This window comes from Thalassophryne amazonica, chromosome 9 (assembly GCF_902500255.1).
Source record: "Thalassophryne amazonica chromosome 9, fThaAma1.1, whole genome shotgun sequence".
NCBI lineage: Eukaryota > Metazoa > Chordata > Actinopteri > Batrachoidiformes > Batrachoididae > Thalassophryne > Thalassophryne amazonica.
In genome coordinates, this window is record NC_047111.1 from 6,079,717 (window position 1) to 6,368,074 (window position 288,358).

General features: G+C 42.2%; 3 protein-coding genes across 3 annotated transcripts in view; 1 reads left to right on the top strand and 2 right to left on the bottom strand.

Moving 5' to 3' along the window:
* hpda (4-hydroxyphenylpyruvate dioxygenase a) overlaps positions 1-3,283 on the bottom strand; it is a 34,502-nt gene extending 31,219 nt beyond the window's left edge. The window contains exons 1-6 of the mRNA XM_034177527.1: positions 3,244-3,283; positions 3,105-3,131; positions 2,868-2,930; positions 1,600-1,704; positions 1,475-1,517; positions 1,311-1,393 (exon numbers count right to left, since the gene is read on the bottom strand). Of these exons, the coding sequence (XP_034033418.1) occupies positions 1,311-1,393; positions 1,475-1,517; positions 1,600-1,704; positions 2,868-2,930; positions 3,105-3,131; positions 3,244-3,246 (324 nt within the window). The 5' untranslated portion in view covers positions 3,247-3,283. The remainder of the gene's footprint in view (positions 1-1,310; positions 1,394-1,474; positions 1,518-1,599; positions 1,705-2,867; positions 2,931-3,104; positions 3,132-3,243) is intronic.
* A 39,316-nt stretch (positions 3,284-42,599) lies between these two features.
* mtmr4 (myotubularin related protein 4) lies at positions 42,600-160,941 on the top strand. Its single transcript, XM_034177529.1, is given in 19 exon segments — positions 42,600-42,702; positions 46,422-46,513; positions 83,715-83,804; positions 114,024-114,140; positions 119,188-119,270; positions 120,082-120,248; positions 120,358-120,454; positions 125,457-125,570; positions 127,451-127,650; positions 130,483-130,611; positions 131,482-131,593; positions 136,502-136,697; positions 136,928-137,113; positions 137,924-138,094; positions 145,095-145,249; positions 145,467-146,883; positions 147,010-147,120; positions 147,267-147,355; positions 159,391-160,941. Coding segments are annotated over 19 exon segments (3,789 nt in total). The 5' UTR covers positions 42,600-42,614; the 3' UTR covers positions 159,566-160,941.
* A 29,664-nt stretch (positions 160,942-190,605) lies between these two features.
* ca4a (carbonic anhydrase IV a) lies at positions 190,606-216,028 on the bottom strand. Its single transcript, XM_034177530.1, has 8 exons — positions 215,920-216,028; positions 199,296-199,340; positions 199,045-199,209; positions 198,816-198,961; positions 195,932-196,024; positions 195,774-195,840; positions 195,522-195,685; positions 190,606-191,624 (listed from the first exon to the last, which is right to left on the bottom strand). Exons 1-8 carry the CDS (start codon positions 215,969-215,971, stop codon positions 191,445-191,447), a joined length of 912 nt encoding a protein of 303 aa, XP_034033421.1. The 5' UTR covers positions 215,972-216,028; the 3' UTR covers positions 190,606-191,444.
* Between the last annotated feature and the right edge of the window lie 72,330 nt (positions 216,029-288,358).

Below are 288,358 nucleotides of genomic sequence, written 5' to 3' on the forward strand. Positions count from 1 at the left end.
ATGGTGTCTAACCAGATCCTTACTCTGGATGGCATTACCCTGACCTCTAGTAATACTGTGAGAAATCTTGGAGTCATTTTTGATCAGGATATGTCATTCAATGCGCATATTAAACAAATATGTAGGACTGCTTTTTTGCATTTGTGCAATATCTCTAAAATTAGAAAGGTCTTGTCTCAGAGTGATGCTGAAAAACTAATTCATGCATTTATTCCCTCTAGGCTGGACTATTGTAATTCATTATTATCAGGCTGTCCTAAAAGTTCCCTGAAAAGCCTTCAGTTAATTCAAAATGCTGCAGCTAGAGTACTGACGGGGACTAGAAGGAGAGAGCATATCTCACCCATATTGGCCTCTCTTCATTGGCTTCCTGTTAATTCTAGAATAGAATTTAAAATTCTTCTTCTTACTTATAAGGTTTTGAATAATCAGGTCCCATCTTATCTTAGGGACCTCATAGTACCATATCACCCCAATAGAGCGCTTCACTCTCAGACTGCAGGCTTACTTGTAGTTCCTAGGGTTTGTAAGAGTAGAATGGGAGGCAGAGCCTTCAGCTTTCAGGCTCCTCTCCTGTGGAACCAGCTCCCAATTCAGATCAGGGAGACAGACACCCTCTCTACTTTTAAGATTAGGCTTAAAACTTTCCTTTTGCTAAAGCTTATAGTTAGGGCTGGATCAGGTGACCCTGAACCATCCCTTAGTTATGCTGCTATAGACGTAGACTGCTGGGGGGTTCCCATGATGCACTGTTTCTTTCTCTTTTTGCTCTGTATGCACCACTCTGCATTTAATCATTAGTGATCGATCTCTGCTCCCCTCCACAGCATGTCTTTTTCTTGGTTCTCTCCCTCAGCCCCAACCAGTCCGAGCAGAAGACTGCCCCTCCCTAAGCCTGGTTCTGCTGGAGGTTTCTTCCTGTTAAAAGGGAGTTTTTTCCTTCCCACTGTCGCCAAGTGCTTGCTCACAGGGGGTCGTTTTGACCGTTGGGGTTTTTACGTAATTATTGTATGGCCTTGCCTTACAATATAAAGCGCCTTGGGGCAACTGTTTGTTGTGATTTGGCGCTATATAAAAAATTTGATTTGATTTGATTTGAAATGATGAGACCATTTAAAAAAAGTGTGTGTGTGTGTGTGTGTGTGTGTGTTTGTTTGGGGGGGGGGGCATTTATGTGGAGAATTTCTCTGGTTTCTACTGAATTTACTTTCTGCTTCCTGCAGATAAATTCTTATTTTTGGTGCTGTGTTCTTGCTGTGTGCACACTGAGATCACTTCCACCATCTGGGCTTTTTTCTCTCCTCTGTTACCTTGATTAAGAAGTCACAGTCCTCCACTTGGAAAGCGATGTCTTTGACTCCGTCTCCATGTTTCATCATGTGCGCTCCCATTTCTATAGGACCATAAAGTTCATGAACACATGCATAGTTTCCCCAATTCACATAAGGACAGTTTTTTTTTAGGGGAAACGTACCTTCATTTCCAGGATTGAGGGGAGATTGAAACACAAATGTTATCTGTGAGGATAAAAAAGAAACATGTTTGTCACATTATGAATATACTTTGAACTGCAGTATTTGTCAGTATTTACTCTCGTACCTTATCCTGTCTGATGACGTGAGAAACCACCTCCCTGCTGCCGGTCTCCAAACCCTTATAGGCAAAAGGTTCAAAGCCCATTTTGTCACAGTAAAACATGGCTGCCTGCAAAGTGATCACAATTTGTTACTGGACACATGATTTATGGTGAAATTAGATTTAAAAAAAAAAGGTAAATGAATTACATTTACAGAACATTTTTCCATCTGAAACAGATGCTCAACTGCACACCACAAGTAACTTGTGGATTGAGGAACTTGCCCCAGGCCCCTTAGTGATTTTCCGGTCTGGCAGGTATTTAAGGCTCCTCTGGATTCAAGCCCCCTGCTTTAACCACCATCACCGAAGTTCTGGTATTTGCCAAAACAACACTGAGCATGTGGGATTGCACAGTCTTCTATGCATGTGTTTGGCAAAAGCAACAGGCCATTATCCTGAAAGTCTGATTTCCTACTTTGTAAAATTAACGTGGTGATGATACATTGATGGTCAAAAAATCAAATAATTAAAAAGTTCATTTGGAATAAAAACCACATTGACCTCACGCAAACAGCATTTTGGTTTTACATGTTGTTTATGAGCGGCTGGTGCCTTGCTCAAAGACACATGATCAAACCTTCCAGCACTCTGATCTCCAGCTGCCCCTTTCTGTTTGACAAATTGATACTGAATCAATATGACACTTTTTTTTCATAAATATCTCTACTGTAAAGGGGAAAATGCTGAGATTTTTGTTGTTGTCATATCAGCTGCATTTTTGTTTTTTTAACCAAAACTGGAGCAACTTTAACTTTTGTCACCGTACAAATTGAGACTGAGCTTCGTCCCTGGTTTTTGCTGTTTTTTACTCTGTAACATTCAGTCATAGATAGTCCAAATTATACTTTTTTGGAACCTGCTTGGTCCATGAACAGTTTTGTCAGTTTGCTTTAATGAGATGGAGAATATTGCATATAATCCAAGGTTGCTGGATCCAAACCCTGAACAGACATGTATGTTAAAGAGTCCTCGAGCAAGGCAGTGATGACCAGATTTGAACATGAGACAAACTTGAACGTTTGTGGTTGTGGATCGGGAGGTCTGGGCGGCTGTGCTTGAACTGCTGCCCCCGCAACCCGACTCCGGATAAAGCGGAAGAAAATGGATGTATGGATGGATGGACAAACTTGAACGGATCCAAATCATAATTTTAATTTGGTGAAATTTAACATTTATCTTTGAGTAAATCCAAAACGTTTGTGTAGCGTGCTGATTGGCCAGTTACTGACCTGTTTGGCATTACCGACCCAGAAGGTAACATGATGAAACCTGACGAACCTCCCTCTCTCATGCTGAAAGCAGAAAACAGAAACGGAATTCCAAATGAAAATATAACATTTTGAATGAAAGAAAGCTCAGTGAGGAACAAATAAATTTTAAATGGCTGAATAATATGTAGAAAAATTAAAATTCAGCAGCTTTGTCGTGTCACATTTAGGTGCCAAAAAGTCTTTTTTTTATCTTACCTTCTGGCCTTTATCTGTGTAGCTTGTCTAAAAAATAAGGAAAAAGAGTTAAACCATTATTACTTCAGACTGACCTGCAGTCATCAAATCTTAATCTTTTATTATTGGTTAGAGGAAGACTGAGGCCGTGTCATCTTACCATGCTGAGACTGGAGATATGCAGCAAAAGAAAGATCAAAATCCCAGTCTGGCCAAATACTGTGGAGATAAGTAGTGACCTGATAACCAGCTGTGATTGGTTCTTTGGGATCTACGCCCACCTGTCCGCCTTGGCCCTTCTTGGCCCTTCTGCTACACTTTAACTAAAGGGTTCACCGCCGTACGGACGGGGTCCATATCCATAACAGAAGTACGTGAAACAGGGACACATTAACCTCGGGTGCCACACACCACAGGGCCTTTAGTTCCACGAACTGAAACAATCACATGTGATGTTCAGAGAAATGAGGAGCTTTTATTTGTGACACATCAGAACATCAACATGTCAAATTAAATGTGCAATCAGAATGTGAAATAAAGAACTGGGAGTTCAAACACAGTAATACTTAAAAAAATAAAATAAAACTGAGACACAAATGCACATGCTTTTCTTTTTCACCCACCAGAGGGAGCAGGACTGTCTGCTGGAAACTTCTGCTTTAATTTGAAGGATTATTATTATTATTATTATTAGTAGTAGTAGTAGTAATAGTAATAATGGTATTGTAGTTGTTTGTTTTAATTTTTGTTTTACTTTCTACAAAAATCTAGGATTTTTTTTATCAGAGTCTGGTTAATTCAATCTGTACATGTCAGTTAAATCTTTGGGCACATAAAAAGCACATTTTTATTATTATTTAAAAAAAAAATTTAAAAAGTGGACACATTTTTCCCACATCTCGTCATACTGTCATGTTTCTTTCCTGATTTAATATTTCCATTTTTATGTAAATTAAATAATTTATGCACATTCAGGAGCCCCACTGTATTCTAGGTCAAAAGTCACACAGGATAATGTTATATTCATTCATTTTCAACAAATCCTTATTTATTCCTGTTAAGGGTAATGGGGCAGGGTGGGGGTGAGGGGCTGGAGCCTATCCCAGCAGTCATAGGGGGTGAGGTGAGGTACACCCTGGACAGGATGCCAGTTTACCACAAGGCCACATACAGACAAACATGTTCACACTCACACCTGGAGTGATCGACCTGCATGTCTTTGGAAGTGGAAGGCAGGGCTGAACTGGGACCAAAATTCGGCCCTGGACATTTTGTTTCAGACTGGCCCACCACTACAATCCGCGTGTAGATAATGTGTGCCAACTTACCCCCCCGCTGAAGTACATATAAAGACACAAGCCCTAACACTACCATACTGAACAATATCCCTATGACGCTGTGCGCGCTCTGATTGGCTGATTACTGGTTGTATATTTTCCCAATCTGGACCGGTTTCCACGACAACCGGTCCACAACACGTATTTTCGTTATAAATGAGGAAGCTAAAAACATGATTAGAAAAAAACAAAGTCGGACATGAATGTACTCCATAAATATCTAAACAGCATCTGAGAAAACACACAGATTGAAAGTTCACCAGCTAACAACTGGCCCATCTGTTATCAAGTTCTTCATGGAGGTGAAGCGAATAGGTCTTACTACGAGCCGTTAGCAGCTTTCATATTTGGGTGACTGTGTAAGTTTGCGTGTTTATATAATAGCCATATAATAAATGAATTATTAACCTCACTTGCTCAGTCTGTATGGGGATATCACACCTCCGTGTTGTCAGTACGGACCTCACTGACGTTCGGTCCGTACTGACAACACGGAGGTCCAATATCCCCGTACGGACCTCTCAGTCAGTTAATAATCCTTGAATATTCTGGAGCCTTGAATAAAATAAATGATGACTACACAGTATGTTGCAAGGGGTCCATCTTAGGTCCCTTGCTTTTCTCCCTTTTCTCCATCTGTGTACAACCCCAATTCCAATGAAGGGTGGGACGTTGTGTGAAATGTAAATAAAAACAGAATACAATGATTTGCAAATTCTCTTCAACCTATATTCAACTGAATACACCACAAACACAAGATATTTAATGTTCAAACTGATAGACGTTTTTGTTTTTGTGTAAATATTTGCTAATTTTGAAATGGATGCCTGCAACATGTTTCAAAAAAGCTGGGACAGTGGTAACAAAAGACTGGGAAAGTTGATGAATGCTCAAAGAACACCTGTTTGGAACATTCCACAGGTGAACAGGTTAATTGGAAACAGGTGAGTGTCATAATTGAGTATAAAAGGAGCATCCCTAAAAGACTCAGTCGTCAGCAAAGATGGGGTGAGGATCACCACTTTGTGAATAACTGCGTGAAAAAAATAGTCCAACAGTTTAAGAACAATGTTTCTCAATGTTCAACTGTGAGGAATTTAGGGATTCCATCATCTACAGTCCATAATATAATCAGAAGTTTCAAAGACTCTGGAGAACTTTCTACACGTAAGCGGCAAGGCCGAAAACCAACACTGAATGCCCGTGACCTTCGATCCCTCAGGCGGCACTGCATTAAAACTGACATCATTGTGTAAAGGATCTTACCGCGTGGGCTCAGGAACACTTCAGAAAACCATTATCAGTTAACACAGTTCGTCACTACATCTGCAAGTGCAAGTTAAAACTCTACCATGCAAAGTGAAAGTCATACATCAACAACATTCAGAAATGCTGCTGCCTTCTCTGGGCCCGAGCTCATTTGAAATGCACAGACGCTAAGTGGGCGTTGTGTCCTCCGGACAAAAGAGGAAAAAACCATCCAGATTGTTACCAGCGCAAAGATCAAAAGCCAGCATCTGTGATGGTATGGTGGTGTGTTAGTGCCCATGTCATGGGCAACTTACACATCTGTGATGGCACCATCAATGCTGAAAGGTACATCCAGGTTTTCGAGCAACACATGCTACATCCAAGCAACGTCTTTTTCAGGAACATCCCTGCTTATTTCAGCAAGACAATGCCAAGCCACATTCTGCACGTGTTACAACAGCGTGGCTTCATAGTAAAATAAAAAGTGAAACACGTTTCAAAAAAGCTGGGACAGTGGTATTTGCCCATTTCAAAATGAGCAAATATTTGCACAAAACAATAAAGTTTATCAGTTTGAACATTAAATATCTTGTCTTTGTGGTGTATTCAATTGAATATAGGTTGAAGAGGATTTGCAAATCATTGTATTCTGTTTTTATTTACATTCCCAACTTCACTGGAATTGGGGATGTATCATTTATTCTCTGGTTTTGTTTTCTGTTCATCATTTATTTTCTAGTTACTTATTTGTCTTTTTGCCACTTTGTTTTGTTTTTCATCAGTTCCATTCTAGTTTTGTCCAGCCTGCGTTTGTTTTCATCATGTAATCATTAGTTGTTTCACTTGTCTGTTTTGTTCTGAGCATATGTTGTATTATCTGTTAATTCTATTTTTGCCACCACTGAGTTCTAGTTTAGTCTTTGCTTTTAATTTTCTCATTGTTTGTCTTTCACTGTAGTCATTAGTTGTTTTTTCCCTTTATACTTTAGCCACATGGTGAGTTCTGTTCTTAGTTAAGTTTCTGCCTTTTATTTTCTGGGTCCTGTCACATGAGCACTTTATTCTGTGGTTGTCAGTTCTTTTTATCTCTGTCGGTTGTGGATGGTGTCACTTGCACTCAGTTGTTTTGTCTGTCATGCCCACCTGTTTTTCCTGTCTTGTATGGCCACGCCCTTTCCAGAACATTCCTCGCACCTGTTTCACATCATTCCATGATTACTCCCCCTGTATTTAAACCCTCACTGTCTCTCTGTCCCCTGCCAGTTTGTCAAACTCCTTTCACATCCTTGCATCCTTGCTTCCGTCCTATTTGCCTCGTTTTTGACCTTATTGTTTCCTCCGATCTCCGCCACGCCATGAACCTGACCCTTGTTTGTTGAACTATGAGTCCGCCTCTTGACTACCTGTACCGCCGCCCTGCTGACTGCTTCACTGTGTACTGTACCACTGCCTGTTTTTTGGATAAAGCCTTTTATTACCTCCTTACCTTTGCCTACGAGTCTGCATCGTGTGTCCTACTAGTACCTGTGCCATGCCACACCCAGCCATGACATAGGGTGTATAAAAAGTCTGTGGGCTACAGAGCTTTCTCTCATTGTGCACCTGTTTTGTGGAATGATCTCTCTATGGAGATAAAATAGTCTGATTCTGCAGAGACTTTCAAGTCCAGACTTAAGATTCATTTATTCTCCTTTTCGTATGGCTAGCATACTGGCTAGTATGTAACTATGCTTCCTATTCTTTTAAATTCATTTTATTAGTAACAGAAAAGGTCTCAGCCTTTACTTTATGTAAATTCTAGGTCTGTTAGTAAAGCTTAGGGCTAGCAGCCGACAATCACCATAGTATTTTCTCTGCTTTCCTATTGATTTACTGCTGATAAATTATACCTTAGGTATAGTTGTTTTTTCAACACGGACTGATTCTGCTCTTTTTCTCTCTATCCAAGGCACAGATAGCGGGGCGGCTACTAAAGACAGGGTGCCAGACTGATCGTTTGATGCCACGTGTTGTGTGGGCCGCTGAAGAGGAGGTACTGCTGGCCCACCACCAGAGGGCACCCTGCCTGAAGTGCGGGCTTCAGGCACGAGAGGGCGTCGGAGCAACCGGGAGTGACAGCCGTCACTCATCAACAAGCACCAGCTGTCAAACATCATCATCAACCACATCTCCATAAAAGCCGGGCAGCATCTTCACCTCACTGTTGTGAAAGTGTAGTGACACGGACCCACAACAGGTGGCGCAAATAAACGGCCAATAGATGAGCCAAAAAGTAACAATTTAATGTTGTGAAATGTGCACAACGAACATACAGACAATCTTAGAATATAATTACAGTCAATCCACAAAAGGTGACGTGTGGGCAGGCTCGAGGATAGAAGACGTCCGTCCTGAGAAGAGCCGGAACCACACGATTTCCGCTGCCACAGAACCTGGTGAATACTGGAGCCGCCAAGTCCCGAATTCCCAGGTGATCACCGTCCCCGACTGTCGGATCTGGTACTGCTGGCGAGAACAAAGACAGTCAAGTGTGGGTGTGTGTACACCCAGTAACAACAATGGTGGGAATGCCACCTCCACCTCTCACTCAATAAGTTGCAGCGATCCCTCAGAGGAAAAAGAGTGCCGTCTTGCACAGCCTCCACAAAAAGGACCGGTACTCCTGCAAACACTCACAATAAACTGTTTACAAAATACTACAAAAAGGCTGAGGATATTACCTCTAATGAAGTACGATATCTCGGCGATGAGGTGGAGATGTCGTCTGGGTTTTATGGAGTGCGATGATGTAGAATGCGTGACAGCTGTCAGGAATTAATGAGTGACAGCTGTCACTCCCGGCTGTGTCCGTGGCGGCAGCGCCCTCTCGTGCCTGAAGCCCGCACTTCAGGCAGGGCGCCCTTTGGTGGTGGTGGGCCAGCAGTACCTGCTGAGAAATCATCTACCGATCAGGTAAACACTCAGCCGTGGTTTTGGTGTCATACAATTTTCTGAACATTTGCAGACGTACCTGTTTGACTGGTCAGCAGCTGGAAGCTGGGAGGACACGACGTCTTCACTCCTCGGATAAGTAGTCCTTCAGGCGCTGCACGTTTTTGTTCCTGTGTGACTGTGATTGAGAGGTGGAGGTGTTTCCCACTCTTTCTGACTGTTTGCTGGGTGTTCACGCACCCACCATCACCTGTCTGTTCTTCCTGCCAGCAGTATCCGATCTGACAGCCGGAGGCAGTGGCCACCTGGGGACCCAGCGCTTGGTGGCTCTGGGGTGCTTCAGATCCGGTGGCAGTGGAAAGCGTGTGGGATCCGGCTCTCTTCTGGATGGGCGTCTTCTATCCTCGAGCCTGCCCACACGTCAAAGTGACTTATTGACTGTTGATCTCAATTGTGTTGTCTGTTGCTCTGTTGTGCACATTCACAACATTAAATTGTTATATTTTGGCTTATTCCATTGTCCCTGTTGTGGGTCTGTGTCCCTACACTTTCACAACAGGATTTCTCGGCCAGCGTCATGGATCCCGAGGGGCGTCAACCATCGATTGAACCGCCAATGGAAACACAGGGTGCACAGGCGTCGGCAGGAGGCGTGTTGAGTGAGCTGCAGCACATCTTAACCGCCTTCACTGCTCGGTTGGACTTAGTAACCGAGCAGAACGTTATACTCAATCGGAGGATGGAGGCTCTCACCGCCCAGGTGGAAGCGCGTACTCAGGGCGCTGCTGCAGCACCTCCTCCAGCTGACCGAGCACTAGATACAGACATTCCAGTGGTGATTCAATGACCCCCCCCCATCCCCTGAAGCATACATAAGCCCTCCAGAACCGTACGGAGGTTGTGTCGAGACGTGCGCGGACTTCTTAATGCAGTGTTCACTCATCTTTGCACAACGTCCCGTCATGTACGCGTCAGATGCCAGCTGGGTGGCATATGTCATTAATTTGCTTCGAGGAGAGGCATGCGCCTGGGCTACGGCGCTCTGGGAGCAAAATTCACGGCTCCTAACGACATATACTGGGTTTGTGAGGGAGTTTAAACATGTGTTTGATCATCCCAATAGAGGCGAAACCGCTTCGACCGTGCTGCTGTCAATGAGACAGGGACGTCGGAGTGCAGCCGAGTATGCAGTCGACTTCTGCATCGCTGCTGCGAGGTCCGGCTGGAATAACGTTGCACTTCGCGCCGCCTTCGTAAATGGACTGTCTCCGGTCCTGAAGGAGCACCTGCTGGCTAAGGATGAGCCGCGGGATTTTGACAGGCTTGTCGACCTGGTCATACGGTTAGACAGCCGGTTAGAAGAACACCGTCGGGAGCGGGGCGAAGGGCGTGGCCGGGCGCGAGCCGTCCCTCTTCCTTCCGGGTCCGAAAGGGTGCCGCCGTCCCCACGCTCCACAGTCGGAGAGCTCCGTGGAGCAATAGCTCCACCTGCTGACGAAGCTATGGACACGAGCAGGGCTAAAGTAAAATCACATGACAGACAACGGAGGCTGGCTCGCGGAGAATGTTTTTTCTGTGGCTCTAATGAGCACATACAAAGAAACTGCCCCAAGCGGTTAAACTTCAACGCCCGCCCTTAGAGACTGGGTTAAGGGTGGGCCATAACATCCACGCGGGGAGAGCCCGTAGATCCACATGCATCCCAGTGACGATCCTTTGTGGGGATCTTACCCTTCACGCTCCAGCACTGGTGTACATGGGGTCTGAAGGGAATCTGCTGGACAGCAGATGGGCCAGGGAGGTAGGGCTCCCTCTAGTGGCTCTACCTTCCCCATTGAAGGTACGGGCACTAGATGGCACCCTTCTCCCATTAATCACACACCAGACACCACCTGTGACTTTGGTGGTGTCTGGAAATCACAGGGAGGAGATTGTGTTCTATGTAAAACCTTCTACCTCCCGAGTGATTTTGGGATTTCCATGGATGTTAAAGCACAATCCCCGGATTGATTGGCCGTCTGGGGTAGTGACGCAGTGGAGCGACACCTGCCACCGGGAATGTTTAGGATCCTTGGTTCCACCCAGTGTGACAGCTAATGAGGAGGTTAAAGTCCCCCCCAATCTGTCGGCGGTGCCAGAGGAGTACCATGATCTTGCTGACGTCTTCAGCAAAGATCTGGCACTCACTCTTCCCCCGCACTGTCCGTATGATTGTGCCATTGATTTGATCCCAGGCGCTGAGTACCCGTCCAGCAGGTTGTACAACCTCTCTTGTCCTGAGCGCGAATCAATGGAGACCTACATCCGGGACTCCTTAGCTGCCGGGTTGATCTGGAACTCCACCTCCCTGATGGGTGCAGGTTTCTTTTTCGTGGGCAAAAAGGACGGCGGACTCCGTCCATGCATAGACTACAGAGGGCTGAACGAAGTCACGGTTCGCAATCGATACCCGCTGTCTCTGCTAGATTCTGTGTTCACGCCCTTGCATGGAGCCCAAATCTTCACCAAACTAGATCTTAGGAATGCGTATCACCTGGTTCGGATCCGGAAGGGAGACGAGTGGAAGACGGCATTTAACACCCCGTTAGGTCACTTTGAGTACCTGGTCATGCCGTTGAGCCTCACCAATGCGCCCGCGACGTTCCAGGCATTGGTTAATGATGTCTTGCGGGACTTCCTGCACCGGTTCGTCTTCGTATATCTGGACGACATCCTCATCTTCTCCCCGGATCCTGAGACTCATGTGCAGCATGTACGTCAGGTCCTGCAGCGGTTGTTGGAGAACCGGCTGTTTGTGAAGGGCGAGAAGTGCGAGTTCCACCGTACTTCTTTGTCCTTCCTGGGGTTCATCATCTCCACCAACTCTGTCGCACCCGATCTGGCCAAGGTAGCGGCGATGAGAGATTGGCCCCAACCGACAAGCCGTAGGAAGCTGCAACAGTTCCTCGGCTTTGCAAATTTCTACAGGAGGTTTATTAAGGGTTATAGCCAGGTAGTTAGCCCCCTGACGGCCCTGACCTCCATTAAAGTCCCCTTCACCTGGTCGGATCGGTGCGAAGCCGCGTTTAAGGAGTTGAAACGTCGGTTCTCGTCTGCACCCGTTCTGGTGCAGCCCGATCCCAATCGCCAGTTTGTTGTCGAAGTGGATGCCTCTGACTCAGGGATAGGAGCTGTGTTGTCCCAGAGTGGAGAGTCCGATAAGGTTCTCCATCCTTGTGCCTATTTTTCCCGTAGGTTGACCCCGGCAGAGCGGAACTACGACGTCGGCAATCGGGAACTCCTAGCGGTGAAAGAGGCTCTTGAGGAGTGGGGACACCTGTTGGAGGGAGCTACCGTGCCCTTAACGGTTTTCACGGACCATCAGAACCTGGAGTACATCCGGACTGCGAAGCGTCTGAACACCAGGCAAGCCCGCTGGTCACTGTTCTTCGGGCGTTTTGACTTCCGGATCACCAACCGCCCCGGGACCAAAAACCAGCGATCTGACGCCCTGTCCTGGGTCCACGAAGAGGAAGTCAAGGTCGAGCTGTCAGATCCACCGGAACCCATCATCCCCGAGTCCACTATCGTGGCAGCCCTCACCTGGGACGTGGAGAAGACCGTCCGGGAGGCCCTGGAACGGAACCCGGACCCGGGGACCGGCCCAAAGAACAGACTTTACGTCCCACCAGAAGCCAGAGCTGCAGTCCTGGACTTCTGTCACGGGTCCAAGCTCTCCTGTCATCCTGGGGTGCGAAGAACCGTGACAGTGGTCCGGCAGCGCTTCTGGTGGGCATCTATGGAAGCCGACGTCCGGGAGTACATCCAGGCCTGCACCACCTGTGCCAGGGGAAAGGCAGACCACCAACGGGCACGAGACTTCTCCAGCCGTTCCCTGTGCCCCACTGCCCCTGGTCCCACATCGGCCTGGACTTCGTCACGGGCCTCCCGCTGTCCCAGGGCATGACCACCATCTTCACGATAGTGGACCGGTTCTCCAAGGCGGCCCACTTCGTGGGCCACGTCGTACGTCTGCATGGGATTCCATCCGACGTCATCTCTGACTGTGGTCCCCAGTTCTCCTCGCAAGTCTGGAGGAGTTTCTGTAGGGAACTGGGGGCCACCGTGAGCCTCTTGTCCGGGTACCATCCCCAGACTAATGGACAGGTAGAGCGGGCCAACCAGGAATTGGAACAGGCCCTTCGCTGCGTGACCTCAGCGCACCCGACGGCCTGGAGCAACCATCTGGCCTGGACTGAGTACGCACACAACAGCCAGGTTTCATCTGCCACCGGCCTCTCCTTGTTTGAAGTATGTTTGGGGTACCAGCCCCCATTGTTTCCACTTGTGGAGGGAGAGGTCGGGGTGCCCTCCGTCCAGGCCCATCTGAGGAGGTGCCGTCGGGTGTGGCACACTGCCCTCTCTGCCCTGCTCAAATCCCGGACGAGGGCCAAGGCCCATGCAGACCGCCGTCATTCCCTGGCCCCTGCATACCAGCCCGGGCAGGAGGTTTGGCTGTCAACAAAAGACATCCCATTACAAGTGAAATCCCAGAAACTGAAAGACCGTTACATTGGCCCATTTTCAATCCTCAAGGTCCTCAGCCCGGCCGCAGTGAAGCTGAAGCTGCCAGCTTCACTGCGGATTCACCCAGTTTTCCACGTCTCCCAGATCAAGCCTTGCCACACCTCTTCCCTCTGTACTCCCGGACCGGCGCCGCCTCCTGTCTGGATCATCGATGGGGAGCAGGCCTGGACAGTGCGTCGGCTCCTGGACGTCCGTCGACGGGGCCGGGGTTTCCAGTATCTGGTGGACTGGGAGGGTTATGGACCCGAAGAACGCTCCTGGGTGAAGAGGAGCTTCATCCTGGACCCGGCCCTCCTGGCCGACTTCTACACCTGTCACTCGGACAAGCCTGGTGGGGCGCCAGGAGGTGCCCGTTGAGGGGGGGGTCCTGTTGTGTGGGCCGCTGAAGAGGAGGTACTGCTGGCCCACCACCAGAGGGCGCCCTGCCTGAGGTGCGGGCTTCAGGCACGAGAGGGCGCCGGAGCAACCGGGAGTGACAGCCGTCACTCATCAACAAGCACCAGCTGTCACTTATCATCATCAACCACATCTCCATAAAAGCCGGGCAGCATCTTCACCTCACTGCCGAGAAATCATCTACCGATCAGGTAAACACTCAGCCGTGGTTTTGGTGTCATACAATTTTCTGAACATTTGCAGACGTACCTGTTTGACTGGTCAGCAGCTGGAAGCTGGGAGGAGACGACGTCTTCGCTCCTCGGATAAGTAGTTCTTCAGGTGCTGCACGTTTTTGTTCCTGTGTGACTGTGATTGAGAGGTGGAGGTGTTTCCCACCCTTTCTGACTGTTTGCTGGGTGTTCACGCACCCACCATCACCTGTCTGTTCTTCCTGCCAGCAGTACCCGATCTAACAGCCGGAGGCAGTGGCCACCTGGGGACCCAGCGCTTGGTGGCTCTGGGGTGCTTCAGATCCGGTGGCAGTGGAAAGCGTGTGGGATCTGGCTCTCTTCTGGACAGGCGTCTTCTATCCTCGAGCCTGCCCACACGTCACCGTGACTTATTGACTGTTGATCTCAATTGTGTTGTCTGTTGGTCTGTTGTGCACATTCACAACATTAAATTGTTATATTTTGGCTTATTCCATTGTCCGTTCATTTGCGCCCCCTGTTGTGGGTCCGTGTCCCTACACTTTCACAACACCATGCCTGAAGCTTGTGCCGCACACTGCAGTCTGCATTTGGAACGGACATTGCAGTGGAAACAGGCTCACTGATGGCATGAGGACTGCTGGATGACCCCTGCCTGTGCCTTTGTTATTACGTCATGTTGTTTGGATTTCCTGTTTTCTATTTCTTCTGCTCTGTAAAACTTTGTACAAACGTTGTAACTGTTTGAATGGGTGAAGCAGTGGGTCAACCCTCTGAGTCTGGTCTGCTTGAGGTTTCTTCCTCAGTATCATCAGAGGGAGGTTTTCCTCACCACTGTCACCTGTGTACTTGCTCTAGGGGTTGGTCAGGTTAGATCTTGCTTGTGTCCCTTGTGCGCCTTGAGGCAGCTTTGTTGTAATTTGATGCTACAGTGGTCCCTCGTTTATCGCGGGAGTTACGTTCTAAAAATAGCCCGCGATAGGTGGAATCTGCGAAGTAGTCAGTGTTATTTCTTACAATTATTATAGATGTGTTAAGGCTGTAAAACCCCTCACTACACACTTTATACACTTTTCTCAAACAGGCATTAACATTTTCTCACTTTTCTCTCCTGTGTAAACACTCTCAAAGTTCAAACCTTAGTAGAAAAATAAGTATTATAGAATGAAACCAAAGATCAAAACCTGTCTTCAGGCCCAAACATTTGTTTGAGAAATAAAAATAGAAGGTTTTCCTATTAATAATTATGATGGCTTTTAGAACTAACGTATTTAATTTTAACGATCAACCTACGAGGTTGGACACATAAGAAATTATTAATAGTGACTGACCAGTATTTCACAGTTCCACTGACCACGCCTCTACGTCGTGGCGCCGCTGCGCTGTTGTGTCTTTTCCACTGAGTCAAACCTCGGTGCAGGTGTCTTTTTCCGAGTGAAGAACACAGTTATGGGTAGTTGATGGCGCTCTTTTTTCTTCTGGGCGAGAAGATTCTTATAAACAGACACACGCAGAACACAATGCGCGTGCTGTTTCTTCGCTCACTGCCTCCGGTGTTACCGTTGCAGGACGGATGCGGGATCCGCAAAGAATCCAAGTCATTAAAAAGACACAAACTTCTCTCAGTGGCCACGGAGCTCTGCGGCTACGGTTACCGAGACCATGCAATGATGCGGATTTTTCCGCAAGAATTCTATCCTTGCGGGCTGCTGGAGTGCTCTGCATCAAAACAGCGAGTGTAGTCTCTGGACCTGTTGCCAGATTTTGGCGGCAACTCCACACAGCAGACAGTAGGGCGGTGTGAGTGGCCCGCTGCAGCGTTTACCGAGCCCGCAGACTCGGTAAGCGCATCGGAGGCAGTGAGAGCAATTGTGGTGATACCGACCGGCCCGCCTGATGAGGACGCAGAACACAATGCACTGTAAAAAAAAAAAAAAAGAAGCACGCAAAATTGCACAAAAAAAACAACAAAAATCCGCGAAACTGCGAGGCCGCAAAAGGTGAAACGCCATATAGCGAGGGACCACCGTATATAAAATTAAATAAATTGAAAACTTGGTCTTAAGAAGGATGCTGTAGAAAGGATTTAAGATTTAAGGGTGTTTATTTGTCACTCACTCACTACAGGCAGTGAAACTGTCATGGCACTGGGCAGGCTGGCAGCAAGGTACTGTAGGTGACATCACACAAATAGAGAGTCCTGTGACAGACAGACAACAAAAGATGTATGCATTATTTAAGTGATTACCGAGCAATATCCATGCAAGTTGTCAAATCCTGACTAAAATACATCAATCAATCAATCAATTTTTTTTATATAGCGCCAAATCACAACAAACAGTTGCCCCAAGGTGCTTTATATTGTAAGGCAAGGCCATACAATAATTATGTAAAACCCCAACGGTCAAAACGACCCCCTGTGAGCAAGCACTTGGCTACAGTGGGAAGGAAAAACTCCCTTTTAACAGGAAGAAACCTCCAGCAGAACCAGGCTCAGGGAGGGGCAGTCTTCTGCTGGGACTGGTTGGGGCTGAGGGAGAGAACCAAGAAAAAGACATGCTGTGGAGGGGAGCAGAGATCAATCACTAATGATTAAATGCAGAGTGGTGCATACAGAGCAAAAAGAGAAAGAAACAGTGCATCATGGGAACCCCCCAGCAGTCTACGTCTATAGCAGCATAACTAAGGGATGGTTCAGGGTCACCTGATCCAGCCCTAACTAGAAGCTTTAGCAAAAAGGAAGTTTTAAGCCTAATCTTAAAAGTAGAAGAGGGTGTCTGTCTCCCTGATCCGAATTGGGAGCTGGTTCCACAGGAGAGGAGCCTGAAAGCTGAAGGCTCTGCCTCCCATTCTACTCTTACAAACCCTAGGAACTACAAGTAAGCCTGCAGTCTGAGAGCGAAGCGCTCTATTGGGGTGATATGGTACTACGAGGTCCCTAAGATAAGATGGGACCTGATTATTCAAAACCTTATAAGTAAGAAGAAGAATGTTAAAGTCTATTCTAGAATTAACAGGAAGCCAATGAAGAGAGGCCAATATGGGTGAGATATGCTCTCCTTCTAGTCCCCGTCAGTACTCTAGCTGCAGCATTTTGAATTAACTGAAGGCTTTTTAGGGAACTTTTAGGACAACCTGATAATAATGAATTACAATAGTCCAGCCTAGAGGAAATAAATGCATGAATTAGTTTTTCAGCATCACTCTGAGACAAGACCTTTCTAATTTTAGAGATATTGCACAAATGCAAAAAAGCAGTCCTACATATTTGTTTAATATGCGCTTTGAATGACATATCCTGATCAAAAATGACTCCAAGATTTCTCACAGTATTACTAGAGGTCAGGGTAATGCCATCCAGAGTAAGGATCTGGTTAGACACCATGTTTCTAAGATTTGTGGGGCCAAGTACAATAACTTCAGTTTTATCTGAGTTTAAAAGCAGGAAATTAGAGGTCATCCATGTCTTTATGTCTGTAAGACAATCCTGCAGTTTAGCTAATTGGTGTGTGTCCTCTGGCTTCATGGATAGATAAAGCTGGGTATCATCTGCGTAACAATGAAAATTTAAGCAATACCGTCTAATAATACTGCCTAAGGGAAGCATGTATAAAGTGAATAAAATTGGTCCTAGCACAGAACCTTGTGGAACTCCATAATTAACTTTAGTCTGTGAAGAAGATTCCCCATTTACATGAACAAATTGAATCATATTAGCCAAATATGATTCAAACCACCGCAGTGCAGTGCCTTTAATACCTACGGCATGCTCTAATCTCTGTAATAAAATTTTATGGTCAACAGTATCAAAAGCAGCACTGAGGTCTAACAGAACAAGCACAGAGATGAGTCCACTGTCCGAGGCCATAAGAAGATCATTTGTAACCTTCACTAATGCTGTTTCTGTACTATGATGAATTCTAAAACCTGACTGAAACTCTTCAATTAGACCAATAGGGCTTCCTTGAGCAGCCTGGTAGGAATGGGGTCTAATAGACATGTTGATGGTTTGGATGAAGTAACTAATGAAAATAACTCAGACAGAACAATCGGAGAGAAAGAGTCTAACCAAATACCGGCATCACTGAAAGCAGCCAAAGATAACGATACGTCTTTGGGATGGTTATGAGTAATTTTTCTCTAATAGTTAAAATTTTGTTAGCAAAGAAAGTCATGAAGTCATTACTAGTTAAAGTTAATGGATACTCAGCTCATAGAGCTCTGACTCTTTGTCAGCCTGGCTACAGTGCTGAAAAGAAACCTGGGGTTGTTCTTATTTTCTTCAATTAGTGATGAATAGAAAGATGTCCTAGCTTTATGGAGGGCTTTTTTTATAGAGCAACAGACTCTTTTTCCAGGCTAAGTGAAGATCTTAAGATAGCAAATAAAACTGGTTTTTGGGACTTCCAATTTGGATGGACAAGACTAAGAGTCAAGCTTTCAAATGAATTAAAGCTCTGTCTGGGTTTTTGATTAATTAATAAGCTGGAATGGAAGATTGCTGCTAATCCTCCGCCCCGGCCCGTGCTACGAGCATTCTGACAGTTAGTGTGACTCGGGGGTGTTGACTCATTTAAACTAACATATTCATCCTGCTGTAACCAGGTTTCTGTAAGGCAGAATAAATCAATATGTTGATCAATTATTATATCATTTACCAACAGGGACTTAGAAGAGAGAGACCTAATGTTTAATAGACCACATTTAACTGTTTTAGTCTGTGGTGCAGTTGAAGGTGCTATATTATTTTTTTCTTTTTGAATTTTTATGCTTAAATAGATTTTTACTGGTTATTGGTGGTCTTGGAGCAGGCACCGTCTCTACGGGGATGGGGTAATGAGGGGATGGCAGGGGGAGAGAAGCTGCAGAGAGGTGTGTAAGACTACAACTCTGCTTCCTGGATAGTCACGGTTTGGAGGATTTAAGAAAATTGGCCAGATTTCTAGAAATGAGAGCTGCTCCATCCAAAGTGGGATGGATGCCGTCTCTCCTAACAAGACCAGGTTTTCCCCAGAAGCTTTGCCAATTATCTATGAAGCCCACCTCATTTTTTGGACACCACTCAAGCAGCCAGCAATTCAAGGAGAACATGCGGCTAAACATGTCACTCCCGGTCTGATTGGGGAGGGGCCCAGAGACAATAGACAATGTGTAATAGACAGCCAAAAAAAGAGGAAAGTAAGTGTATTGCTCTTACAAGGAGGATGCAGCTAAAGCACATCAGGACACTGAGCAAGGAAGACAACTGTACGTCCCTCACAAAGCACACACTGGATGGAACAAATATAAAGCTCTCCTCAGCCCTGTGAAAGACAGACACCATTATTAAATTGATTACAAATTGTAAATTAACAACCCAGCAGTGTGGAATACGTTTGAGCAAGATTACATGCATAAAAATGACACTGGATGCAATCAGAACTTTGGCTAGTTGCCTTAAGTATGGAAAACAACAGTATAAATAATGATCTGAACAATGGACAAACATTTTTTACAGCTCAACATAACGTATAGACAATAAAGCATGACAAAAGCAGAAATACTTGTAATTTGTTTACTGCATCGTGAGTAATATGTATGCAGGTGTTTTATACTGTTTGTAACAGTAGTTCATCAGTGTTTTATTAGTTTTAACTGAATAATGTAAAATTGTTGAAAGGACAATAAATATAAGCACTGCCTGAAAAAAAAGTAAAGCAAACAAATTTGATACATTGTTTGATCAATGTCCTTCATGAACAAAGTGGACTCTGGGTGTGTTGGTGCCTGCTGACACTTTAAACACTTTAACTCTGGTGACCTGATTTGGGGGATTCCATTTTAGGTATAAATGATCAAAAGTTGTGAAAACATCAGATCTACATGCTCAAATCACATCACATTGCAACATGGGAGTTGTAAGCTTGTAAATCTGCAATTATGTGTGGCATCCTCTGATGAATGGATAACTTAGTGGTTAAGTGGTTATTAATAAAATCAACTAATCAATTGATCAGGATATGAATGTGGTATTGTTTTCCAATACTTTAGATCACTAAATTTAGTTGTAACACACCACACTATGCCGTTTGCTATGAGGTGAGTACATACATGCCTGATTTGAAGTTATGAAAACGTAATGTGCAAGCAGAAAGGGGTGGGGAGGTGGGGGCATTTTCATTTATATGAAAGTCTAAACATTTATATCAATGAGTGATGCACACCAGCAAAAGGAGCGGGCAGGTCAACCCTAATTTCTCCGCTCAGCAAGTTCTTGGTGGTCCACACAGTGTCGGGCTTCAGCGGGTCTTCCTCTCCCCACCACGTCTGCAACGCTACAGTCTTTGAAGCACTGTGCTTGGTAGCAAGTTAGCAGCTAAGCTAGCACAGCAAATTAACAGTTCAGTACATACACAGAAACGTGTGACAGCCTGTTCGAGCAAGCATACTGCTGCCACCAATGTAACTGAGCCGATGAGGGTTTGTTGCAGGCATGTTGAGCATTAAAACACGGGACAACCGAAAACCGTCCAAATGCAGCAAAATGGCTGGCTACTTTATTACATGCCCCCGCAATAACCACACACATGCACAGGCAGGGGCACATCAGCTGGCACCTCCCATCCTGTGGTAACCAGTGATGCCAGTAGTAACGCGTTACTCTAACAACTTTTTTTTTAGTAACGAGTAATCTAATGCGTTAATCTTTCCAAATCAGTAATCAGATTAAAGTTACTTCTCCAAGTCACTGTGCGTTACTATTATTTTTGCATTGTGGGTCGATAGCAGCATTAAACTTGGTCCGTGGGCAGGAGGTCGGGGTTCGACTGAACTGCCCACTTTAAGCGAGCTGTGAGCTTTTCATCCACGGTTTTCTGCAGCAGCTACGACTCATCCTCACCTCTTAAAGCACGGTGACAACAGCACACCTGCACTGAGCTTTACAAAGACATTTTTATGCTTTTTTTTCTCCTTTATTTAGAATTCTGAGCTGCGCCGCTGTATCTGCTCGCTAAAAAGAGCTGATCCTCTGCAACGCGTCAACCAACAACTAACACTATTTTCCCACTCAAATGCACCTAAACGCTCTTTCTGAGGAGCACATGATGTGAAAACGCAACAAAACTTTCTTACCTGTAAATCTGGCCATGTTTTCTGCATAAATAAATGTTATCCATTCTTTGTGCTCAAACACCAAAGCAGGGACGAATCCAGATGGAATGGGGGCGTGGGGCAAGGATGTGCCCCCCCCCCCCCCCCCACAACCAAGGTTGGGTAAGATTACTTTGAAAGAATACATGTGGATTACATGTATGTATGTACATACATTTGGATTACTTGTAATCTGATTACTTTTGGATTACATTTCAAAGTAATTCTACCCAACCCTGCCCACAACACCGCTAGATTAAAGGTCCAGTTTTGAAAACTTTTTTTTACTACAACTACTAATAGTACTTATAATAATGATAATTTCGACAAGTAAAATGTTTAGAGAGAATTTAAATGTTAGAAAAATGTTAGAAAGAATTTAATAGTTACATTTATAAACAATGTAGGTTAGAAATTGCAAGTTTTACTGTTACAGTGCTGTCAACAGTTAAATATGAGGTCAAGAAAGAGGTCTTTATTTTACTTTTTATAAAACAAGTATTTATTTTCATTCAAGTCAAGAAAAGGTGACTATAAAGTGAGTTTTGGCAAAACAAGTATCATTGTCATGTTGAGGTGACAGAGGGTTGTTGCATTGTAATCTAACTTAGTAACTTTACAATTGAGTAATCAGTAAAGTAACTAAGTTACTTTTTCAAGGAGTAATCAGTAATCGGTAAATGGATTACTTTTTCAAAGTAACTGTGGCAACACTGGTGGTAACACAGTCATTCCAAAATTAAACCCCCATACAACAATGATAAATAACAGGAAAGCATAAGAAAGTCTGTTACATTACTATAAAAAACAAAACAAACAAACAAAAAAACAACAACAACAACAACAACAAAAAAGGGCAGCCATCAGCCCATTTGTTGATCAGCCCACCGGGAAAAATCCTGGTACTCTCAACAGCCAATCCACCTCTGGTGGGAGGAAGATGGAACAACCTATGAGAACCAACGCAAACTCTTAGTGCAGCAGATAAGTATGACTTTTGGCCAGAATTGTTCACTTGGCATCAGAACAAGCATCAGATTTGGCATGAATGTTCTTCATAAATCAGAAAAAAGTGCTGGCCACTTGAAAATCCAATATGGCGGACAGGTAGGGGTCAATGAAGAATTACACAGGGGTCAACATTTAAAAATGCTCCAATCATATTGAAAAGTATAACACATTAGTTGTCTGATCATAAATATTCCAAAAAGGTATAGTTTGGACAATCTATGACTGAATGTTATGGAGTTATGGTGTAAAAACAGCAAAAATGGTGACAAAAGTAAATTTCAGTTTGTACAGGGGTCAAAAGTTAAAGTTGATCCAATTTTTGTAAAATGTGATGGAAATGCTGCAGCTTGCAGGTTTTCATTCCACAGCAGCTGCTTTCACTACTTGGGCCTCCTCCAGACGGAGGAAATGAAAGCCTGCGGACTGTCGTTCTGCTGGAGGTTTCTTCCTGTTAAAAGGGAGTTTTTCCTTCCCACTGTCGCCAAGTGCTTGCTCACAGGGGGTCGTTTTGACAGTTGGGGTTTTTCTGTCATTATTGTATGGCTTTGGCTTGCAATATGAAGCGCCTTGGGGCAACTGTTTGTTGTGATTTGGTGCTATATAAATGAAATTGATTTGATTTGATTTGTCGTCTGTCTGCAGCACAAACTTGCGTAGTGGTTGAGTGTCTGGTCTGAATGAAAATGTGGACGGCTGCTAATTCTTAGTACAAACATCTGATTTTGTTCTCTTTGATGTAAACTCCAGCAGCTGTAGTTGCTGCAGACTTTTTGTAACTGAGATGAAAACAAACAAAAAAACAAACAAACAAGAAAACAACCCCCCCCCCCCCACCCCCCCCCGAATATTTTAGGAGTAAGTAACATGTTTTCAACTAGTTTGTAAAGCATTATATTATTTCTCATATTCTTATGCTGTATTATGTGTTCTATTCTGACATCGGGGTGAATGTGAGGCATTGTTGTAAAGCGCTGTGAGCATCTGATACAGATGGAAAGCGCTATATAACTGCAGTCCATTTACCATTTGTACCATTTGCCAAAGTACAGAAACAGTAAAATTTTTATTTATTTATTTTTTACAATAAGTACAACAAATTTATGCGAAAGGACAGGAAGACATTGCACAAGATGCTTGATAGGCCTCCAGCTACCCCAGGTCATGTAAATGGAATAAGAGGGTATAGAAAACAAATGAATTAACTCTGAAAATGTTGGAAAGATAATATAGGAAAACCTAGCTCAAAATGTTGAGCAGAGATAAAAGGAAATATGTGGGTAAAGCCATAAGGCAAAGCTAACGGAAACCTGTCATACTGTGTTAAAGATCAAATATTAAGATGTCAATAAGGCAAGAATGTTAGAGAAGTCAACAAAATGTAATTTCACAGTTGGAGATTAAAGATTTTAATATCACAAAGCAAGCATACACTCACTCACTCACTCATCTTCAACCGCTTACTCCAATTAAAAGTCAGGAGGTTTTGGAGCCTACCCCAGCAATCCATAGGGCGTTAGGCGGGGTACACCCTGGACAGGACGCCAGTCTGTGGCAAGGCACAAAACAAGTATATGGTAAAAAAAAGAAAAAAATTAAAGGAAAATATAAATTACAATATTGAAATCTGTTGTCTGTCTCACACATCCTTTTCTTTGTCTCTTATTGCATTTTATTTTTCTTGCACATTTCATTACTATGAATTATTCAGTGTTCAGTGCATATTTATACATACCATACAGAGAGAGCGCAGCTCAAACCGAGGTCATATTCCTTGTATTCTGTGGATACTTGGCGAATAAAAGCTATTCTGTTTCTGACAAGGCAAGGCATTTTGACATGTCCCAAGCCAAAAATTGATAGGAATAAAAATAAATTTCTAACGCTATGCTATATATATATATATATACAATTATCATAATGCAAAACAAAGTTCAGAAGATCAAAGGTAAACATATCACATTTTGTTAAACACAGAACATTTTTAACGTCATAATACAAAAATCATCAAGACATCAGAGGAAAACCTGTCTCAGAAAATTAAGGAAATTGATTAAAATATTTTTTTTTGAAAAAGATTAAGATGACCATCAAAATTTACATTTCGTCAGAATCTGTCCGCTACATAATCAGAATAACAGATCGACATGATCACATACAAATTATACAGCAAACCAAAGAAAGACAAAAAACAAAATGTCAAACAGAACAAATCATTTAAAACTTAGTTACTGTGACGTTAAGCTGCGCACATGTTTAACAGTTTTTTGTTGTTTTTTGGGCTGTGGCTCTTAACATAGGCGCACAGGCTCTGGTCAGTTTGTGCCGCGCTGTGATTTTCTATTGGTGCGCCTCAGACCGCTCCTGACTGCTGATTGGCTGTAGTGTGGGCGTGTGTTCGTTACTAGCTTCACTATCGCTAATCGTCATTGGGCGGGGAAAATCCTTCGCTGCTATTGGCCTACAGCGTTCATCTTCCTTTCTGTCGATTGGCTGGCGCTGTTGTCATCAAACTGGAATGCGGAAGTTGCGGAAGTCTACTGTCTACTGAGTCACCGTTGTGTCAGCTGATTCTTTCTGAGTGAGTAAGTCGATTAAAAAAATTTTTTTTCTCTATGTGGAGCACCATTTTCATAATTATTAGCTTGTGGCTGACGTGAGTTGGCTGTTACATCCTTTTGTCTGTAGTTTTTTTTTTTTACAGGATAACGAATGTTTCCCGCCAGCTGCTAGTGTAATGTAGCCTGGAGTTAGCACGATGCTAACGTGTACAAACATGCACAAACGATTTGCTTGGTGCACGTAAACACAAACTTACAGACGAGCTTTAAACTTTCATTGTATTTCTAATCTTCCACAGTTGGTCTTTGATTGGAGCCGCACGGAACAGTGTTTTCTTGTAACTCTAACACATTTTTTGAGAAACTTGACTTAATGTCAAAATGAAACTAAATAGGTTCTTTTCACCGGAAACATGAACCGATGTTTCCACAAATCAGTGTTTTCTTAATTGGATAATTGGTTTGACAGTAAATTTCTCATTGATAATTGTCAAGTATTTTGCCTCGTTACGTTTAACATGACTTGATAAGTCCAGAGAGGTGAAAGGGTGAATGAAAAAGAGCTGTTCGTTATCACTTTTAAAAATGTTACAGATGGTTACCCAGTTCCGGATCACCTTTTTTAAAGTCCCGCTATACGGAGCCACAATGCAACTGAATGTCCTTTAATTGTGTATTGATGTATTGGGTATTCGGGTGTTATTTAGCTGAAGAAGTCCGGATGGTGTAGCTCTTCTACTTAAAGTGTGAAGCCACATTATGTGTGGTGCAAATATTTGCCAGAAATGGATCACTTTGCCCGGTTCTGGTTCACGACACTCTGTGTCACTTTGGGTTCATTCCTGGCATGTGGCTGGAGCCCTTCTAATGGAGAATGATACACACTGTGCCAGAGAATGTGTTTTGAACACAAAATGATATAAATTATACTTATTAAATGAGAATTTACTTAGTTTTGAAAGGCACTGTTACGTTTTTACGAGCAAAAAAAAAATGAAGTGTGGAGGTGAGATTTCTCCAGAATTAAAAAGTAAAAGCCCCCACATTCATGCCCATTCGTGATGTTGAGATGACCCCCAAAGTCCACATGACCCACAAGTACTGAAACGAGGTTGCTGCTTCAGTGATCCACAACCAGCAAATTTTCACATCAGAGATAAATGTGTGCAGCAATTAAACAGCAAGATATAACACACTGACATTTTCTACCCAAGTAAGTATTTTCCCACTCTAGAACCAATGACACTGAATGGCTAACTCACTTTTGCTACATTTTAGAGAGCGTTACTTTCAAACTTGCAGGAATGAGTGAGTGAGTAAAAGCGAGCACACTGCAGACACCAGATGTTTTGATTCCTCTGCTGATCACAAGGATGGCTAGATCCGGTCGAGCTTGTGGTCGTTTGTAGACAAAACATCAGTCTTCCATTGCTACCAAGTATTAGCTTATTCGTGCTGATTACGAGAAACGACAGCGCAAATACTACAGCAGTGAAGCGGAACTGGGCAAGTGACTGTACTTTTTCTCATATTTGTCACTCATTCATTCATTCATTCAAAACCATATTCTGCTAGTACCAGTTAGGAAATTTTTAACCAGGCTAAAACACAGGTGTCAAACCTGTAAGCCAGGGATTTAATAAAGTCTTTCAGGGTCCTATCATCCCCTGGGCTCGGAGGGGTTCCAGTTTGACTAGCCCAACAACCAGCCTGAATTAGGTCATGCACCTGTCTCTCTCTCCTAGCCTGTGATTGGTTGGCGGCTGAGATGCTGACGTCAGCATTGGCAGTCTCACTTTGGTCAAGTTTGGGGGTGTGGCGCGAGCGTTGCTCTCCTATTGATTGTTTGCAAAAGGAATTCCTGACCTCATTTTTCAAACTTTCCTCAACAAAGGAATGCAACCGCATACTTAGTTTTCCGATGAAACTGCATGATCTTCTGAAGTAATGCACAGCAAACATACCGTCAGCCTCAACAATCGCACCATATTCATTATCACACATCACGTGACCAGAGCCAGGTCAAGCAGGTGTCAGGTCACTAGGAGTGGAAACTCCGACTCCTAAATGGTGGCCAGTATCCAGCCCAATTCAGGCCGGTTGTCGGGCTACAGTTCGACTTGCCCATTGTAAACAATGAACATGGCGTCACCACTTGTCATGCACAAGGAAAATAAATAAATTTAGATCCTTAATCTCCTAGTTGCTCCCAGTGTGTAGTGAGCGTCTTGCATGGTAGTGCCCTGACATCGGTGTTTGCGTGAATGGGTGAATGTGAGGCGTAATTATAATCCAGTTTGAGCTTCTGATGCAGATTCAAAACACTATATGAATGCAGTCTATTTAAAAAAATGCAAACCAGTATGGAATGCGGTCACTGAATGCATTCAAACTCAAGTTAATGCTTATGTAGGTTATTTTGATTTATTCATCTTTTTTAATCAGATCCTGCGACATATCACACCAAGATTATGTCTCATTGAGATTGCTGTTCCAGAAGGTCCTTATTTCCAAATAACTGTGAGGAAATAATGAATCTCCATGCGATGCCATGTTACTGTGGTATTGGAACCCCTCCATGCAGACAAAGGATCATTAGGTTATAGTTTGCAGAATGTCATTTATTTTTGAATACTGTAGTTTGCATTTTTAATTTCATTAAGTTTTTTTGATCATTGATAATTAGTAAACTTGTGCCAGATCATGAGGAATGTTAAACTCATTGTTGCTGTTCCACACAGCATGTGAAGGTTGGACAAATTTAGCACTTTCAAATTGACTGCCATTTTTGAACGTTTCTGGTATCAGAATGAGGCTGTAAAGTCCTGGTCCCACCGAATAATGAAAGATGAATAATGAGCCACCTAGCATGTTTTTTTTAGTACAAGTCCATTATTCAACAATCGTGGCTCTGAGAGGCACTTAGAGGCAGAATATTCAGCTAACGAGGCTCATCTCTGAGCGTGGCGCTAATTTTAAGACGTTCATAGTTTAGCAACAGTAGTGTTGGGCTGTTAGTGTACGGGGTACTACAAGGACAAACAAGGATTTTAGAGGCATGTTTGTAGTGAGGACAAGGCAGCGTGGCTCATTATTCGTGGCTTATTATTCGATGGAAAGGCGTCACGAGGCATCTCACCAAAATGAGGCGTGTCTCGTCGCCCTCCAGACTTCAAGCTTTGACTCACACAACTCCACTCACAACTCATCCAGGAATATCTTAAGGGAAAATCCGCACTTTGTGTCCAATCACAGTGCGGTGTCAGTGGTTACAAATTGGCTGATTTTCGATTATGACTCAGGAATTCTCACGCTTGTCTTTACTGAGGGATAGGAAGTACAGAAGCGCATTGCATGGTAACATGCCCTCACCCAGTTGTAAAGATTTCCAAATAAAAAGTGTGCAATCGCTGATATTCATCTGCGATTAATAATACCAAACCTGTAACAGAACAATATATAAATAATAACAATAACAATATATAAACAATGTTCATGTTTTTTTTTTATATATATTATCATTGCCGTAATGCCACAAATTCCATTCGAAATTTATCCTTTTTTGGCGGCATTTTGTCTGTATCGGCAACAGCTTTGTTTTTTGCGATTCATGTCATAAATTAGTGATTTACTGTGATCAAAGCAATAAAATAATCAAACCTGTGTCATATCTTAGAATAAAAAAGTTACCTATATTCACTGGCTGTGATTACTTCAGTTTGTTCATGTTCTCATATATAAAAAAGCAAAAAAAGGCCCTAAAAATATCATTCTTTCTCTGGAATTTGGCCTCAGATATGAGCAGATTTGCTCCTAGAACCTCCTATTTTATAAAATTAGGCGACCCCCTCTGCACCTTCCCCGCATACCACCATTGAGGCATCATGGCCCGTTGGGCCATTCCAGCTTTTTCCATCATGACCTGTTGCCACCCCTGCACTTATTCACAGGATGGAATATTTTTCCACCTGCTTGCCACACTGTCTTGGTGAGCTTTCAGATTATAGTTTGGGTATAGCAGGGTTTCTGAGACCTTGCAGATGGCCCAGTTAAGTTGCACGAGCTTGCCAGTGACCCAGCTGGGTTCCTGATGATTTCTGTCAGTGTCAACATTTTGAACAGTTGAAAATTTTGTTCCTGATCATGCTGATGATAAACAGCGCTCCAGATGGTGGGTGGCGTAATGCAGGATGAGCATATGTGCTTGTAGGTGGTTTGCGGAGTTGTTGGTTATTATCATGCAGATGTGCATGTTTTGCAATTTTTTTTTTTCTCCTGGGAAGTCAACCGGAACCTAACATGACACATGGACTGGGGGTTTTTCTCAGTCCACTTGATGCTGAGCCACTTGTTGTTGTGTTATTGCTGTGTCTGTCTGTTTGGAGTATTTTATTCCAAACACCTGGAATAATCTGGTTTGTTGTGCGCTAAAATGTCTGAACAGATCTTTGAAGATGTCTCTGTTGCAATTTTCAGGCTGAGTGAAACGCTCATCGATGAGCTAATTGGTGAAATTACCTGTTTTAGGTACAGGTAGAAGTAAAACATGGTAGGACTTTTATTCAGTGAAGCTGAGTTTTTTCCACCTCTGCAAAGGTGACCAAAGAAAAACATTAAAATGTCCAAATCCAAATGAAGTGAAAATAATACATTTGCATAAATCTTTGTTAAAGCTTTTACAGAGAAACTGTTATTTTACAGGTCTTTCCTAAATTATTATCACACACCTTCAACAAAGCTGTGACACTGAAGGTATAGCAACCTTAAAATTACAACGAAAAAGCAGTTAAATTGTTCTATGGACAAAGACCTTTTATATACAACCCCAATTCCAATGAAGTTGGCACGTTGTCTACAATGTAAATAAAAACTGAATACAATGATTTGCAAATCCTTTCCAACCTATATTCAATTGAATACACCACAAAGACAAGATATTTAATGTTTAAACAGATAAAATTTATTGCTTTTGTGCACATATTTGCTCATTTTGAAATGGATGCCTGCAACATGTTTCAAAAAAGCTGGGACAGTGGTATGTTTACCACTGTGTTACATCACCTTTCCTTCTAACAACAATCAATAAGTGTTTGGGAACTGATGACACTAATTGTTGAAGCTTTGTAGGTGGAATTCTTTCCCATTCTTCCTTGATGTACGACTTCAGTAGTTCAACAGTCTCTGTTGTCATATTTTGCGCTTCACAGCTTTGGGACACTTAAGTTTGGATATTGCTGACAGCAGGTCTTCATAATCCGTCTCTGAATAGTGTTGGTTAGAAAACCAGGCCCGCGACCATGTAGTTGCAATGAAATCGCAAGTTACCCTCAGCTGTTCTCGCCAATTTGGAAGAAGGAATAATGCAATAAGTGCAAAAAAATTCCTCGTGAGTTCCACCTGGCACTGTGAAGTGATGGCAGCTTGTGCCATTTGATGTGAGGCCATTTTTCCTGTGTTTTGTAAAACTTATATGCTTTCACAAAGCTCAAAAAGGAATTTAAAATCATCTCTCCAGCCAAGGTTCTCATACTCTGGTATCACTTCTATGCCCATGTGTGCATTTTGCAAATCATCATACTGTTCCAAAATCTCAGCAGTAAACTCGTAGTTGATGTTAGGTGACCGTATAGGAAAAAAGAAGTTCAACACGTTTCGCAGAACAAGATCAAGAATGCAGTGTTGGCAGCCGATGTATTGAGGTTCATCAAATCCCTTGTCTTGAAATGTTCTCTGAAGCCTGGCTACAACACAGTTTTTGTGACCAGTATTGACTGCTGTTGTGTCAGAGATGATCATCTGAATACTGTTACATGCATTGTACTCATCAAGCGGGTCCTATCTTGGTATATAGATGTCTGCAGTGGTTCTATTGTCACAAGCCAAAATGCCAAGTTGTAATGTTCTTCTGTCATTTTTCAAGTACACAGCTTGGTACTCCTTATTGTCAGTTTTCTTACCATCAAAATGCAAACAAAATTTCTCTTCAGAGATCAGTTCCATGAGGCGGTTCTTAACTTGTTCTGCATCTCTGATTGTTCAACTCCAGACTGTGATGGTGTTGGGACACTAACTCCATCTTAAGCCAGACTTTGAAGCACCTGTGGCGCTTTTCTGGTTGACAAAGAGTGTTTAGACACCAGTTTGGCAGCAGACTTTGTTGAGGGGCGTGTTCAGTTTTATCTATTTTAGCTTTATTTTTTTCAATTATTGTTTATTAATATATTTTAGCAATATTTATTTGTATATTTTTTTATTTCTTGATACTTTATTATTTTCTTGTTACGTTATTTTTTAAAATCGTATTGTGTAAAATTTTTAAAAGTGACGTGGCGCTAGGTGCGGGAGGTTTTTTCAAGATCCAATGAAATAAACGTCAAAAACGCGATCTATGGGTAAAGGTTCATCAAATGCAACATCAGGAAATCAAAGTTTTGTAGTCACAACCCTAATGTGGACTCATCAGACCACAGCACACTTTTCCACTTTGCATCTGTCCATTTCAAATGAGCTCGGGCCCAGAGAAGGTGGCGGCATTTCTGGGTGTTGTTGATGTATGGCTTTCGCTTTGCGTGGTAGAGTTTTAACTTGTACTTGTAGATCTAGTGACGAACTGTGTTAACTGACAATGGTTTTCTGAAGTGTTCCTGAGCCCACGAGGTAAGATCCTTTATCATCAATTCATCATCATCAATTTTATTTATATAGCGCCAAATCACAACAAACAGTTGCCACAAGGCGCTTTATATTGTAAGGCAAGGCCATACAATAATTACGTAAAAACCCCAACGGTCAAAACGACCCCCTGTGAGCAAGCACTTGGCTACAGTGGGAAGGAAAAACTCCCTTTTAACAGGAAGAAACCTCCAGCAGAACCAGCTCAGGGAGGGGCAGTCTTCTGCGGGGGACTGGTTGGGGCTGAGGGAGAGAACCAGGAAAAAGACATGCTGTGGAGGGGAGCAGAGATCAATCACTAATGATTAAATGCAGAGTGGTGCATACAGAGCAAAAAGAGAAAGAAACAGTGCATCATGGGAACCCCCCAGCAGTCTACGTCTATAGCAGCATAACTAAGGGATGGTTCAGGGTCACCTGATCCAGCCCTAACTAGAAGCTTTAGCAAAAAGGAAAGTTTAAGCCTAATCTTAAAAGTAGAGAGGGTGTCTGTCTCCCTGATCCGAATTGGGAGCTGGTTCCACAGGAGAGGAGCCTGAAAGCTGAAGGCTCTGCCTCCCATTCTACTCTTACAAAACCCTAGGAACTACAAGTAAGCCTGCAGTCTGAGAGCGAAGCGCTCTATTGGGGTGATATGGTACTATGAGGTCCCTAAGATAAGATGGGACCTGATTATTCAAAACCTTATAAGTAAGAAGAAGAATTTTAAATTCTATTCTAGAATTAACAGGAAGCCAATGAAGAGAGGCCAATATGGTGAGATATGCTCTCTCCTTCTAGTCCCCGTTAGTACTCTAGCTGCAGCATTTTGAATTAACTGAAGGCTTTTCAGGGAACTTTTAGGACAACCTGATAATAATGAATTACAATAGTCCAGCCTAGAGGAAATAAATGCATGAATTAGTTTTTCAGCATCACTCTGAGACAAGACCTTTCTGATTTTAGAGATATTGTGTAAATGCAAAAAAGCAGTCCTACATATTTGTTTAATATGCGCTTTGAATGACATATCCTGATCAAAAATGACTCCAAGATTTCTCACAGTATTACTAGAGGTCAGGGTAATGCCATCCAGAGTAAGGATCTGGTTAGACACCATGTTTCTAAGATTTGTGGGGCCAAGTACAATAACTTCAGTTTTATCTGAGTTTAAAAGCAGGAAATTAGAGGTCATCCATGTCCTTATGTCTGTAAGACAATCCTGCAGTTTAGCTAATTGGTGTGTGTCCTCTGGCTTCATGGATAGATAAAGCTGGGTATCATCTGCGTAACAATGAAAATTTAAGCAATGCCGTCTAATAATACTGCCTAAGGGAAGCATGTATAAAGTGAATAAAATTGGTCCTAGCACAGAACCTTGTGGAACTCCATAATTAACCTTAGTCTGTGAAGAAGATTCCCCATTTACATAGATTGATCATATTTAAGATCGAAGCATTAAATAATGGTAGGGCTTCCTTGAGCAGCCTGGTAGGAATGGGGTCTAATAGACATGTTGATGGTTTAGAGGAAGTAACTAATGAAAATAACTCAGACAGAACAATCTGAAAGAGTCTAACCAAATACCGGCATCACTGAAAGCAGCCAAAGATAACGATACGTCTTTGGGATGGTTGAGTAATTTTTTCTCTAATAGTTAAAATTTTATTAGCAAAGAAAGTCATGAAGTCATTACTAGTTAAAGTTAAAGGAATGCTCGGCTCAATAGAGCTCTGACTCTTTGTCAGCCTGGCTACAGTGCTGAAAAGAAACCTGGGGTTGTTCTTATTTTCTTCAATTAGTGATGAGTAGTAAGATGTCCTAGCTTTACGGAGGGCTTTTTTATAGAGCAACAAACTTTTTCCAGGCTAAGTGAAGATCTTCTAAATTAGTGAGACGCCATTTCCTCTCCAATTTACGGGTTATCTGCTTTAAGCTGCGAGTTTGTGAGTTATACCACGGAGTCAGTCACTTCTGATTTAAAGCGCTCTCTTTCAGAGGAGCTACAGCATCCAAAATTGTCTTCAATGAGGATGTAAAACTATTGACGAGATACTCTATCTCACTTACAGAGTTTAGGTAGCTACTCTGCACTGTGTTGGTATATGGCATTAGAGAACATAAAGAAGGAATCATATCCTTAAATCTAGTTACAGCGCTTTCTGAAAGACTTCTAGTGTAATGAAACTTATTCCCCACTGCTGGGTAGTCCATCAGAGTAAATGTTATTAAGAAATGATCAGACAGAAGGGAGTTTTCAGGGAATACTGTTAAGTCTTCAATTTCCATACCATAAGTCAGAACAAGATCTAAGATATGATTAAAGTGGTGGGTGGACTCATTTACATTTTGAGCAAAGCCAATTGAGTCTAATAATAGATTAAATGCAGTGTTGAGGCTGTCATTCTTAGCATCTGTGTGGATGTTAAAATCTCCCACTATAATTATCTTATCTGAGCTAAGCACTAAGTCAGACAAAAGGTCTGAAAATTCACAGAGAAACTCACAGTAACGACCAGGAGGACGATAGATAACAACAAATAAAACTGGTTTTTGGGACTTCCAATTTGGATGGACAAGACTAAGAGTCAAGCTTCAAATGAATTAAAGCTCTGTCTGGGTTTTTGATTAATTAATAAGCTGGAATGGAAGATTGCTGCTAATCCTCCGCCTTGGCCTGTGCTACGAGCGTTCTGGCAGTTAGTGTGACTCGGGGGTGTTGACTCATTTAAACTAACATATTCATGCTGCTGTAACCAGGTTTCTGTAAGGCAGAATAAATCAATATGTTGATCAGTTATTATATCATTTACTAACAGGGACTTAGAAGAGAGAGACGTAATGTTTAATAGACCACATTTAAACTGTTTTAGTCTGTGGTCAGTTGAAGGTGCTATATTATTTTTTCTTTTTGAATTTTATGCTTAGATTTTTGCTTTTTATTGGTGGTCTGGGAGCAGGCACCGTCTCTATGGGGATGGGGTAATGAGGTGATGGCAGGGGGAGAGAAGCTGCAGAGAGCTGTGTAAGACTACAACTCTGCTTCCTGGTCCCAACCCTGGATAGTCACGGTTTGGAGGATTTAAGAAAATTGGCCAGATTTCTAGAAATGAGAGCTGCTCCATCCAAAGTTGGATGGATGCCGTCTCTCCTAACAAGACCAGGTTTTCGCCAGAAGCTTTGCCAATTATCTATGAAGCCCACCTCATTTTTTGAACACCACTCAGACAGCCAGCAAGTCAAGGAGAACATGCGGCTAAACATGTCACTCCCGGTCCGATTGGGGAGGGGCCCAGAGAAAACTACAGAGTCCGTCATTGTTTTGCAAAGTTACACACCGATTCAATGTTAATTTTAGTGACCTCCGATTGGCGTAACCGGGTGTCATTACTGCCGACGTGAATTACAGTCTTACCAAATTTACGCTTAGCCTTAGCCAGCAGTTTCAAATTTCCTTCAGTGTCGCCTGCTCTGGCCCCCGGAAGACAATTGACTATGGTTGCTGGTGTCGCTAACTTCACATTTCTCAAAACAGAGTCGCCAGTAACCAGAGTTTGATCCTCGGTGGATGTGTCGTTGAGTGGGGAAAAACGGTTAGAAATGTGAACGGGTTGGCGGTGTACACGGGGCTTCTGTTTAGGGCTACGCTTCCTCCTTACAGTCACCCAGTCGGCCTGCTTTCCCAGCTGCTCGGGATCTGCCAGAGGGAAACTAACGGCGTCTAAGCTACCTTGGTCCGCACGACTACAGGGGCCTGGCTAGCTGTAGAATTTTCAACGGTGCAGAGCCGAGTCTCCAATTCGCCCAGCCTGGCCTCCAAAGCTAAGAATAAGCTACACTTATTACAAGTACCATTACTGTTAAAGGAGGCAGAGGAATAACTAAACATTTCACACCCAGAGCAGAAAAGTGAGGGAGAGACAGGAGAAGCCGCCATGCTAAACCGGCTAAGAGCTAGTAGCTGTGCTAAGCTAGCAGATTCCTAAAAACACACAAAGTGAATAATGTGTAAATAATTTAGAGGTGATTCAGCAGAGGGAGTGCTTTAGTTAAGGCATGTGAAGATTACACTGTGAAGCTGTTAAGGTGGCAGTAATTAAACCATTACTTAAAAAGCCATCACTTGACTCAGCTATCTTAGCTAATTATAGGCCAATCTCCAACCTTCCTTTTCTCTCAAAACTTCTTGAAAGGGTAGTTGTAAAACAGCTAACTGATCATCTGCAGAGGAATGGTCTATTTGAAGAGTTTCAGTCAGGTTTTAGAATTCATCATAGTACAGAAACAGCATTAGTGAAGGTTACAAATGATCTTCTTATGGCCTTGGACAGTGGACTCATCTCTGTGCTTGTTCTGTTAGACCTCAGTGCTGCTTTTGATACTGTTGACCATAAAATTTTATTACAGAGATTAGAGCATGCCATAGGTATTAAAGGCACTGCGCTGCGGTGGTTTGAATCATATTTGTCTAATAGATTACAATTTGTTCATGTAAATGGGGAATCTTCTTCACAGACTAAAGTTAATTATGGAGTTCCACAAGGTTCTGTGCTAGGACCAATTTTATTCACTTTATACATGCTTCCCTTAGGCAGTATTATTAGACAGCATTGCTTAAATTTTCATTGTTACGCAGATGATACCCAGCTTTATCTATCCATGAAGCCAGAGGACACACACCAATTAGCTAAACTGCAGGATTGTCTTACAGATATAAAGACATGGATGACCTCTAATTCCCTGCTTTTAAACTCAGATAAAACTGAAGTTATTGTACTTGGCCCCACAAATCTTAGAAACATGGTGTCTAACCAGATCCTTACTCTGGATGGCATTACCCTGACCTCTAGTAATACTGTGAGAAATCTTGGAGTCATTTTTGATCAGGATATGTCATTCAAAGCGCATATTAAACAAATATGTAGGACTGCTTTTTTGCATTTACGCAATATCTCTAAAATCAGAAAGGTCTTGTCTCAGAGTGATGCTGAAAAACTAATTCATGCATTTATTTCCTCTAGGCTGGACTATTGTAATTCATTATTATCAGGTTGTCCTAAAAGTTCCCTAAAAAGCCTTCAGTTAATTCAAAATGCTGCAGCTAGAGTACTGACGGGGACTAGAAGGAGAGAGCATATCTCACCCATATTGGCCTCTCTTCATTGGCTTCCTGTTAATTCTAGAATAGAATTTAAAATTCTTCTTCTTACTTATAAGGTTTTGAATAATCAGGTCCCATCTTATCTTAGGGACCTCGTAGTACCATATCACCCCAATAGAGCGCTTCGCTCTCAGACTGCAGGCTTACTTGTAGTTCCTAGGGTTGTAAGAGTAGAATGGGAGGCAGAGCCTTCAGCTTTCAGGCTCCTCTCCTGTGGAACCAGCTCCCAATTCAGATCAGGGAGACAGACACCCTCTCTACTTTTAAGATTAGGCTTAAAACTTTCCTTTTTGCTAAAGCTTATAGTTAGGGCTGGATCAGGTGACCCTGAACCATCCCTTAGTTATGCTGCTATAGACATAGACTGCTGGGGGGTTCCCATGATGCACTGTTTCTTTCTCTTTTTGCTCTGTATGCACCACTCTGCATTTAATCATTAGTGATCGATCTCTGCTCCCCTCCACAGCATGTCTTTTTCCTGGTTCTCTCCCTCAGCCCCAACCAGTCCCAGCAGAAGACTGCCCCTCCCTGAGCCTGGTTCTGCTGGAGGTTTCTTCCTGTTAAAAGGGAGTTTTTCCTTCCCACTGTAGCCAAGTGCTTGCTCACAGGGGGTCGTTTTGACCGTTGTGGTTTTACATAATTATTGTATGGCCTTGCCTTACAATATAAAGCGCCTTGGGGCAACTGTTTGTTGTGATTTGGCGCTATATAAAAAAATTGATTGATTGATTGATTGAAGCAAATCGTTATCTAGGTAACTAGATCAATCTAACTGCGCAGATTAAACAGCTAACAGATACAGCAAAACACCGCTGTGTTCCGGAACAGGAAGTGATACAATACCGCAGTGAGAGCCAACCACCAGTAGAGGCAAGCAAGAGCACTTTACACAATGATGTCTGTTTTTAATGCAGTGCCGCCTGAGGGATCGAAGGTCACAGGCATTCAGTGGTGATTTTCGGCCTTGCCGCTTACGGGTAGAAAGTTCTCCAGATTCTCTGCATCTTCTGATTATATTATGGACTGTAGATGATGATGATGATGATGGGGATGCGCCTTTTATACCCAATCATGATACTCATCTGTTTCCAATTAACCTGTTCATCTGCAGAATGTTCCAAACAGGTGTTCTTTGAGCATTTATCAACTTTCCCAGTCTTTGTTGCCCCTGTCCCAGCTTTTTGGAAACGTGTTGCAGGCATCCATTTCAAAAGGAGCAAATGTTTGCACAAGAACAAAAAAGTAATTTACATTTCACATAACATCCCAACTTCATTGGAATTGGGGTTGTATCAGGGTGTTCCACAAATGATATAATAGGCAGCAGTTTGACATTTGTAGGTGAAGCCGGTCCATGGGTATGGTCCAAGGGAATTTTGAGAGGGGGGGCAAGGGTGCTGTGGTGGTCGTATGGTTCATCTTGAATGTCATTTTTGTTGCCTTTATGTATAGATTATTTTAGAAGCACTTGCACTGTAACCAATGACAGTAAGCATTAGTTTTAGTTCCTCTCACTCTATAACACACACACTTTTGCAAAAGTACTTGGAGGCAAAATAAGACAAAAGTAGCTGGAACACAGGTAATTGGATCCAGATGGATGTTATGTGTTCTGCAGGGCTTTGTTTTCGGGTGTAGTACAAATCCCTTTTTACATAGAGTTGTGGTAAGTGGTTTAAATACACTCATCATGGGCATGAATCTCATGGTAGTTTTGGGCTGTAATGATGTCTTTGAACTGTTCTTTTATCCAGTTGGAATGGTTGTACAGCATAGATCATTATCAACAATAAAGATTATCAGTTTAAACATAAAATATCTTGTCTTTGTGGTGTATTCAATTGAATATAGGTTGAAGATGATTTGCAAATCATTCTGTTTTTATTTACATTTTACACAGCATCAATTTCATTTGACTTGGGTGTGTGTGTGTGTGTGTGTGTGTGTGTGTGTGTGTGTGTGTGTGTGTGTGTGTGTGTACGACAGCCCAACTCCCTTCATCATGTCCAGAAGGCTGGGGAAGTTTGTTGAGTGGGCAATCTCATTCTGGGTTTTGCCAGTACATGGCCCTCAGTGACATTTTTAAGTCGAGACTTAAAACCTATTTTTATGCTCTTTCTTATGAGTAGTTTTTATTTTTTTATTCTTTTACTTCTGTTTTTAATTAGGTATTTGAATGTTTTTATTTTTATTTATTTATTTTTTGTTGAACTGTTCTGTGTGAGGCACCTTGAGACGGCCTTTGTTGTAATTTGGTGCTTTATAAGCTGATTAAATTGAAATTGAACAATATTTTATTGAGTCTTAAAGTAAATAAATATGAAATTGGTTACTTGATCCTTAAACTCTGGACATAATAAACTCTACATTGTGGATCCTTGATCTCTGGACATAAACAGAAATAAAATCTTAGTTTTTGTCAAAAGCATTTCCTTTCAGACTTTATTATTGGCATGAATGTCTTTCCATATCTGAGCTGAGCTCTACAGCTCGCTCCGCTGCACGTCAGGTTCATCAAGAGTGCAGGACGTCTCATTTTGGGAAGAAAAAATGTTTGTCGATTGTAGTTTATTGTGTGCATTGCAACGTTTGTAAGAGGTGTCATTTTATTTAAAGCGGCAATTCGTTTTTAAGTTATTAATTCCGAGCGGACGCTGTCTCAGCAAAGAGCCGCGCAGCGTTTGGAGCTGTGTTAAATGAACCGAGGGCGATTCTCGTTTGTTGACTGCAACAAGACAAGAGTCCCAGTTAGTGACTTTAATACACACAAAGATGACTCATGATATTTTAATGGCTTTGAGAGGGGTTAAGAAGTGGACTTACCGCTTCTGAAGAGCAGCGAATCAAAGAGCCACGAGCCATTGAATCAAAGCATTGCTTCATTCACACTTCAAACTGGAGTCACGCTGCACAAACGGTTGATTACACAGTCCAAAATAAGCGTAACGGCCCAAAATTATATCGTAACGGGCCATAACGCAAGTTTGCGCTAGCTAGAACCCTGTATGTGTGTGTATGTATGTGTGTATATATATATATAATGGGTTAAAGTTCTCCATCACCACGACGGATTTCCGTCATTTGGAAAATTTAACCACACATACGCGCGCACATGGTGCCATGCATGTTTTGGGGCCAAAATAAGATACACTCACTGTCAAAGCATCACATTCTGCGCTAATCAAAGCAGCTGCAATGTCAGCGTGGATGGCGCCGCACCACGGAGGAAGGGACTTTGTGAATTTTCACTCCTCTCCATTCTGTTTACTGCTTGCCATGAGACACGGTCCTTCTCCTCCCTGTCTTCATGGGAACATTAGCAGACCTTCCCCAAGTAGAGCAGGGTGTGGCTTTGCTTTGAATCAATGAAGCATTGCTTTGATCTGCTGCTTCGTTGGTTTTGTTTTATTTCTCTTTATCTTAATTTTTACTCTCTAAAACCCTAAAGAGCATATGTCTGAGTAATATTTACCTTTTTTTTATGTTAAACCGACCTGTTATGGTCTTCCAAAACAGTTGATAGATGTATTTTATAACTTAAAAATGGGACTGATGCTAAAGCATTAGCATGTCTATGGCATTTTCAATGTTAAAGTTAGCATTAAGCTGTTCGCATCTCAGCACGTTTGCATGCATTTGTTTTCTGTATAATAATTAATGGCTCAGCTTTTGTTGTTGTAAAACAGTCAATTGTATTACAAATTGTAATGTTTTTATTTATATATTAATAATGATAATAGCAACAGCAGCAGTAATAGTAATAATAACTAATAATGCTACAGTACAATTTTAGAGAAACAGACAAAAAGAACATGATAAAACAACAGAAAATATAAAACCAACTAACAATGAACATAAATAAATAAATATAGAAATAAATGTTTCCTGTGAACACCTAGTGACTCTTACACCTCCACTTCATCCCTGTTTTATTTAAGCTTAATGACAATTTGTTTTGGTCAAACCACATCTAAGCTGTGTTTTTACACAAGAAAAAAATAAAATGCAGTAAAATGCACATTTGTCTATTACATGAAAATAACTTATTAAAGATGACATATTACACTTTAGTCAGGCCTTTAAAATAGTTTTATGGACTCTTGCTGTAATATGTTGTCAGTGGTTGAGATAGTTGCTGTAGGCATCTCAAAATGCTCATAATCGGGTGAAACCTGATGGAAATTTCTTTGTGGTGTGTCTGTGATGTATGTATGTGTAAAATAAAACAAAACACTACTCCAGGTATGTTTTTGACAAGAATATAACATCATAACTTTGTTACAAGCTCAAACGTTGATGTTGCGTGATAAAGGCCTTTTAATAATAACTCAAAGAAATAATGGCAAAACTCACATGTAAGTAAAAAACAAAAAACGATTAATCGAAAAAATAATCAACTGATTAATGGAATAAAAAATAATCATTAGTTGCAGTCCTAGTTTGTTTTACGAGTGAGAGCATTTTACGGATTAAATGTGAATAAGCCAGTTTTGAGGTTCTCAGTGTGCGTGCATTTTTGAAATGGGTGACGGTGTTACTTTGTGCACAGCAGAACAACACTGTCAGTTGCTTTAGGACCTAATTTTGTATTTTGACTGTACAGCCAGCGACACAGCACCCTTTCGGTGCATTTGCCAGAATAGAATCGAACACAATATTGCAGAAGACAAAGAATTTTGTATATTCATCAGAATATACAAAATGTGACTTGCTGTTTTAAACAATTTGTGGGGGAGCACCCCCAGACCCCCACATAATCAATACTGTGTTTTTACCCCCCAGTTTGAAGTGAGTTTTCTTTGTTTCAGAGGGCTTCATACCTATTAAAATTTACCAGAATATATAAAATTTGACTTGCTCTTTTAAAAATGTTCTGGGGGAGATCCCCTAGACTCCCCAGAATCAAGACTACGCCCTGCCCCCACCACCCTTTTATGTACCTTTATGTTCAGCTTTTCCATTCTTTTTATGCTTTGTCTCTCTCTTCTTAGAGGCTATTTAGAATAGATTTGTATAATGTGTTAATTGTACTTATTGAGGAAAAACGAGTTTGTGCCCCCACTAGCCACATTTTAGGGAATTGCTGGCATTGATTTTTGCCAGGAAAAAATTTCAGTCAGATGAAAATTTATTGCGTTAACCCATTTTATATATATATATACATACACACACAAGGTCTGTTAGAAAACTATCCAACCTTTTTTATTTTTTGCAAAAACTATATGGATTTGAATCCTGCGCTTGCATCAGCCAAGCTTGAACCTTTGTGCGCATGCGTGAGTTTTTGATGAACTCATCCCATCTGCTCAAAGTGATGTTAATCAGTGAAATCACCTGCTGGAGTCAGTGGCTGCAAAGAAAACCTGCACCCACTCGGCCCTTTCTGGAATAGTTTGGACACCACTGTCTTAGATGATCCATTAGGACGTTTCACCACATAATATTAAAGACACAGCCCTCCATCCATTAGGACGTTTCACCTCATAATATTAAAGACACAGCTCTCCACAATGGCTAGCGGCTTCAAATAGACAAATGCCGTTATGAGAGGTGGAGACGTTAGGCTTAGCTGCTGCCACTCAAAGCCATCATGTCACCACTTTTACATCATTAAAAACTAAATAAAATAAATGTCTCAAACTAAGAAGTTAGAAAAAAAATTCAGTGGCTGAGGAGTTGGCCTGCTAATATGTAGAGACCTGGGTTTGAATCCCTTGCTACTTGTGTGTCCTTGGACAAGACACTTGAACTGCGTTGTCAGTCCACCCAGCTGTAAATGTGGAAGTAACCTATGTCAGATTGGCTTCTTATCCAGGGGAGTCAGGCTCTCAGCTGCTTCATGCTATGGAACCTAGAGATAAGCCCTGGTGCCAGTGTGCTTTAGAGCCTGAATGAATGAATGAATTTTTATTTTATTTTATTCTTCACCACCTTTGCGAGGTGGGTGCCTACCCAATGAAAATGTGACATTTTAGTTTCTATTTAAAGTCACTAATTATAAACTTACAAACTTAATTTTCTTTGTAGTTGTGCTTCTATTTGAAACATGTTGGAGCTGATCTTTTAACAGTTAACAGATTGCAAAAATCTGAGTGCAACAGAGTTTTCTTTTAAATTGTAGCCTCTGTAAACAGGTTTTTATCACTTATGTATTTGTAAATGTCAAGTGCTCACACAGTTCACTTAATTACATTTATTTAGCAGTTTCTCTGTGATTTCAGCCTTCTCTGTAGATAAAATGAGACACAGAAGTGGAAGTAAAAGTGTGGCTTTCTTCACTTCAGTAGCCTGTGACTTGGAGAGTGGGAGGGCGAAAGAGTAAGCAGCAGAGAGAGAGGAAAGGAGGTATGTCACGCACTGGATTACAACCAGTATGTGTTTGGGACACGGAGACGCCTGCTACTTTGCACGGCAGTTGGCGTTTGTTCTTTGAAGGTAGGCAAAGTTCAGTTTTAATACTTTTGCAGAGTAAGTTGACTATTGATCCAGCACTTTTTACTGTTAAGAGAAGTCCACATTGAGAACGGCACATTTGTAAGTAGTCTTATTTCTTTCTTTTTGTGGACCTGTGTGATAAGGGGGCGTGTCGGGCGGGAGGGTGTTTCTGTCAGTGAGAGGGCAGCATTGCATTTTGAGAATTTTCAGCCGGTTCCCAGCTGTATACTTGCAATATATGTCATGTAGTTTGAAGTTAGCATTAGAGCACAAAGAAGTGAATGTTTTGTGTGACTGCTCACTCTTAAATATCACCTTACCGTGAGTGTCCTTCACTTCCTGCTAACCGGGCTTCCACATGCACAAGAAGGCTGTATAATGCCAGTGCTACTTTCAATCAAGTTTTTGATTTTTAAACATTCAGCGAATTGCAGAACCACTTTGTCATGTTATTAAATTGTTCAGTCAGCTTCTGCAGACCAGCTGTTGTTAGAGCACTAGGTGAGGATTAGAAATATAAAATTACCAGTTCAAAGTTCAGTCATCTAGTTGGCAGCACTGTAGCTGACGGGAAATGTTAGCTTTCTCCTTCCTATAAATCAAAGCTTTTCTGTTTAGGTCAGCTGATCTGCTCTGAGGTGGGGCAGCCCTCATGCGTACGGCTGCACGTCTGTCTCCTGCACTGTGTGTGGAGTATGTTTATACTAACTTGGCCTGGTTTTCAGAGAGGAATTCTTGGAAGTAGGCAGGCTGGTTAACCCTTAACTCTGTGTCTGACACTTCTGGAGCTGTTGAACTGCAGGGATTATGTAAAGGTGGTAAATATTAGCATATAAACAATGCTAGTTTAAGGAATCTTTAACAATATATGACAAATGAAATGCATAAATGAATATTTTGGTACGGACAAACGTTTGGTTTTCTGAGATATCTACCACAAACGGAATGAAGTTTCCACAACACCCTGATAAAGTTTGCCGACGACACTATGGTGGTAGGCCTTATCTGGGACAACAGCTAGACCTGGTACAGAGAGGAGGGCAAACACCTGACAGAGTGGTGCGCAGACGGCGACCTGGTCCTCAATGCCGCCAAAACCAAGAAGATCATCAGAGACTTCAATGGGGACCAGGAGAGTCTCACAGCACCTACTACACATCGGTGGAGAGGGTGGAATCTGTCAAGTTCCTTGGCACCCACATCAACAAGGATCTGACATGAACATTACACACCTACAACCTGGTGAAAAAAGCTCAGCAGAGGATGTTCTTCCAGAGGAAGCCGAAGCAGGCTGGTCTGGCTCTCCACAGCTGCTCAGGAACTTCTACAGAAGCACCATCAAGAGAGAGCGTACTCTGCCAGGGCTGCACAGTATGGTGCAACTGCTGTGTGGCAGAGGACAGAAAAGATCTGTCCTGGGTGGTGTAGACAGCATAGAGGGTTGTAGGAGCTGAACTCCCGGACTTAGACTCTGTGTATGTTGAGCGCTTGCAGAGGAAAATACAGGCCATCTGCAAGGATAACAGTCACCCGGGACATTCCCTGTTTTCTCCTCTGCCTTTGGGATAGAGGTACCACACTATAAGGATACAGACTAATAGGCTAAGGAACAGCTTTTTCCCCAGAGCTGTAGCCTTCATCATCCCACCCCATCCCTCTCCCACAAACACATTCAGTAACGGATATCAACTTGTGCAATAAATAACACAGCCTGTTTACATATCTAAAACTATCCCACCTAACTAAGCACCAAATTTAAGCACTTTTTTGTTTTCTATTTAAGACGGTCTTGTCGTCCTGTGAAGCTGTTCGTTGTTGTTGTTGTTTTTGTGTATAGCTGTTTGGAAAATGCCACCAGAATTTCATTGCAGAAATGTAATGACAATTTTATTCTATTCTACAAAAACATGATTATTAGTTCAAATTGCAGAATAATTTTTAATTTGAGGGTATTAGCATTGAGATAAGGTGACAAATATTGGAATTACCATTTTGAAAGGACCATCAGTTGGACAGTTGTGTGTGGAGTTACTTCTTCATTTCATGTGCAGATAATATTTCCGCCCCTATCCCTCACCTGGCCCAAAATGGTATACAATGAAACACAAGTGTTATTATTTTCGCACTCAGTGCCCACATTCCCTAGCTCATGATAGCACTTGCACTTATTTGTGTTCCCATGCTTTTGATGGTCTAAAAGGTGTGGTCAGTTGCGAAGATGGAACGTCCCTATTGTCTGTTACAATTGCACATAATAGGTACATTAGATTTAACTTTATTGATCCCTTGGGAAGACGCCCTCATGGAGGTTCTAGCAGCATTGTATAGCAGCACACAATATCAAAAGTAAAAACATGAAGTAAACATGAAACTGAATTGCTTTCATTTAAAGTTAATAGGGTTTTTTAAAAAGGAATAGTTTGCACCATGTGTCATGCTTAGTTATCACGTTACAGGGTAACATATGCGACATGCCATAGAATCCAATGGGCGTTGACCTTGTTTGACCTTTACCTTGCAGACCAAACCTTTAAAACAGTCAAAACTATTCCATTTATTCATCCTATTGGCTCAACCAATAATTCGCATCACTTTTTCCTAAAATTGGGGCAACTTTAACTTTTGACCCCTGTACAAACTGAAACTGACCTTTGTTACCATTCTTGCTGTTTTTACCCCATAACTCCAGAACATTCAGTCACAGACAATCCAAAGTATACCTTTTTCAAATATTTATGTTCAGACAAATAATGTGGTATAGCTTTAAAATTTTGACCCCTGTGTCTTGAATTGATGCCTACCTGGCCACCTATTGAAAATTCAAGTGGATACTCAGTTTCTTCAAATGAGTAATTTTTAAGGAGTATGTGTGCCAATTTTGGTGCTTGTTTCCAGAAATGAACAATTGTTACAGTTTATGCTCCACTGTATGAGGCTATATTATCTACGGACATTCAGCCAAACACTCATCAGACTGTGCTTCCCACAGTGCCAAAGGACCATGGCCTGAAGTGTACTATCAAAACAATCCAAGACCTTTTTGTGGCAATGACATGAAATGGTCAATAGTAGCCGTGTGAATCACTTCCCCTGGTTTCCTGGAGTAAAACGCCCTAAGAACAAATACAAACTGAAAGTGGCTGCAGAAAAGAAAACATACATCTGATGATGTCTAATCATTGCAAAAGAGTTTGAAATCAATTTTCCTTTGCAGTTATTAACAATGCAAAAATAATTGATTGGTAGTTAGGCCAATTACTTGTCCAGAAAATATTGGAGGACCATTAAAAAAAAGTGCTGTAATTCTTTCACTGTTTGCATTTTTTTTTAACTTTGAGGTCATATTCTTAATTTGCTTTCATTGAAGCATGCTGTGATGATTAACTTTATGTAGAAATCTTTATAGACCTGATTGTGTGCAAACAAATAGCAAACAAATTTTAAATTAATCAAACTGTTTGCTAAGCATTAAGTATAACACCATCATTCATTCATTTAGGCTTAAATTTATTGTATCACAATATGATTCTCTTGAAAATTTATAGTTACAGCCATGCCAAATACTGTTCATAAGCAGCTTCATTTATATGTTAGTGTTTTTTTCTTTTCTTCTTCTTCTGTGTGTGTGTGTGTAAAATTCCAGTCATTTTTTAAGTAACCATACTTGTGCCTGCACACGCCATATCTAAAGATATATTTTGTCTTCTGTCCCATGTTAGAAGAAGCTTTCGGTGGCACAGCAGAACCCAGGAGACGGGAGGAGAGGGAGGCATCTGACGAGGACCACCCACACCAACTGATGGACAGCATGGTGAGCCAATTACATGATGCAAGACAAGAACTGGTGTGATTTTTATATGCTGTTCGTATGTCTGAGGATTTGTGGAAAGCATTTGGCCAGGTGCAACTCTGAGCTGCCTACGTACTTAAACAGGTTAAAAATAAGATGAAACTTTGTTTTGCACACGGAATGCCTCAGTAGTATTACATATCGAGACAAAACACAGAGTTACATTTATGTGTTCGAACGGAATGTACCATTGAAATGTCAGACTTTGTGTTTCATATCGTCACTTTGCAGGGTTGGAATGTTTTTGATTAATAATGGTTGAAAACGTGGCAAAAAACTATCCTGATGAAAACACATTTTAGACAGATTTTGCGACTAAAACAAGATATATCTAAAACAGGAAAACATTTGAAATCTGTTTGAAAGTAAAATGATCAAATAGGAACACCAGGTGAAATGTGGCTGTGTACTTGACCTTCTCCAGCTGCTGGTGTCCTCAACACTGAGGCTCCTGCATGCTGGCATCCAGAGAAACATGTCACATGGCCAAAATGTTGTAGCTGATGCTCCTTGACCATGAAAATGGTTCAACTCATCAGACTCTCCCTAACAAACTGATATTTTAACTCAAAATAATTCTAGTGGTGCCCAAGTATCTTCCAGAGAGACCTATCATGAAATAACACTACTCGTCAACTTAGGCCACTGGTTACGTTGACTTAAGCTGATGAGTAGGGTCCAAATCAAAGTGTCAAAATGATATAGTAAGACAGGGAGCCAGGACCATAAAGATTTGGACCTTTTGTTCTCCTGCAAAGGTTTTGGCATCACCAAACACCTCTGTCCAGCCATCTCAGGACTCCGTAAGGTCTTTCCAGTAGAAATTACATCATGATGTTGTTGGCTTTGTGGCTGCTCCTGGTGGTTCAAGGTCTCCAAAAAGCAGTGAAAAATAAATTGAACAGCCGTGATCATCTGCAAAACCTGTCAGACACAGTCTCTAAAGAAAAATAACTATTGGAAATGAGCTTGGAATGTGTGTATTTGTGGGGGGGGTGGTATTGTGTCTTGAAGAAGCATTAGCCACCCTGACACCCCCCCGACCAGACCAGCAGTTATTGTTAAAAGGATGATGATGTACAGTATACATCAGGAAAAGGTGAACCTCTCAATAGTCAAAGAAGGGACTGGTTTTGATGTGGTCCCACCTAGATACAGGGATGAGAATCTTCCGCGGATTTCTGAGTTTTTCTGGATTTCTGGGCCATTTCTGAGATCAACGTAAATCCGTTGAGGGGAAAAAATGGGTGGAGGTGCAGCGGGGCCAGCCGTGCTTGTTAAACCTTTCCTCATATGCACGGAATGGCATTGCTGAAACTGCAAGCTAAAACACGAGATATCAACAAAACAATAGAAGAACACTGTAAGACGAAGAAACATGTCATCAAAGTTAATATTAAACAGATTAATCTGCCAGAAAAGATCTGTCCTGGTGGTGAAGATGGCACATTGGAGTGTAGGAGCTGAGCTCCTGCACTTCTCTGTGTATGTTGAACGCTTGCAGAGGAAAGTACGGTCCATCTGCAAGGACAACAGCCACCCGGGACATTCCCTTTTGGCTCCTCTGCCATCGGGGAAGAGGTACCACACTAGAAGGAGACAGACTAATGGGTGAAGGAACAGCTTTTTCCACCAAACTGTAGCCTCAATCACCCCACCCCCGTCCCCCTCCCACAAATACAAACACAGACATTCAGTGACTGATATCAACATGTGCACTAAGTAATACAATCTTTTTACATATCAAAAACTATCCTACCTCATGAAGCTTCAAGCACCTTAGTAATTTGTTAAGCGCTTTTTTGGAGGGATTTTAAGAAGGTCCTATGAAGCTGCTTATGGTTTTTTAAAGCTGCTGTTGAGCTGTTTTGTGTATAGCTGTTTGGAAAGTGCCACCAGAATTTCAAAAATGACAAACATCAATTCTTCAGTTCTAAAATTCTTCACACAATGCCCCATAATAACAATGTGATTTTTTTTCTTTTTTTTCTTTTTCAATAAACTTGCAAAAATTACAATTTTCATGTTGTCATTATGGGGTGTTGTGAGTAGAATCTTGAGGGGAAAAAAATTAATTTACTCCATTTTAGAATAAGGCTCTAACATAACAAAATGTGGAAAGAGTGAAGTGCTTTGAATACTTTTCTGATGCACTGTAGTTGTGTAGCGTATTGAAGGGGAAGTTCTTTAGCTTCAAGCTGCTACATGTGCTTGTGATAGAATCAGTAGATTTCTTTGTAAATGCTGAGTCAGCTTTTGGCATTCTTGAGGCTTGCATTGGTTTGTCTAATTATGACATAGTTATGTGCCAGAGGACTATAAATGTACTACACTGTAGGGAATGTTGCTTCCATTTTTTAGGCCAGAATTGTAGTATAAGAGAGAGGTAACAAGAATACCAATCAAATTGTCAGCAATACTAGACACTGTATTTGTATGAAGGGTAGGAAGTTTTGAAAATTGGAAGGTAAGAGGATGACTGATGAGGAAGCTTGTCGGTACATTCCAGGGCTTGCTGACCTGATGGCTGAAAATGAAGTACAGCATGTGTGTCTTGAAGTTGTGGTTTGCTTGGTCTGCAAATTTAATTGTTGAGTATCTCCCGAGTCCCAATCTGATACTTGTTTTAAGGCTGTGCATTGTATATGTTTGTCACTTTAACAGCTTTGCCATACATTTACTTACGTACTCATCTTCAACCGCTTATCCAGGATCGGGTCGCGGAAGCAACACCTCCAGCAGGGGACCCCAAACTTCTCTTTCCCGGGCTGCATTGAGTACATTGACTGGATGATCCAGAGGCGTTCCCAGGCCAGTGTGGAGATATAATCTCTCCACCTAGTCCTGGGTCTTCCCTGGGGTCTCCTTCCACATGGACATGCCTGGAACACCTCCCTAGGGAGGCGCCTAGGGGGCATCCTTACCAGATGCCCGAACCACCTCAGCTGGCTTCTTTCAACGCAAAGGAGCTTGGGCTCTCCACCGAGATCACCACGGATGGCTGAGTTTCTCACCTTAGCTCCAAGGGAGACACCAGCCACCCTCCTAAAGAGGGTGAATACTTGTGAATACTTTAAATTAAAAAAATATTTCCAAACTACTTCTTAACATTTTTATTTATTTATAATTTTAAAAAAAACTTTTTGTTTTAATGGTACTGCCCTGTACTGTTTCTGTAATTCCCCTATTACACAGCTATGGAGTCTGTTCTGCATCCCTTGCGTGAGCAGGCAATGCATAGAAATGCATGGCACACACCAAGACCTTACAAGGCACGCTCTGTAGTTTCACACTGCACACCATGATCATCGTGAAGTATGGAGCTGCACCTGACAAACGTAGAAGAGTTTCCGAGGCTGGAGGATGCTCAAATACTGCACAGGCCACACCATGACGGCCCAACAGACATTGTATGAGCGAGCCATGTGCTTAGATTTTTTTTTTTTTTTTTTTTTTTTAATGAATAAAGTTCATTTTATGAAGGATGAAGATCTAATGTGAAATGGGTCATTCCATGTCAATTCAATGAGGGCCTCACTCACTTTGTCTCAGATTTTCTTCAAATTTTAATAAAATATTCGCAGGCTATTCAGGACAACAAATCTGAAGTTGAGGCCTGTAGGCCAAGTAGTTTCTGAGATATGGCCAATTTAGTGTGCTTGGGGTCTGCTGTTTTTTTTTGTTTTGTTTTTTTTTTTTAGGCAAAAATTATGGCCGTCATTTCTGGAGCCATGTTCCAAGTAGAATATCTCAGCAAATAATGGACTTAGAGGCCTGAAATTTTCTGTAGCAGTTGTCATGGACACCCGGACTTGGACTATAGTCAAACAACAGACATTGACACTAAACTGTGAAGTTTATGTATGCTAAAACTATGGAAAATATTACATTGACTATTGCGAGCATCCATGTTTGAGACAGTGAAGCATACCATTACACTCAAAGAAGCCTCGCCATTTCTTGGCTCCTTAATGTCAGCTATACTGGCTATGAAATATGTAATTGGCATATCTGTGGTAACAGTTATTGTGGGAGAAACCTCTGAAATCTGAAAAAAAACATTTTGTGGTCAAATTTATTAGAAGTAAAGCTCATGTGGGCAGTAAATAAAACTCTTCAAACTGATTCCATTTTGAAGGTATTGATATCTACTTTGTGTTATAAATATGGCCTTCTTTATGAAACTCCTTCCTGGTTAATTTAAGCATCCAATTATGGCTAATTTGTGCACTTGCGAATGTATTTCTAGTGCTGAAATGACAATTTCATTTTAATTGTGTACACACACTGCATTTATATGATTCATGGCACACCCCAGAATGCTTGCACATAGATCTGCCAGGGGGATTCCCCAAGGTTTCCACGGTTAGCCTAGTAACCGTGGAAACCTTGGGGAACCCCCTGGCAGAGAGGCCAAATTTACATATTTCATAGCCAGTATAGCTGGCATTAAGGAGCCAAGAAATGGAAAGGCTTCTTTGAGTGTAATGGTATGCTTCAGTGTCTCAAACATGGATGCTCTCAATAGTCAATGTTAATTTTCCATAGTTTGAGCATACATAAACTTCACAGTTTAGTGTCAATGTCTGTTGTTTGACTATAGTCCAAGTCCGGGTGTCCATGACAACTGCTACAGAAAATTTCAGGCCTCTAAGTCCATTATTTGCTGAGATATTCTACCTTGAACATGGCTCCAGAAATGACGGCCATAATTTTTGCCTAAAAAAACAGCAGACCCCATGCACACTAAATTGGCCATATCTCAGAAACTACTTGGCCTATAGGTCTCAAACGTCAGATTTGATGTTCTGAATAGTCTGGGACTATTTGATTAAAATTTATAGAAAATCTGAGACAAAGTGCGTGAAGTCCCTCAAATATTCTTTGAATTGACATGGAATGACCCAAATGTAGTCCTAAAATTTTCATCACGATGTCAGAAAAATCATGCCAAAATTTAGTAAGTTTTGTGCACAACCATGTGCAGTGTAAGAATAAGCCTTCTTCTATACCACATCTAAAGCACAGACTGGATATCTCAGGTTTATATATGTGTAATATAGGTTTGGTGGAGAAAATTGTAATGGGTCAGTCTGTATCTAGAGTTAATAGGTGCAGTTAGACTATTATGACAATTCTTCATTAATTGCCACACCCAAGTCCGACTCCCACGTCTCTCTCGATTTATGTAATCTAGATTTTGGAGCATCAGCCATCAAGAAAGAATATACTGTTGAAATAAGGCGAGGTGTGTTTCCCTCATGAAGCAGTTCCTCTAGATCACTGAGCATAGGTTGGTACATTTTGGGTCCCAGAGCAGATCAAAGAAAGGATCGAAAATCAAATCAATTAATATTTAGCTTGTTTGCCCCCCCCCCACCCCCCGTTTGATGCCATCAACGTTAACGGTGAGGAAATATGTCGTCATGCTTTTAGACCACGGCGGACTCCTCTCCAAGACCTTTTTGTGGCAAATAGTGAAGCAGCAGCTAGCTTGCTGGCACTGCACATATAATGCATAGCCGAGGGAACACACACTTTGTTGACTTGGGATTAATTGTATATAACTTGTCTGATGTGTTCAATCAAATAATACTTTGATGGGATCAATTCTCATCAGATCTGGACATCCCTTGTGCTTTGTAATAGTGATGCTTAGACACACTTTAAATAATCCTCAGTTTAGCTTGGGGCAAGTGCAGTGAACTTCATGTTTTGGGGAGAAAGTCTAATTGACAGAGCACTTCACTGTAGTATCAAAGTACCTGTCACAGCAGGCTGTACTTCCTGAAGAGGCTGTGGTTGTTCAACAGCTGGAAACACAGGAAACTCCTGTGGATGTTCTACCAGTCCATGGTAGCCAGCGTCCTCTCACACCATGGTGTGCTAGGGGGTGCAGCACATCCAAAAAGGACCCATCCAGGCTGGACAAACTGATCAGGTGGGCTGGGGTCATGGTTGGCATGAAGGTGGCCTCTGGTGACAGTGGCAGAGAAGAGAACACTGGACATTATAGACCAGCTGTGCCCATCCCTGTTCTTGGAGGGCTCCTGCCCTGCATGTTTTCTAACTCTCCCTGTTCCACTTCCAGGCAATTAAATCTATCAGGTGTGCTCAGCCAATCAAGAGCTGGAAGACACCACTTTAAAATAAAATCAGCTGTGACTTGAGTAGGTAGATGTAGAAAACTTGCAGAATAGGGGCTCTCCAAGAAAAGGGTTGGTGACCACTGATGCACTTTTATGTTTCGTATTCTCCTAGCACAATTGATTACCGGTTACCTGTTCATTTCAGTGGGATTCATCATCACATCCTGATGAAAACATATCCACATAAAGCCTCCTAATTTTCGAAAGCAACGTCTGAAATACTTTTTTTCGCGGCTGAAGAAAAGTCCCTCTGTGACTCGGGGCACAGTTGTTCCGTCAAATCAGTCAGCGGAGCCTCCTCCCCACCGTGTGTCTGTCTTTGTGCTGCAAGTTGAAAAAGTCACAGCGCCTCATTAACGTCTGATTTACCACAGGCACCAGGCAATTCTGGCTGCACGCAGTGAAATTATCCCACGATCCAAAAAGAAAAAAATAAATGTTAAAATGACTCAGTTTTGCCTCTGTGTGGAGCGGAGATGCCGCGCGACGCTGTGTGCGTGCTGGATGCCATGCTCGTCAATATTTACATGTAACAGTTTCAGCAAAAAAGGCATTTACTGCATGTATTTAATTAAAAGTTCAACAAATATTTCTAACATCTTTCTGTGTAAATATCTCATGTTGCAATGTGGATACCTGCGGCTTATAGACAAGTGTGGCCTATATAGGTATAAAATTTTTTTTTTTTCCTTTTCAAAATTGGTGGGTTTAGTTATATTCAGGTGTGCTCTATGGTCCAGAAATTACAGTATTTCCTCCCCTGTATAGCCCCTCCAGGGCTCCATAGAGAACAAGCCGTAGCCCAGTCAGGGACAGTCCTGTGTTGGCATTTAATTTTATACGATTAAGAAGTACTGAAACATCCGTTTACTAACCTCTTCTGGTTGACCGCTTCCTGTCTGTTGCACCTTTAATCATACCCAGAGCCATTAGAGATTGAACTGAGTGTTTGCACAACATGAATTCAAATTGATGGAATCTCTTATGACTATATTAAACATGATGAATAGCTGTGTGTGGTCAGTTTATCATCTGTCTGGCTGCTGATCAATCGTGTGTGTGGGTGGGGGGGGGGTGTTGTAAGACAAATCCCTTCTTGTGAAGCAGCTTTTAGTTACTTCACAGCTGCCAACTCACAGGCTGAAACGGAACCTATAAAGTTTGTACATTTGTTTGCGCACACTGCCATTTTGTCAGGATAACGTGAGCAGGGAGTTAAAGACAAAGGGGTTGTTTTACTCGTCCCTGTGTCATACAACCTGTTTTTTTTTTTGTTACTTTTTTTTATAGCCAGATCATGGGAGATGAGCTCCCCCGTTGATTTGAGCTCTCCATAGCAGAGCACGTTTACATGACCATAATAATCAGATAACTGTTACTAATCAGATAACTGTAATAATCTGATCTCTCATGTTTACATGCGCTTCAGTAATCGGAACAGTGGCGGAAGACACCAAATGCACTACACTTCCCACTCATGGTAACAGCAACGTGACACTTAACTAAACTGACTGAACCAGTTGAGCTACAAAAACACAAATCAATAACCCTAACATCTCTGTTAAACTAACATGAACCACAGTAACATTTAAAACCCCCAAACCGCAACTCCCATGGTGAATTGCAGCACAACATCCATTGTTGTTTCCTATTAGCTAACTGTTGTTAGCTAATACCCCTAATTTCTCCAAAAATATTAGTCCTATTAACTTTTTGTTTTCGCAGCATTTATCCTTGACCCAAAATACATAAGCATACGAAATGGCAAATGTCAGCTCTCTCCTCTTTCTCAATGATTGAAGCCATACACATGCATACACGCACACAGAAGCCACCTGGCTATTGTAATATAAATTATATGTATAAATTATAAAATGTGTGCTTTCACTTTTCTAAAGTTTTTTTTTTTTTTTTTTTTCTTTTTTCTCCTGCCATTCAATTTAATCAGGTTTTCATGAGCTGGCATTTTTCATTTATACTGGGCAAAATAAACATACAAATTATTTATTTATTTATTGATATTTGTAATCGCATTACAGTTTGGTAAGAAACAAACAAAAACCCCCTCAAATGAATCCCCCCAACATTTTTCAATATTTTGTGGCGTGTGTGTGTGTGTGTGTGTGTGTGTGTGTGTGTGTGTGTGGCTGTGTGTGTGTGTGTGTGTGTGTGTGTGTGTGTAATGTCACATGCACAGTACTGCATGTGACCTGTGAAAGTGTTTCAAATCTTAAGCTTCATATTTCCAGTATAATTACTCAAATTAAAGTGTTTAATAGTCATTGTTACCGCAGTACTGTGGCTTACAGTATGAAAATGTAAAAAAAAAGAAATCGCACTCCACATTCCAGCTAAACATGTAATTTTGATCGTGTTTTAATGTATTAAACTTTTTCATACAGTTAAAAGTTAAATGAGGATCTTTTTGTAGTGTGTATAAGATCAAAGGAAAGCCCTTGAACACATCAGTGCCATGCACAGTGTAAAAGCTCTGACATGTAACATGTCTATGGGAAATAAATGGACTGCATTTATATAGCACTTATCCATCTGAATCAGAAGCTTAAAGTGCTTTACAATGATAACCTTTTTTGTAATGCACAGCTTTGAAGTGTTATCCTGATTTAAACATAAACTTACTAGTTTTAAAAAAATTGGTGGGTAGAGTACTGAAAATGTGTATATATTTTCAAGTACAATTACTACCGTAAAAGTACAAGTTCCTCTTGTAGAAACCTACCAAAAGGATAAAGTATAGAGTTGATAAAGTACTCAAAGTATTATCTGGTCAGTCTCGGTTGTCGTCTTGTGGTTGTTTCGTAAAAATTGTAAAACCTAGGGAGCTGTTGCCCCCCCTGCTTCCATTGACTGTGTAAAGCCACCTTGACACTTGCAGGAATTTGATCCCTGCACTGGCACGCAATCTGGCTTGCCACAGAAGTAAACTTGTAAAGCCTGGGTCCCACTGAATAATGAAAGATGAATAATGAGCCACGCAGCATGTTTTCTTTGCTACGAGAGGTTTTCTTCAACTATTGTGGGAGAATAGTGGCTCTCAGAGGCATTAGCTTCAGTTAACGAGGCTCCTCTCTGAGTGTGGTGCTAATTTCAAGTTGTTCAGAATTTAGCAACAATGTGGGGCATTTTGTGTACGAGTTACTACGACATGGGCGTCGTGCTTACGAGGCTGCTAAAAGCCCATTATCCGTACGCCTGGCAGCTACGCGGGACCTGAGAGGCTATTTTTAGAGCAGCTGCCATCTTGTGGACACAATTCCACCTGCTCCGTGCACAGGACATAAAATTATTTTGTAGCAGATTATAATCATTTTCTGCCAATCCTTGAATGCTGAAAACACCTTTAATCGCTTCTGGAATCACAGAGGACTGTTTCATCTGGATGCTTTTTTCCTCTTTCCTGCTCCATGTGGAATGCATTTTGAACAGCTTAAGGTAACTATTTTTAATGTTTTTATAGCTTGATAAACAGTTCCTAGCTGTAAAAGTATGTCTATGGTGATTTAATATCTTGTTAATAGATCACAGGAGCTCCACTGTGTGTGTGCACTGAGGCAGTGACTCATCACGCTCCAAAGGAGCATTTAGGCAGAAGCCAGGTCACAAGAGTGATTTTTCAGTAAATAATGCACAAAGACAAAGTTAAAATTTGGATGACTGCGTGAAAGTGGCTGTGTGTTTAAAGCCGCGGAAGAAATAACTCCAGTGAAGCCGCTAAAAGCAGCGCAGAGCTTTGCAGCAACACAGAAGGAGAGCGTGCAAAAGGCAGATTTTGAAGACATAACACAAAGTTAAAAGTTGTATCACGGTGACTTGTAAGCTGCAGAAGAAATAAAGAAATATATATATTTTTGAAAGTGATCCACGAGTTGCACTAGCAGGTGTATATAATTAGGCAAAGGCTATATACCCAACCGTTAGGCAAATAAATATAATGTCTTATCTTATTCGCTCAACCGTTGGGCAGATAAGTCATACATTGAACATTAAATGCACAACCATTGGGCAGATAAATATAATGTCTAATCTTATTCGCCCTACCTTGATCGTGTATTTGACATGTTTTGTGCATCTAAACTACGTTTTTTACACCACTTTTTAAGGCTCTATTGCGGCGTATGTTTGACATATTTAACGGCGCCGTCTTTAATTATTGCAAAAACACCACAATGGATGAAAACAGACAAACTTCATAAGTATTTTGAACAGAAGCCTGTTAACAAAGACGAAACAGTTTTTGAACAAAATGCTGCTTGTTGGCTGTAAGATGGTGTTAGTTTGACACTGTTCCCTGGGTGTGATGAGCCAAATAGAACCGCTTTAGATGACAGCTCCTCCGCGGGCTGCGAACCCTCCCGCAGCCGGTGAGAAAATATCCGACTTTTTTCTCTCCCGCGTTGAAACTGGAAGTGAGCTTACAAGCGCCCTCATTGGCGGTTGTGGTTGGGCGTATATGCTCATGAATTTACTTTATTGACCCAATGGTTGGGTGTATAGCCACTCTCATATAATTAAAGCAGCCACCTCATTGTCTATGCAGAATGGCAGCGCGCATGCAAAAGAGGGATTTTGCAGAAATAAATGGACAAACACAAAATTAAAAGTGCAATCACGGTGTGAAAATGGCTGTTTAAAGCCAGGGGAAAAATAAAGGCAACAAGCCACAGATGGAAAGGAAGCCAGTGAGGAGGAGCACAGAGGCGGCTGTCCAGGAATGTAGAACAGCAGCATGCGCGCAAAGAGCGATTTTTGCAGAAATAAATGGACAACACAAAGTTAAAAGTGGGATCACAATAAAGCTGCAGAAGAATTAAAGCCAGCGAGCCGCGGAGACAGCGAGGAGCACAGAGGCGGCTGTCCAGGAGCCTTTGGTTCAGTTCTAGCTGGTCTGGTGCATTACAGGTGGACAGCAGCCTGGCACACAGCGCACAATCGCGGGACTGTACTGGAGCGTCTGTTTTTGGACTGCATTTAAAAAATGTGACATCTTTCAATGCTGCTGTGAATTGAAAACCCACACTTTTAAATTGACCAGGTGTGGGAGGGCTGGAGGTTTGGACCAAACCCATGCCTAAACGTGCGCCAACATCATGTTATCATGGTGCTTTCACGGCACTACATGGCTTAGCGTGGCCATTCGAGGCTCTAATGACAGGTTGGTTGTGGCTCACTAGAGGCTGCTACATGGCACATGTGAGGTACAGAGAGGCACATAGAGGCACCTTAGTTGTAGATACGTGATAGATGAAAATGTGGGTGGTTCTTCAAATAATCGCTGACACACCCATGCGAGGCTCCTTATTCATGGCCAAGGTTTCTTTTCAGCACTGTAGCCAGGCTGACAGAGTCAGAGCTCTATTGAGTTGAGTATTCCATTAACTTTAACTAGTAATGACTTCATGACTTTCTTTGCTAACAAAATTTTAACTATTAGAGAAAAAATTACTCATAACCATCCCAAGACGTATCGTTATCTTTGGCTGCTTTCAGTGATGCCGGTATTTGGTTAGACTCTTCTCTCCGATTGTTCTGTCTGAGTTATTTTCATTAGTTACTTCATCCAAACCATCAACATGTTTATTAGACCCCATTCCTACCAGGCTGCTCAAGGAAGCCCTGCCATTATTTAATTGCTTCGATCTAAATATGATCAATCTATCTTTGTTAGTTGGCTATGTACCACAGGCTTTTAAGGTTGCAGTAATTTAAACCATTACTTAAAAAGCCATCACTTGACCCAGCTATCTTAGTTAATTATAGGCCAATCTCCAACCTTCCTTTTCTCTCAAAAATTCTTGAAAGGGGTAGTTGTACAAACAGGCTAACTGATCATCTTGCAGAGGAATGGTCTATTTGAAGAGTTTCAGTCAGGTTTAGTAATTCATCATAGTACAGAAACAGCATTAGTGAAGGTTACAACTGATCTTCTTATGGCCTCGGACCGTGGACTCATCTCTGTGCTGTTCTGTTAGACCTCAGTGCTGCTTTTGATACTGTTGACATAAGATTTTATTACAGAGATTAGAGCATGCCATAGGTATTAAAGGCACTGCGCTGCGGTGGTTTGAATCATATTTGTCTAATAGATTACAATTTGTTCATGTAAATGGGAATCTTCTTCACAGACTAAAGTTAATTATGGAGTTCCACAAGGTTCTGTGCTAGGACCAATTTTATTCACTTTATACATGCTTCCCTTAGGCAGTATTATTAGACGGTATTGCTTAAATTTTCATTGTTACGCAGATGATTCCCAGCTTTATCTATCCATGAAGCCAGAGGACACACACCAATTAGCTAAACTGCAGGATTGTCTTACAGACATAAAGACATGGATGACCTCTAATTTCTGCTTTTAAACTCAGATAAAACTGAAGTTATTGTACTTGGCCCCACAAATCTTAGAAACATGGTGTCTAACAGATCCTTACTCTGGATGGCATTACCCTGACCTCTAGTAATACTGTGAGAAATCTTGGAGTCATTTTTGATCATGGATATGTCATTCAAAGTGCATATTAAACAAATATGTAGGACGCTTTTTGCATTTACGCAATATCTCTAAAATCAGAAAAGGTCTTGCTCAGAGTGCTGCTGGAAAAAACTAATTCATGCATTTATTTCCTCTAGGCTGGACTATTGTAATTCATTATTATCAGGTTGTCCTAAAAGTTCCCTAAAAGCCTTCAGTTAATTCAAAATAGCTGCAGCTAGAGTAATGACGGGGACTAGAAGGAGAGAGCATATCTCACCCATATTGGCCTCTCTTCATTGGCTTCTGTTATTCTCGAATAGAATAGAATCTTAGGGACCTCATAGTACCAATCACCCAATAGGCGCTTCGCATCTGACTGCAGGCTTACTTGTAGTTCCTAGGTTGTAAGGTAGAATGGGAGGCAGAGCCTTCAGCTTGTCAGGCTCTCTCCTGTGGAACCAGCTCCCAATTCGATCAGGGAGAACAGACACCCTATCTTACTTTTAAGATTAGGCTTAAAACTTTCCTTTTTGCTAAAGCTTATAGTTAGGGCTGGATCAGGTGACCCTGAACCATCCCTTAGTTATGCTGCTATAGATGTAGACTGCTGGGGGGTTCCCATGATGCACTGTTTCTTTCTCTTTTTGCTCTGTAGCACCACTCTGCATTTAATCATTAGTGATCGATCTCTGCTCCCCTCCACAGCATGTCTTTTTCCTGGTTCTCTCCCTCAGCCCCAACCAGTCCAGCAGAAGACTTGCCCCTCCTGAGCCTGGTTCTGCTGGAGGTTTCTTCCTGTTAAAAGGGAGTTTTTCCTTCCCACTGTAGCCAAGTGCTTGCTCACAGGGGGTCGTTTTGACCGTTGGGGTTTTACATAATTATTGTATGGCCTTGCCTTACAATATAAAGCGCCTTGGGGCAACTGTTTGTTGTGATTTGGCGCTATATAAAAAAATTGATTGATTGATTATTATTCGGTGGGACCCAGGATTAATCTGCATGAGCTCAAAAACGATTGATTTTGTTGTCAGTAATGGATGAACGCAAATTTAAAATTTGGATCACGGTGTCAAATGTGTATTTAAAGCAGCAGAAAAAAATGAAGCCAGCAAGGAGTGCAGAGGGGACTGCCCAGGAATGCAGAACACGCTCACAAAACAGCGATTTTGCAGACATAATGGACGAACACAGTTAAAAGTTGGATCACGGTGTCAAAGTGGCTGTGTTTAAAACCGTAGCTGGAAAGGAAGCCAGCGAGAAGGAGCACAGAGCTGTCCAGGAATGCAGAACAAGAGTGTGCAAAAGAGCGATTTTGCAGACATAACACAAAGTTAAAAGGTGGATCACGGTGACTGTAAGCCGCAGAAGAAATAAATCTTTTTTTTTTTTTTTTTTTTTTTTTTTTTTTTTTTTTTTTTTTTTTTTTTTGAAGTGATCCACACAGAGCTGGGTGAACGCACAGATCTGCTGTATTTGACTCTGGAACACAGGTGAACAGCAGCCTAGCACACGGCGCACACCAGCCAGTGTCGTGCCAAAGTAGTTATCTCCGTCAGAATTTGTATCCCCTGGCATGGGAGCGCGCACTCACTCAGTGCAGTGTCTTTCTTTGGACTGCATTTAAAAAAAAAAAAAAAGTGACTCTCGAATGGATGCTGTAAATTGAAAACCCACACTTTAAAAGGCCCAAATGTGGGAGGGCTGGAGGTTTGGACCAAACCCATGCCTCAACGCGCACCAACATCACTTTAAATCAAATCAATTTTATTTATATAGCGCCAAATCACAACAAACAGTTGCCCCAAGGCGCTTTATATTGTAAGGCAAAAGCCATACAATAATTACAGAAAAACCCCAATGGTCAAACGACCCCCTATGAGCAAGCACTTGGCGACAGTGGGAAGGAAAACCTCCCTTTTAACAGGAAGGAACATGTTCCAAGTTAACATGGTGCTACATAGGGATGTCCCGATCTGGATCACATGATTGAAATCGGGTCTGATCACGTGGGTTTCAGACTTGATCGAACCGGACGTTGCATCCGATCAGGAATCCGATATATATTTTATCCTCATTATTTTGATCAGTGCTATTTCAAGCTCATATTGCAGATTAATGGGCCTTCACGCGTCGGTAGCGTCACAGGCATCAAGAATCGGTCTAAAAAGCATTATTTCAATGAGACGTGTTGCTTTTTAGAGGTGTCAGAAGCGTCTCTTTAGTTCGGCGTTTGACGCGATGCTTCTGCGGGATGTGCGCTTGCCGCTTTTCGACAGGCTGAAGCGGTCAAAGTTCAACCCAATCTTTTTTTTTTTTTTTTAATCGAACAAAAGAAAAAACATAAGTTCAACCCCAGTCCAACTTTCGACGCTCTGTGCTGTGACGTTGCTTCACGCTGTCCAATAGGAATGACACGTCGGGCCAAAACACGGAAAGACTAGTGACAGAAACCACTGATCTGTACAAAACAGGAGCAGTTTTCTGAAGAAAAATCTTGGAAATGTTTTTGTTGTTGTTTACCTCAGAATTTCTGATTACTTTTTTAAAAAAAAAAAGTTTAGAACACTTGTAATTAAAATAGCTAAATCAATAAATGGTTCTTTAGAAACCTTTCATCTGTAAATTAAAGCCACCTGCTATTTCAGATTAGATAATTTCTTGTTTAACATAAGGAACCTTGGACATTTATTTTTAGACAAATAAAATAACATGGAAATTTGTACATTTTTTAAGTTTGGTAGATTATTGCTTGATTGGTCAAGCTACCTCAAGGAGAAGTGCACTGTTTAAATGATAAATAATAAAATAAGGTGATTTAAAATGAAAATATTATATATTTAGGATTTGTTCATTCAGTTTTTTAAAGTATTGGATCGGGACTCGGCATTGACAGATACTCTGAATCAGATCAGGGCCAAAAAGAAAACCTGATCGGGGACAATCCCCTAGTGTTACATGGGTCATATGTCTTGACGTGGATCATATGCGGCGACACGAGCCATTTGAGGCTGGACGGGGCTTCAAATGACAGGTCAGGTTGTGGCTCACTAGAGACTGATACCTGGCGCATGTGAGGTACAGAGAGGCACATAGAGGTGCCTTAGTAGCGGATACGTGACGGCTTAAAATGTGGACCATTCTGCAAATAATCGCTGAGACACCCATGTGTAGCTCATTATTCATGGCTTATTATTCCATGGGGCCGAGGCACCTCACCTTACAGCAGTCACAGCGTCTAAGAAGAACGAAGTGCTGGAAATCCTGCTCAGTTTCAGATGAAGCCCTCACGATTAGTGCCAAGAAGGCACTCAGACAGAATTTGTGGCTACAGAATAAATGCTGTGTCACTAAAGATCTCCGCATAGACCCCCCCCACCCCCATTTTCAGCTCTGCTCAAGATCAGTTCACTGCCAAACCAACGCATTCCTGATGGGATCCCGTCCAACCGCTGCACAGCACATCTCTCTCTCCTCTCTGTGTGTCTAAGTTAGCTGCAGTTTTTGCTGCATCATCATCCAAGATGGAGAGACCTGAATGTTGTGCGGGCGGCTGCCGGCAGACTGTATGTGGGGAAATGTGCACACGTAGCCATTGGATCTGGTTTCCAGCAGTCCGCTATGTGCTGAGCTGTCACATGCTAAGGGAAGATGCATACTTACAGGGAGATGTCGGTGAAGGGTGAACATGGAGGGAAGTGGGGGAGGAGACTGGGATTAGAGGCAGAGAGAAGAGGAAGAAATGTGAACATGGGAGAGGAAGGTAGATGCGCATGCAAGAGGTGGAGCTTAGCATCAGCCACTTTCCTCTGCCATCCTTTCTCTCGTTTCAGTTTCTCCACATCCATAGTTGTTAGCTGAAGCCATGTCTGCAGTGATTTTTCTTACATTTGCTTAATTCCAAGTGATCAGGCAGACAGCTGCACTGATTTGTATATTTATGGACTATCATTGTTCTCTGAGTAGTGCAACAGGAGCCAATTCCAGACGCCAGCGTGCTATCACTCTCTGCTGCGGGAGTGCTGGAGGGTGGCCGGTTCTTAAATGAGATTCAGAACTGGCGTATTGTTCCATAGCGCCTTTTTGGAAGGACAATCGTGCAGAAGGTTGGGGACGTGGGGAGAGGGGTGGCAGACAGAGGAGTTTGGAGTAGATGCCGAGTGCGATATCGCCGGCTAGCGCAAGAATGGTTATGCCGGCTCCTCGTGTTGCAGTCGCCCTTCTGCTCCATCGGCTGTTTGTCACTAAGGCACAGCCCTGCTGCTTCTCGACATGAGCCTCGCTGGAAGGGTGTCCTGTTCCATACTCAACTGCTTTGTAAGTTCTCCGGGTTTGGATGTTTATGCTCACTGTCGTGTGTTTTTAAAGTAACTCTTCATCCTCCCATCTCTTTTACTTATTCATGACTATCTGCCAATCTGCAGGAAAGTGGGAGTGTTTGCTGACCCACATGAGTGCTACATTATTGAATCTCAGTATGCAAGTAATTTTTATTATCCTCATCACTTCTCATGCATGAGATGAGAAGCCGCTGTCTCTCCTGTGTACAGGCCTGAGAGCTGCTGGCAGCGTGTTGATCGGATGAGGAGAGAGAATATCAGGTGGAACGAGCTGTTCAGAGGACACATGTGCTCTGACTTTGCAGACTTGGAGCAGTTTATTCACTGCAGTGGATGATCTGTCAGAGACATTTGTTGGCTTAGGAACAGGACAGATGGTTTCAGCATTCTTCTTTCTTGCTTTTGAACTTTGTTCATCACATCACTATTTTCTGTTTAACACAACACTGAACGGCGTTCTTAATGTATACAGTGAGGAAAATAAGTATTTGAACACCCTGCGGTTTTGCAAGTTCTCCCACTTAGAAATCATGGAGGGGTCTGAAATTTTCATCTTAGGTGCATGTCCACTGAGAGACATAATCTAAAAAAAAAATCTGGAAATCACAATGTATGATTTTTTAAAAATAATTTATTTGTATGTTACTGCTGCAAATACACTCAACAAAAATATAAACGCAACACTTTTGGTTTTGCTCCCATTTTGCATGAGATGAACTCAAAGATCTAAAACGTTTTCCACATACACAATATCACTATTTCCCTCAAATATTGTTCACAAACCAGTCTAAATCTGTGATAGTGAGCACTTCTCCTTTGCTGAGATAATCATCCCACCTCACAGGTGTTCCATATCAAGATGCTGATTAGACACCATGATTAGTGCACAGGTGTGCCTTAGACTGTCCACAATAAAGGCCACTCTGAAGGTGCAGTTTTGTTTTATTGGGGGGGATACCAGTCAGTATCTGGTGTGACCACCATTTGCCTCATGCAGTGCAACACATCTCCTTCACATAGAGTTGATCAGGTTGTCAATTGTGGCCTGTGGAATGTTGGTCCACTCCTCTTCAATGGCTGTGCGAAGTTGCTGGATATTGGCAGGAACTGGTACACACTGTCGTATACGCCGGTCCAGAGCATCCCAAACATGCTCAATGGGTGACATGTCCGGTGAGTATGCCGGCTGGGACTGTATGCTGGGACATTTTCAGCTTCCAAGAATTGTGTACAGATCCTTGCAACATGGGGCCGTGCATTATCCTGCTGCAACATGAGGTGATGTTCTTGGATTGGCACAACAATGGGCCTCAGGTTCTCATCACGGTATCTCTGTGCATTCAAAATGCCATCAATAAAATGCACCTGTGTTCTTCGTCCATAACAGACGCCTGCCCATACCATAACCCCACCGCCACCATGGGCCACTCGATCCACAACATTGACATCAGAAGACCGCTCACCCACACGACGCCACACACGCTGTCTGCCATCTGCCCTGGACAGTGTGAACCGGGATTCATCCGTGAAGAGAACACCTCTCCAACGTGCCAAACACCAGCGAATGTGAGCATTTGCCCACTCAAGTCGGTTACGACGACGAACTGGAGTCAGGTCGAGACCCCGATGAGGACGACGAGCATGCAGATGAGCTTCTCTGAGATGGTTTCCAGCAGCTGTCCGAGTGGCTGGTCTCAGACGATCTTGGAGGTGAACATGCTGGATGTGGAGGTCCGGGCTGGTGTGGTTACACGTGGTCTGCGGTTGTGAGGCTGGTTGGATGTACTGCCAAATTCTCTGAAACGCCTTTGGAGACGGCTTATGGTAGAGAAATGAACATCAATACACGAGCAACAGCTCTGGTTGACATTCCTGCTGTCAGCATGCCAATTGCACGCTCCCTCAAATCTTGCAACATCTGTGGCATTGTGCTGTGTGATAAAACTGCACCTTTCAGAGTGGCCTTTTATTGTGGGCAGTCTAAGGCACACCTGTGCACTAATCATGGTGTCTAATCAGCATCTTGATATGGCACACCTGTGAGGTGGGATGGATTATCTCAGCAAAGAAGTGCTCACTATCACAGATTTAGACTGGTTTGTGAACAATATTTGAGGGAAATGGTGATATTGTGTATGTGGAAAAACCTTTAGATCTTTGGGTTCATCTCATGCAAAATGGGAGCAAAACCAAAAGTGTTGCGTTTATATTTTTGTTGAGTGTCAGTATTTGAACACCTACCAACCAGCAAGAATACTGTCTCACACAGACCTGTTAATTTTTCTTTAAGAAGCTCTCTTATTCTGCACTCTTTATCTGTATTAATTGCACCTGTTTGAACTTGTTACCTGTATAAAAGACACCTGTTCTCACACTCCAACCTGTCCACCATAGCAAGACCAAAGAGCTGTCTAAGGACAACAGGGACAAAACTGTAGACCTGCACAAGGCTGGGATGGACTACAGGACAACAGGCAAGCAGCTTGGTAGAAGACAACAACTGTTATGATTATTTATTAGAAAGTGGAAGAAACACAAGATGACTGTCAATCTCCCTCAGTCTGGGATTCCATGCAAGATCTGACTTTGTGGGGTAAAGATGATTCTGAGAAAGCTCAGAACTACACAGGAGGACCTGGTCAATGACCTGAAGAGAGCTGGGACCACAGTCACAAAGATTACATTAGTAACACATGATGCTGTCATGGTTTAAAATCCTGCAGGGCAGCAAGGTCCACCTGCTCAAGCCAGCACATGTCCAGGCCCGTTTGAAGTTCACCAGTGACCATGTGGATGATCCAGAGGAGGCATGGGAGAAGGTCATGTGGTCACATGAGACCAGAATAGAGCTTTTTGGAATCAACTCCACTTACCATGTTTAGAGGATGAGAACAACCCCAAGAAAACCATCCCAAGCATGGAGCATGGGGGTGGAAACATCATACTCTGGGGGTACTCTTCTGCAAAGGGGACAGGACGACTGCACCGTATTGAAGGGAGGATGGATGGGGTCATGTATTGGGAGATTTTGGCAAACAACCTCCTTCCCTCAGTAAGAGCACTGAAGATGGGTCATGGCTGGGTCTTCCCGCATGACAGTGACCCCAGACACACGGCCAGGGCAACTAAGGAGGGGCTCCGTAAGAAGCATTTCAAGGTCCTGGAGTGGCCTGGCCAGTCTCAGGACCTGAACTCAATAGAAAAATCTTTGGAGGGAGCTGAAACTCCAAACCTGAAAGATATGGAGAAGATCTGTATGGAGGAGTGGACCAAAATCCCTGCTGCAGTGTGTGCAAACCTGGTGAAAAACTACAGGAAACATTTGACCTCTGTAATTGCAAACAAAGGCTACTGTACCAAATATTGACATTGATTTTCACAGGTGTTCAAATACTTATTTGCAGCAGTAACATACAAATAAATTATTAAAAAAAATCAAACAGTGATTTCTGGATTTTTTTTTTTTTTTTTTTTTTTTTTTATTATGTCTCTCACAGTGGACATACACCTAAGATGAAAATTTCAGACTCCTCCATGATTTCTAAGTGGGAGAACTTGCAAAATCGCAGGGTGTTCAAATACTTATTTTCCTCATTGTAGCTATGATTTTTGCACACTGTCTAGTAACAATACTCAAATTGTCAGTTACCTGCCAATCACCCTTTTAATATTAGGCCATTAAACAAGGAGAATTTCCAGTATGACTAACTACATTACTTTCCTTTTTCCAATAAGCTGTGTATTAATTTTACTGTAATCATTTAGAGTGTAAAATGGCATTAGTTTAAAAAAAAAAAAAAAGCTGGGCAGTGCAGCCACCAAGGATGGGTCCTCGTAGTACTTAACCCAAATCCAGACCAATTTTCCATTACTTTAGATTTGCTAAATGGTTCAGGAACAATTATGTTTTTTCTTTTTTATAATAAAGATTAAACATTACTTAACTCTTCAAAGCCACATTGTTCTAATGTAGCCAGATTAAATGATTTTACATTTGGTTTACAACAGGGATCTCTAATCCTGATCCTGGAGAGCATCTGCTAGACATGTTTTTGTGTTTTTCCCACAATCAATTAACCCAGAAAAGACACCAGGTTTGCTACATCTTTATGGTTAGAGCAGGGAGAGGTGAAACTTACTTGAAGCTGATGGACTCTAGGAACAGAGTTGGAAACTATTTTAAAACAAGCTTCAGAAAAAAAGCTTTTTTTTTTAAGATTTGGACAGCTTTTAAAGTTGGCTTAAACCAATCTACCCTTCTTGTGCAACAGCTTAATATACACTCAACAAAAATATAAACGCAACACTTTTGGTTTTGCTCTCATTTTGTATGAGATGAACTCAAAGATCTAAAACTTTTCCACATACACAATATCACCATTTCCCTCAAATATTGTTCACAAACCAGTCTAAATCTGTGAAAGTGAGCACTTCTCCTTTGCTGAGATAATCCATCCCACCTCACAGGTGTGCCATATCAAGATGCTGATTAGACACCATGATAAGTGCACAGGTGTGCCTTAGACTGTCCACAATAAAAGGCCACTCTGAAAGGTGCAGTTTTATCACACAGCACAATGCCACAGATGTCGCAAGATTTGAGGAAGCGTGCAATTGGCATGCTGACAGCAGGAATGTCAACCAGAGCTGTTGCTCGTGTATTGAATGTTCATTTCTCTACCATAAGCCGTCTCCAAAGGCGTTTCAGAGAATTTGGCAGTACATCCAACCAGCCTCACAACCGCAGACCACGTGTAACCACACCAGCCCAGGACCTCGACATCCAGCATGTTCACCTCCAAGATCGTCTGAGACCAGCCACTCGGACAGCTGCTGAAACAATCGCTTTGCATAAACCAAGAATTTCTGCACAAACTGTCAGAAACCGTCTCAGGGAAGCTCATCTCCATGCTCGTCATCCTCATCAGGGTCTCGACCTGACTCCAGTTCGTCGTCGTAACCGACTTGAGAGGGCAAATGCTCACATTCGCTGGTGTTTGGCACGTTGGAGAGGTGTTCTCTTCTCGGATGATGCGAAGGAGATGTGTTGCACTGCATGAGGCATATGGTGGTCACACCAGATACTGACTGGTATCCCCCCACCAATAAAACAAAACTGCACCTTTCAGAGTGGCCTTTTATTGTGGGCAGTCTAAGGCACACCTGTGCACTAATCATGGTGTCTAATCAGCATCTTGATATGGCACACCTGTGAGGTGGATGGATTATCTCAGCAAAGGAGAAGTGCTCACTATCACCAGATTTCGACGGGCTTTGTGAACAATATTTGAGGGAAATGGTGATATTGTGTATGTGGAAAAAAGTTTTAGATCTTTGAGTTCATCTCATACAAAATGGGAGCAAAACCAAAAGTGTTGCGTTTATATTTTTGTTGAGTATAAATCCACACCAGTTCATTGTAAATAAAATGGAAAAGCGTGTTATTCAGCTTCGCAGCGTCTGGCAAAGTTTGGGAACCACTTTGCTCAGACGTTGGAAGTTACTGGTGAATTTGGATATTACTCAAAAAAAAAAAAAAAAGAAAAGAACAAACAAAACACTCCATTCCAGTATACTTTCAGATAATTTTATAAATGCTTTTAAGCAGCATTGGAGCTGTTATTGTAAGCACTGGCCTACAAGACCTGTTTTATGTCTTTATCTTTTTTTTTTTTTTTTGTCCCCCGCCCTCCAGAAGGGAGACAATAAAATGGTTTCTGTTTGTCCATCATATTGCTTGTCACCACTATAAGTCAACAATGCTCCCAGGTACTGTCTTCATATTTGATACACAAACACCGCAGACCAAAATCTTGGATAGGTTTGAGCGCCTTTTAACTTGGTTAAAAATAGGTCAGTGACAAAACCTTGTCATCATAAGTTGTACACATACACTAAATTGAGACACTTTTATTTATGTGGTTTTGTTCATTTATTTATGAATGACACTTTACGTAGGTGGGGAGGACAAAGTAGCCTTTTTGTTTTCTCCAGTTCTATCAAATTGAAACAACTAGCGTGTTGCTCGTGGGGGATCAACAGTTTTTAAAACTCAACCCTTTTATTTCCTGTTAAGTAACTTTTTTTAATGTTAATTTACTGTTTTAATGTAGTTCTAAATTGTTTAGGTTCCTATCATATATGCATTATTATTATTATTACTTGTTTTTACTTTATTACTATTATTGCTTGTATTTTGGACCACAATGGAAATGTTTTCACTTTGTTGTATCAGCCAATTGAACCTACTAAATAATCATGCACCCATACAACTACACAGATGCCTGCCTCTTTGCTTTGAATATATATATATATATATATATATATACACACACACACACACACTTATCCCTGCTGGAATGGTGTGTGAGTCCAGAGTGTAAACGTTTAGTGTTGTTAGATAATATCCGTAGTTTCTCCAAAATATTAGTCCTATCAATGTACGTTTTCACAGTGTTCATCCTTGACCCAAAATACATAAGCATACCAAATGGCAAATGCCAGCTCTCCGCAGTTTGTCTTTGATCGAAGTTCTACACACGCAAGCATGCATATACACAAATGCCACTTTGCTTTTAATATATTGTGGCGAGCTGGCGGAAGAACAAAAACCGAGCCAGAGCTTTTTGTCTTTTCTGTATTCTGCCCCAAGCACGTGCTTTTATTTTTACACACCCACAAACGGAGACAGTGGTAGATGACATAAAATGCACTACACTTCCCACTCGTGGTTACAGCAACATGACACTTGACTAAACCAATTGAAGTACAAAAACTCAATAAATCGCTAACATTAACAACGCTGTTAAACTAACGTGTACTGCTATAACATTTAAAACCCCGAATTCCTATGGTGCATTGCATAAAATATTAGTCCTTTCAACTTTCTGTTTTTTGCAATGTTCATCCTTGACCCAGAATGCATAAGCATACCAAACGGCAAATGTCATGTCCCCCAGTCTCTCCGTGATTGAAGCCAAACACACACATGCACACAGAGGCCACTTGGTTATTGTAATATAGATTGTCTAACCTCCCAGAACAACCCAACATGCAGGATAGAGTACATCAGAATACAGTTTTCTGTTGGATTCCTGCCTGTACAACAGTTAGAAATCAGTACTGAACATGTATGTATTCCATCTACAGCTGAGACTTGGGGAGCACTTCGACATTTATCTTTTAGCTTTATGCTTGATCAAATTCTTTTTTATAAATCATTCAATAATGGGTGTTTAGTTGGAAATACATACATTTAAAGGAATTACAACAATAAGCTTCAGATGTTTATTGGCTCAGTCTGAGAGTGGTGGTTGACTCCTTGTCGTGTTCATGTGTGTGATTACACTTGGCAAGTTCTTCTACAATTTATGAGATCACTTAGCATGTCTGGTTCAGCTAAGTAAGCAGTTCTTCTGAATAAATGTCTGTATAATTTAGTGTCAAGGTTTTCCATTACTTTAGTGGGTTATAGTTCTCAGTCTTGTCATGTACTATAAAAGTGTTCTGCAGCGTCGTGTAAAAGTTTTGTCGATACCATCGACACTGCTGTGGAAAAATGCATATTGAGGCCCTCTTCCTGCTATCGCCGGCATGTTTATCTTCATTTATATATGTTGCCTACATCAAATGGAATGAAAACAAAACCTAATTGTATTAAGGTTTTTTTTTTCCCCCCCATGACTCAAACACTATTAGAATGAGTAGCTGAATGAATTTGATGTGTGCAGAGTCACAGGCTTTTTGGTGATGTGCTTTAATCTCTTCTTGCAGCATCAGTGGTGCCTGTGATCAATCTGATATTGGATCAAACCGGTGTTTTTTGGAACAGTAAATATACAGTAGCTGACTCTGTTACTGTGTGTCGACACTGAGGCAGAACACGGTCACAGTCACAGCCCTCATGGATGTAAAAAGTGCACATTATTATTCAGATTAGTTTTCACAAACTCATTGTAGTTTACTATTGGTTTAAAAAATGTTCCCATAGGACAAAGATAAAGGCTCAGATTAAAAGTTTATTCCTTTCACTTTTTTTCTAAGGCTCTTTCTAGACTTGAACTGCATTTAACTGGTTTTACTTTAATGGCAGAATATCTTCATAATTGTTTGTGTTTTGAGTTTTGTCGTTATCATTAGAAGTCATGCTTTCATTGCAGTGTTTGCTTACGATTCTCTTTTACACCCGGAAAGTATTAACGATTAGCGATTCACTTTTTCCGCATTTTATTTTACAGCTTTATTCCAAAATAAACAAAAATCCTCTGGTCTGATGAGACAAAGATTGAACTGTTTGGTGTGAATGCCAGGGATCATGTTTGGAAGAAAACCAGGCGCCATCCCTACAGTGAAGCATGGTGGTGGCAGCATCATGCTGTTGGGATGTTTTTCAGCAGCAGGAACTGGGAGACTTGTCAGGATTGAGGGAAAGATGAATGCAGGAATGTACAGAGACATCCTAGATGAAAACCTGCTCCAGAGCGCTGTTGACCTCAGTCTGGGGCGATGGTTCATCTTTCAGCAGGACAATGACCCTAAGCACACAGCCAAGATATCAAAGGAGTGGTTTCAGGACAACTCTGTGAATGTCCTTGAGTGGCTCAGCCAGAGCCCAGACCATAATCTGTTTGAACATCTCTGGAGAGATCTGAAAATGTCTGTGCACAGACGCTCCCCATCCAACTTGATGGAGCTTGAGAGGTGCTGCAAAGAGGAATGGACCAAACTGCCCAAAGATAGGTGCACCAAGCTTGTGACATCATATTCAAGAAGACTTGAGGCTGTAATTGCTGCCAAAGTTGCATCAACAAAGTACTGACCAAAGGGTGTAAATATTTATTATGTACAACTGCTGTGAAAACTTTAGAGATGCACTGTATAATCCTCAAAAAAGTAATTGGCAGACTAGATGTATGTATGTTGCTAAAAAAGACCTTTCTTAATTCTTCAGCTTTTGAATTACATTCCACTTATATGTGACTAAACTGGAGCTAGTCACCCAGAACATGAATGCCTATGAAATGTTAAAATCTCTTTTGGGAGGTCAGAAGAGAAACCAAGCCGTTGTCATGCTGCATTCCCTTGACTTACAGACAAAATCAGCTTTTGCATTAGCTACTTTTTAGTGTGAATTCTTTCCCTTTTTTTTTTACAGAGCTGGTCTAGGAACTGCACACAATAACTTATTAAAGGCTTCATGTATCATGGTGACATGTGGTAAATGGCGTTGTATCACCAAGATCTCAGACCGCTGCAACATTAGGCTGGTTTTGATTGTAGTTGTGGTTAGCGGGGTGCAGACCAAAGACTGAGAAACCTTGTATGAGTGATATCGTGACAAAGACCTCATGTATCATGATGAAAAATTGGTGCACTTGGTCACTTCACTAAAAACTCAGACAATTTCAGTGTTTGTGTTATGATTCCAATCGTGGCCATCATGGAATCGAGTCCCAAGCCTGCTGTACGCAGTAACACCATACCAACTTCCGAGATTGTGATGAAATTTAAGATTGCAGATTATACTTTGCTAAGATCTTGCACAAATTTGAGGTTGGGCATAGCAACATAGTTTAGAATCGGTGTCACCCTTGGTTTTTGTGACCCCCCCCTCCGATCTTTGTTTCAGAGAGCAAATTATCAAAATGTTGCAAATAGGAACTCAAAAGCGGAAGAATATGTGCATATTTAGGAGGTCATGTCTGCATTGTGGTGTTTCTGTAATCTGCACAAATCTGATCAAAGAATCACACTGACTATAAGTAAATCTGGTGAGAAATGATGGTAAATTGTTTCCAAAAAAATGAAATAGAAAGGCACTCTCTCTCAAAAGAGGTTGTATCCATGGCAACCAGACACTTAGTCCTGAAGACTGTGCCTGTTTCTTTTTCATTTCTTTGACCTTTTGTACCTCTTTTCTTCCTGTCTGTTCTGTTCACTTTCCCTTCCATGCCTGTGGAGAAATCTCTAGAAGATGGTGTCACACATACGTTCCCCAGACAGAACCTTGTTTTAGCAAAGTATAACTGAGGTGTGCTGCATTTTACATGCAGTTCAGACCGGGTCATCAATACTTGCTGAAAGCTGCTGCTGTCAGCCATCAGTGCACATTATCGATAAGGCAGATGTGCTGTAAACGGCTCCTGTGTTTCGTTTGGGGTGGGTGGGTGGGGGGGGGGGGGATGCTTGCTATAGTGATGAAGCAAAAAGTAAGTCGTGCACAGGACATGCTGTCCTCTCTGCCAGTAAGCTTGAAGTGAGAGCATTTCTCGTTTAATTTAGTTTTTGTAAGAGGATTATCTGATTGTGCATACACTGTAGCAGAAAACATCTGAAGCATAAAGTGCTTCAATAACCTCCCCCACCCCGCCCATAAAAATGGGTTTTAAACGCTATTGATTGTGATCAGGTTTAGTCTTCGATTCAGACCTGTGTTGCTGATGTTATTACTGTCAAGGTTGGACTGTCTGCAGCTCAGTCTGTTTATTCATGTTACTCATTTTTTGTTGTTCCTTAACAGTAAAACCATGCCATACCTGTTTATGTCCAGGTCAGCAAAAATGAGGGTGTATTTACAAGGGCCTGCTAGATTTGTGCCCCAACTTGAAAATGCAGTTTTATTTTAGTGATTGTATTTCTGATATAACTTTATTATCCTCCCAGGTCACCTTGGGATGTGTGTGCTGGTGCTGCACTTTGCTAGTTCCAACAGCCCAAGGAACCTATTGGGTCCAAACCACAGTCAGGTCCAAGGGCATTTTCACACCTGTGCATTTTAGTCCAGTAAAACAGACTGATTCATTTTCCCTTTGATGTGATTCATGTGGGCATGTGTAAACACAGTAATTGCACTTGGGTGCACACCGAAACAACCACACTGAGATCCTAGACAGGAGTTGGTTTCATAGTTCCTCTGTGGGGTGAGCACAAATCAAACCAACAGACCAAATATTCAAACACACATTGCATATTTTACATTGCTCTGAAAAGTCATTACAAAATGAAGTACAGCTTTGTGTACAGTACAGACATGCATTGGATGCACCCCTGACAAACACAACTTCACAGTTTCTGAAAAGCCACAGAAATGTTAAAAAGCAGAAAGGGGTCAGTAATCTACATAGAACAGTTGTTGTCACCCATCTGTAATATAAGGCCATATATACACTCAACAAAAATATAAACGCAACACTTTTGGTTTTGCTCCCATTTTGTATGAGATGAACTCAAAGATTTAAAACTTTTTCCACATACACAATATCACCATTTCCCTCAAATATTGTTCACAAACCAGTCTAAATCTGTGATAGTGAGCACTTCTCCTTTGCTGAGATAATCCATCCCACCTCACAGGTGTGCCATACCAAGATGCTGATTAGACACCATGATTAGTGCACAGGTGTACCTTAGACTGTCCACAACAAAAGGCCACTCTGAAAGGTGCAGTTTTGTTTTATTGGGGGGGGATACCAGTCAGTATCTGGTGTGACCACCATTTGCCTCATGCAGTGCAACACATCTCCTTCGCATAGAGTTGATCAGGTTGTCAGTTGTGGCCTGTGGAATGTTGGTCCACTCCTCTTCAATGGCCGTGCGAAGTTGCTGGATATTGGCAGGAACTGGTACACGCTGTCGTATACGCCGGTCCAGAGCATCCCAAACATGCTCAATGGGTGACATGTCCGGTGAGTATGCCGGCCATGCAAGAACTGGGACATTTTCAGCTTCCAAGAATTGTGTACAGATCCTTGCAACATGGGGCCGTGCATTATCCTGCTGCAACATGAGGTGATGTTCTTGGATGTATGGCACAACAATGGGCCTCAGGATCTCGTCACGGTATCTCTGTGCTTTCAAAATGCCATCAATAAAATGCACCTGTGTTCTTTGTCCATAACAGACGCCTGCCCATACCATAACCCCACCGCCACCATGGGCCACTCGATCCACAACATTGACATCAGAAAACCACTCACCCACACAACGCCACACACGCTGTCTGCCATCTGCCCTGAACAGTGTGAACCAGGATTCATCCGTGAAGAGAACACCTCTCCAACGTGCCAAACGCCAGCGAATGTGAGCATTTGCCCACTCAAGTCGGATACGACGACGAACTGGAGTCAGGTCAAGACCCAGATGAGGACAACGAGCATGCAGATGAGCTTCCCTGAGACGGTTTCTGACAGTTTGTGCAGAAATTCTTTGGTTATGCAAACCGATTGTTTCAGCAGCTGTCCGAGTGGCTGGTCTCAGATGATCTTGGAGGTGAACATGCTGGATGTGGAGGTCCTGGGCTGGTGTGGTTACACGTGGTCTGCGGTTGTGAGGCTGGTTGGATGTACTGTCAAATTCTCTGAAACGCTTTTGGAGACGGCTTATGGTAGAGAAATGAACATTCAATACACGAGCAACAGCTCTGGTTGACATTCCTGCTGTCAGCATGCCAATTGCACGCTCCCTCAAATCTTGCGACATCTGTGGCATTGTGCTGTGTGATAAAACTGCACCTTTCAAAGCGGCCTTTTATTGTGGGCAGTCTAAGGCACACCTGTGCACTAATCATGGTGTCTAATCAGCATCTTGATATGGCACACCTGTGAGGTGGGATGGATTATCTCAGCAAAGAAGTGCTCACTATCACAGATTTAGACTGGTTTGTGAACAATATTTGAGGGAAATGGTGATATTGTGTATGTGGAAAAAGTTTTAAATCTTTGAGTTCATCTCATACAAAATGGGAGCAAAACCAAAAGTGTTGCGTTTATATTTTTGTTGAGTGTGTGTGTGTGTACATATATATAATGTATTAAAGAGGCAGAAATGGGTTTCCTCAGGAGTGTCACTGATGTCTCCCTTAGAGATAGGGTGAGAAGCTCTGTCATCCGTGGGGAGCTCCGAGTAGAGCCGCTGCTCCTTCGTGTTGAATGGAGCCAGCTCAGGTGGTTCAGGCCTCTGGTAAAGATGCCCCTTGGGCACCTCCCTAGGGAGGCGTGCCAAGCACTTCCAGCTGGGAGGAAACCCTGGGGAAGACCCAGGACTAGGTGGAGACATCATATCTCCACACTGGCCTGGGAACGCCTCGGGATCCCCCAGACAGAGGTGGTCAATGTGTCCCGGGAAAAGGAAGTTTGGGGGCCACCTCTGTAGCTGTTGCCCCTGCGATCTGGTCAAGCAGTTGAAGATGTTTATGTATACGTATGTAAGCTTGTCCAGGTTTAACAATAGCTATGATAATGGCATCTCCTTGCACTACAGAAGATGCTGCTTATGACACAAACCTTGGAACATATGCTGCATTCAGAACCCTCAGACATACGGAATGACCAGAGATAAAAAAACCCTACTTCTGGAAAATGTGCGTTCATGAGGCTACCTCAGAGAGCCTTTGAAATGTATTTATATAATTTGAGTCATCAACAACTTAGCCTAGTTCTACTTTCGGTATAGGCTAACGTCTGAGATTTGAGATATACTTTATTGATCTCACAGTAGAGAAATTATGTTTACACTCCAGTTACCTCAGACAGCAATTAGTCCACAGTTATTACTTTACCGTAATAATGGCACACATCAGAATTAAAGACAGCACATAAACATTTGACATTGTTTATATGCACTAAGTTTAAAGAAGTCCGTTATCTGAATTGAGGCAAGTGGGTGAAGGTCACGCAGCAACCCTGAGATGCGCCACCGTCACCGTCTTTTGGCCTAAATTGAATTGTCAGATGTTTTTGCTGATGTGTGGCACTGGTGACTTCATCAGTTGTACATCGAATGTGACTGTATTACATATAGCTGTAATGTCTTGTTACAAATAAATTTTTAAAGGTTCATTTTTGACCTTAGTAATATTGTCTTTCCAGTCTCAAAGGAAACCACCATGGCTGTGACATTAACTCTGATACCTCAGGTTGCTCAATTTCCTCATGAATTCCAGCCCGACATAGCATTCAAGGCAATTTTTCCCTGAGTTTGAGGTCAGAATCTCTGAACTTTCAAGGCTTCTGAACGCAGCAATAAACCCAGCACTTGACCAGTGAAGGAAAGGCATGCTCAAATGGTTTTTCCTTGCATACTTTGGTTGGCTTGAAATATTGCAATGTAAATCCAATCCAATATTGTAACATTTTAGTACTGCAAAACAGACAAGCAAAAGAACAACATATTGGTAGTGAAAACCTCCTCAAACGGTTTGGTGCAGTTATTATGGTCCTCGGCAACGAGGCGCCAACTTACTGGGCAGTGTTCAGTGAAAAGCTCCATATAACACTGTACAGACAACACCAGTAAGTTGGCAATCATTCCAGTTGTGCTAGAGATTCTGTGGAGCCACATTGTTTTCACACATACACCAGGTACATGATTAAAACATTACCTATTCTTCTAATTATAATTTGTTCATTGTTTTTAGTATCACATTGACAATATTTTGTACACCATGTTTATATGGACAAAAGGCACTTTAGTGCAGTCCTCTTTCTCTGAGTAATAATGGCCAGATATTACTGCAGCTTCACTATCTGACAGCAGTGCAGACAGATGTGTTCTTGTGGAATCTTGGGTCTGACTTGATGACATTTGTCCACAGACTTTCTTTTGCCATTGCCCAGTTTGCAGATATAAATAAAAATCACCACACCAAGTGCTTTGGCACACCATATATCAATGTGACCCAATTCTCATGTGTCGGGATCAAGACTGTTGCCACTTAATGTGGCCTTGGGGCAACAGGAAATCACAAATCCATTATCCATCACATGAAGTGCCATAATGAAACCAGAATGGCAAAGCAACAAATTCTCACATCTTAGAAACTGGAACTGCTTTGGTATTTTTCCTTGTTTCGGTGATTAAGGATGTTTTCACAGCTGAAAGTTCTTGAACAAAAGCTGTACCAACGTTCATGTTTGGTTTCACATTGCAATTTGTAGGTGTCCGCTGAGGATGTCCGCTGGTCGTCTCCCTAGGGAGGTCTTCCAGGCACGTCCACCTGGGAGGAGGCCCCAGGGAACTAATGAAGACCTGTGAGATGAGCTGCTTGGTCTGTTGCTACTGTGACCCAGATGTGGCAGAAAATTAATAAATGAAAGTTTGGCGTGTTGATGTGCGTGACGTTGGCTTGTTTTGAATTTGGTGGGTAGTTCTGGTTGAATTGAGGAAATCTTTATGCATGTTTTCAAGTTAACATTTACAAAACCCAAATTAAAACCTTCATCTTCTCTCCTCCCATGTGCTCCCATGGCTTATTTTTACTACTCTGGTTTCTTTTCTTCTGTTATTTAATGCAGGGCTTCCCAAATCTATTCCTGAAGGGCATCTGCCCGACATGTGGTTCTGTCTACCTGCTGTACTCACACCTGACTATTTAATTTGGTATTTTCCAACTACTCTTTGACTGAGCAAACCTGACAGAGTTAAATAGCTGTGGAAGGAGTAGAGAGAGTGGGGGGGGGGGGGAGCAAAACAAAAGAAAACTTGCAGGGCAGGTGCCCTACAGGAACCAGTCTGAACTATCCAAAAAATGTTCATGCTGCAAATTACCATGGACAATGGTTCAGTTTGATCTGGAATGAGACAGTCTCTTTAGTTTGGACCAAACTTTGGTGCAGAGCTTGGTCTGAGGCCGCTTTCACACCAAACTGAAAAGTTAGAGGGTCCGGACCAAACAAGGCTGGTGTGAGAACTCCACAAGTTTCTGTCAGTCAGTTTAGAGACTACTTATTGTTAAATTACCTTCCGGTAGCAGACCTCTCAATGGCATGGACAGTCATGAGTGCTTCATAAGACAGTTGAGCAAATGATGCCAAGTATCTACCATGTGTTTGTAAAGACATAAATCTTTCAGAACATGTATCTAAAGTTTTTACATCATCACATCTTTTTCTAATGACTGTTGTAGAATTTCTTAGGGGGAGGCTGAATTTCAGTAGCATCTTCATGAATTTATGATCCTTGGCTGGCACATCTTTGTAGACTTCAGTCTTTTTTTTAAAAGAAAATGAGTCTGTCTGGATGGCAGGCCATTAGTTCACACTGACCCTTACAGGTTTTCTTTGACTGATCACTGATCTGGTCACACATAATGAAAAAGTTAATGAGGCAGAGCTTCCTCATCAGTCACTTGAATCCCCGTCAGAAGTCAAGAGATGGTAAGTGTGAATGTACAGCAAATGTCTGAGGTTCGGACAAGATAGGTGGAGGCTTTTATTGTTAGCTGGAGGTGGCGTTATTTTATCCACGACATTCACACTGCCGCTTGGTAAGTATAATTTTTTTGATGAAGTAGTTTTCACCTGTCAGTTGCCTTTATTGCTATTTGAAGATGAACATGAAGAATTATTATGACCTTTGAACTCATGTGGCATCAGACAACACTTTGACGTAGGGGGAGGGGGTTCCCATTTTTATTGTTTCATTTCCTTTTTAAAGGTGTACCACCTTTGGGTTTTTTAAGATTTAATTCATAAAAAGAATTTTCTTTGGAGTCACAAATTTTATTCCATAGCACTTAAATAAGGGATTCATAATACAAAGTTGCCAATATGATCAAAATTCATAGTCTGTAAACAATTTCTGTCCCTGAAAGGAAGAATGCTTGACATTCTGACATTTTAGTCACATAGCACTACTATTATTCTGAACACTACTGTGTGTGTGTGTGTGTGTGTGTGTGTGTGTGTGTGTGTGTATATATATATATATATATATATATATATATATATATATATATATTTTGTCATTAATTTATGCAGCAGTTGACCTAACATGTGCTACATGGGTAACAATCAGCAAACCTAAAATCATATCCAACAGGTTTTGTGAAATTTTCAGTTTTGACCTTTATATGACCCCTGGATTGTGATCGTGCCCCCTTTTCCAGTTGTCACTTTAAACATGTCAGAAACCACTGAACCAATGAAGCTGAAACTTGGTGTGCATTTCTGAGCCTAAAGAAACTGTTTATCTGTCAGCTAATAATGTCACATCAGTGCTACATCAGTTGATCATTGATCCTTTGGCCGTGTTGGACCTTTCAAATTGGATTGAAATTTTTATTGCCTTGGGTGGGAGCACTTATCACTGCAGGCTAATTGTCTCCATCTGTCAACAGTCACCTTAATGGTGGGGAGGGGGCACGCTCATTATTTGGTTTTAATCACTGACTTCTGATGGCAGTAAACTCTGTCGGTGGTCAGTCTGGTCAGCCATTGGGAGGGTTTCCTCGCCGCAGTCCATATTTTTGCTTTATTTTTCTTCAACATCAAGGTTATGCAATTGAATCGGCATACGCCAGACTTGAGTCAGTCAAGGTGGTTCACCAAATACTCCCCCCTTTCTCACCCCCACCACTGAATTTGTGTTTTGTCTTCTGTTTGTCCTTCATTTCCCAAATGGAATTCTTTTTACAGGCACAAGCAACTATTGTTAATACGAGGTCTGTTAGAAAAGTATCGGCCCTTATTTATTTTTTTCAAAAACCTGAGGGATTTGAATCACGTGTGCTTGCATGAACCAACCTTGAACCTTTGTGCGCATGCGTGAATTTTTTCACGCCTGTCGATTGCGTCATTTGCTTGTAAGCAGCCTTTGTGTGAGGATGGGTGTAGTCTCTCGTCATTTTTTCTTTGCAAGGAAATGGCGGAACGACTGGAGCAGCGCGACTGCATCACATTTTGCCAGAAACTGGGCAACAGCCAGGTGGAAACCATTCGGATTATTCAGACGGCTTTCGGTGGCTTTTCAGTCGTGTGACTATCCGAGAAATTGTGGAAGAGCTGGGCATGTCACAACATGTCCTGTGAGACTTCAACACGGAGGCGCTTTTGTTCCGCCATCAGCTTCGTGCCCAAGCCATTGGCATGAATTTCACCGCCACTCTTTTCATGCCCAAATCTTCTGTCACAGTGGAATGTGCCGAAAAAGTGCTGATGTCCACCTCATCTACAATTTCTCGGATAATCACACGACGGCCCCACATCACCACAGCGTTCACTTTGGAATGATCCGGTCGTTTCAGCATGTTGATGCTGACCGGAGCGCGGCTCGCTCTCCACTGTTGTGCGGCAGTCTTTAAACCGGTTGTACCGCTCCTTAATCTGTGTGATGCCCATAGGATCGTCACCGAAAGCCGTCTGAATAATCCGAATGGTTTTCACCTGGCTGTCACCCACTTTGTGGAAAAATGTGATGCAGTCGCGCTGCTCCAGTCATTCCGCCATTTCCTTGCAAAGAAAAAAAGCGACAAGAGATTCCACCCATCCTCACACAAAGGCTGCTTACAAGCAAATGACGCAATCGACAGGCGTGAAAACATTCACGCATGCACACAAAGGTTCAAGGTTGGCTCATGCAAGCACACGTGATTCAAATCCATCAGGTTTTTGAAAAAAAATAAAAAGGTCTGATACTTTTCTAACATACCTCGTATATTTGCTAATCATGAGAGTGAAGAAGTGTGAAGAGAGTGAAGTATTTGGCTTGCGGGGAAATCTGGGACAGGATTGAATTTCTCTTGTTCATATCTTGATTGTATTGTTTTCTTACCATTATGACAACCATGCACTCAGATTTACTTTGTTTTAAAGAATAAGTTCACTTTGTTTTTTTTAAACAAACAAAACTGTAAAGCAAGCAGACCACCTAAAAAAGCCTTTTGCCATAAAACTAGCTGAGCTATGATCACTTCAAACTTATAAAAATCCTTTAAAGAAAAGGGGTCCTCATTGAATTATACGCTATGTAAGGAAACCCATTTCTATAATGCAGAGTACGTTGACCTTTTAAATTATCCCCAGTATTTGACCTTTGAGATTGATTGTTGGTGGTAACCTGCACCTCAGTGACCTACGTTTCCCTCACCATTATACAAACATACCAAAAACAAATGATTAGACTTGGCTTTTGACCTTGGCCTTGAGTCCCAGACAAAGGTGGGCTTGTTACGTGAGTGCATGGCGAAAATCAATGTCAAGTCAGTTATTTCAAAAGTTGGAGCCATGAAGACCAAATGCTATAAATTGCTCTTCTTTCCTCACTACTAATTAGTTTGGAGTTTAGTTTATTTATGAGTGCCAATAGGGCAGCAGGAGGTAAGTTTGTTGCTCAAAATTGCAACAAAATAACACCCTATTTGTACAGTTGCTGACATGATGGTTATATATACCAGTTTATTTCAACACTCTGTCTTAGCAGTTAGCTTCAGTTTATTTATTTTGAATGTTAGCCCACAGTACAGAGTCCACCTGTTTGCTTCTTCTCACCAGCAGTACGTATATGTTGTACTTGATCCTAAAACATCTAAACACATGAATATACTGCAGTTTGAAGGTTGGGGGAAATGTGGTTTTAGGCCACGTACAGCTCTACTACAGTTGCCGTATTGACGGCTGTGTATTTCTTTTTCAGCATTATTTTAGCTGGATTTCACTTACAAAGCACAATTAGTCAAAATGTAGCATGCAGAAACTTGTTTGCATGGTCTGTTTATACAGACAAAGAGGGATTCTTTAACATTGTGTCAGTAATAATAATACATTTTATTTGAGGGCACCTTTTATAGAACTCAAGGTAACCAAATTGCTTGATTGAGGAATTATCTGAACTACGGTGAGTCTGTGCTCATTGCTTTCATGTGCATGACTTAAAAAAATACACACACATAGCGGTCATAAAACAGGTTTTTGGGTGTGAGTGCACAGTAGTGAATATCTCTGGTAACTGAAGGTGCAGTGCCAGAGTGAACAGTGTTTAAATACCTCCTTTCCTACTCTTCTCCGAATACCACTATAAATTTTTATCACACAGACTGCTATTTTGGATTCATTGATATATATTGCGGTGATAATGATTGATACTCTCCTTGTTGGCCTTTATCAATTTCACGTTCCCCTATTTGAGGAGAATTTAGGTTCTCTCCTGGTCAATATTTAATCTGCTACGTGTTGTCTGTCAGTTTGCTTGCAGAGGTTGTGAAATCCTGCTTGGTTTGTATTTTACATCAGAGGTTGCACTAATGTTACTCAAGTGTGTTTTATCAATTTTACTTTTATTTGTTTTGGAAGAAGCCATGCAATATATTTGCTTCTGGTCCTATAGTTTGCATTTAAGTGTCTTTTGCTTTCCAGCTCAGTGTTGTATAGTCGTTTTTATTTGACCCACTCTGTTATGTTTCACCCTGACAGGGTGACGAGGGGCCTCCCAGTCTGGAGTACATCAAGGCCAAGGACTTGTTCCCCCAGAAGGAGCTGGTGAAGGAGGATGAAAGTCTTCAGGTGAGCTGAGTGCTTTCCAGAGGACTCTCCTGCAGGTAGCCAACTTTTTGAGCTGATGAAAAGTGTGGCTCCACAATGATGTAATCTTCATACCTTTTGCCTGGTGTGGGACTGAAGCATTCCACTGCAGGATACTGGTGAAGGTCCGGATGAGGCACCAAATAAGATATAACCTTTATCCACCCTGTACTGAAAATGAATAAGCCCAAAAAAAAAAAAAACTGCAATAGTTCAAGATGTCATACTTCATGCAGAGGATCAAGTTTTCTCTAGTTCGGGATGATGTTGAAATTTTCTAAACCAGTGCAGTCAAAAGCACATTTTCCAAATTACTCCTTGTTTGGGGTTTTGCCATTTATTTTATATTATTTTGCTTAAACTGTGCACCAATTCCTGCATTTGACTTCACCACATTTTTTCATCCTGTTGGATATACTTGTTTTATCATCTATAGAAAGATTTAATTGCTTAGATTGTCTGCAAAACTTCAAATCTGAAAAATCTGTATTCAGTCATTTGTGATCTTCATGAAAATCATACCCCTTAAGGACACATTTTAAAGGGCATATCGCGCACTATCTTTTAAAAATATTATATACCAGATTACGAATCATTACTTCCACCTCTTTAACTTGTGCTAGTCCTGATGTAGCTGATAAAATTAGCCACACAGCGACTGAAAAATGCACACAGATTCAGAGTTATTTTTAGCAATGTAAGCGCAGGTGCTGAGTGTCACCTGTCTGAAGGTCAGTCCACCTGTGTCCACTTCATGGCTTACTCCAGCACACAGAGTCAGTCTGGGTTTTTTTTTTTGTTGTCTCCAAATGTAATATGACTTTAATTTGGTTTTCAAATCAAATTATTTTTGTGATCAACATTTGTCCGTCTCCGCCTCTTTGTAAACCTCATAGTGTATTCAGAAACAAAAGCTATCACAAACATCATAATTCTTCATTTATGTAGAACAGTAAGTTCATTTGACATTTTATTTACTTGTGATATGCACATTAACATTTTTATACAATGATCTTTAACTTCTGGTGTTCATTGGGGATGTGTTCTGGGTTCTACTCTGATTTTTCAATTTATTTCAAGGGAGCAGCCGAAGGGACTTACTATTTTAGTTTATTTTCATTTAAATAGTCCCAAATCACAACAAAGTTGCCACAAGGTGCTTCACACAAGTAAGGTCTAACCTTATCAACCCCCCCTTGGCCTCTACTGGTGGCTGGCTCTCACTGCGGTATTGTATCACTTCCTGTTCCGGAGCACAGCGGTGTTTTTCTGTATCTGTTAGCTGTTTAATCTGCGCAGTTAGATTGATCTAGTTAACTAGATAACGATTTGTTTCACAGTGTTATCTTCACGTGCCTTAACTAAAGCACTCCCTCTGCTGAATCACCTCTAAATTATTTACACGTTATTCACTTTGTGTGTTTTTAGGAATCCGCTAGCTTAGCGCAGCTACTACCTCTTAGCCGGTTTAGCATGGCGGCTTCTCCTGTCTCTCCTGCACTTTTCTGCTCTGGGTGTGAAATGTTTAGTTATTCCTCGGCCTCCTTTAGCAGTAATGGTACTTGTAATAAGTGTAGCTTATTCGTAGCTTTGGAGGCCAGGCTGGGCGAATTGGAGACTCGGCTCCACACTGTGGAAAATTCTACAGCTAGCCAGGCCCCTGTAGTCGGTGCGGACCATGGTAGCTTAGCCGCCGTTAGTTTCCCTCTGGCAGATCCCGAGCAGCCGGGAAAGCAGGCCAACTGGGTGACTGTGAGGAAGAAGCGTAGCCCTAAACAGAAGCCCCGTGTACACTGCCAACCCGTTCACATTTCTAACCGTTTTTCCCCACTCGGTGACACACCCGCCGAGGAACAAACTCTGGTTATTGGCGACTCTGTTTTGAGAAATGTGAAGTTAGCAACACCAGCAACCATAGTCAATTGTCTTCCGGGGGCCAGAGCAGGCGACATTGAAGGAAATTTGAAACTGCTGGCTAAGGCTAAGCGTAAATTTGGTAAGATTGTAATTCACGTCGGCAGTAATGACACCCGGTTACGCCAATCGGAGGTCACTAAAATTAACATTGAATCGGTGTGTAACTTTGCAAAAACAATGTCGGACTCTGTAGTTTTCTCTGGGCCCCTCCCCAATCGGACCGGGAGTGACATGTTTAGCCGCATGTTCTCCTTGAATTGCTGTCTGTCTGAGTGGTGTCCAAAAAATGAGGTGGGCTTCATAGATAATTGGCAGAGCTTCTGGGGAAAACCTGGTCTTGTTAGGAGAGACGGCATCCATCCCACTTTGGATGGAGCAGCTCTCATTTCTAGAAATCTGGCCAATTTTCTTAAATCCTCCAAACCGTGACTATCCAGGGTTGGGACCAGGAAGCAGAGTTGTAGTCTTACACACCTCTCTGCAGCTTCTCTCCCCCTGCCATCCCCTCATTACCCCATCCCCGTAGAGACGGTGCCTGCTCCCAGACCACCAATAACCAGCAAAAATCTATTTAAGCATAAAAATTCAAAAAGAAAAAATAATATAGCACCTTCAACTGCAGCACAGACTAAAACAGTTAAATGTGGTCTATTAACATTAGGTCTCCTCTTCTAAGTCCCTGTTAGTAAATGATATAATAATTGATCAACATATTGATTTATTCTGCCTTACAGAAACCTGGTTACAGCAGGATGAATATGTTAGTTTAAATGAGTCAACACCCCCGAGTCACAACTAACTGCCAGAACGCTCGTAGCACGGGCCGGGCGGAGGATTAGCAGCAATCTTCCATTCCAGCTTATTAATTAATCAAAAACCCAGACAGAGCTTTAATTCATTTGAAAGCTTGACTCTTAGTCTTGTCCATCCAAATTGGAAGTCCCAAAAACCAGTTTTATTTCTTGTTATCTATCGTCCTCCTTTTCATTACTGTGAGTTTCTCTGTGAATTTTCAGAACTTTTGTCTGACTTAGTGCTTAGCTCAGATAAGATAATTATAGTGGGCGATTTTAACATCCACACAGATGCTGAGAATGACAGCCTCAACACTGCATTTAATCTATTATTAGACTCAATTGGCTTTGCTCAAAATGTAAATGAGTCCACCCACCACTTTAATCATATCTTAGATCTTGTTCTGACTTATGGTATGGAAATTGAAGACTTAACAGTATTCCCTGAAAACTCCCTTCTGTCTGATCATTTCTTAATAACATTTACATTTACTCTGATGGACTACCCAGCAGTGGGGAATAAGATTCATTACACTAGAAGTCTTTCAGAAAGCGCTGTAACTAGGTTTAAGGATATGTTTCCTTCTTTATGTTCCCTAATGCCATATACCAACACAGTGCAGAGTAGCTACCTAAACTCTGTAAGTGAGATAGAGTATCACGTCAGTAGTTTTACATACTCATTGAAGACAACTTTGGATGCTGTAGCTCCTCTGAAAAAGAGAGCTTTAAATCAGAAGTGCCTGACTCCGTGGTATAACTCACAAACTCGCAGCTTAAAGCAGATAACCCGTAAGTTGGAGAGGAAATGGCATCTCACTAATTTAGAAGATCTTCACTTAGCCTGGAAAGAGTCTGTTGCTCTATAAAAAAGCCCTCCGTAAAGCTAGGACATCTTACTACTCATCACTAATTGAAGAAAATAAGAACAACCCCAGGTTTCTTTTCAGCACTGTAGCCAGGCTGACAAAGAGTCAGAGCTCTATTGAGCCGAGTATTCCTTTAACTTAACTAGTAATGACTTTCTTTGCTAATAAAATTTTAACTATTAGAAAAAAAAATACTCATAACCATCCCAAAGACGTATCGTTATCTTTGGCTGCTTTCAGTGATGCCGGTATTTGGTTAGACCTCTTTCTCTCAGATTGTTCTGTCTGAGTTATTTTTCATTAGTTACTTCATCCAAACCATCAACATGTCTATTAGACCCCATTCCTACCAGGCTGCTCAAGGAGCCCTACCATTATTAATGCTTCGATCTTAAATATGATCAATTTATCTTTATTAGGTTGGCTATGTACCACAGGGTTTTAAGGTGGCAGTAATTAAACCATTACTTAAAAAGCCATCACTTGACCCAGCTATCTTAGCTAATTATAGGCCAATCTCCAACCTTCCTTTGTCTCAAAAATTCTTGAAAGGGTAGTTGTAAACAGCTAACTGATCATCTGCAGAGGAATGGTCTATTTGAAGAGTTCAGTCAGGTTTTAGAATTTATCATAGTACAGAAACAGCATTAGTGAAGGTTACAAATGATCTTCTTATGGCCTCGGACAGTGGACTCATCTCTGTGCTTGTTCTGTTAGACCTCAGTGCTGCTTTTGATACTGTTGACCATAAAATTTTATTACAGAGATTAGAGCATGCCATAGGTATTAAAGGCACTCCGCTGCGGTGGTTTGAATCATATTTATCTAATAGATTACAATTTGTTCATGTAAATGGGGAATCTTCTTCACAGACTAAGGTTAATTATGGAGTTCCACAAGGTTCTGTGCTAGGACCAATTTTATTCACTTTATACATGCTTCCCTTAGGCAGTATTATTAGACGGCATTGCTTAAATTTTCATTGTTACGCAGATGATACCCAGCTTTATCTATCCATGAAGCCAGAGGACACACACCAATTAGCTAAACTGCAGGATTGTCTTACAGACATAAGGACATGGATGACCTCTAATCTTGGAGTCATTTTTGATCAGGATATGTCATTCAAAGCGCATATTAAACAAATATGTAAGACTGCTTTTTTGCATTTACGCAATATCTCTAAAATTAGAAAGGTCTTGTCTCAGAGTGATGCTGAAAAACTAATTCATGCATTTATTTCCTCTAGGCTGGACTATTGTAATTCATTATTATCAGGTTGTCCTAAAAGTTCCCTGAAAAGCCTTCAGTTAATTCAAAATGCTGCAGCTAGAGTGCTGACGGGGATTAGAAGGAGAGAGCATATCTCACCCATATTGGCTTCTCTTCATTGGCTTCCTGTAATTCTAGAATAGAATTTAAAATTCTTCTTCTTACTTATAAGGTTTTGATAATCAGGTCCCTTCTTATCTTAGGGACCTATAGTACCATATCACCCCATAGAGCCTTCGCTCTCAGACTGCAGGCTTACTTGTAGTTCCTAGGGTTTGTAAGAGTAGAATGGGAGGCAGAGCCTTCAGCTTTCAGGCTCCCTCTCCTGTGGAACCAGCTCCCAATTCCGATCAGGGAGACAGACACCCTCTCTACTTTTAAGATTAGGCTTAAAACTTTCCTTTTTTGCTAAAGCTTATAGTGTGGCTGGATCAGGTGACCCTGAACCATCCCTTAGTTATGCTGCTATAGACTTAGACTGCTGGGGGGTTCCCATAATGCACTGAGTGTTTCTTTCTCTTTTTGCTCTGTATGCACCACTCTGCATTTAATCATTAGTGATTGATCTCTGCTCCCCTCCACAGCATGTCTTTTTCCTGGTTCTCTCCCTCAGCCCCAACCAGTCCCAGCAGAAGACTGCCCCTCCCTGAGCGTGGTTCTGCTGGAGGTTTCTTCCTGTTAAAAGGGAGTTTTTCCTTCCCACTGTCGCCAAGTGCTTGCTCACAGGGGGTCGTTTTGACCATTGGGGTTTTTACATAATTATTGTATGGCCTTGCCTTACAATATAAAGCGCCTTGGGGCAACTGTTTGTTGTGATTTGGCACTATATAAATAAAATTGATTGATTGATTGATTGATTGAAGTCGGCCAGTGCACAAAGGAGGAATTGCATGCCATTCGTAAAAAATCAGCCACCTCCAACGCCTCGTACACGTGTTCCTACAACCATTCATGCACACATGTGGCTTAACGACAGTGTGCCCTGTGAAAGTCTTTCAGTTCCTCTTGTGGCAGGTGTCGGCCAAATTCCAGGTGACATGTGAACATCTAATACTGCTTGCAAAGCACTTAGGAAATGTGAGGCCATTCGCGCTGTTAGAACGAAAATAGTGAGCAGGTGACCATGTTCGAGCTGGATGTCCAATTTATCTAAGTACCCCCACGACTGTGGAGTTGCCAAGTACACATGAGGCATGCGGGCGAGTGTAGGCTCCCATAACGTGTGCATGTGTTTCGTGCTTCCCGCCCCCAAACACGTGCCTTGCATGTGGTTCACTTCCCTCCCCACTGCAGCCGAGGCACCTCTCATCTGATCACAGAGTGATACTTTGGTCTGTGCGCTGAATGGACAGGGGGCGTTGTTGGCAGCCAACAGCAGCAGCTGTTGAGATCTCTGGTCCTGGATGTCAGAGCTGCAGAACACGTACCGTGTTTTGACGGGCAGGACCTTACTGTCCACGTGATGCACGTGTTTGTGTTTCATGTGGAAATACATAAACATATATCGCTTTTGCGACGGTCTGAAGAACGCTCACATTGACAGGCTGTCCCAGCTGAAACGGACCATCAGTTCATGTGGACACGCAGCAGGTGATCTGAATGTCACGTCTGTCTGACAGCACACACACGTCGGGCCGGACACACATGGGCCCTGCCCGACACGCGTGTCCTGTGGGTGGTGTGCCACAGGACAAGCCAACAGTGCAACAAATACTTCACTTTCAGTCACGTATCAGCAGAAATACGCCATAGCAAACGCCATTTGGTCAGTTATCACAGCGCTTTTTTCCTCTTTTTTTATAAAAAAAAAAAAATACATTTATCTCCTTGATGATTTCACGCTCCTGTTATAAGACAGTGATTGTAGCAATTGTAGTAAGTGTGTAGTGAGTGAGTATAGATTGTAGTGGGTGATTTATATCAACCCAGTGATATTCACTAATTATACACCTAGTTTTTTATTTTTCTCCATATCAGCGGCGCAGTGTGGTACAGCACGTCCCAGCTGCTCACACTGTGTTCCTGCATGCGCACGATGGTTCCTGGTTCCCCGTTTCGTGTTTAGTTCATGGATTTTCTTCCGGTTAAGGGGCCCTTAGTGTAGTTTTAGTCAAAAGAGAACTGAATGTATTTTAGTCTCGTTTCAGTCAAGACATTTTCATCTTTGTTTTAAAAAACAAAACAAAACAAAAAACATATTAGATAGTTTCTGTTTACCATTTCAAACAATATAGTGTTTCACACATCTGAAATACTGAATGTTATTATTACCTGAAAAAACACACTTGTTGAATTATTGACAGTTTGTGGCGTTTTTCCCCAATATTTTCCTTCCACAAAGCTTCCTGATCAGTTTCTATGTAAATCCACAGCACTGTAGGGGTGCAGGTCTTTTAAAATTAAACATTTGCTGGATTTAATCTATTTGCACATTCAGCTGTAAATTTGTTAAAGCAAAGGAAAATAAAATAATTCAGGACGTGTAATGTTTTTTTTATCTACTGTAAGTCACAATGTGAGCCAATTTTGTTTAAACTAGCATGTTGCTCGTGGGGATTCACGGGCTCTAGATTGGGTAGTGTTTATAAAATAGTTAGTTGACATTTTTCAAAGGTGGTAATAAATTTAGCAAAGCTTGTATAATGAGTTGGAATGGTGTATAATTCCAGAATGTTTTTAAAACCTTAGACCCCAACAATTTTTAGAAGAGGAACTCAACCCTTTTATTTCCTGTTAATTATGTAATTTTTTTAAATGTTAATTTCTTATCTTAATGTATTCATAAACTGTTTAGGTTCTTGTTATCATATACACACAGTTATTATTTTCATTATTTTATTTTTACTTCTAGTTTGTCATTTGATTTTTAAATGTACCACAATGGAAATAAGTGTTTTCACATTCTTGTCATCGATGTAATTTTAACATGTTTACAATTATATTATATACTTGCATTGAACTTACTCAATAAGATCACTCATCGCACTCACATTTTTAATATAAAAATGACTTACCACTCTCTGCTGGTGTGCGAGTCCAGAAGTAGTTTGCAACATCCATTAAGTGTTGTTAGCTAATGTCCATAGCTTCTCCAAAAATATTAGTCCCATCAATGTCCCATTTTCACAACATTCATCCTTGACACAAAATACACAAGCATACCAAACGGCAAATGTCAGCTGTCCATAGTTTGTCTGTCATCAACGTTGCACGTGTGCACAGCTGCTGTAAGCAGGTGCTTTTAATTTGACAAAAAAAAAAAAAAGATGTTGGCAGAAGACATGAAAACCACTACACATTTCACTCATGGAACCAACATGAGACTTACAGTAGTGTTCAAAAGTAAAAAGATTAATCCAGGTTTTGACTATATTTCTTATTGTTACATGGGAAACAAGGTACCAGTAGATTCAGTTGATTCTCACAAATCCAACACGACCAAGCATTCATGATATGCACACTCTTAAGGCTATGAAATTAGGCTATTAGTAAAAAAAAAAAAAAAAAAGTAGAAAAGGGGGTGTTCACAATAATAGTAGCATCTGCTGTTGACACTACAAACTCAAAATTATTATGTTCAAACTGCTTTTTTAGCAATCCTGTGAATCACTAAACTAGTATTTAGTTGTATAACCACAGTTTTTCATGATTTCTTTACATCTGCGAGGCATTAATTTTGTTGGTTTGGAACCAAGATTTTGCTCATTTACTAGTGTGCTTGGGGTCATTGTTTTGTTGAAACACCCATTTCAAGGGCATGTCCTCTTCAGCATAAGGTAACATGACCTCTTCAAGTATTTTGACATATCCAAACTGATCCATGATACCTGTTATGCGATATATAGGCCAAACACCATAGTAGGAGAAACATGCCCATATCATGCTTGCACCACCATGCTTCACTGTCTTCACTGTGAACTGTGGTTTGAATTCAGAGTTTGGGGGTCATCTCTCAAACTGTCTGTGGCCCTTGGACCCAAAAAGAACAGTTTTACTCTCATCAGTCCACAAAATATTTCTCCATTTCTCTTTAGGCCAGTTGATGTGTTCTTTGGCAAATTGTAACCTCTTCTGCACGTCTTTTATTTAACAGAGGGATTTTGTGGGGGATTCTTGCAAATAAATTAGCTTCACACAGGCGTCTTCTAACTGTCACAACACTTACAGGTAACTCCAGACTGTCTTTGATCATCCTGGAGCTGATCAGTGGGTGAGCCTTTGCCATTCTGGTTATTCTTCTATCCATTTTGATGGTTGTTTTCCATTGTCTTCCACGCGTCTCTGTTTTTTGTCCATTTTAAAGCATTGGCGATCATTGTAGATGAACAGCCTATAATTTTTTGCACCTGCGTATAAGTTTTCACTCTCCAATCAACTTTTTAATCAAACTACGCTGTTCTTCTGAACAATGTCTTGAACGTCCCATTTTCCTCAGGCTTTCAAAGAGAAAAGCATGTTCAACAGGTGCTGGCTTCATCCTTACACAGGGGACACCTGATTCACACCTGTTTGTTCCACAAAACTGACGAACTCACTGACTGAATGCCACACTACTATTATTGTGAACACCCCCTTTTCTACTTTTTTTTTTACTAATAGCCCAATTTCATAGCCTTAAGAGTGTGCATATCATGAATGCTTGGTCTTGTTTGATTTGTGAGAATCTACTGAGTCTACTGGTACCTTGTTTCCCATGTAACAACAAGAAATATAATCAAAACCTGGATTAATCTTTTTAGTCACATAGCACTACTACTATTCTGAACACTACTGTAACTCACTCCTGGTAAAAACACCACAACACTTAGCTAAACTGACTAAACCATTTGAACTACAAAAACACAAATCAATAACTCTAACAACACTATTAAACTAACATGATCCACAATAACATTTAAAACCTCAAAACCCCTGAACTGGCATGGTGCATTGCAGCACAGTGTCCGTTGTTTACTGATTAGCTAAAATTGCTAATTTCTCCAAAAATGTTTGTCCTACCAACTTTCCGTTTTCACAGTGTTCATCCTTGACCAAAATACATAATACCAAATGGTAAATGTCTGCTCTCCCTAGTTTCTCTGTGATCAAAGCCATACACACCCGTACAGGCATACAGAGGCCACTTGGCTATTATAATATTTATATGTTATGATGCACAATTCATATTTCATGTCATTTGTTATATATTACTCATCAATGATGTTAACAACAAGCTGATATCGTATGGATGTAGCGTTTGCTGCCGTGTTCAGAAATCTACATACAGTGTCTTTAATGAGCAGCAGCGAGGTGATCAGACACTTTAACACTGTGAGGCAGAGTTAAATGTAAACTATATTTTCATTAAATGTTTGTCATTGGCATCTGATGGATTTACTCTGTTTATTTCTTGAGTAGTCGCGTGACGTGTAATGTAATTAGTGCTGTGGTCTTCTAAACACAGTCATTAAACACATGTTTTGGCTTTTGGGTTCCTAGTTTGTAAGAAAAATGTAAATAAACTTTCTGGAAACTAGGGTCTACTCTTGTGGCCTTTGCAAGAGAAAAAAGCAACACCAAGAAAACCCTGATTTGTGTCCGCAATGAAATTTTTTAACAGCCAAGCCTGTGACACATTTTACATGGGTGTTGCTCTGTCTTGAGTGGTCAAACAGGTTTACATGACAACAAAAGACTCATTACATTTTCCACATGTCTGTTAATGAGCAAATAATTGCAGCTTTTGACACCCTGTATGGCCATTGCCACATAAATGTGTTATTATTGCAAGCAGTAGAGGCAATGAAAGGAAAACTTTACACCACATTATTTCACAAAAGAAGTGTTTTTGAAGACATTGGATCTATTTGAAGAAAATATGCACTTTACGATCTGTAGGCATCTGGGAGGAATTGCATTAACAAAATTCTGTGACTGACAGACACTGATCCTGTAGCTCCCATGATACATTGCGGTGGAAGCAAACAGAGTATTTGTTAACCTTGGTTGAGATGTAAGGAAATCAAACATCAGACCACTCCCCCCCCTCCACACAGTCACAGGACATGGTCCTCTGCCATTGACTAATTTTAATGTTGCAACCATCCATACATAATATTTAATAACAACAAGCTCCTCAACAGTTGTCCCTGTTGACCATAAGACAGTTTAAAGTAGTATGATGAAGTAGTATAGAGGAGGATTTTCTTAAAGATTTGAAAATTTAGCTACAAATTGCCAGAAGGTACATCTGAGATGAAAACCTAGATTTGATCTAAAGAATATCCTTCTCCGCTCTACTCCACTATGAAGCTAAGAGTAAAGCTAAAATTTTATCTCCAGATTCTTGAATATAGATGGTTTTAAACCTCTGGCTTGTACACTGCTGGTCAGAGTAATTGTAGAAACATTTTTAATTCGATTTACACATTTTCCAGAGTAAACAATATCTTGCATAAACTTTCCATGTGAGCTTCAGCTTTATTGTTCATGAACTCATCACAATACCTTCTATAATATTATGACATGAGGTCTTTAGTCTGTATGTTATGTTTTTATATTGAAAGATGCATTTTGGTGGTTTTGTTTTTCAAATAAATCATAAATGGACTGCATTTATATAGCGCTTTTCCATCTGCATCAGATGCTCAAAGTGCTTTTACAACAATAATACCTCACATTCACCCCATTGTGAGGCTGCTGCCATGCAAGACGCCCACTACACACCAGGAGCAACTAAGGGATTAAGGACCTTGCCCAAGGGCCCTTAGTGATTTTCCGGTCAGGCTGGGATTTGAACCGAGGATCCTCTGGTCTCAAGCCCAATGCTTAGGTTGGATTACCAGTTGTGTAGTGTTGCCTCCATCCCTCTTCCTGTCTGCTTTCACACATGGAGTCGTATGCTGTCTCTCTGCCGTTGTTTTTCTCTACGTGGAGGCAGACAAATCATTTCTCTTTTCCTCAGGCAAACAGGCATTCCCTCTTCCACCCTTTAATTGCATGTTTCCTCTTCACTGCATTTGTCAGCAATTCTCACATGCATGTCTTCAGACTGTGTGCGTTTGAACCAGAAGTCACGACTCGCGAGCTGAGCCAGAGATGCACGGTGTGTTTACCCTCCCTCTTTTTTTTTTTTTATTAATTTTTGCTGCTGAAGGCTGGGTAAAGAAAACATGACACCGTATCTTCAGCAGTACTCGCTGGCTGACAGTGACTCATCCACCTACTTTTGGAGCCCAGTTTTATTTGTTTATTTTTACATTTCTGCAGGTCCCAGACAGTACAACATGTTAGTTGTGGCAGCCTCAGTGGATCTGTTCTACTGTAGAACAGCACGAGCTTTAATTCCTTTACTAAAGTCATTTGCTTTATTGTGCTTTGATCCTGTTCTTGTTTCTGTGGAACCAATATTTTATGCAAATTGTCTACAGCCTTTAATTTGGCTAAAGCAGAGTCCTGCTTTTGATTTGTAGGGGTGTCATGAGCGTCCTGCCTCTATTTGACTTTTAAGTATGTGCTCCCTTCCCCAGGGTGAGCTGTACTCTTGCCGTGTCTGACCTCTGGACTCACTAAGACATTTTCAGTTGGAGATGGATAACAGCAGCTGCAGCCATGAATGTCAAGGGTCATTACTTCTGCTAAACAATAGTGGAAGGCAGAGGTTATGTAGTCACCAATTTCTGTCTGCACTATGAATAAATAAAATGGCAGGTTCTGGTTTAGTTTGTTGTGGTCTTGGGTCAGGATTAAGTCAGACTTTCAGGCAGATTTATTACGGTATTTTCTGAGGTATAAGTCACACCTGTCAAAAAATGCCTCTTGAAAAAAAAAGGGGGGGGGGGGACTGTATATAAGTCCCACTGGAGTTAAAGCTTCACAATTTTTCTGAATGATCAGTTCTTTATGTTGGGGATTTTGTGCATTGTTGTGGTGTACCTTTATTATTAGCTTCTTTTTTTTGTTTTTGTTTAGTGCATTGATTCCTGGGACAGCCCTATTAAAATAGTATTATTATTGATATTAATATTGAGATATTGATCTAAGACTAGGGTCCACTTTTCCAATTTTGGGAAAGGGTGGATTGTTTCGTCTGGGTCGGGGAGAGTTATTACATCAGGTGGTGGAGTTTAAGTATCTTGTTCACGAGTGGGGTGTAAATTGGAGCTTGCGATCGAGAGGCATATTGGGGCGGTGTCTGATGTCTTACAGGCATTGTACCAGAACGTGCTGAAGAAGGAGCTGACTCAGAAGGCAAGGCTCTCAATTTTCCAGTCGATGTACGCTCCTATCCTCACCTCCCCCCTCCACACAGTCACAGGAGATGGTTCTCTGCCATTGGCTAATTTTGATGAGCTAATTCACTTTCAATTATTTTCATTTATATAACGCCAAATCACAGCAGTTGCCTCAAGGCGCTTCACACAAGTAAGGTCTAACATTACCAATCCCCAGAACAGCAGTGGTAATGAAAAACTCCCTCTGAGGCAGAAGCCTCAAGCAGACCAGACTCAAAGGCGTGACTTTCTGCTTGGGTCATGCTACAGACACAAATTACAGAACAATTCACAAAACGAATATACAGGAAATGCTGTTGGTGCACAGGACAGGAGGATCTCCAGCACAAACACCACACCCATCTCTGGATGGAGCTGCATCTTAAACAGAGAGCAAAAAACACAATCAGGCATCAGAAAGACCAGAAATACAGTATAATTTGTCAGCATTAAACAACAAGAAAAACAGGAAATACTAAGGTGATCGCCGACCACTAGCCCTAAGCTTCACTAAAAGACCCAGAATTTAGGTAAAGTTGAGGCCACGGCACATTTTGAGCTTTGGGTAATGACTGGGAGAATAAGTTTGCAGATACAAACGGCAGGAATGAGATTCCTCTCTCAGGTATCTGGGCTTACACTCTTGGACAGGGTGAGCAGCTCAACTATCTGGGCAGAACTTTGAGTAGAGCCACTGCTTCTTCATATCGAAAGTAGACAGCTGAGGTGGTGTGGGTATCTCGTGAGATGCCCACACCACCTACTGAGGATGTCCCTAAGGAGGTCTTCCAGGTGCGTCCAGCTAGAAGGAGGCCCTGGGGAAGATCCACGACACACTGGAGGGGTTATATTCCTTGCTGGCTTGGGAATGCCTTGGGATCCCCTTGGAGGAGTGACAGGACTTGGCCGAAGATGGGGAAGTGTGGGATGAGCTGATTAGTTTTCTCCCACTGTGACCCACATCAAGATAAGTGGTAGAAAATGAATGAATGAATACAGGTATTGAATGTGTTTTTTTTTTTGTTTTGTTTTTCTCCTCCTCCACTGTATATAAGTTGCACTGGACCTCACCAAGTAAGTCACAGGACCTCTGAACTATTAAAACAAACCATGACTTACACTCCAGAAAATACAGTAATTATGTCTTCCATTCTTTAATAGACATCTTCCCTTTGTTTCTGGATATTAGGATCCAGTCTTGTCCCCACAAAACTCCATCGGTCGTATCACCATTGATCGACGGTGATACGACCGATGGGGTTTTTTCCTTCCCGCTATTGTCTACATGCTTGCTTAGGAGTGTTGCTAAGGTTGGACTTTACCCCTGTGAAGCACCTTGGGGTGATTTATGTTGTGATTTGGTCTTATATAAATAAATGACGTGATACTAAATAGTTCTTTTATTTATTTTTCACTTTTGGATGAAGGTCCACAGGACTATCAACATCAAGATTTGCAAGTGATGTGCAATGCATCGTCCAATAATTTTCTGAAAAACATTTACCATTTTTCTGAATTTTTGGGGCAGTCAATCCTTGGGGACTGCCTGGTATGTTGGGCTTTGCATTTTCAATTATTCTGCATATACGTACATTCCTTGAATCGTTGTCAACTTGCACAAAGATTTTTGTTGACCTTAAATCATTCTGAATGCCCCCCCCAAAGTCTGCTTGAAATAAATTGCCATCCACAGATTTTTTTTTTCCCTTCAAACTATTAAATGATCCTGTGGTAAGGTGGACTTACTGATTGATCCCCCCCCCCCCCCCCCCCCCCCGAAGGCTAATCAATTTGAGGAGAATACGTACAAATGCCTTATTTAATTAATTTAATGCCATTTTCCCCATATTTGGTTAAAATGACTCTTTGTTCAAAGGACTTCCGTCTCTCCTGGACACCCCCCCCTTCTTAAAAAAAAAAAAAAAAAAAAAAAAAATTAAAAGGAAACCTGTGGTTCAGATCTTCCTGTGGCCCATTCTCCATGAACATCAAGAGTTGTTTCAGGAAAGGCATCTGGTATAACACAAATCAGCATGCAGAGCCATATCTGACCTACTGTGGTGACCTCAATCAAAAATTAGGAGAAGTGGAAAGACATTACTTTTTGACCTCATTCCTTCTAATGTACCTTTTAAAATGTATACTGTTTTTTTTTTTTTGTCATGGGTTATAAAAGAGAAACACCACGTCAAGTTGGATGCATAGTCACGCTAAGCACGTTTTTGTTTTTTTTGTTTGGTAAAATGTATAGTTAATGTTTTCGCAGTTAAGCCTGATTTTCTGTCAACTTGTTGTAATCCCCCCGTCTGCCCCGCTGCACATCCTCTTTGCATGCATCAGTGGGTCTTCCTCGTCGTGACTCAGCAGTGCATGCTAATGCAGGATGAGGTAATGCAGTACATCGTCTCTCAGCAACACTGTTATGTGTAACACCAGCAACGGAACAACTCAGCCTATGGTCCTGTCACAAATTGTGGTCTCTCGTGACTGATTATGTTAAGCCGTTCTAGCATAAGTACAGCCAGAATATTATGTGCAGTGAAATTTATGAGGCAAAGTATCCAGAGCTTATGTGAGAGATGAATGACCCTCAGTTTGTCAGATGGGATGGTGATGTCTGAATAATATATATCTCCCAGCATTCTTTACTTTCACCATGCAGACTGAGTTAAAATTATTTGATTTCCCTACATACATGGGGTCGCATTGCTTATTGCTCCTCAGCTCAGTCGCCATGTGTTGGAGTTCACTCCGGTGAACGAGAGGGTTGCCTCCCTACGCCTTCGGGTCAGGGACAGGTCTCTCACCGTTGTCTCAGCCTACGGGCCGAGCAGCAGTGCAGAGTACCCGACCTTCCTGGAGTCCCTGGGAGGGGTACTAGATAGCGCTCCGACTGGGGACTCCATTGTTCTCCTGGGGGATTTCAACGCCCACGTGGGCGGCGACAGTGAGACCTGGAGTGGAGGGGGGTGATCGGGAAACACGGCCTCCCCAATCTCAACCCGAGTGGTGTTCAGTTGTTGGACTTCTGTGGTAGTCACAGTTTGTCCATCACGAACACCATGTTCGAGCACAAGGTGTCCATAAGTGCACGTGGCACCAGGACACCCTGAGCCGAAGGTCGATGATCTACTTTGTAGTTGTATCAGCTGACCTTCGGCCACGTGTCTCGGACACTCGAGTGAAGAGAGGGGCAGAGCTGTCGACCGATCACCACCTGGTGGTGAGTTGGATCCACTGGGAGGGGAGGAAGCCAGTCAGACCTGGCAGGCCCAAACGTATCGTGAGGGTCTGCTGGGAACGACTGGTGGAACCCTCTGTCAGCGAGGTCTTCAACTCTCACCTCCAGGAGAGCTTCTCCCAGATCCCGGGGGAGGTTGGAGACATGGAGTTCGAGTGGACCATGTTTTCCACCTCCATTGTCGATGCGGCCGCTCATAGCTGTGGTCACAAGGTCTCTGGTGCCTGTCGCGGCGGCAATCCCCGAACCCGGTGGTGGACACCGGAAGTAAGGGATGCCGTCAAGCTGAAGAAGGAGTCCTACTTATCTTTGTTGGTAGGTGGGACCCCAGAGGCAGCTGACAGGTACCAGCAGGCCAAGCGTGCCGCAGCCCGTGCGGTCACAGAGGCAAAAACTTGGGTCTGGGAGGAGTTCGGGGAGGCCATGGAGGAGGACTATCGGTCGGCCTCGAAGAGATTCTGGCAAACCGTCCGACGCCTCAGGAGGCGGAAGCAGCTCTCCACCAGCACTGTTTACGGTGCGGGTGGGGAGCTGGTGACCCTGACTGGGGATGTTGGCGGGCGGTGGAAGGAGTACTTCGAGGATCTCCTCAATCCCATCGTCATGTCTTCCGAAGAAGAAGCAGAGACTGGGGACTCAGAGGCAGATTCATCCATTACCCAGGCTGAAGTCACCGAGGTGGTTAGAAAGCTCCTCGGTGGCAAGGCTCCTGGGGTGGATGAAATCCGTCCTGAGTACCTTAAGTCTCTGGATGTTGTGGGACTGTCTTGGTTGACATGCTTCTGCAACATCGTGTAGCGATCGGGGACAGTGCCTCTGGATTGGCAGACCGGGGTGGTGGTCCCTCTGTTTAAGAAGTGGGACCGGAGGGTGTGTTCCAACTATAGGGGGATCACACTCCTCAGCCTCCCCGGTAAGGTCTATTCCAGAGTACTGGAGAGGAGAATTCGACCGATGGTCGAACCTCGGATTCAGGAAGAGCAGTGTGGTTTTCGTCCTGGTCGCGGCACACTGGACCAGCTCTACACACTCCATCGGGTGCTCGACGGTTCATGGGAGTTCGCCCAACCAGTCCACATGTGTTTTGTGGATCTGGAGAAGGTGTTCGACCGTGTCTTCGGGGCACCCTGTGGGGAGTGCTTCGGGAGTACGGGGTCCGGGGTCCTTTGCTAAGGGCTATCTGGTCCCTGTACAACCGCAGCAGGAGCTTGGTTCACATTGCCGGTAGTAAGTCAAACCTGTTCCCAATGCACGTTGGCCCCCGCCAGGGCTGCCCTTTGTCACCGGTTCTGTTCATTATTTTTATGGACAGAATTTATAGGTGCAGCCAGGGTGTAGAGGGGGTCTGGTTTGGGAACCACAGAATCTCGTCTCTGCTGTTTGCGGACGATGTGGTTCTGTTGGCGTCGTCAAATCAGGACCTTCAGTGTGCACTGGGGCGGTTTGCAGCCGAGTGTGAAGCGTCCGGGATGAAAATCAGCACCTCCGAATCCGAGGCCATGGTTCTCGACCGGAAAAAGTTGCTTTGCCCTCTTCAGGTCAGTGGAGTGTCCTTGCCAAAAAGTGGAGGAGTTTAAGTATCTCGGGGTCTTGTTCACGAGTGAGGGACGGATGGAGCGTGAGATCGATAGACGGATCGGTGCAGCATCTGCAGTGATGCGGTTGCTGTATCGGACCGTCGTGGTGAAGAGAGAGCTGAGTAGGGGGGCACAGCTCTTGATTTACTGATCGATGTACGTTCCAATCCTCACCTATGGTCATGAGATTTGGCTCATGACCGAAAGAATGAGATCGCGAGTACAAGCGGCCGAGATGAGTTTCCTCTGCTGGGTGGCTGGGTGCTCCCTTAGAGATAGGGTGGGGAGCTCGGTCACTCGGGAGGAGCTCGCAGTTGAGCCGCTGCTCCTCCACGTTGAAAGGAGTCAGTTGAGGTGGCTCGGGCATCTTTTCCGGATGCCCCCTGGACGCCTCACTGGAGAGGTGTTCCGGGGGGCACGTCCCATTGGGAAGAGGCCCCGGGGAAGACCCAGGACACACTGGAGGGACTACATCTCTCGGCTGGCTTGGGAACGCCTTGGGGTTCCCCCGGAGGAGCCGGGGGAGGTGTGTGTGGATCGGGAGGTCTGGGCGGCTTTGCTTGAGCTGCTGCCCCCGCGACCCGACTCTGGATAAAGCGGAAGAAGATGGATGGATGGATGATTTCCCTACATAAGTGATGTTCATTTTGACTGGAAGGCAGCTGTGACATGTTTTTACTCACTCACTTCAACTGTTTACTCCAATTAAGGGTCACAGGGGGCTGGAGCCTATCCCAGCAGTCATATTCCATTTCAGTTTATTACATTTATGTAGTGCCAAATCACAACGAAGCTGCCTCAAGGCCAGTGGTGGGCACAGTTCAGCTAATCCAATAGTAGATAATTATCAAAGCTAATGTTTTTGCTATCGGATTAGCTTTTCAGATAAGTTTTAAAACCATCATCAGACCACTTATCTTCCAATAAGTCTGATAACATTTTCTTTGCTGGTAAAGTTTAAAGGTCAAGGACCTTTGTAAATCCTAAAATCAAATATTTTACTCCGTTTGTTGTGTGTTTCTAGCCACTGAGCAGACTGGCTCCCTGTCGTTTGCTGATGACACCATCATTAAGCGCAAACCGTGATTGGCCGGTCGACACAGGGAGCATTGTGGGTAGTGTAGTTCAGGTTTACTTTGCACATTACAGTGACTTGTCCACTTGACACAAAAACAAAACAGACTAATTTTAACATTATTTTATTTTTTTTCTTTGTGGCTGTAATTTAATCGCCAAGACTCGGTGGGGGAGAGGAGCTCTCATGGCGCAGCTGTGTGTACAGAGGGAGGGACTTTTCTTCACGTTTAGACATTGTTTTGGATTTAAAACGTGGATTACTTATTCAAATGAATCCCACTGAAACTAACAGGTAAGAATTTATATTTACTACGTGTATTTTTATTCTGCCAATCAATGCATTAATGGAAGTATTCGGTTGTTTAAGCGGCAGGGTTCAAAGCGTATGAAAAAAGCAGCAGCTTTTAGCTCGTAAATGATGGTGTATCTAATGCCAAGATAAACTGTGACTTCTAATACTGTGTGTTACTGCTTTTGAAAGATGATGACAGTGTTTGGGGTTTTATTTTTTATTTATTCATTTTTCGTGTGTTCTTTGTGTTTCTGGTCTTTGAATTTACCCAGAAGCCCCTGCAGTGCTTAAAGTGAAACTGGTTTCTCAGAAGCCGACGGCCTCGTCCAAATCAATACTAATAGTTATTGGTTATCTGTAATAAAGACAAATTTTTTAGCAGTTTATTGGTTTATCGTCAAGCAGACCAGACTCAAATGGGTGACCCACTGCTTAGGCCATTCAAACAGTTAAAAGGTTTTTACAAAGTTTTACAGAACTCAAGAAACAGAAAAGAGGAATTTAAAACATCATCATCATTAGCTTCAGGCATGGCACCCTCCATGTCATATGGCGTGAGGCCGGGTACACCCTGGACAGGACGCATTTAATCTATTATTAGACTCTATCGGCTTTGCTCAAAAAGTAAATGAGTCCACCCACCACTTTAATCATATCTTAGATCTTGTTCTGACTTATGGTATGGAAAAAGAAGACTTAACATTATTCCCTGAAAACTCCCTTCTGTCTGATCATTTTTTAATAACATTTACATTTACCCTGATGGACTACCCTGCAGTGGGGAATAAGTTTCATTACACTAGAAGTCTTTCAGAAAGCGCTGTAACTAGGTTTAAGGATATGATTCCTTCGTTATGTTCTCTAATGTCATATACCAACACAGAGCAGAGTAGCTACCTAAACTCTGTAAGGGAGTTAGAGTATCTCGTCAATAGTTTTACATCCTCTTTGAAGACAACTTTGGATGCTGTAGCTCCTCTGAAAAAGAGAGCTTTAAATCAGAAGTGTCTGACTCCGTGGTATAACTCACAAACTCGTAGCTTAAAGCAGATAACCCGTAAGTTGGAGAGGAAATGGCGTCTCACTAATTTAGAAGATCTTCACTTAGCCTGGAAAAAGAGTTGTTGCTCTATAAAAAAAGCCCTCCGTAAAGCTAGGACATCTTTCTACTCATCACTAATTGAAGAAAATAAGAATAACCTCATTTTTCTTTTCAGCACTGTAGCTAAGCTGACAAAGAGTCAGAGCTCTATTGAGCTGAGTATTCCATTAACTTTAATTAGTAATGACTTCATGACTTTCTTTGCTAACAAAATTTTGACTATTAGAGAAAAAATTACTCATAACCATCCCAAAGATGTATCGTTATCTTTGGCTGCTTTCAGTGATGCCGGTATTTGGTTAGACTCTTTCTCTCCGGTTGTTCTGTCTGAGTTATTTTCATTGGTTGCTTCGTCCAAACCATCGGCATGTTTATTGGACCCCATTCCTGCCAGGCTGCTCAAGGAAGTCCTACCATTATTTAATGCTTCAATCTTAAATATGATCAATCTATCTTTGTTAGGTTGGTTATGTACCACAGGCCTTTAAGGTGGCAGTAATTAAACCATTACTTAAAAAGCCATCACTTGACCCAGCTATCTTAGCTAATTATAGGCCAATTTCCAACCTTCCTTTTCTCTCAAAGATTCTTGAGAGGGTAGTTGTAAAACAGCTAACTGATCACCTGCAGAGGAATGGTCTATTTGAAGAGTTTCAGTCAGGTTTTAGAATTCATCATAGTACAGAAACAGCATTAGTGAAGGTTACAAATGATCTTCTTATGGCTTCGGACAGTGGACTTATCTCTGTGCTTGTTCTGTTGGACCTCAGTGCTGCTTTTGATACTGTTGACCATAAAATTTTATTACAGAGATTAGAGCATGTCATAGGTATTAAAGGCACTGCGCTGCGGTGGTTTGAATCATATTTGTCTAATAGATTACAGTTTGTTCATGTAAATGGGGAATCTTCTTCACAGACTAAAGTTAATTATGGAGTTCCACAAGGTTCTGTGCTAGGACCAATTTTATTCACTTTATACATGCTTCCCTTAGGCAGTATTATTAGACGGTATTGCTTAAATTTTCATTGTTACGCAGATGATACCCAGCTTTATCTATCCATGAAACCAGAGGATACACACCAATTAGCTAAACTGCAGGATTGTCTTACAGACATAAAGACATGGATGACCTCTAATTTCCTGCTTTTAAACTCAGATAAAACTGAAGTTATTGTACTTGGCCCCACAAATCTTAGAAGCATGGTGTCTAACCAGATCGTTACTCTGGATGGCATTTCCCTGATCTCTAGTATACTGTGAGAAATCTTGGAGTCATTTTTGAGTACTGACGGGGACTAGCAGTGAGAGAGCATATCTCACCCGTGTTGGCCTCTCTTCATTGGCTTCCTGTTAATTCTAGAATAGAATTTAAAATTCTTCTTCTTACTTATAAGGTTTTGATAATCAGGTCCCATCTATCTTAGGGACCTCATAGTACCATATTACCCCATTAGAGCGCTTCGCTCTCAGACTGCGGGCTTACTTGTAGTCCTAGGGTTTGTAAGAGTAGAATGGGAGCAGAGCCTTCAGCTTTCAGGCTCCTCTCCTGTGGAACCAGCTCCCAATTCAGATCAGGGAGACAGATACCCTCTCTACTTTTAAGATTAGGCTTAAAACTTTCCTTTTCGCTAAGGCTTATAGTTAGGGCTGGATCGGGTGACCCTGGACCATCCCTTGGTTATGCTGCTTTAGACGTAGATTGTGGGGGGGTTCCCATGATGCACTGTTTCTTTCTCTTTTTGCTCCGTATGCATCACTCTGCATTTAATCATTAGTGATCGATCTCTGCCCCCCTTCACGGCATGTCTTTTTCCTGGTTTTTTCCCTCAGCCCACCAGTCTCAGCAGAAGACTGCCCCTCCCTGAGCCTGGGTTCTGCTGGAGGTTTCTTCCTGTTAAAAGGGAGTTTTTCCTTCCCACTGTTGCCAAGTGCTTGCTCATAGGGGGTCGTTTTGACCGTTGGGGTTTTTTATAATTATTGTATGGGCCTTGCCTTACAATATGGAGCGCCTTGGGGCAACTGTTTGTTGTGATTTGGCGCTATATAAGAAAAAAGTTGATTGATTGATTGATTGACGGCAATCTGTCGCAGGACCAACTATAGTATTGGTTGAGGACAAAATATTTATCTATTTTTTTCTAATTACAGAGTGCTAAATTATTGGGAAAAACCATATTAACAATACAATTCCAAAAATCACTGATCATAGGGGATTGGACAACATAGAGCACACCTGGGCATAAAAGAATAAAATCAGGGTTCCGCCCAAACAATGGAACGACACCACGCCGTTATACTGCCATCTACTGCCGCTATAGTGTAGTGTCATCTCATGATGTTTTAGTGGGAGACTTGGTGGGAATCTATTGGCGCACAAACCTGCTTTTGCTGGAAATTTCACATAAACAACTTCAGCTCTTTATTTTATCCTGTTTACATCCAGATGACGATGGCCAATTTTCTTAAATCCTCCAAACCGTGACTATCCAGGGTTGGGACCAGGAAGCAGAGTTGTAGTCTTACACTCCTCTCTGCAGCTTCTCTCCCCCTGCCATCCCCTCATTACCCCATCCCCGTAGAGACGGTGCCTGCTCCCAGACCACCAATAACCAGCAAAAATCTATTTAAGCATAAAAATTCAAAAAGAAAAAATAATATAGCACCTTCAACTGCACACAGACTAAAACAGTTAAATGTGGTCTATTAAACATTAGGTCTCTCTCTTCTAAGTCCCTGTTGGTAAATGATATAATAATTGATCAACATATTGATTTATTCTGCCTTACAGAAACCTGGTTACAGCAGGATGAATATGTTAGTTAAATGAGTCAACACCCCCGAGTCACACTAACTGTCAGAACGCTCGTAGCACGGGCCGGGGCGGAGGATTAGCAGCAATCTTCCATTCCAGCTTATTAATGAATCAAAAACCCAGACAGAGCTTTAATTCATTTGAAAGCTTGACTCTTAGTCTTGTCCATCCAAATTGGAAGTCCCAAAAACCAGTTTTATTTGTTATTATCTATCGTCCACCTGGTCGTTACTGTGAGTTTCTCTGTGAATTTTCAGACCTTTTGTCTGACTTAGTGCTTAGCTCAGATAAGATAATTATAGTGGGCGATTTAACATCCACACAAATGCTGAGAATGACAGCCTCAACACTGCATTTAATCTATTATTAGACTCTTGTTGTGTGGGCCGCTGAAGAGGAGGTACTGCTGGCCCACCACCACCAGAGGGCGCCCTGCCTGGAGTGCGGGCTCCAGGCACCGGAGGGCGCTGCCGCCTCACAGGAGCAGCCAGGGTGACAGCTGTCACCCATCACCTGAGACAGCTGATATCAATCAACAGGGAGGTATATCAGCAGGACGGCATCTCCACCTCATTGCCGAGATATCGCTCTACTAAGGAGGTAACGTACTCAGCCGATTGTATTCTTGACGATAATACTTTGTTGCTTGTGTGTTGGATAGCAGATAGTGAGTAGTACAGCAGGAGATTGTATTGGACTTCTTGGATAAGTACTCACACTCCTTCACTCACCAGTATTTTCCTGACAAGAGGTGGAGGTGGTGTTTCCACCCTGTGTGTTGCTGGGTGCAGCCGCACCCACACCTGACTGTTTCTGTTCCTTGCCAGCAGTACCGGATCTGACGAGCGGAGGCAGTGGCCACCTGGGGTTTGGGACTTGGCGGCTCCAGTATCCCCGGGGTTCGGTGGCAGAGGAAATCGGGTGGTTCCGGTTCGACTCGGACAGACGTCTCCTATCGTCGAGCCTGCCCACACGACACCATTGGAATTCCGTTACTGCTGTATTTGTAATCTGTTGTGTTTGTTGTGTGAATTCACAACAGTAAAACTTTGTGATTTGACTTTCTCCATTGTCCGTTCATTTGCGCCCCCTGTTGTGGGTCCGTGTTCCTACACTTTCCCAACAACTCTATTGGCTTTGCTCAAAAAGTAAATGAGTCCACCCACCACTTGAATCATATCTTAGATCTTGTTCTGACTTATGGTATGGAAATAGAAGACTTAACAGTATTCCCTGAAAACTCCCTGCTGTCTGATCATTTCTTAATAACATTTACATTTACTCTGATGGACTACCCAGCAGTGGGGAATAAGTTTCATTACACTAGAAGTCTTTCAGAAAGCGCTGTAACTAGGTTTAAGGATATGATTCCTTCTTTATGTTCTCTAATGCCATATACCAACACAGTGCAGAGTAGCTACCTAAACTCTGTAAGTGAGATAGAGTATCTCGTCAATAGTTTTACATCCTCATTGAAGACAACTTTGGATGCTGTAGCTCCTCTGAAAAAGAGAGCTTTAAATCAGAAGTGCCTGACTCCGTGGTATAACTCACAAACTCGTAGCTTAAAGCAGATAACCCGTAAGTTGGAGAGGAAATGGCGTCTCACTAATTTAGAAGATCTTCACTTAGCCTGGAAAAAGAGTCTGTTGCTCTATAGAAAAGCCCTCCGTAAAGCTAGGACATCTTTCTACTCATCACTAATTGAAGAAAATAAGAACAATCCCAGGTTTCTTTTCAGCACTGTAGCCAGGCTGACAAAGAGTCAGAGCTCTATTGAGCTGAGTATTCCATTAACTTTAACTAGTAATGACTTCATGACTTTCTTTGCTAACAAAATTTTAACTATTAGAGAAAAAATTACTCATAACCATCCCAAAGACGTATCGTTATCTTTGGCTGCTTTCAGTGATGCCGGTATTTGGTTAGACTCATTCTCTCCGATTGTTCTGTCTGAGTTATTTTCATTAGTTACTTCATCCAAAACCATCAACATGTTATTAGACCCCATTCCTACCAGGCTGCTCAAGGAAGCCCTACCATTATTTAATGCTTCGATCTTAAATATGATCAATCTATCTTTGTTAGTTGGCTATGTACCACAGGCTTTTAAAGGTGGCAGTAATTAAACCATTACTTAAAAGCCATCACTTGACCCAGCTATCTTAGCTAATTATAGGCCAATCTCCAACCTTCCTTTTCTCTCAAAATTCTTGAAAGGGTAGTTGTAAACAGCTAACTGATCATCTGCAGAGGAATGGTCTAATTGAAGAGTTTCAGTCAGGTTTTAGAATTCATCATAGTACAGAAACAGCATTAGTGAAGGTTACAAATGATCTTCTTATGGCCTCGGACAGTGGACTCATCTCTGTGCTTGTTCTGTTAGACCTCAGTGCTGCTTTTGATACTGTTGACCATAAAATTTTATTACAGAGATTAGAGCATACCATAGGTATTAAAGGCACTGCGCTGCAGTGGTTTGAATCATATTTGTCTAATAGATTACAATTTGTTCATGTACATGGGAAATCTTCTTCACAGACTAGGGTTAATTATGGAGTTCCACAAGGTTCTGTGCTAGGACCAATTTTATTCACTTTATACATGCTTGCCTTAGGTAGTATTATTAGACGGTATTGCTTAAATTTTCATTGTTACGCAGATGATACCCAGCTTTATCTATCCATGAAGCCAGAGGACACACACCAATTAGCTAAACTGCAGGATTGTCTTACAGACATAAAGACATGGATGACCTCTAATTTCCTGCTTTTAAACTCAGATAAAACTGAAGTTATTGTACTTGGCCCCACAAATCTTAGAAACATGGTGTCTAACCAGATCCTTACTCTGGATGGCATTGCCCTGGCCTCTAGTAATACTGTGAGAAATCTTGGAGTCATTTTTGATCAGGATATGTCATTCAAAGCGCATATTAAACAAATATGTAGGACTGCTTTTTTGCATTTACGCAATATCTCTAAATCAGAAAGGTCTTATCTCAGAGTGATGCTGAAAAACTAATTCATGCATTTATTTCCTCTAGGCTGGACTATTGTAATTCATTATTATCAGGTTGTCCTAAAAGTTCCCTAAAAAGCCTTCAGTTAATTCAAAATGCTGCAGCTAGAGTACTGACGGGGACTAGGAGAGAGCATATCTCACCCATATTGGCCTCTCTTCATTGGCTTCCTGTTAATTCTAGAATAGAATTTAAAATTCTTCTTCTTACTTATAAGGTTTTGAATAATCAGGTCCCATCTTATCTTAGGGACCTCGTAGTACCATATCACCCCAATAGAGCGCTTCGCTCTCAGACTGCAGGCTTACTTGTAGTTCCTAGGGTTTGTAAGAGTAGATTGGGAGGCAGAGCCTTCAGCTTTCAGGCTCCTCTCCTGTGGAACCAGCTCCCAATTCAGATCAGGGAGACAGACACCCTCTCTACTTTTAAGATTAGGCTTAAAACTTTTCTTTTTGCTAAAGCTTATAGTTAGGGCTGGATCAGGTGACCCTGAACCATCCCTTAGTTATGCTGCTATAGACGTAGACTGCTGGGGGGTTCCCATGATGCACTGTTTCTTTCTCTTTTTGGCTCTGTATGCACCACTCTGCATTTAATCATTAGTGATCGATCTCTGCTCCCCTCCACAGCATGTCTTTTTCCTGGTTCTCTCCCTCAGCCCCAACCAGTCCCAGCAGGAGACTGCCCCTCCCTGAGCCTGGTTCTGCTGGAGGTTTCTTCCTGTTAAAAGGGAGTTTTTCCTTCCCACTGTAGCCAAGTGCTTGCTCACAGGGGGTCGTTTTGACCGTTGGGGTTTTACATCATTATTGTATGGCCTTGCCTTACAGTATAAAGCGCCTTGGGGCAACTGTTTGTTGTGATTTGGCGCTATATAAAAAAAAATTGATTGATTGATTGATTGATTGATTGATGACACAAACCATGACAAAATGCAAGTGTTATACATGAAACCAGATGATCAGAGGATGATAAAAAGTGAAAAGTTAGCTTTGATAGCCATTAATCAGATAACTGAAAAGTTATCGTTTATGACGATAAAGCGATAAACTGCTAAAAAATTTGTCTTTATTACAGATAACCAATAACTATTAGTATTGATTTGTACGAGGCTGTCGGCTTCTGAGAAACCAGTCTCACTTTAAGCACCGCAGGGGCTTCTGGGTAAATTCAAAGACCAGAAACACAAAGAACACATGAAAAATGAATAAATAAAAAATAAAACCCCAAACACTGTCATCATCTTTCAAAAGCAGTAACACACAGTATTAGAAGTCAGTTTATCTTGGCATTAGATACACCATCATTTACGAGCTAAAAGCTGCTGCTTTTTTCACACGCTTTGAACCCTGCCGCTTAAATAACCGAATACATCCATTAATGCATTGATTGGCAGAATAAAACACACATAGTAAATATAAATTCTTACCTGTTAGTTTCAGTGGGATTCATCTGAATAAATAATCCACGTTTTAAATCCAAAACAATGTCTAAACGTGACGAAAAGTCCCTCCCTCTGTACACACAGCTGCGCCATGAGAGCTCCTCTCCCCCACCAAGTCTTGGCGACTAAATTACAGCCACAAAGAAATAAAATAATGTTAAAATTAGTCTGTTTTGTTTTTGTGTCGAGTGGACAAGTCACTGTAATGTGCAAAGTGAACCTAAACTACACTACCCACAATGCTCCCTGTGTCGACCGGCCAATCACGGTTTGCGCTTAATGATGGTGTCATCAGCAGGCGACAGGCAGCCAGTCTGCTCAGTGGCTAGAAACACACAACAAACGGAGTAAAATATTTGATTTTAGGATTTACAAAGGTCTCTGACCGTTAAACTTTACCAGCAAAGAAAATGTTATCAGACTTATCGGAAGATAATTGGTCTGATGATGGTTTTAAAAAGAGGAATTTAAAACATCATCATCATTAGCTTCAGGCATGGCACCCTCCATGTCATATGGCGTGAGGCCGGGTACACCCTGGACAGGACGCCAATCTGTCGCAGGACCAACTATTGTATTGGTTGAGGACAAACTATTTATCTATTTTTTTTCTAATTACAGAGTGCTAAATTATTGGGAAAAACCATATTAACAATACAATTCCAAAAATCACTGATCATAGGGGATTCGACAACATAGAGCACACCTGGGCATAAAAGAATAAAATCAGGGTTCCCTCCAAATAATGGAACAATGGCGCCACGCCGTTATACTGCCATCTGGTGCCACTATAGTGTCATCTCATAATGTTTTAGTGGGAGACTTGGTGGGAATCTATTGGCGCGCAAACCTGTTTTTGCTGGAAATTTCACATAAACAACTTCAGCTCTTTATTTTATCCTGTTTACATCCAGATGACACAAACCATGACAAAATGCAAGTGTTATACATGAAGCCAGATGATCAGAGGATGATCTCTGTATTTTTTGTTTTGTCTTGACGGGACCACAGCCCGTGCAGGGTGCAGCAGTAGCCGGGCCATCTGGGGAGGAGGCATGCCAGCGCCGAGCGTCACGGAGGCAGGTGCACAGCCAACTCGATCAACACTGTCTGCTGTGTGATCGATCAGATCAGAGGCTGAGAACGATGCTGCAGCCCCTGTGACATGGAACAGGGAGGCTTTTATGAAGAAAATAGCAGACTGGAATTCAAAGTTCTTCAGATACCGAGACACACTGAGATTTTGGGGCTGGATAGCGGCGTGCATTATTTCCATTCTTCTATGTTTTAAAGTCGCACTGAAATCAGAACATTGCCAAGTGTTTCCCACAGCGCTTCTTATAGGAAAACGTCTCAGTGTGCACTTGAATGCTACTAACATTAAAATCAGAACCACAGATTAATTGCAAAGTATCATGTGTGATATCATGTTATGATGACTCGTTTTTTAAGTGATAACTGTTAATGTTGATGCAGTCACAGTAAAAGGAGCTGTATTCCACTGTGCAAGAACTTAGTGCGCATGCACACTGTGCGAGTGTGGTGCGTGCTGCTCCATTACAGAACAGTCTGTATGATGGTGTTGAACACCAAGGTGAAGTCCACGAACAGGATTCTCAAGTATGGTTCTGCAGAGTCCAGGTGCTGCAGATCCATGTTGGCTGCCACGTAACTGACCTGTTTGCCCATTCGGCAAACTGCATGGGTCCTGTGATGTCCTTTACGTGGGTCAACACCAACCGTTCAAACGACTTCAGGACTACAGGGCAACAGGCCTGTAGTCATTTGGTCGTGTTATGGAGGGTTTCTTTGGGACCGGGATAATAATGGTGTGTTTTGAAGCAGGAGGGGACCACACACAGCTCCAGAAATCTGTTGAAGGATGCTTCCATTGTCATAGTAATGAAAATATTGATTTAGAAATTGTAGCTGTCTCTCTTTGCCACAGTTTTTAATGCATAAAAAAATTGATTGATTGATTGACTAATGCCGTGCCTCAAAATAAAATGCAAAGTATGTCCCATTGATCGCTCATGCAAACCAGTTACCTTAATGTTGGGGTGTATTTATAAAAAGGTCAGGGTTTGGCTGCACTCATTCTAAAATCGATACAAGAATGATAATGGCCAGTTTAACAACCCTCACTGCCTTGGCTCCTGATCAACCTCATTCAAAGCTCAGTGATGAGCCCTCTGGACACAAAGATCCTTCTGTAAGACTATTATGCGCTAATTAGGCTGTTCCCCCTTGTCCTGTTTTATGAAACTTTCAGGCCACAGTTATCTTGTGATTAGTGCCCAGTTGGCAGAGTACTTGTATGAAATGGTAAATTATGACCTGGATACTGATATTGTCTGGTGATGATGGTTGTTCAGCAGCAATTAGTTTGGAGTGCTTCAGTAGTTCAAACTACAAAGTATTGTATAAATGTGATGCCTGTAGACACAATAAATCCTGACAAGAAACTATGACTGCTTGTTTTTTATTTTAAATGAACTTGAGCAGCTCTGGTGGTTTTTTGTCCCCGCAGGTACCATTCCCAGTTCTTCAGGGGGAAGGGGTGGAATACCTTGGCCGTGCTGATGAAGCCATCATTGCCATTTCCAACTATAGGCTACACATTAAGCTAAAAGACTCCGTCGTCAATGTAAGTCACACATGGTAAACATACAGGAGTGGTAATTGCAAATGGTGAGAGCTTTGGTGTGACCTCATCAGCTGCTGTCATTCCACTGCACAGTCTCTTTTAGATATGTAGATTTTGTAAACCCATAACTGTATTAAGACAGAGCAGTTAAACCTCATTAGTATCTTATAAGTGATAACAGTTTAGTTATTTGGCATGAAGTTATTTTTGCCTGGAGTCTACCACACGTGTCTGTAGACATGGGCAGAATGAGGATTAGTGGATAGCACTGTTGCCTCACAGCAAGAAGGTCATTGGTTCGATTACCACCTCTGGCCTTTCTGTGTGGAGTTTGCATGTTCTGCCCGTGTTTGCGTGGGTTTCCTCTGGGTGCTCCGGCTTCCTCCGACATTTAAAGACATGCAGCTTAGGTGAATTGGAAACTTTAGAATTGTCCAGGTCTCCCTTGCAAAAGAGATATCGATCTCAATGCAACTAACCTGGTTAAATTTTAAAAAATGAGAGGTTCTTGTGACATTTAGTCTCCACGGGCTCCACCCACACTGGCCCTGAAGCCCATAGGCAGCCTCCTACTGAAACTCTGCTTTAAATATAAACAGGACAGTTATTTGCATTCACTTCCAGTGAAAATTCATCTTCTTCCCAAACCATCATCACATGATCCTGAAGGGCTTTAGAAAACAGAAAACAGCTAATATCTGTTTTCAGAATGCACACTGAAACTGGGATGTTCTGGATGCCACTTCAGTTTTGACCTGGGCTGTATTCACAGTATGGTTCTCTGTGTACAATTTTTTTTATATATATACAGTGAGGAAAATAAGTATTTGAACACCCTGCGATTTTGCAAGTTCTCCCACTTAGAAATCATGGAGGGGCCTGAAATTTTCATCTTGGGTGCATGTCCACTGTGAGACACATAATCTAAAAAAAAAAAAAAATCCGTAAATCACAATGTATGATTTTTTTTTATTTTTTATTTTTTATTATAATTTATTTGTATGTTACTGCTGCAAATAAGTATTTGAACACCTGTGAAAATCAATGTTAATATTTGGTACAGTAACCTTTGTTTGCAATTACAGAGGTCAACTGTTTCCTGTAGTTTTTCACCAGGTTTGCACACACTGCAGCAGGGATTTTGGCCCATTCCTCCATACAGATCTTCTCTAGATCAGCCAGGTTACTGGGCTGTCACTACGAAACACAGAGTTTGAGCTCCCTCCAAAGATTTTCGATTGGGTTTAGGTTTGGAGACTGGCTAGGCCACTCCAGAACCTTGATATGCTTCTTACGGAGCCCCTCCTTGGTTATCCTGGCTGTGTGCTTCGGGTCATTGTCATGTTGGAAGACCCATCCACGACCCATCTTCAATGCTCTGAGGGAAGGAGGTTGTTCTCCAAAATCTCGCAATACATGGCCCCGGTCATCCTCTCCTTAATACAGTGCAGTAGTCCTGTCCCATGTGCAGAAAAACACCCCCAAAGCATGATGCTTCCACCCCCATGCTTCACAGTAGGGACAGTGTTTTTGGGATGATACTCGGCATTCTTCTTCCTCCAAACCCGGCGAGTGGAATTAGGACCAAAAAGTTCTATTTTGGTCTCATCTGACCACATAACTTTCTCCCATGACTCCTCTGGATCATCCAAATGGTCATGGGCAAACTTAAGACGGGTCTGGACGTGTGCTGATTTAAGCAGGGGAACCTTCTGTGCCACGCGTGATTTTAACCCATGACGTCTTAGTGTATTACCCACAGTAACCTTGGAAACAGTGGTGCCAGCTCTCTTCAGGTCATTGACCAGCTCCTCCCGTGCAGTTCTGGGCTGATTCCTCACCTTTCTTAGGATCATTGATACGCCATGAGGTGAGATCTTGCATGGAGCCCCAGTCCGAGGGAGATTGACAGTCATGTTTAGCTTCTTCCATTTTCTAATAATTGCTCCAACAGTTGATCTTTTTCACCAAGCTGCTTGGCAATTGCCCTGTAGCCCTTTCCAGCCTTGTGGAGGTCTACAATTTTGTCTCTGGTGTCTTTGGACAGCTCTTTGGTCTTAGCCGTGTTAGTAGTTGGAGTATTACTGATTGTGTGGGGTGGACAGGTGACTTTATGCAGCTAACGACCTCAAATAGGTGCTTCTAATTTGGAATAATAAGTGGAGTGGAGGTGGACTTTTTAGAGGCGGACTAACAGGTCTTTGAGTGCCAGAATTTTTGCTGATTGGCAGGTGTTGAAATAATTATTTGCAGCAGTAACATACAAATAAATTATAAAAAAATCATGCATTCTGATTTCCAGATTTTTTTTTTTTTTTTTTTTTTTGATTATGTCTCTCACAGTGCACATGCACCCAAGATGAACATTTCAGACCCCTCCATGATTTCTAAGTGGGAGAACATGCAAAATCGCAGGGTGTTTCAAATACTTATTTTCCTCACTGTATACGTGTGGTGTGTGTGTGTGGTGTGTGTGTGTGTGTGTGTGTGTGTGTGTGTGTGTGTGTGTGTGTGTGTGTGTGTGTGTGTGTGTGTAAGGCCTAATTGTCAGACGCTAAATATTTGATGGATTGAGGTTAAGTAAAAAGTGGTGCAATCTGAAAAGTAAATCTGGATCTCACTTGTTTGTGTTACTGTCATACATGGGGGGAAAATGTTGGGTCTGTACCATTTTATTTTAAAAGCATAAATTTATCAAACTATCAGGTTGCATCACAGTTCAAATATCTACACATCACAGCGCCTATCTTGCCGACTTTACACTGACTAGAGTTTGGTATTTGCCCCCAACAACACAGATGAACTTTGTATAAATGCCAGCAACCCACAGCCCCCTCAGCCTTACCCCCCCCCCCCCCCCCCGGTCCGACTTTTATGCTGTTTTCTTGCCCTTTGCTCCTGTCCATGTTTGTCGTTCTCTCTTTGATTTCTCTTTGGCCTTATGTGATCCACTCTGTGCCAGTTACCGTACATCCTTAAACTTCTCGGTTGGGTTTTGTTGTTGTTGTTGGTTTCTCCCTCCACTTTCTTTTAACTCTTTAACATATCTTGAATTTTTTTGGTTTAATAGTTTTTCCATTTCCATGTCTTGTGTCCTTCCTCCTGTCCCTTTCTCACTCTCTGTATGCTCTGTGGTGCCACTGTGCTTTTAGACCTACCCAGGTGTGGACAGTGAAATATCTGTGAGTACCATACGATAAACACCACCCTCTGCCACAGTCTAGACAACTTTATTCATTCACCTGTTTTTCCCCTCTGCTCCAGGATTACAGTGCAAAAACTATGTGCTATAATTTGCATTCAATTAAATTGTAACCCTGCATTTGTCAGTTGTGGAAACTACTTTGCTAAAGGACTGTGATGAAGTCAGTTCATTGAATTTTGGAATGGGGAATAAGAATACAATGACTGGTTGGAGGGTTTGTCCAATAATGATTCTTTGCAGTTGACTCTTGGAACTACAGTGTATTCAGAACATATTTACAGTGCTTCACTTTTTCGACATTTTATTATGTTACGACCTTATTCAAAAATGGATGAAATTCATTTTTCCCTCAAAATTCTACACACAATACCCCATAATGACTATGGTTTGTTTGTTTTTAGATTTTTACAAATTTATTAAAAATTTGAAAAAAATAGGAAATCACATGTACATACATATTCACAGCCTTTGCCATGAAGCTCAGAATTGAACTCAGGTGCATCCTGTTTTCACTGATCATCCTTGAGATCTTTCTACAGCTTAACTGGAGTCCACCTGGGGTAAATTCAGTTGATTGGACATGATTTGGAAGACACACACCTGTCTACATATAAGGTCCCACAGTTGACAGTGCATGTCAGAGCACAAACCAAGCATGAAGTCAAAGGAATTGTCTGTAGACCTCAGAGACAGGATTGTCTCGACGCACAATTCTGGGAAAAGATACAGAAACATTTCTGCTGCTTTGAAGGTCCCAATGAGCACAGGGACCGCCATTAGCTGTAAATGGAAGAAGTTCAGATCCATGAGGACTCTGGCCGCCCGTCTAAACTGAGTGATCGGGGAGAAGGACCTTAGTCAGAGAGGTGACCAAGAACCTGATGGTCACTGTGTCAGAGCTCCAGCATTCCTCTGTGGAGAGAGGAGAACTTTGCAGAAGGACAACCATCTTTGCAGCAATCCACCAATCAGGCCTGTATGATAGAGTGGCCAGACATAAGCCACTCCTTAGTAAAAGGCACATGGCAGCCCAAATGGAGTTTGACAGAAGGCACCTGAAGGACTCTCAGACCACGAGAAACAAAATTCTCTGGTCTGATGAGACAAAGATTGAATTCTTTGGCTTGAATGCCAGGCTGTGCACCGACACTCCCCATCCAACCTGATGGAGCTTGAGAGGTGCTGCAAAGAGGAATGGGCAAAACTGCCAAAGATAGGTGCACCAAGCTTGTGGCATCTTATTCAAGAAGACTTGAGGCTGTAATTGCTGCCAAAGGTGCATCAACAAAGTATTGAGCAACAGGTGTGAAGACTTGTGTACATGTGATTTTTTTTTTTTTTTTTTTTTTTTTTTAATTGCCAAAATTTCAAAAACACTTTTTTTTTCATGTTGTCATTATGGGGTGTTGTCACTAGAATTTTGAGGGGAAAAATAATTTACTCCATATTGGACTAAGGCTGTGACATAAAATGTGGAAAACGTGAAGCGCTGTGAATACTTTCTGGATGCTCCCGTACATTAACACCTCAGTCCAGACAGGGGTCATCAGGGTGCAGGTTTTGTTTGCTATACTGATATGCAGATTCTTCCACTCAACAGTAATATTGATCATTTAAATTACCTGTTGGCCTCTTGACCTTTCATGGTATGTGGTTTGAGAGCATTGACTAAAACTTCCTCTTATACAGTCTACCAACATGTCTGTGGATGTGCAGAATGTTCTGTACAGAGAGGTTGAAGTCTTAGCTGGGGTGTTAAACCAGTGCCCTCTTTGCAGATAGCTGGTTGCTCTGAGTATGGCCAACAGGTTGAGTGCATATGCTCTCTGTCTCCCCCTGCAGGTTCCTCTGCGGCTGATAGAGAGTGTTGTGAACAGAGATATGTTCCAGCTGCATATCATCTGTAAAGACTCCAAAGTTGTCAGGTAAAGAGAATGACACATGATTGTACAAATTATGATGGAGCTCTACTATTTTTTTTTTTTAATTTTATTTATTTTTTATTAAAGTTCACTTAGCTTCCGGTAAAATTCTTGCTCATGGAGTCCACACAAAAGGAATAACATCTAAAACAACTTAAGTTACAATATTAGATAGTAGCAAAAAAAAAAAAAATTGAAAATAAAAAGTAAAACTCTGGACAAATTCAAAAATAACTTCGTTTGGCAGCACCAAAGTAACTTCAATTACAGTATATGCTAAGATTACTCCTGCCTTTTCATTAGCCAGACAGATGGTAATAAATGTAGTACAGGTGAGTGCCCTTTTATTTCACAGCAGCCTGAATTCCTCTTCTGTTGGTGGGTGTCTCACTCCAAACATCAGATTCTTAGCAGCAGATGTTCCAGTCTTAGTTCTATCCAGTGGTGGGCACAGCTAACCAAAAGGTAGCTTTGATAATACTTAATCCGCTAACTGAAAATTTATCTTTTAGAAAGCTAAACCAATAAACCCCTAAAAATGATGGTTTCAAAGTTATCTGACAAGCTAATCCAATAATGAAAACATTAGCTTTGATAATTAGCGTTTAGCGGATTAACGGAACTGTGCCCACCACTGGTTCCATCTCATTAAGTATCCGCATTACTCTGTTTAGAGGCAGGGGAAACCACTCAACATCTGAAGAAATTAGGTTTCCTCGTTTTCCTCTTAAGCCTGGGTGCATGAAGTTTTACCAAGAGTTCTTGTGTTGATCTCACTGGCCTTCCTAATGTTCTCACACCGGGTTCTGCACAGGGGTCACTTTGCAAATTCAAACCAGTGTCAGGAATGGGTCAAGCGTCTGAACCGGGCCATAGCTCACCCGTCCCGGCTTGAGGACCTTTTTGCCCTGGCTTATCATGCCTGGTGTCTGGGTGGCTGTGCAGATGATGAGGACCAGCATGTTCATCTTTGTCGCCCAGGTCCTCACACACTGAGTGCAACAATAATTAGGCATGTAATATTTGTGTGTTTGAGGGGGGAACAAATCACTTTATTAAATAGCTGCCCTGTGGTGTGTTGTTTTGCAGTGTGATCATGTACGTCAAAGAATGGAAATGGAGGTCAGGAGAATGGGCTTGACACACCAGAATGTCTGAGACTTTTCCGACATAAACTACAATTACAAGTATGTCAAAACTCCATCTCCTTCTACCATCGACATTAATGCTTGTCCGATTGTCCGGGACAAGTGTAAAATGTGATCGGACAAGCAATAGCTCTAAATTGTTGTCCGACCAGACAAGTGGCATTTTTTTTGGTTTAAAACATTCAAATTCTTTATTTTCATCGCTCGGTACCAAAATACCTGACCGCTGCCTTTTTGTTTTCTTAATTACATCACGTCTTGTCTCAGAGAGCACAGTGGAAAAAAACTCAGTCTTCAGATAAAAAAGAGCTCCTTCTGCTTGCATAGCTCCAGAAATTCATTTATAGGCTTTATTTTACAGTTGAAAGCCTTCATGTTTCCAAAGTTTGCTCAAATACGTTGTGAGAGTGAAGAGAGACTCTCTCTCACTCATTCACTCACTCACACACACACACACACACAGAGAGAGCAAGAGCGCACACGAAGGAAAAAGTGTGAACAGACACTACATACTGTAAAAAGCAACGAAGCAATTTTAATAAACGATCATCTTCACCACACAGCCTCAGTGAAACAGTAAAGTGTGAAAAACTGATTCAGAAAGGTTTTCATCCCTGATTTCATCATTAAAAGAGCAAATTTACTCCTTTACTTCTTCCAGAATTATTTTTTTTAATTTTCTTTTTATTATTGTTTATGCACTAATGACACCATATCAAATTACTTGTATGTGAGAACTTACTTGGCAATAAATTTGATTCTGATCAGTCAATCACTCAAATCAATCAAATCAGTCCAGATTAGGGGTTATATTGGTTTTTTTTTTTTAATGAGTATGCAATTCCACTCAAAAATGTTGAGGGAAAAAAAAAAGCTAAACTGTCAACATGACAGAAAAATTCTGCCTGGACTAAAGGTACAGTGTGTCATTTTTAAAGAAGAGAGCAAATGCTATGTCCATCAAATATTAATGTTTTTAAACTTTTCAATGTTATTTATTAACATAGACAGAAAAATACAAAAAAGAACTTTGATATTACAACATAAGTGTAATTTTTTTTCTGTTATTCTTGCTTTCAGTGCATCTAAAACCATTGAAATTTGAATTTTACCACCCACACAGTAGAGAAGCAATTTATGAAAGTGTAATTTCAATACACACTAGGATGCCATTGGCGTGTGTATCACGCTTGCGTTCCTTTGTCTGTCTGCCCTAGTGCCCTTGTGCTAAACTAACAAAGGGTTGCCAGAAAGGGTGGCCCTCTAAGAGAGCTAACAACATTGTGCAAGTTATTTTAAAGTGTTGTGCACTAAGAAAGAATAAGCCAGTAGCGAAAGCTAGTGCAAGCTAAGCACTAACAAGACAATAACCACTCCTAGGATTCACACAGCAGTAAATTATTGTGCTAAAATCCATAGCTGTTGCACTTAAACACTAACAAATGCACAGGTAACTAAAATAAAAGAGACCATGACACTGTATTAAATCACACTGAGTCTTGTGGCTGAGGAGTCGGTCTGTCCGGGAAAGAGGTAGAAACATGTAGCAGCAGGTAGCAGAACTCCACATTTCATGGAGAATGTGCAGTGGGGGCATTGAACCATGAACCTTCTGCACTGGAAACAAGTGATCTAAATATGTACTTTCTCAAAACTCCACAGCTGTACTAGAAAGGATGTCTTCATCAAACTGGGTACACATGTACACTGTATTAGTCTGAATATAAGATGAATCTGATTGTAACACATCCTATTTATTCCCCAATTAATTCCCCACCCCCCTTTTTCCCCAGCTGTATTTCCAAGGAGAAACAATACTGTTTTATATTCAGGTCTATACGGGGGGGGGGGGGATTAGGGGGGCAACTTAGGACATGCTGCTGACCATCCATGTTGATGATAGAGAAGTGGTTTGTGCAACGAACAAAACTTCCAAATCTTGTTTTTGGACCATTTTGTTTGTTTTCCCTTGTGTTTTTAATTGTTCTAAAATTGTAAATTAGCAAAATGTAAAGTTTTTAGCCAGATTTCAACCCTATACTGGGAGAGAAGTTGATTCTTAAAAGATGGACCCGTGGTGGACTATTATTTTATAGGCCCCCAGCAATACAATGACAGATGTGTGAATGCATGACCTTGCTTGACTTTACCTTGTCTGACCTCGAGCCAGAACACTCTCGCCTCACACAGAACGCTGCAACACCTGCTTGAGCACAAGTGATGCACAGTACTGAACGCATCTATCGATGTGTGTGTCAGTCTCTGAGAAGAAATGCTACAGAAAAAGTCAGTCTGCTTGGTGGGCCCCAGAGTCCATGTCACGCTGAGGGAGACAGACCTGCAGGACAACCTGCTAATTAAACAAACTGCAGCCTGCTGACGCCGTGACTCAGCAACGCACTCTGTGTTCTCGCACCAACCCCCACCCAGCCAGTCACCAGGTAAATACAAAGTGAAGAGTGTATCATAGGAGAGTATAAATAGCATGTGCAAAAGAAATAACACAATGATGAGACGCAAGATCGGTTGTCACCCAAGTGCTTCTGCAATGGTTACAGTACAGATTAGTTCAAATCCAGATTGAGTTGCTGGCGTAATACCACATCATCTTTGGCAAAAAAAAAAAAAAAGCACATGTGTTCTTAACCCAGTCCTGCGGCTGTGTTTAGCAGTTGCCCCCTTTCCCCATGCCGGCGTGTTAAGCATCCCCAGCCTGGCTGTGTGCCTGGCTGTATTGCAACAAAGTAAAACTTCATGTCCAGTCAAAACGACCAGATATCCCCACTGTAAGACACAATACCCATAATATGAAAGTCATAATATATCTGTAGAATAAAGAATGTAAACGCAGTAGTGATCTTTCCCGATAGTCTTATTCAACAATTAGACTAATACAGTGAAAAACAAGTGGTTAGTGCACTTGGGTTCAGTGCAGAAGGTTCCCGGTTCAAACCCCACCCCTGCCACATTTCACCATCGAACGTGGAGTTGCGTCAGTTAGGGCATCCAGCGTAACACCTGTGCCAATTCATCATACATATCCACCTCAGATTTGCTGTGGCAACCCAGAGTGCAAACAACAGAGCAGCTGAAGGGACTTACTATCTTAATACAGTGAAAACGGAGATCTATCATGCATATATAAAAAATGTGACTTACTCTTTCCTCGTCTCCAGCACCTCTCCTCTCCATGAGCCTCTGGTAGGATCCCCTGTGAACTGTGGACTTTTTTCGGCTCCAAAATGCCATTTGCCCAGTTTACATCTTCAAGTTCTGCAGGCTCCAGTTTGTCGTCATCTGACTTGAAACCCAGGAAATCATCATCTGAGTCCTCTGTCATAAAGATGTCCCTGAATAATTCCCTAAACTCCGGTTCTACATTGTCAAGTATGTTGTCTTCATCGACAACAGTATGTGCAGTCACCGCCACGACTCAGTCGCTTTCTTTGTTCTGAAGCACGCAGTTGGACAACCCCCTCTATATTTAGGTGTAAAATGAGCATTTACACCTGGAAGTGTGTCTGACGTGCACACGAGGCTCGCGCTTCAGCTAGTTCTTGGCATTCTTTGCATATTACGCTGGCTCTGTGGGTACCTCCCAAACACTAAATATAGTGGACTGGCAGACAATGAAGGTGTCTTCGGGGAGTGATATTTTGAGGTCTGGCTGAGAGTGTAATGCATGGCGGTCCGCTATATATATCAACAACCGACTCTTGAGAAGGATTCCTCTGGAGTCATCAGGTAGACAGAAGGCTGATCAGAACTGTAATGTTGAATTGTCTGTTACTCGTGCACATTCTGCTGTGCTCGAGCAGTTTGAGCCCATTTCTTTTGCATCCTTTGGTGAAGTTGTGAAACACATACAACCTACAAATTGTCCCTTAGATGTTGTTCCAGCTAAGGTGCTGAAGGAGGTTTTTAATACTTTTGTGGTGGGTCTCCTAACTTTTATCAACACTTGTCTTAGATTAGGGTTTGTTCCAGCTGCTTTTAAACATGCTGTGGTTCGATCCCTTCTTAAAAAACCTCACCTGGACTCGTTAGTTTTATCCAATTTTAGACCCGTGTCTCATATGCCATTTTGGTCTAAGGTTTTAGAAAAGGTTTAGAAAAGGTTGTCTTTATACAGTTAGTCGTTTTTAGAAGGCAATCGCATCTTTGAAAAATTCCAGTCCGGATTTAGATCGCAACACAGCACTGAGTCAGCACTTTTAAAAGTTCACAGTGACATCACTTTGTCGGTGGATGCAGGGAATCCTGCTGTGCTGGTTCTATTGGACCTTACAGCAGGTTTTGATACTGTGGATCACACAGTACTTGTTTCCCAGTTAGAACATTTTATTGGCATTCAGGGTACTGCAATTAAGTGGTTTAGATTGTATTTGGCTGAAAGGAGCCACTTCTCGATTTACGCACTGTTCCCAACCTAGCACTTCTTAAATCAAAGTTAAAGACTTATTTATTTAAAGTGGCTTTTAACACCTAGCGGGGAGGTGACATGTTGTTTTATGTGCTGTTTTAAATTTATTGTATGTGTGTTGTATTTTTGTGAATCTGTGTTTTTACTGTTAATCACTTTGGACACCACTTGGTGCTGTAAAGCGCTTTATAAATAAATGTTGATTGATTGATTGGAGTAACTTTGTGCTGCACAGACAGAGAGATTCAGATCAAATCAAATCAATTTCATTTATATAGCACCAAATCACAACAACAGTTGCCCCAAGGCGCTTTATATTGTAAGGCAAAAGCCATACAATAATTACAGAAAAACCCCAAAGGGTCAAAACGACCCCCTATGAGCAAGCACTTGGCGACAGTGGGAAGGAAAAACTCCCTTTTAACAGGAAGAACCTCCAGCAGAACCTACTACTACTACTATGTAGTACTACTACTACTACTACTATCACTGCTACTAATTTGGTATCTTTTGTTTATTCTGTTATTGCCTCTGTCATGGAGACATGTTACTTCACCTCATAATCATCATGGAGCTTTCCTTGTGGTAAATCATTCTGATTATTCATCCTCACCACAGGTTGTGCTCCAGCTACCCCCAGAAGCTTCTTGTCCCCATCTGGATCACTGACAGGGAGCTAGAGAGTGTGGCCTCCTTCAGGTCATGGAAGAGGATTCCTGTGGTTATCTACAGGTGGGTTTACAGCTATTTAGAGTAGGGTTGGGTGTCGAGAACTGGTTCTTTCGAGTATTGTTAAGAAATTATTCGATCCACCAATACCAGTAGTCTTTGCGCTTAACGATTCCCTTATCGGTCCTTCAGAGCGGCTGTTGTTATTGAGTGTTTGTCGGGAAAATGATCATTTTTCTCCGTTGATTACAGACCCTGCAGTGGCTCTGTAATCAACTGTTTCTGCAGCGCGACTCCACTTTGAAGCGTGAACCAATGAAGCAATGCTTCGATTCACTGGCTCATTGGTTCTTTGATTCGCTACTCTTCAGAAGCGACAAGTTCGCTACTTAACCCCTCTCAAAGCCATTAAAATGCGTCAATCGTGAGTCACTTTTGTGTGTATTAAAGTCACTAACTGGGACTCTTGTATTGTTGCAGTCAAGAAACGAGAATCGTCCTCCATTCTGTTGGCACAGCTCCAAACGCTGCGCCGCTCTCTGCTGAGACAGAGTCCGGTCAGAATTAATAACTTCAAAATGAATTGTCGCTTTAAATAAAATTAAGCCGCTTTCCAAACGCTGTAATACAGAAACTACAATCGACTAAAACGTTTTTTTTTTTTTTTCCTCTCAAAATGAGATGTCCTGCATTCTTTATGAATTACATCCTGATGCAGCTGCAAGACCGCAGCTCAGATGTATGGAAAGACAGTCATGCCAATAATGTCTGAAAGGAAATGCTTTTGACAAAAACTACAGATTTTGTTTATTTTTATTCATGTCCAGAGATCAAGGATCCAGTGACCAATTTCATATTTATTTTATTTTACTTTTATTTATTTACTTTTAATTACTTGCTATTTTATTGCACTGCAACTGGATGGCCCTAATGTCGTTGTACCAATGTATAATGACAATAAAAGGCATTCTGATTCTGATTTAAGACTCAATAAAATGTTGTTCAGTTTCAATTTAATCAGCTTATAAAGCGCCAAATCACAACAAAAGCTGTCTCAAGGTGCCTCACAAAATTAAAAAATTCAAATACATAATTAAAAACAGAAGTAAAAGAATGAAACAGATAAAAAATAAAAACTATTCATAAGAAAGAGAATAAAAATAGGTTTTAAGTCTTGACTTTAAAATGTCTACAGACTCCGACTGTCTCACGGTCACAGGAAGACCGTTTCACAGAGCAGGTACACGATAAGAAAAAGCTCTTTGACCCGCTGGCATAGAAAACCTGTAAAGCCTACTTTTAGTACACAAAAAATTCACAAGCGGTATCGATAAAGGAATCGATAAGGAATTGGATCGATATGTGGAATCGATAATGGTATTGATATCAATAAAGTCTTATCGATACCCATCCCTAGACAGACTCTGATCATTAGAGTCTGTTACAAACAACACTTTAATGAAACACCATTTTCTGAAGTGAATGTCCTATAATCTGAATTGACGACGTGCCTGACAGGTTGAAAATTTGAACTTTACAGCAGTGACTCCATTCAGTGCCACTTGTATTATTGTTGCCACTTAAAAGTTAAAACCAAGTTGGTAGTCATTTTTGTGACTTTGTAAATGTAGGTGCTACATGGAGATGTACTTACTTGCTTACTTACAGAGTACAAATTTAGAAATTGATATTTAATGCCTGTATGTACATAAAGGAGCTGGTTTGGATTTGACATATTGAAGATGCTTTGATTAAACATGTTAATAAAATTGAATAACGTGAAAACAGGTTGAAGGTAGCTGTTGTAGACTGGCATGGAGTTTCTTCAGTTTGCACAATTGCACAGTTTAAATTCTATTCTAGAATTAACAGGAAGCCAATGAAGAGAGGCTAGTTACAGTAACAGTTAGAATATTGACAGTCTTCTTCATTTTGAATTCCAGACACCAGAAGAACGGGGCAGTGATTGCCCGTTGCAGCCAGCCGGAGATTAGCTGGTGGGGCTGGCGGAACACAGATGATGAGTATCTGGTTACATCCATTGCCAAGGCCTGTCAGATGGATTCTGGAGCCAAAGGCTCAAGTGTCACACCAGCCTGCCAACAACGAGGAGATGCTCCCGACTCGGCAGACAGTGATTTTGGTAAAGCAGTTGTTTCACTCATTTACATGCTTCTAAGTGTGCAATACACCAATAAGCATAACTGCAGCAGCTGTTGCTGAAACTGCAGACATTTCTTCAGAGGGACCAAGTGGAGAAGCACTATCAGTGGTTGGCAGTCATTGTTCTGGTGTGTAGCTAGCACCTTGACATTGGGGTGAATGTGAGGCATTATTATAAAGCGTTTTGAGTGTCTGAAGCAGATGGAAAAGTGCTACCAGTCCATTTACCATTTTTACCATCATATCTAGTCTACAAGGTGGGTCGTGAACATTGTAGTTCTTGTACAATAACATTGTGGTACTTCTGATGGACATGAAAGCATTATGAGTGAGCAAACCCAGTAGAATTATTATTATTGTTCTTTACACAGACATGTAAGTTTCGGCACAGCACAATGTCCCTGTTGCATGTTGAAGGAAACTGAGTGGTCGAATTTTGCCAATGTGTTCAACATACAGGAAGCTGATATTTCCTTCCGTGAGAGCCGAGGTAACATGCTATGCTAATTGGGTGGAAAACCCTGTGCTGATTCTTAACAGTATGTAATAATGGCACACAGCTGCACTGCCTTCTGCAAACATTTGTGGAGACAACACTAACATAGTACTGAAATAAAATCCAGCTGTTATTAGCTTTACTCAGCATTCTGTCTGCCACACTGTTTCACTCACACCTTTATCTGTCCGAGTGCTGCTACTACCAAATGAAAATAAAAAAATGCTGAATCCAGTCCTTAAGATGGACTTGACTCAGAACCGCTGGGTTGCATGGGACTGAGACATTCTCACCACAGCATGCTGAACTATATGAGCCAGCTGCTCACACTGACGTGGGCAGTATTTCTCAGTCTGAGTAATTACTTACTTTCCTCTCAGACTGGGCTTTGACACGTGATCGTTACCAATAGCAACACTCCAGTCGCACTATCAGGAGGAGCTATTGATTTTCAGGAGGCGACAGATGGAGTCGGTACAGTTCATCATGTACCTTCTGTCACTTCTTGGATTACTTCCGTCTTCATGTTTACTATCAATCAACTTCAATCAACTTTTTTCTTGTATAGCGCCAAATCACAACAAACAGTTGCCCCAAGGCGCTCCACATTGCAAGGCAAGGCCATACAATAATTATGAAACACAGTCTACGTCTAAAGCAACATAACCAAGGGATGGTCCAGGGTCACCCGATCCAGCCCTAACTATAAGCCTTAGCGCAAAGGAAAGTTTTAAGCCTAATCTTAAAAGTAGAGAGGGTATCTGTCTCCCTGATCTGAATTGGGAGCTGGTTCCACAGGAGAGGAGCCTGAAAGCTGAAGGCTCTGCCTCCCATTCTACTCTTACAAACCCTAGGAACTACAAGTAAGCCCGCAGTCTGAGAGCGAAGCGCTCTAATGGGGTAATATGGTACTACGAGGTCCCTAAGATAAGATGGGACCTGATTATTCAAAACCTTATAAGTAAGAAGAAGAATTTTAAATTCTATTCTAGCATTAACAGGAAGCCAATGAAGGGAGGCCAACACGGGTGAGATATGCTCTCTCCTGCTAGTCCCCGTCAGTACTCTAGCTGCAGCATTCTGAACCAACTGAAGGCTTTTTAGGGAACTTTTAGGACAACCTGATAATAATGAATTACAATAGTCCAGCCTAGAGGAAACAAATGCATGAATTAGTTTTTCAGCATCACTCTGAGACAAGACCTTTCTGATTTTAGAGATATTGCGTAAATGCAAAAAGGCAGTCCTACATATTTGTTTAATATGCGCTTTGAATGACATATCCTGATCAAAAATAACTCCAAGATTTCTCACAGTATTACTAGAGATCAGGGAAATGCCATCCAGAGTAACGATCTGGTTAGACACCATGCTTCTAAGATTTGTGGGGCCAAGTACAATAACTTCAGTTTTATCTGAGTTTAAAAGCAGGAAATTAGAGGTCATCCATGTCTTTATGTCTGTAAGACAATCCTGCAGTTTAGCTAATTGGTGCGTATCCTCTGGCTTCATGGATAGATAAAGCTGGGTATCATCTGCGTAACAATGAAAATTTAAGCAATACCGTCTAATAATACTGCCCAAGGGAAGCATGTATAAAGTGAATAAAATTGGTCCTAGCACAGAACCTTGTGGAACTCCATAATTAACTTTAGTCTGTGAAGAAGATTCCCCATTTACATGAACAAACTGTAATCTATTAGACAAATATGATTCAAACCACCGCAGCGCAATGCCTTTAATACCTATGACATGCTCTAATCTCTGTAATAAAATTTTATGGTCAACAGTATCAAAAGCAGCACTGAGGTCCAACAGAACAAGCACAGAGATAAGTCCACTGTCCGAAGCCATAAGAAGATCATTTGTAACCTTCACTAATGCTGTTTCTGTACTATGATGAATTCTAAAACCTGACTGAAACTCTTCAAATAGATCATTCCTCTGCAGGTGATCAGTTAGCTGTTTTACAACTACCCTCTCAAGAATCTTTGAGAGAAAAGGAAGGTTGGAGATTGGCCTATAATTAGCTAAGATAGCTGGGTCAAGTGATGGCTTTTTAAGTAATGGTTTAATTACTGCCACCTTAAAGGCCTGTGGTACATAACCAACTAACAAAGATAGATTGATCATATTTAAGATTGAAGCATTAAATAATGGTAGGACTTCCTTGAGCAGCCTGGCAGGAATGGGGTCTAATAAGCATGTTGATGGTTTGGATGAAGTAACTAATGAAAATAACTCAGACAGAACAATCGGAGAGAAAGAGTCATGGTTACTACACGTCATAACCATGAGACTGTCTGTGTGCTGCAGACTCCTCCCTCGCAGGCGCCTCTAACGCCGATGAAAACGCTGCGCCACACAAGCTGCTGATTCTAGATGCCCGGTCGTACACTGCTGCAGTGGCCAACAGAGCTAAAGGTGGAGGCTGCGAATGTGAAGGTTAGTGTCATCAAACACTATTTGTTAACCAATTCATTTCAAGTATTATTACAGTATATTTTGACAAGCCGCTGAACACAAATGAAGCTGAGTTTGTTAAAGTTAACTATTTTAATTTGTCAGTGAATTGTCTGTGCTTTGCACTAGTTTCTCTACTTATTGATCCATATGTGAAACACACTGACAGTTTCATCCATTTTCACAAAATTTGGTTTGAAATGATTCATTCCATCACTATTTTGGTTCTGTTGGAATTACTTTGGTAACCATTTGTAGCTGATATAAACTAACATTTTGTCAATATTTTGAAATTCCCAAATTCATTTGTATTCATTGACTTGACTCAAAATTGAACCCTCTAATCTGCTACTAGAAAACAGGGGCACAAATAGCAAAGTACCACTAGTACTGTAACTTGTGTGATCATTAAAGACACTGAAAAGTGATAAACAGTGTCACAGTCCCATTGACTCATTCTGCACTCAGTGGCCATTGTGTTAACTAACAAAGTCTAATTTGGTTGATTAGTTAAGCCATCCTTTCATGTGAAAACGTACTTGTCCGTTACCATGGAGCAATATCGTGGATCCCAGGTGTCATATCAATTTGCCAAAAAGTTTCAAGAAACTGCTGTAATTTTACTTTCAATTGGTTGACTTTGTTCACTTAGTCGGACAATAAGGCTGATGTTAATTTAAACTGATCTTTATTTGTTCAATTGAGAGTTAAGAATCCACACTGATGTGCTAAAACTAGTTTCTGACCAAAACATCTTCTCAACACCACCACCTGCTCAACTGCATTTTAAAAGATAAACATTAGCATCACAGTATGTGTTGCCACTCTTTTATCAATGTTGTTTCTATTTAGAGTACTACCCCAACTGTGAGGTGATGTTCATGGGAATGGCAAATATCCACGCCATCCGGAATAGCTTCCAGGCTCTGCGGGCCGTTTGCAGTCAGATCCCAGATCCGGGAAAGTAAGTAGATCTGTTTGACCTTTTCTGTTTGAGCAGTTCTGCCCAGCGTTGTCCTTCTGTCTCCTTTAACCGCTGCAGAGTGCACAGCGACAGGATCTCACACAGCCACAGACCGTTCCTGCTGTGCTGACCAGCTGTCTGTGCACGCCGGGGTCTTTTGTATGTTCTTACAACCCCAGTTCCAATGAAGTTGGGACGTTGTGTAAAATGTAAATAAAAACAGAATACAATGATTTGCAAATCCTCTTCAACCTATATTCAATTGAATGCACCACAAAGACAAGCTATTTAATGTTCAAACTGATAAACTTTGTTTTTATGCAAATATTTGCTCATTTTGAGGACACTAATTGTTGAAGCTTTGTAGGTGGAATTCTTTCCCATTCTTGCTTGATGTACCACTTCATTTGTTCAACAGTCCGGAGTCTCCGTTGTCGTATTTTGCTCTTCATAATGCCCCACACATTTTCAGTGGGTGACAAGTCTGGACTGCAGGCAGACCAGTCTAGTACCTGCACTCTTACTATGAAGCCACGCTGTTGTAACACGTGCAGAATGTGTCTTGGCATTGTCTTGCTGAAATAAGCAGGGACGTCCTTGAAAAAGACATTGCTTGGATGGCAGCATGTGTTGTTCCAAAACCTGGATCTACTTTTCAGCATTGATGGTGCCATCACAGATGTGTAAGTTGTCCATGCCATGGGCACTAACACACCCCCATACCATCACGGATTCAGGCTTTTGAACTTTGCGCTGGTAACAATCTGGATGGTCTTTTTCCTCTTTTGTTCAGAGAACACAACATCCATGATTTCCAAAAACAATTTGAAATGTGGACTCATCAGACCACAGCACACTTCTCCACTTTGCATCTGTCCATTTCAAATGAGCTCGGGCCCAGACAAGGCGGCAGCGTTTATGGATGTTGTTGATGTATGGCTTTTGCTTTGCATGGTAGAGTTTTAACTTGCACTTGTAGATGTAGCGACGCACTGTGTTAACTGACAATGGTTTCCTGAGTCCACGCAGTAAGATCCTTTACAAAATCTTCTTCTTTGTCTTTCGGCTGTTCCCGTTAGGGGTCGCCACAGCAGATCAATCGTTTCCATCTCACTCTGTCCTCTGTATGATGTTGGTTTTTAATGCATTGCCGCCTGAGGGATCGAAGGTCACGGGCATTCAGTGTTGGTTTTTGGCCTCGCCGCTTACGTGTAGAAAGTTCTTCAGATTCACTGCATCTTTTGATTATATTATGGACTGTAGATGATGGAATCCCTAAATTCCTTGCAATTGAACGTTGAGAAACATTGTTCTTAAACTGTTGGACTATTTTTCACGCAGTTGTTCAAACACGCAGAAACCTACAACAACACTGACATTGAGGAGTACACAGACACTGTGACCTCCTACATCACAAAGTGCATTAATGATGTGACCCACACAAAAACCATCATCACCCGGGCCAACCGGAAACCATGGCTGACAGGCGATGTCCACAAGCTGCTGAGAGCCAGAGACAGTGCCTTCAGAGCCAGGGATGAATCTGACTTGAGAACAGTGAGAGCCAACCTGTCCCGTGGCATCAGGAAGGCAAAAAAGGAGTACACACAAAAGATAACGTCCCACTTCAAAGACAGCAAGGATGCACAGAGCCTATGGCGAGGTATTCAGGCTATCACTGACTACAAGCCAGCACCCCAGAGCTGCGAGAGCAACACCTTTCTGCTCAACATCCTGAACCATTTCTTTGCACGCTTTGAAGCACTGAACACCACACAACCATAGAAGACCTCACCCCCTCCCCACGACCAGACCCTGTGCCTCTCTGTCGGCAGCGTGACGAAGACACTGGTGGCCATCAACACCTGCAAAGCAACAGGTCCGGACAACATCCCTGGTCGCGTGCTGAAGGACTGCGCAGTGGAGCTTAAGGATGTCTTCACAGACGTCTTTAACGCCTCCCTGAAGCAAGCCCTTGTTCCATCATGCTTCAAAGCTGCCACCATCATACCTGTGGCAAAAAAATCAGCTCCATCCTGCTTCAATGACTACCGTCTGGTGGCACTGACACCCATCATCATGAAGTGCTTCGAACGGCTAGTCATGTCACACATCAAATCCACCCCCCACCCTAGACCCCTCCCAGTTTGCATCTGCTCAGCCCTGCACCCAGCCCTCACCCATCTGGACAAGGAGGACTCATGTGAGAATGCTGTTCATAGACTTCAGTTCAGCGTTCAACACCATAATATCTCAACAGCTCATCTGCAAACTGGACAAACTGGGGCTCAGCAGTTCCCTTTGCAACTGGCTGTTGGACTTCCTCACCCAGAGGCCACAAGCAGTCCCTGTTGGCAGCAACACCTCGAGCAGCATTGTATTGAACACAGGGGCTCCCCAAGGCTGCCTGCTCAGTCCACTGCTCTTCACATTACTGACACATGACTGCACAACAACCCACAGCACAAACCACATAGTGAAGTTTGCGGATGACACAACTCTGGTGGGGTTCATCACCAAGGGCTATAAGACTCACTACAGGGAAGAGGTCAACCTTCTGACCACGTGGTGCAGAAACAACAGTCGGGAATGCAAGTCTAGTTGTGTGCCCGCTCCCAAAGTAGGGTGCCACGGGTTCCTGGGTAACCGCTAAAATCGAACCCTGGCCTCCGGTCCCGCACCACCAGACTCACAGTTTCATCACCAGGCTGTGAGATTATTGAACTCGCTCCACCCAGGCTTTCAAGAAGCTTTTATATATTTTTATATATATATATATATACACTGCACTGTTTCACTTTATCACTACCACACCACTTGCACAATATCTTAACAAAAATCTGCTGCTGCTACAAATACTGAATGGTTTGCACTACTACACTTTCCACTTTTACTATTACCTCAGGCACTACACTGTAAATACTTACTGTTGAAATGTCTTGTCTTGTCCTGTCATCACTGAGGGAAGGTGAGAAACGAAATTTCGATTCCTTGTCTAGTACATGTGAAGAATTGACAATAAAGCCGACTTTGACTTTGATTTTTAAGGTCCAGCAGATGTCAGTATTCAATGACACAGTATCAATAAACTTTGGCAATGTGGGAAAAAAAAAATGGTAATCCTTGCCCCATCTTTGCTTGTGAACGGCTGAGCTTTTTGGGGATGCTCTTTTTATACCCAGTCATGACACTGACCTGTTTCCATTTAACCTGTTCCCCTGTGGAATGTTCCAAACAGGTGTTCTTTAAGCATTCTTTTGTTGCCACTGTCCCAGCTTTTTTGAAACATGTTGCAGGGATCCATTTAAAAATGAGCAAATATTTGCACAAAAACAATTAAGTTTATCAGTTTGAACATTAAATATCTTGTCTTTATGTTGTATTCAATTGAATATAGGTTGACGAGGATGTACAAATCATTGTATTCTGTTTTACATTTTACACAACGTCCCAACTTTATTGTAATTGGGGTTGTACCTCATTCAGTGGACCAGATGTGTGTGTCTGCTGCGTGTGGTGTTTACAGTGCAAAGGTATAATCAGTCATGTGTGCGTGTGTGTGTGTGTGCGCGCGCGTGTGCCTCCTTTCTGGGTCAGCAGTGGTCCATTGGGCCAGTGCTTAACTCCGGTTTCTAAAAGCACTCATGTCGTGTTATTTTTGAACATGCTGTTCTAAGCTGCCACTGTAGTAATGCAGGCAGCAGAAGACGATTTAACAGGGGTGAGCATTGGTCCCTTATAAAATGATACAGCTATATGGGCTGTGATACGATACTCTTTATTGTGGAATGATTCAATACAGTCTGATTCAATTCTTTGTTTCATGTGGAGATTCGTTTTCTGTCAGATTACAATAAGCTGAAAGTGGCATTGCTTACCTTCAAATGGCAATTTCATGAAAAACCAAAGACCTTCAGATTTTTAACTACTGTGCTGCAGCCTGTTGATAGTACTTCTATTTAGCTTTTGTTCACCACTGGGGGCAGCACCACACACATTCATAGAAAGCACAGCATAGAGCAAGCCTGCTGTTGATAACATAGCATAAATAGCATATCATATCTTTTCTGTTGTGAACTGGTATGACCGCTTTATCAAATTGTGAAGTAAGCTTAAAGTTCAAATAGGTACATTTATCAGTTAGACTGCCTGCCACTATCAGACATGTTTATTTTGTTGGAACTTCCTAAAGTTCAATGTTCCTGTGACCAGTGTCATGAGACCCTCACACTAACCTTTGAACTTTTTCAAATAATATTTCAAAAGACAATATCATAGACCCAGTAAAAAAAAAAAAAAAAAAAAAGGCATGACATCCCGGAGGTCAGCAGTCCTTTTGTGTCCCTCATTGTCCTTTAAGTCCAACCACCAATCCACATCTGTGAATGAAATTCTTATCATTTAAAAAAGTAAGAACGGCTATAACTCTCATTTATTCCCAGAGGTTCGAGACAAGCCAAAGTTCTTTAAAACAACTTAATACAAAAATATTATTTCTTGGTCAAATATAATTTCCACTTTTTCCAATATTTTTCAGATTTTGGCACTTTGAAGTCTCAGAGAGAAAGTCCATTATTTTCTTAACTATTTCTGTTGACTCAATCCCCTTTGAATTTTATTGAGAATTTGAAGACAGAAATATCACCAAACAAGCAGGATTCAATAGATTTCTAACATTAAAATCAAGCCATTGACCAGTTTGTAGTACATTTAGATCAATTCAAGGTCTGTATATCAGCGTAGTTGTATCTGTAACTTCAAAGTCTTTTTTTTTTAATTCTGCTAATTCAGAATATTTAAGTCTGACTTCACCAGTAGAGAAATATGTGGTGTCCTTTTACAAAAAGAACATTAATGAACAGATTCTTTGTGATTTTGGTCTAATCACATCTGCACTTTTATCTCCAGTTGGCTTTCAGCACTCGAGAGCACTCGTTGGCTGCAGCATCTGTCCGTCATGCTGAAGGCAGCTGCTCTGGTGTGCTCGGCAGTGGAGAGGGAAGGCCGTCCTGTGCTAGTGCACTGTTCCGACGGATGGGATCGCACACCTCAGATTGTAGCGCTCGCCAAGATCCTGTTGGACCCCTACTACAGGACCTTAGAGGTGGGATTCTGTACAATTTTTGTTGTGTATTAAGACCAATTAAAGAAGATGATGATCCTTGGAGAGAACATGTTGGAAAATGTTGAGTTAATTCAAAACCAGGAACTTGAACATTTTTAAATAATGGCTTTGAAAGACTTTAGCTTAACCTTGTTGTATAATACAGCATTAATCTTAGTTTTTGGTTCATTCCGACATTTTTACCACATCCAGGTCTGTGTCATCTACAGGGTTTCCAGGTGCTTGTAGAGACTGAGTGGTTGGATTATGGTCATAAGTTTGGGGACCGCTGTGGCCACCAGGAGAACGCAGATGATGTCAGTGAGCAGTGCCCCGTCTTCCTGCAGTGGCTGGACTGTGTTCACCAGCTGCTCAAACAGTTTCCCTGTCTGTTTGAGTTCAACGAAGCCTTTCTGGTGGGTGGCTCTTTTTCTACCTAAATGAAACCATGTATATTTATTTACAACTTAATGACTTGTTAATTTGTCACGGCGATATCGGCTTCTTTTGTAGTGTGGATTTTTGTATAAATTTTGTAAATTTTTTGAATGAATGTTATGTAGCTAGTTTCTTTATTTTTAGGTACTGAATATTCCACATCCATTCAAAGTGAGAACACTGTAAATGTATAATGTTTGGGTGAATGTACAAGTCACCAAGGGTCCTCAGTAGTGGTTTAGATCTGAGTTTGACTTTTGTATTGAACACCTTCAGTTCTGTTGTACATTTGATTGTAAATGCGTTCCATACGTTGTTCCTAACACTGAATAAGATGATTGACCAAAGTTGTTCTGCACTTTGCGACTCTGGCTGGTTATTCCTCTGTTGTACTCGTATTCCTGCTGTAATCTCTGTTAAATGAGCTGAGACGCTCTTTCTGTAGCCAGTCCATTTTAGTACACAAGTAGAAATTTTAAAAACAGTGGGAGAAAAAGAACTTGTTAAATGAGCTAATACTTTGAGGGTTTTTTTTTTTTTGTTTTTTTTTGTGGACATCCAGTGTCACACACAGTCCATGTTTCAAGTTAGTTTTCACATGTTCGGTTCGTATGACTTATGGAATATTGTAACCCTTCTGCCTGGAAGACAAAAAAAATGCATGTGACCGTGAACACACAAACCGCATATCATAATTTCCACCATTTAAATATTGTTTCCATTTGACATTAATCTTTAACAAAAATCTTTTTTTTTTTCTTCTTTTTTTATTCCTTCATCTGGTCCAGGTCAAGTTGGTGCAGCACACATACTCATGTCTGTATGGCACATTCCTGTGTAACAATGCTCGTGAAAGAGATTCTAAGAACATCTACAAACGTACCTGCTCCGTGTGGTCGCTGCTTCGAGCAGGGAACAAGAACTTCCAGAACTTTCTTTACATCCCCGGTCATGATATGGTACCAGACATTTTTTTAAATGTGTTATATTGTTACTGTTGTATGGTTAAATTATGACTTGTCTTTTTAAAACTCATACTAAGAACTGTAACTGACATGCTTAAGAGTGTGACATCTCCTTAGAAATGTGGAAAATTGTGCTTTTAATAGTTATATTTTGTGTTAAAAAAAAAGCAATCTATAGTAGTGTCCAGAATAATAGTAGTGCTATGTGGCTACAAAGATTAATCCATGTTTTGAGTATATTTCTTATTGTTATATGGGAAACAAGGTACCAGTAGATTCAGTAGATTCTCACAAATCTAACAAGACCAAGCATTCATGATATGCACACTCTTAAGGCTATGAAATTGGGCTATTAGTAAAAAAAAAAAAAAAAAAAAGTACAACCCCTGGCAAAAATTATGGAATCACCGGCCTCGGAGGATGTTCATTCAGTTGTTTAATTTTGTAGAAAAAAAGCAGATCACAGACATGACACAAAACTAAAATCATTTCAAATGGCAATTTTCTGGCTTTAAGAAACACTATAAGAAATCAAGAAAAAAAGATTGTGGCAGTCAGTAACGGTTACTTTTTTAGACCAAGCAGAGGAAAAAAATATGGAATCACTCAATTCTGAGGAAAAAATTATGGAATCACCCTGTAAATTTTCATCCCCAAAACTAACACCTGCATCATATCAGATCTGCTCGTTAGTCTGCATCTAAAAAGGAGTGAACACACCTTGGAGAGCTGTTGCACCAAGTGGACTGACATGAATCATGGCTCCAACACAAGAGATGTCAATTGAAACAAAGGAGAGGATTATCAAACTCTTAAAAGAGAGTAAATCATCACGCAATGTTGCAAAAGATGTTGGTTGTTCACAGTCAGCTGTGTCTAAACTCTGGACCAAATCCAAACAACATGGGAAGGTTGTTAAAGGCAAACATACTGGTAGACCAAGGAAGACATCAAAGCGTCAAGACAGAAAACTTAAAGCAATATGTCTCAAAAATCGAAAAATGTACAACAAAACAAATGAGGAACGAATGGGAGGAAACTGGAGTCAACGTCTGTGACCGAACTGTAAGAAACCGCCTAAAGGAAATGGGATTTACATACAGAAAAGCTAAAGGAAAGGCATCATTAACACCTAAACAGAAAAAACAAGGTTACAATGGGCTAAGGAAAAGCATTTGTGGACTGTGGATGACTGGATGAAAGTCATATTCAGTGATGAATCTCGAATCTGCATTGGGCAAGGTGATGATGCTGGAACTTTTGTTTGGTGCCTTTCCAATGAGATTTATAAAGATGACTGCCTGAAGAGAACATGTAAATTTCCACAGTCATTGATGATATGGGGCTGCATGTCAGGTAAAGGCACTGGGGAGATGGCTGTCATTACATCATCAATAAATGCACAAGTTTATGTTGATATTTTGGACAATTGAAAGGATGTTTGGGGATGATGAAATCATTTTTCAAGATGATAATGCATCTTGCCATAGAGCAAAAACTGCAAAAACATTCCTTGCAAAAAGACACATAGGGTCAATGTCAATGAGCAGATCTGATTTGATGCAGGTGTTAATTTGGGGGATGAAAATTTACAGGGTGATTCCATAATTTTTTCCTCAGAATTGAGTGATTCCATATTTTTTTCCTCTGCTTGGTCTAAAAAAGTAACCGTTACTGACTGCCACAATCTTTTTTTCTTGATTTCTTATAGTGTTTCTTAAAGCCAGAAAGTTGCCATTTGAAATGACTTTAGTTTTGTGTCATGTCTGTGATCTGCTTTTTTTCTACAAAATTAACTGAATGAGCATCCTCTGAGGCCGGTGATTCCATAATTTTTGCCAGGGGTTGTAGAAAAGGGGGTGTTCACAATAATAGTAGCATCTGCTGTTGACGCTACAAACTCAAAACTATTATGTTCAAACTGCTTTTTTAGCAATCCTGTGAATCACTAAACTAGTATTTAGTTGTATAACCAAAGTTTTTCATGATTTCTTCACATCTGCGAGGCATTAATTTTGTTGGCTTGGAACCAAGATTTTGCTCGTTTACTAGTGTGCTTGGGGTCACTGTCTTGTTGAAACACCCATTTCAAGGGCATGTCCTCTTCAGCATAAGGCAACATGACCTCTTCAAGTATTTTGACATATCCAAACTGATCCATGATACCTGGTATGCGATATATAGGCCCAACACCATAGTAGGAGAAACATGCCCATATCATGATGCTTGCACCACCATGCTTCACTGTCTTCACTGTGAACTGTGGCTTGAATTCAGAGTTTGGGGGTCGTCTCACAAACGGTCTGTGGCCCTTGGACCCAAAAAGAACAATTTTACTCTCATTAGTCCACAAAATATTCCTCCATTTCTCTTTAGGCCAGTTGATGTGTTCTTTGGCAAATTGTAACCTCTTCTGCACGTCTTTTATTTGACAGAGGGACTTTGCGGGGGATTCTTGCAAATGAATTAGCTTCACACAGGCATCTTCTAACTGTCACAGCACTTACAGGTAACTCCAGACTGTCTTTGATCATCCTGGAGCTGATCAGTGGGTGAGCCTTTGCATTCTGGTTATTCTTCTATCCATTTTGATGGTTGTTTTCCGTTTTCTTCCACATGTCTCTGGGTTTTTTGTCCATTTTAAAGCATTGGAGATCATTGTAGATGAACGGCCTATAATTTTTTCATCTCTCCAACTTTTTAATCAAACTACACTGTTTTTCTGAACAATGTCTTGAACGTCCCATTTTCCTCAGGCTTTCAAAGAGAAAAGCATGTTCAACAGGTGCTGGCTTCATCCTTACATAGGGGACACCTGATTCACACCTGTTTGTTCCACAAAATTGACGACTCACTGACTGAATGCCACACTACTATTATTGTGAACACCCCCTTTTCTACTTTTTTTTTTTTACTAATAGCCTAAAAAGCCTGGGGAGATACTATACATCAGAGCTCTCGGACAAGACAGCAGGGAAAGCTGTGATGAAGCAGCTGTTAGATGGCCTCTTAAAAATCGACCAAAGCCAGCTCCCGGGAAAACTCAAGATCTGGTGTTATCATATCACACTGTACAACAGGATTATGTGGCCACTAAAGCTATGCGAGATCCCACTATCCACGGTAAGCAAGCTGGATGGAAAAGCAAACACATTTATCCGGAAATGGCTGGAGTTGCCGCATTGCCTGTCAGAGACTGGTCTTTTTGGGAGAAACATCCTCCAGCTGCCTTTGAAATCTATCACCCTGGGATATATGCAGGAGGAGACCAGGCTGGTGCTGGAGTTGAAGGAGTCAAATGACCAGGCAGTGAAAGCTGCCAACGTCTGGGTCCGCACTGGCCGTAAGTGGGATGCCCAGGCTGAAGTTGCCAAGGCAATAAGCAGGCTGCAGCACAAAGAAATCATCGGCCGAGTGCAAGTAGGGAGAGCTGGCCTTGGTTATGGAGAAGCCCCAAAGTTCTGGTCAAAGGCAACTAGGAAAGAGAGGAAGGAGCTGATTGTGGCTGAGGTGACGAGTATGGAGAGCGATCGTCTCAAGATCAAGGCCATTGCTCAGGGACGCCAGAGGGAATGGACTACATGGGAGGGCGTGGTTGGAAAAACCATTAATGCGGCTGACCTGTGGAAGATCCCGCAGGCTAGGCTCAGCTTTCTGGTGAGAGCCACATATGACTCCCTCCCCTGCTCATGGAATCTAGAACTCTGGTTGGGCAAAGAGGAATACTGCCCTCTCTGTGGCACCAGGAGTGCAAGCCTCAACCATATCCTGTCAGGCTGCAAGACTGCACTCAAGGACGCTACAGATGGCAGCATGATCAGGCTCTTAGAAAGCTGGCGGAGGTCCTAGAGGGGCAGAGGCAGGAGGCAAGCAAAAGGTACCCTTCACTAAGGGACCGGCACATTGACTTTGTTCATGAAGGGGAGACAGGAGCAAAGACCACTCTGCAAGCTCCTCGGAAGCTTCCACAGTCATCACCGCTTGCGACTCAGGACTGCAATATGAGAGTCGACCTGGGCAGGAGGCTGCAGTTTCCTGCCGAGATCGTCACCACTAGCCTGCGTCCAGATATTGTGCTGTGGTCCAGCAGTACCAAGACAGTGCTTCTCATAGAGCTAACTGTCCCATGGGAAGCAGGCGTGAAGGCGGCATGGGAGCGTAAGAGGATCAAATACTCTGAGGACCACTATTTATTCTGTGGAGGTTGACTACCGTGGCTTCGTGGGAACATCAGTCGTCCACCTCCTGAGGGAGGTGGGTGTGTGCGGGGCAGGTCTCCGAAAAGCAACGAAAGACTTCTGGCTTTGGCTCAAAAGGAGGGATACATGCTGGGGCACAACCTAGCTCAAGGGCAGGCTGCAGGGGACGTCTGGGAGACATCCCAGTTGCTGCCCGCCACCAGGAGATGTTCCAGGTTCAAAAGGGCGAAACATCAAGGATCGGTGGTACCCGGCTGACGACCCTGCAGCAGGCCAACCCGTAGGCACCGGAGGAGGTGCATTAGGGAGCATATACCATAGCAGGCGAACACCTACCTGTGATTATTTATTGTGAACACCCCCTTTTCTACTTTTTTTTACTAATAGCCCAGTTTCATAGCCTTAAGAGTGTGCATATCATGAATGCTTGGTCTTGTTGGATTTGTGAGAATCTACTGAATCTACTGGTACCTTGTTTCCCATGTAACAATAAGAAATATACTCAAAACATGGATTAATCTTTTTAGTCACATAGCACTACTATTACTCTGAAGACTACTGTATTTCCACATAAAATATTTATATCAAAAATATGTTGCTTAGTTTTCAATGCAAAAATATCACGAACCAGATGTAGTCGCAGAACTTTCTAGATTTTAAGACCAATATAAATGCTTCTGTTCCTCAGTCTGTACTGCGGGGGGGTTGAGTGCCTCACAGTGCGGTGGCGATACAGTGAGCACTCACTCATCTTCAACCGCTCATCCGGGATTGGGTCGCAGGGGCAACAGCAAACAGAGTTTTACAAAACAATTTAAAACTTTTCTTTCAAAGTCTGCTCTGAGTGTTCTCGCTGTGGTTAAACGAAAAACAGCTGCAGACTCATGACACGTTAATAGCAAACACTAAAGCTTTTTGTCTTAGAATGAGTCTCTCGTCAGCACTCCTATTGTTTGTACTTTGTGGGACTGTAGTTAGGCTAAGATAAGGCTGACTGTATAATCAATCATTTTAACAAGTTATTTGATATTTAGTGAAACAAATGTGTGTACGTTTACTTCTGTGTTGAAGCAGTTCGTGCTGCAGGACACTTCTAATGACATTTTGGTCTGCAAAAAGAAGCAGTTTACTAGAATAATAAATACTCAATTAGCTTTTGCTTACTCGTGCTTTTTGTGTTCTAAATAATGCACTGATTAAATTCATTTTTGGAGGTGAACATTAATGAGCTGGCAGGCCTTCTTGTTGCATGGAGTACCATGTTTCAAAAAGTAAATGCAACTTACCGACAGATGTGACATGCATGTTTTTTCCTTTTCATGATGCATTTATTGAGACATGCAACTACTCCTCCGGTGCAACAAATAGTCTGGAAAGTCCTAGTAGGTCGTAATTAGCAGATCGTTACTCTGTCCTCTGAGATGCCGGACAGAATAAGTGACTTTGAATTGGATTAAACTTGTGGATGAATCAAATCAAATCAATTTTATTTATATAGCGCCAAATCACAACAGACAGTTGCCCCAAGGCGCTTTATATTGTAAGGCAAGGCCATACAATAATTACAGAAAAACCCCAACGGTCAAAACGACCCCCTGTGAGCAAGCACTTGGCAACAGTGGGAAGGAAAAACTCCCTTTTAACAGGAAGAAACCTCCAGCAGAACCAGGCTCAGGGAGGGGCAGTCTTCTGCTGGGACTGGTTGGGGCTGAGGGAGAGAACCAGGAAAAAGACATGCTGTGGAGGGGAGCAGAGATCAATCACTAATGATTAAATGCAGAGTGGTGCATACAGAGCAAAAAGAGAAAGAAACACTCAGTGCATCATGGGAACCCCCCAGCAGTCTAAGTCTATAGCAGCATAACTAAGGGATGGTTCAGGGTCACCTGATCCAGCCCTAACTATAAGCTTTAGCAAAAAGGAAAGTTTTAAGCCTAATCTTAAAAGTAGAGAGGGTGTCTGTCTCCCTGATCTGAATTGGGAGCTGGTTCCACAGGAGAGGAGCCTGAAAGCTGAAGGCTCTGCCTCCCATTCAAACCCTAGGAACTACAAGTAAGCCTGCAGTCTGAGAGCGAAGCGCTCTATTGGGGTGATATGGTACTATGAGGTCCCTAAGATAAGATGGGACCTGATTATTCAAAACCTTATAAGTAAGAAGAAGAATTTTAAACTCTATTCTAGAATTAACAGGAAGCCAATGAAGAGAGGCCAATATGGGTGAGATATGCTCTCTCCTTCTAGTCCCCGTTAGTACTCTAGCTGCAGCATTTTGAATTAACTGAAGGCTTTTCAGGGAACTTTTAGGACAACCTGATAATAATGAATTACAATAGTCCAGCCTAGAGGAAATAAATGCATGAATTAGTTTTTCAGCATCACTCTGAGACAAGACCTTTCTAATTTTAGAGAGATTGTGCAAATGCAAAAAAGCAGTCCTACATATTTGTTTAATATGTGCATTGAATGACATATCCTGATCAAAAATGACTCCAAGATTTCTCACAGTATTACTAGAGGTCAGGGTAATGCCATCCAGAGTAAGGATCTGGTTAGACACCATGTTTCTAAGATTTGTGGGGCCAAGTACAATAACTTCAGTTATTGTACTTACAGGATAAACTTTAATATCCCAAACTCTTTCTTTTCAAAGGCTTAAAGCTAAAGGTTAGCTCTAATACAGCTAAGATTAACCTTTTTCTGTTATTGTCTGACTGGAGGTTAATTATTTCCAGTAAGTTGGGGGGGATAATGCGCCAGCAGTGTGAATTTTCTGACATTGTCCTTTTCATTGGCAGGTGCTGCAGCCGGTGTGTCATACACGAGCTTTACAGCTGTGGACAGCAGTCTACCTTCCCACGTTCTCACCGTGCACGGCCGTGGATGATGCCATGGAGCTCTACCTCCCACCCAATGCCACAGGAGACGAGCTCACTTCCCGCTCCCTAGACAGGTAGATTTGTTTGCTGTAAACTTGAGCACTTACTGTCCTAAAAGACCCTGATAAATGAAATATCAGAATATCACATTGAATCAGGTGGTCTGCTGGTACACAGAGCCAGACTCCCCTCTACAGCCACAATGAGGAATTACATGCCTGTCATTAAGATTAACTGCATGTTGAAGGGAAACGGCTCTAACCTTTTTTTCTTTTTCTTTTTTTTTTAAAGACTTCCCAAGACCCGCTCTATGGACAGCCTCGTGTCAGCTTTTGAGAGCGGGCCGCTGCTAACACGAACATCCAGTGACCCCAATCTCAACAAGCACTGCCAAGAGGGTCGCTCTGCTGTGGGAGGAACCTCTGCAGACAGCCCCAATGAGTTCAAATCCAACACTGGAGTGAGCAGCAGTGGGGTGGAGCCTATAACACATAGTGCTGTCTTAACCAAAGAGGGTCAGCAGGGCGGCACCAGCGCAGACGCCTGTGAAGATGCACTGGAGGAACCATGCCTCACCACACAACCACTGCCCTCCCTGCTCCTGCCTCCTTCCTCCTTCAGTGAGGATGTCACACTCCCTCCCAGTCCTTCCCCAACCCCAGGCCTCCACCAGGCTTTGCCTCACATCACTCACCCTTCACTCCAACCAGCGCCGCTGGAGGCTGAGAGCCCGCGCACAACATCAGAGAACACTGCCTCCCCTGTGCATAAACATGAGCCATGTTTACCCCTCCCCTGCAACAGCACACAGCCAGCAGCTGCCTCACCCCCCTGGCTGCTGAACGAAGACATTCAAAGCCAAGCGAGTGATCTCCCAGAATCTGTAGATCTGCTGGCTCTGAAGCATCTAACTACAGTGCTTCCTATGGAGGACTCCACAGACACTCTGACAAGTGAGGACGAGAGGCTCCTCACCCTGCCTCCTGGGGAGAACAAGAGTGTTCCCCAGAATGAATTTCTTGAAGAGCAGCTCGACTTGCAACCCCAGAAAGAGAAAGAGGACATGAGGACAGATGACATGAAAGGAACAGCGCATGAATTAACAAGTGCAGCAGCTCCTGTGGACTCTAACCCGCCATTCACTCAGCATCAGATCTCCCAGAGCCAGATCTCAGATCTGCCTTCGCTCAGTTCCCACTGGGACGCTATCCAGGGTTTGGCCCAGTCTGCCTACAGCTGCACCAGTCTCTCAAGCACGAGCCGGGTGATGCAGCCGAATTCTTACCAGAACCACCGGTTTGCCAGTAAGCTTGTCCACAATCAGGGCCTTTCCACAGCCAGTGGGACCACATGCTGCCGCAAGGAAATCCTTTGTTATCCGAGCAGTCCTCTGCAGCATGCTGTCAGGGCTGCAGGTCTGTGTGGTCCCGCTGCTCCTGCCCTCACCAGCTTCTCCCTTGCAGCCCATCAGCTCCCACCCTCTGCTTCCAGCTCCCCTCCACCACCGCAGACCCCGGCTTACCTTGATGACGACGGCCTGCCCGTGGCCATGGACGCCGTGCAGCAGAGACTGCGGCAGATTGAGGCAGGCTACAAGCAGGAGGTGGAGGTGCTACGTCAGCAAGTGCGACATCTGCAGATGAGGCTGGAGAGTAAACAGTACGACAGACCCCCGTCTGAGCCAGACATGGAGTATGAGGATGACATTGTGAGTAGCTCTTCATGTGGCATCGGAAGCTTTTTTTTCCCAGTTTGGATTTTCCTCAGGAAGTGTTTTCTTTCCTCTGTTGTCACTGGTATGTTTTCTGATTTTGCTGATGTCTGTCTGTTCCAGACATGTCTGCGGGAGTCGGACAACAGCAATGAGGAGGATTCTCTTTCGAGCCACAGTGAGGATCGTTTGTCTGAGGGCAGCTGGGACCGAGTGGAGCAAAAGGACACAGAGGTTAGAGTCCTTCAGAGCTGTGTTCAGGCTCTTAGAATAGCTTCTATCAACTCTCCTCCAACGTCCTTTCTCTCCTTCACTCCTTTGGTTTGGTGCACTTTGAACTGCCACCTACTGTTCTCACAGTCACGTCTGTATATGTGTAGGTCACGAGGTGGGTGCCCGATCACATGGCCTCCCATTGTTTCAACTGTGACTGTGAGTTCTGGATAGTCAAGAGACGTCACCATTGCAGGTGGGGCTTTAGATTATTCATTTATTTAACTGACCACACTTGCATGCATGAATAAAATGTACTTTATTGTGGGTAATAAAATATGCATTGCACATGCAAAGGTGAGATAAAGGTGTGTAACATGCACATGCTAGATTATGTGACTGTATATCATACATACGGTGCATCCAAAAAGTATTCACAGCGCTTCACTTTTTCCATATTTTATGTTACAGCCTTATTCCAGAATGGATGAAATTATTTTTTTTTTTTCCCAAACATCTACACACAATACCCCATAATGGCAATGTGAATAGTTTTTTGGAGATTTTTGCACCATCTGTGCAGCAATCCACCAATCAGGCCTGTATGGTAGAGTGGCAGATGGAAGCCACTCCTTAGTAAAAGGCACATGGCAGCCCGCCTGGAGTTTGACGAAAGGCACCTGAAGGACCTGAAGGACAGGGCTAGTTAGGACAATTTGTTCATGTAAATGGGGAATCTTCTTCACAGACTAAAGTTAATTATGGAGTTCCACAAGGTTCTGTGCTAGGACCAGTTTTATTCACTTTATACATGCTTCCCTTAGGCAGTATTATTAGACGGTATTGCTTAAATTTTCATTGTTACGCAGATGATACCCAGCTTTATCTATTCATGAAGCCAGAGGACACACACCAATTAGCTAAACTGCAGGATTGTCTTACAGACATAAAGACATGGATGACCTCTAATTTCCTGCTTTTAAACTCAGATAAAACTGAAGTTATTGTACTTGGCCCCACAAATCTTAGAAACATGGTGTCTAACCAGATCCTTCCTCTGGATGGCATTACCCTGACCTCTAGTAATACTGTGAGAAATCTTGGAGTCATTTTTGATCAGGATATGTCATTCAAAGCGTATATTAAACAAATATGTAAGACTGCTTTTTTGCATTTATGCAATATCTCTAAAATTAGAAAGGTCTTGTCTCAGAGTGATGCTGAAAAACTAATTCATGCATTTATTTCCTCTAGGCTGGACTATTGTAATTCATTATTATCAGGTTGTCCTAAAAGTTCCCTGAAAAGCCTTCAGTTAATTCAAAATGCTGCAGCTAGAGTACTAACCGGGACTGGAAGGAGAGAGCATATCTCACCCATATTGGCCTCTCTTCATTGGCTTCCTGTTAATTCTAGAATAGAATTTAAAATTCTTCTTCTTACTTATAAGGTTTTGAATAATCAGGTCCCATCTTATCTTAGGGACCTCGTAGTACCATATCACCCCAATAGAGCGCTTCGCTCTCAGACTGCAGGCTTACTTGTAGTTCCTAGGGTTTGTAAGAGTAGAATGGGAGGCAGAGCACTGTGCACATGATGCACTGTTTCTTTCTCTTTTTGCTCTGTATGCACCACTCTGCATTTAATCATTAGTGCTTGATCTCTGCTCCCCTCCACAGCATGTCTTTTTCCTGGTTCTCTCCCTCAGCCCCAACCAGTCCCAGCAGAAGACTGCCCCTCCCTGAGCCTGGTTCTGCTGGAGGTTTCTTCCTGTTAAAAGGGAGTTTTTCCTTCCCACTGTAGCCAAGTGCTTGCTCACAGGGGGTCGTTTTGACCGTTGAGGTTTTACATAATTATTGTATGGCCTTGCCTTACAATATAAAGCGCCTTGGGGCAACTGTTTGTTGTGATTTGGCGCTATATAAAAAAAAAATTGATTGAATTGATTGATTGACTCTCGGACCATGAGACACAAAATTTTCTGGTCGGATGAGACAAAGATTGAACTCTTTGTTGTGAATGTCAGGTGTCATGTTTGGAGGTAACCAGGCACCGTCCCTACAGTGAAGCATGGTGGTGGCAGCATCATGCTGTGGGGATGTTTTTCAGCAGCAGGAACTGGGAGACTAGTCAGGATTGAGGGAAACATGAATGCAGCAGTACAGAGAGATCCTGGATGAAAACCTGCGTTCTTGACCTCAGACTGGGACGACGGTTCATCTTTCAGCCGGACAATGACCCTAAATACATAGCCAACATATCAAAGGAGTGACTTCAGGACAACTCTGTGAATAAAGATAAACATTATTGATCCCACAGTGGGGAAAGTTCACCATTACAGCAGCTCCCAAAGACAGGGGTAAAAAGGTATCTTAGATTTTAAAAAATAGATTATATACAAAAGGTGACATTTCACCATGAAATTGTAACAGATTATTTATTGCACATGTAACATCCTATTTCACAAGTTACAGTAGCCGTGTGAGTCGAGTGGCTAAGTGTGGCTACGGTGCAGCATTATACAGTCTGATTGATGATGGAATGAAGAACCTGCAGAAATGTTGCTTCTTACACTTGGGCCGTAGCAGTCTGTTGCTGAAGGGACTCAGTCTGATGCAGAGGGTGGGAGGTGTTATTCATGATGGTTTGGCAACAGCCCTCCTCCACCACCTCGATAGATTCCAAGGGACACCCACAGACTGAGCTGGCTCTTTTTACCAGCCTGTTTGCTCTGCTCCTGTCTCACTCAGAGCACCCTCCTCCCCAGCAAACCACTGCATAGAAGACCACAGATGCCACCACAATGCCGTGGAAGATCCTCAGCAGTGGCCTACACACACCAAAGGATGCGAGCCTCCTCAGCGGGTATAAATGACACGGACCCTTCTTGTAAAGAGAGTCAGTGTTATCTGTCCAGTCCAATTTGTTATTTAGGCGAACAGCCAGATACTTGTGTGTCTCTGGATGTTCAGCGGTGGAGTGTTTGAGGGTGTCCTATGAAAGTCGACCACCATCTCCTTTGTCTTGCTGGCATTCATTTGCAAGTGGTTTTGCTCTCACCAGATGACAGTCCATGATGACCTTCCTGTACGCACAGTCATTCCCCCGACACACATGCTATGATGACAGTGTCATCGGAGAACTTCTGGGGATAACAACTGTCCATGGAGTACTGAAAATGCAATGTGTACAGGTTGAAAAGGAAAGGTGAGAGTACTGCACCTGTGCTGCAGACCACCACATCAGGCACACAGCCTTGTAGCCTCACATACTGGCATCTGTCAGTGAGGAAGTCCATGGTCCATGCGGCCGACTGGTTGCTGACCCTGGCTCTCTCCAGCTTCATCCTGAGCAGTGATGGTTGGATTGTGTTGAAGGCATTGGAGAAGTCAAAGAACGTGATCCTCACATTGTTTCCAGTGTCCTCCGGGTGAGACAAGGATCTCTGTAGCAGGTAGATGAGTGTCATCTGTCCCAATGCCAGGCTGGTATGCAAACTGCAGAGGGTCCATGTTGGGCTCACCAGGGAGTGAAAATAGTTCAAGATGATCCTCTCGAATGCCTTCATCAGGTGAGAGGTTAAGCCACGGGTCTGAAGTGGTTGGGCTCCTTGGGTCATGGGGTCTTTGGGATTGGGACCACACAAGAAGTCGTCCAGATGGCAGGAACTCTTTCCATTCTCAGGCCTACATTGAAGATGTTGCAGACCATCTGACAGAGCTGGTCTGCACGATCCTTGAGGAGTCTGGAGCTGATGCTTTCCGGACTTCCTAAGCTGGATTCTCACCTGATCCACTGTTGGTGTGAAGAGTAGAAGGTTGGTGTAGAGATGTTTGGGGGGGGAAGCAGGAAAGGGGAGCTGGAGGTTGGCTGGACAGTGCTCAGTCTGGAGGGAGATGGGGTGAAAAACATGGGGGTAAAACATGTTTAACTTGTTGACCCAGTCTCTGCCCCCAGGTTCAGGGTCCCTCTTCTTGCCTTTGCCTTGCTATGATATGGTCTGGAATCCTCTCCAAGACCTCTCTTGTGTTGTTGTTCTGTAGTTGGTCCTTCATTTTCCTCTTATAGTTGGCCTTACACTCCCAGATCTTTCTTTTACGCTCCTTCTCTACCTTCCTCAGTTCTTCTCTGTCACCCGACTTAAAGCCCTCCTTTTCTCCAGCACCAAGGCTCTGAGCTCAGGAGGCACCCAGGGCTTGTTGTTTGAAGAACACCGCACCCTCCTTCAGTACGGTAGTCTCTACACAGAAGTTTATGTATCCAGTGCTGTCAGTGTCCTGTCCATGTGGCCCACAGAGCACCTCCCAGTCAGTGACATTAAAACAGTCTTGCACTGCCTCACTGGCCTCCTCACACCACTGCTTCACACACGTTTTGGTTGGGGGCTGTTTCTTCACCATTGGTGTGTAAGCAGGGAGCAGATGGACCAGCGGCCAAGCGGGGGTAGGGTTTGGTTTGTGCTGTCGTCTGCTTTCTTGGTGTTTAACTCCGGCTCTGTGTGCCCTCCTTCTCCTCTGTAGTTCAGCAGGTCACAATTCGGGAATTAGACTAACTTGGCTAAGTGCTAGCAGCTGTTCCCAAGTGTAAACAACAGGTCTGTTGTGGGTGTTCACCGATGCGGCGTTTAAAAGTCCGGTAAATGGTACAACACACAATAGCAGTCTCGCCAGCTTCACACCAAGGAATGCACAGGAGCAACTGCTATAAAAATGAGAAAAGATAAAAGTGCAAAGAAGTCACTATAAACAAAGAGCGAGATCAGAGCTGCTGTGACTGGCTGTCATTCATTTGGCACCTTTATATTGCGTTCTTGAATGTCCTGAAGTGGCCCAGCCAGAGCCCAGACCTGAATCCTATTGAACATCTCTGGAGAGATCTGAAAATGTCTGTGCACCAACGCTCCCCATCCAACCTGATGGAGCTTCAGAGGTGCTGCAGAGAGGACTGGACCAAACTGCCCAAAGATAGGTGCACCAAGCTTTTGACATCATATTCAAGAAGACTTGAGGCTGTAATTGCTGCCAAAGGTGCATCAACAAAGTATTTTCAAAGGGTGAGGGGAGGTGATGGTCTAGTGGTTAAGCGTTGGGCTTGAGACCAGAGGATCCTCCGTTCAATTTCCAGCCTGAAAGGAAAATCATTAAGGCCCCTTGGGCAAGGTCCTTAATCCCCTAGTTGCTCCCAGTGTGTAGTGGGCACCTTGTTATGGCAGCACCCTGACATTGGGGTGAATGTGAGGCATTATGTAAAGCACTTTGAGCGGTCTGATACAGATAGAAAAGTGTTAATGAAGTCCATTAGGGTTTGTGAATACCTATGTTCATGTAATTTATTTATTTAATAAATTTGCAAAAATTTCTAAACTTTTCATGTTATTATGGGGTTTTCTGAGTAGAATTTGAGGGGGAAAAATTTATTTACTTCATTTTGGAATAAGGCTGTAACATAACAAAATGTGGAAAAAGTGAAGCGCTGTGAATACTTTCTGGATGCACCGTAGAAATGATTTTATCTTCTGAAAGCTGCCGTCTATTATGTGCACATCTGGTTGTCCTACTTACATACTCAGTAATGATGCACTCGTGTTTGATGATGCTCAGGAACATCTGCCACACGGCTGTAGTTAAGCAGCTGGCACACCTTCATGATGTATCTAATAAAAGTCCTCTACCGGCTCTCCTCTCCTCCTAAGAGCTCATCTGGTCCAATTTATCAGCACTATCAAAGGCTTCTGTAGATGGGCATAATGCTGAAGACATCCAGATGTTGCTATATATCAGTGCCCAGGTCTCATAACCAAACAATAACACTGTTAGCACAGGAAGCCTAAAAAAAAAGAGAATGGGACCTCCATGAACCCTGATACCACAAAACTCTGTCACTGGAGATCTAAAATCTGATTTCAAAGCTTCAAGTATTACAAGAGAACATAAAAGAGAAATGGACATCTTCACATGGTAAAGAAGTGTTACTACACTGTCTTTGTGGCAACAAGCTTTTGGCACAGTTTACAGTGCACGCGACTAAGTAGCCAGAATATCGCCACTCTACTCGTACTATGCTGTCGTCACTCTGCCTTCTTTCAGAAACAGTGTCCTCGTCTTTTGACCCTTGGGCTGAGTCCGTGTGTGAGTGTCTTCTTCAGTAACACTGTGTCAGGTTGAGCGTGCTTGTTTTCAGTGCAGGAGGTTCCCAGTTCAAAACCCACCCTCGCCTGTTGTCCATTTAATACCGAGTTGTCAGGCAAGCATCCGGCAGAAAAATTAAGTCAAATCAGCAGGCAGATCCACCTCAGATCTGCTGTGGCGACCCCGAGTGAAAACAAGGGACTTACTTTTATCTCTTATTTATCTCCGGTGTACACAATTGCAGTAGCACAAATGTTAGCATGTGTGCTGCTTCCACCTGCTGCTGCTACGCTCTGTGCATCAGCCTAACTCGCTGTAACTATTCCTGTGACATGAGGCGCTATTCTCAATGTCATTGACTGTTCACGTTGTTTGTCAAAACATGGATGGAAATATTTTGACCCTGCTGGAGATCTCACCATCCACACGGTAGGATCAGTCTTGTGTAAAGTCAGCTGTTCCACAGGGGAGGTCCATCAGGACCGTGCTGTCACGTGTCAGTTTTGAATGAACATAATGGATTGGGGGGCAATATGGCTGGAGTGTTCGTCTATGAATCCCACTCCAATCAAAGATGGGAAAACTCAGCAGCAAATGGGAACCTTAATCTCTTTAGGGTTGGGGAAGGTGGTAAAGGTAGAGGAAATAGGGGGCATCACCCTTCATATGGCATGCCCTAGAAAGGATGGGACTTTAACATCTGCCTGTACTGCCATCAGGATATGTTCTCTACCTTAACCTTTGATTCCAAAACTCCATAGCCACCTGAGGTCCAGGTACTGCATTCTTCCAACAGTTGCTGACTTACCTACCCTCAGTTCCTTTAGTGTCTGTTTTGTGTACATTCCTCTGTCTCCGATGAAACATCTCCTCGGTGGTTCCTTGGATCTCTTGCTTGCCTCTACTGGTGGTTGGCTCTCACTGCGGTATTGTATCACTTCCTGTTCCGGAGCACAGCAGTGTTTTTCTGTATCTGTTAGCTGTTTAATCTGCGCAGTTAGATTATCTAGTTATCTAGATTACGATTTGTTTCCCAGTGTAATCTTTATGTGCCTTAACTAAAGCACTCCTTCTGCTGAATCACCTCTAAATTATTTACACATTATTCACTTTGCGTGTTTTTAGGAATCCGCTAGCTTAGCGTAGCTACTAGCTCTTAGCCGATTTAGCATGGCGGCTTCTCCTGTCTCTCCCGCACTTTTCTGCTCTGGGTGTGAAATGTTTAGTTATTCCTCGGCCTCCTTTAGCAGTAATGGTACTTGTAATAAGTGTAGCTTATTCGTAGCTTTGGAGGCCAGGCTGGGTGAATTGGAGACTCGGCTCCGCACCGTGGAAAATTCTACAGCTAGCCAGGCCCCTGTAGTCGGTGCGGACCAAGGTAGCTTAGCCGCCGTTAGTTCCCCCCTGGCAGATCCCGAGCAGCCGGGAAAGCAGGCCGACTGGGTGACTGTGAGGAGGAAGCGTAGCCCTAAACAGAAGCCCCGTGTACACCGCCAACCCGTTCACATCTCTAACCGTTTTTCCCCACTCGACGACACCACCGCGCGGATCAAACTCTGGTTATTGGAGACTCTGTTTTGAGAAATGTGAAGTTAGTGACACCAGCAACCATAGTCAATTGTCTTCCGGGGGCCAGAGTAGGCGACATTGAAGGAAATTTGAAACTGCTGGCTAAGGCTAAGCGTAAATTTGGTAAGATTGTAATTCACGTCGGCAGTAATGACACCGGTTACGCAATCGGAGGTCACTAAAATTAACATTAAATCGGTGTGTAACTTTGCAAAAACAATGTCGGACTCTGTAGTTTTCTCTGGGCCCCTCCCCAATCGGACCGGGAGTGACATGTTTAGCCGCATGTTCTCCTTGAATTGCTGGCTGTCTGAGTGGTGTCCAAAAAATGAGGTGGGCTTCATAGATAATTGGCAAAGCTTCTGGGGAAAACCTGGTCTTGTTAGGAGAGACGGCATCCATCCCACTTTGGATGGAGCAGCTCTCATTTCTAGAAATCTGGCCAATTTTCTTAATCCTCCAAACCGTGACTATCCAGGGTTGAGCACCAGGAAGCAGAGTTGTAGTCTTACACACCTCTCTGCAGCTTCTCTCCCCTGCCATCCCCTCATTACCCCATCCCCGTAGAGACGGTGCCTGCTCCCAGACTACCAATAACCAGCAAAAATCTATTTAAGCATAAAAATTCAAAAAGAAAAAAATAATATAGCACCTTCAACTGCACCACAGACTAAACAGTTAAATGTGGTCTGTTAACATTAGGTCTCTCTCTTCTAAGTCCCTGTTAGTAAATGATATAATAATTGATCAACATATTGATTTATTCTGCTACAGAAACCTGGTTACAGCAGGATGAATATGTTAGTTTAAATGAGTCAACACCCCCGAGTCACACTAACTGTCAGAATGCTCGTAGCACGGGCCGGGGCGGAGGATTAGCAGCAATCTTCCATTCCAGCTTATTAATTAATCAAAAACCCAGACAGAGCTTTAATTCATTTGAAAGCTGTCTCTTAGTCTTGTCCATCCAAAGTGGAAGTCCCAAAACCAGTTTTATTGTTTATTTATCGTCCACCTGGTCGTTACTGTGAGTTCCTCTGTGAATTTTCAGACCTTTTGTCTGACTTAGTGCTTAGCTCAGATAAGATAATTATAGTGGGCGAATTTTAACATCCACACACATGCTGGAGAATGACAGCCTCAACACTTGCATTTAATCTATTATTAGACTCTATTGGCTTTGCTCAAAAAGTAAATGAGTCCACCCACCACTTTAATCATATCTTAGATCTTGTTCTGACTTATGGTATGGAAATAGAAGACTTAACAGTATTCCCTGAAAACTCCCTTCTGTCTGATCATTTCTTAATAACATTTACATTTACTCTGAGGACTACCCAGCAGTGGGGAATAAGTTTCATTACACTAGAAGTCTTTCAGAAAGCGCTGTAACTAGGTTTAAGGATATGATTCCTTCTTTATGTTCTCTAATGCCATATACCAACACAGTGCAGAGTAGCTACCTAAACTCTGTAAGGGAGATAGAGTATCTCGTCAATAGTTTTACATCCTCATTGAAGACAACTTTGGATGCTGTAGCTCCTCTGAAAAAGAGAGCTTTAAATCAGAAGTGTCTGACTCCGTGGTATAACTCACAAACTCGTAGCTTAAAGCAGATAACCCGTAAGTTGGAGAGGAAATTGGCGTCTCACTAATTTAGAAGATCTTCACTTAGCCTGGAAAAAGAGTGTTGCTCTATAAAAAAGCCCTCCGTAAAGCTAGGACATCTTTCTACTCATCACTAATTGAAGAAAATAAGAACAACCCCAGGTTTCTTTTCAGCACCTGTAGCCAGGCTGACAAGAGGTCAGAGCTCTATTGAGCTGAGTATTCCATTAACTTTAACTAGTAATGACTTCATGACTTCTTTGCTAACACAAATTTTAACTATTAGAGAAAAAATTACTCATAACCATCCCAAAGACGTATCGTTATCTTTGGCTGCTTTCAGTGATGCCGGTATTTGGTTAGACTCTTTCTCTCCGATTGTTCTGTCTGAGTTATTTTCATTAGTTACTTCATCCAAACCATCAACATAACATGTTTATTAGACCCCATTCCTACCAGGCTGCTCAAGGAAGCCCTACCATTATTTAATGCTTCGATCTTAAATATGATCAATCTATCTTTGTTAGTTGGCTATGTACCACAGGCTTTTAAGGTGGCAGTAATTAAACCATTACTTAAAAAGCCATCACTTGACCCAGCTATCTTAGCTAATTATAGGCCAATCTCCAACCTTCCTTTTCTCTCAAAAATTCTTGAAAGGGTAGTTGTAAAACAGCTAACTGATCATCTGCAGAGGAATGGTCTATTTGAAGAGTTTCAGTCAGGTTTTTAGAATTCATCATAGTACAGAAACAGCATTAGTGAGGTTACAAATGATCTTCTTATGGCCTCGGACAGTGGACTCATCTCTGTGCTTGTTCTGTTAGACCTCAGTGCTGCTTTTGATACTGTTGACCATAAAATTTTATTACAGAGATTAGAGCATGCCATAGGTATTAAAGGCACTGCGCTGCGGTGGTTTGAATCATATTTGTCTAATAGATTACAATTTGTTCATGTAAATGGGGAATCTTCTTCACAGACTAAAGTTAATTATGGAGTTCCACAAGGTTCTGTGCTTGGACCAATTTTATTCACTTTATACATGCTTCCCTTAGGCAGTATTATTAGACGGTATTGCTTAAATTTTCATTGTTACGCAGATGATACCCAGCTTTATCTATCCATGAAGCCAGAGGACACACACCAATTAGCTAAACTGCAGGATTGTCTTACAGACATAAAGACATGGATGACCTCTAATTTCCTGCTTTTAAACTCAGATAAAACTGAAGTTATTGTACTTGGCCCCACAAATCTTAGAAACATGGTGTCTAACCAGATCCTTACTCTGGATGGCATTACCCTGACCTCTAGTAATACTGTGAGAAATCTTGGAGTCATTTTTGATCAGGATATGTCATTCAAAGCGCATATTAAACAAATATGTAGTACTGCTTTTTTGCATTTACGCAATATCTCTAAAATCAGAAAGGTCTTGTCTCAGAGTGATGCTGAAAAACTAATTCATGCATTTATTTCCTCTAGGCTGGACTACTGTAATTCATTATTATCAGGTTGTCCTAAAAGTTCCCTAAAAAGCCTTCAGTTAATTCAAAATGCTGCAGCTAGAGTACTGACAGGGACTAGAAGGAGAGAGCATATCTCACCCATATTGGCCTCTCTTCATTGGCTTCCTGTTAATTCTAGAATAGAATTTAAAATTCTTCTTCTTACTTATAAGGTTTTGAATAATCAGGTCCCATCTTATCTTAGGGACCTCGTAGTACCATATCACCCCAATAGAGCGCTTCGCTCTCAGACTGCAGGCTTACTTGTAGTTCCTAGGGTTTGTAAGAGTAGAATGGGAGGCAGAGCCTTCAGCTTTCAGGCTCCTCTCCTGTGGAACCAGCTCCCAATTCAGATCAGGGAGACAGACACCCTCTCTACTTTAAGATTAGGCTTAAAACTTTCCTTTTTGCTAAAGCTTATAGTTAGGGCTGGATCAGGTGACCCTGAACCATCCCTTAGTTATGCTGCTATAGACGTAGACTGCTGGGGGGTTCCCATGATGCACTGTTTCTTTCTCTTTTTGCTCTGTATGCACCACTCTACATTTAATCATTAGTGATCGATCTCTGCTCCCCTCCACAGCATGTCTTTTTCCTGGTTCTCCTCCCTCAGCCCCAACCAGTCCCAGCAGAAGACTGCCCCTCCCTGAGCCTGGTTCTGCTGGAGGTTTCTTCCTGTTAAAAGGGAGTTTTTCCTTCCCACTGTAGCCAAGTGCTTGCTCACAGGGGGTCGTTTTGACCGTTGGGGTTTTACATAATTATTGTATGGCCTTGCCTTACAATATAAAGCGCCTTGGGGCAACTGTTTGTTGTGATTTGGCGCTATATAAAAAAATTGATTGATTGATTGGTAGCGTTAAGAAATTCTGTGTAATCCTCAGTAACTTTTGGAATTTGTAGATAGATGGTGTCCAAAATTGACCTGTCCATATCTAAAGGTTCTTCACCCAGGTCTCATGAAAACTCCTCAGAAACAGCTTGGTCTCTGAGTCTAGTGTCAAATATGGGCCCCTGAATGTCTAACAGTCGTATTATTGGCAAAGTGGGTGCATCTGCAGCCAGCTCTGTTTCCTTGTGAAATCAGGCAGATTTTTTTTTTTTTTTTTAGGGGTGGGGGCTTATCTTGAACTGCAGGTGCGTTTTATGAGCCTATTTTCTCTCTACTTTCACTTTCATTACATCACATTTCTGACAGAGTAGCAGCATGCACTTCAGCCACTTTTCTCTGTATTTTCTCAGCAACAAATCAGACTTTGTAGATTTGCAGTTTTTGCATCAAAGGCCCTCCAGAGAATTATTCTGACTGACACTTGTCCCAGTTTAGAAAGACATTCACACCCACAGACTCTGAGAGTTCAGGGCTCAGATTAAATGTATCCTGTCTGTGCTCCTTAGACGGGGAATGTTGTCATTTTTCTGCACGGCTCCTTATAACTTGTTGAGATGTTGACCCTCTGTGTGCCGTCTGCCTTCAGGAACTGTGGCAATGTGTTCTGTAAAGACTGCTGTCACCTGAAGCTGCCCATCCCGGACCAGCAGCTTTATGACCCGGTGTTGGTGTGTAACACCTGCCACGAGCTCCTCCTGGAGTCCCGCACTCGTGAGATGCGCCAGCAGCTGAAGAAGGCCATCGCCACCGCCTCCAGCTGAGACAAGAGCCCTGCTGCGTTCTGCCTCAGCGCTGTACTTTACGTTGGGACAGATGAGCGGAACTCTCCGTCATCAGCCCGACCTGCCGCGGGAGGCGAGACGAGGAGTGAAGCTCGTCTTTGGGAACGGAGACACTGTGAGACTGCGTATTAGGAGAAAAGGGAAGAGCCTGTGAACTGATAAACCTGTCAGCAGAGGACGTTGTCCTGCAGCTCAAACCTCCCGTTTGGACATTTTCAGTGCCGTATAGCGTCCTGCTGCCTCCGCGCGGCTCCGCCCTTCAGCAGCGCCCCGATTGCCCCCACAGCGTCACTTAGCAACCACCTTATCGACAACGTCTCGCACTTCACAGGACAATCCGTCTCTCTTCGATGTGTTTGGAACTCCAAAATTTGCTGCTACAGTATTTAAAAGTCTAATTTTGTATTCTTCTTTTGTGCACTACAAGCTGTTGTTTATTTGAGGGAATCTGAGACCAAACTTGAGCAAAAGTGAGAAATCTGCTGTTTACTTTGCCATTGTATTTTTTTTTTTTTTTAAAGCCTGAATGTAAAGGGGTAACTGGAACGACTTTAATGTGCGCCTGGTGGCTCGTGTTCTTTGCTGCAATGTGTTCTCAAACTGACATATATGCACAGTGTGTGTATTTATCAGTGCTTCAACCCTGCTGCACCGGATGTGTGAGGAATCGGCACAGAGCGACTGACGCTTTGTGCCTGTGCTGCAGGTATTCTGTCCCGTGACGGACAGTAATATCCAAAGTTTTTAGTTTTTCCTGCTGAGGTGCCCGTGAATGAAACAGCTGTCTGACTGAGGAGTCCGACTCGATTAACTGGCAGCAGTGACTGCTCAGGAAAAGACTGAACAAAGTGCTCAAACTTTCTTTTTCTGTTTCAGGCAGTTTGGCTGCAGTCCTATTTACAAAAAAAAAAAAAAAAAAAAAAAAAAAAAAACACCCACAGAAAGTAGTGTCTACTCATCTGTCACTGAGACAATAGTGCCATAACCTCTCTTCTTTTGCCTCTTTTAAAGCCTTTTGTGTTGGATGGCAGCAGGTTTCTGATTGGCCACCTCTGTGTTTTAATGGTACAGCTGCTTAAAAAAAATGTGAAAACTAAAGTTTAACTGGTGGTTTGACAACGAGGCTAACGACTTCAATGGACGATCGCGTGTCACTGAATTAATCTTTGGTTAATATTTGGGATTATTTTCATACGGTGTTGATGAAGTCAAATCTTTAAAAAAAAAAAAAAAAAAGGTTCCATAGTATTCTGATCCATAGTGGTGGCTAAAAATGGTCACTTATTGATTCATTGATGTAAAGAAATGCACTGTAAAAGTTAAATCCCATGGGTTAAAATAAAAGATTATATCATGAATTTGTTCTTTTTTTGTAAGTGTTTACTTCTTGGGAGTGGTGGGAGAAGTCACCAAATATTTTTGTAGTTTTTGTTTCCTTATTACATCTTTGTGACATCACTCACTCTCCACGGTGCATCCAGAAAGTATTCACAGCGCTTCACTTTTCCCACATTTTATGTTACAGCCTTATTCTAAAATGGAGTAAATTCATTTTTCCCTCAATTGCAATTTATTGAACTTAGAGCGCCAAATCACGACAGCGTCACCTCAAGGTGCTTCACCGAAAACAGATTAAACCAAAAGACCAAAGACTGTAATTAAAAGATTAAAAGCATAATAAAAAAGTAAAAGTAAAAAGCATAGTAAAACAATATGTTAATCATATAAAATAGAAAACAAATGCGTCTTCAATCGCGACTTAAAAGTCTCAACAGAGTCCGACTGCCTAACGCAGGGAGAGCATTCCACAGGACCAGGGCACGATAAGAGAAGGCTCTATTTCCTGCAGACTTTTTATTCCCCTAGGGACACAAAGTAAGCCTACATCCTGTGAATGCAAAGCCCGGGCCAGTACGTAGGGTTTAAGTCGATCAGCTATCACTTGAATTGAATTGAAATATTACAAAATGGAGTAAATTCATTTTTTTCCCTCAATTCTCATTACAGCACCCCATAATGACATGAAGGTTTTTTTTTTATTTAAACTTATTAAAAATAAACTAAGAAACCACGTGTACATAAGTATTCACACCCTTTGCTCAATATTTTGTTGATGCACCTTTGGCAACAATTTCAGCCTCAAGTCTTCTTGAGTATGATGTCATAAGCTTGGTGCACCTATCTTTGGGCAGTTTTGCCAATTCGTCTTTGCTGCACCTCTGAAGTTCCATCAGGTTGGATGGGGTGTGCCGGTGCACAGCCATTTTCAAATCTTTCCGGAGATGTTCAGTCGGATTCAGGTCTGGGCTCTGGCTGGACCACTCAAGGACGTTCACAGAGTTGTCCTGAACCCACTCCTTTGACATCTTGTCTGTGTGCTTAGGGTCATTGTCCTGCTGAAAGATGAACCGTCGCCCCAGTCTGAGGTCAAGAGCGCTCTGGAGCAGGTTTTCATCCAGGATGTCTCTGTACTGCTGCATTCATCTTTCCCTCAATCCTGATTAGTCTCCCAGTTCCTGCTGCTGAAAAACATCCCAACAGCATGATGCTGTTGCCACCATGCTTCACTGTAGAGATGGTGCCTGGTTTCCTCCAAACATGATACCTGACATTCACAGCAAAGAGTTCAATCTTTGTCTCATCAGACAAGAGAATTTTGTTTCTCGTGGTCTGAGAGTCCTTCAGGTACCTTTTGGCAAACTCCAGGTGGGCTGCCATGTGCCTTTTACTAAGGAGTGACTTCCTTCTGGCCACTCTACCATACAGGCCTGATTGGTGGATTTCTGCAGAGATGGTGGTCCTTCTGTAAGTTTCTCCTCTCTCCACAGAGGAATTCTGGAGCTCTGACAGAGTGACCATCAGGTTCTTGGTCACCTCCCTGACTAAGGCCCTTCTCCAGTGATCGCTCAGTTTAGACAGGAAGCCAGCTCTAGGAAGAGTCCTGGTGGAAACAAACTTCTTCCATTTACAGATGATGGAGGCCATTGTGCTCATTGGGACCTTCAAAGCAGCAGAAATGTTTGTTCTCTTCCCCAGATTTGTTCCTCGAGACAATTCTGTCTCTGAGGTCTACACACAATTCCTTTGTCCTCAAGCTTGGTTTGTGCTCTTACATGCACTGTTAATTGTGGGACCTTATATGTAGACAGGTGTGTGTCTTTCCAAATCATGTCCAATCAACTGAATTTACCCCAGGTGGACTCCATTTAAACTGTAGAAACATCTCAAGGATGATCAGTGGAAACAGGATGAACCTGAGCTCAATTTTGAGCATCATGGGGAAGGCTGTGAATACTTATGTACATGTGATTTCTTAGTTTTTATTTTTAATACATTTGCAAAACAAAATTGTCATTATGGGATATTGTGAGTAGAATTTTGAAAGAAAAAAAAAATTCTATCCATTTTGGAATAAGGCAAAATGAAAAAAGTGAAACGCTGTGAATACTTTGCACCGTACGTCAGGACATTTTCTTGTTTCACACAGACAAGAAAAGTAATTATTCGGGTCATTTATGATGAAAACATTAATGCGGTGGGCCCCAGTGTTCTTGCTGATGGGCGTCGTCCGGCCCCTGGGCTGCAGGTTTCTGAATCCTAAAAAAAAAAAAAAAAATCAAACAGGCACAAGGTGATCAGAAAAATCAACTGATGGAAAAATTACACTGCAGAGCACGCAATGCAAATGTAAAACCATTACATTCAATGTGTTAAACAATTCATAGATCAATTTACAAGTACCTGAAGCCACATTCATGAAATTTATATTTATGGAAAAGTTTTAAACATTTGGGAAATAAAATGCTGTTCTTTGGTTGCAGACACAGCAAAAAAAAGTGAGACCTTTCATCACAAAAGGTCTCAGTTTGATTTAATTTATGGACTGATATTTAAATGTCAGTCATACACATAAAGTTAATTTTCACCAAGAGTTCTCAATCTGTCCACCAGGTGGTGATGTTTCATCAAAAGAAACTCCAGCCGTTCTGCAGTAAACCAATCAACCTGCACACTGTCACTCTGATAAATCACTATTTCACATGTTTGTCAGGTAAAGGATGATTAAACCTCTGTTACACATCCGTCAAAAGCTGAAAAGAGCATTTAAAGTTGATCGACGTGAAATTTTAAATTTCACATTCCAACCTACCTTTTCAGAGACTAGTGATTTTTGTTTGGAGTGTTTGTTTTATTTGCAAGTAGAAAGAACAATATAAGCCCTTCAGTATTTTCACTAAACGTGGAGTGCCCATGTCGATCTAATTAATAATTCAAACAAACTTTATTTCTGTTTCTGATGGAACGCTAAACAAACCAACCTCTGGTATCTGCTGTAATCACTCAAAAAATTGACTCTGGATGAACTGAATTCAATTATGTGCAAGATTTCCATTTAATAAATATACTAACTAACTCAAATGATCTTTGCATGTGTGCTTTATTTTAGTTGAACCTACATCCTGCTCATAGTTGAATTGAGTTCATCCAGTGAGTCAGTTTTCTGAGTGACGGCTCCATAAGATCTTGCAGTCAAAAAGAAAGAGGAAATTCATGAATGAGGTTGAAGGTTCACGTTGCATTCTTTGGAATGAGAACAACGGATGTTATGAAATATTGGTTTCCAACCATATTTTAGCAAATCAAGAAAAAAAAATATATATCTTGACATCATTAGCACCTGATACAGCAGACCTGTGTGAGTGATGTCATATCTCTGTGCGACATCACTCACACAGGTCTGCTGTGTGAGTGATGTCATAGCGGTCTAGCAGATATCCAGTAAAACCTTCAGGGGAATGTTGTCCAGATTTCCTTCCTAATGGTGCCCATGCATGTCCTCTGTCTTGCTGCTTCAATTTGACATCTTTTTATTTATTTATTTATTTTTTAATTTAAAAACTTTCCTTTTTGCTAAAGCTTATAGTTAGGGCTGGATCAGGTGACCCTGAACCATCCCTTAGTTATGCTGCTATAGACGTAGACTGCTGGGGGGTTCCCATGATGCACTGTTTCTTTCTCTTTTTGCTCTGTATGCACCACTCTGCATTTAATCATTAGTGATCGATCTCTGCTCCCCTCCACAGCATGTCTTTTTCCTGGTTCTCTCCCTCAGCCCCAACCAGTCCCAGCAGAAGACTGCCCCTCCCTGAGCCTGGTTCTGCTGGAGGTTTCTTCCTGTTAAAAGGGAGTTTTTCCGTCCCACTGTCGCCAAGTGCTTGCTCACAGGGGGTTGTTTTGACCGTTGGGGTTTTACATAATTATTGTATGGCCTTGCCTTACAATATAAAGCGCCTTGGGGCAACTGTTTGTTGTGATTTGGCGCTATATAAAAAAATTGATTGATTGATTGAATTTATGAGGTTCCTAATGTGTCACTGTTTCTTGCCACTGCAATTTTCTCCCATATGGCACAAAAGTCTGATTTATTTATTTATTTTCCAGACAATGTGAAATTTGAGGACATTGGTGAGATAAGATAGTGAACCCTTTATTTGAATATTCACGTAGCGTTCTTACTTTCCAAAAGAAAACTGTCCATTAAAAGTGATAGTTGGTATTAGCAACGAGCGATGTGCGCACTAGTGCACACTTGTGCACTTGGAGATCCTGCACAGAGTGTAGCCTTTACAGATGAAATTCAAAAACAGTTCATTCACTTGTTTTAATGTTTCAACTCCAAATCAGCTGAAACATTCTGAAGCAATTGTTTTGAATCTGTAACATTTCTTTTTAATCTGTTCCTTTTTGATGCAGACTCTGGATCAGTGTTTGAAATTGGTTTTGAAATTAGACCTTGGATCAGACCCCCGAAAGTGGGCGTGTCACTCCCGCCTACACTGAAAAAGAAAAAGTCTGTGTTGAAATAGAATATTCTAACCCTTGTTGGGTAAGAATATTCTGTTATTTCAACACATTTTGAATCATGTGCACTGATGTACATATTTATGTCATGTTTCCTTTTTTCAGTGTAGCGTGGCACCTACCTCTCATAATTTTAAAGGGACATATAATAGGGGAATTTTTAACTAGGGACATATCACGAATACGTACTATGTATGTGTGATATCTGTCTCAAGGTGGTAGCTGTAGTCAGGGATCAGTGAAAGATTACACGGGTCAACAATTAAAAGTGCTCCAGTCATATTGAAAAATTCACCACATTATTTGACTGATCATAAATACTCATTAAAAGGTATAGTTAAACTATTTATGACCAAATGTTTTGGAGTTATGGGGTTTAAAACAACAAAAATGGTGACAAAAGTCCATTTTAGTTTGTACATGGGTCAAAAGTAAAACTCCAGTTTTGGTAAAAAGCTGTTGCAAATTATTGGTTAAGTTTAAAAATTGTGTTTAAAAATGTCATTGGTAGAATAACTCATTCATGTTTGATTGGTTCATTCAGGTTGATGCAAAGCTGTCAATCAAAATGGTGAGAACCAAATAGTAATGTTTGTCCTGAATGTGTCCAAGCAGTTCGCTGTGATCCGAACATCAGAACCAGGAACTGATTGAATATTTCAATCCTTTGAAGAAGTTTTACTTTGAAATCCTACATAACTTAAACATTAGTTATGTTAAACTTGACAGTTTGAAACAGAGTATAATTCTTAATTTATGCATACAGCCTAACAATGTTTAAGCCCCGTTCTCTCTCTGCCAGATACACATCCGGAATATCACAGTGTATAACCCAGAGGTGGGAGTAAGTCATTCTCAAGACATCAGTCTGCAAGTCCTAAGTCAAGTCTCAAGTCTGCTGTCAAACACTGGGTGGTCATTCTAACTTGAGACTTGGGACTTGCTGATTCATGACTTGAGAGTGACTTGATGGTGACTTACTCCCACCTCTGCTATAACCACGACAAACTGGTGTGTGAAGTTGATGGTTGTACATGGATGTGTTGTTACTAGGGGAGCTACGACCACTACCTTTGCACCCCCCACCCCTCCACCCAGGAGTAAACCAAACCAACTTTTTTAGGTTCCTTAGATGACCCCAAAACACAATCAGGATGTTCCCAAAAATAAAAACTGGCCTCAAGCCAGTTATCCAAGATGGCCACCAAAATAGGTTTTTCACTAAAACACCTTTAAAACAACATATAAATAACTTAAATATCACAGAGATTCAATGGGAAGACCATTGCAGGTCACAGCAAACTCATGTGGGTCTAAAATAAATTCATTCATGGCTTTAAGATTCAAAATGGCGTCCAAAATGGCCACCAATAGACCCTTATCATTGAATCTCTGTGATATTTAAGTTGATTAAAGGTGTTTTAGTGAAAAACCCTATTTTGATGGCCATATTGGACACCATCTTGGATAACTGGCTTGAGGCCAGTTTTTATTTTTGGGAACATCCTGACTGTGTTTTGGGGTCACTTAAGGAACCTAAAAAACGTTGGTTTGGTTTAGTCCTGGGGGGGGGGGGGGGGGGCGTGCAAAGGTAGTGGTCGTAGCTCCCCTAGTATGTAACGTGCAGTTTGGTGATGTAATGTGCCAGAGTTGTACTATGTGACATCTGCAAAAAGAACCGCAGCACACCCATAGTATATAATGTCCAGAAGACGTCCTGGTGATCTCCAACTGATCTCATGCCAGTTCGGGATAGAATCACAAAAGTGATTTAATCTGTTACTTTGTAATATCGTGATGAAATGTGTCACATTTTTTGTGACAGCATTACAAATGTAATTTCTTTTATTATGAAATTTGGGTGGCGGGGGGTTAAAAATAGTGAAGTAAAATTGACTGCTTCACAAAAATGTGATGCATTTTCTAATGGTTTCACAAAAAAAGTGTGAGACATTGACAGGGTTTTCTATATATAGTAGCAATATTATTATCAAATATTAATGTCTTTACTTTGATGTACTGCCTTTGGCCTTGTTTTTGATTCTGTTCTCTATTTTCCATATATACATATATGCATGTGTGAGAGTTCATGCACCATTATTCTTCTAAATAATCACTGTCAACGCAGAAATATACACTGAACTGTTGAAGTAATACTACTTTTAAGATTAGGCTTAAAACTTTCCTTTTTGCTAAAGCTTATAGTTAGGGCTGGATCAGGTGACCCTGAACCATCCCTTAGTTATGCTGCTATAGACGTAGACTGCTGGGGGGTTCCCATGATGCACTGTTTCTTTCTCTTTTTGCTCTGTATGCACCACTCTGCATTTAATCATTAGTGATCGATCTCTGCTCCCCTCCACAGCATGTCTTTTTCCTGGTTCTCTCCCTCAGCCCCAACCAGTCCCAGCAGAAGACTGCCCCTCCCTGAGCCTGGTTCTGCTGGAGGTTTCTTCCTGTTAAAAGGGAGTTTTTCCTTCCCACTGTAGCCAAGTGTTTGCTCACAGGGGGTCGTTTTGACCGTTTGGGTTTTACATAATTATTGTATGGCCTTGCCTTACAATATAAAGCGCCTTGGGGCAACTGTTTGTTGTGATTTGGCACTATATAAAAAAAAATTGATTGAAAATTGATTGATTGATTGATCATTACAACTGCTCCCATGAGAAAAGTAACATTTGTCCTTTTGCTTAATGAATGCGCAGACTGTTTTGCTAGAGCTATGTTTTTGTTGAGCACAGATTAATATTTCGGCATTGAGCAGAGAATAACACAGCCTGTACACTAGTTCGAGGCTGGCGCTGTAATGTTTCAATTTGAAGAACAATTACTATCTGTCTGAGCAAGACCACAAGGCGTCTTCCAGGTGCAAAGTGATACAAATATGAATTGACTGAAGAAACGCAGCTGTGCCTTGTATATTGTTTTGTAATATGTCTGTGTGTAAATAAATTCAGGAGCAGAGTGGGCGGGCCCTTCAGAGCTGACTGACGGACAGCGACAAGGGGTCATGCTGGATCTCCCTGATCAGGAAATGAAATTCAGTCTCTAGCGTGATCATTCTTTGTGTTTAGTTAATTGAGTTGCTTTTTTACAGATTTCAACTCTGACATCTTGGTCCTCTTGGTCCTTGGTCATCTTGAGTCGGATGCCAATAGACCAGAACGGTGGTCGGCCCGTGAAGGAGGACCCCGTTGGAAGATGTGGCCACGGCCAGGAGTTGTTCCCGCAGTCCCTTTTCTGGGGGAGACAGGTCTCCTCCCTAACGGGTGGCGCCTAAAGGGGGGAAGGCATACGTGGTGACAGAGTGTGATTGCGGGTGAGACTGCTTTTCTTTATGTGCACATGTGTGCGTGTGGCCGGGACCACCGCAAGATAAAACCCCGTAATGTCTTTTTTGGTTTGTCTCTTGGCTTAAACACTGTAAGGTGTGAGGCTAAGGCCTGGCTGTAAAGCGTTAAATTTTACTCTCTGGGAGAGAAAGAGAAAAGTCAGGTGGAACAGTGGTTAAAGGCCATCTGTTATGGAGCCGCGTGCTCGCGCTTCATTTCCCACTGTGTCAGACACCTGATGTGGCTGTTGGCTCCAGATTGAGCCGGCAGCGGTTACAATTGGCAATTAAAAAACCAAGAGACAACTGAAAGGCCACTTTCAGGTCCGGAACAGTGCGTAAAAAACTCTACAGTGTTTAGGTCGGTGAAACCTTCGGTGGGCGAACCGTAAAATTCTGATATAAAAACTGGTTGGAGCAGAAGCATGATAACAGCTGAAGCGCAGCAGTGTGAATGTGTTTGTGTGGTGAGTGTGTGTGTTTTTATGACTGAGGACATACACAACTGAAGCGCGGGAGCCTGTCACCAGATTTAACCCACTGGCAGAAACAAAGCCCTGTCTGTGAAGTAGGTTGTAAGCGTTCTATACGCATCACAACCTACAAGTCTGGAAAGAAGCCCTAAGCAAGGTCACACACCTCTCAGAGGTCGAAGTGGTGACACTTTTCAGACTGACCGGCGACCAAACAGTGAAAAAAAGAACAGCAGCCTGTTTGTTTAGATCTCCCTATGAGATAACCCCACGAACAGCTAAAATGGGTAACTGCTGTTGTTCTCACAGTAAACATGACACACAACCACAGTCTAATGATTTCAGGTATATGGAGGTTAAATATCCCGGGTCATCAGTTCAATTTCTCAGAGAAATTACAGCCAGAAGCAACAACAGAATTAGTGGATAATATAAAGAGGAAAGTTAAGGACTCTGCAAAAAAGCAAAAGAAGTGTGGATTAGAGAATGCACTAAAGTGGAAAAGTGAAGCCTACAGGCGGCGTGAGGCTGAGAATAAAGTCAAAAAGAAACTGAAGCAGGAACAAGACGATCTTAAGAGCGTCTTTTATAATAAAAAAGAAACTGATAACGAGACACCGGGAGGGAGCCAGAGGCCCCCTCTGCAGAATGCAGGCGCAGCCCTTTACCCAGCCGCAGATAATACTGAAGCTACAGCAAGTGGGCCTCCTCCACCTCCCTACACTCACCAGACCACAGACGATGACCAAAGATCCAGCATCACCTGAACACTTAAAAATGTGGCGAGAGACAGTTAACTTCTTGGGAAAATTACAGTTAAACTCCACAACAAAGTATTTGATACTATAAAAGAGAACAAGGTGTTGTGTGGGCCGCTGAAGAGGAGGTACTGCTGGCCCACCACCACCAGTCGGCGCCCTGCTTGGAGTGCGGGCTTCAAGCATGAGAGGGCGCCGAGACAGAGAGTGACAGCTGTCACTCATTTACACCAGCTGTCACCAATCACCTGCATCTCTATAAAAGCTGGATCATTACTCCACCTCCTCGCCGAGAAATCAACTACCGTGAAGGTAACCTTCTCTGCTGAATTATCGTTGTATCTAACATTGTTCTGTGTGCAGCCGTATTCCTGTGGATTGAGTCTGAAGCTGGATTGGCGGATAGTGGGAGTGCGACGTTCTTCGCCTCTTACTCCATCCAGGAAAGAGACTAACAGGAGCTGCACGGGTGAAATTGTGTCTGGAGGTGGAGGTTTTCCCTCCTTGAAGATCTGTAGAAAAAGGATTACTGGGTGTGTGGATACACACTCACCATTAACTGTTTTTTCATCTTCTGCCAGCAGTACCAGGGTCTGCAACAGAAGACGGTGACCACCTGGGGACTCAGGACTTGGCGGCTCCGGTGTTCTTCAGGCCGTTGGTGGTGGAAGCTGTGTGGGTCCCGGCTCTCCGATCGCCAGAGGTCTCCTATCGTCGAGCCTGCCCGCACGTCACCTTGTGTTCAATTGGCATTATCTTTGTCTGTATTCAGTTGTGCGTTTCACAACATTAAATTGTTACTCTTTGTCTTATCCATTGTCCGTTCATTTGCGCCCCCTGTTGCGGGTCCGTGTTACGACACCTCCCCAACAGGATTTCTCGGCCATTCGTCATGGATCCCGAGGGGCGTCAACCACAGCTTGAACAGCCAATGGGAGAACAAGGAGCGCAGGCATCAGCAGGAGGTGTGGTAAGTGATCTGCAGCAAATCCTTACCGCTTTCACTGCTCAGTTAAATCTGGTAACCGAGCAGAATGCAGTCCTCAGTCGGAGGGTGGAGGCTCTCACCGCCAGAGTGGAAGCGCGCGACTCGAGCGCTGCTGCAGTGACTCCTCCTGCTGGCTCTGGGCCACAGATAGACGTTCCACTGGCCGTTCAACAAACCCCCCCACCGTCTCCTGAAGCTTACATAAGCCCTCCAGAACCGTACGGAGGCTGTGTCGAAACGTGCGCAGACTTCTTAATGCAGTGTTCGCTCGTTTTTGCACAGCGTCCAGTTATGTACGCATCAGATGCCAGCTGGGTAGCTTATGTGATTAATTTGCTTCGAGGTGAGGCATGCGCCTGGGCTACGGCGCTTTGGGAACAGAATTCGTGGCTCCTGACGTCATACGCTGGGTTTGTACGGGAATTCAAACAGGTGTTTGATCATCCCAACAGAGGCGAGACCGCCTCGAGCGTGCTGCTGTCAATGAGACAGGGGCGCCGAAGCGCAGCTGATTATGCAGTCGACTTCCGCATCGCGGCTGCGAGGTCCGGCTGGAATAATGTTGCGCTCCGCGCCGCCTTCATAAACGGACTGTCTCCAGTTCTGAAGGAGCATTTACTGGCTAAGGAGGAACCGCAAGACTTCGACGGGCTTATCAATTTGGTTATACGCTTAGACAACCGGTTGAATGAACACCGTCGGGAGCAGGCCGGGGGGCGTGGTCGGGCTCAAGCCGTCCCTCTCTTCTCCGGGTCCGAAAGGGTGTCGTCTTCCCCACGTTCCACTGCCAGAGGGCTCCGTGTGGCAACAGCTCCCCCTGCTGACGAAGCTATGGACATGAGCAGGGCCAAATTAAAATCAAATAGCAGACAAAGGAGGCTGGCCCGCGGGGAGTGTTTTTTCTGTGGCTCTTGTGAGCACAGGTTAAAAGACTGCCCCAAACAGTCAAACGCCAACGCCCATCCTTAGGAACTGGGTTAAGGGTGGGTCATAATATGTACACGGGGAAAACCCATAAATCTGCACGAATCCCAGTAACAATCCTGAGTGGGGATTTAACCCTTCACGCCCCAGCACTGGTAGACACGGGGTCAGAAGGGAATCTGCTGGATAGCAGATGGGCCAAGGAAGTAGGGCTTCCTCTGGTGGCTCTTCTGCCTTCACCATTGAAGGTGCAAGCACTAGATGGCACTCTACTCCCGTTAATTACACATCAGACACAGCCAGTGACCTTGGTTGTGTCTGGGAATCACAGGGAGGAGATCGTGTTTTTTGTGACACCTTCTACCTCCCGAGTGATTCTGGGATTTCCATGGATGGTGAAGCACAATCCCCGGATTGATTGGCCGTCTGGGGTGGTGACGCAGTGGAGCGAAACCTGCCACCGGGAGTGTCTTGGATCCTTGGTTCCACCCGGAATCACAGCTAAAGAGGAGGTCAAAGTCCCCCCCAATCTGACGGCGGTGCCCGAGGTGTACCACGATCTTGCTGACGTCTTCAGCAAAGATCTGGCACTCACTCTTCCCCCGCACCGACCGTACGATTGTGCCATCGATTTGATTCCGGGCACTGAGTACCCGTCCAGTAGATTGTACAACCTCTCACGTCCGGAACGCGAATCGATGGAGACCTACATCCGGGACTCCTTAGCCGCCGGGTTGATTCGGAACTCCACCTCCCCGATGGGTGCAGGTTTCTTTTTTGTGGGTAAAAAAGACGGCGGACTCCGTCCATGCATTGACTACAGAGGGCTGAACGAGATCACGGTTCGCAATCGATACCCGTTGCCCCTGTTAGATTCGGTGTTCACGCCCCTGCATGGAGCCAAAATGTTCACCAAACTAGATCTTAGGAATGCGTACCACCTGGTTCGGATCCGGAAGGGAGACGAATGGAAGACGGCATTTAACACCCCGTTAGGTCATTTTGAGTACCTGGTTATGCCGTTCGGTCTCACTAATGCCCCCGCGACGTTCCAAGCATTGGTAAACGACGTCTTGCGGGACTTCCTGCACTGGTTTGTCTTCGTATATCTGGATGATATACTCATCTTTTCTCCGGACCCTGAGACTCATGTCCAGCATGTACGTCAGGTCCTGCAGCGGTTACTAGAAAACCGGTTGTTTGTGAAGGGCGAGAAGTGTGAGTTCCACCGCACTTCTTTGTCCTTCCTGGGGTTCATCATCTCCTCCAACTCCGTTGCCCCGGATCCGGCCAAGGTTGCGGCGGTGAGAGATTGGCCCCAACCAACAAGCCGTAGGAAGCTGCAACAGTTCCTCGGCTTTGCAAATTTCTACCGGAGGTTCATTAAAGGTTACAGTCAGGTTGTTAGCCCCTGACTGCCCTGACCTCCACTAAAGTCCCCTTCACCTGGTCGGATCGGTGCGAAGCCGCGTTTAGGGAGTTGAAACGCCGGTTTTCGTCTGCACCAGTTCTGGTGCAGCCTGATCCTACTCGCCAGTTCATAGTGGAGGTGGACGCCTCTGACTCAGGGATAGGAGCCATTCTGTCCCAGAGCGGGGAGTCCAACAAGGTTCTCCATCCATGTGCCTACTTTTCCCGCAGGTTGACCCCCGCTGAACGTAACTATGACGTGGGCAATCGGGAACTCCTCGCGGTGAAGGAGGCTCTTGAAGAGTGGAGACACCTGTTGGAGGGAGCTATGGTGCCTTTCACGGTTTTCACGGACCATCGGAACCTGGAGTACATCCGGACCGCCAAGCGGCTGAACCCCAGGCAAGCCCGCTGGTCCCTGTTCTTCGGACGCTTTGACTTCCGGATCACCTACCGTCCCGGGACTAGGAACCAACGATCCGACGCACTGTCCCGGGTGCACGAAGAGGAAGCCAAGGCCGAGTTGTCAGACCCCATCGAGACCATCGTTCCCGAGTCCACTGTCGTGGCCACCCTCACATGGGACGTGGAGAAGACCGTCCGGGAGGCCCTGGCAAGGAACCCGGACCCGGGGAATGGTCCTAAGAACAGACTTTACGTCCCACCAGAAGCCAGGGCTGCCGTCTTGGACTTCTGCCACGGATCCAAGCTCTCCTGTCATCCCGGAGTGCGTAGGACCGTGGCAGTGGTCCAGCAGCGCTTCTGGTGGGCGTCACTGGAAGCCGACGTCCGGGACTATGTCCAGGCCTGCACCACCTGTGCTAGGGGCAAGGCGGATCACCACAAGATCAGGGGCCTCCTCCAGCCCCTGCCTGTGCCTCATCGCCCCTGGTCTCACATCGGCCTGGACTTCGTCACGGGCCTCCCGCCGTCCCAGGGCAATACAGTCATCCTCACGATAGTGGACCGGTTCTCCAAGGCGGCCCACTTCGTGGCCCTCCCGAAGCTCCCAACGGCCCAGGAGACAGCAGACCTCCTGGTCCACCACGTCGTGCGTCTGCATGGGATACCATCGGACATCGTTTCGGATCATGGTCCCCAGTTCTCCTCGCAGGTCTGGAGGAGTTTCTGTAAGCAACTGGTGGCCACCGTGAGTCTCTCGTCTGGGTATCACCCACAGACGAACGGCCAGGCAGAGCGGGTGAACCAGGAGTTGGAACAGGCCCTCCGCTGCGTAACGTCCGCGCATCCGGCAGCTTGGAGTGACCATCTGGCCTGGATCGAGTACGCCCACAATAGCCAAGTCTCATCTGCTACCGGCCTCTCCTCTTTCGAGGCGTGTTTGGGGTATCAGCCCCCATTGTTTCCACTTGTGGAGGGAGAGGTCGGGGTCCCCTCGGTCCAGGCCCACCTGCGGAGGTGCTGCCGGGTGTGGCGGACCGCCCGTTCTGCCCTGTTGCAGGCCCGGACGAGGGCTAAGGCCCATGCAGATCGCCGGCGTTCCCCGGCCCCTGCATACCAGCCTGGGCAGGAGGTGTGGTTATCAACTAAGGACATCCCACTGCAGGTTGAATCACAAAAACTCAAAGACCGGTTCATCGGACCTTTCCCAATAATCAAGATCCTCAGTCCGGCCGCAGTGAAGCTGAAACTCCCATCTTCACTGCGGATTCACCCAGTGTTTCATGTCTCCAGGCTAAAACCATACCACACCTCACCACTCTGCACTCCTGGACCCGTACCACCTCCTGCCCGTATCATCGACGGGGAGCCGGCATGGACTGTTCGTCGGCTCCTGGACGTCCGTCGGAAGGGCCGGGGTTTTCAATATCTGGTGGACTGGGAGGGGTATGGACCCGAAGAACGCTCCTGGGTGAAGAGGAGCTTCATCCTGGACCCGGCCCTCCTGGCTGATTTCTACCGCCGACACCCGGACAAGCCTGGTCGGGCGCCAGGAGGCGCCCGTTGAGGGGGGGGTCCAGTTGTGTGGGCCGCTGAAGAGGAGGTACTGCTGGCCCACCACCACCAGTCGGCGCCCTGCTTGGAGTGCGGACTTCAAGCATGAGAGGGCGCCGAGACAGAGAGTGACAGCTGTCACTCATTTACACCAGCTGTCACCAATCACCTGCATCTCTATAAAAGTCAGATCATTACTCCACCTCCTCGCCAAGAAATCAACTACCGTGAAGGTAACCTTCTCTGCTGAATTATCGTTGTATCTAACATTGTTCTGTGTGCAGCCGTATTCCTGTGGATTGAGTCTGAAGCTGGATTGGCGGATAGTGGGAGTGCGACATTCTTCGCCTCTTACTCCATCCAGGAAAGAGACTAACAGGAGCTGCACGGGTGAAATTGTGTCTGGAGGTGGAGGTTTTCCCTCCTTGAAGATCTGTACAAAAAGGATTACTGGGTGTGTGGAGATGTGGAGTGGAAAATACACCAGACCATGCTTTTGCACCAAACACAGCAGGTTTTAAAGCTGCCGGAGCAGTCATAATGATGTGTGAGGAAGAAGTGTATTTTGTAGGAAAGGGCAAAGGTCAGCGCCGCAGAGCGGCCAGAGGCAAAGCCCGTGAGCGTGAGATAAAGAAGAAATTGACATGTTGGAAGTGTGGGAAGACACTTTGCACATGAATGTACACAATCGCATTTTCTGTCTGGGGGAAAAGAAGAAAATTCAGATTGACTGCTTCAATTGAACATTGCAGTATTTGGCCAATCTTGCCTCAGTAATCATGAATGAGCTACTGTGGAACTGACCACTTAGATCAATGAGTTCCAGCGGGTATCCATGAACTTGTCTGGAAACAGGCTCATCTAGGCAATGAAGACTTTGGGTTCTAAAACATTTCTATGAATCAGGTCCTCAGTATACATATTTAAATACTGCTAAAAGATTGAAAAATTGTCGATTGACTGATCCACTAATTGTTTCTGATGACATAACAGACAGAAGGGAGCAGTGGTTGTGGTAGATTCTCTGAGGACTAAAAAAAAAACAAAAAAAAATGATTGTGAGACTGTGATTGCATACCCGGTTCTTGACCTCTGGGCCCCAAACAGCCTGACAGAAGGTTGGCGAAAGAGAAACAAAAGTCTCCTATCAGTCCACTGTAATTAACAGTTCCGTTGAGTTCTACATGTCTACATGTGTGTATAATATGTTGTGTGTAATGTAACACAGGTCTTCTTTGGACCTGTGGACGTTTTTTGGGTTTTTATTTGAGAAGAGTTGGGTTATTTTGCTTGTTAGTTGTAGCAGTTGTGGGATTCTGTTCCTGGCCTGGGGTGTTGGAGGAGGAGCGTGTATACACATAGCTGCTGAGGGAAGCTCTAAATGATCACTTCCCTCCTGCTCCTCTCCCTGCCGCTCCACACACACACAACTTGAGAAATTGAGAAACACTGCAGCGATGTTTTGTTGTGCTTTAACATGAAATACAGAGGTTTTACATGTAATTGCTTACATGTAATTGATACTAGTGTTTTAAAAGTGTTTGTTACTGTTAAATTTAGAGAGATATTGTTTATTTGATGTAATCAATTCCAGCTTTAATGTTGTTTTGTATTACGTTGCATTGACTTTACCAAATACATTCAGTCTTCTATTTTTGAAGCGTGGTTTGTTTTGGAAACAAAGTGTAATTTATCACTCCAGCCGGAGAGCAGAGCAGAAGGTTGTACAGTGTGTGAACAGTAAGACTATGTTGATTATTGTAACATGTTTATTGAGCTCCTGTTAGACACATTAATGTTGGTGAGGATGAACTGACAGCAATGTAGAAGCAACAACAAATAATAACTCAATATTTTGATCATCCTGTGTTCTGATTGAAATAATGTGAACTCTCATGAGATGTAATTAACCCCTGCTGTAAATCAAACAAGAAGCTGCAGGCTTTCATAAAGCATTGATGACCAATGATGAAGTGCTTCTTAATTATTATTTGATGTATGCAGATTAAGTTAGGCCTTAAAGGATAGAGATTGTTGGACAACTTTTCACATGATTATTGTCCATCCTGACCCATAGTTTTTCCTGCAAACCAAACATTGTTTATGTATCAGATTCTGTCATTATTTCAATTTATTATTGGTGTTTAAGCATTGATTAATCCAACAGTTCTATTCAGGGATAAATTGCTAAAAAGATACTTCAATTCACTTTCAGTGATCCTACATGTTTGATGTTCTGTGCAAATAAAGCTGTTTTGACATGACACCTCTTAATGGGTGTTCCCCCACCCCTTGGAACCCCTGCCCAGTATGGAAGGCTGCGAGCTCATGACGGGTAAGATCCCTTCTTAAACCCTGGGACAACCTAAGGCAGGCCCAGTCACGATTACTCCACCTTGTCTCTGTGACGCTCTGACTCACTAGGACATGAGGAGATGGCACTGGGGTACTGTGGTGGGGTCAAATTTGCCCGTATGCCTACATGGTAGACAGTGTATTGATCTAACTGGAGTATTGGATCATTGTCGGGAATTGAATTGTCATATTAAGATTGGCCTGCACGTAATAATCAATATTAATCAATGCTTATCATTCATTGAATCAATTAATTTTTGCAAATTAATGCGTCACAATGTCCACCAAACCGCTGATGGTGTGTATGCCCGATCCTCAAACAAACCAGCCCTGCCCGCAGCCTTTTCAAGTGGGCAGCTGTTGTAAGTCATGGACCATGTCCCGTTTCTACGGCTGGAATGGTTGGACTGGTTAATAATCATTTTGTGACATTTGGATTTCAGGCATATGCAAAACATTACTGCAGAGCATGTTTAATTTATGCAAAGCACAACCTGCAGGGGAATGAGAGGCTAATACGAGGGAAATGTCCAACCCATCAATACCCGTTCCAAATGATCCATATGGATTTTATTGAATTGAACCAATGTGAAGGGGAAAAATATTGCCTAGTATTGATTGATGCATATAGCAAATGTTTAGAGATGTTCCCTGTTAAACATGCAGATGCTCTGACAGTTGCAAAGATACTTTGTAGAGACATAATTACAAGACATGGACTACCTGAAACAATGTACAGTGATAATGGTACACATTTTGTAAATAAAATCATCCAACATTTGACAGAACATTTGAAAATAAAAGCAAAAACACATTGTGCTAATCATCCTCAAAGTGCAGGTTTAGTGGAAAGAACAAATGGGACAATTAAAAGTAAGCTCAGAAAATGTATGGAAGAAACAGGAAAAAAATGGGTTTATTGTTTGGATTTGGTGAAACTGTACATGCATATAACGCCCAGCTCAGAGACTGGCCTTACGCCATTCGAAATTTTGTATGGCAGGCCCTACAGAATACCAGAGTTACAGAAAATAGCTGGGCCTGATAGTGAGGATGAGGGTTTAGTTGATTATATGAGACGTGTGTTATCCCATAATAATGTCATACACGCTAACAAGATACCAGACTCTCCTATTTCTGTGCAGGGCCCTGAGAATCAGATCCAGATTGGCGAATGAGTGCTGATAAAGACTATTAAGAGAAAGAACTGGTCATCTCTGAGGTGGGAAGGTCCATTCCAAGTGCTGCTAACTGCTAACCCACCGCAGTGAAAATTGCAGAGAGGTCATCTTGGGTGCATCTATCCCACTGCAAAAGACAAACATACCTGAAAGATCCAGAACTAGACCAGGGGAGCGACGTGTAACAGTGTCGGCTGATGGCCTATAGGCCCAGCAACGGCTGGAAGCGCGTCATAACAGAGACGGAGAGTGACCAGGAGTGAACAAAGACAAAGACCAGAGGTTGAAGCAGATACCAGGGTCCTAAAGCAGACGAGTAACCAGCTGTGACCGAGGAGAGGCCTGTCAACTTGAACCAGGATCAGAAGCAGACGTACTACAAGCTTGAAATACAGCACTGACGTGACCAGACCAGGAGACAGAAGCAGACAAAACTGCATCTTTGAGAACAAGAGACATGAGAATCCTGTTCTACTCCTGTGCACCTGTGTTTGAAGAAAACATCAAGAACAGGGCACAGGACAGAGTACATGACACATTATTTTAATTCCACTTGCAGCATGCTTTACACATACTGATGATAGTACAGATTTATGCACTACAGCTGAAGGGAAATAACATTAAAAAAAGTTCCAGATTCCCTCAGTCCCTTGCTGAACTGAACTGAGACTGTGAACTGTCACCTTCAGCCCCTAAGCCCAGACAAACTGGACCTTTTGAACTGTCACCAAAGAAAGAAGACATCTATAAGATCAGAACTGTAGTTTCTCTCTGTCCCTTGGGAAAAACAACAACAACAACAACACAGGGACAGAAGGAGAGAATTATCAACAGTTGTTCAAAACACTGTTTTAGCCATGGAGAGCTTTGCTGCCAAAGCAGGATGCAAACTTCACACCCCGATGATTGATTTTGACAGTTGTTGCTGTGATTGTGGCATTTACTGTGTGGTGGTATGAAAAAAAAAAATATATGAACCATGTTACAATTCAGACCAGAAGAAAGTGACACCTTTATTCAAATCAGGTGACAAGCATCTTTACTAACCATAGGCCTGTGTCTTTCTAGTGTCACAATTTTCAAAGATATTGGAAAAACTTTACAATAACAGATTGGATAAATTTATTGAACAACCCAACTTACTTAATGATAGTCAATATGGGTTTAGATGCAATAGAAGAGATTAATAAACATGTGGACCAAAGGAAAAATAATGATAGGATTATTTGTTGACATAAATAAAAGGCTTTTGACACAATCAATCACAACATATTACTTCAAAAGATGGAGCTTTATGGGATCAGAGAAGTGGCTTTGAATTGGATTAAAAGCTATTTACAAACCCAGAAACAGTTTGTTAAACTTGGGGACTGCTCTTCTTCATATCTGGACATCGTTTGTGAAGTTCCTCAGGGTTCTGTGTTGGCACCAAAGTTATTCATATTGTATATAAATGATTTATGTAAAGTCTCGGATCTGTTTAGAGCAGTCCTCTTCACAGATGTTACAAACTTATTTTGTTCAGGGGATAATTTGCAACAATTACTAGATGATCTGGAATCAATCAATTCAATCAATCAATCAGTTTTATTTATATAGCGCCAAATCACAACAAACAGTTGCCCCAAGGCGCCCCACATTGCAAGGCAAGGCCACACAACAACCACGTAAAAACCCCAACGGTCAAAACGACCCCCTGTGAGCAAGCACCTGGCGACAGTGGGAAGGAAAAACTCCCTTTTAACAGGAAGAAACCTCCAGCAGAACCAGGCTCAGGGAGGGGCAGTCTTCTGCTGGGACTGGTTGGGGCTGAGGGAGAGAACCAGGAAAAAGACATGCTGTGGAGGGGAGCAGAGATCAATCACTAATGATTAAATGCAGAGTGGTGCAGACAGAGCAAAAAGAGAAAGAAACACTCAGTGAATCATGGGAACCCCCCAGCAGTCTAAGTCTATAGCAGCATAACTAAGGGATGGTTCAGGGTCACCTGATCCAGCCCTAACTATAAGCTTTAGCAAAAAGGAAAGTTTTAAGCCTAATCTTAAAAGTAGAGAGGGTGTCTGTCTCCCTGATCTGAATTGGGAGCTGGTTCCAGAGGAGAGGAGCCTGAAAGCTGAAGGCTCTGCCTCCCATTCTACTCTTACAAACCCTAGGAACTACAAGTAAGCCTGCAGTCTGAGAGCGAAGCGCTCTATTGGGGTGATATGGTACTATGAGGTCCCTAAGATAAGATGGAACCTGATTATTCAAAACCTTATAAGTAAGAAGAAGAATTTTAAATTCTATTCTAGAATTAACAGGAAGCCAATGAAGAGAGGCCAATATGGGTGAGATATGCTCTCTCCTTCTAGTCCCTGTTAGTACTCTAGCTGCAGCATTTTGAATTAACTGAAGGCTTTTTAGGGAACTTTTAGGACAACCTGATAATAATGAATTACAATAGTCCAGCCTAGAGGAAATAAATGCATGAATTAGTTTTTCAGCATCACTCTGAGACAAGACCTTTCTAATTTTAGAGATATTGCGTAAATGCAAAAAAAGCAGTCCTACATATTTGTTTAATATGCGCTTTGAATGACATATCCTGATCAAAAATGACTCCAAGATTTCTCACAGCATTACTAGAGGTCAGGGTAATGCCATCCAGAGTAAGGATCTGGTTAGACACCATGTTTCTAAGATTTGTGGGGCCAAGTACAATAACTTCAGTTTTATCTGAGTTTAAAAGCAGGAAATTAGAGGTCATCCATGTCTTTATGTCTGTAAGACAATCCTGCAGTTTAGCTAATTGGTGTGTGTCCTCTGGCTTCATGGATAGATAAAGCTGGGTATCATCTGCGTAACAATGAAAATTTAAGCAATGCCGTCTAATAATACTGCCTAAGGGAAGCATGTATAAAGTGAATAAAATTGGTCCTAGCACAGAACCTTGTGGAACTCCATAATTAACCTTAGTCTGTGAAGAAGATTCCCCATTTACATGAACAAATTGTAATCTATTAGATAAATATGATTCAAACCACCGCAGCACAGTGCCTTTAATACCTATGGCATGCTCAGGATCAGAAATGATAAAGTTTAAGAGATGGTTCGATATGAACAAACTGTCACTAAATTGGTCTAAAAACTAAAATAATGTTATTTGGAAACCATAAAAAAGATGGACGAATACAATTAAACATACAGGGGGTAAATATGGAACCTGTCAAAGAGAACAAGTCGTCAGTTGTGGTCATCGATGACAGGATCAACTGGAAAGCACATATTCAACATAGTCAAAAGAAAGTATCAAAAAGTATGGCAATATTAAGCAGGGCAAAGCACATTCTTGATGATAAACCACTACATACTCTGTACTGCACATTGATTGCACCTTACTTGACTTTGTGCAAGTATGGGGAGAATACCTACAAAACTACAGTACAACCATTATTCAACCTTCAAAAAAGGGCATTAAGAATAACACTATGTGTACTTATGCTTATGTCTAAAGTCTATGGAAAAATGAGTACATTCAGCACAAACTTTGATTTTTTTATTTTTATTTTTTTTTACATTCTAGAACGTTCTAAAAGTTTCTTGAAATTTCTAGATAATTCTGGAAACTTCTAGAAAATTCTGGACAGTTCTAGCAGTTAAAGAATATTCTAGAAGACTACTCAGTAGTAGTGAAGGCAAATCGAGAATATTCTTGAAAACAGACAAATTTCAAAACATCATTGTCCTGATCACAGAAGCAAAGTTTCTGTGGAATAACAGCTATTTTCTATTTATTTAAGGCATAACAGGTTAGGAAAACACACTGTGTACCCAGGAACAAAACAAAAATAAAAATTTGTTACATAGTGTAATTCATAATGCAGGTTATCGGGATCATACCAATCCACTGTTTATTAAATCACAGATTTTAAAACTGCGTGACATGATTTCATTTAAGACTGTTCGATTGATGTATAAAGTAAGATAAAAAATTAAGCAAGTACCTCTCAGAATTCAAGGATATTTTATGCAACAAGAAGGAATATATAATTTAAGGGGTTTGTATCGTTTTAAAAATTGAGGGCACAAGGATGACCAGGAAATGCTTCTGTGTCTCTATTTGTGGCCAAAAAATTGGAGTAAGCTACCTGAGAAACTCCAACGATGTCCAAATATCAATCAGTTTAAATATTTATACAAAGAAATGATGTTCGACGGATGTGTATCTGATGGAAAACGTTGAATTGTGTTGTATGATGAATATGCTTCCTTTAAATTCTCAACGGATGATTTCCACCACAGTTACTGGCTTATTACTGGCCCGTTACTATATTGCGTTATTGCTATTGGATGCTGAATCATGTCACCCCATCCAAATGGGGCAAAATGATGGTTAAGTACACTGTAAGTTTACTGACGTTTCTACAGTGATGATGTTGAGAATGTAGACATTAAATTCGATAAACAGGGGGGAATAATGACAGGGTTTTCTATATATTATCAAGATTATTATCAAATATTAATGTCTTTGTCTTTGATTATTAAAGCCTTTGATCTTGTTTTTGATTTTGAACTGAAGTTATTGTACTTGGCCCCACAAATCTTAGAAGCATGGTGTCTAACCAGATCCTTACTCTGGATGGCATTTCCCTGATCTCTAGTAATACTGTGAGAAATCTTGGAGTCATTTTTGATCAGGATATGTCATTCAAAGCGCATATTAAACAAATATGTAGGACTGCCTTTTTGCATTTACGCAATATCTCTAAAATCAGAAAGGTCTTGTCTCAGAGTGATGCTGAAAAATTAATTCATGCATTTATTTCCTCTAGGCTGGACTATTGTAATTCATTATTATCAGGTTGTCCTAAAAGTTCCCTAAAAAGCCTTCAGTTGGTTCAGAATGCTGCAGCTAGAGTACTGACGGGGACTAGCAGGAGAGAGCATATCTCACCCGTGTTGGCCTCTCTTCATTGGCTTCCTGTTAATTCTAGAATAGAATTTAAAATTCTTCTTCTTACTTATAAGGTTTTGAATAATCAGGTCCCATCTTATCTTAGGGACCTCGTAGTACCATATTACCCCATTAGAGCGCTTCGCTCTCAGACTGCAGGCTTACTTGTAGTTCCTAGGGTTTGTAAGAGTAGAATGGGAGGCAGAGCCTTCAGCTTTCAGGCTCCTCTCCTGTGGAACCAGCTCCCAATTCAGATCAGGGAGACAGATACCCTCTCTACTTTTAAGATTAGGCTTAAAACTTTCCTTTTCGCTAAGGCTTATAGTTAGGGCTGGATTAGGTGACCCTGGACCATCCCTTGGTTATGCTGCTTTAGACGTAGACTGTGGGGGGGTTCCCATGATGCACTGTTTCTTTCTCTTTTTGCTCCGTATGCATCACTCTGCATTTAATCATTAGTGATCGATCTCTGCCCCCCTTCACAGCATGTCTTTTTCCTGGTTCTTTCCCTCAGCCCCAACCAGTCTCAGCAGAAGACTGCCCCTCCCTGAGTCTGGTTCTGCTGGAGGTTTCTTCCTGTTAAAAGGGAGTTTTTCCTTCCCACTGTAGCCAAGTGCTTGCTCATAGGGGGTCGTTTTGACCGTTGGGGTTTTTCATAATTATTGTATGGCCTTGCCTTACAATATAGAGCGCCTTGGGGCAACTGTTTGTTGTGATTTGGCGCTATATAAGAAAAAAGTTGATTGATTGATTGATTCTGTTCTCTATTTTCCATATATACATATTTGCATGTGTAAGAGTTCATGCACCATTATTCTTCTAAATAATCACTCATTGTCAAAACAGAAATATACACTGAACTGTTGAAGTAATCATTACAACTGCTCCCATGAGAAAAATAACATTTGTCCTTTGCTTAATGAATGCGCAGACTGTTTTGCTAGAGCTATGTTTTTGTTGAGCACAGATTAATATTTCGGCCTTGGGCAAAGAATAACACAGCCTGTACACTAGTTCGAGGCTGGCGCTGTAATATTTCAATTTGAAGAACAATTACTATCTGTCTGAGCAAGACCACAAGGCGTCTTCCAGGTGCAAAGTGATACAAATATGAATTGACTGAAGAAATGCAGCTGTGCCTTGTATATTGTTTTGTAATATGTCTGTGTGCAATAAATTCAGGAGCAGAGTGGGCGGGCCCTTCAGAGCTGACTGACGGACAGCGACAAGGGGTCATGCTGGATCTCCCTGATCAGGAAATGAAATTCAGTCTCTAGCGTGATCATTCTTTGTGTTAGTTAACTGAGTTGCTTTTTTTTTTTTACAGATTTCAGCTCTGACACTAGGCCACTTGAGGACCTTGAAGTGCTTCTTATGGAGCCCATCCTTAGTTGCCCTGGCTGTGTGTTTCGGGTCACTGTCATGCTAGAAGACCCAGTCACGACCCATCTTCAGTGCTCTCATTGAGGGAAGGAGGTTGTTTGCCTAAAGTATTCTTGGGGCTATTCTCATCCTCAAAACTTGGCGAGTAGAGCTGATGCCAAAAAGCTATATTTTGGTCTCCTCTGACCAGATGACTTTCTACCGTGCCTCCTCTGAATCATCCACATGGTCACTGGTGAACTTCATACAGATTTGGACATGTGCTGGCTTGAGCAGGGGGACCTTGCTGCCCTGCAGGATTTTAAACCAAGACAGTGTAGCGTGTTAGTCATGTAATCTTCACAACTGTGGTCCCAGCTCTCTTCAGGTCATTGAGCAGGTCCTCCTGTGTTATTCTGAGCTTTCTCAGAATCATTCTTACCCCACAAGCTGAAATCTTGCATGAATCCCCAGACTGAGGAAGATTGACAGTCGTCTTGTGTTTTTCTGTTTTCTAATATGAGTGAAGCACCATGCAGCGACGTGAAGCTCGCTTATGGTACACTAAATCTGAAACAGGAAGTGCCAAATTTGGAGTCCACAGTGAAACAGGAAATGTCAAATGTTGAAAACTTCCTGGATCGACATTTCCTGGATTGTCAGGCAAGATCTTGCGGAATCTTGCAGGAACTCAGTGGCAAGTTCACAGTGAAAAAGGAAGTGCCAAATTTTGAGTCCACAGTGAAACAGGAAATGTCAAATGATGAACATTTCCTGGCATAGGTGGAGCTAGAGCGGAGGCCGAGGTTGCACTGGACTCCCCTGACATTTGATTGGACCCAGATGATTGACGTGTCGCAGAACCTCACGTCTGGTTGAAAACAGCTGCATTTTGAAATCGGTGACACATATTAACTGCTCAGTCCCTATTGTCCAGTAGTTGGTGCTGTGTACCAGAAGAGGTTCTAATCCTCCTTAGTAGAAGAAGATAAATGTGTGACTCAGATTTGAAAATGAACACGTCTGAACATGGGCTCAAAATGACACCAAAGTTATCGGTGAGTAAACGACCGTATTTTATGCCAGAAATGAGGTCCAGGTTCTTTAAAGTGGAATTTCTCCTTTAATTCGGGTTGCGTTATATACATGTGTTTCTCCGGTGATTTAAACAAGCAGGCAGCTGTTGATTCATGATATATAACATGAAGACACTCAGGCTGACAGAAATACAGGTAATTTACTCCTCATCTGTTCTATATAAAACCTATGGAACCTTTTAATTTTGCTCTCTGGATGACTTATTTTTAAATAACCTCTTAAATTTGCTGTCTGAGTGACACACCAGTGACGCAGCTTTAGATAAATAAGTTGTCTTCCTTAAATTCAAACTGAAAGCAAATTCTACAACTTGATATAAATTAATTAAAAATATCTTCCTGATGAAGTGGTGTCGAGGAAGATTTTCTTCAAAAGAAGACCCGATAGTTCAGCTACAATTTGACAGAAGGTACATTTGAGATGAAAGCCGAGATTTGATGTTTTGGTCAAAGAAACTTTTGTATTTTATGGAAGAGTATTGCTTTCACTGGATTAAAAAAAAAATTTGACCACTGATCTCGTAATTCTGAGAAAAGATCTCGGAATTATGAGATTGTTTCTCGTAATTATGAGAAAAGATCAGGTGACTAAATTGGTTTATGTATATACTTCTGTACTTCCAGTTCCTCAGCAAAGAAGCGGGCTGAGCTCAGCCGATGATAACACACTATAATCAAACACAAAGTGTGGATTTTTTCCCTGAAGTGCTCCTGGATGAATGTCCAGGGAGGAGCACGGGGCGACTTCCAGCTTTCACTCACACAGACCCACCGACACAGCGGGGTCACTTCCACCCGGGCACATGCCAGTCTGTGGGCCCCATGCCCCGCCTCGCTGGAGGAGTTTCATTCATCCAGGAACAGTTTAGTGGGAAATCCACACTTTGTGTGCGCTGTGGTGTGGATCACAATGCAGTGTCGGAGGTTGCAAATTGGCCGATTTTCAATTATGACTCAGGAATTCTCACGCTTGTCTTTACCGAGGGACTGGAAGTACGGAAGCGATTACACACACACACACACACACACACACACACACACACACACACACACACACACACACACACACACACACACACACACACACACACACACACACACACAAAATAAATAAATAAAAATAGCTTGATCTCATAATTACGATATCCTGATGTAATCTTTTCTCATAATTATGACATCAGCAGTCAAATTTTTTTTATCCAGTGAATGCAAACACTTCCGTAGTATTTCTTCATAATTGATGTAAATAAAGTCCAAGACATATTGTTCATGTTTCCATCCCCTGACTTGTCTAAAGAAAACTGGCAATAAAACTGATTATTATTTGCAAGTTTGATTAAGTTTTAGAGATTTGCTTTCACTTTGAGTTTGAGGAAGATAATTTTAGAAATTGTTATTCTTTAGTTTTTGTATTTCTTGTATTTGAAATTACATAAACAAATTAAAATGTGTGAAATTCCAAGTGTTCCATTACTTTTGGAGGGCACAGTATCCTGACCTTATGATGAGTGCAAAATGAGTGTGGTATTATTACTGTTATGTTTAAGAATATTAAATTTTTACTGTTGCTGCACGTTGTGTGAAATCAGTCATATCGTATATCATATTGATATAACAATATTGAGATATAATTTAGCGATATTGTACAACCCTAAATGGACTGCAACCCTACTGTCAATTAGCTGAAAAAAATCCTTAAAATGGCAGGGGGTTAAGAGGGTCCAAAAGCTGAAAGATTTTAGCCATGCTAATGCTCCCCAAAACCATTTTACTGAAAGAAAGTCTGAAGGTCCTAAATGACATGGTGAGATGCTGAAGAGCTTTACTCATTCATGTCCGCGACATATTAATTATGCCAACAGTTGTCCTGTAGTCCATCCCAGCCTTGTGCAGGTCTACAATTTTGTCCCTGGTGTCCTTAGACAGCTCTTTGGTCTTGGCTATGGTGGACAGGTTGGAGTGTGTTTGATTGAGTGTGTGAACAGGTGTCTTTTATACAGGTAACAAGTTCAAACAGGTGCAATTAATACAGGTAAAGAGTGCAGAATAAGAGGGCTTCTGAAAGAAAAATTAACAGGTCTGTGAGAGACAGAATTCTTGCTGGTTGGTAGATGTTCAAATACTTATTTCATGCAATAAAATGCAAATTAATTATTTAAAAAAATCATACAATGATTTTGTGATTTTTTTAAATTTTATTTTTAGGTGTGAATTTTAGTGACTGAGATGCTCCAGCACGCTCACATTCCCCTGACAGACTGACGGGGAATCAGACAGGAACCCAAACAAAACAACGGTAAAACAGCCGACACTGTGTGATCACTTTATACAGCACGACAGTGAGACTCGATATATATCTGTTCATAGTTTAAGCAGATTGTTTTTGTCTTTGTGGAAACACACACACAAAAAAACCCCATCATGACCATATTTTAAAAAGCATGTCAGTACTTTATTGTTGCACATTCTCCATATTATTTGACACAGACCTGACGGTCATGCACTTGCACATCAGACATAATCTTAAATTATTGTCAACACCTTGATTATTCATATATGGTTTGCATTCTGTATGATATACTATAAAGTTGGCACTACATAAATAACACTGCATCTCATATCAATATACACATTCAGTACATAAATACGTGTAGAAATAAAACGATGCATCATGAAACAATGAAAAACGTTCATAATTCTTGTTTTATTGTCAGAATAAATGTTGCACAGTGAGAATACACAACAAGTCCTCTGAATAAATAAGCAAGGACTCTGCAGGGTGCAGTTCACAGTCCAAACGTGACTCGGAGAACACAGTCACATCCTCAGCATGAGCTCGCTGCTCTTTTACTGGGTCACAGTGAGGGGTGTGGCAGAATTTGGCAGGTGCTGTTCAGCTGTGCCTCAGTCCAGCAGCAGCGTGTGTGCAGCGGGTAGTGATGCGCCGCATGGAGATACAGTAGTGTTCAGAATAATAGTAGTGCTATGTGACTAAAAAGATTAATCCAGGTTTTGAGTATATTTCTTATTGTTACATGGGAAACAAGGTACCAGTAGATTCAATAGATTCTTACAAATCCAACAAGACCAAACATTCATGATATGCACACTCTTAAGGCTATGAAATTGGGCTATTAGTAAAAAAAAGTAGAAAAGGGGGTGTTCACAATAATAGTAGCATCTGCTGTTGACGCTACAAACTCAAACTGCTTTTTTAGCAATCCTGTGAATCACTAAACTAGTATTTAGTTGTATAACCACAGTTTTTCATGATTTCTTCACATCTGCGAGGCATTAATTTTGTTGGTTTGGAACCAAGATTTTGCTCGTTTACTAGTGTGCTTGGGGTCATTGTCTTGTTGAAACACCCATTTCAAGGGCATGTCCTCTTCAGCATAAGGCAACATGACCTCTTCAAGTATTTTGACATATCCAAACTGATCCATGATACCTGGTATGTGATATATAGGCCCAACACCATAGTAGGAGAAACATGCCCATATCATGATGCTTGCATCACCATGCTTCACTGTCTTCACTGTGAACTGTGGCTTGAATTCAGTGTTTGGGGGTCGTCTCACAAACTGTCTGTGGCCCTTGGACCCAAAAAGAACAATTTTACTCTCATCAGTCCACAAAATATTCCTCCATTTCTCTTTAGGCCAGTCGATGTGTTCTTTGCAAATTGTAACCTCTTCTGCACATGTCTTTTATTTAACAGAGGGACTTTGCGGGGGATTCTTGCAAATTAATTAGCTTCACACAGGCGTCTTCTAACTGTCACAGCACTTACAGGTAACTCCAGACTGTCTTTGATCATCCTGGAGCTGATCAATGGGTGAGCCTTTGCCATTCTGGTTCTTCTATCCATTTTGATGGTTGTTGTCCGTTTTCTTCCACGAGTCTCTGGTTTTTTTGTTCATTTTAAAGCATTGGAGATCATTGTAGATGAACAGCCTATAATTTTTTGCACCTGCGTATACGTTTTCCCCTCTCCAATCAACTTTTTAATCAAACTACGCTGTTCTTCTGAACAATGTCTTGAATGTCCCATTTCCTCAGGCTTTCAAAGAGAAAAGCATGTTCAACAGGTGCTGGCTTCATCCTTAAATAGGGGACACCTGATTCACACCTGTTTGTTCCACAAAATTGACAAACTCACTGACTGAATTATTGTGAACACCCCCTTTTCTACTTTTTTTTACTAATAGCCCAATTTCATAGCCTTAAGAGTGTGCATATCATGAATGCTTGGTCTTGTTGGATTTGTGAGAATCTACTGAATCTACTGGTACCTTGTTTCCCATGAAACAATAAGAAATATACTCAAAACCTGGATTAATCTTTTTAGTCACATAGCACTACTATTATTCTGAACACTACTGTATGTGCAGCATGAGCATGTGTGTGGCATGAAAGTGACTGTGATCTGCTCCAGATATGCTAATCCACCAAAATCTGAGCTGTCACTCATTCGGTGACACTCTGTCAGAGCACCTTCGGCGTGAGGAGAAGGAATGAAACACATCATGGATCTCCCCCTGAAAATGGACTCCAGTGGAGAAAAGCAAAAGCCTCCATCCCTCACTTTTCCAGTAGTGAATCGTTCACCTGTTGGTGGACTTTAAACAAACAGCCAAAGTGCTGACTCTTTGACCCCTGGTTTTGAAATGGACCTTGTTTTTATGACTCAGTTCTGCTATTAATAGCTCTTTGCTGTTCACATGCCCCATTAAGATCAACATATCATGTGCCAAGTGGTGGCGTGGACACCGGCCCTGACAGAGCAAACAATCAGAGCACGGCTCAAACATTAGCAGAAACTAAATTTACCTGACATTGGAAAAGGTGGATGAAGTCTAAAGTGCACAACAATGATTGATATGCATGCTGTGAAAGTTTAAGTTTAAGGCCTGAAACCTTTGTTGCTGTGAGACTGATGACTCTGTAGGAAGAACCTGCTTCATGGCACATTCATAATGCTGGACATAAAAACTACTTCACTCCAGACCCATTAATGCTTATCCAACCCTTATGGCACCTTTCTGAAGGTGTTCTTCCTTTGTCATATGTGTCATGAGGGAAGGAATTCTGGGTGAGTCGTGCCGGCACTATAACGTGACGGTTCGTCCTGGTAACCAATGCGATGAAGTTGTTAGGGACCAATTTTCAGCTGAGGAGTATTTCAGAACTTATTGCCTTCATCGGTGTTGCAGGGATGCAATATTCTAGTTGGGGTTGGGCAGGGTCAAGGATGCAGCAACAGCAGCCAAAAGGAGAATGGCACTGGACACGATTGTCACAACTCCTGACCTGTACACCACTCGACTATTCAGTGGCTGGACGGGCCTGAAAGTTCCAACCATTGCCTTTCCATCCTTGAACTTGAGTTCGGAGAAGGCCTGAAGCTAGAACGAAAGAAGACAAACACAACGTTAGCTTCATTAACACTGCACATGGTAATCTAGATGCCTTTCAAATAAATGGTAAATGGTAAATGGACTGCATTTACATAGCACTTTTCCATCTGCATCAGACACTCAAAGCGCTTTATACATAATGCCTCACATTCACCCCGATGTCAGGGTGCTGCCATACAAGATGCTCACTACACACCGGGAGCAGCTAGAGGATTAAAGACCTTGCCCAAGGGTCCTTAGTGATTTTCCAGTCAGGCTGGGATTTGAACCGAGGATCTTCTGGTCTTAAGCCCAATGCCTTAAAATATTGTCCGTACGTGTGTGTGCAGGTGTGAGTGTGTTTGTCTATATGTGGCCCTGTGACAGACTGGCGTCCAGTCCCCCGTGACCCTTCATTGGACTAAGCAGTTGAAGATGAGTGAGTGAGTTTAGGGTAATATGATTTCTTTAGTGATGTCCCTAGTGAAACAAGATTCATATGTTCTTAAAGTGAACAACTCATCCTAATTTTACACAATACAGTAGCCTGATGTGGGATCCCCAAGAAATTGCTGGACATCATAGCAAGCTTATACACAGTGTGAGTGCTGTACGGAATGGAAGCAGAGACTTTGAGTTTTTCCCCAGTGAAAACTGGTGTTCCTCAGGGATATGTTTTTGCTCCTCCACTGTTCAGTGTTTTCATGGACCTGGTGTTGGGAAGGGTTGTGGAAACCAGCAGCTTAGCTGGTTTTTCTGGTGAGTAACGATTTTCTGACCATGACATCACAGACAGTGCTGTGATTTTTGTGGAATCAATGGTTACTCTCAATACTAAGATCCAGGCTTTTAATGGCTTCCTGGACATTTATCAATGTGGGTCCTCAGGCTTTGAGATTGTGAAATTATTCGGAAAAGTGTATGAAGTCATGTGGTCGCTGGACAGATGTGTTGGGCAATCAATCAATCAATCAATCAATCAATCAATCAATCAATCAATTTTTTTATATAGCGCCAAATCACAACAAACAGTTGCCCCAAGGCGCTTTATATTGTAAGGCAAGGCCATACAATAATTATGTAAAACCCCAACGGTCAAAACGACCCCCTGTGAGCAAGCACTTGGCTACAGTGGGAATGCTGATATCTTTGCAAAAAATGATGGTCCAAGTCTTTAGGGTCCTGGTGCTACCTGTCTTGCTGTATGGTTGTGGGATTTTGACACTAATCAGTGACCTACGATGACAACTGGATGTTTTTGGTACCAGGTCTCTTTGGAAGATCCTTGGGTACCACTCAGTGGCGGCTGGTGAAAAAGAGTCTTGGTGGGGCTGCTGTGCCAATAGATTCCCTTGCCTTGTCCAGTACAGGCATTCAAGTGAACAGTCGGAAAATTACTACAATTCCACAATAATCATTTCATGTCCTTCTCAAATCAGCAGTTTTACAGATAAAGTTAACCATTTACAGCTATATTAGGCCCCATTTCTACTTTGGAAAGGAACAGTATCAAATACAACACTCAAATTCTTGAGCAAAGAACATTTCACCATTTGACACCAATTACACACAAAGTACACCAAACTGTACTGAACTGCCATTATCTTCAGACAAACAGATCCTGGGGTTCACAATGAGACCGACCATAACAAAACAGAAAATATCACCACATTTACACTCTTTCAAAATATGGAAAAATTCTTCAATTGACAAAAGAACATTATGTACATATGACAATGTTCACACCACCTTCAGAGAGAGAGAGAGAGAGAAAGTGTGTGTGTGAGAGAGAGACAGAGAGAGAGAGAGAGAGAGAGAGTGTGTGTGTGAGAGAGAGAGACAGAGAGAGAGAGAGAGAGAGAGAGAGAGAGAGAGTGTGTGTGTGTGAGAGAGAGAGACCAGAGGAGTGAGCGAGAGAGAGAAGAGAGGAGGAGAGAGAGAGAAGTGTGGTGTGTGAGAGAGGAGAGACGAGAGAAAGAGAGAGAGATAGAGAGAGAGTGTGTGTGTGTGAGAGAGTGTGTGTGTGTGTGAGAGAGAGAGCAAGAGAGAGAGAGAGAGAGAAGAGTTGTAGAGAGAGGGACAGAGAGAGAGAGAGAGAGAGAGAGTGTGTGTGTTTGTGTTGGTGTGTGGTGAGAGAGAGAGAGCAATAAGAGAGAAGAGAGAGAGAGAGAGAGAGATAGAGAGAGTGTGTGTGTGTGTGTTGAGAGAGAGAGACAAGAGAAAGAGAGAGAGAGAGAGAGAGACAGAGAGAGAGAGAGAGGTGGGTGTGTGTGTGTGTGTGAGAGAGAGAGAGAGAGAGAGAGAGAGAGAGAGAGAGAGAGAGAGAGAGAGTGTGTGTGTGTGTGTGTGTGTGAAGAGAGAGAGAGAGAGAGAGAGAGAGAGAGAGAGAGAGAGAGAGAGAGAGAGAGAGAGAGAGAGAGAGAGTGTGTGTGTGTGTGTGTGTGTGTGACAGAGCGAGAGAGAAAATTAAGGTAATATTTTCTATGAACATTACTGAGTGGAATGGAGGTTTGACCCCCTAAAACAACAAAAAAAATATCACTCATTCGTTTTATCTTAAATTTTCACCCTCGTTTCCACACCAGGAGCAACATTCGGGAATAAATCCGAGCAGCTCGTCAGCTCACCTGAGCTGAAGAGGTGGATGCGCTCCTTTCCATCCGTGCAGATCAGCAGCCTCCGTGACGTGTGCGCGCTGACAGTGTGAATGAAGCCTGACACGGTTTATAACGAGTCAGACAAACGTCTCTCCTCCAACCGGGATGTGCAGTTGTCATTAAACAACGAGAAAGATCTGATGTGTGCACCTCCATGCGCCTCCAAAAGAATCCCCGCGAAACTTTGGTGTCATTGATTTGATTAGTTTTGTTCCGTTTTAAACCTCGGAAGACATAACGAACAGGAGGAGTCCCAGAGTTCTTCAACTTACTCCAGCAAAACACATGGAGACAAAATAAAAGTAAATATAACCCAACCGTCGTCGTCGCCATCATCTCTTCCTGACTGACTGACTGACAGCAGCAGCTGCAGCGTCACATATATCACTGACTGTAGCAATCTAACGTTCCCGCATTTTTGTAGCAAGGGCTAAAATTCCGGCGCCCCAAAGCCATTAATTTTGGCAATGCTGATTTGCCAAATATTTATTAATTTTCCCTAGCAACTACATACAATTGGTTATTTCGCTGCACTTCAAGGGCGCTTTGAATGAGCGCCCAAGATGAGGAATGATACGTTCTCTGCTTCTGTCGGTGGAAATGCACTGTTGAATGAGAGTCAGTTGGAGGAAGTGTTGTTTTAATCATTCATATTACATGTAGGCACATACTATTAAGTAAAACTGACATTGATAATACTTTTTATATATATATATATATATATATATATATTATGACTTTTCCCCTCCACATCTAGGAGAGCAGCGCCCGAGCGCCCCCATGGGCCAGCCGCCACTGGTACCACTGGAATGACTTTGTGTCAAATGAGAGGTTACTTGGGGAGAATCAGCTGTATCATTCGCATTGTGAGGGAACGTCAACAACATTTTGGCCATATGGTGCGTTTGGATGCTTGATCCAGCACTTTGGTGCCGCAGTGAGTGGAGAAGGACAAGGACATGCCCAGGTTTCACCTAGCCACAGCAGACAGATGATTACTTTTAAGAGGTGGGGATGGACCAGTTGTCTGCCTGGGTGGTTGCCATGCAGATGAAGCGCATCCTCCCAGACCTGACCTGAAAAACTTTCAGTTTAAAATGGACTCAGTGGCTGCAGGTTTGTGAACAAGATCATCTGAATCAGAAATGCTGTGATATTTTTTTCATTTATTGTGATTTTACTGTACTGTGCAGAAAACCTTTTTTTTTTTTTTTTTTTTTTTTTTTTTGGTAGTTAGCTGTGTTGGTACCTGTTCTATGCTCATAGGGATGGGGTTCTCAAACACGGTCCAAATCACAGACTCTGTGCAGCCCGGCGTTGTCAGAGAACCTTTGTAGCGGTAGTAGCTCGTCAGGTTCTGCTGCAACGGCATCAGCTGCTCCAGTGAGATGGGAAGCAGAGACACATTTCTGTCTGAAGACACATCAACCAGAGAGGAAACAGTCAGGCACAGCTTTGAAGACGTGCTCTTTAGTCCAGAATACTGAACCGTGGCACCTACTTGTTGCTCTGATGTTTTGCAGTGAACTGATGATGGCGTCGTACTTTCGGTTTGCACTTCTGGACCTCTGAAAAGGCAAAGTAACAGTTTGCAGCTTTGTTTCAGTTCGTGCTCACAATAATAGTTTGATTTCAGCATTAAAAATCGTGTGAGGTCACCTCGTAGAAAAATCCAAGAACAGCAACTCCTTCTTTGTCCAACAGAGCTGTTTTCAGATCAGTGTAATGATGCTTCATGTGAACAATGTGCATCTGTTGGAACAAATGTAGCTCATGTTACCCGTTTTATTCTTTCACACGATAATTTAACAAAATGACAAATTGGATTCACCCCCCCAAAAAAAGGTGTATTATGAGGATTTCTACATTTTTAATCATTTTAAAATATAAATGCAGAGTAGCTAGCTGAGTGGATAAGGAGCTGGCCTCCCAATCTGCAGACCTGGGATCGAACCCTGCTCATGCTCCCTGTCTATGTCCTTGGACAAGCCACATCATCTACATGGTCTGAGTCCACCCAGCTGTAAATGGGTCCTGATCTGGACTGGGGAAGTCACTGGCCCCCTGTGCAGGTGGAGTTATAGACTCTAATCTGTGTGACGCTTCAGAATCTGGAGAGAATCAGCTGCACCATCAGGCCTCAGGGCCGATATAGGACCTACGTATTTTAGCCCCTTTTCCATTACACAGATCGGGCACCACTCGGCTCGGCTCGACTCAGTTTGGTTCTAGGTGCGTCATTTTCCATTACAAATACAACCTCCTCAAAGTGGGCGGAGTCGTCAGAGGTCGTCAGTTGTCGGTCTCAGTCACGGCTGCGCGAAACTGCCATAACATCAATTTACACGTGACACAAACACAAACTCTGAGGTGATGCTGTGCTGCCTGCTCTGTGGGTTTTAAGAGAAAATACAGGAGACTTTGGGAAGTCACACCAGAATATGAAGCTGAAGACGAGAGGCTACAAGCTGCTAAGAGACGACGCATGACGGTAAGCTAATTGTAGTTTTCACTAGCGTCCTAAGTAGCTGATAAATAGTAAGTCCAGCATACAATGTTGTAATGACTGCAGGCTTGGGGTCCTTGAAAGGTTACTATAAATCTAAGTTGTCATAACTATTGAATGTATATATGCGAGCAGGTTGTAACCTCACCCAAAAAATTTAACAAGCCATTTGCTGACTTTCTCGGTTGCCTATAATAGTGTGTTTACTGTTCTCAGGTCAGATTTCACAACAAAGTCGATTTCCTCACATAATTTATGACATTTAAGCACTCTGGACTATCTTGCTCTGTACAGTAGAGCCGGAGAGGATTCCAGTTCATATTCCGGAATAGATTCTGCAGCTAATAACATGGCGTTAGCTAACACCAAAAAATGACCAGATTCCAGCATGACACACTCAGAGACATCAAGAATAACTTTTACCTGCTACAGGCCATCAGACCAAACAGGAATTACATAGACGTTGAGCGAAAACATGAGCAAACATTGATGCTAGTTCTGAAAAACTGAAGGGAACACTTAATCATTAGTGATCGATCTCTGCTCCCCTCCACAGCATGTCTTTTTCCTGGTTCTCTCCCTCAGCCCCAACCAGTCCCAGCAGAAGACTGCCCCTCCCTGAGCCTGGTTCTGCTGGAGGTTTCTTCCTGTTAAAAGGGAGTTTTTCCTTCCCACTGTAGCCAAGTGCTTGCTCACAGGGGGTCGTTTTGACCGTTGGGGTTTTACATCATTATTGTATGGCCTTGCCTTACAATATAAAGCGCCTTGGGGCAACTGTTTGTTGTGATTTGGCGCTATATAAAAAAAAAAATTGATTGATTGATTGATTGTTTGGTTTTGGAGATCAAAACTGACTCTGAGTTGGCTTTATTATTGGATAGGTAAGTTAACATTACTGAAAAACACGTGAATATAGTACAGTTTTGTGTTTTCATCAGCTCAGGTTAGGTAATGTTAATTCACCTACTACTATCAAACATTTGCTAACCAGCTAGCCATCCAGCTAACACCAACATATAGTGGAAAATATTTATAGTCCATGTAAGAGTGAAATGGCTTAGCTGTGTCCTTTTTTTCTGGCACAAAAGAGCTAGTGGGAACAGAAAAAAATTGTAAAAATTGTGTCACTGTGCAACTTCTTGTGGGGGTTGCAACACCACCCACTAGGAAGAAGCTATAGCTGAAAAAACGTGACTGAAAAAGCATTTATTTCCTGTGATTTTGACAGTTACTTAAGGTTTATGTGCATAAACCATAAACCATAATAGACATTATGTGCAAACTGTACGAACAATGAACATTAATGGTGGTACTAGCGGGCTAGCTCCACCCATCCATATTCTATACCTGCTTACTCCAAATAAGGGTTGCGGGGGGCTGGATCCTATCCCAGCAGTTATAGGGTGTGTTACGTGGTACACACTGGACAGGATGCCGGTCTGTCGCAGGGCCATATATAGATAAACAAACACATTCACACCCGCACACACACCTAGTTCAAAGTTTCCAGTCCACAGTTCAAAGTTTCCAGTCCACCTAACCTGCGTGTCTTTGGATGTGGGAGGAAACCGGAGCACCCGGAGGGAACTCACACAAACACGGGGAGAACATGCAAACTCCACACAGAAAGGCCACAGGAGAGAATCGATCCCATGACCTTCTTGCTGTGAGGCAACAGTGCTAACCACTAAGCCACTGTGCTGCACAGCGGGCTGGATATATCACAGAAAAGAATTCGAAATGTGTTTTATTTATATTTCCCATCTGTATGCTGGCTTGGATATATTTATATTCTGCACGGGTGTGTTGTTGTAGTTTAAATACACGGTTTATTTATTTAAAACTGGTCTAAAACTCTTGTTGATGGTTACCAACCAAATGAACACAAACATCATGAATGTTGGGGCGCTATTCATTATTTAAGACGGTATGTAGACCGAGTGTCCTGACTGTGGATCACGTGATGGAGATCAGTGATGTAGTCTAACCAGCTACATCATGCACTGTCATTCTGTGTACGTGTGCACGTTGAGGCACCTCCATTGGATACTGGTCTCCATCAATGGTGTGTTCAGAGCCCGGGCCTCCATTCTTGCCCCAGTGCAGGTGGAACTGCACCGCCTTATATTCAGTCGACAGACCTCCGCCTGAGATGGTGGCGTGGTGAGGAACTGCAACCTGAACTGTGGTGGACACATGCAGAGCATGAAGAGGTTCCAAACATCTTCAGAGCCTCAATGACTATTTGATGTTTACTGAAACACACCTGAGTGCCCGTTATTCTTAATGACTCCTCTGAATGTCTCCTGGTAGTTCCTGAACTTCAGCGGGGTCAGCCGTTCATCTGGCACCGTCCTTCTGGTCACAATGTTGATGGGTGACTGAGCGAGTCCCATGCAGTCGCTGGAAGCGTGATCCCACTTCTCTGGTGCTAAAATGAGAAATCCAACATCATTATCATGCTGCACGTCAGGTTTCAGGTAACCTCGATGAAATACTTCTGTTTAATCAGCTCACCGTTACATTGTTGCTCACAGGTGAACTGAGACTGGTAGCACCAATCTGAAACACAGAGAACCATCAGCCTGCAGTGTGACTTACACTGCACATCAACAAGGTTTGCACGACTTTCAGCTATTTATTTATTTGACACTTTGGAATCTGGAGATAAACACCAGCACCATCAGGCCTCAGGGCCGATTTAGGATCTGCTTAAACTGAAGGAACCCACCTTGGGTTCCTTGAAATTCAGTGTTACAAGCTTTTCAAATAAGAGGATTCCCTTCTTTTCACCAGTGTTGTATTAAGGGGTTGAATTGTGCAAAATACATTTTTTAACTACACCTTTGAACTACACAGTGTTGTATAGTAACAAAGTAAAAATACTTCACTACTGTACTTAAGTACGTTTTGGGAGACTTTGTACTTTACTTGAGTTTTTTAATTCTGCTTACTTTCACTTTTACTTCACTACATTTCCGACCTTAATTGCATACTTCTACTCCAATACATTTTCTATGTGCCATGCCGTTACTCGTTACAAAAAAAAGAAAGAACACACGAAAAAAGTGGTGTTTTCACCCAGAGACACCACTGATTACTAGTGACTGCAATGAAGTCAGGCCGATTTGTCATGAGTCATGTCCAGTAGGCTTTTTTGCACTTGTGCACTTGTGGGGTGTTTGTCAGGAAAATGATCATTTCTCTACATTGATTACAGACCTGCAGCGGGTCTGTAATCAACTTTTCTGCAGCGTGGCTTTGCTTTGAACCTTGGACCAATTGAAGCAGTGATTCACAGGTCGAAGCAGTGCTTCGATCTATGATTCGTGGATTGATTGCTTTATTTCGCTTGATCCTAATTTTTCCCCGCTAAAACCCTGAAGAGCATATGTCTGTGAGTAATATTTAATATTTTTATGTTAAACCGACCTGTTATGGTCTTCTGAAACAGTTGATAGATGTATTTTATAACTTAAAAACTGGACCGATGCTAACGCGTTAGCATGTCTACGGCGTTTTCAATGTTAAAGTTAGCATTAAGCTGTTCGCCTCAGCATGTTTGTGTTGATTTATTTTCTGTATAATTAATGGCTCAGCGTTCGTTGTCGTAAAAGAGTCAAATTGTAATTTTTTAAATTTATTTTTATTCATATATTATAGCAACAACAATAATAGTCTACATAATAGACAATAATAGTCAATAATAATAGACTAATAATGTTACAATACAATTTTAGAGAAAGAGACAAAAAGAACCTAATGATACAAAACACAACAGAAAAGATAAAACCATGTAACAATGAAAATAAATAAATACATATAGAAATAAATAACTGTTTCCTGTGAACACCTAGTGAGTAATCTACTCTCGTTTAGGTTTTGAAACCTTGTTTCTGAAGTGTTTTTGTGTGATGTGCACAATTTTCAGTACTTTGACTAATACTACCAGTCATTTACAAGCCTAGATAAACTTTGTAATATAAAAAAAAACAATCAGTCCGTTTTGATTATTAACATTTACTTATACTTTTACTTTCAATACTTGAGTACATTTAGTTGTACATTACATGTCATACTTAAGTACAATAAATACTAGATACTTTAAGACTTTTACTTGAGTACCATTTCAATCAGTGACTTGAACTTCTACTAAAGTCTTTTTGTTTAGTGGGTATCTGTACTTTTACTTAAGTGTGATTTTCCGGTACTTTATACAACACGGAACTACATGGTTGGAATTTCATGTTAAACACTCTCAAAGTCCCACAAATCTTTGACTGTGCCCAAGCTATGAGCAAAATTTAACCCTGACTTATTGGCTTACTGACACACTCACGGCATATTAATTATTATTATCCCTGAGCCTGGTTCTGCTGGAGGTTTCTTCCTGTTAAAAGGGAGTTTTTCCTTCCCACTGTAGCCAAGTGCTTGCTCACAGGGGGTCGTTTTGACCGTTGGGGTTTTACATAATTATTGTATGGCCTTGCCTTACAATATAAAGCGCCTTGGGGCAACTGTTTGTTGTGATTTGGCGCTATATAAAAAAAATTGATTGATTGATTGATTGATTAATATGTATATGCCACGGACATGAACAAGCGAAGCTCTTCAGCATCTCACCATGTCATTTAGGTCCTTAAATGCTTCTGGGGAGTATTAGCATGGCTAAAAACCTTCAGCTTCTCGGGGGCTACCCCCCTGACTACAGCCCTCTTAACCCCCCGCCTTTTAAAGATTTTTTTTATTTGCCTCTCATATGTCTGGAAAGCCCTCTCCATCTCATTTAGGTCCTTCACACTTTATTTTCAGTAAATCATCTGGGGAGCATTGACATGGCTAAAAGAGGAGGTTAGGCCCCCCCCAGAACCCCCTAACTACACTGTGGACTCAAAATTGGGCACTTACTGTTTCAGTCTCAACTTGCCACTGAATTCCCTCAATATTCTACAAGAGCTTGTCTGTTGTCAATCCAGGAAGTGTTCAACATTTGACATTTCCTGTTTTACTGTGAACTCAAAATTTGGCACTTCCTATTTGGGACACAGTGTACCATGAGCGAGCATGGTGCCACTGTGTGATGCTTTGCTTGTATTATTGTTATTATGTGATGCTTTGGACCTGTGTGACACACCCACGTGATCTGTTGGAGAGAGATTCCTCTGTAACGTCAGAGGCAGAGCACCTTTCCATTTAAAGCAACAGGCTAACAGGCTGTCCTACAGACCCCACCAAGACATAAGGTCGTAAAGAGGATTAAAGTGTCTGTCTTTGGTGACGTGAATATCGAAGGCAATTTCCTAATGTTGTGAATTTGTTCACTCATATGGCAATAAAACTTTTCTGATTTCTGAAAGGATAGTTTGCTTTTTTAAAGCTTTCTTGAAGAAACCTGTATGATGTCATAAAGGTGAATAATGTCTTCATACTTCTTGGTGTAATTTGCAGTAAATCTACATTAAAGAATATGTAAAATTTCTAACAACTCTGTCATATTAAAACTGTTTAAACTTGATTGCCAAGAAATCGAGTACTCTGGCTGAACCAACCAACATACAGCTCTTCCCAAATAAAATTTTTGAACAATGAACAACAAAAGCAGAACTTATTGAATTTTCTGCAGATGTTTATGATACAAATACTACCAGTGGGTAAATAATACCTCTAGATATATTATTAACATAAATACTGACTGTATGTTATGATAAAAAGCAAGAACATGTTAATACCTTATGCTCTGCAGTTTTAAGTTTCGGCAAAACATAGATTTGGGGTTTGATTGCTAATGTTTTAATTATTTTAAAAACTAAATTTGTCCATAGGTGGTGGGAAAACATTTGCATGATTACATCCTCTGGCACAGTTATGTGCTATTTGATCTGAAATAATACCAACCCGAGTAACCGTATAAACAAACAGACTAATTTGATGCATCAGTCACTTCCCACTATTGTTCTCTTTGGGTGACATCAATAAGTCTGGAACCACTGTCAGCGCCGGTGGACATTTCTTATTAAACATACTTGCTGGCAACCATCCACTTACATTTAATGTATTTTTTACAAATGTGCCATTTTATTAATAGTTTATTTTTTCTCTCGCTCTCTCTCTTCTTGCAAACAGTGAATTGTTCTCATTTGGGACCGAGTCGGCTGTTTTCCTGGCCATAGAAAATGTCCTAATACACAGGAATTGCTTTGCTGTTCACATAAACGTTAGTGGTTGGGTTTTATCTTTCCTTGCTTGCAGAAAAAAACACTGGCTCACATTCTTGCACGCTGGTTTGAGGGTTTATTAATATTTCACAATCGGTTTGCATGTTATCACACCACACTGTGAGACAAATATCTGCAGCAATCTCCCAGATCAAATATTTCTGAAAAACCACTGAAAAGACAAAGGAAGGGTCTCTCACGCTTTCATTAGGACTGTATGAGCACCGGTGGCCTTCTTTGTGATGTTACGGAGACTTTTCCTCCTGCCGTGCTGCGATAAAGGCTAAAAATAAAACATGCACATGTGGAATTGCCTCTCGATGCAGGAAAATGATCAGTTCATTATTCAATGATTGCTGTAGAACAAGAAATCTTACAACACAAAACTCTGACTGGATACTGCTGAAGGCAACAAAATGGTTTATTGCACCTGTTTTTTTCTGAACAACAATAATAATAATCACCATACCAGAAAAAACAGCACTTCCAAGATAATAATAAGAACAATAACTACTGCTTCTTCTTTCAGCTGCTCCCATTAGGGGTCAGCAAGGCAGATCAATCCTTTCCATCCTCACCCTGAACTCTGTAGCCTCCTCTGTCTCCAACCCGGCCTCACGGCATGTCCCGATTCAGCAGCATGAAATACACATTCATCTACTGGTTCGTCATATTGTCAGGAAAAGTGCAAAATTCTCGTCATGGGAGCACAAATGTATTCTAATTCATTCTGTGACGGGTGCACGGAATTGGGGGGTTATGTTTAGGGTTGGGGGTCGGAGTAGTGTTAGTAATAGTGAGTTTAAAAAAAAAAGTCACAAAAATTTGAATCTTTTCGTGACAGATGTACGAAAAAAAAAATGTGAGACTGGGCTGCTGTCTCACCAACCGCCTGCTTGTCCTCCCTCAGCACGTCCATAAACCTCCTCTTTGGCCTCTCTCTTCTACTCCTGCCTGGTCAGCACCAAGGTCTCACTAAACAACTTTCCCCTTCACTCTTGCAAAATCAAATCAAATCAAATCAAAATCAAATCAAATCAATTTTTTTATATAGCGCCAAATCACAACAAACAGTTGCCACAAGGTGCTTTATATTGTAATGCAAAAGCCATACAATAATTACAGAAAAACCCCAACGGTCAAAACGACCCCCTGTGAGCAAGCACTTGGTGACAGTGGGAAGGAAAACTGCCTTTGAACAGGAAGAAACCTCCAGCAGAACCAGGCTCAGGGAGGGGCAGTCTTCTGCTGCGACTGGTTGGGGCTGAGGGAGAGAACCAGGAAAAAGACATGCTGTGGAGGGGAGCAGAGATCAATCACTAATGATTAAATGCAGAGTGGTGCATACAGAGCAAAAAGAGGTGAATAAAAAGAAATACTGGGTGCATCATGGGAACCCCCCAGCAGTCTAAGTCTATAGCAACATAACTAAGGGATGGTTCAGGGTCACCTGATCCAGCACTAACTATAAGCTTTTTCAAAAAGGAAAGTTTTAAGCTTCATCTTAAAAGTAGAGAGGGTGTCTGTCTCCCTGATCCGAATTGGGAGCTGGTTCCACAGGAGAGGAGCCTGAAAGCTGAAGGCTCTGCCTCCCATTGTACTCTTACAAACCCTAGGAACTACAAGTAAGCCTGCAGTCTGAGAGTGAAGCGTTCTATTGGGGTGATATGGTACTATGAGGTCCCTAAGATAAGATGGGACCTGATTATTCAAAACCTTATAAGTAAGAAGAAGAATTTTAAATTCTATTCTGGAATTAACAGGGAGCCAATGAAGAGAGGCCAATATGGGTGAGATATGCTCTCCTTCTAGTCCCCGTCAGCACTCTAGCTGCAGCATTTTGAATTAGCTGAAGGCTTTTCAGGGAACTTTTAGGACAACCTGATAATAATGAATTACAGTAGTCCAGCCTAGAGGAAATAAATGCATGAATTAGCTATTCAGCATCACTCTGAAACAAGACCTTTCTAATTTTAGAGATATTGCGCAAATACAAAAAAGCAGTCCTACATATTTGCTTAATATGCACATTGAAGGACATATCCTGATCAAAAATGACTCCAAGATTTCTCACAGTATTACTAGAGGTCAGGGTAATGCCATCCAGAGTAAGGATCTGGTTAGACACCATGTTTCTAAGATTTGTGGGGCCAAGTACAATAACTTCAGTTTTATCTGAATTTAAAAGCAAGAAATTAGAGGTCATCCATGTCTTTATGTCTGAAAGACATTCCTGCAGTTTAACTAATTGGTGTGTGTCCTCTGGCTTCATGGATAGATAAAGCTGGGTATCATCTGCGTAACAATGAAAATTTAAGCAATACCGTCTAATAATACTGCCTAAGGGAAGCATGTATAAAGTGAATAAAATTGGTCCTAGCACAGAACCTTGTGGAACTCCATAATTAACTTTAGTCTGTGAAGAAGATTCCCCATTTACATGAACAAATTGTAATCTATTAGACAAATATGATTCAAACCACTGCAGCGCAGTGCCTTTAATACCTATGGCATGCTCTAATCTCTGTAATAAAATTTTATGGTCAACAGTATCAAAAGCAGCACTGAGGTCTAACAGAACAAGCACAGAGATGAGTCCACTGTCCGAGGCCATAAGAAGATCATTTGTAACCTTCACTAATGCTGTTTCTGTACTATGATGAATTCTAAAACCTGACTGAAACTCTTCAAATAGACCATTCCTCTGCAGATGATCAGTTAGCTGTTTTACAACTACCCTTTCAAGAATTTTTGAGAGAAAAGGAAGGTTGGAGATTGGCCTATAATTAGCTAAGATAGCTGGGTCAAGTGATGGCTTTTTAAGTAATGGTTTAATTACTGCCACCTTAAAAGCCTGTGGAAATTTCCTTCAATGTCGCCTGCTCTGGCCCTCGGAAGACAATTGACTATGGTTGCTGGTGTCGCTAACTTCACATTTCTCAAAACAGAGTCGCCAATAACCAGCATTTGATCCTCAGCGGGTGTGTCGCCGAGTGGGGAAAAACGGTTAGAGATGTGAACGGGTTGGTGGTGTACAGGGGGCTTCTGTTTAGGACTACACTTCCTCCTCACAGTCACAGGAGAAGCTGCCATGCTAAACCGGCTAAGAGCTAGTAGCTGTGCTAAGCTAGCGGATTCCTAAAAACACACAAAGTGAATAATGTGTAAATAATTTAGAGGTGATTCAGCAGAGGGAGTGCTTTAGTTAAGGCACGCAAAGATTACACTGTGAAACAAATTGTTATCTAGTTATCTAGATCAATCTAACTACGCAGATTAAACAGCTAACAGATATAGCAAAGCACCGCTGTGCTCCGGAACAGGAAGTGATACAATACCGCAGTGAGACCCAACCACCAGTAGAGTGGTTGGCTTAGGGTCATTGTCAGGGTTCTAGCTAGAACCATTTTAGTGTCAGGTAAATTATGTGATCACAATACACTGCTGGGGGTCTAGGGGCACCTGGTGGGGGTCAAGAGGGCAGAGCCCCTGAGCTATAGGGTTTTATACCTCTAAAACGTTATTGGCAAGCCCCATTTTAACTAATTTTGAGTGGTTTTAGATGCATTGAAAGAAAGAATAATAGACAAAAATTACATTTATGTTGTAATATTTGTAATACCAAAGTTCTTTTTTAAATGTTTCTCTCAAAGTCAGGCAGTCAGGTTAATTAATATTTGATGGGCAGATAGCATTTGCTCTCTTCTTCAAAAATGACACACTGCACCTTTTACTCCTGTGAAGTAGGCAGGGTTTTTCTGACATGACAGTTTTCTTTCCAACATGTTTGAGTGGGATAGCTTTATTTTTTTAAACAATATAACCTCTAATTGTCTTGTTTGAACAAGAGCTGAACCTGGACTGATTTGATTTCGCTGAGGCTCCTCCCCTGCTCCTCGTCTCCTTTGCTCCCCTCACGCTCTCACCATCTCCAAGCTTTTTGGTTTAACAGAGCGCTGAAAGCAGCTGACTGCTGATCTCTCTGCTGTTTGCAGCTTAGATACTAAGAAAATGAGAAACATATTTCTTATTTCTTTAATTATTTGGTTGAAATTGCAAAATAAAACAAAAGTACGACTCTATAAGCTTGAAATACGATCGAGTTGGGCGGGACAGCCCATTTGAACCCGAGAGCCGGGCAGAAATTTGCAGTACTGGGTGATACCACCCGGTGCCACCCACCGTAGCTAGAACCCTGGTCATTGTCCTGCTGAAAGATGAACCGTCGTTCCACTCCGAGGTGAAGAGCGCTCTGGAGCAGATTTTCATCCAGGATGTCTCTGTACATTGCTGCATGTACCCTAACCCTGCTGAATGCTGGAGCTCTAACAGAGTGACCATCAGATTCTTGGTCACCTCCCTGACTAAGGTCCTTCTCCCCTGATCACTCCATTTAGAGGGGTGGCCAGCTCTAGGAAGAGTCCTGGTGAATCTGAACTTCTTCTATTTACAGATGACAGAGGCCACTGTGCTCATTGCGAGCTTGAAAGCAGCAGAAATGTTTCTGTTGCTTTCTTGCACAGATTTGTGCCTTGAGACAATCCTGTCTCAGAGGTCTACAGACAATTTCATTTGCCTTCATGCTTGGTTTGTGCTCCGGCATGCATTGTCAACTGTGGGACATAATATGTATACAGGTGTGTGTCTTTCCAAATCATGTACAATCAACTGAATTTACCCCACGTGGACTCCAATTAAGCTGTAGAAACATCTCAAGAATGATCAGTGGAAACAGGATGCACCTGAGCTCAATTTTAAGCATCATGGAAAAAGCTGTGAATACTTATGTACATGGGATTTCTTTATATATATATATTTGCATACATCTAAAATAATAAACTTTTTTCACATTGTCATTATGGGGTATTGTGTGTATCTGTTAGCTGTTTAATCTGCGCAGTTAGATTGATCTAGTTATCTAGATTACGATTTGTTTCCCAGTGTAATCTTTACGTGCCTTAACTAAAGCACTCCTTCTGCTGAATCACCTCTAAATTATTTACACATTATTCACTTTGCGTGTTTTTAGGAATCCGCTAGGTTAGCGTAGCTACTAGCTCTTAGCCGATTTAGCATGGCGGCTTCTCCTGTCTCTCCTGCACTTTTCTGCTCTGGGTGTGAAATGTTTAGTTATTCCTCGGCCTCCTTTACTAGTAATGGTACTTGTAATAAGTGTAGCTTATTCGTAGCTTTGGAGGCCAGGCTGGGCGAATTGGAGACTCGGCTCCGCACCGTGGAAAATTCTACAGCTAGCCAGGCCCCTGTAGTCGGTGCGGACCAAGGTAGCTTAGCCGCCGTTAGTTCCCCCCTGGCAGATCCCGAGCAGGAAAAGCAGGCCGACTGGGTGACTGTGAGGAGGAAGCGTAGCCCTAAACAGAAGCCCCGTGTACACCGCCAACCCGTTCACATCTCTAACCGTTTTTCCCCACTCGACGACACACTCGAGGATCAAACTCTGGTTATTGGCGACTCTGTTTTGAGAAATGTGAAGTTAGCGACACCAGCAACCATAGTCAATTGTCTTCCGGGGGCCAGAGCAGGCGACATTGAAGGAAATTTGAAACTGCTGGCTAAGGCTAAGCGTAAATTTGGTAAGATTGTAATTCACGTCGGCAGTAATGACACTCGGTTACGCCAATCGGAGGTCACTAAAATTAACATTAAATCGGTGTGTAACTTTGCAAAAACAATGTCGGACTCTGTAGTTTTCTCTGGGCCCCTCCCCAATCGGACCGGGAGTGACATGTTTAGCCGCATGTTCTCCTTGAATTGCTGGCTGTCTGAGTGGTGTCCAAAAAATGAGGTGGGCTTCATAGATAATTGGCAAAGCTTCTGGGGAAAACCTGGTCTTGTTAGGAGAGACGGCATCCATCCCACTTTGGATGGAGCAGCTCTCATTTCCAGAAATCTGGCCAATTTTCTTAAATCCTCCAAACTGTGACTATCCAGGGTTGGGACCAGGAAGCAGAGTTGTAGTCTTACACACCTCTCTGCAGCTTCTCTCCCCCTGCCATCCCCTCATTACCCCATCCCTGTAGAGACGGTGCCTGCTCCCAGACCACCAATAACCAGCAAAAATCTATTTAAGCATAAAAATTCAAAAAGAAAAAATAATATAGCACCTTCAACTGCACCACAGACTAAAACAGTTAAATGTGGTCTATTAAACATTAGGTCTCTCTCTTCTAAGTCCCTGTTGGTAAATGATATAATAATTGATCAACATATTGATTTATTCTGCCTAACAGAAACCTGGTTACAGCAGGATGAATATGTTAGTTTAAATGAGTCAACACCCCCGAGTCACACTAACTGTCAGAACGCTCGTAGCACGGGCCGGGGCGGAGGATTAGCAGCAATCTTCCATTCCAGCTTATTAATTAATCAAAAACCCAGACAGAGCTTTAATTCATTTGAAAGCTTGTCTCTTAGTCTTGTCCATCCAAATTGGAAGTCCCAAAAACCAGTTTTATTTGTTATTATCTATCGTCCACCTGGTCGTTACTGTGAGTTTCTCTGTGAATTTTCAGACCTTTTGTCTGACTTAGTGCTTAGCTCAGATAAGATAATTATAGTGGGCGATTTTAACATCCACACAGATGCTGAGAATGACAGCCTCAACACTGCATTTAATCTATTATTAGACTCTATTGGCTTTGCTCAAAAAGTAAATGAGTCCACCCACCACTTTAATCATATCTTAGATCTTGTTCTGACTTATGGTATGGAAATAGAAGACTTAACAGTATTCCCTGAAAACTCCCTTCTGTCTGATCATTTCTTAATAACATTTACATTTACTCTGATGGACTACCCAGCAGTGGGGAATAAGTTTCATTACACTAGAAGTCTTTCAGAAAGCGCTGTAACTAGGTTTAAGGATATGATTCCTTCTTTATGTTCTCTAATGCCATATACCAACACAGTGCAGAGTAGCTACCTAAACTCTGTAAGGGAGATAGAGTATCTCGTCAATAGTTTTACATCCTCATTGAAGACAACTTTGGATGCTGTAGCTCCTCTGAAAAAGAGAGCTTTAAATCAGAAGTGTCTGACTCCGTGGTATAACTCACAAACTCGTAGCTTAAAGCAGATAACCCGTAAGTTGGAGAGGAAATGGCGTCTCACTAATTTAGAAGATCTTCACTTAGCCTGGAAAAAGAGTCTGCTGCTCTATAAAAAAGCCCTCCGTAAAGCTAGGACATCTTTCTACTCATCACTAATTGAAGAAAATAAGAACAACCCCAGGTTTCTTTTCAGCACTGTAGCCAGGCTGACAAAGAGTCAGAGCTCTATTGAGCTGAATATTCCATTAACTTTAACTAGTAATGACTTCATGACTTTCTTTGCTAACAAAATTTTAACTATTAGTGAAAAAATTACTCATAACCATCCCAAAGACGTATCGTTATCTTTGGCTGCTTTCAGTGATGCCGGTATTTGGTTAGACTCTTTCTCTCCGATTGTTCTGTCTGAGTTATTTTCATTAGTTACTTCATCCAAACCATCAACATGTTTATTAGACCCCATTCCTACCAGGCTGCTCAAGGAAGCCCTACCATTATTTAATGCTTCGATCTTAAATATGATCAATCTATCTTTGTTAGTTGGCTATGTACCACAGGCTTTTAAGGTGGCAGTAATTAAACCATTACTTAAAAAGCCATCACTTGACCCAGCTATCTTAGCTAATTATAGGCCAATCTCCAACCTTCCTTTTCTCTCAAAAATTCTTGAAAGGGTAGTTGTAAAACAGCTAACTGATCATCTGCAGAGGAATGGTCTATTTGAAGAGTTTCAGTCAGGTTTTAGAATTCATCATAGTACAGAAACAGCATTAGTGAAGGTTACAAATGATCTTCTTATGGCCTCGGACAGTGGACTCATCTCTGTGCTTGTTCTGTTAGACCTCAGTGCTGCTTTTGATACTGCACTTGATACTGAATCATATTTGTCTAATAGATTACAATTTGTTCATGTAAATGGGGAATTTTCTTCACAGACTAAAGTTAATTATGGAGTTCCACAAGGTTCTGTGCTAGGACCAATTTTATTCACTTTATACATGCTTCCCTTAGGCAGTATTATTAGACGGTATTGCTTAAATTTTCATTGTTACGCAGATGATACCCAGCTTTATCTATCCATGAAGCCAGAGGACACACACCAATTAGCTAAACTGCAGGATTGTCTTACAGACATAAAGACATGGATGACCTCTAATTTCCTGCTTTTAAACTCAGATAAATCTGAAGTTATTGTACTTGGCCCCACAAATCTTAGAAACATGGTGTCTAACCAGATCCTTACTCTGGATGGCATTACCCTGACCTCTAGTAATACTGTGAGAAATCTTGGAGTCATTTTTGATCAGGATATGTCATTCAAAGCGCATATTAAACAAATATGTAGGACTGCTTTTTTGCATTTACGCAGTATCTCTAAAATCAGAAAGGTCTTGTCTCAGAGTGATGCTGAAAAACTAATTCATGCACTTATTTCCTCTAGGCTGGACTATTGTAATTCATTATTATCAGGTTGTCCTAAAAGTTCCCTAAAAAGCCTTCAGTTAATTCAAAATGCTGCAGCTAGAGTACTGACGGGGACTAGAAGGAGAGAGCATATCTCACCCATATTGGCCTCTCTTCATTGGCTTCCTGTTAATTCTAGAATAGAATTTAAAATTCTTCTTCTTACTTATAAGGTTTTGAATAATCAGATCCCATCTTATCTTAGGGACCTCGTAGTACCATATCACCCCAATAGAGCGCTTCGCTCTCAGACTGCAGGCTTACTTGTAGTTCCTAGGGTTTGTAAGAGTAGAATGGGAGGCAGAGCCTTCAGCTTTCAGGCTCCTCTCCTGTGGAACCAACTCCCAATTGAGATCAGGGAGACAGACACCCTCTCTACTTTTAAGATTAGGCTTAAAACTTTCCTTTTTGCTAAAGCTTATAGTTAGGGCTGGATCAGGTGACCCTAAACCATCCCTTAGTTATGCTGCTATAGACGTAGACTGCTGGGGGGTTCCCATGATGCACTGTTTCTTTCTCTTTTTGCTCTGTATGCACCACTCTGCATTTAATCATTAGTGATCGATCTCTGCTCCCCTCCACAGCATGTCTTTTTCCTGGTTCTCTCCCTCAGCCCCAACCAGTCCCAGCAGAAGACTGCCCCTCCCTGAGCCTGGTTCTGCTGGAGGTTTCTTCCTGTTAAAAGGGAGTTTTTCCTTCCCACTGTAGCCAAGTGCTTGCTCACAGGGGGTCGTTTTGACCGTTGGGGTTTTACATAATTATTGTATGGCCTTGCCTTACAATATAAAGCGCCTTGGGGCAACTGTTTGTTGTGGTTTGGCGCTATATAAAAAAATTGATTGATTGAGAATTTGGAAGAAAAAAAAATGAATTTCATGCATTTTGGAATAAGGCTGTAACATAAACTGTGGAAAAATTGAAGTGCTGCAATTAAGATCCGGATGCACTGTAGTTGACACCAAATATTTAGACCACCTCTACTTCTTGTAACCACACCATTCCACCAGTCTCACTCTCATTCACACAGATGTACTCAGTCTTGCGCCAACTGACTTTCATTCTCCTTCTCTCCTGAGCATATCTCCACCTCTCCAGGTTTGTTGCAATCTACTCTCTCCTCTCACTACAGATCATAATGTCATCCACAAACATCATAGTCTACAGGAGAAAATATGAGAAAATATAAGAAAATTTTCACCTGTTTTCTAAACTGAGCTTCGACTACTCTTTCCCATAACTTCATGCTGTGGCTGATCAACTTAATGCTTCTGTAGTTCTGTAGTTACTGCAGCTCTGCACATCACCCTTATTCTTAAAAATCTGAAGCAGCACAGTTTTTTCTACTTGTCAGGCATCCAAGGTCTGTAACCCCCTAGTTGCTCCTGGTGGTGTGTAAAGTGCTTTGAGTATCTGATGCAGATGGAAAAGTGCTATATAAAGATTTATGAAATAACTTAGAAATGCCACCGCCTTGTAAACATTTCCAAGCCTCTCTGGAACAACTGCCTTTCCACTCTTCATCCTCACTGTCCTCACTAATCCTCAGCACCTCCTGATTTACCCTCTCCACATCATTCATCCATCTCTCTCTCTCTCTCTCTCTCTCTCTCTCTCTCTCTCTCTCTCTCTCTCTCTCTCTCTCTCTCTCTCTCACTCTGTCTCTCTCTCTCTCTCTCTCTCTCTCTCTCACTCTCTCTCACACACACACACACACACACACACACACACACACACACACACACACACACACACACACACACACACACACACACACACACACACACACTTTTCTTCATATAATAATAATAATAATAATAATAAATAATTATAATAAACAAAAAGTCAAATTTGAGTGAACTCAGGTTGATTACTGATATTTATTTGGCCAAAAATTATACAAAAAAAAAACTTCAAATAAATCAAATTAATTTGTTTTATTTTGTAATAGAAACCTTATAACTTTAATAAAAACGCCATTCACATTTTTTAAAAACTGAGCTTTAACAGAAAATGCCCATTTAAATGTCCAAATTCTTATTCTGTTGCAAAGGTTTTTTTTCTATTTAAAAAATTAAGAAATTAATTAATTATGAAGTTACCCCTTTTCCTCAAATAAACAAATAAATACATTTTGTAAGCATAATGCCAAGTATGTGGCAACACAAACAGTTGATGAAGATTACTTACCAAAAAAAAGTTTGAAAAGTGAATAATAATCTTCTGTACGTTAAAAAGTTTTGTTTTTTGGTTTTTGCTGTTGTTTTAAAGCCCTGTAATTATTTTCACTCATAAAGTTAAGTGGTTGTATTTTCTTGCTTTACTCAATTGTCTTTTAAATTCTATACTTCAGAAATGACCCAAATGTAGAAGTGATTGTGATGCGTTCGCGGGCACTTTGTTATTGTTTAAGCACATTTGAGCACAAACAGGAATTGAACCTTCGTGCCGCAGCTGTGTTTTGTTTTTCCATCTGTGCTGCAGTCCTGTTTGTGGGGTTTATCCAAGAACTTTGAGTTTGTTAGTGACATGAAAGTTCCACCAGGTTTCTCTCTCGTGGCCTTTACAGACTCAGCTCTCAATAAGTCAAGGGTTGTTGGTTCAGTTCTCACTGATGTTGTTATTTTGATCTTGATACATTTTGATGTATTTCTTGTCTCAGTCACGTCTTGTGTGTGTTTGCGCACGCGCTCTCAGATAGAATTTGGCTCCTTTTATGTGAACCAATCAGATTTCTGTCCGTTTCTCGAGCGGCGCGAAGTCACAGTGGACACAGAGTGCGGAAAAATAAATGACAGCACAAAACGGAGAGAAAGAAGTCTATTCTTCTGCGCGTCACCGGCCGAGCACGGACACGGATTTTTTCCTCCTCTGCAGAAAACCAAACGCGCGCTGCAGAAACTAAAGTCTGGATCAGGATCACATGCACAAGCGTTTCGACTGAACATCAGAATGAACCTGCAGCACGGCGCGATGCGCGTGCGGTGCGGGTGCGTGGCTTTTTGCAAAAGGCAAACAAAATGCTTTACGCACGGACTGTGCACGAAGCTCCTCTGAATCCCAAAGTGTGCCGAGTGCGCGCGCGCACACACTGCGCACTGTGGCGTCACCAGATAATCTTAATAATAATAATAATAATAATAATAATAACAGCAAAAGCAATAATTTATCGAACAGCAAAAGAAACGAGTGGCACCCTCAAACCCGCAGACACGTGACGTCATCGTGGAATTCATGCGTGAGATTCATTTTTAGGGGTGGTGGCCAAATGGTTAGTGCACTTGGCTTCGGAGGTTCCGGGTTCAAATCCCACCACTGTCACTTTTCTCCCTGCAATGTGGAGCTGCGTCAGGAAGGGCATCCGGCGTAAAACATATGCCAATTCAACATGCAGATCCATCTGTGGTGACCCCGAGTGAAAACAAGGGAACAGCCGAAGGGTCTCTCTCTCTCTCATTTTTGCGATTAATTTTTATCTGAATTAAAAGGCCTATTTGCATTTTTCTAAATATCTTTTTTTTTTAATATTAGCCTATTATTGGTTATATAATTAACTGTTAAGCGACTAAATGTTTCGGCGACCAATATGGAAATATTTTAAAGGATTTTTTTCCTTCCACCTGACTGAGAGATTTATTTATTTGTTTGTTTGTTTATTGAAGTAATGAATGCACGTGTGAGGAAACGCGTCAGATGTTCTTTTCTTTCCTGATGTGCGAGTGTGCACGTCGGCAGCACGTGCGCATCCGCGGGACGCCGCGAGAGGCTTCGTGCGTGATTTTGCCGCCAAAACTTGCGCATGGAGTTCTCTGCGGCAACGAGGACGCGACGAGCGTGTGCGAGCAGGTGCACGAGAGAGAGAGAGAGAGAGAGAGAGAGAGAGAGAGAGAGAGAGAGAGAGAGAGAGAGAGAGAGAGAGAGAGAGAGAGAGAGAGAGAGAGACTTGGCGCGTCGTTTTTTCTTCAGGGTGTCTGTTTTTTTTTTTTTTAATCAATCGTCGCGTAGAGTTTTTCACGCGCGGAGGCTCATCAGCACGACGGATGAACAGCTTCTGCGGATATTTAGCGCCTGTTTTTCTGCGCATTTGTGCTAAAATGGATTTACTTTTTGAGTGGATAGAAAAAAAAGACTGACTCAGTTGGAATAATAATAATAATAATAATACATGTATTATTATTATTATTATTAAATACAGCTGTGGACTGAAATGTTTTTTAAATGATTAATTTCAGAGAAATAGATAAATCAAGATGTTAATAAACCTTCGGTGCTGTTAGTCTCACTGCACCTCCTCAGACAAAAAAAACCCAAAACATTTCTACATCCAGCCGTTGACTGTAATCCTCGTTTTGACGCATGCTTTTGTTTTGCATTGATCGATTGATTGATGCCACTTACCTCCTGCTCCGGTGCAAAGTGTCCACAGTGACGTCAGCAGAATGAAGAACATTTTTCAGCCTCGGACTCGCGCCTCAGAAGCAGCTCCTCCGTGTGATCACATTCTTCCAGGGGTCTAGTTATCCATCAGCATGGCCCAGAGGAACGACAGCGCGGCCCCTCCCCTCCAAGAGTCCAATCAGGGCCCTGCGCACTCATTATTAGGAAGGTGCTGATTGGAAAATATGTCCTAACTACGTTACAGGAGGCGGAGTCAGTGATCAAAGAGCCGACTGCTATACAGGTACCAAACTCTGGAAGGCCCTCGTGGATAAGGACAGTCATCTGGATCCAAACTGCACTTTTCCTCCTTTGTCATTCCTTTAAACCACCGTTGCTGCTGTTCTCACTTCCACACACACTCATCCTTGAAGGTAAAGTGAGTCCCTTCAGCTGCTCCCTTGTTTTCCAATTCTGAGATGGATCAGCATGTTGATCTGGCACAACTTTTACACCGGATGCCCTTCCTGACGTAACTTCGTATTACAAGGAGAATGGGGCAGGGATGGAGCTGAAACCTCGTCCATGTCTTAGAAAAGCTTCAAAATGTCCTGGAGGATGTCTGATGATCTGGGATATTTCGATACAGTGGATGTTCGAAAATAATTTTTTCCTTCCCCATCACAAACACAAACGTGGCTACTTTGGTTAAAAAATTCTTTTCCTTTTTTTGCTCAGGATCTCTGCATGTGATCCAGTATGGACCAGCATAAGTTTTAGGACAGATGCCATTTCTGACATTATGAGATGGGCATCGATTATGGGCACAGATGCTTTTCAGCTGGGAACTTTTGAACTTTGGCACAAGCGAACTAACTACATGCACCATTTCCTTACTTTTTCCATGGAACTTGCAACATTGTTCCACACATCATGACATCACATCCCATGATGTCTGTCAGAGTTGTAATCTGTAAAAAAGCAACTCAGTTAACTAAACACAAAGAATGATCACGCTAGACACTGAATTTCATTTCCTGATCAGGGAGATCCAGCATGACCCCTCGTCACTGTCCGTCAGTCAGCTCTGAAGGGCCCACCCACTCTGCTCCTGAATTTATTTACACACAGACATATTACAAAACAATATACAGTAGTGTTCAGAATAATAGTAGTGCTATGTGACTAAAAAGATTAATCCAGGTTTTGAGTATATTTCTTATTGTTACATGGGAAACAAGGTACCAGTAGATTCAGTAGATTCTCACAAATCCAACAAGACCAAGCATTGATGATATGCACACTCTTAAGGCTATGAAATTGGGCTATTAGTAAAAAAAAAAGTAGAAAAGGGGGTGTTCACAATAATAGTAGCATCTGCTGTTGATGCTACAAACTCAAAACTATTATGTTCAAACTGCTTTTTTAGCAATCCTGTGAATCACTAAACTAGTATTTAGTTGTATAACCACAGTTTTTCATGATTTCTTCACATCTGCGAGGCATTAATTTTGTTGGTTTGGAACCAAGATTTTGCTCGTTTACTAGTGTGCTTGGGGTCATTGTCTTGTTGAAACACCCATTTCAAGGGCATGTCCTCTTCAGCATAAGGCAACATGACCTCTTCAAGTATTCTGACATATCCAAACTGATTCATGATACCTGGTATGTGATATATAGGCCCAACACCATAGTAGGAGAAACATGCCCATATCATGATGCTTGCACCACCATGCTTCACTGTCTTCACTCTGAACTGTGGCTTGAATTCAGAGTTTGGGGGTCGTCTCACAAACTGTCTGTGGCCCTTGGACCCAAAAAGAACAATTTTACTCTCATCAGTCCACAAAATATTCCTCCATTTCTCTTGAGGCCAGTTGATGTGTTCTTTGCAAATTGTAACCTTTTCTGCATGTCTTTAATTTAACAGAGGTTCGTTGCGGGGGCTCTTGCAAATAAATTAGCTTCATACAGGCGTCTTCTAACTGTCACAGCACTTACAGGTAACTCCAGACTGTCTTTGATCATCCTGCAGCTGATCAATGGGTGAGCCTTTGCCATTCTGGTTATTCTTCTATCCATTTTGATGGTTGTTTTCCATTTTCTTCCACTCGTCTCTGTTTTTTTTGTCCATTTTAAAGCATTGGAGATCATTGTAGATGAACAGCCTATAATTTTTTGCACCTGCGTATAAGTTTTCCCCTCTCCAATCAACTTTTTAATCAAACTACGCTGTTCTTCTGAACAATGTCTTGAACGTCCCATTTTCCTCAGGGTTTCAAAGAGAAAAGCATGTTCAACAGGTGCTGGCTTCATCCTTAAATAGGGGACACCTGATTCACACCTGTTTGTTCCACAAAATTGATGAACTCACTGACTGAATGCCACACTACTATTATTGTGAACACCCCCTTTTCTACTTTTTTTTTACTAATTGTTGTGAAGGTGTAGTAACACAGACCCACAACAGGGGGCGTAAATGAATGGACGATAGATGAGCCAAAAGACAACAATTTAATGTTGTGAATGTGCACAACGGAATACAGACAATAGCAGATTTAGAATCAAGTCAAATATACAAAGGTGACGTGTGGGCAGGCTCGAGGATAGAAGACATCTGTCCAGAGAAGAGCCGGGTCCCACACGATTTCCACTGCCCACGGATCTGGAGCACACCGGAGCCGCCAAGTCCTGAGTTCCCAGGTGGCCACCGTCTCCAGCTGTCAGATCTGGTACTGCTGGCAGGAAGCAGAAACAGTTTAATGGTGGGTGTGTGCATACCCAGCAAACAGTCTTTAGTTTCACACGGAGGGAAAACCTCCACCTCCAATCCAGAAACCCGGCACGTGCAGTATTAGTGAGTTTACTTAGCGAAGTTTGGCGTGGGGAGCGAAGACGTCAGCCCTCCACGAACCACAAACCCAGCCTCCAGCTGCAAGCACTCACAGAAACGACTGCAAACAATACAGAAGCAAAAACTGTATGAGAAAAGACTCAAAAAAACAGCTGAGCAGTTTACCTGAGAGGTAGAACGATATCTCGGCAGGGAGGTGGAGTTGCTGCCCGGCTTTTATGGAGATGGTGATGAGGTGGTGATGAGTGACAGCTGTCAGGTGGTGATGAGGGACAGCTGTCATTCCCGGCTGCTCCCGTGAGGTGGCTGCGCCCTCTCATGCCTGAAGCCCGCACTTCAGGCAGGGCGCCCTCTGATGGAGGGCCAGCAGTACCTCCTCTTCAGCAGACCACACAACACTAATAGCCCAATTTCATAGCCTTAAGAGTGTGCATATCATGAATGCTTGGTCTTGTTGGATTTGTGAGAATCCACTGAATCTACTGGTACCTTGTTTCCCATCTAACAATAAGAAATATACTCAAAACCTGGATTAATCTTTTTAGTCACATAGCACTACTATTATTCTGAACACTACTGTACAAGGCACAGCTGCATTTCTTCAGTCATTTCTTCAGTCATATTTGTATCACTTTGCACCTGGAAGACGCCTTGTGGTCTTGCTCAGACAGATAGTAATTGTTCTTCAAATTGAAACATTACAGCTCCAGCCTCGAACTAGTGTACAGGCTGTGTTATTCTTTGCTCAAGGCCAAAATATTAATCTGTGCTCGACAAAAACATAGCTCTAGCAAAACAGTCTGCCCATTCATTAAGCAAAAGGACAAATGTTACTTTTCTCATGGGAGCAGTTGTAATGATTACTTCAACAGTTCAGTGTATATTTCTGCTCTGACAATGAGTGACTATTTAGAAGAATAATGGTGCATGAACTTTTACACATGCATATATGTATATATGGAAAATAGAGAACAGAATCAAAAACAAGATCAAAGGCAGTACATCAAAGTAAAGACATTAATATTTGATAATAATATTGCTAATATATAGAAAACCCTATCATTATTCCCCCCTGTTTATCGAATTTAATGTCTACATTCTCAACATCATCACTATAGAAACATCAATAAACTTACAAACAGTGTACCTAACCATCATTTTGCCCCGTTTGGATGGGGTGACATGATTCAGCATCCAATAGCAATAATGCAATATAGTAACGGGCCAGTAATAAACCATTAACTGTGGTGGAAATCATCCGTTGAGCCACTGATCAAGCAAGAGGACAAATCACAATACTTAGTAAGCTAGTTACCCCAGAACATTCAATAGTAAGAATTTAAAGGAAGCATATTCATCATACAACACAATTCAACGTTTTCCATCAGATACACATCCGTCGAACACCATTTATTTGTATAAATATTTAAACTGATTGATATTTGGACATTGTTGGAGTTTCTCAGGTAGCTTATTTCAATTTTTTGGCCACAAATAGAGACACAGAAGCATTTCCTGGTCATCCTTGCGCCCTCAATTTTTAAAACGATACAAACCCCTTAAATTATATATTCCTTCTTGTTGCATAAAATATCCTTGAATTCTGAGAGGTACTTGCTTAATTAATTTTTATTTCATTGTTATTATTTTTTTTTACATCAATCAAACAGTCTTAAATGAAATCATGTCACGGAGTTTGAAAATCTGTGATGTAATAAACAGTGGATTGGTATGATCCCGATAACCTGCATTATAAATTATTCTTAATGCTCTTTTTTGAAGGTTGAATAATGGTTGTACTGTAGTTTTGTAGGTATTGCCTAATTTTCCTCGTATTAGCCTCTCATTCCCCTGCAGGTTGTGCTTTGCATAAATTAAACATGCTCTGCAGTAATGTTTTGCATATGCCTGAAATCCAAATGTCACAAAATGATTATTAACCAGTCCAACCATTCCAGCCGTAGAAACGGGACATGGTCCATGACTTATGACAGCTGCCCACTTGAAAAGGCGGGCAGGGCTGGTTTGTTTGAGGATCGGGCATACACACCATCAGCGGTTTGGTGAACATTGTGACGCATTAATTTGCCAAAATTAATTGATTGGATGAATGATAAGCATTGATTAATATTGATTATTACGTGCAGGCCAATCTTAATATGACAATTCAATTCCCGACAATGATCCAATACTCCAGTTAGATCAATACACTGTCTACCATGTAGGCATACGGGCAAATTTGACCCCACCACAGTACCCCAGTGCCATCTCCTCATGTCCTAGTGAGTCAGAGCGTCACAGAGACAAGGTGGAGTAATCGTGACTGGGCCTGCCTTAGGTTGTCCCAGGGTTTAAGAAGGGATCTTACCCGTCATGAGCTCGCAGCCTTCCATACTGGGCAGGGGTTCCAAGGGGTGGGGGAACACCCATTAAGAGGTGTCATGTCAAAACAGCTTTATTTGCACAGAACATCAAACATGTAGGATCACTGAAAGTGAATTGAAGTATCTTTTTAGCAATTTATCCCTGAATAGAACTGTTGGATTAATCAATGCTTAAACACCAATAATAAATTGAAATAATGACAGAATCTGATACATAAACAATGTTTGGTTTGCAGGAAAAACTATGGGTCAGGATGGACAATAATCATGTGAAAAGTTGTCCAACAATCTCTATCCTTTAAGGCCTAACTTAATCTGCATACATCAAATAATAATTAAGAAGCACTTCATCATTGGTCATCAATGCTTTATGAAAGCCTGCAGCTTCTTGTTTGATTTACAGCAGGGGTTAATTACATCTCATGAGAGTTCACATTATTTCAATCAGAACACAGGATGATCAAAATATTGAGTTATTATTTGTTGTTGCTTCTACATTGCTGTCAGTTCATCCTCACCAACATTAATGTGTCTAACAGGAGCTCAATAAACATGTTACAATAATCAACATAGTCTTACTGTTCACACACTGTACAACCTTCTGCTCTGCTCTCCGGCTGGAGTGATAAATTACACTTTGTTTCCAAAACAAACCACGCTTCAAAAAATAGAACACTGAATGTATTTGGTAAAGTCAATGCAACGTAATACAAAACAACATTAAAACTGGAATTGATTACATCAAATAAACAATATCTCTCTAAATTTAACAGTAACAAACACTTTTAAAACACTAGTATCAATTACATGTAAGCAATTACATGTAAAACCTCTGTATTTCATGTTAAAGCACAACAAAACATCGCTGCAGTGTTTCTCAATTTCTCAAGTTGTGTGTGTGTGGAGCGGCAGGGAGAGGAGCAGGAGGGAAGTGATCATTTAGAGCTTCCCTCAGCAGCTATGTGTATACACGCTCCTCCTCCAACACCCCAGGCCAGGAACAGAATCCCACAACTGCTACAACTAACAAGCAAAATAACCCAACTCTTCTCAAATAAAAACCCAAAAAACGTCCACAGGTCCAAAGAAGACCTTTGTTACATTACACACAACATATTATACACACATGTAGACATGTAGAACTCAACGGAACTGTTAATTACAGTGGACTGATAGGAGACTTTTGTTTCTCTTTCGCCAACCTTCTGTCAGGCTGTTTGGGGCCCAGAGGTCAAGAACCGGGTATGCAATCACAGTCTCACAATCATTTTTTTTTGTTTTTTTTTTAGTCCTCAGAGAATCTACCACAACCACTGCTCCCTTCTGTCTGTTATGTCATCAGAAACAATTAGTGGATCAGTCAATCGACAATTTTTCAATCTTTTAGCAGTATTTAAATATGTATACTGAGGACCTGATTCATAGAAATGTTTTAGAACCCAAAGTCTTCATTGCCTAGATGAGCCTGTTTCCAGACAAGTTCATGGATACCCGCTGGAACTCATTGATCTAAGTGGTCAGTTCCACAGTAGCTCATTCATGATTACTGAGGCAAGATTGGCCAAATACTGCAATGTTCAATTGAAGCAGTCAATCTGAATTTTCTTCTTTTCCCCCAGACAGAAAAGAATCAACCCACACAAATTTCAAACCAACACCACACAAAAATATATCACACAACAATAAGTCCAATCATTAATCACTCTACCGAAATATAATCTTGATCAGCTTTACTTAAAATCTGTTAAGTAGGCAAAACTAACCAAATTTTACATCTTATCCAGTGTACAAAAATCAACCATATTTTAACCACTTCGTCCCATTTACATGATCATTAAATATGGAAAGTAGGAAGACGATAGTATTTATTGTCTTTGAGTTATCATCTTAACAAGCTGAAAAGTTTTATTTCATCAACAGATCTATTTCAGAATTCTCCCTCAGAATACTCTATCTTTTACCCTGGACACCAACTTACACTCATATACATGTACAAAATTGATTAATGTGCACTTATTTCTCAGTATCTTAACTCCACACTTTAAAATGTTTGAGGAGCCAGTGACTGTGACCTTGACAGTTTTATCTAAAACAATTCACAATAATTACACACAATCTGTCTATATAACAACAACAGAATAAAAGTAAGGAAAAATTGACAACAAGTATAATCTTCTAGAAAAGAAAGAACTGCAACCTTATATGTACATAAACATAATTCATGTTGAAAATGGAGAACTCCTTATCTTTGCGATTGTGTACATTCACGTGCAAAGTGTCTTCCCACACTTCCAACATGTCAGTTTCCTCTTTATCTCACGCTCACGGGCTTTGCCTCTGGCCGCTCTGCGGCGCTGACCTTTGCTTTTCCTACAAAATACACTTCTTCCTCACACATCATTATGACTGCTCCGGCAGCTTTAAAACCTGCTGTGTTTGGTGCAAAAGCATGGTCTGGTGTATTTTTCACTCCACATCTCTCTTGCCTTGTTCTCTTTTATAGTATCAAATACTTTGTTGTGGAGTTTAACTGTAATTTTTGTTATGTGTCGGACGTAGGACGGAGAACCGACCAGCGTTTGAAGGACCCAGTATGAAATAAGCAGAGCACGGTACAAAGGATAACTGAATTTAATTACATAACAGTGATGTGATAAAAGACAACAAATGAGTGCGCGGTCTGGCGTGGTGGATTTGCGGTGCGCTCCTAGCAGCACAAACGGTCCGGAGCCAGAAACTGTTCGGACCCAAGGACCCCGCCGACACCCCCCAGGTGGCCGCGACAAACTGAGTCTGTGAAAGAAGAAATCATCATGTGAGTCCACACTCCACACACAGAGAGACCACTCAAAGGTGTACATAAACAGCAAACACTTCCTGGCTTAATCACTAATCAGCTTCCCTCCCTGCAGGCATGGAACAGTCAGTTCACATAACTCAACTGCAGTGGAAGCTGATTAAACGACTAACATAACAGCTCAATATAATAAGGTGTGAGGGACACCACATTTACTGACTGTAATAATGTTAGTCACAAAACCTAACGTACCTCAGGAAGTGTGCTGACGAGCGTGAGACCTCACCCCCTCCTCTTTCACAGACCATGCATCAAACCTGGACGTTCTCTGCATCCACTGATGATGAGATGGCTCTTGAGATGACGATCTCACCCGTCTGGTCACAAGGTCGAGTCTCTGGCAAATACACACTGTGTACTCCAGACTTAAATGCCACCATGTTCCAATCCGTGTAGATGCACCACAGCTGTGAGTCCTGACGAGCCGCACCTGATCAGCCTCAGGTGATCAGGGTGAGGTCCTGGTAACTCAGCCACACAGCCACTCAGTCCCAAATGCGCACCACCTGGAAGGAAAACCAAAAGACAGAAACAGAAGACAAACAAAAGCCAGCCAGGCACGCCAGCCACAACAATTTTCCCAAGAAGTTAACTGTCTCTCGCCACATTTTTAAGTGTTCAGGTGATGCTGGATCTTTGGTCATCGTCTGTGGTCTGGTGAGTGTAGGGAGGTGGAGGAGGCCCACTTGCTGTAGCTTCAGTATTATCTGCGGCTGGGTAAAGGGCTGCGCCTGCATTCTGCAGAGGGGGCCTCTGGCTCCCTCCCGGTGTCTCGTTATCAGTTTCTTTTTTATTATAAAAGACGCTCTTAAGATCGTCTTGTTCCTGCTTCAGTTTCTTTTTGACTTTATTCTCAGCCTCACGCCACCTGTAGGCTTCACTTTTCCACTTTAGTGCATTCTCTAATCCACACTTCTTTTGCTTTTTTGCAGAGTCCTTAACTTTCCTCTTTATATTATCCACTAATTCTGTTGTTGCTTCTGGCTGTAATTTCTCTGAGAAATTGAACTGATGACCCGGGATATTTAACCTCCATATACCTGAAATCATTAGACTGTGGTTGTGTGTCATGTTTACTGTGAGAACAACAGCAGTTACCCATTTTAGCTGTTCGTGGGGTTATCTCATAGGGAGATCTAAACAAACAGGCTGCTGTTTTTTTTTTCACTGTTTGGTCGCCGGTCAGTCTGAAAAGTGTCACCACTTCGACCTCTGAGAGGTGTGTGACCTTGCTTAGGGCTTCTTTCCAGACTTGTAGGTTGTGATGCGTATAGAACGCTTACAACCTACTTCACAGACAGGGCTTTGTTTCTGCCAGTGGGTTAAATCTGGTGACAGGCTCCCGCGTTTCAGTTGTGTATGTCCTCAGTCATAAAAACACACACACTCACCACACAAACACATTCACACTGCTGCGCTTCAGCTGTTATCATGCTTCTGCTCCAACCAGTTTTTATATCAGAATTTTACGGTTCGCCCATCGAAGGTTTCACCGACCTAAACACTGTAGAGTTTTTTACGCACTGTTCCGGACCTGAAAGTGGCCTTTCAGTTGTCTCTTGGTTTTTTAATTGCCAATTGTAACCGCTGCCGGCTCAATCTGGAGCCAACAGCCACATCAGGTGTCTGACACAGTGGGAAATGCAGCGCGAGCACGCGGCTCCATAACAGATGGCCTTTAACCACTGTTCCACCTGACTTTTCTCTTTCTCTCCCAGAGAGTAAAATTTAACGCTTTACAGCCAGGCCTTAGCCTCACACCTTACAGTGTTTAAGCCAAGAGACAAACCAAAAAAGACATTACGGGGTTTTATCTTGCGGTGGTACACGCACACACATGCACATAAAGAAAAGCAGTCTCACCCGCAATCACACTCTGTCACCACGTATGCCTTCCCCCCTTTAGGCGCCACCCGTTAGGGAGGAGACCTGTCTCCCCCAGAAAAGGGACTGCGGGAACAACTCCTGGCCGTGGCCACATCTTCCAACGGGGTCCTCCATCACGGGCCGACCACCGTTCTGGTCTATTGGCATCCGGCTCAAGATGACCAAGGACCAAGAGGACCAAGATGTCAGAGTTGAAATCTGTAAAAAAGCAACTCAATTAACTAAACACAAAGAATGATCACGCTAGAGACTGAATTTCATTTCCTGATCAGGGAGATCCAGCATGACCCCTCGTCACTGTCCGTCAGTCAGCTCTGAAGGGCCCGCCCACTCTGCTCCTGAATTTGTTTACACAGAGACATATTACAAAACAATATACAAGGCACAGCTGCATTTCTTCAGTCAATTCATATTTGTATCACTTTGCACCTGGAGGCGCCTTGTGGTCTTGCTCAGACAGATAGTAATTGTTCTTCGAATTGAAACATTACAGCGCCAGCGTCGAACTAGCGTACAGGCTGTGTTATTCTCTGCTCAATGCCGAAATATTAATCTGTGCTCAACAAAAACATAGCTCTAGCAAAACAGTCTGCACATTCATTAAGCAAAAGAACAAATGTTACTTTTCTCATGGGAGCAGTTGTAATGATTACTTCAACAGTTCAGTGTATATTTCTGCTTTGACAATGAGTGATTATTTAGAAGAATAATGGTGCATGAACTCTTACTCATGCAAATATGTATATATGGAAAATAGAGAACAGAATCAAAAACAAGACCAAAGGCTTTAACAATCAAAGTAAAGACAAAGACATTAATATTTGATAATAATCTTGATAATATGTAGAAAATTCTATCACCTAGCCAGTCTGCAGACCTGAACACAATTGAAAATCTTTGGAGGGAACTGAAACTCAAAACCTGAAAGATCTGGAGAAGATCTGTATGGAGGAGTGGAGCAAAATCCCTGCTGCAGTGTACAAACTTGGTCAAGAACTACAGGAAACATCTGAGCTCTGTAACTGCAAACAAAGGTTCCTGTACCAAATATTAAGTTTTTTCCTATTGTATCAAATACTTATTTCATGCAATAAAATGTAATTTACTTATTTAAAAATCATATAATGCTATTTTCTGGATTTTTTTTTTTTTAAGAATTGGTGCAGCAGAGGTGGTATTGCATTCATTCTACTGTACTGTTGTGACAAAAAGTGAGCTGAGCCAAAAGGCAAAGCTCTTGATTTACTGGTCAGTCTTCATTCCTACACTCACCTATGGTCATGAGGGTTAGGTCATGACCGAAAGAACTAGATTGCGGGTACAAGTGGCTGAAATGGGCTTCCTCAGGAGGGTGGCTGGTGTCTCCCTTAGAGATGTGGTGAGAAGCTCGGTCATCCATGAGGAGCTTGGAGTAGAGCCACTGCTCCATCCCGTTGTAAGGAACCAGCTGAGGTGGTTTGGGCATCTGGTAAGGATTCCTTCTGGGCACCTCTCTAGGGAGGTGGCATGGATCCCCCAGTTGGAGGTGGTCAATGTGGCCTGGGAAACAGACGTTTGGGGTCTCTTGCTAGAGCTGTTTCCCCCGCGAACCGACCCCCTGATAAGTGGTTGAAGATGAGTGAGTGATTCTGTCTCACAGTTGAAGTGTACCGACACTAAAACTTACAGACCTCTCTATTCTTTGTAGGTGGGAAAACTTCTAAAATCGACAATGGATCAAATACTTATTTCCCTCACTGTAATATCTTGAAATACTATCTATGTCAGGGTTTGAGTTTTGCTAGGTGTTCTGTTTTATTTTGTTCTTTTGTTCTGTTATTTATTTTTGCATTTCATTGGGTTTGGCTGGTTTCTTCTCTTGTTGGGTTTTTTTCTGCTTCGGTCTGCCTATCTTTGTTTCTCTTGTCTCTCTCTCTCTTGGTTCTTGGTGATGGGTGTTTCTCTCTCTCTGGCCACACCCTAGGTCTGGTAGTTTCCATGCACACCTGTTCCTGAATTGCTGATTACCACCTGTGGTTATTTAAGCTCACTGGGTGTGTTTGTTCCTCGCCAGTTTGTCGTCCCTTGTGCCCTCATTCCAGCTCTGTTCCTGCCTCATTCCTCCCTTGTTCCTCATTGTCCTGCCTGCTTCTTTGTGTGTACCTGACCTCCAGCCTGTTGCTTCGACCACACCTGTTTGCCTGATAATTTTTGTACTGCTGCTTTTCCTGGACTGCTTACTCGTGTACCGACCTCTGCTATCCTCAACAGTAAAACCTTCTAAAAACCAGAGCTGTTTGTCTGAGCCATGCATTTGTGTCCTGCCATTCCTGACCATCCAGCCTGATAATCTGCAATGAAAGACAAATCAAAGTAAATTTAAGAATCACTGCTTCTCGTTTTTAAATTTGGATTTTCCAACTTTATCTGATTTGGTATTTTAATAATAATAATAATAATAATAATAATAATAATAATAATAATAATAATAATAATAATAATAATAATAATAATTCATGTACTGTGCATCCGGAAAGTATTCACAGCGCTCCAATTTTCACACTTTGTTATGTTATACCCTTATTCCAAAATGGATTACATTTTTTTCTCATAATTCTACACACAATACCCCATAATGACAATGTGATTATTATTTTTTTTTAGATTTTTACAAATTTATTTAACAGAAATAACTAAGAACTCACATGTACAGTTGTATGTAAAGGTTTGGGCACCACTGATAATTTTCATGATTTTCATTTAGAAATCATTGGTTGTCTGGATCAGAAAGTTCAGTTAAATATATCATACAGCAGACAAACACACTGATATTTGAGAAGTGAAATGAAGTTTGTAGTATTTACAAAAAGTGTGCAATAATTATTTAAACAAAACTGGGCAGGTGCATAAATTTGGGCACCCCTGTCATTTTATTGATTTGAATACATTTATTAGCACTAATTAATGGAACACAAAATTGGTTTGGGAAGCTCATTGGCCCTTGACCTCCTTGCACAGGTGAATCCAATCATAAGAAAGGGTATTTAAGGTGGCAATTTGCAAATGTTTCCCCTCTTTGCATCTATTCTAATGAGTGGCAACATGGGAGCCTCTAAAAAACTCTCAAATGACCTGAAAACAAAGATTGTTCAACATCATGGGGGAAGGATACAAAACGTTATCTCAGAGATTTCAGCTGTCAGTTTCCATTGTGAGGAACATAGTGAGGAAATAGAAGACCACAGGCACAGTACTAGTTAAGGCCTGAAGTGGCAGGCCATGAAAAATCTCAGATAAGATGAAGTGAAGGATGGTGAGAACAGTAATAGTCAACCCACAGACCTACCACAGGCCATAACACTATGTAACACAGTTTTTGTTCCTGTCTTCTAAGTGTTATATTTCAACTGCTTATGTATAAAGTCTATGGAAAAATGACTACATTCAGCACAAACTTTGATTTTTTTAATGTTCTAGAAAGTTCTAAAAGTTTCTTGAAATTTCTAGATAATTCTGGAAACTTCTAGAAAATTCTGGACAGTTCTAGCAGTTAAAGAATATTGTAGAAGACTACTCAGTAGTAGTGAAGTCGAGGATATTCTTGAAAACAGACAAATTTCAAAGCGCCTTGAAACGCGCGGTGGAGCCGCTCCTCTTTCCATGACAAAAACTCCTGTAACAGTGGAATGTGCCGTTCATTTCTAAACTGGACGCTGTCTTGATCCGGTATGTTGTCTGACTAGCACAGGAATTGTGAAAAGACGTGGACATCAGCATTTTTTCGGCACATTGAGACAGACATGCGGAGGAATTCCGCGTGTCGCGGTGGAGCTGCATGGCGCAAAGCAGCACCGTGATGAAGCCTTCCAGGACATGTTGGGGCAGATCCAGCTCATGCACAATCACAATCGGATAATCACACGACTGAAAAGCAACCGGAATCCATCTGAAATCCACCTTAAAGCCGTCCTGTGAGACCAACACCGAGGTGGTTTTGTCCCGCGTAATGAAAGGCTCCATGGCGCGTCCCTCTGCTTTTCTTTCCATGAAAAAAACTCCTGTAACAGTGGAATGTGCTGAAGAAGTGCTGATGTCCACGACTTCTGCCTTTTTATGAAAGTCAGACGAGGTCCCGGATCAACAAAGCCTTCACGTTGGAAATGATCTGGTTGTTTCAGCGGGGTCTCAGCATGTCAATCGGCGCTGGGAGCGGTTGTGGGCCATCCTTAAAGCGGCAGTAACACTCCTTAATCTGTATAATCCCCATAAAATTGTCCCTGAAAGCCATCTGAATTTTCCGAATGGTGTCCACCTGGAGGTCTCAAAGATTCTGGAAAAAAATTGATGCAGCAAAGCTCCAAATCATTCAGACATTTATTCGCAATAAAAAAACGACGAGAGGTGTAGACCACTGCTCACACAAAGCCTGCTCACAGGCGAATGACGCAACCGACAGGCGTGAAAAAACTCACGCATGCACACGAAGGTTCAAGCTTGTCTGATGCAATCACACGTGATTCAAATCCATATGGTTTTTGAAAAAAATAAAAAGGTCCGATACTTTTCTAACAGACCTCGTATAACTTTTCATAATATTTCTGAAAGCACTCATTGATCTTTGTTTGACAGGTTTGATCTTCATCAGGTATTTCTTCACATCTGCGAGACATGGAGTCAACCAACTTGAGGCACCTTTCAGCTGTTATTCCACTCCAAGATTCTTTAACAACATTCCACAATTCATTCACATTTCTTGGTTTTGCTTCAGAAACAGCTTTTTAAATGTCACCCCACAAGTTCTCAATTGGATTTAGGTCTGGGGATTGGGCAGGCCACTCCAAAACATTAATGTTGTTGGTTTGGAACCAAGATTTTGCTCGTTTACTAGTGTGCTTTGGGGTCATTGTCTTGTTGAAACACCCATTTCAAGGGCATGTCCTCTTCAGCATAAGGCAACATGACCTCTTCAAGTATTTTGACATATCCAGACTGATCCATGATACCTCGTATGCGATATATAGGCCCAACACCATAGTAGGAGAAACATGCCCATATCATGATGCTTGCACCACCATGCTTCACTGTCTTCACTCTGAACTGTGGCTTGAATTCTACTGGTGGTTGGCTCTCACTGCGGTATTGTATCACTTCCTGTTCCGGAGCACAGCGGTGTTTTTCTGTATCTGTTAGCTGTTTAATCTGCGCAGTTAGATTGATCTAGTTACCTAGACAACGATTTGCTTCACAGTGTAATCTTCACGTGCCTTAACTAAAGCACTCCCTCTGCTGAATCACCTCTAAATTATTTACACATTATTCACTTTGTGTGTTTTTAGGAATCCGATAGCTTAGCGCAGCTACTAGCTCTTAGCTGGTTTAGCATGGCGGCTTCTCCTGTCTCTCCTGCACTTTTCTGCTCTGGGTGTGAAATGTTTAGTTATTCCTCAGCCTCCTTTAGCAGTAATGGTACTTGTAATAAGTGTAGCTTATTCGTAGCTTTGGAGGCGAGGCTGGGCGAATTGGAGACTCGGCTCCGCACCGTGGAAAATTCTACAGCTAGCCAGGCCCCTGTAGTCGGTGCGGACCAAGGTAGCTTAGCCGCCGTTAGTTTCCCTCTGGCAGATCCCGAGCAGCCGGGAAAGCAGGCCGACTGGGTGACTGTGAGGAGGAAGCGTAGCCCTAAACAGAAGCCCCGTGTACACCGCCAACCCGTTCACATTTCTAACCGTTTTTCCCCACTCGGTGACACACCCGCTGAGGATCAAACTCTGGTTATTGGCGACTCTGTTTTGAGAAATGTGAAGTTAGCGACACCAGCAACCATAGTCAATTGTCTTCCGGGGGCCAGAGCAGGCGACATTGAAGGAAATTTGAAACTGCTGGCTAAGGCTAAGCGTAAATTTGGTAAGATTGTAATTCACGTCGGCAGTAATGACACCCGGTTACGCCAATTGGAGGTCACTAAAATTAACATTGAATCGGTGTGTAACTTTGCAAAAACAATGTCGGACTCTGTAGTTTTCTCTGGGCCCCTCCCTGGCTGTCTGAGTGGTGTCCAAAAAATTAGGTGGGCTTCATAGATAATTGGCAAAGATTCTGGGGAAAAACCTGGTCTTGTTAGGAGAGACGGCATCCATCCCACTTTGGATGGAGCAGCTCTCATTTCTAGAAATCTGGCCAATTTTCTTAAATCCTCCAAACCGTGACTATCCAGGGTTGGGACCAGGAAGCAGAGTTGTAGTCTTACACACCTCTCTGCAGCTTCTCTCTCCCTGCCATCCCCTCATTACCCCATCCCCGTAGAGATGGTGCCTGCTCCCAGACCACCAACAACCAGTAAAAATCTATTTAAGCATAAAAATTCAAAAAGAAAAAAATAATATAGCACCTTCAACTGCACCACAGACTAAAACAGTTAAATATGGTCTATTAAACATTAGGTCTCTCTCTTCTAAGTCCCTGTTAGTAAATGATATAATAATTGATCAACATATTGATTTATTCTGCCTTACAGAAACCTGGTTACAGCAGGATGAATATGTTAGTTTAAATGAGTCAACACCCCCGAGTCACACTAACTGCCAGAACGCTCGTAGCACGGGCCGAGGTGGAGGATTAGCAGCAATCTTCCATTCCAGCTTATTAATTAATCAAAAACCCAGACAGAGCTTTAATTCATTTGAAAGCTTGACTCTTAGTCTTGTCCATCCAATTGGAAGTCCCAAAAACCAGTTTTATTTGTTGTTATCTATCGTCCACCTGGTCATTACTGTGAGTTTCTTTGTGATTTTTCAGACCTTTTGTCTGACTTAGTGCTTAGCTCAGATAAGATAATTATAGTGGGCGATTTTAATGTCCACATAGATGCTGAGAATGACAGCCTCAACACTGCATTAATCTATTATTAGACTCAACTGGCATCACTCAAAATGTTAATGAGTCCACCCACCACTTTAATCACACTTTAGATCTTGTTTTGACTTATGGTATGGAAATTGAAAACTTAACAGTATTCCCTGAAAACCCCCTTCTGTCTGATCATTTCTTAATAACATTTATATTTACTTTAATGGACTACCCAGCAGTGGGGAATAAGTTTCATTACAGTAGAAGTCTTTCGGAAAGCGCTGTAACTAGGTTTAAGGATATGATTCCTTCTTTATGCTCTCTAATGCCATATACCAACACAGTGCAGAGTAGCTACCTAAACTCTGTGAGTGAGATAGATTATTTCATCAATAGATTTACATCCTCATTGAGCACAACTTTGGATGCTGTAGCTCCTCTGAAAAAGAGAGCCTTAAATCAGAAGTGCCTGACTCCGTGGTATAACTCACAAACTCGCAGCTTAAAGCAGATAACCCATAAGTTGGCGAGGAAATGGCGTCTCACTAATTTAGAAGATCTTCACTTAGGCTGGAAAAAGAGTCTGTTGCTCTATAAAAAAATCCCTCCGTAAAGCTAGGACATCTTACTACTCATCACTAATTGAAGAAAATAAGAACAACCCCAGGTTTCTTTTCAGCACTGTAGCCAGGCTGACAAAGAGTCAGAGCTCTATTGAGCCGAGTATTCCTTTAACTTTAACTAGTAATGACTTCATGACTTTCTTTGCTAATAAAATTTTAACTATTACAGAAAAAATTACTCATAACCATCCCAAAGACATATTGTTATCTTTGGCTGCTTTCAGTAATGCTGGTATTTGGTTAGACTCTTGCTCTCCGATTGTTCTGTCTGAGTTATTTTCATTAGTTACTTCCTCCAAACCATCAACATGTCTATTAGACCCCATTCCTACCAGGCTGCTCAAGGAAGCCCTACCATTAATTAATGCTTCGATCTTAAATATGATCAATCTATCTTTATTAGTTGGCTATGTACCACAGGCTTTTAAGGTGGCAGTAATTAAACCATTACTTAAAAAGCCATCACTTGACCCAGCTATCTTAGCTAATTATAGGCCAATCTCCAACCTTCCTTTTCTCTCAAAAATTCTTGAAAGGGTAGTTGTTAAACAGCTAACTGATCATCTGCAGAAGACTGGTCTATTTGAAGAGTTTCAGTCAGGTTTCAGAATTCATCATAGTACAGAAACAGCATTAGTGAAGGTTACAAATGATCTCCTCATGGCCTCAGACAGTGGACTCATCTCTGTGCTTGTCCTGTTAGACCTCAGTGCTGCTTTTGATACTGTTGACCATAAAATTTTATTACAGAGATTAGAGCATGTCATAGGTATTAAAGGCAATGCACTGCGGTGGTTTGAATCATATTTATCTAATAGATTACAATTTGTTCATGTAAATGGGGAGTCTTCTTCACAGACTAAGGTTAATTATGGAGTTCCACAAGGTTCTGTGCTAGGACCAATTTTATTCAGTTTATACATGCTTCCCTTATGCAGTATTATTACACAGCATTGCTTAAATTTTCATTGTTACGCAGATGATACCCAGCTTTATCTATCCATGAAGCCAGAGGACACACACCAATTAGTTAAACTGCAGGAATGTCTTACAGACATAAAGACATGGATGACTTCTAATTTCCTGCTTTTAAATTCAGATAAAACTGAAGTTATTGTACTTGGCCCCACAAATTTTAGACACCTGGTGTCTAACCAGAGCCTTACTCTGGATGGCATTACCCTGACCTCTAGTAATACTGTGAGTCATTTTTGATCAGGATATGTCCTTCAATGTGCACATTAAGCAAATATGTAGGACTGCTTTTTTACATTTACGCAATATCTCTAAAATTAGAAAGGTCTTGTCTCAGAGTGATGCTGAAAAACTAATTCATGCATTTATTTCCTCTAGGTTGGACTATTGTAATTCATTATTATCAGGTTGTCCTAAAAGTTCCCTGAAAAGCCTTCAGTTAATTCAAAATGCTGCAGCTAGAGTACTGACAGGGACTAGAAGGAGAGAGCATATCTCACCCATATTGGCCTCTCTTCATTGGCTTCCTGTTAATTCTAGAATAGAATTTAAAATTCTTCTTCTTACTTATAAGGTTTTGAATAATCAGGTCCCATCTTATCTTAGGGACGTCTTAGTACCATATCACCCCAATAGAGCGCTTCGCTCTCAGACTGCAGGCTTACTTGTAGTTCCTAGGGTTTTTACGAGTAGATTGGGAGGCAGAGCCTTCAGCTTTCAGGCTCCTCTCCTGTGGAACCAGCTCCCAATTCAGATCAGGGAGACAGACACCCTCTCTACTTTTAAGATTAGGCTTAACACTTTCCTTTTTGCTAAAGCTTATAGTTAGGGCTGGATCAGGTGACCCTGAACCATCCCTTAGTTATGCTGCTATAGACTTAGACTACTGGGGGGTTCCCATGATGCACTGAGTGTTTCTTTCTCTTTTTGCTCTGTATGCACCACTCTGCATTTAATCATTAGTGACTGATCTCTGCTCTCTTCCACAGCATGTCTTTTTCCTGATTCTCTCCCCTCAGCCCCAACCAGTCCCAGCAGAAGACTGCCCCTCCCTGAGCCTGGTTCTGCTGGAGGTTTCTTCCTGTTAAGGGGGAGGTTTTTCCTTCCCACTGTCGCCAAGTGCTTGCTCACAGGGGGTCGTTTGACCGTTGGGGTTTTTCTGTAATTATTGTATGGCTTTTGCCTTACAATATAAGGCGCCTTGGGGCAACTGTTGTTGTGATTTGGCGCTATATAAATAAAATTGATTTGATTTGATTTGATTTGAGGAGAGGGAGATCAGCTTGCCGTTTGGAGGGAGAATCTTAATCACAGCTTTTCCTGTATATTCATTTTGTGAATTTTGTAATTTGTGTTTGTATCATGGCCCAAGCAGAGGGTCACCCCTTTGAGCCTGGTCTGCTTGAGTTTTCTTCCTCAGATGGAGTTTTTCCTTACCACTGTTCCTCTGGGGGTTAGTAAGGTTAGACCTTTCTTGTGTGAAGCACCTTGAGGCAACTCCGTTGTGATTTGGAGCTATATAAATGAAATAAATTGAAATTGAAATTGAATTGACAGCTGGGTATGTAAAAGCATATTTGATGCCTGCTTCCCGAAGCCTTCTGCGTGCATCTGCAGATTCTTGCCTTCGTTTCACAACCTCTGCAGAGAAGTCCTGGTAGAAGGACACTACTCAACCATCCATCGTGACTCTGCCCTTGTTTCATGCTGCGTGTAGAATCCTCTGTCTGTCCGTGTAGTCATGCAGCCTCACCAGGACCGCTCAGGGCTCCTGTCTGCCGGTGGGTCCCACTAGGGGTCCCGCACGGTGAGCTCGTTCTATTTTCAGTCGCTCCCCTTGCAAATTCAAGACCTCAGGAATCCACTTCTCAAAAAACACGGAAGGATTCTTGCCTTCTGTGCCTTCTTTCAGTCCAATAATTCTAACGTTTAGCGTCGGCTTGGTTCTCATAGTTCTCGAGTTTTCCCATTGCTTTATTCAGCGCGACTCCATCAAGTCAAGACCGTTGTGCACGAGCTGCCTGCGTTATCGTCCAAATCGGACACTCTTTGTTCCACCGTCGCCACTGTAGAGAATTTTTTAGGTCCTTATTTGAACTATGATGACACTATCAAATGTCCTGATCTGAACTATATGTCCTCTGGCTGAACTAGCAGGTGTTCAACCCAAAAAAGGGCTCTATTAGTCATTTGGTCTGTCAGGTACTTTCCAAGGCCTCTTAGGTACTTTCCAAGTTGGCTGATATCCCAGCAGTGATGAGGCCGCAGGCCAGGTGCAGCTGGCCTGAGGCCCACTGCACCTGTGGCAGAAGGTGTTTTTTTTTTTAAATCAGTTGTAAATCCTTCAAGTTTTAATGGGAGCGTTTGTCACATTGAAATAATGACCTAACACCTGCTTAGGGTTCACTAGAGGACGCTTCCAATAGAAAACCATGTCTTGGGAATAAAATAAATAAAAAGTTGAAGGAGGAGCGATGCCCGCGGGTCTCCAATATATAGATGAGCGCAGTCGTCGCATATTTTGATCAGGATATGTCATTCAAAGCGCATATTAAACAAATATGTAGACTGCTTTTTTGCATTACGCAATATCTCTAAAATCAGAAAGGTCTTGTCTCAGAGTGATGCTGAAAAACTAATTCATGCATTTATTTCCTCTAGGCTGGACTATTGTAATTCATTATTATCAGGTTGTCCTAAAAGTTCCCTAAAAAGCCTTCAGTTAATTCAGAATGCTGCGCTAGAGTACTGACGGGGACTAGCAGGAGGGAGCATATCTCACCCATATTGGCCTCTCTTCATTGGCTTCCTGTTAATTCTAGAATAGAAATTAAAATTCTTCTTCTTACTTATAAGGTTTTGAATAATCAGGTTCCCATCTTATCTTAGGGACCTCGTAGTACCATATCACCCCATTAGAGCGCTTCGCTCTCAGACTGCAGGCTTACTTGTAGTTCCTAGGGTTGTGTAAGAGTAGAATGGGAGGCAGAGCCTTCAGCTTTCAGGCTCCTCTCCTGTGGAACCAGCTCCCAATTCAGATCAGGGAGACAGACACCCTCTCTACTTTTAAGATTAGGCTTAAAACTTTCCTTTTTGCTAAAGCTTATAGTTAGGGCTGGATCAGGTGACCCTGAACCATCCCTTAGTTATGCTGCTATAGACGTAGACTGCTGGGGGGTTCCCATGATGCACTGTTTCTTTCTCTTTTTGCTCTGTATGCACCACTCTGCATTAAATCATTAGTGATCGATCTCTGCTCCCCTCCATAGCATGTCTTTTTCCCGTTTTTTTCCCTCAGCCCCAACCAGTCCCAGCAGAAGACTGCCCCTCCCTGAGCCTGGTTCTGCTGGAGGTTTCTTCCTGTTAAAAGGGAGTTTTCCTTCCCACTGTAGCCAAGTGCTTGCTCATAAGGGGGTCGTTTTGACCGTTGGGGTTTTTACATAATTGTTTGTATGGCCTTGCCTTACAATATAAAGCGCCTTGGGGCAACTGTTGTTGTGATTTGGCGCTATATAAGAAAAAAAATTGAAATTGAAAAATTGAATTGAAATTGAATTGAAAGTACCCTGAGGTCTTGGATCCCTCTAAATTGGATGATGAGGAGTGGACACCTGAAGAGTGCCCAAAGAAGTTCCTGCACCGATTCCAGAAGAGATGGGCGGAGGAACAGGAAATGCATGGAACCATTCTCCAGCAACTGAAATCCTGTTTAAATAACTGTAAAAAAGGCTCTACCAGATGAGGTTCAGAAAGCCCTAGATGAGTCGTGGGACTATCGAAAATGACTTGGGCTTATACTCTGAGCATATTTGTCACCATCTTGAAATCTACAAGAAAGAAAAACAAAAAGAAGAAGATGCAGCCAAATCCCTGACGAAAAAAAATTGGTGCAGATGCAGTTGGGAGAATTAACCAAAGGCAAGAAAGAAAAAACAAAGACCCAGGCACCAATGATGACCCCTGTTCCTTCTGAGCCGGCAAGCACAGGCCCAACGGCAAACACTGCTGCCACCATACAGGCACCTGTGTAACAGCCACACAGAGCCCCCACAGAGCAGCAGGGAGCACTCCTGCAGGAGAAGTCTCAGCACCAGTGGAGCATCACTATCACTACCATAGCACTGGCACACCCGGGAATGGACCCACCTACAGTCATGGGTGGAGAGGAGAGTCATGGAACTTTCAAGGTCAAAGAGGAGGGTGGCGAAGAGGATCTCGCCAACCTCATTTGGAAGCAGATTCCAAAACTCAGCTCCCAGGAACAGTCAAGCGGGACCGCCTATGGGACCAACACCCCCAATAGGGGATCAACCCTCTAATGAGTGTTGGAGCTGTGGGACAACCTGGACATCGAATGAGAAATTGTCCAGCCCGACCTTGGGTTGGACCCTCTGCCTATTGGCAATAGGGAGGCCTAGAGAAGACAGAGGGGGAAACGGTGGCATTGCTATTTCTATGATACCTAAGGAAGAGCCAACCCGTCACCCTTAATATACAAAACAGAGATTTCCCTTTCATGGTGGATACAGGGGCAACATACTCTTGCATAGGGAAAATGGGCGCTCATCTCCCCCTCTCTGGGTCTGTAATTAAGACCATCGGCTTCTCGGGAAAACTCAATAATACCTTTTACACGCCCACTTCCTGTAACGATTGCAGGAAAAACAATTGAAACACCCCTGTTATACTCACAAAATACCACTGTGAATTTGCTGGAAGAGACATTTTATGTAAGCTACAACCCAGATAGTGTGTACCCATCAAGGACTGCAAATACACTTTCCTGACGAAGCACTCACCAACATTATGGTGCTTATGGACATGTGAAAACAAGGTCCGAAACTGTGCAACCCATGGTATACTGGCTGAAGTTACAACCAGAAAATTCAATCTTCAACTAGAATGGGAAAAATGGAAGCCCTGGGCAGAACAACATTATGCAGCAGTATATACACCTAGTTTACCTTTACATGTCACCCTGATGTTCGATACCAAAAAAAGAACAGACTGACTATGCATTGCTGCTGGGATGCATTGATGAATCAACGGCTGTTTCACATAACCACCAAAGAAATTTATTTAGGCCCCCAAGGGGCCGCAGCTTCTGTCAAGCTAACTTCAGCTGAACAACAATGGTATCAAGTGCCGAATGCCACGCCTCATGTGACCGTTTTAGTCTCAGAAAAGTACGAATCCCATGACCTAGGTCCAATGGTAAAGACAGCCTCAGAAGTTGAAGAATGGCAAAACATGGAAAGTCCACAAGTACATCTGTCGAAAGACCAGCAGTTTATACGAATTAACTTAAAAGTAAATGATGAGGCTATAGCTCAAAAAGTGGAGCTCAATCCTAGACCAGAGGGACAGATGGTGTTATTGGCCCAACAAGAGAAATTGTAGAGCAAATACCACCAGTGGTGTGGTCCAAAAGCAAAACAGATGTAGGACTAGTAAAAACAGCCTTACCAGTAAAAATAAAAGTAAAACCGGGAGCAAACTGCCTCACCAAAGGCAGTATCCATTTAAAACCTCAGGCTATTGAAGGCATAAAACCAGTAATAAGGGACTCATGGCAGCTGGAGTTTTAATAAAACTGCAAGCCCATGCAATACTCCTATCTATCCTATCCCTAAAAACAATACAAAGAGTATCGGCTGGTACATGATCTGCGTCCTATCAATGCAATAATAGAAATGGATGCACCTATAGTACCTGATCCGCATACTATACTATCAAGCATCCCTGCTGGAGCAAAATGGTACACAGTAATTGATCTGTGTTCAGCCTATTTCAGTGTGCCTGTGCACCCAGATTCACAACATTTTGTTGCATTCACATTTCTAGGACAACAGCTAACGTATACACGGCTACCTCAGGGACTGAACCTGTCCCCAGCCATCTTTAACAAAGTCCTGGCTGAAGATTTACAACACCTGACATACCCAGTACATTGGTGCAATATATGGATGATCTCCTTATTGCATCAGAGACTCAAGAACAGTGTGAAAAAGATTCATTAATTGTATTGCATGCATTGGCAGATGGAGGTCATAAAGTAAGTAAGGACAAATTGCAGTTCTGCAAACAACAAGTAGAATACTTGGGAAGACAGTTGTGTGGGACCACGCGATGTATAGCCCCAAGCCAAGTGGAGGCTATAATCAAGGCTCCCAAACCCCAAACAGTGGGACAGGATGCTTCATTCCTTGGGATGGCCGGGGACAGTCGGCGTGGATTTGTGATTATGCTATAAAAACTGCACCTTTGCGTGCCATGATTAGAGCAGTGGGCAAACAAGCAATGCAGCTCTCCTCGTCTGGACAGATGAGGCAACGGGAGCTTTTGAGGCCCTAAAACAGACATGCAATCTGCTCCCCGCGTTAGGTAACCCAGATTATGGGAAACCTTTCCATTTGTATGTTACTGAAAAAGCTGGTTATGCTTGTGCTGTATAATGCAGGAAACAAATGAAGGAAAACAACCATTGGCCTATTATAGTACAAAGCTTGACAACATTGAAACAGGATTGCCACCATGCTATCAGGGTCTAGCAGCAGCCTTTGCATTTCAAAAAGCATCATCCATAATCATGGGACATGCAGTAACGTTGTACATGTCGCATCAGTTACATGCCCTGCTAACCAGTCAACGTTTTGTCTTAACACAAGCTAGACGCACTGGATATGAAGTTGTGTTGTCCGCTCCAGAAATAACAATAACGTTGTCACACGGTGAATCCCGCCACCAAATTGACCACACCGTTAGATGGTACTCCACATAACTGTGTGCAGAGAGAGAGAAATTTTTGAGAGCCAGAGAATATTTGTATAATCACGCCATAGAGGCAGATCTAACCCTGTTCGTGGACGGCTCATGCTTTCGGGATGCCGCGGGATTGCATGCGGGTATGGGGATTGTTAAACTAAACACGGATGGCGAGACCTTTGAATTACTGGAGTCCCAAGGAATTGATCAGCCTTGTTCAGCCCAACTGGCAGAAATCAAAGCCTTAACTATGGCTTGCCAGATAGCTAAAGATCAACGTGTTAATATCTACACAGACTCAGCCTACGCTTATGGCGTATGTCATGTACATGCAAACATTTGGAAACAAAGGGGATTCCTGAGATCAGATGGCACCCCTGTCACTCATGGAGAAGCGATTTCCCAACTGTTACAAGCTCTCCAATTACCGTCTGAGGTAGCCATCATTAAATGTGCAGGTCATCAAAAGAATAATAACATCATAGCTCAAGGTAACAACCTAGCAGATGACGCAGCTCGTAAAGGAGCACAAGGGGAAAATATGTTTCCCTGCTAACCATCCAAGATTGTGCCCCACTGGTTTCACTTGACGCACTGATAGTGGCTCAAAGTAGGGCCAACGGAGAAGAAAAACGAATGTGGGTTAAACGAGGCGCTATTGAGACATGTAGTCAGGGGCCAGCGGACAAGCTGTGGCGCAGTAGTCATGGACATTTTGTGTTACCCACCAATTTATTACGACATGCAATCATTTGGGCCCACGCACCGATCATTGTTCGCGAGTCCAAATTATGAACAAACTAAAAGCTGTCTGGTGCTCCCATATATGGCGAGCTTTAATCAGAAGTGTCTGACTCCGTGGTATAACTCACAAACTCGTAGCTTAAAGCAGATAACCCGTAAGTTGGAGAGGAAATGGCGTCTCACTAATTTAGAAGATCTTCACTTAGCCTGGAAAAAGAGTCTGCTGCTCTATAAAAAAGCCCCCGTAAAGCTAGGACATCTTTCTACTCATCACTAATTGAAGAAAAGACAACCCAGTTTCTTTTCAGCACTGTAGCCAGGCTGACAAAGAGTCAGAGCTCTATTGAGCTGAATATTCCATTAACTTTAACTAGTAATGACTTCAATGACTTTCTTTGCTAACAAAATTTTAACTATTAGTGAAAAAATTACTCATAACCATCCCAAAGACGTATCGTTATCTTTGGCTGCTTCAGTGATGCCGGTATTTGGTAGACTCTTTCTCTCCGATTGTTCTGTCTGAGTTATTTTCATTAGTTACTTCATCCAAACCATCAACATGTTATTAGACCATTCCTACCAGGCTGCTCAAGGAAGCCCTACCAGTATTTAATGCTTCGATCTTAAAATGATCAATCTATCTTTGTTAGTTGGCTATGTACCACAGGCTTTTAAGGTGGCAGTAATTAAACCATTACTTAAAAAGCCATCACTTGACCCAGCTATCTTAGCTAATTATAGGCCAATCTCCAACCTTCCTTTTCTCTCAAAATTCTTGAAAGGGTAGTTGTAAACAGCTAACTGATCATCTGCAGAGGGAATGGTCTATTTGAAGAGTTTCAGTCAGGTTTTAGAATTCATCATAGTACAGAAACAGCATTAGTGAAGGTTACAATGATCTCTTATGGCCTCGGACAGTGGACTCATCCTGTGCTTGTTCTGTTAGACCTCAGTGCTGCTTTTGATACTGCACTTGATATGAATCATATTTGTCTAATAGATTACAATTTGTTCATGTAAATGGGGAATTTTCTCACAGACTAAAGTTAATTATGGAGTTCCACAAGGTTCTGTGCTAGGACCAATTTTATTCACTTTATACATGCTTCCCTTAGGCAGTATTATTAGACGGTATTACTTAAATTTTCATTGTTACGCAGATGATACCCAGCTTTAAACTCAGATAAATCTGAAGTTATTGTACTTGGCCCCACAAATCTTAGAAACATGGTGTCTAACCAGATCCTTACTCTGGATGGCATTACCCTGACCTCTAGTAATACTGTGAGAAATATTGGAGTCATTTTTGATCAGGATATGTCATTCAAAGCGCATATTAAACAAATATGTAGGACTGCTTTTTTGCATTTACGCAGTATCTCTAAAATCAGAAAGGTCTTGTCTCAGAGTGATGCTGAAAAACTAATTCATGCACTTATTTCCTCTAGGCTGGACTATTGTAATTCATTATTATCAGGTTGTCCTAAAAGTTCCCTAAAAAGCCTTCAGTTAATTCAAAATGCTGCAGCTAGAGTACTGACGGGGACTAGAAGGAGAGAGCATATCTCACCCATATTGGCCTCTCTTCATTGGCTTCCTGTTAATTCTAGAATAGAATTTAAAATTCTTCTTCTTACTTATAAGGTTTTGAATAATCAGATCCCATCTTATCTTAGGGACCTCGTAGTACCATATCACCCCAATAGAGCGCTTCGCTCTCAGACTGCAGGCTTACTTGTAGTTCCTAGGGTTTGTAAGAGTAGAATGGGAGGCAGAGCCTTCAGCTTTCAGGCTCCTCTCCTGTGGAACCAACTCCCAATTGAGATCAGGGAGACAGACACCCTCTCTACTTTTAAGATTAGGCTTAAAACTTTCCTTTTTGCTAAAGCTTATAGTTAGGGCTGGATCAGGTGACCCTAAACCATCCCTTAGTTATGCTGCTATAGACGTAGACTGCTGGGGGGTTCCCATGATGCACTGTTTCTTTCTCTTTTTGCTCTGTATGCACCACTCTGCATTTAATCATTAGTGATGATCTCTGCTCCCCTCCACAGCATGTCTTTTTCCTGGTTCTCTCCCTCAGCCCCAACCAGTCCCAGCAGAAGACTGCCCCTCCCTGAGCCTGGTTCTGCTGGAGGTTTCTTCCTGTTAAAAGGGAGTTTTTCCTTCCCACTGTAGCCAAGTGCTTGCTCACAGGGGGTCGTTTTGACCGTTGGGGTTTTACATAATTGTATGGCCTTGCCTTACAATATAAAGCGCCTTGGGGCAACTGTTTGTTGTGGTTTGGCGCTATATAAAAAAATTGATTGATTGAGAATTTGGAAGAAAAAAAATGAATTTCATGCATTTTGGAATAAGGCTGTAACATAAACTGTGGAAAATTGAAGTGCTGCAATTAAGATCCGGATGCACTGTAGTTGACACCAAATATTTAGACCACCTCTACTTCTTGTAACCACACCATTCCACCAGTCTCACTCTCATTCACACAGATGTACTCAGTCTTGCGCCAACTGACTTTCATTCTCCTTCTCTCCTGAGCATCTCCACCTCTCCAGGTTTGTTGCAATCTACTCTCTCCTCTCACTACAGATCATAATGTCATCCACAAACATCATAGTCTACAGGAGAAAATATGAGAAAATATAAGAAATTTTCACCTGTTTTCTAAACTGAGCTTCGACTACTCTTTCCCATAACTTCATGCTGTGGCTGATCAACTTAATGCTTCTGTAGTTCTGTAGTTACTGCAGCTCTGCACATCACCCTTATTCTTAAAACTGAAGCAGCACAGTTTTTTCTACTTGTCGGCATCCAAGGTCTGTAACCCCCTAGTTGCTCCTGGTGGTGTGTAAAGTGCTTTGAGTATCTGATGCAGATGGAAAGTGCTATATAAAGATTTATGAAATAACTTAGAAATGCCACCGCCTTGTAAACATTTCCAAGCCTCTCTGGAACAACTGCCTTTCCACTCTTCATCCTCACTGTCCTCACTAATCCTCAGCACCTCCTGATTACCCTCTCCACATCATTCATCCATCTCTCTCTCTCTCTCTCTCTCTCTCTCTCTCTCTCTCTCTCTCTCTCTCTCTCTCTCTCTCTCTCTCTCTCTCTCTCACTCTGTCTCTCTCTCTCTCTCTCTCTCTCTCTCTCACTCTCTCTCACACACACACACACACACCACACACACACAAACACACACCCACACACACACACACACACCACACACACACACACACCACACTTTTCTTCATATAATAATAATAATAATAATAAATAATTATAATAAACAAAAAGTCAAATTTGAGTGAACTCAGGTTGATTACTGATATTTATTTGGCCAAAAATTATACAAAAAAAAAACTTCAAATAAATCAAATTAATTTGTTTTATTTGTAATAGAAACCTTATAACTTTAATAAAAACGCCATTCACATTTTTTAAAAACTGAGCTTTAACAGAAAATGCCCATTTAAATGTCCAAATTCTTATTCTGTTGCAAAGGTTTTTTTTCTATTTAAAAAATTAAGAAATTAATTAATTATGAAGTTACCCCTTTTCCTCAAATAAACAAATAAATACATTTTGTAAGCATAATGCCAAGTATGTGGCAACACAAACAGTTGATGAAGATTACTTACCAAAAAAAAGTTTGAAAAGTGAATAATAATCTTCTGTACGTTAAAAAGTTTTGTTTTTTGGTTTTTGCTGTTGTTTTAAAGCCCTGTAATTATTTCACTCATAAAGTTAAGTGGTTGTATTTCTTGCTTTACTCAATTGTCTTTTAAATTCTATACTTCAGAAATGACCCAAATGTAGAAGTGATTGTGATGCGTTCGCGGGCACTTTGTTATTGTTTAAGCACATTTGAGCACAAACAGGAATTGAACCTTCGTGCCGCAGCTGTGTTTTTTTTTTCCATCTGTGCTGCAGTCCTGTTTGTGGGGTTTATCCAAGAACTTTGAGTTTGTTAGTGACATGAAAGTTCCACCAGGTTTCTCTCTCGTGGCCTTTACAGACTCAGCTCTCAATAAGTCAAGGGTTGTTGGTTCAGTTCTCACTGATGTTGTTATTTTGATCTTGATACATTTTGATGTATTTCTTGTCTCAGTCACGTCTTGTGTGTGTTTGCGCACGCGCTCTCAGATAGAATTTGGCTCCTTTTATGTGAACCAATCAGATTTCTGTCCGTTTCTCGAGCGGCGCGAAGTCACAGTGGACACAGAGTGCGGAAAAATAAATGACAGCACAAAACGGAGAGAAAGAAGTCTATTCTTCTGCGCGTCACCGGCCGAGCACGGACACGGATTTTTTCCTCCTCTGCAGAAAACCAAACGCGCGCTGCAGAAACTAAAGTCTGGATCAGGATCACATGCACAAGCGTTTCGACTGAACATCAGATGAACCTGCAGCACGGCGCGATGCGCGTGCGGTGCGGGTGCGTGGCTTTTTGCAAAAGGCAAACAAAATGCTTTACGCACGGACTGTGCACGAAGCTCCTCTGAATCCCAAAGTGTGCCGAGTGCGCGCGCGCACACACTGCGCACTGTGGCGTCACCAGATAATCTTAATAATAATAATAATAATAATAATAATAATAATAATAATAATAACAGCAAAAGCAATAATTTATCGAACAGCAAAAGAAACGAGTGGCACCCTCAAACCCGCAGACACGTGACGTCATCGTGGAATTCATGCGTGAGATTCATTTTTAGGGGTGGTGGCCAAATGGTTAGTGCACTTGGCTTCGGAGGTTCCGGGTTCAAATCCCACCACTGTCACTTTTCTCCCTGCAATGTGGAGCTGCGTCAGGAAGGGCATCCGGCGTAAAACATATGCCAATTCAACATGCAGATCCATCTGTGGTGACCCCGAGTGAAAACAAGGGAACAGCCGAAGGGTCTCTCTCTCTCTCATTTTTGCGATTAATTTTTATCTGAATTAAAAGGCCTATTTGCATTTTTCTAAATATCTTTTTTTTTTAATATTAGCCTATTATTGGTTATATAATTAACTGTTAAGCGACTAAATGTTTCGGCGACCAATATGGAAATATTTTAAAGGATTTTTTTCCTTCCACCTGACTGAGAGATTTATTTATTTGTTTGTTTGTTTATTGAAGTAATGAATGCACGTGTGAGGAAACGCGTCAGATGTTCTTTTCTTTCCTGATGTGCGAGTGCGCACGTCGGCAGCACGTGCGCATCCGCGGGCCGCGGAGAGGCTTCGTGCGTGATTTTGCCGCCAAAACTTGCGCATGGAGTTCTCTGCGGCAACGAGGACGCGACGAGCGTGTGCGAGCAGGTGCACGAGAGAGAGAGAGAGAGAGAGAGAGAGAGAGAGAGAGAGAGAGAGAGAGAGAGAGAGAGAGAGAGAGAGAGAGAGAGAGAGAGACTTGGCGCGTCGTTTTTTCTTCAGGGTGTCTTTTTTTTTTTTTTAATCAATCGTCGCGTAGAGTTTTTCACGCGCGGAGGCTCATCAGCACGACGGATGAACAGCTTCTGCGGATATTTAGCGCCTGTTTTTCTGCGCATTTGTGCTAAAATGGATTTACTTTTTGAGTGGATAGAAAAAAAAGACTGACTCAGTTGGAATAATAATAATAATAATAATAATAATACATGTATTATTATTATTATTATTAAATACAGCTGTGGACTGAAATGTTTTTTAAATGATTAATTTCAGAGAAATAGATAAATCAAGATGTTAATAAACCATTCGGTGCTGTTAGTCTCACTGCACCTCCTCAGACAAAAAAAAACCCCAAAACATTTCTACATCCAGCCGGTTGACTGTATCCTCGTTTGACGCAATGCTTTTTGTTTTGCATTGATCGACTTGATTGATGCCACTTACCTCCCTGCTCCGGGCAAAGGTCCACAGTGACGTCAGCAGAATGAAGAACATTTTTCAGCCTCGGACTCGCGCCATCAGAGCAGCTCCTCCGTGTGATCACATTCTTCCAGGGTTGTCTAGTATCCATCAGCATGGCCCAGAGGAACGACAGCGCGGCACCCCTCCCCTCCAAGAGTCCAATCAGGGCCCTGCGCACTCTTATTAGGAAGGTGCTGATTGGAAATATGTCCTAACTACGTTACATGAGGCGGATGTCAGTGATCAAGAGCCGACTGCTAACAGGTACCAAACTCTGGAAGGCCCTCGTGGATAAGGACAGCATCTGGATCCAAACTGCACTTTTCCTCCTTTGTCATTCCTTTAAACCACCGTTGCTGCTGTTCTCACTTCCACACACACTCATCCTTGAAGGTAAAGTGAGTCCCTTCAGCTGCTCCCTTGTTTTCCAATTCTGAGATGGATCAGCATGTTGATCTGGCACAACTTTTACACCGGATGCCCTTCCTGACGTAACTTCGTATTACAAGGAGAATGGGGCAGGGATGGAGCTGAAACCTCGTCCATGTCTTAGAAAAGCTTCAAAATGTCCTGGAGGATGTCTGATGATCTGGGATATTTCGATACAGTGGATGTTCGAAAATATTTTTTCCTTCCCCATCACAAACACAAACGTGGCTACTTTGGTTAAAAATTCTTTTCCTTTTTTTGCTCAGGATCTCTGCATGTGATCCAGTATGGACCAGCATAAGTTTTAGGACAGATGCCATTTCTGACATTATGAGATGGGCATCGATTATGGGCACAGATGCTTTTCAGCTGGGAACTTTTGAACTTTGGCACAAGCGAACTAACTACATGCACCATTTCCTTACTTTTTCCATGGAACTTGCAACATTGTTCCACACATCATGACATCACATCCCATGATGTCTGTCAGAGTTGTAATCTGTAAAAAGCAACTCAGTTAACTAAACACAAAGAATGATCACGCTAGACACTGAATTTCATTTCCTGATCAGGGAGATCCAGCATGACCCCTCGTCACTGTCCGTCAGTCAGCTCTGAAGGGCCCACCCACTCTGCTCCTGAATTTATTTACACACAGACATATTACAAAACAATATACAGTAGTGTTCAGAATAATAGTAGTGCTATGTGACTAAAAAGATTAATCCAGGTTTTGAGTATATTTCTATTGTTACATGGGAAACAAGGTACCAGTAGATTCAGTAGATTCTCACAAATCCAACAAGACCAAGCATTGATGATATGCACACTCTTAAGGCTATGAAATTGGGCTGTTAGTAAAAAAAAAGTAGAAAAGGGGTGTTCACAATAATAGCATCTGCTGTTGATGCTACAAACTCAAAACTATTATGTTCAAAACTGGCTTTTTTAGCAATCCTGTGAATCACTAAACTAGTATTAGTTGTATAACCACAGTTTTTCATGATTTCTTCACATCTGCGGGCATTCATTTTGTTGGTTTGGAACCAAGATTTTGCTCGTTTACTAGGTGCTTGGGGTCATTGTCTTGTTGAAACACCCATTTCAAGGGCATGTCATCTTCAGCATAAGGCAACATTGACCTCTTCAAGTATTCTGACATATCCAAACTGATTCATGATACCTGGTATGTGATATATAGGCCCAACACCATAGTAGGAGAAACATGCCCCATATCATGATGCTTGCACCACCATGCTTCACTGTCTTCACTCTGAAACTGTGGCTTGAATTCAGAGTTTGGGGGTCGTCTCACAAACTGTCTGTGGCCCTTGGACCCAAAAAAGAACAATTTTACTCTCATCAGTCCACAAAAATATTCCTCCATTTCTCTTGAGGCCAGTTGATGTGTTCTTTGCAAATTGTAACCTTTTCTGCATGTCTTTAATTTAACAGAGGTTCGTTGCGGGGGCTCTTGCAAATAAATTAGCTTCATACAGGCGTCTTCTAACTGTCACAGCACTTACAGGTAACTCCAGACTGTCTTTGATCATCCTGCAGCTGATCAATGGGTGAGCCTTTGCCATTCTGGTTATTCTTCTATCCATTTTGATGGTTGTTTTCCATTTTCTTCCTCTTTTTTCTTTTTTCTCTTCCACTCGTCTCTGTTTTTTTTTGTCCATTTTAAAGCATTGGATCATTGTAGATGAACAGCCTATAATTTTTTGCACCTGTATAAGTTTTCCCCTCTCCAATCAACTTTTTAATCAAACTACTACGCTGTCTTCTGAACAATGTCTTGAACGTCCCATTTTCCTCAGGGTTTCAAAGAGAAAAGCATGTTCAACAGGTGCTGGCTTCATCCTTAAATAGGGGACACCTGATTCACACCCTGTTTGTTCCACAAATTGATGAACTCACTGACTGAATGCCACACTACTTATTGTGAACCCCCCTTTTCTACTTTTTTTTTACTAATTGTTGTGAAGGTGTAGTACCACAGACCCACAACAGGGGGCGTAAATGAATGGACGATAGATGAGCCAAAAGACAACAATTTAATGTTGTGAATGTGCACAACGGAATACAGAATAGCAGATTTAGAATCAAGTCAATATACAAAGGTGACGTGTGGGCAGGCTCGAGGATAGAAGACATCTGTCCAGAGAAGAGCCGGGTCCCACACGATTTCCACTGCCCACGGATCTGGAGCACACCGGAGCCGCCAAGTCCTGAGTTCCCAGGTGGCCACCGTCTCCAGCTGTCAGATCTGGTACTGCTGGCAGGAAGCAGAAACAGTTTAATGGTGGGTGTGTGCATACCCAGCAAACAGTCTTTAGTTTCACACGGAGGGAAAACCTCCACCTCCAATCCAGAAACCCGGCACGTGCAGTATTAGTGAGTTTACTTAGCGAAGTTTGGCGTGGGGAGCGAAGACGTCAGCCCTCCACGAACCACAAACCCAGCCTCCAGCTGCAAGCACTCACAGAAACGACTGCAAACAATACAGAAGCAAAAACTGTATGAGAAAAGACTCAAAAAAACAGCTGAGCAGTTTACCTGAGAGGTAGAACGATATCTCGGCAGGGAGGTGGAGTTGCTGCCCGGCTTTTATGGAGATGGTGATGAGGTGGTGATGAGTGACAGCTGTCAGGTGGTGATGAGGGACAGCTGTCATTCCCGGCTGCTCCCGTGAGGTGGCTGCGCCCTCTCATGCCTGAAGCCCGCACTTCAGGCAGGGCGCCCTCTGATGGAGGGCCAGCAGTACCTCCTCTTCAGCAGACCACACAACACTAATAGCCCAATTTCATAGCCTTAAGAGTGTGCATATCATGAATGCTTGGTCTTGTTGGATTTGTGAGAATCCACTGAATCTACTGGTACCTTGTTTCCCATCTAACAATAAGAAATATACTCAAAACCTGGATTAATCTTTTTAGTCACATAGCACTACTATTATTCTGAACACTACTGTACAAGGCACAGCTGCATTTCTTCAGTCATTTCTTCAGTCATATTTGTATCACTTTGCACCTGGAAGACGCCTTGTGGTCTTGCTCAGACAGATAGTAATTGTTCTTCAAATTGAAACATTACAGCTCCAGCCTCGAACTAGTGTACAGGCTGTGTTATTCTTTGCTCAAGGCCAAAATATTAATCTGTGCTCGACAAAAACATAGCTCTAGCAAAACAGTCTGCCATTCATTAAGCAAAAGGACAAATGTTACTTTTCTCATGGGAGCAGTTGTAATGATTACTTCAACAGTTCAGTGTATATTTCTGCTTTGACAATGAGTGATTATTTAGAAGAATAATGGTGCATGAACTTACACATGCATATATATATGGAAAATAGAGAACAGAATCAAAAACAAGATCAAAGGCAGTACATCAAAGTAAAGACATTAATATTTGATAATAATATTGCTAATATATAGAAAACCTATCATTATTCCCCCCTGTTTATCGAATTTAATGTCTACATTCTCAACATCATCACTGTAGAAACGTCATAAACTTACAAACAGTGTACCTAACCATCATTTTGCCCCGTTTGGATGGGGTGACATGATTCAGCATCCAATAGCAATAACGCAATATAGTAACGGGCCAGTAATAAACCATTAACTGTGGTGGAAATCATCCGTTGAGCCATTGATCAAGCAAGAGGACAAATCACAATACTTAGTAAGCTAGTTACCCCAGAACATTCAATAGTAAGAATTTAAAGGAAGCATATCATCATACAACACAATTCAACGTTTTCCATCAGATACACATCCGTCGAACACCATTTATTTGTATAAATATTTAAACTGATTGATATTTGGACATGTTGGAGTTTCTCAGGTAGCTTATTCAATTTTTTGGCCACAAATAGAGACACAGAAGCATTTCCTGGTCATCCTTGCGCCCCAATTTTTAAAACGATACAAACCCCTTAAATATATTCCTTCTTGTTGCATAAAATATCCTTGAATTCTGAGAGGTACTTGCTTAATTAATTTTTTTTTTTTTTTTTTTTACATCAATCAAACAGTCTTAAATGAAATCATGTCACGGAGTTTGAAAATCTGTGATGTAATAAACAGTGGATTGGTATGATCCCGATAACCTGCATTATAAATTATTCTTAATGCTCTTTTTTGAAGGTTGAATAATGGTTGTACTGTAGTTTTGTAGGTATTGCCTAATTTTCCTCGTATTAGCCTCTCATTCCCCTGCAGGTTGTGCTTTGCATAAATTAAACATGCTCTGCAGTAATGTTTTGCATATGCCTGAAATCCAAATGTCACAAAATGATTATTAACCAGTCCAACCATTCCAGCCGTAGAAACGGGACATGGTCCATGACTTATGACAGCTGCCCACTTGAAAAGGCGGGCAGGGCTGGTTTGTTGAGGATCGGGCATACACACCATCAGCGGTTTGGTGAACATTGTGACGCATTAATTTGCCAAAATTAATTGATTGGATGAATGATAAGCATTGATTAATATTGATTATTACGTGCAGGCCAATCTTAATATGACAATTCAATTCCCGACAATGATCCAATACTCCAGTTAGATCAATACACTGTCTACCATGTAGGCATACGGGCAAATTTGACCCCACCACAGTACCCCAGTGCCATCTCCTCATGTCCTAGTGAGTCAGAGCGTCACAGAGACAAGGTGGAGTAATCGTGACTGGGCCTGCCTTAGGTTGTCCCAGGGTTTAAGAAGGGATCTTACCCGTCATGAGCTCGCATTCCATACTGGGCAGGGGTTCCAAGGGGTGGGGGAACACCCATTAAGAGGTGTCATGTCAAAACAGCTTTATTTGCACAGAACATCAAACATGTAGGATCACTGAAAGTGAATTGAAGTATCTTTTTAGCAATTTATCCCTGAATAGAACTGTTGGATTAATCAATGCTTAAACACCAATAATAAATTGAAATAATGACAGAATCTGATACATAAACAATGTTTGGTTTGCAGGAAAAACTATGGGTCAGGATGGACAATAATCATGTGAAAAGTTGTCCAACAATCTCTATCCTTTAAGGCCTAACTTAATCTGCATACATCAAATAATAATTAAGAAGCACTTCATCATTGGTCATCAATGCTTTATGAAAGCCTGCAGCTTCTTGTTTGATTTACAGCAGGGGTTAGTTACATCTCATGAGAGTTCACATTATTTCAATCAAACACAGGATGATCAAAAATTGAGTTATTATTTGTTGTTGCTTCACATTGCTGTCAGTTCACCTCACCAACATTAATGTGTCTAACAGGAGCTCATAAACATGTTACAATAATCAACATAGTCTTACTGTTCACACACTGTACAACCTTCTGCTCTGCTCTCCGGCTGGAGTGATAAATTACACTTTGTTTCCAAAACAAACCACGCTTCAAAAAATAGAACACTGAATGTATTTGGTAAAGTCAATGCAACGTAATACAAAACAACATTAAAGCTGGAATTGATTACATCAAATAAACAATATCTCTCTAAATTTAACAGTAACAAACACTTTTAAAACACTAGTATCAATTACATGTAAGCAATTACATGTAAAACCTGTATTTCATGTTAAAGCACAACAAAACATCGCTGCAGTGTTTCTCAATTTCTCAAGTTGTGTGTGTGTGGAGCGGCAGGGAGAGGAGGAGGAGGAAGTGAGCATTTAGAGCTTCCCTCAGCAGCTGTGTGTATACGCTCCTCCTCCAACACCCCAGACCAGGAACAGAATCCACAACTGCTACAACCAAGCAAAATAACCCAACTCTTCTCAAATAAAAACCCAAAAAACGTCCACAGGTCCAAAGAAGACCTGTGTTACATTACACACAACATATTATACACACATGTAGACATGTAGAACTCAACGGAACTGTTAATTACAGTGGACTGATAGGGAGACTTTTTGTTTTCTTCTTCGCCAACCTTCTGTCAGGCTGTTTGGGGCCCAGAGGTCAAGACACCGGGTATGCAATCACAGTCTCACAATCATTTTTTTTTGTTTTTTTTTTTTAGTCCTCAGAGAATCTACCACAACCACTGCTCCCTTCTGTCTGTTATGTCATCAGAAACATTAGTGGATCAGTCAATCGACAATTTTTCAATCTTTTATAGCAGTATTTAAATATGTATACTGAGGACCTGATTCATAGAAATGTTTTAGAACCCAAAGTCTTCATTGCCCTAGATGAGCCTGTTTCCAGACAAGTTCATGGATACCCGCTGGAAACTCATTGATCTAAGTGGTCAGTTCCACAGTAGCTCATTCATGATTACTGAGGCAAGATTGGCCAAATACTGCAATGTTCAATTGAAGCAGTCAATCTGATTTCTTCTTTTCCCCCAGACAGAAAAGAATCAACCCCACACAAATTTCAAACCAACACCACACAAAAAATATCACACAACAATAAGTCCAATCATTAATCACTCTACCGAAATATAATCTTGATCAGCTTTACTTAAAATCTGTTAGTAGGCAAACTAACCAAATTTTACATCTTATCCAGTGTACAAAAATCAACCATATTTTAACCACTTCGTCCCATTTACATGATCATTAAATATGGAAAGAGGGAAGACGATAGTATTTATTGTCTTTGAGGTTATCATCTTAACAAGCTGAAAAGTTTTATTTCATCAACAGATCTATTTCAGAATTCTCCCTCAGAATACTCTATCTTTTACCCTGGACACCAACTTACACTCATATACATGTACAAAATTGATTAATGTGCACTTATTTCTCAGTATCTTAACTCCACACTTTAAAATGTTTGAGGAGCCAGTGACTGTGACCTTGACAGTTTTTATCTAAAACAATTCACAATAATTACACACAATCTGTCTATATAACAACAACAGAATAAAAGTAAGGAAAAATGACAACAAGTATAATCTTCTAGAAAAGAAAGAACTGCAACCTATATGTACATAACATAATTCATGTTGAAAATGGAGAACTCCTTATCTTTGCGATTGTGTACATTCACGTGCAAAGTGTCTTCCCACCTTCCAACATGTCAGTTTCCTCTTATCTCACGCTCACGGGCTTTGCCTCTGGCCGCTCTGCGGCGCTGACCTTTGCTTTTCCCTACAAAATACACTTCTTCCTCACACATCATTATGACTGCTCCGGCAGCTTTAAAACCTGCTGTGTTTGGTGCAAAAGCATGGTCTGGTGATTTTTCCACATCCACATCTCTCTTGCCTTGTTCTCTTTTATAGTATCAAATACTTGTTGTGGAGTTTAAACTGTTAATTTTTGTTATGTGTCGGACGTAGGACGGAGAACCGACCAGCGTTTGAAGGACCCAGTATGAAATAAGCAGAGCAACGGTACAAAGGATAACTGAATTTAATTACATAACAGTGATGTGATAAAAGACAACAAATGAGTGCGCGGTCTGGCGTGGTGGATTTGCGGTGCGCTCCTAGCAGCACAAACGGTCCGGAGCCAGAAACTGTTCGGACCCAAGGACCCCGCCGACACCCCCCAGGTGGCCGCGACAAACTGAGTCTGTGAAAGAAGAAAATCATCATGTGAGTCCACACTCCACACACAGAGAGACCACTCAAAGGTGTACATAAACAGCAAACACTTCCTGGCTTAATCACTAATCAGCTTCCCTCCCTGCAGGCATGGAACAGTCAGTTCACATAACTCAACTGCAGTGGAAGCTGATTAAACGACTAACATAACAGCTCAATATAATAAGGTGTGAGGGACACCACATTTACTGACTGTAATAATGTTAGTCACAAAACCTAACGTACCTCAGGAAGTGTGCTGACGAGCGTTGAGACCTCACCCCCTCCTCTTTCACAGACCATGCATCAAACCTGGACGTTCTCTGCATCCACTGATGATGAGATGGCTCTTGAGATGACGATCTCACCCGTCTGGTCACAAGGTCGAGTCTCTGGCAATACACACTGTGTACTCCAGACTTAAATGCCACCATGTTCCAATCCGTGTAGATGCACCACAGCTGTGAGTCCTGACGAGCCGCACCTGATCAGCCTCAGGTGATCAGGGTGAGGTCCTGGTAACTCAGCCACACAGCCACTCAGTCCCAAATGCGCACCACCTGGAAGGAAACCAAAAGACAGAAACAGAAGACAAACAAAAGCCAGCCAGGCACGCCAGCCACAACAATTTTCCCAAGAAGTTAACTGTCTCTCGCCACATTTTTAAGTGTTCAGGTGATGCTGGATCTTTGGTCATCGTCTGTGGTCTGGTGAGTGTAGGGAGGTGGAGGAGGCCCACTTGCTGTAGCTTCAGTATTATCTGCGGCTGGGTAAAGGGCTGCGCCTGCATTCTGCAGAGGGGGCCTCTGGCTCCCTCCCGGTGTCTCGTTATCAGTTTCTTTTTATTATAAAAGACGCTCTTAAGATCGTCTTGTTCCTGCTTCAGTTTCTTTTGACTTTATTCTCAGCCTCACGCCACCTGTAGGCTTCACTTTTCCACTTTAGTGCATTCTCTAATCCACACTTCTTTTGCTTTTTTGCAGAGTCCTTAACTTTCCTCTTATATTATCCACTAATTCTGTTGTTGCTTCTGGCTGTAATTTCTCTGAGAAATTGAACTGATGACCCGGGATATTTAACCTCCATATACCTGAAATCATTAGACTGTGGTTGTGTGTCATGTTTACTGTGAGAACAACAGCAGTTACCCATTTTAGCTGTTCGTGGGGTTATCTCATAGGGAGATCTAAACAAACAGGCTGCTGTTTTTTTTTTTCACTGTTTGGTCGCCGGTCAGTCTGAAAAGTGTCACCACTTTCGACCTCTGAGAGGTGTGTGACCTTGCTTAGGGCTTCTTTCCAGACTTGTAGGTTGTGATGCGTATAGAACGCTTACAACCTACTTCACAGACAGGGCTTTGTTTCTGCCAGTGGGTTAAATCTGGTGACAGGCTCCCGCGTTTCAGTTGTGTATGTCCTCAGTCATAAAACACACACACTCACCACACAAACACATTCACACTGCCTGCGCTTCAGCTGTTATCATGCTTCTGCTCCAACCAGTTTTTTATATCAGAATTTTACGGTTCGCCCATCGAAGGTTTCACCGACCTAAACACTGTAGAGTTTTTTACGCACTGTTCCGGACCTGAAAGTGGCCTTTCAGTTGTCTCTTGGTTTTTTAATTGCCAATTGTAACCGCTGCCCGGCTCAATCTGGAGCCAACAGCCACATCAGGTGTCTGACACAGTGGGAAATGCAGCGCGAGCACGCGGCTCCATAACAGATGGCCTTTAACCACTGTTCCACCTGACTTTTCTCTTTTCTCTCCCAGAGGAGTAAAATTTAACGCTTTACAGCCAGGCCTTAGCCTCACACCTTACAGTGTTTAAGCCAAGAGACAAACCAAAAAAGACATTACGGGGTTTTATCTTGCGGTGGTACACGCACACACATGCACATAAAGAAAAGCAGTCTCACCCGCAATCACACTCTGTCACCACGTATGCCTTCCCCCCTTTAGGCGCCACCCGTTAGGGAGGAGACCTGTCTCCCCCAGAAAAGGGACTGCGGGAACAACTCCTGGCCGTGGCCACATCTTCCAACGGGGTCCTCCATCACGGGGCCGACCACCGTTCTGGTCTATTGGCATCCGGCTCAAGATGACCAAGGACCAAGAGGACCAAGATGTCAGAGTTGAAATCTGTAAAAAAGCAACTCAATTAACTAAACACAAAGAATGATCACGCTAGAGACTGAATTTCATTTCCTGATCAGGGAGATCCAGCATGACCCCTCGTCACTGTCCGTCAGTCAGCTCTGAAGGGCCCGCCCACTCTGCTCCTGAATTTGTTTACACAGAGACATATTACAAAACAATATACAAGGCACAGCTGCATTTCTTCAGTCAATTCATATTTGTATCACTTTGCACCTGGAGGCGCCTTGTGGTCTTGCTCAGACAGATAGTAATTGTTCTTCGAATTGAAACATTACAGCGCCAGCGTCGAACTAGCGTACAGGCTGTGTTATTCTCTGCTCAATGCCGAAATATTAATCTGTGCTCAACAAAAACATAGCTCTAGCAAAACAGTCTGCACATTCATTAAGCAAAAGAACAAATGTTACTTTTCTCATGGGAGCAGTTGTAATGATTACTTCAACAGTTCAGTGTATATTTCTGCTTTGACAATGAGTGATTATTTAGAAGAATAATGGTGCATGAACTCTTACTCATGCAAATATGTATATATGGAAAATAGAGAACAGAATCAAAAACAAGACCAAAGGCTTTAACAATCAAAGTAAAGACAAAGACATTAATATTTGATAATAATCTTGATAATATGTAGAAAATTCTATCACCTAGCCAGTCTGCAGACCTGAACACAATTGAAAATCTTTGGAGGGAACTGAAACTCAAACCTGAAAGATCTGGAGAAGATCTGTATGGAGGAGTGGAGCAAAATCCCTGCTGCAGTGTACAAACTTGGTCAAGAACTACAGGAAACATCTGAGCTCTGTAACTGCAAACAAAGGTTCCTGTACCAAATATTAAGTTTTTTCCTATTGTATCAAATACTTATTTCATGCAATAAAATGTAATTTACTTATTTAAAAATCATATAATGCTATTTTCTGGATTTTTTTTTTTTTTAAGAATTGGTGCAGCAGAGGTGGTATTGCATTCATTCTACTGTACTGTTGTGACAAAAAGTGAGCTGAGCCAAAAGGCAAAGCTCTTGATTTACTGGTCAGTCTTCATTCCTACACTCACCTATGGTCATGAGGGTTAGGTCATGACCGAAAGAACTAGATTGCGGGTACAAGTGGCTGAAATGGGCTTCCTCAGGAGGGTGGCTGGTGTCTCCCTTAGAGATGTGGTGAGAAGCTCGGTCATCCATGAGGAGCTTGGAGTAGAGCCACTGCTCCATCCCGTTGTAAGGAACCAGCTGAGGTGGTTTGGGCATCTGGTAAGGATTCCTTCTGGGCACCTCTCTAGGGAGGTGGCATGGATCCCCCAGTTGGAGGTGGTCAATGTGGCCTGGGAAACAGACGTTTGGGGTCTCTTGCTAGAGCTGTTTCCCCCGCGAACCGACCCCCTGATAAGTGGTTGAAGATGAGTGAGTGATTCTGTCTCACAGTTGAAGTGTACCGACACTAAAACTTACAGACCTCTCTATTCTTTGTAGGTGGGAAAACTTCTAAAATCGACAATGGATCAAATACTTATTTCCCTCACTGTAATATCTTGAAATACTATCTATGTCAGGGTTTGAGTTTTGCTAGGTGTTCTGTTTTATTTTGTTCTTTGTTCTGTTATTTATTTTTGCATTTCATTGGGTTTGGCTGGTTTCTTCTCTTGTTGGGTTTTTTTTCTGCTTCGGTCTGCCTATCTTTGTTTCTCTTGTCTCTCTCTCTTGGTTCTTGGTGATGGGTGTTTCTCTCTCTCTGTCCACACCCTAGGTCTGGTAGTTTCCATGCACCACCTGTTGCCTGAATTGCTGATTACCACCTGGGGTTATTTAAGCTCACTGGGTGTGTTTGTTCCTCGCCAGTTTGTCGTCCCTTGTGCCCTCATTCCAGCTCTGTTCCTGCCTCATTTCCTCTCCCTTGTTCCTCATTGTCCTGCCTGCTTCTTTGTGTGTACCTGACCTCCAGCCTGTTGCTTCGACCACACCTGTTTGCCTGATAATTTTTGTACTGCTGCTTTTCTGGACTGCTTACCTCGTGTACCGACCTCTGCTATCCTCAACAGTAAACCTTCTAAAAACCAGAGCTGTTTGTCTGAGCCATGCATTTGTGTCCTGCCATTCCTGACCATCCAGCCTGATAATCTGCAATGAAAGACAAATCAAAAGTAAATTTAAGAATCACTGCTTCTCGTTTTTAAATTTGGATTTTCCAACTTTATCTGATTTGGTATTTTAATAATAATAATAATAATAATAATAATAATAATAATAATAATAATAATAATAATAATAATAATAATAATAATTCATGTACTGTGCATCCGGAAAGTATTCACAGCGCTCCAATTTTCACACTTGTTATGTTATACCCTTATTCCAAAATGGATTACATTTTTTTCTCATAATTCTACACACAATACCCCATAATGACAATGTGATTATTATTTTTTTTAGATTTTTACAAATTTATTTAACAGAAATAACTAAGAACTCACATGTACAGTTGTATGTAAAGGTTTGGGCACCACTGATAATTTTCATGATTTTCATTTAGAAATCATTGGTTGTCTGGATCAGAAAGTTCAGTTAAATATATCATACAGCAGACAACACACTGATATTTGAGAAGTGAAATGAAGTTTGTAGTATTTACAAAAGTGTGCAATAATTATTTAACAAAACTGGGCAGGTGCATAAATTTGGGCACCCCTGTCATTTTATTGATTTGAATACATTTATTAGCACTAATTAATGGAACACAAAATTGGTTTGGGAAGCTCATTGGCCCTTGACCTCCTTGCACAGGTGAATCCAATCATAAGAAAGGGTATTTAAGGTGGCAATTTGCAAATGTTTCCCCCTCTTTGCATCTATTCTAATGAGTGGCAACATGGGAGCCTCTAAAAAACTCTCAAATGACCTGAAAACAAAGATTGTTCAACATCATGGGGGAAGGATACAAAACGTTATCTCAGAGATTTCAGCTGTCAGTTTCCATTGTGAGGAACATAGTGAGGAAATAGAAGACCACAGGCACAGTACTAGTTAAGGCCTGAAGTGGCAGGCCATGAAAAATCTCAGATAAGATGAAGTGAAGGATGGTGAGAACAGTAATAGTCAACCCACAGACCTACCACAGGCCATAACACTATGTAACACAGTTTTTGTTCCTGTCTTCTAAGTGTTATATTTCAACTGCTTATGTATAAAGTCTATGGAAAAATGACTACATTCAGCACAAACTTTGATTTTTTTTAATGTTCTAGAAAGTTCTAAAAGTTTCTTGAAATTTCTAGATAATTCTGGAAACTTCTAGAAAATTCTGGACAGTTCTAGCAGTTAAAGAATATTGTAGAAGACTACTCAGTAGTAGTGAAGTCGAGGATATTCTTGAAAACAGACAAATTTCAAAGCGCCTTGAAACGCGCGGTGGAGCCGCTCCTCTTTCCATGACAAAAACTCCTGTAACAGTGGAATGTGCCGTTCATTTCTAAACTGGACGCTGTCTTGATCCGGTATGTTGTCTGACTAGCACAGGAATTGTGAAAAGACGTGGACATCAGCATTTTTTCGGCACATTGAGACAGACATGCGGAGGAATTCCGCGTGTCGCGGTGGAGCTGCATGGCGCAAAGCAGCACCGTGATGAAGCCTTCCAGGACATGTTGGGGCAGATCCAGCTCATGCACAATCACAATCGGATAATCACACGACTGAAAAGCAACCGGAATCCATCTGAAATCCACCTTAAAGCCGTCCTGTGAGACCAACACCGAGGTGGTTTTGTCCCGCGTAATGAAAGGCTCCATGGCGCGTCCCTCTGCTTTTCTTTCCATGAAAAAAACTCCTGTAACAGTGGAATGTGCTGAAGAAGTGCTGATGTCCACGACTTCTGCCTTTTTATGAAAGTCAGACGAGGTCCCGGATCAACAAAGCCTTCACGTTGGAAATGATCTGGTTGTTTCAGCGGGGTCTCAGCATGTCAATCGGCGCTGGGAGCGGTTGTGGGCCATCCTTAAAGCGGCAGTAACACTCCTTAATCTGTATAATCCCCATAAAATTGTCCCTGAAAGCCATCTGAATTTTCCGAATGGTGTCCACCTGGAGGTCTCAAAGATTCTGGAAAAAAATTGATGCAGCAAAGCTCCAAATCATTCAGACATTTATTCGCAATAAAAAAAACGACGAGAGGTGTAGACCACTGCTCACACAAAGCCTGCTCACAGGCGAATGACGCAACCGACAGGCGTGAAAAAACTCACGCATGCACACGAAGGTTCAAGCTTGTCTGATGCAATCACACGTGATTCAAATCCATATGGTTTTTGAAAAAAATAAAAAGGTCCGATACTTTTCTAACAGACCTCGTATAACTTTTCATAATATTTCTGAAAGCACTCATTGATCTTTGTTTGACAGGTTTGATCTTCATCAGGTATTTCTTCACATCTGCGAGACATGGAGTCAACCACTTGAGGCACCTTTCAGCTGTTATTCCACTCCAAGATTCTTTAACAACATTCCACAATTCATTCACATTTCTTGGTTTTGCTTCAGAAACAGCTTTTTAAATGTCACCCCACAAGTTCTCAATTGGATTTAGGTCTGGGGATTGGGCAGGCCACTCCAAAACATTAATGTTGTTGGTTTGGAACCAAGATTTTGCTCGTTTACTAGTGTGCTTTGGGGTCATTGTCTTGTTGAAACACCCATTTCAAGGGCATGTCCTCTTCAGCATAAGGCAACATGACCTCTTCAAGTATTTTGACATATCCAGACTGATCCATGATACCTCGTATGCGATATATAGGCCCAACACCATAGTAGGAGAAACATGCCCATATCATGATGCTTGCACCACCATGCTTCACTGTCTTCACTCTGAACTGTGGCTTGAATTCTACTGGTGGTTGGCTCTCACTGCGGTATTGTATCACTTCCTGTTCCGGAGCACAGCGGTGTTTTTCTGTATCTGTTAGCTGTTTAATCTGCGCAGTTAGATTGATCTAGTTACCTAGACAACGATTTGCTTCACAGTGTAATCTTCACGTGCCTTAACTAAAGCACTCCCTCTGCTGAATCACCTCTAAATTATTTACACATTATTCACTTTGTGTGTTTTTAGGAATCCGATAGCTTAGCGCAGCTACTAGCTCTTAGCTGGTTTAGCATGGCGGCTTCTCCTGTCTCTCCTGCACTTTTCTGCTCTGGGTGTGAAATGTTTAGTTATTCCTCAGCCTCCTTTAGCAGTAATGGTACTTGTAATAAGTGTAGCTTATTCGTAGCTTTGGAGGCGAGGCTGGGCGAATTGGAGACTCGGCTCCGCACCGTGGAAAATTCTACAGCTAGCCAGGCCCCTGTAGTCGGTGCGGACCAAGGTAGCTTAGCCGCCGTTAGTTTCCCTCTGGCAGATCCCGAGCAGCCGGGAAAGCAGGCCGACTGGGTGACTGTGAGGAGGAAGCGTAGCCCTAAACAGAAGCCCCGTGTACACCGCCAACCCGTTCACATTTCTAACCGTTTTTCCCCACTCGGTGACACACCCGCTGAGGATCAAACTCTGGTTATTGGCGACTCTGTTTTGAGAAATGTGAAGTTAGCGACACCAGCAACCATAGTCAATTGTCTTCCGGGGGCCAGAGCAGGCGACATTGAAGGAAATTTGAAACTGCTGGCTAAGGCTAAGCGTAAATTTGGTAAGATTGTAATTCACGTCGGCAGTAATGACACCCGGTTACGCCAATTGGAGGTCACTAAAATTAACATTGAATCGGTGTGTAACTTTGCAAAAACAATGTCGGACTCTGTAGTTTTCTCTGGGCCCCTCCCTGGCTGTCTGAGTGGTGTCCAAAAAATTAGGTGGGCTTCATAGATAATTGGCAAAGATTCTGGGGAAAAACCTGGTCTTGTTAGGAGAGACGGCATCCATCCCACTTTGGATGGAGCAGCTCTCATTTCTAGAAATCTGGCCAATTTTCTTAAATCCTCCAAACCGTGACTATCCAGGGTTGGGACCAGGAAGCAGAGTTGTAGTCTTACACACCTCTCTGCAGCTTCTCTCTCCCTGCCATCCCCTCATTACCCCATCCCCGTAGAGATGGTGCCTGCTCCCAGACCACCAACAACCAGTAAAAATCTATTTAAGCATAAAAATTCAAAAGAAAAAAATAATATAGCACCTTCAACTGCACCACAGACTAAAACAGTTAAATATGGTCTATTAAACATTAGGTCTCTCTCTTCTAAGTCCCTGTTAGTAAATGATATAATAATTGATCAACATATTGATTTATTCTGCCTTACAGAAACCTGGTTACAGCAGGATGAATATGTTAGTTTAAATGAGTCAACACCCCCGAGTCACACTAACTGCCAGAACGCTCGTAGCACGGGCCGAGGTGGAGGATTAGCAGCAATCTTCCATTCCAGCTTATTAATTAATCAAAAACCCAGACAGAGCTTTAATTCATTTGAAAGCTTGACTCTTAGTCTTGTCCATCCAAATTGGAAGTCCCAAAAACCAGTTTTATTTGTTGTTATCTATCGTCCACCTGGTCATTACTGTGAGTTTCTTTGTGATTTTTCAGACCTTTTGTCTGACTTAGTGCTTAGCTCAGATAAGATAATTATAGTGGGCGATTTTAATGTCCACATAGATGCTGAGAATGACAGCCTCAACACTGCATTTAATCTATTATTAGACTCAACTGGCATCACTCAAAATGTTAATGAGTCCACCCACCACTTTAATCACACTTTAGATCTTGTTTTGACTTATGGTATGGAAATTGAAAACTTAACAGTATTCCCTGAAAACCCCCTTCTGTCTGATCATTTCTTAATAACATTTATATTTACTTTAATGGACTACCCAGCAGTGGGGAATAAGTTTCATTACAGTAGAAGTCTTTCGGAAAGCGCTGTAACTAGGTTTAAGGATATGATTCCTTCTTTATGCTCTCTAATGCCATATACCAACACAGTGCAGAGTAGCTACCTAAACTCTGTGAGTGAGATAGATTATTTCATCAATAGATTTACATCCTCATTGAGCACAACTTTGGATGCTGTAGCTCCTCTGAAAAAGAGAGCCTTAAATCAGAAGTGCCTGACTCCGTGGTATAACTCACAAACTCGCAGCTTAAAGCAGATAACCCATAAGTTGGCGAGGAAATGGCGTCTCACTAATTTAGAAGATCTTCACTTAGGCTGGAAAAAGAGTCTGTTGCTCTATAAAAAAAATCCCTCCGTAAAGCTAGGACATCTTACTACTCATCACTAATTGAAGAAAATAAGAACAACCCCAGGTTTCTTTTCAGCACTGTAGCCAGGCTGACAAAGAGTCAGAGCTCTATTGAGCCGAGTATTCCTTTAACTTTAACTAGTAATGACTTCATGACTTTCTTTGCTAATAAAATTTTAACTATTACAGAAAAAATTACTCATAACCATCCCAAAGACATATTGTTATCTTTGGCTGCTTTCAGTAATGCTGGTATTTGGTTAGACTCTTGCTCTCCGATTGTTCTGTCTGAGTTATTTTCATTAGTTACTTCCTCCAAACCATCAACATGTCTATTAGACCCCATTCCTACCAGGCTGCTCAAGGAAGCCCTACCATTAATTAATGCTTCGATCTTAAATATGATCAATCTATCTTTATTAGTTGGCTATGTACCACAGGCTTTTAAGGTGGCAGTAATTAAACCATTACTTAAAAAGCCATCACTTGACCCAGCTATCTTAGCTAATTATAGGCCAATCTCCAACCTTCCTTTTCTCTCAAAAATTCTTGAAAGGGTAGTTGTTAAACAGCTAACTGATCATCTGCAGAAGACTGGTCTATTTGAAGAGTTTCAGTCAGGTTTCAGAATTCATCATAGTACAGAAACAGCATTAGTGAAGGTTACAAATGATCTCCTCATGGCCTCAGACAGTGGACTCATCTCTGTGCTTGTCCTGTTAGACCTCAGTGCTGCTTTTGATACTGTTGACCATAAAATTTTATTACAGAGATTAGAGCATGTCATAGGTATTAAAGGCAATGCACTGCGGTGGTTTGAATCATATTTATCTAATAGATTACAATTTGTTCATGTAAATGGGGAGTCTTCTTCACAGACTAAGGTTAATTATGGAGTTCCACAAGGTTCTGTGCTAGGACCAATTTTATTCAGTTTATACATGCTTCCCTTATGCAGTATTATTACACAGCATTGCTTAAATTTTCATTGTTACGCAGATGATACCCAGCTTTATCTATCCATGAAGCCAGAGGACACACACCAATTAGTTAAACTGCAGGAATGTCTTACAGACATAAAGACATGGATGACTTCTAATTTCCTGCTTTTAAATTCAGATAAAACTGAAGTTATTGTACTTGGCCCCACAAATTTTAGACACCTGGTGTCTAACCAGAGCCTTACTCTGGATGGCATTACCCTGACCTCTAGTAATACTGTGAGTCATTTTTGATCAGGATATGTCCTTCAATGTGCACATTAAGCAAATATGTAGGACTGCTTTTTTACATTTACGCAATATCTCTAAAATTAGAAAGGTCTTGTCTCAGAGTGATGCTGAAAAACTAATTCATGCATTTATTTCCTCTAGGTTGGACTATTGTAATTCATTATTATCAGGTTGTCCTAAAAGTTCCCTGAAAAGCCTTCAGTTAATTCAAAATGCTGCAGCTAGAGTACTGACAGGGACTAGAAGGAGAGAGCATATCTCACCCATATTGGCCTCTCTTCATTGGCTTCCTGTTAATTCTAGAATAGAATTTAAAATTCTTCTTCTTACTTATAAGGTTTTGAATAATCAGGTCCCATCTTATCTTAGGGACGTCTTAGTACCATATCACCCCAATAGAGCGCTTCGCTCTCAGACTGCAGGCTTACTTGTAGTTCCTAGGGTTTTTACGAGTAGATTGGGAGGCAGAGCCTTCAGCTTTCAGGCTCCTCTCCTGTGGAACCAGCTCCCAATTCAGATCAGGGAGACAGACACCCTCTCTACTTTTAAGATTAGGCTTAACACTTTCCTTTTTGCTAAAGCTTATAGTTAGGGCTGGATCAGGTGACCCTGAACCATCCCTTAGTTATGCTGCTATAGACTTAGACTACTGGGGGGTTCCCATGATGCACTGAGTGTTTCTTTCTCTTTTTGCTCTGTATGCACCACTCTGCATTTAATCATTAGTGACTGATCTCTGCTCTCTTCCACAGCATGTCTTTTTCCTGATTCTCTCCCCTCAGCCCCAACCAGTCCCAGCAGAAGACTGCCCCTCCCTGAGCCTGGTTCTGCTGGAGGTTTCTTCCTGTTAAGGGGGAGTTTTTCCTTCCCACTGTCGCCAAGTGCTTGCTCACAGGGGGTCGTTTTGACCGTTGGGGTTTTTCTGTAATTATTGTATGGCTTTTGCCTTACAATATAAGGCGCCTTGGGGCAACTGTTGTTGTGATTTGGCGCTATATAAATAAAATTGATTTGATTTGATTTGATTTGAGGAGAGGGAGATCAGCTTGCCGTTTGGAGGGAGAATCTTAATCACAGCTTTTCCTGTATATTCATTTTGTGAATTTTGTAATTTGTGTTTGTATCATGGCCCAAGCAGAGGGTCACCCCTTTGAGCCTGGTCTGCTTGAGTTTTCTTCCTCAGATGGAGTTTTTCCTTACCACTGTTCCTCTGGGGGTTAGTAAGGTTAGACCTTTCTTGTGTGAAGCACCTTGAGGCAACTCCGTTGTGATTTGGAGCTATATAAATGAAATAAATTGAAATTGAAATTGAATTGACAGCTGGGTATGTAAAAGCATATTTGATGCCTGCTTCCCGAAGCCTTCTGCGTGCATCTGCAGATTCTTGCCTTCGTTTCACAACCTCTGCAGAGAAGTCCTGGTAGAAGGACACTACTCAACCATCCATCGTGACTCTGCCCTTGTTTCATGCTGCGTGTAGAATCCTCTGTCTGTCCGTGTAGTCATGCAGCCTCACCAGGACCGCTCAGGGCTCCTGTCTGCCGGTGGGTCCCACTAGGGGTCCCGCACGGTGAGCTCGTTCTATTTTCAGTCGCTCCCCTTGCAAATTCAAGACCTCAGGAATCCACTTCTCAAAAAACACGGAAGGATTCTTGCCTTCTGTGCCTTCTTTCAGTCCAATAATTCTAACGTTTAGCCGTCGGCTTTGGTTCTCATAGTTCTCGAGTTTTCCCATTGCTTTATTCAGCGCTGACTCCATCAAGTCAAGCCGTTGTGCACGAGCTGCTGCGTTATCTTCCAAATCGGACACTCTTTGTTCCACCGTCGCCACTGTAGAAGAATTTTTAGGTCCTTATTTGAACTATGATGAACTATCAAATGTCCTGATCTGAACTATATGTCCTCTGGCTGAACTAGCAGGTGTTCAACTCAAAAAAGGGCTCTATTAGTCATTTGGTCTGTCAGGTACTTTCCAAGGCCTCTTAGGTACTTTCCAAGTTGGCTGATATCCCAGCAGTGATGAGGCCGCAGGCCAGGTGCAGTGGGCCTCAGGCCAGCTGCACCTGTGGCAGAAGGTGTTTTTTTTTTAAATCAGTTGTAAATCCTTCAAGTTTTAATGGGAGCGTTTGTCACATTGAAATAATGACCTAACACCTGCTTAGGGTTCACTAGAGGACGCTTCCAATAGAAAACCATGTCTTGGGAATAAAATAAATAAAAAAGTTGAAGGAGGAGCGATGCCCGCGGGTCTCCAATATATAGATGAGCGCAGTCGTCGCATATTTTTGATCAGGATATGTCATTCAAAGCGCATATTAAACAAATATGTAGGACTGCTTTTTTGCATTTACGCAATATCTCTAAAATCAGAAAGGTCTTGTCTCAGAGTGATGCTGAAAAACTAATTCATGCATTTATTTCCTCTAGGCTGGACTATTGTAATTCATTATTATCAGGTTGTCCTAAAAGTTCCCTAAAAAGCCTTCAGTTAATTCAGAATGCTGCAGCTAGAGTACTGACGGGGACTAGCAGGAGGGAGCATATCTCACCCATATTGGCCTCTCTTCATTGGCTTCCTGTTAATTCTAGAATAGAATTTAAAATTCTTCTTCTTACTTATAAGGTTTTGAATAATCAGGTCCCATCTTATCTTAGGGACCTCGTAGTACCATATCACCCCATTAGAGCGCTTCGCTCTCAGACTGCAGGCTTACTTGTAGTTCCTAGGGTTTGTAAGAGTAGAATGGGAGGCAGAGCCTTCAGCTTTCAGGCTCCTCTCCTGTGGAACCAGCTCCCAATTCAGATCAGGGAGACAGACACCCTCTCTACTTTTAAGATTAGGCTTAAAACTTTCCTTTTTGCTAAAGCTTATAGTTAGGGCTGGATCAGGTGACCCTGAACCATCCCTTAGTTATGCTGCTATAGACGTAGACTGCTGGGGGGTTCCCATGATGCACTGTTTCTTTCTCTTTTTGCTCTGTATGCACCACTCTGCATTTAATCATTAGTGATCGATCTCTGCTCCCCTCCATAGCATGTCTTTTTCCCGTTTTTTTCCCTCAGCCCCAACCAGTCCCAGCAGAAGACTGCCCCTCCCTGAGCCTGGTTCTGCTGGAGGTTTCTTCCTGTTAAAAGGGAGTTTTTCCTTCCCACTGTAGCCAAGTGCTTGCTCATAGGGGGTCGTTTTGACCGTTGGGGTTTTACATAATTGTTGTATGGCCTTGCCTTACAATATAAAGCGCCTTGGGGCAACTGTTTGTTGTGATTTGGCGCTATATAAGAAAAAAAATTGAAATTGAAAAATTGAATTGAAATTGAATTGAAAGTACCCTGAGGTCTTGGATCCCTCTAAATTGGATGATGAGGAGTGGACACCTGAAGAGTGCCCAAAGAAGTTCCTGCACCGATTCCAGAAGAGATGGGCGGAGGAAACAGGAAATGCATGGAACCATTCTCCAGCAACTGAAATCCTGTTTAAAATAACTGTAAAAAAGGCTCTACCAGATGAGGTTCAGAAAGCCCTAGATGGAGTCGTGGGACTATCGAAAATGAATTGGGCTTTATACTCTGAGCATATTTGTCACCATCTTGAAATCTACAAGAAAGAAAAACAAAAAGAAGAAGATGCAGCCAAATCCCTGACGAAAAAATTGGTGCAGATGCAGTTGGGAGAATTAACCAAAGGCAAGAAAGAAAAAACAAAGACCCAGGCACCAATGATGACCCCTGTTCCTTCTGAGCCGGCAAGCACAGGCCCAACGGCAAACACTGCTGCCACCATACAGGCACCTGTGGTAACAGCCACACAGAGCCCCCAAAGAGCAGCAGGGAGCACTCCTGCAGGAGAAGTCTCAGCACCAGTGGAGCATCACTATCACTACCATAGCACTGGCACACCCGGGAATGGACCCACCTACAGTCATGGGTGGAGAGGAGAGTCATGGAACTTTCAAGGTCAAAGAGGAGGGTGGCGAAGAGGATCTCGCCAACCTTCATTTGGAAGCAGATTCCAAAACTCAGCTCCCAGGAACAGTCAAGCGGGACCGCCTATGGGACCAACACCCCCAATAGGGGATCAACCCTCTAATGAGTGTTGGAGCTGTGGACAACCTGGACATCGAATGAGAAATTGTCCAGCCCGACCTTGGGTTGGACCCTCTGCCTATTGGCAATAGGGAGGCCTAGAGAAGACAGAGGGGGAAACGGTGGCATTGCTATTTCTATGATACCTAAGGAAGAGCCAACCGTCACCCTTAATATACAAAACAGAGATTTCCCTTTCATGGTGGATACAGGGGCAACATACTCTTGCATAGGGAAAATGGGCGCTCATCTCCCCCTCTCTGGGTCTGTAATTAAGACCATCGGCTTCTCTGGGAAAACTCAAATAATACCTTTTACACGCCCACTTCCTGTAACGATTGCAGGAAAAACAATTGAAACACCCCTGTTATACTCACAAAATACACCTGTGAATTTGCTGGGAAGAGACATTTTATGTAAGCTACAAACCCAGATAGTGTGTACCCATCAAGGACTGCAAATACACTTTCCTGACGAAGCACTCACCAACATTATGGTGCTTATGGACATGGAAAACAAGGTCCGAACTGTGCAACCCATGGTATACTGGCTGAAGTTACAACCAGAAAATTCAAATCTTCAACTAGAATGGGAAAAATGGAAGCCCTGGGCAGAACAACATTATGCAGCAGTATATACACCTAGTTTACCTTTACATGTCACCCTGATGTTCGATACCAAAAAAGAACAGACTGACTATGCATGCTGCTGGGATGCATTGATGAATCAACGGCTGTTTCACATAACCACCACAGAAATTTATTTAGGCCCCCAAGGGGCCGCAGCTTCTGTCAAGCTAACTTCAGCTGAACAACAATGGTATCAAGTGCCGAATGCCACGCCTCATGTGACCGTTTTAGTCTCAGAAAAGTACGAATCCCATGACCTAGGTCCAATGGTAAAGACAGCCTCAGAAGTTGAAGAATGGCAAAACATGGAAAGTCCACAAGTACATCTGTCGAAAGACCAGCAGTTTATACGAATTAACTTAAAAGTAAATGATGAGGCTATAGCTCAAAAAGTGGAGCTCAATCCTAGACCAGAGGGACAGATGGTGTTATTGGCCCAACAAGAGAAATTGTAGAGCAAATACCACCAGTGGTGTGGTCCAAAAGCAAAACAGATGTAGGACTAGTAAAAACAGCCTTACCAGTAAAAATAAAAGTAAAACCGGGAGCAAAACTGCCTCACCAAAGGCAGTATCCATTAAAACCTCAGGCTATTGAAGGCATAAAACCAGTAATTAAGGGACTAATGGCAGCTGGAGTTTTAATAAAAACTGCAAGCCCATGCAATACTCCTATCTATCCTATCCCTAAAAACAATACCAAAGAGTATCGGCTGGTACATGATCTGCGTCCTATCAATGCAATAATAGAAATGGATGCACCTATAGTACCTGATCCGCATACTATACTATCAAGCATCCCTGCTGGAGCAAAATGGTACACAGTAATTGATCTGTGTTCAGCCTATTTCAGTGTGCCTGTGCACCCAGATTCACAACATTTGTTTGCATTCACATTTCTGGGACAACAGCTAACGTATACACGGCTACCTCAGGGACTGAACCTGTCCCCAGCCATCTTTAACAAAGTCCTGGCTGAAGATTTACAACACCTTGACATACCCAGTACATTGGTGCAATATATGGATGATCTCCTTATTGCATCAGAGACTCAAGAACAGTGTGAAAAAGATTCATTAATTGTATTGCATGCATTGGCAGATGGAGGTCATAAAGTAAGTAAGGACAAATTGCAGTTCTGCAAACAACAAGTAGAATACTTGGGAAGACAGTTGTGTGGGACCACGCGATGTATAGCCCCAAGCCAAGTGGAGGCTATAATCAAGGCTCCCAAACCCCAAACAGTGGGACAGATGCTTTCATTCCTTGGGATGGCAGGGTACAGTCGGCCGTGGATTTGTGATTATGCTATAAAAACTGCACCTTTGCGTGCCATGATTAGAGCAGTGGGGCAAACAAGCAATGCAGCTCTCCTCGTCTGGACAGATGAGGCAACGGGAGCTTTTGAGGCCCTAAAAACAGACATGCAATCTGCTCCCGCGTTAGGTAACCCAGATTATGGGAAACCTTTCCATTTGTATGTTACTGAAAAAGCTGGTTATGCTTGTGCTGTATAATGCAGGAAACAAATGAAGGAAAACAACCATTGGCCTATTATAGTACAAAGCTTGACAACATTGAAACAGGATTGCCACCATGCTATCAGGGTCTAGCAGCAGCTGCCTTTGCATTTCAAAAAGCATCATCCATAATCATGGGACATGCAGTAACGTTGTACATGTCGCATCAGTTACATGCCCTGCTAACCAGTCAACGTTTTGTCTTAACACAAGCTAGACGCACTGGATATGAAGTTGTGTTGTCCGCTCCAGAAATAACAATAACGTTGTCACACGGTGAATCCCGCCACCAAATTGACCACACCGTTAGATGGTACTCCACATAACTGTGTGGCAGAGACAGAGAAATTTTTGAGAGCCAGAGAATATTTGTATAATCACGCCATAGAGGCAGATCTAACCCTGTTCGTGGACGGCTCATGCTTTCGGGATGCCGCGGGATTGCATGCGGGTATGGGGATTGTTAAACTAAACACGGATGGCGAGACCTTTGAATTACTGGAGTCCCAAGGAATTGATCAGCCTTGTTCAGCCCAACTGGCAGAAATCAAAGCCTTAACTATGGCTTGCCAGATAGCTAAAGATCAACGTGTTAATATCTACACAGACTCAGCCTACGCTTATGGCGTATGTCATGTACATGCAAACATTTGGAAACAAAGGGGATTCCTGAGATCAGATGGCACCCCTGTCACTCATGGAGAAGCGATTTCCCAACTGTTACAAGCTCTCCAATTACCGTCTGAGGTAGCCATCATTAAATGTGCAGGTCATCAAAAGAATAATAACATCATAGCTCAAGGTAACAACCTAGCAGATGACGCAGCTCGTAAAGGAGCACAAGGGGAAAATATGTTTCCCCTGCTAACCATCCAAGATTGTGCCCCACTGGTTTCACTTGACGCACTGATAGTGGCTCAAAGTAGGGCCAACGGAGAAGAAAAACGAATGTGGGTTAAACGAGGCGCTATTGAGACATGTAGTCAGGGGCCAGCGGACAAGCTGTGGCGCAGTAGTCATGGACATTTTGTGTTACCCACCAATTTATTACGACATGCAATCATTTGGGCCCACGCACCCGATCATTGTTCGCGAGTCCAAATTATGAACAAACTAAAAGCTGTCTGGTGCTCACCATATATGGCAGCTACAGTGGACCGTTTGTTGAATGAGTGTGAAGTATGTGCACAGTACAATGTCCGGAAATCATTCACAGCCCCTTTAGCCCACATTCCGGTCCCTGATGGGCCATTCAGACATCTTATGATGGATTTCATAGACATGGGAACTGAAAACCGAGTTAAACGAATGAGATATGTTTTGGTAGTGATATGCAGGTTCAGCCGATGGATTGAGGCAGTAGCCTCTGCAAATCAAGACCATAAAACGGTAGCCAAATTCTTGTGCCGAGACGTCTTTCCAAGATTTGGCATTCCAGATACTATCTCATCTGACAACGGTAGGGCTTTTGTAGCCAAGGTTACACAAGAAACATTCAAACAATTGGGTATCAAACAGAAATTTGGGTGTGTTTATCACCCCCAATCAAATGGGGCAGTGGAACGGGCTAATGGCATTTTAAAAACAAACTAGCAAAAATCATAGCAGACAGCAATGGCAAACTAACCTGGCTGGATGCGTTGCCGCTTGCTCTATTGTCAATGCGCTCACAAACTAACCGACTAACCCATTTGACACCATTTGAAGCTCTTACAGGTCGGCCGATGCCTATTCCATACCTGAGAGGACCCTATGAAGGACCATCGCTGGAGCAGCTACAAGATGAATGGCATAATTATCTGAGACAGTTAACCCAAATACACAAAACTATCTTTTTGCAGGTCAAAGGGGCTACAGAAGATAGAGAAGCAGAGATTCCACTCGAAAATCAGACCATCCAGCCTGGTGATCTGGTTTATGTCAAAGTGTTCAAAAAGAAGTGGGACAGGCTCCGCCGAGAAGGTCCTTTTAAAGTTATTCTTGCCTCACGTACAGCAGTCAAAGTAGACGGTAAGGACACTTGGTTCCATTTAAACCGCTGCTGTAGGGTTGGTGGCCCAGCGCCCCTGCGGCCTCGGCAAGCTCGTCTTGGCAGAGCTGCCGGGCCAAGGGGGGAAGCAAGAGAAGCCAGAGACCCTACAGCAGCACCGAGGGACGGCCACGCCTCCCTGCAGCCAGAAACAGCACCGAGGGAAGGCCACGCCTCCCTGCAGCCAGGCGAACACCGGCCAAGGCGCTCACAGAGACTGATTGAACAAAGACGACGCACAGCTTCAAGAGTAGTGGATCCCTGCCAGATAGAGCAGCGACAGACTCAGATGCAGACTCAGAAACAACTGGAGACGCAGGCCAACAGACAGACAGAGATACAGACCGACAGATAGACAGGCCACAGGAGACATCAGACACAGACAGCAACTCAGTAGATTTACCGACAGAAGAACCGCAGGAAGTACAACCCAGACAAAGCACAGATACACCACACATCCCTAGTGACAGCTCATCTAGCGACGGCTCACTCAGTAGCACATCTAGTAGCACATCTCAACCGTCACCAGAACAATGATTAAGGAATTAGTCAAGGGATTGTCCATACTACTGGTGGTCAGTATGGGAGAAAATAGACATCCAAAACATACAACGGACTGTGCCGTGGCCATGGCCGCAATAGCAACTAAACAAGGCATTCTAAACACAGGAAAAACATATAATTTGGTATACATTAAATCAAAAACCTACAAGAACATAGGAATACAGGGAAAGCTGGGGGATTACATATTAGGCGAAGCCATTAGCATCAAATGTGAAGAGGAGGGAACACTCAACATAGAGGTAATTTGTGATAAAAGAGGATGCAGGGAAACCAAGCAAGACATAACTGTTACAGTACATGAAGCCACAAAATGGGTAAAAATCAAACCAAGGAAAGAGAGGACAATTAGAAGCCTAGAAACAAGCAGTCACTTAGGGAGAAGGGATCCCAGTACAGACCTAGCCCGCACACAAGGGTTGAAGACCAATTTATTTTACCAATGGTTGAAATTTTCGGCTAGGCAGATCAGTGAAAAGCCTTGCATAGCCTGTCACCGGAAGGGTGTGATACCTCAGGCTAAACCCCTACCTGATATCAACAACTGTTATAGGAGTCCCCAACATAACTCAGACCAAGCAGAGTGCTATACACAATGTGTTATGAAAATGGCAGTAGGTGATGAAAAATATGCTGCCGACAGTAAACTTTGTCCAGTGCCTCTAAGTACAGAAGGAACCGTTCCACCTATGATTAAAATAGAGAAAGGGATGATACACCCATTTTGTATAGCTAAAGGCTTAGTAGCACAATACATAAGCGATTGGCAGGTAGGGACGACCCAGTCAAAACACCACATACAGTGTATGCAAAAGCAGCAAGAATATAAACCGGCCAAAGCATCATGGAACATCACTGTATGTCACACCCTGCCAGCAGCAGGCATACAGTGTGAACAAATAGTACCGGCCACAGGGGGGTCTGTAATTGGACTGAATCTCACCCATGCTTCATGGGTATCTACTCCAAATTTAGCTAAGGGAACGGTACCCTTAGCTGACATCTTTTGGATATGCGGACAAAGAAGGAAACTCCTGTCATCGCTGTCCCCTAATTGGAAAGGCCTTTGTGCTCCCATGATGCTCACAGGAGCAATAACAGTAATTGAAATGCCAAATTCAATACAACCCATGCCACAGAAACTTCGTAAGAAAAGAGGAATAATGACATTTAAAACAGACTACAACGTCACAGTAAGAACCGGGATACCAGAAGGGATACCCCGACAATTAGAAGCCATAGACAGTAGCAGAGTCAAAGCAGATGAAGACGGGGATAAATGGGGATGGGCATTGGCTCTGTTCGGGGTTACTCCAAAAGTCCGTTCTAGGTTCCAGGAGGTGCAGTGGATTAATTACTTGTGGTATAATCAACAAAGATATTTGAATTGGACATTGGCAGCTGTAGGAGCCTTAACCGTACAACTGCACGCCACCTCACTAATGACAATGCAAAATAGATTAGCTATCGAGATGATGATGGCTGATGAACAAGGAGTTTGTATTATGATCAAAGCCACCGAATGTTGCACAGCTATTCCCATGCGTACAGGGGAAGACGGAAATTTGACAGAGCTCTTAATCACAACAGGAACTATTAAGTAACTCCATAGGAGGAAGAAATGAAACTGACGATTCTGGATACATCGTAGGGAATGGAGTGAATATTGGCCCACTATTTACACTATTTGGGGCTCTAAGGAGAGGGTGGATATCATGGAAAGACTGGTTATATCAGATAGGTGTAGTCTTGGCACTAACAGGGGTGGCGGTCTTGCTGGTAATATGTTGTGGTATTCCCTTGATAAAATTTCTGGTCAATAAATTGATTGCATCCACAGTAGGACAGCTCCCACTGTTAGCCGTCCGAGCCCTAGAAGAAAGCACAAACGAAATAGACAGAGAACCAGAATATATGGAAATGGATGAAATACCAATTATCCTCCCCGACAGCCCCCAGCTACCTAATATTGTGGCGTATACCCCAGATAGGGAGGACTGGGATGGACCGTGCTTGGTGATATTGTAGACGAGGAAGAAGACATGCACGCACATTTACATTCACACACATGCACCCACAACAATGAGGGATAGGATAGACAATATCTGAAAGAATGACATGAAGCAGTAATAATGACCGTATATGTATATTAATAGGACACAGGAGTATGGCTGAGAGACCAGACTCCCCTGATCAGGGACTTATGCCTGATCTGCCTCTATCAAGTCTGATTGGACTCTCAGAACTGTTTGGAGAAGAGGATATACCGGAGGGACGGTCGAGCCATGATTGGTCACCACAGCCGCCATCCACCCAGCAGCTAAACCAGTTGGCAACAGAAGGATCCTCATCGTTCCAGCACCTGGCGATGACGGCTTCACAGAATCTGCCTGCAGCAAGAGTCGGCCCGAGGACTCCACCATCATCTGAAGGACCCTTTGGACTCGGGAACACACCCCTTCCGCAGATGCCATGGAGACAGTCACATGTGCCAGTGGCAACGATACCCTCCAGGGGAGGCAGCCAAGGTCGGCCGTATGCAGCAACCGCCCGAGTGCATCCTAGACCCAATTCACTGTTAGGACCTGTCCCCAGCTTTCCACCCCCAAGGCAGGAGAGATATTCCGATCAGCCCAGTGCCTCTGGAGGAGGATCAGCAGGGGTGGACCTTAGCCGAACTCACCCACCAGGACAGAGGGGAGCTTTGTACAGGCTGCTAAATGCCCAGAGTGTCCCAACCACTTGCCCGTGCGACATCAACAATACTCCCCCCACACACAAGATGCCTTCCCCCTTGTACTTCCTGTCCCCTGGACTGCACAACCTTAATCTGGTCATGGTCACCCCACTGGACATGGCAATCTTGGCTCGAGAGCTTCGTCTTCCACAAGAGTCTGCTCGAAAAAACCTTGGAGCAGCTCCTGCCCCTCACAAATCACATTCCCCATGGGCTATTTGATGAAATCATGCCACAACTGAGTCAGACAGCTGCATACCTGTTAAGGATACACCGTGACAATGCCAACATCTCTTGTGCTCAGGAGGGTCTCCATACTCAACTGTGTTATCTTCAGTCTAGTATGGACATGCTAGCCAGCATGATGGAGCATATGGAGAGGGAACACCTAGGGCTAGCCACCACCACCCTGAATGTGGGCAAGAATTCTCTGGGGGCCCTGTACAACTTGGCCAAGCAGCACAAGGAGCTGGAAAGATCCATCAGAGAACTGCGCGACTGTCTGAAAGCCAGAATTCCTGATCCTCCCCCCACTACCCCTGAAAGGCCAACCTCCCCATATTCCCCAACTTCTCCCAAAACTTCAGACGCTGAGTAAATGCTGAGGAGCGCGGACTGACGTAATGGCACTGAAAACGGACGATGACCTTGGTTCTTGAGTTTGAATTGCGGACTGGTTTCAGAAATCCGAGTGTAAATAAAAACAAAGAAGGATATATGTTAGTAACAAAGGTCGGGTAAATGTCTGTCCTTACCATCATCTGCGTAACACAGATAAAGCTAAATGCATACACATAGATATCACATTGCAAAGTTATAAAAAGGGGACCCTTACACGGCGTGTTTGGAGATTTAGTAGTAAAGATGCACCATAGGGACCCCTTTTTCTTAAATTATAGCATGCCTCAAGAGACATGCATCGCCTAAATTTGGCGTCTGGCCAAAAAGGGAATTAGAAAACAAGCTGAAAAAGAAGAAAAACAAAGTGGAAAATGGTGAGAAATGGCCTATAATGAAAACCATTATATGATTGATTAAGGCAAATGACTTAAGGACGGACATGAAGGGAAACCATTTATTGTGTTTATCATTTAACTAGATATAGCTGCGCTAACCTTAGAATAGTTTCTTGATTGGTTGACTAAATAGTGGTAACGAAGGGGTTGTTTGATGCAGTTAAATAATAAATGTGTGACGCTTTAACAAAATAATATGTAGAACCAAGTATAATGGGTTGGAGCCTCTGGTTGAGTGAGACAATAGATGCCAGAAGATGATTGGTTGCACTAATGTCAATGTAATGCCTTTACTTTGCCATGATTAAGAGTTTGCTGTAACTTTTTTATGTGGCCATTTTAAGTGCCTTGATTTACACCAAAACTCAATGTTTGAATGTCACCTCGCGTTGATATAATCCAGCTAATTGATCACCTTGTGCTTTAGTATGTAGGTTCACCTGCACTTAAATATATTTACCGTGTGAAGTATCACTTATATTCATATCCGCACCAGAGTTATCAGTAATTCGAGTGATGTGTTTTTCTTTTTTTATTATTGCAATGCACAAATGAGGGTGTCTTGTCAGTAATGGGACTCTTTCGAGTCCCAGAGGAGGGACTGTAGCAGACTTTTTAGGTCCTTATTTGAACTATGATGAACTATCAAGTGTCCTGATCTGAACTATATGTCCTCTGGCTGAACTAGCAGGTGTTCAACCCAAAAAGGGCTCTATTAGTCATTTGGTCTGTCAGGTACTTTCCAAGGCCTGTTAGGTACTTTCCAAGTTGGCTGATATCCCAGCAGTGATGAGGCCGCAGGCCAGGTGCAGTGGGCCTCAGGCCAGCTGCACCTGTGGCAGAAGGTGTTTTAAAAAAAAAAAAATCAGTTGTAAATCCTTCAAGTTTTAATGGGAGCGTTTGTCACATTGAAATAATGACCTAACACCTGCTTAGGGTTCACTAGAGGACGCTTCCAATAGAAAACCATGTCTTGGGAATAAAATAAATAAAAAAGTTGAAGGAGGAGTGATGCCCGCGGGTCTCCAATATATAGATGAGCGCAGTCGTCGCATATTCAGTCTCTCTAGAGGACTCAGTTTGTATAAGCTCTGTGTCGAAGGCTTAAATAAACTTAAAAACTCTGTGCATTTTATCTTGCTTAAGGCTGAATTATTCCAAAGTGTTGTGTCCTTTTCTTGCAAACCACTTGCAATTAGTTTGTGTTATCTAAAGAAGACATCCTGAGATGACCAAAAAGAAGGACCACGACACCACTCTGTCTTATCTAGCTTTCCTGACATCTTAGTGACTGGTTTCAGGATGTTACCGAGTTTAGCATCCAGCATCTCCCCAGTATTACGAGTCACCTTCTGAACCACCGCGTTATAGCCCATGGGACTGATGGTTTCTTTTCCGGGCTCGGTATGGTATTATGGTTCTTCTTCATTTGCTAGCTCTTGTTCTGTGTTGCTGTCTTGGTTAGCTAGCGCTTCGCTAGCTGCCAGCTTGTTGCCCTTTTTCTGCATTTCTCTCTTCTTGGGCATATTAAAACATTCTCCAGTGACATGTTCAGTGCCTGTGTAGGTCTAGCGGTAGTTTAAGCAAAGTTTTAGCAACAGGAAAACCGAGAAATAATGTTTTAGTTAAATCCAGCAAGGAGACCGATAACAATGCATCTATCCCCCTCTGTGCATCATGTGACCTCCTCTGTGCATTGTTCAGCTATACAGCGCACTTTGCACAAAGAGATGCTATATAATGTTGTAATGCAGAGGAAGCCTTTTCTACGTACACACCACACACAGAGTCGCTTGAGGTATGCTAAAGCACCTTTGGACAAGCCAGGTTCATTTTGGAATAAGGTGCTGTGGACTGGTGAAACTAAAATTGAGTTATTTGGACATAACAAGGGGCAGCATGCATGGCTGAAGAAGACCACAGCATTCCAAGAAAAGTGCTTGCTACCTACAGTAAAATTTGGAGGTGGTTCCATCATGCTGTGTGGCTGTGTGGCCGGTACTGGGAATCTTGTTAAAGTTGAGGGTCATATGGATTCCAGTCAATATCAGCAGGTTCTTGAGAACAATGTTCATGAATAAGTTGAAGTTGCACCAGGGCTGGATCTTTCAACAAGAGAACGATCCTAAACACTGCTCAAAATCTACTAAGGCATTCATGCAGAGGAACAAGTACAACGTTCTGGAATGGCCATCTCAGTCCCCAGACCTGAATATTATTGAAAATCTGTGGCGTGATTTTAACCGGGCTGTCGATGCTCGGAAACCAACAAACCTGAGATGTTTTGTAAAGAAGAATGGTCCAAAAAACCTTCAACCAGAATCCAGACTCTCACTGGAAGCTATAGGAAGTGTTTAGAGGCTGTCATTTCTGCAAAAGGAGAACCGACTAAATATTGATGTATTTTTTTCTGTTGGGGTGCCCAAATTTATGCACCTACCTAATTTTGCTTGAAGAATTATTGCACACTTTCTGTAAATCATATAAACTTCATTTCACTTCTCAAATATCACTGTGTTTGTCTGCAATATGATATATTTAACTGAAATTGCTGATCCAAATAACCAATGATTTATAAAGGAAAATCATGGAAATCATCAGGGGTGCCCAAACTTTTACATACAACTGTACATAAGTATTTACAGCCTTTACCATGAAGCTCAAATTTGAGCTCAGGTGCATCCCGTTTCCACAGATCATCCTTGAGATGTTTTTACAGCTCATTTGGAGTCCACCTGGAGTAAATTCAGTTAATTGGACATGATTTGGAAAGACACACACCTGTCTACATATAAGGTCCCACAGTTGACAGTCAGAGCACAAACCGAGCATGAAGTCAAAGGAATTGTCTGTAGATTTAAGACAGGATTGTCTTAAGTTTCAAATCTGGGGAAGGGTACATAAACATTTCTACTGCTTTGAAGGTCCCAATGAGCACAGTGGCCTCCATCATCCGTAAATGGAAGAAGTTTGTTTCCACCAGTACTCTTCCTAGAGCTGGCCACCCATCTAAACTGAGTGATCACGGGAGAAGGCCCTTAGTCATGGAGGTGATGAAGAACATGATGGTCACTCTGTCAGAGCTCCAGCATTCCTCTATGGAGAGAGGAGAACCTTCCAGAAGGACAGCTATCTCTGCAGCAATCCACCAATCAGGCCTGTATGGTCGAGTGGCCCGACGGAAGCCACTCCTTAGTAAAAGGCACATGGCAACCTGCCTGGAGTTTGTCAAAAGGCTTTGTGCTGTGGGGATGTTTTTCAGCAGCAGGAACTGGGAGACTAGTCAGGATTGAGGGAAAGATGAATGCAACAATGTACAGAGACATTCTGGATGAAAACCTGCTCCAGAGCGTTGTTGACCTCAGTCTGGGGTGACGGTTCATCTTTCAGCAGGACAATGACCCTAAGCACACAGCCAAGATATCAAAGGAGTGGCTTCAGGACAACTCTGTGAACGTCCTTGAGTGGCCCAGCCAGAGCCCAGACCTGAATCTGATTGAACATCTCTGGAGAGATCTGAAAATGGCTGTGCACCGATGCTCCCCATCCAACCTAATGGAGCTTGAGAGGTGCTGCAAAGAGGAACGGACAAAACTGCCCAAAGATAGGTGCACCAAGCTTGTGACATCATATTCAAGAAGACTTGAGGCTGCCAAAGATGCATCAACAAAGTATTGAGTAAAGGGTGTGAATACTTATGTACATGTGATTAAGTGCGCTTTAGCATACCTCAAGTGACTTTGTTTGTGGCGTGTACGCAGAAAAGGCTTCCTCTGCATTACAACATCATACAGCATCTCTTTGTGCAAAGTGCACTGTATAGCTTAGTTTTTTTTATTTTTAATAAATTTGCAATACTTAAAAAAAATAAAACTTTTTTCATATTGTCATTATGGAGTGTTGTGAGTAGAATTTTGAGGGGAAAATGAATTTCAGCCATTTCGGAATAAGGCTGTAACAACAAAATGTGGAAAAGGTGAAGTGCTGTGAATCAATCAATCAAACAATCAATCAATTTTTTTATATAGCGCCAAATCACAACAAACAGTTGCCCCAAGGCGCTTTATATTGTAAGGCAAGGCCATACAATAATTATGTAAAACCCCAACGGTCAAAAACGACCCCCTGTGAGCAAGCACTTGGCTACAGTGGGAAGGAAAAACTCCCTTTTAACAGGAAGAAACCTCCAGCAGAACCAGGCCCAGGGAGGGGCAGTCCTCTGCTGGGACTGGTTGGGGCTGAGGGAGAGAACCAGGAAAAAGACATGCTGTGGAGGGGAGCAGAGATCGATCACTAATGATTAAATGCAGAGTGGTGCATACAGAGCAAAAAGAGAAAGAAACAGTGCATCATGGGAACCCCCCAGCAGTCTACGTCTATAGCAGCATAACTAAGGGATGGTTCAGGGTCACCTGATCCAGCCCTAACTATAAGCTTTAGCAAAAAGGAAAGTTTTAAGCCTAATCTTAAAAGTAGAGAGGGTGTCTGTCTCCCTGATCTGAATTGGGAGCTGGTTCCACAGGAGAGGAGCCTGAAAGCTGAAGGCTCTGCCTCCCATTCTACTCTTACAAACCCTAGGAACTACAAGTAAGCCTGCAGTCTGAGAGCGAAGCGCTCTATTGGGGTGATATGGTACTACGAGGTCCCTAAGATAAGATGGGACCTGATTATTCAAAACCTTATAAGTAAGAAGAAGAATTTTAAATTCTATTCTAGAATTAACAGGAAGCCAATGAAGAGAGGCCAATATGGGTGAGATATGCTCTCTCCTTCTAGTCCCCGTCAGTACTCTAGCTGCAGCATTTTGAATTAACTGAAGGCTTTTTAGGGAACTTTTAGGACAACCTGATAATAATGAATAATGAAAGCAGTCCTACATATTTGTTTAATATGCGCTTTGAATGACATATCCTGATCAAAAATGACTCCAAGATTTCGCACAGTATTACTAGAGGTCAGGGTAATGCCATCCACAGTAAGGATCTGGTTAGACACCATGTTTCTAAGATTTGTGGGGCCAAGTACAATAACTTCAGTTTTATCTGAGTTTAAAAGCAGGAAATTAGAGGTAATCCATGTCTTTATGTCTGTAAGACAATCCTGCAGTTTAGCTAATTGGTGTGTGTCCTCTGGCTCCATGGATAGATAAAGCTGGGTATCATCTGCGTAACAATGAAAATTTAAGCAATACCGTCTAATAATACTGCCTAAGGGAAGCATGTATAAAGTGAATAAAATTGGTCCTAGCACAGAACCTTGTGGAACGCCATAATTAACGTTAGTCTGTGAAGAAGATTCCCCATTTACATGAACAAATTGTAATCTATTAGACAAATATGATTCAAACCACCGCAGCGGAGTGCCTTTAATACCTATGGCATGCTCTAATCTCTGTAATAAAATTTTATGGTCAACAGTATCAAAAGCAGCACTGAGGTCTAACAGAACAAGCACAGAGATGAGTCCACTGTCCGAGGCCATAAGAAGATCATTTGTAACCTTCACTAATGCTGTTTCTGTACTATGATGAATTCTAAAACCTGACTGAAACTCTTCAAATAGACCATTCCTCTGCAGATGATCAGTTAGCTGTTTTACAACTACCCTTTCAAGAATTTTTGAGAGAAAAGGAAGGTTGGAGATTGGCCTATAATTAGCTAAGATAGCTGGGTCAAGTGACGGCTTTTTAAGTAATGGTTTAATTACTGCCACCTTAAAAGCCTGTGGTACATAGCCAACTAACAAAGATAGATTGATCATATTTAAGATCGAAGCATTAAACATATTAAACATGTTGATGGTTTGGATGAAGTAACTAATGAAAATAACTCAGACAGAACAATCGGAGAGAAAGAGTCTAACCAAATACCGGCATCACTGAAAGCAGCCAAAGATAACGATACGTCTTTGGGATGGTTATGAGTAATTTTTTCTCTAATAGTTAAAATTTTGTTAGCAAAGAAAGTCATGAAGTCATTACTAGTTAAAGTTAATGGAATACTCAGCTCAATAGAGCTCTGACTCTTTGTCAGCCTGGCTACAGTGCTGAAAAGAAACCTGGGGTTGTTCTTATTTTCTTCAATTAGTGATGAGTAGAAAGATGTCCTAGCTTTACGGAGGGCTTTTTTTTTATAGAGCAACAGACTCTTTTTCCAGGCTAAGTGAAGATCTTCTAAGTTAGTGAGACGCCATTTCCTCTCCAACTTACGGGTTATCTGCTTTAAGCTACGGGTTTGTGAGTTATACCACGGAGTCAGGCACTTCTGATTTAAAGCTCTCTTTTTTAGAGGAGCTGCAGCATCCAAAGTTGTCTTCAATGAGGATGTAAAACTACTGACGAGATACTCTATCTCACTTACAGAGTTTAGGTAGCTACTCTGCACTCTGTTGGTATATGGCATTAGAGAACATAAAGAAGGAATCATATCCTTAAACCTAGATACAGCAAATGCTTTCTGGATGCACAGTATTTCAACAACTAAAAAGTTGCTCAATCAATATTGCTCTGAATTGTCCTAGTTTTACTACTACAGTGCACCACTAAGTGGAATTAATGAGTCATAAAATCTGTTTTCTTCATAATGAAATAAAACATTATGGAGTCACTTTGATTAAAGGTGTTTTTTTTTTTCTTAATACATGGCAGAGCTGTTAAACTTATACACTGGAGTTAATGTGTTTGCAGTGAGTCTGTGGAAATATTGAGGAAAATACAAGCATTAGATCAGGACTTGGTATCAACATTCATTCATTTATTTTCTGCCACTTGTCGTCAGAGTCCCTCCTGGACAGTCAAGCTTCTCAGCCTTTGGTAACAACAGGTAAAGTAGTTAGATTAGGGCACAAACAAACTAAACAAAACAACACAAAACTGATCAGGACATCCCAAAGAGTCTTTTGCACTTCACCTGCCAGTGGTCACAGTGTTTTTTTGTTTGTTTGTTTGCTTTTTGTTATTGGTTTTTTTTTATTTTAACCAGTCTGCAACTGCCTCTTGTTAACGTCATCCCTCTTTTACGTTACTGTTCCTTTTATGTCCTTCGTCTTCACCTTTTTCTCATTATGAAGTAATCAAAAGCATTATTGTGATGGACAGACTTTGGGGGACAGAAGCCTCTCAGCAAGATGGACATGAAGGGAGACACAGAGAGAACATGGACTAAAGTCTGAATAAAGGCTCCCGTTCATCCCCACTGGGGTTTCTATCGCGTGTTAGTGCATCTGCAGTTAAGCAGAGAGGATGAGTAATATCTCACAGTGATACCTTTATCCAGTCTACACAATCAGCATCCATACAGCCTCACCAAGGTCTGGATCGTCTCTAACATGCCACGTCCCTCTGGGGTGTTTGGCACAAAGGCTTCCATTCTCCCTGGACGAACACACTCATACGTGCACAGCAGTCCATTAGACAGTAAGCCAGTCTTTGCCCAGGAGAAAACAAACTGTGCCACTTTCACCTGCAGACAGATCCCACTCAGCCGGACCATGATGCAGCCTGTGTATTTTTTACACCAAGCCATCTGCAAGAGATATTTGTGATCCAATCAACTTTACTCTAATCCAGTTCACACACCTGCTCCCCTGCTTACTGCACGGGCCGCGATATACCTAACTGATGGAGGCATCCGACGGCCACGGCAGCCGTGATATTAACGTTGAAGCCAGTGGTGGGAAATAACTGCTTTCTTGCCAAGTAATAGTAATAAAAGCAGATAACCCGTAAGTTGGAGAGGAAATGGCGTCTCACTAATTTAGAAGATCTTCACTTAGCCTGGAAAAAGAGTCTGTTGCTCTATAAAAAAGCCCTCCGTAAAGCTAGGACATCTTTCTACTCATCACTAATTGAAGAAAATAAGAACAATCCCAGGTTTCTTTTCAGCACTGTAGCCAGGCTGACAAAGAGTCAGAGCTCTATTGAGCTCAGTATTCCATTAACTTTAACTAGTAATGACTTCATGACTTTCTTTGCTAACAAAATTTTAACTATTAGAGAAAAAATTACTCATAACCATCCCAAAGACGTATCGTTGTCTTTGGCTGCTTTCAGTGATGCCGGTATTTGGTTAGACTCATTCTCTCCGATTGTTCTGTCTGAGTTATTTTCATTAGTTACTTCATCCAAACCATCAACATGTTTATTAGACCCCATTCCTACCAGGCTGCTCAAGGAAGCCCTACCATTAATTAATGCTTCGATCTTAAATATGATCAATCTATCTTTGTTAGTTGGCTATGTACCACAGGCTTTTAAGGTGGCAGTAATTAAACCATTACTTAAAAAGCCATCACTTGACCCAGCTATCTTAGCTAATTATAGGCCAATCTCCAACCTTCCTTTTCTCTCAAAAATTCTTGAAAGGGTAGTTGTAAAACAGCTAACTGATCATCTGCAGAGGAATGGTCTATTTGAAGAGTTTCAGTCAGGTTTTAGAATTCATCATAGTACAGAAACAGCATTAGTGAAGGTTACAAATGATCTTCTTATGGCCTCGGACAGTGGACTCATCTCTGTGCTTGTTCTGTTAGACCTCAGTGCTGCTTTTGATACTGTTGACCATAAAATTTTATTACAGAGATTAGAGCATGCCATAGGTATTAAAGGCACTGCGCTGCGGTGATTTGAATCATATTTGTCTAATAGATTACAATTTGTTCATGTAAATGGGGAATCTTCTTCACAGACTAAAGTTAATTATGGAGTTCCACAAGGTTCTGTGCTAGGACCAATTTTATTCACTTTATACATGCTTCCCTTAGGCAGTATTATTAGATGGTATTGCTTAAATTTTCATTGTTACGCAGATGATACCCAGCTTTATCTATCCATGAAGCCAGAGGACACACACCAATTAGCTAAACTGCAGGATTGTCTTACAGACATAAAGACATGGATGACCTCTAATTTCCTGCTTTTAAACTCAGATAAAACTGAAGTTATTGTACTTGGCCCCACAAATCTTAGAAACATGGTGTCTAACCAGATCCTTACTCTGGATGGCATTACCCTGACCTCTAGTAATACTGTGAGAAATCTTGGAGTCATTTTTGATCAGGATATGTCATTCAAAGCGTATATTAAACAAACATGTAGGACTACTTTTTTGCATTTACGCAATATCTCTAAAATTAGAAAGGTCTTGTCTCAGAGTGATGCTGAAAAACTAATTCATGCATTTATTTCCTCTAGGCTGGACTATTGTAATTCATTATTATCAAGTTGTCCTAAAAGTTCCCTAAAAAGCCTTCAGTTAATTCAAAATGCTGCAGCTAGAGTACTGATGGGGACTAGAAGGAGAGAGCATATCTCATCCATATTGGCCTCTCTTCATTGGCTTCCTGTTAATTCTAGAATAGAATTTAAAATTCTTCTTCTTACTTATAAGGTTTTGAATAATCAGGTCCCATCTTATCTTAGGGACCTCGTAGTACCATATCACCCCAATAGAGCGCTTCGCTCTCAGACTGCAGGCTTACTTGTAGTTCCTAGGGTTTGTAAGAGTAGAATGGGA

What these genes read in the sequence shown, in the direction of transcription:
- ca4a (XM_034177530.1), bottom strand. Translation starts at nt 215,971, where the DNA reads ATGTTCTTCATTCTGCTGACGTCACTGTGGACACTTTGCACCGGAGCA. An exon ending in ACTTTGCACCGGAGCAGGAG is followed by an intron (nt 199,341 to 215,919) that starts GTAAGTGGCATC and finishes TCTGTGTTTCAG; the next exon opens with ATTGGTGCTACCAGTCTCAG. An exon ending in TAAGAATAACGGGCACTCAG is followed by an intron (nt 198,962 to 199,044) that starts GTGTGTTTCAGT and finishes TGTCCACCACAG; the next exon opens with TTCAGGTTGCAGTTCCTCAC.